Source organism: Bufo gargarizans, chromosome 2 (genome assembly GCF_014858855.1).
Source record: "Bufo gargarizans isolate SCDJY-AF-19 chromosome 2, ASM1485885v1, whole genome shotgun sequence".
NCBI lineage: Eukaryota > Metazoa > Chordata > Amphibia > Anura > Bufonidae > Bufo > Bufo gargarizans.
Window position 1 is genome coordinate 223,109,842 of NC_058081.1, and position 288,358 is coordinate 223,398,199.

Below are 288,358 nucleotides of genomic sequence, written 5' to 3' on the forward strand. Positions count from 1 at the left end.
TATACAGCCCATTACACCATATATAGCCCACCACACAATATACAGCCCACCACACAGTATACAGCACCCCACTATACAGTAGTTTACAGTATATTAACATAACAGCCCCTGTCACCTTTTCTGATGTAATCTTTACACAAAAAAGCTCCACAGTTAACTTCTGCAACACTCAAGGACCTGTGATGACCTCATAGCCATGTGACCAGTAATTGCTAGGTTACTGGTCACATGGTAATGATGTCATTAAGGTCCTAGAGCAAAACTCATTAAGGTCCTAGAATTAAGAGCATTAACACAGTACGATCATGATGCCTGTGTAGCCGACAGCCTGACACCCGGGGCAGTAGCTAGCAGGGCTCAAGAGGCAGCTGCCTTGGGCCCCCCAGGAGCAACTGGGCCCAGGGCAGCTGCCCCTTTTGCCCCTTGGTAAAGACGGACCTGGTTAAGACGGAATAGGTTAGGTTGCGAATTTTGCTTGGGGAGGGGGGGCAGGCACATTCTTTGCACAGGGGCCCTCTGCTGCCTGTGTCCGCCCCTGATCTGCACTTTGAGAGTGTTTGAGACCCTTGTTCAACCCCGACTGTAGGAAATCCAACATTTTGACAGTTTTTGCTCTTCGTAAAGGCAAGAAAGGCCTTCCAGGTCCTAAGATAAAAAATTTATGTCACGGCTTTCCTACCTTTTAGTATAGTGGAGATTACTGGATCCGAGAGACCCTTTCCTTTTAAAGTTAGGCGTTCAATCTCCAAGCCGTCAATTTGAAAGACTTCGGGGTGGTGAATCGGACCCTGAAAAAAAGATCTGGAGATGCTGGGACAGTCCAGTATCCCCCTCCAGACAGATTGAGATGCAGGGAAAACCTGGCTCTTCTTGGCCAATAAGGAGCGATCATGATTACCTGCGCCTGTTCTTCCGCCACTTTCATTAGGGTTCTCAGAATTAAGCTGAAAGGGGGGGGGGGGGGAACACACATAGCAGCCCCTTCTTTGGCCATGGACGAGATAGGGCATCTAGAATCTGTCTGGTCCTGTGGGGACAGAGAACAAAATCTCTGTACCTTCCTGTTGCCCCGATCTGCAAATAGGTCCAGGATTGGAACGCCCCATTTTGCTGTGAATATTTGGAATACATCGGGACCCAATCTCCTTCCTTTATTGTCTGCCTGCTTAAGAAATCAGCCACAAGATTTTTTCTTCCCTTTAAATGGACCGCTGACAAAAGTCAGATGTTTTTCTGCCCATAGAAAAATCCTCTTTGTGATTGCGGCTAGAAACTTGTTCCGAGTGCCCCCGTCTGTTTTTGTATGCAACTGTGGTTGTGTTGTCGCATAAGATTTTTACATGGCGTAGAGGTATCTTTGAATGGAGTGCTAGAAGAACCTCGAAAAACGTCCGAAAGTTTCTTTTGATTTGACGAGGCAGTTGCCATGGAGATGTCCCAAACTCCTTGAACCATCAGGTCTGCCGCATGACCACCCCAGCCTCTGTTGCTGGCATCTGTAGTAACTACTAGCTGTCACGTGTCGGAGGCCCAAGGCAGACCTCCGGGACGTCATGTGAACAGGGCACAGGCAAACAGACCCAGGACCCACAGAGAACAGCACTACCACGGAACCAAGTGCACCGGCAGACCAGAGGCAAAACCCAGAGAGCGGAGAGCCAGTGAGCCTCATTCTTCACAAAGCCCCTGGTGGAGGGGATGAACTGGGCCGAGGGCTCACTGGTCGCACCTCCAGGAAGGTCCCAGTACACTTGGCCCCTACCTGCAAAGAACCAGCGGAACAGACAGCAACAGAACTTGAACCCATACAAACTGTCAAAGTGGGGAGTGGGGGAAACTTCCCACCTAACACCAAAAGAAAGCGGGAATAAAGACTAGGCCAGGACACTGAGGAAAGGGAGCAGGGCACCTCCTAATGCCACACCTAATCCTAGCCCTGACTCCTAACCGTATGCGCGAACCCAGATGGTAGGAGGGCTCATACACAGGAACCTCGGGCCCTACTAATCCTAATGATCCCCTGGAAGTAATGCCAGGACTAGAGATGACCTGTGCCTTCCCATGAGACGAACAAGTGTCTCCCCTAAGGCCTAGTTACCAGTGACAACGGGAAAACAACAAAACTTACTGTCATGTCCTAGAGCGGGTCCACCTGACCCCAAGAACATTACACCACAACAGTGAGACCCACACTCACATAGAGAGATAACTAGTGAGAAGCAAACTGGATCGGCAATTAAGAGTCCATTGGCAGGAATAACCACTAAACCAAGAACACCGGATTAACTTGGTAACTTACCTGCCGCGTCTGCTCGAAAGCACACGAGCAGTCCACACCACAACGAACTGGAACCACATGCAAATGTACTGTTACCGGAAACACCATTACTGGACTTAGTACAAACAACAAACACAGGAACCACTCACCAGCAACTGCCTGAAACCCCAAGCAGACAGGATGCAGGCGGCCTCGGCAGAGCTGCTCACTGACTTGTTTGTCTCCCCTCCGGGAACCCAGGAGCCCTCTCACCAAAGGCACAGACAGACGGAATGTCTAGCATCCATGCAGGACTATACACACCATAGACAGACCAGACATGGAACAAACAACTAGACATACAACACCAACCCTGACATATGTATGTCACGCAGGGTCGTGAGTTCACGGGTGGTGTTGTGCAGAAATGTTACTCCAACAGACAATTTATAAACTGTCGAACAAGAGGTGTCATATAAAGCAACCTGTGTGGCTTGGAGTACGTGGGCAAGACTACCCGTAAATTCAGAAGGCGTGTGGGTGAACATCTAGGAGACCTGCGACACTCTAGGGCAGTGTTTGCCAACCAGTGTGCCTCCAGCTGTTGCAAAACTACAACTCCCAGCATGCCTGGACAGCCTTTGGCTGTGCGGGCATGCTGGGAGGTGTAGTTTTGCAACAGCTGGAGCCACACTGGTTGGGAAACACTGCTCTAGGGACACCCCTTTGGCAAAACATGTCACGAGCCATCATGGGGCAATTTCTCGGGTCTTTAATTTATGGTCATTGAATCAGTGCCGTACCCGAGGAGAAGGGGGGACTGGGATAAAAGGATCCTGCAGCGTGAGGCATGGTGGATCTTTGAATTGAGAAATGTCCACCCGGGGGCTGAACGAGCAGCTATCTTTTGGCTGCTTTATTTAGCTGGCATTATCTTTTTACTTATCCCCCTCTGGATGATCCTGTTCGCCTTATAACCTATGTGCCACCTCAAGTGTGATTGATATATATGGGGGACAAGGAGTGGGGATATGGAGTCCTGCCACCTTGGCACCTATGTTCCTAAGTGTGGATATGTGGGTCTTGCCTAAGAGACACCGGGGTCCCACCCCTGATATAATGTATAGTCCCTTTCTATATATGATATACTTTTCCCAATTGGGATCCGTGAGAATATTTACCTCTTCTGCTAATTAGCCATGGTTTTAAAATACAGAGAAGGGTTTGCTGATTAACTCTTTGCCGCTTGAAATGCTCTATAGCGTGCTGATTGCATTGACATGAGAGCGTTGCTATCTGATTATAACTTATGACGAAATTTGCTTACTACGAATGGGGAAGGAGCGCTGGTATCCCGCAGTGAAGCTCCCCTCCCTTTTGTTTGAATATCCGCCCTCCTTGATATTACACAAAGGGGGAAGAACATCTCCTCCCTGATGTCGCTCCCTGGATCACATGGCACGCGCATCATCGAGCCTCACGCATCATCGTGAGACGCAGCAGTCATGTGATGCATTGGGGTTAGTCACATGACCCGGTCACGGGACAGTCAGCTGACCGCTGAGGAGGCAGGCCGGCGTCTCCGGCGGTTTCTTCTTCTTTTTTTTAAAAGGTGCCGTTTCACATGTGGCACTTGTGCATTTTCATATGTATACAATATTATCTAATGACATTATAACCAAAATGAATGCTCATCTCATTGCCTTTAAGAATAAAATCAGCCATTGTACTGACCAACTGTGTGCTCGACTCTGAGAGGCCACTGTCTCATTTTGTTGTCATCACGACTGTTCCATAGGCACAAGAAACACATTTGCTTTGCGTACCCTAACTGTAGGCCAAGCAGCAGTGCTAAATCAGCACAAATTTCCATTTATGTTCTGAGTATTTGATCATTTTCAAAATTAACTCCATAGAGGCATGGGTCTCTTTCAATCCAACCGCATGAGGCAATGGAACAGATGGTTTTTCGTTACCATTGTGCAACAAGACAGCTTTCAAACTTGTTTGCTAGAGTCTATGAATAGCCTCCATTCATCTGGAACATGGTACCATCTAACTCCATCATAAGACCATTACATCAGTACAGAAACAGACATTGATTTCCATTGCATAGTATGAAGCTAACTTTGTGTTGATGATGAAAGTGTGAAGTTGTGGAGCCTCGTTGTAGCAAATTCCATTCCTAAAGTCTAGAAGCTAGCAGTTCTGACCTTTTTTTTTTTTTTTTTAGATAATGACAGATCTCTTACCCGATCATCTAAATTTGATTGGCTCAGCAGGTGCGGCTGACTCTCCAGTTGTTCTGGATCAGGAAATACATTGTGACAATCAACATCTTCTTCATCAGGATTAGAACCGTCTGTTTGAATTGCCGTTCCTGCTGTTGGAGGGGCAGGCACTGGATTCTCTACATCGTGTGGTACTGGTTTAAGAGCAGACTCGGTCAGGATACACAATTTGTGACTTGTTTCTCTTTGAATATCCAGCGATTTTAGTCATGCAAAAGTAACAGTCTGAATGGTGATTTTTCTGCTCACGCCAAACCATAGGCACTGCAAAGCCATGCCTTTCCTTTTACCATTCAACCACTGCGTAAGCCCAGAGTAACACACAGTGCAATAAACACGAGGTGCCAGCTTTTATCTTGATCTCCAATTTTACAGTCTGTATGACATATAGACATGAGTCAAAAGGCTGTTTATGCCTTTTGATAAGGTCCCTAGAACTGTAATTCTCTCTAGAGACCAAAGAGATTCATTCATTCGTTATGTTTACCCATGACCACATTAACTGAGTGTTTTAAAATTTTCACAGATATGGAAAGTCCAATCTATGGGTGAGTCCCTGTCCTCAAAGTCTGCTGAAGATAACAGAAATATGGTCTGGCTATTCATTAATTATCCTTGAGGCAAAGCGAGATTTTGTTTATATTTCCTGCTATTATTATTATTATTATTTATTATTTAAGCGCCATTCATTCCATAGCGCTGTACATATGATAAGGGGTGCACATACATAATACAGACAATTGCACTAATCATAAACAAAATGAGTTACAAACTGGTACAGAAGGAGAGAGGGCCCTGCCCGTGAGGGCTTACAATCTACATGGTATGGGAGAAGGACACAGTAGGTGCGGGTTAAGTTGGTCATGGCGGTATAGAGGCAGCAGGGTCACTGGTTGTAGGCTTGTCTGAAGAGGTGGGTTTTCAGGTTTCTTTTGAAGGATTCCACTGTAGGTGAGAGTCTGATATGTTGGGGTAGCGAGTTCCAGAGTATGGGGGATGCACGGGAGAAATCCTGGAGTCGATTGTGGGAAGAGGCAATAAGAGGAGAGGAGAGAAGGAGGTCTTGTGAGGATCGGAGAGTGCGTGTGGGGGTGTATCGGGAAATTAGCTCAGAGATGTAGGGAGGGGACAGGTTATGGACGGCCTTGTATGTATTTGTAAGTACTTTGAAGTGAATTCGTTGGGCAATGGGGAGCCAGTGAAGGGATTGGCAAAGGGGAGAGGCAGAGGAATAATAGGGTGAGAGGTGGATTAGTCGGGCAGCAGAGTTGAGGATAGATTGGAGGGGTGCGAGAGTGCTAGATGGAAGGCCACAGAGGAGAATGTTGCAGTAGTCTAGGCGGGAGATAATGAGGGCATGTACAAGTATTTTCGCAGATTCAAAGTTAAGGAAAGCGCGGATGCGGGAGATGTTTTTGAGTTGGAGACGGCAGGTGGTGGAAAGGGCTTGGATGTGCGGTCGGAAGGAAAGGGCAGAATCCAAGATCACTCCAAGGCAGCGGGCTTTGTTGACTGGGGATAATGTGCAGCCATTGATCGTGATAGATAGGTCTGTGGGGGGGTTGAACAAGATGGGGGAAAGATTATGAATTCTGTCTTATCCATGTTAAGTTTAAGAAAGCGAGAGGCGAAGAAGGATGATATAGAAGATAGACATTGTGGGATTCTAGATAGTAAGGTGGTGATGTCTGGACCAGAGAGGTAGATTTGTGTGTCATCAGCGTAGGAGTGATACTGAAAGCCATAGGACTCTATGAGCTGTCCCAGGCCAAAAGTGTAGATAGAGAAGAGCAGGGGTCCTAGGACAGAGCCTTGCGGGACACCAACAGAGAGGGAATGAGACGAGGAGGTGGTGCGGGAGTGGGAGACGCTGAATGTCCGGTCTGTGAGGTATGATGTGATCCAGGAGAGGGCCAGGTCAGTGATGCCAAGAGATGAGAGAGTTTGCAACAGAAGGGAGTGGTCAACAGTGTCGAAGGCAGAGGACAGGTCAAGGAGAAGGAGGACAGAGTATTGTTTCTTGGTTTTGGCTGTGAGTAGGTCATTGGTGACTTTGGTAAGGGCAGTCTCGGTCGAGTGGTGGAGTCGGAAGCCAGATTGTAGGCGGTCAAAGAGGGAGCAGGAGGAGAGGTGGGAGGACAGTTCTGAATGGACATGTTGTTCAAGTAGCTTTGAGGCATACGGAAGAAGTGATATGGGGCGATAACTGGACAAGGAAGATGGGTCAAGTGAAGGTTTTTTGAGGATGGGTGTAATGGTAGCATGTTTAAAAGCAGAGGGGAAGACACCAGAGTTTAGTGATAGGTTGAAGAGATGAGTTAGGGCTGGGATAAACACTGCAGTGAGGTTAGGGATGAGGTGGGATGGGATTGGGTCAAGTGCACAGGTGGTCAGATGAGATTTGGAGAGTAGAGTGGAGAGTTTACCTTCTGTAATGGTAGAGAAGTGGGTTTTGGGAGAAGAGGACCGAGCAGTTGTGTAGAGGGTCTGTGGGGACTGTGTAGTAAAGCTTTCTCTGATGTGGACTATCTTTTGTTTGAAATATTTGGCAAAGTCCTCAGCTGAGAAGAGAGGAGAGGGTGGGGGCGCTGGGGGACGGAGAAGGGAATTAAAAGTGCTAAAAAGTTGTTTAGGGCTGTGGGACAGGGAAGATATGAGAGATGAGAAGTAAGCCTGTTTTGCATCAGCGAGTGAGGATTTGAATATGAGGAGGGATTGCTTGTATGCGGTGAAATGATCTTTAGAATGGGATTTCTTCCATTGCCGCTCAGCAGCCCTGGAAGCTTGTCTGAGTTTTTTGGTCAGGTTGGTGTGCCAGGGTTGTCTGTTGATTTTCCGGATTTTGTTGTGTGTGAGGGGGGCAACAGTGTCCAGAGCTGTACTTAATGTGGTGTTATATAGGGTGGTAGCAGCTTCTGGGTCTTGGAGGCAACAGATGGTAGAGAGTGGGAGAAGAGAGTCAGAAAGCAAGCAAAAGTCAAGCTGTTTGAGGTTCCTGCGGGGGTGTGCTAGTGTGTGGACCTGGGGGAGCTGCAGAAGAGACCAATGAAGAGAAGGTGAGTAGATTGTGGTCGGATAGGGGGAGAGGCAAATTAGAAAGGTTAGATAGGGAGCAGAGGCGGGAAAAGATCAGATCCAGAGTGTGACCATCTCTGTGGGTGGGAGCTGAAGACCACTGTGATAAGCCGAAGGAGGAAGAGAGCGACAGGAGTTTAGAGGCGGCCGAGTGGCATGTGTCAATAGGGATGTTGAAGTCACCCATGATGATAGTGGGGATGTCGGCAGAAAGAAAGTGTAGTAGCCAGGTGTTAAAGTGGTCAAGAAATATGGTGGCTGGGCCTGGGGGGCGGTAAATGACTGCTACTTGAAGGTTGGAGGGAGAGTAGATGCGAACAGAGTGTACTTCAAATGAGGTGAGCGTAATGGAGGGTGGCAGTGGAGTTGGGCTGTAGGAGCAGGTGTCTGATAGGAGAAGACCAACTCCTCCACCATGTTTGCAGCCAGGGCGGGGGGTGTGAGTGAATTGAAATCCACTATAAGAGAGTGCAGCAGGGGAGGTGGTGTCTGAGGGTGTCAGCCATGTCTCTGTGAGACCCAGAAAGGAAAGGTTTTGAGAGATGAACAGTTCATGGATGTATGACAGTTTGTTACAGACGGAGCGCGCGTTCCATAATGCTCCTGCAAGAGGAACTAAAGGCACAGGGGTCAGAGGAATGGTTATTAGGTTTAAGGGGTTGTAGAAATTTGTAGACGGAGATTTGTAGTGGGACATGGAGGTGATAATGGGGATTTGCTGAGGGGGTCCTGGATTTGGAGAGATATCACCAGCAGTAAGGAGAAGCAGAGAAAGTGTTAATAGATGAGAATAGGAGAGGGCATGAGGTGTCTGTGTGTGTTTGGGAAGGAAGTGTTTTATGTTGGCAAACAGGTTTGTGCAAGCGGTCAGATGAGAAGGTAAGATGGACGAAGAGATGAATAGTTCCTTGCTGGGTGAATGGATGTGGGGGTATTTCAGGAGGTTATGGACAAGTAGGAGGAGTACGAGGAAAAATTTAAACATTGTTTGCATTGACTATGTCTGTAATTACCTGTGGTCCCCTTCTGGTCCAATTCTGGTATAATTCAGTCTGTGCACTTAAAAAGTTGCACTTGAGAGATGTTGCATGTGGAAAGACCAAGGTCTGAAAAGACCTAAGACCTTAGATTTATACCACTCAGTGATCAATCAGGTGTGACCAAGAGGGGAGGGGGCTACATATGGCCTAATCAAGATAGCACCAGATACAGGGGTGAAATAGTCAATGTAAACAAATACTCAATAAATCCAGCAGGATAAGAGACATTAATAGTTCAATGCAATCATACCAAGATTTAGAAGGAGAGATGAGAGGGGGTGGACAATATCAGACTGGAAAAGCTGGGTGTAGCAGTAAGCTTCAATGCAATCATACCTGGAGATGAGAGAATTGGGTGATGGTCAGTAAGCAGTGATGACAAAGTGGAATCAATATCCATAATATTACATTCTGGTATAATTCAGTCTGTGCACTTAAAAAGTTGCACTTGAGAGATGTTGCATGTGGAAAGACCAAGGTCTGAAAAGACCTAAGACCTTAGATTTATACCACTCAGTGATCAATCAGGTGTGACCAAGAGGGGAGGGGGCTACATATGGCCTAATCAAGATAGCACCAGATACAGGGGTGAAATAGTCAATGTAAACAAATACTCAATAAATCCAGCAGGATAAGAGACATTAATAGTTCAATGCAATCATACCAAGATTTAGAAGGAGAGATGAGAGGGGGTGGACAATATCAGACTGGAAAAGCTGGGTGTAGCAGTAAGCTTCAATGCAATCATACCTGGAGATGAGAGAATTGGGTGATGGTCAGTAAGCAGTGATGACAAAGTGGAATCAATATCCATAATATTACATTCTGGTATAATTCAGTCTGTGCACTTAAAAAGTTGCACTTGAGAGATGTTGCATGTGGAAAGACCAAGGTCTGAAAAGACCTAAGACCTTAGATTTATACCACTCAGTGATCAATCAGGTGTGACCAAGAGGGGAGGGGGCTACATATGGCCTAATCAAGATAGCACCAGATACAGGGGTGAAATAGTCAATGTAAACAAATACTCAATAAATCCAGCAGGATAAGAGACATTAATAGTTCAATGCAATCATACCAAGATTTAGAAGGAGAGATGAGAGGGGGTGGACAATATCAGACTGGAAAAGCTGGGTGTAGCAGTAAGCTTCAATGCAATCATACCTGGAGATGAGAGAATTGGGTGATGGTCAGTAAGCAGTGATGACAAAGTGGAATCAATATCCATAATATTACATTCTGGTATAATTCAGTCTGTGCACTTAAAAAGTTGCACTTGAGAGATGTTGCATGTGGAAAGACCAAGGTCTGAAAAGACCTAAGACCTTAGATTTATACCACTCAGTGATCAATCAGGTGTGACCAAGAGGGGAGGGGGCTACATATGGCCTAATCAAGATAGCACCAGATACAGGGGTGAAATAGTCAATGTAAACAAATACTCAATAAATCCAGCAGGATAAGAGACATTAATAGTTCAATGCAATCATACCAAGATTTAGAAGGAGAGATGAGAGGGGGTGGACAATATCAGACTGGAAAAGCTGGGTGTAGCAGTAAGCTTCAATGCAATCATACCTGGAGATGAGAGAATTGGGTGATGGTCAGTAAGCAGTGATGACAAAGTGGAATCAATATCCATAATATTACATTCTGGTATAATTCAGTCTGTGCACTTAAAAAGTTGCACTTGAGAGATGTTGCATGTGGAAAGACCAAGGTCTGAAAAGACCTAAGACCTTAGATTTATACCACTCAGTGATCAATCAGGTGTGACCAAGAGGGGAGGGGGCTACATATGGCCTAATCAAGATAGCACCAGATACAGGGGTGAAATAGTCAATGTAAACAAATACTCAATAAATCCAGCAGGATAAGAGACATTAATAGTTCAATGCAATCATACCAAGATTTAGAAGGAGAGATGAGAGGGGGTGGACAATATCAGACTGGAAAAGCTGGGTGTAGCAGTAAGCTTCAATGCAATCATACCTGGAGATGAGAGAATTGGGTGATGGTCAGTAAGCAGTGATGACAAAGTGGAATCAATATCCATAATATTACATTCTGGTATAATTCAGTCTGTGCACTTAAAAAGTTGCACTTGAGAGATGTTGCATGTGGAAAGACCAAGGTCTGAAAAGACCTAAGACCTTAGATTTATACCACTCAGTGATCAATCAGGTGTGACCAAGAGGGGAGGGGGCTACATATGGCCTAATCAAGATAGCACCAGATACAGGGGTGAAATAGTCAATGTAAACAAATACTCAATAAATCCAGCAGGATAAGAGACATTAATAGTTCAATGCAATCATACCAAGATTTAGAAGGAGAGATGAGAGGGGGTGGACAATATCAGACTGGAAAAGCTGGGTGTAGCAGTAAGCTTCAATGCAATCATACCTGGAGATGAGAGAATTGGGTGATGGTCAGTAAGCAGTGATGACAAAGTGGAATCAATATCCATAATATTACATTCTGGTATAATTCAGTCTGTGCACTTAAAAAGTTGCACTTGAGAGATGTTGCATGTGGAAAGACCAAGGTCTGAAAAGACCTAAGACCTTAGATTTATACCACTCAGTGATCAATCAGGTGTGACCAAGAGGGGAGGGGGCTACATATGGCCTAATCAAGATAGCACCAGATACAGGGGTGAAATAGTCAATGTAAACAAATACTCAATAAATCCAGCAGGATAAGAGACATTAATAGTTCAATGCAATCATACCAAGATTTAGAAGGAGAGATGAGAGGGGGTGGACAATATCAGACTGGAAAAGCTGGGTGTAGCAGTAAGCTTCAATGCAATCATACCTGGAGATGAGAGAATTGGGTGATGGTCAGTAAGCAGTGATGACAAAGTGGAATCAATATCCATAATATTACATTCTGGTATAATTCAGTCTGTGCACTTAAAAAGTTGCACTTGAGAGATGTTGCATGTGGAAAGACCAAGGTCTGAAAAGACCTAAGACCTTAGATTTATACCACTCAGTGATCAATCAGGTGTGACCAAGAGGGGAGGGGGCTACATATGGCCTAATCAAGATAGCACCAGATACAGGGGTGAAATAGTCAATGTAAACAAATACTCAATAAATCCAGCAGGATAAGAGACATTAATAGTTCAATGCAATCATACCAAGATTTAGAAGGAGAGATGAGAGGGGGTGGACAATATCATATCAGACTGGAAAAGCTGGGTGTAGCAGTAAGCTTCAATGCAATCATACCTGGAGATGAGAGAATTGGGTGATGGTCAGTAAGCAGTGATGACAAAGTGGAATCAATATCCATAATATTACATTCTGGTATAATTCAGTCTGTGCACTTAAAAAGTTGCACTTGAGAGATGTTGCATGTGGAAAGACCAAGGTCTGAAAAGACCTAAGACCTTAGATTTATACCACTCAGTGATCAATCAGGTGTGACCAAGAGGGGAGGGGGCTACATATGGCCTAATCAAGATAGCACCAGATACAGGGGTGAAATAGTCAATGTAAACAAATACTCAATAAATCCAGCAGGATAAGAGACATTAATAGTTCAATGCAATCATACCAAGATTTAGAAGGAGAGATGAGAGGGGGTGGACAATATCAGACTGGAAAAGCTGGGTGTAGCAGTAAGCTTCAATGCAATCATACCTGGAGATGAGAGAATTGGGTGATGGTCAGTAAGCAGTGATGACAAAGTGGAATCAATATCCATAATATTACATTCTGGTATAATTCAGTCTGTGCACTTAAAAAGTTGCACTTGAGAGATGTTGCATGTAGGAAAGACCAAGGTCTGAAAAGACCTAAGACCTTAGATTTATACCACTCAGTGATCAATCAGGTGTGACCAAGAGGGGAGGGGGCTACATATGGCCTAATCAAGATAGCACCAGATACAGGGGTGAAATAGTCAATGTAAACAAATACTCAATAAATCCAGCAGGATAAGAGACATTAATAGTTCAATGCAATCATACCAAGATTTAGAAGGAGAGATGAGAGGGGGTGGACAATATCAGACTGGAAAAGCTGGGTGTAGCAGTAAGCTTCAATGCAATCATACCTGGAGATGAGAGAATTGGGTGATGGTCAGTAAGCAGTGATGACAAAGTGGAATCAATATCCATAATATTACATTCTGGTATAATTCAGTCTGTGCACTTAAAAAGTTGCACTTGAGAGATGTTGCATGTGGAAAGACCAAGGTCTGAAAAGACCTAAGACCTTAGATTTATACCACTCAGTGATCAATCAGGTGTGACCAAGAGGGGAGGGGGCTACATATGGCCTAATCAAGATAGCACCAGATACAGGGGTGAAATAGTCAATGTAAACAAATACTCAATAAATCCAGCAGGATAAGAGACATTAATAGTTCAATGCAATCATACCAAGATTTAGAAGGAGAGATGAGAGGGGGTGGACAATATCAGACTGGAAAAGCTGGGTGTAGCAGTAAGCTTCAATGCAATCATACCTGGAGATGAGAGAATTGGGTGATGGTCAGTAAGCAGTGATGACAAAGTGGAATCAATATCCATAATATTACATTCTGGTATAATTCAGTCTGTGCACTTAAAAAGTTGCACTTGAGAGATGTTGCATGTGGAAAGACCAAGGTCTGAAAAGACCTAAGACCTTAGATTTATACCACTCAGTGATCAATCAGGTGTGACCAAGAGGGGAGGGGGCTACATATGGCCTAATCAAGATAGCACCAGATACAGGGGTGAAATAGTCAATGTAAACAAATACTCAATAAATCCAGCAGGATAAGAGACATTAATAGTTCAATGCAATCATACCAAGATTTAGAAGGAGAGATGAGAGGGGGTGGACAATATCAGACTGGAAAAGCTGGGTGTAGCAGTAAGCTTCAATGCAATCATACCTGGAGATGAGAGAATTGGGTGATGGTCAGTAAGCAGTGATGACAAAGTGGAATCAATATCCATAATATTACATTCTGGTATAATTCAGTCTGTGCACTTAAAAAGTTGCACTTGAGAGATGTTGCATGTGGAAAGACCAAGGTCTGAAAGACCTAAGACCTTAGATTTATACCACTCAGTGATCAATCAGGTGTGACCAAGAGGGGAGGGGGCTACATATGGCCTAATCAAGATAGCACCAGATACAGGGGTGAAATAGTCAATGTAAACAAATACTCAATAAATCCAGCAGGATAAGAGACATTAATAGTTCAATGCAATCATACCAAGATTTAGAAGGAGAGATGAGAGGGGGTGGACAATATCAGACTGGAAAAGCTGGGTGTAGCAGTAAGCTTCAATGCAATCATACCTGGAGATGAGAGAATTGGGTGATGGTCAGTAAGCAGTGATGACAAAGTGGAATCAATATCCATAATATTACATTCTGGTATAATTCAGTCTGTGCACTTAAAAAGTTGCACTTGAGAGATGTTGCATGTGGAAAGACCAAGGTCTGAAAAGACCTAAGACCTTAGATTTATACCACTCAGTGATCAATCAGGTGTGACCAAGAGGGGAGGGGGCTACATATGGCCTAATCAAGATAGCACCAGATACAGGGGTGAAATAGTCAATGTAAACAAATACTCAATAAATCCAGCAGGATAAGAGACATTAATAGTTCAATGCAATCATACCAAGATTTAGAAGGAGAGATGAGAGGGGGTGGACAATATCAGACTGGAAAAGCTGGGTGTAGCAGTAAGCTTCAATGCAATCATACCTGGAGATGAGAGAATTGGGTGATGGTCAGTAAGCAGTGATGACAAAGTGGAATCAATATCCATAATATTACATTCTGGTATAATTCAGTCTGTGCACTTAAAAAGTTGCACTTGAGAGATGTTGCATGTGGAAAGACCAAGGTCTGAAAAGACCTAAGACCTTAGATTTATACCACTCAGTGATCAATCAGGTGTGACCAAGAGGGGAGGGGGCTACATATGGCCTAATCAAGATAGCACCAGATACAGGGGTGAAATAGTCAATGTAAACAAATACTCAATAAATCCAGCAGGATAAGAGACATTAATAGTTCAATGCAATCATACCAAGATTTAGAAGGAGAGATGAGAGGGGGTGGACAATATCAGACTGGAAAAGCTGGGTGTAGCAGTAAGCTTCAATGCAATCATACCTGGAGATGAGAGAATTGGGTGATGGTCAGTAAGCAGTGATGACAAAGTGGAATCAATATCCATAATATTACATTCTGGTATAATTCAGTCTGTGCACTTAAAAAGTTGCACTTGAGAGATGTTGCATGTGGAAAGACCAAGGTCTGAAAGACCTAAGACCTTAGATTTATACCACTCAGTGATCAATCAGGTGTGACCAAGAGGGGAGGGGGCTACATATGGCCTAATCAAGATAGCACCAGATACAGGGGTGAAATAGTCAATGTAAACAAATACTCAATAAATCCAGCAGGATAAGAGACATTAATAGTTCAATGCAATCATACCAAGATTTAGAAGGAGAGATGAGAGGGGGTGGACAATATCAGACTGGAAAAGCTGGGTGTAGCAGTAAGCTTCAATGCAATCATACCTGGAGATGAGAGAATTGGGTGATGGTCAGTAAGCAGTGATGACAAAGTGGAATCAATATCCATAATATTACATTCTGGTATAATTCAGTCTGTGCACTTAAAAAGTTGCACTTGAGAGATGTTGCATGTGGAAAGACCAAGGTCTGAAAGACCTAAGACCTTAGATTTATACCACTCAGTGATCAATCAGGTGTGACCAAGAGGGGAGGGGGCTACATATGGCCTAATCAAGATAGCACCAGATACAGGGGTGAAATAGTCAATGTAAACAAATACTCAATAAATCCAGCAGGATAAGAGACATTAATAGTTCAATGCAATCATACCAAGATTTAGAAGGAGAGATGAGAGGGGGTGGACAATATCAGACTGGAAAAGCTGGGTGTAGCAGTAAGCTTCAATGCAATCATACCTGGAGATGAGAGAATTGGGTGATGGTCAGTAAGCAGTGATGACAAAGTGGAATCAATATCCATAATATTACATTCTGGTATAATTCAGTCTGTGCACTTAAAAAGTTGCACTTGAGAGATGTTGCATGTGGAAAGACCAAGGTCTGAAAAGACCTAAGACCTTAGATTTATACCACTCAGTGATCAATCAGGTGTGACCAAGAGGGGAGGGGGCTACATATGGCCTAATCAAGATAGCACCAGATACAGGGGTGAAATAGTCAATGTAAACAAATACTCAATAAATCCAGCAGGATAAGAGACATTAATAGTATCAATGCAATCATACCAAGATTTAGAAGGAGAGATGAGAGGGGGTGGACAATATCAGACTGGAAAAGCTGGGTGTAGCAGTAAGCTTCAATGCAATCATACCTGGAGATGAGAGAATTGGGTGATGGTCAGTAAGCAGTGATGACAAAGTGGAATCAATATCCATAATATTACATTCTGGTATAATTCAGTCTGTGCACTTAAAAAGTTGCACTTGAGAGATGTTGCATGTGGAAAGACCAAGGTCTGAAAAGACCTAAGACCTTAGATTTATACCACTCAGTGATCAATCAGGTGTGACCAAGAGGGGAGGGGGCTACATATGGCCTAATCAAGATAGCACCAGATACAGGGGTGAAATAGTCAATGTAAACAAATACTCAATAAATCCAGCAGGATAAGAGACATTAATAGTTCAATGCAATCATACCAAGATTTAGAAGGAGAGATGAGAGGGGGTGGACAATATCAGACTGGAAAAGCTGGGTGTAGCAGTAAGCTTCAATGCAATCATACCTGGAGATGAGAGAATTGGGTGATGGTCAGTAAGCAGTGATGACAAAGTGGAATCAATATCCATAATATTACATTCTGGTATAATTCAGTCTGTGCACTTAAAAAGTTGCACTTGAGAGATGTTGCATGTGGAAAGACCAAGGTCTGAAAAGACCTAAGACCTTAGATTTATACCACTCAGTGATCAATCAGGTGTGACCAAGAGGGGAGGGGGCTACATATGGCCTAATCAAGATAGCACCAGATACAGGGGTGAAATAGTCAATGTAAACAAATACTCAATAAATCCAGCAGGATAAGAGACATTAATAGTTCAATGCAATCATACCAAGATTTAGAAGGAGAGATGAGAGGGGGTGGACAATATCAGACTGGAAAAGCTGGGTGTAGCAGTAAGCTTCAATGCAATCATACCTGGAGATGAGAGAATTGGGTGATGGTCAGTAAGCAGTGATGACAAAGTGGAATCAATATCCATAATATTACATTCTGGTATAATTCAGTCTGTGCACTTAAAAAGTTGCACTTGAGAGATGTTGCATGTGGAAAGACCAAGGTCTGAAAAGACCTAAGACCTTAGATTTATACCACTCAGTGATCAATCAGGTGTGACCAAGAGGGGAGGGGGCTACATATGGCCTAATCAAGATAGCACCAGATACAGGGGTGAAATAGTCAATGTAAACAAATACTCAATAAATCCAGCAGGATAAGAGACATTAATAGTTCAATGCAATCATACCAAGATTTAGAAGGAGAGATGAGAGGGGGTGGACAATATCAGACTGGAAAAGCTGGGTGTAGCAGTAAGCTTCAATGCAATCATACCTGGAGATGAGAGAATTGGGTGATGGTCAGTAAGCAGTGATGACAAAGTGGAATCAATATCCATAATATTACATTCTGGTATAATTCAGTCTGTGCACTTAAAAAGTTGCACTTGAGAGATGTTGCATGTGGAAAGACCAAGGTCTGAAAAGACCTAAGACCTTAGATTTATACCACTCAGTGATCAATCAGGTGTGACCAAGAGGGGAGGGGGCTACATATGGCCTAATCAAGATAGCACCAGATACAGGGGTGAAATAGTCAATGTAAACAAATACTCAATAAATCCAGCAGGATAAGAGACATTAATAGTTCAATGCAATCATACCAAGATTTAGAAGGAGAGATGAGAGGGGGTGGACAATATCAGACTGGAAAAGCTGGGTGTAGCAGTAAGCTTCAATGCAATCATACCTGGAGATGAGAGAATTGGGTGATGGTCAGTAAGCAGTGATGACAAAGTGGAATCAATATCCATAATATTACATTCTGGTATAATTCAGTCTGTGCACTTAAAAAGTTGCACTTGAGAGATGTTGCATGTGGAAAGACCAAGGTCTGAAAAGACCTAAGACCTTAGATTTATACCACTCAGTGATCAATCAGGTGTGACCAAGAGGGGAGGGGGCTACATATGGCCTAATCAAGATAGCACCAGATACAGGGGTGAAATAGTCAATGTAAACAAATACTCAATAAATCCAGCAGGATAAGAGACATTAATAGTTCAATGCAATCATACCAAGATTTAGAAGGAGAGATGAGAGGGGGTGGACAATATCAGACTGGAAAAGCTGGGTGTAGCAGTAAGCTTCAATGCAATCATACCTGGAGATGAGAGAATTGGGTGATGGTCAGTAAGCAGTGATGACAAAGTGGAATCAATATCCATAATATTACATTCTGGTATAATTCAGTCTGTGCACTTAAAAAGTTGCACTTGAGAGATGTTGCATGTGGAAAGACCAAGGTCTGAAAAGACCTAAGACCTTAGATTTATACCACTCAGTGATCAATCAGGTGTGACCAAGAGGGGAGGGGGCTACATATGGCCTAATCAAGATAGCACCAGATACAGGGGTGAAATAGTCAATGTAAACAAATACTCAATAAATCCAGCAGGATAAGAGACATTAATAGTTCAATGCAATCATACCAAGATTTAGAAGGAGAGATGAGAGGGGGTGGACAATATCAGACTGGAAAAGCTGGGTGTAGCAGTAAGCTTCAATGCAATCATACCTGGAGATGAGAGAATTGGGTGATGGTCAGTAAGCAGTGATGACAAAGTGGAATCAATATCCATAATATTACATTCTGGTATAATTCAGTCTGTGCACTTAAAAAGTTGCACTTGAGAGATGTTGCATGTGGAAAGACCAAGGTCTGAAAAGACCTAAGACCTTAGATTTATACCACTCAGTGATCAATCAGGTGTGACCAAGAGGGGAGGGGGCTACATATGGCCTAATCAAGATAGCACCAGATACAGGGGTGAAATAGTCAATGTAAACAAATACTCAATAAATCCAGCAGGATAAGAGACATTAATAGTTCAATGCAATCATACCAAGATTTAGAAGGAGAGATGAGAGGGGGTGGACAATATCAGACTGGAAAAGCTGGGTGTAGCAGTAAGCTTCAATGCAATCATACCTGGAGATGAGAGAATTGGGTGATGGTCAGTAAGCAGTGATGACAAAGTGGAATCAATATCCATAATATTACATTCTGGTATAATTCAGTCTGTGCACTTAAAAAGTTGCACTTGAGAGATGTTGCATGTGGAAAGACCAAGGTCTGAAAAGACCTAAGACCTTAGATTTATACCACTCAGTGATCAATCAGGTGTGACCAAGAGGGGAGGGGGCTACATATGGCCTAATCAAGATAGCACCAGATACAGGGGTGAAATAGTCAATGTAAACAAATACTCAATAAATCCAGCAGGATAAGAGACATTAATAGTTCAATGCAATCATACCAAGATTTAGAAGGAGAGATGAGAGGGGGTGGACAATATCAGACTGGAAAAGCTGGGTGTAGCAGTAAGCTTCAATGCAATCATACCTGGAGATGAGAGAATTGGGTGATGGTCAGTAAGCAGTGATGACAAAGTGGAATCAATATCCATAATATTACATTCTGGTATAATTCAGTCTGTGCACTTAAAAAGTTGCACTTGAGAGATGTTGCATGTGGAAAGACCAAGGTCTGAAAAGACCTAAGACCTTAGATTTATACCACTCAGTGATCAATCAGGTGTGACCAAGAGGGGAGGGGGCTACATATGGCCTAATCAAGATAGCACCAGATACAGGGGTGAAATAGTCAATGTAAACAAATACTCAATAAATCCAGCAGGATAAGAGACATTAATAGTTCAATGCAATCATACCAAGATTTAGAAGGAGAGATGAGAGGGGGTGGACAATATCAGACTGGAAAAGCTGGGTGTAGCAGTAAGCTTCAATGCAATCATACCTGGAGATGAGAGAATTGGGTGATGGTCAGTAAGCAGTGATGACAAAGTGGAATCAATATCCATAATATTACATTCTGGTATAATTCAGTCTGTGCACTTAAAAAGTTGCACTTGAGAGATGTTGCATGTGGAAAGACCAAGGTCTGAAAAGACCTAAGACCTTAGATTTATACCACTCAGTGATCAATCAGGTGTGACCAAGAGGGGAGGGGGCTACATATGGCCTAATCAAGATAGCACCAGATACAGGGGTGAAATAGTCAATGTAAACAAATACTCAATAAATCCAGCAGGATAAGAGACATTAATAGTTCAATGCAATCATACCAAGATTTAGAAGGAGAGATGAGAGGGGGTGGACAATATCAGACTGGAAAAGCTGGGTGTAGCAGTAAGCTTCAATGCAATCATACCTGGAGATGAGAGAATTGGGTGATGGTCAGTAAGCAGTGATGACAAAGTGGAATCAATATCCATAATATTACATTCTGGTATAATTCAGTCTGTGCACTTAAAAAGTTGCACTTGAGAGATGTTGCATGTGGAAAGACCAAGGTCTGAAAAGACCTAAGACCTTAGATTTATACCACTCAGTGATCAATCAGGTGTGACCAAGAGGGGAGGGGGCTACATATGGCCTAATCAAGATAGCACCAGATACAGGGGTGAAATAGTCAATGTAAACAAATACTCAATAAATCCAGCAGGATAAGAGACATTAATAGTTCAATGCAATCATACCAAGATTTAGAAGGAGAGATGAGAGGGGGTGGACAATATCAGACTGGAAAAGCTGGGTGTAGCAGTAAGCTTCAATGCAATCATACCTGGAGATGAGAGAATTGGGTGATGGTCAGTAAGCAGTGATGACAAAGTGGAATCAATATCCATAATATTACATTCTGGTATAATTCAGTCTGTGCACTTAAAAAGTTGCACTTGAGAGATGTTGCATGTGGAAAGACCAAGGTCTGAAAAGACCTAAGACCTTAGATTTATACCACTCAGTGATCAATCAGGTGTGACCAAGAGGGGAGGGGGCTACATATGGCCTAATCAAGATAGCACCAGATACAGGGGTGAAATAGTCAATGTAAACAAATACTCAATAAATCCAGCAGGATAAGAGACATTAATAGTTCAATGCAATCATACCAAGATTTAGAAGGAGAGATGAGAGGGGGTGGACAATATCAGACTGGAAAAGCTGGGTGTAGCAGTAAGCTTCAATGCAATCATACCTGGAGATGAGAGAATTGGGTGATGGTCAGTAAGCAGTGATGACAAAGTGGAATCAATATCCATAATATTACATTCTGGTATAATTCAGTCTGTGCACTTAAAAAGTTGCACTTGAGAGATGTTGCATGTGGAAAGACCAAGGTCTGAAAAGACCTAAGACCTTAGATTTATACCACTCAGTGATCAATCAGGTGTGACCAAGAGGGGAGGGGGCTACATATGGCCTAATCAAGATAGCACCAGATACAGGGGTGAAATAGTCAATGTAAACAAATACTCAATAAATCCAGCAGGATAAGAGACATTAATAGTTCAATGCAATCATACCAAGATTTAGAAGGAGAGATGAGAGGGGGTGGACAATATCAGACTGGAAAAGCTGGGTGTAGCAGTAAGCTTCAATGCAATCATACCTGGAGATGAGAGAATTGGGTGATGGTCAGTAAGCAGTGATGACAAAGTGGAATCAATATCCATAATATTACATTCTGGTATAATTCAGTCTGTGCACTTAAAAAGTTGCACTTGAGAGATGTTGCATGTGGAAAGACCAAGGTCTGAAAAGACCTAAGACCTTAGATTTATACCACTCAGTGATCAATCAGGTGTGACCAAGAGGGGAGGGGGCTACATATGGCCTAATCAAGATAGCACCAGATACAGGGGTGAAATAGTCAATGTAAACAAATACTCAATAAATCCAGCAGGATAAGAGACATTAATAGTTCAATGCAATCATACCAAGATTTAGAAGGAGAGATGAGAGGGGGTGGACAATATCAGACTGGAAAAGCTGGGTGTAGCAGTAAGCTTCAATGCAATCATACCTGGAGATGAGAGAATTGGGTGATGGTCAGTAAGCAGTGATGACAAAGTGGAATCAATATCCATAATATTACATTCTGGTATAATTCAGTCTGTGCACTTAAAAAGTTGCACTTGAGAGATGTTGCATGTGGAAAGACCAAGGTCTGAAAAGACCTAAGACCTTAGATTTATACCACTCAGTGATCAATCAGGTGTGACCAAGAGGGGAGGGGGCTACATATGGCCTAATCAAGATAGCACCAGATACAGGGGTGAAATAGTCAATGTAAACAAATACTCAATAAATCCAGCAGGATAAGAGACATTAATAGTTCAATGCAATCATACCAAGATTTAGAAGGAGAGATGAGAGGGGGTGGACAATATCAGACTGGAAAAGCTGGGTGTAGCAGTAAGCTTCAATGCAATCATACCTGGAGATGAGAGAATTGGGTGATGGTCAGTAAGCAGTGATGACAAAGTGGAATCAATATCCATAATATTACATTCTGGTATAATTCAGTCTGTGCACTTAAAAAGTTGCACTTGAGAGATGTTGCATGTGGAAAGACCAAGGTCTGAAAAGACCTAAGACCTTAGATTTATACCACTCAGTGATCAATCAGGTGTGACCAAGAGGGGAGGGGGCTACATATGGCCTAATCAAGATAGCACCAGATACAGGGGTGAAATAGTCAATGTAAACAAATACTCAATAAATCCAGCAGGATAAGAGACATTAATAGTTCAATGCAATCATACCAAGATTTAGAAGGAGAGATGAGAGGGGGTGGACAATATCAGACTGGAAAAGCTGGGTGTAGCAGTAAGCTTCAATGCAATCATACCTGGAGATGAGAGAATTGGGTGATGGTCAGTAAGCAGTGATGACAAAGTGGAATCAATATCCATAATATTACATTCTGGTATAATTCAGTCTGTGCACTTAAAAAGTTGCACTTGAGAGATGTTGCATGTGGAAAGACCAAGGTCTGAAAAGACCTAAGACCTTAGATTTATACCACTCAGTGATCAATCAGGTGTGACCAAGAGGGGAGGGGGCTACATATGGCCTAATCAAGATAGCACCAGATACAGGGGTGAAATAGTCAATGTAAACAAATACTCAATAAATCCAGCAGGATAAGAGACATTAATAGTTCAATGCAATCATACCAAGATTTAGAAGGAGAGATGAGAGGGGGTGGACAATATCAGACTGGAAAAGCTGGGTGTAGCAGTAAGCTTCAATGCAATCATACCTGGAGATGAGAGAATTGGGTGATGGTCAGTAAGCAGTGATGACAAAGTGGAATCAATATCCATAATATTACATTCTGGTATAATTCAGTCTGTGCACTTAAAAAGTTGCACTTGAGAGATGTTGCATGTGGAAAGACCAAGGTCTGAAAAGACCTAAGACCTTAGATTTATACCACTCAGTGATCAATCAGGTGTGACCAAGAGGGGAGGGGGCTACATATGGCCAAATCAAGATAGCACCAGATACAGGGGTGAAATAGTCAATGTAAACAAATACTCAATAAATCCAGCAGGATAAGAGACATTAATAGTTCAATGCAATCATACCAAGATTTAGAAGGAGAGATGAGAGGGGGTGGACAATATCAGACTGGAAAAGCTGGGTGTAGCAGTAAGCTTCAATGCAATCATACCAAGATTTAGAAGGAGAGATGAGAGGGGGTGGACAATATCAGACTGGAAAAGCTGGGTGTAGCAGTAAGCTTCAATGCAATCATACCTGGAGATGAGAGAATTGGGTGATGGTCAGTAAGCAGTGATGACAAAGAGGAATCAATATCCATAATATTACATTCTGGTATAATTCAGTCTGTGCACTTAAAAAGTTGCACTTGAGAGATGTTGCATGTGGAAAGACCAAGGTCTGGAAGACCTAAGACCTTAGATTTATACCACTCAGTGATCAATCAGGTGTGACCAAGAGGGGAGGGGGCTACATATGGCCTAATCAAGATAGCACCAGATACAGGGGTGAAATAGTCAATGTAAACAAATACTCAATAAATCCAGCAGGATAAGAGACATTAATAGTTCAATGCAATCATACCAAGATTTAGAAGGAGAGATGAGAGGGGGTGGACAATATCAGACTGGAAAAGCTGGGTGTAGCAGTAAGCTTCAATGCAATCATACCTGGAGATGAGAGAATTGGGTGATGGTCAGTAAGCAGTGATGACAAAGTGGAATCAATATCCATAATATTACATTCTGGTATAATTCAGTCTGTGCACTTAAAAAGTTGCACTTGAGAGATGTTGCATGTGGAAAGACCAAGGTCTGAAAAGACCTAAGACCTTAGATTTATACCACTCAGTGATCAATCAGGTGTGACCAAGAGGGGAGGGGGCTACATATGGCCTAATCAAGATAGCACCAGATACAGGGGTGAAATAGTCAATGTAAACAAATACTCAATAAATCCAGCAGGATAAGAGACATTAATAGTTCAATGCAATCATACCAAGATTTAGAAGGAGAGATGAGAGGGGGTGGACAATATCAGACTGGAAAAGCTGGGTGTAGCAGTAAGCTTCAATGCAATCATACCTGGAGATGAGAGAATTGGGTGATGGTCAGTAAGCAGTGATGACAAAGTGGAATCAATATCCATAATATTACATTCTGGTATAATTCAGTCTGTGCACTTAAAAAGTTGCACTTGAGAGATGTTGCATGTGGAAAGACCAAGGTCTGAAAAGACCTAAGACCTTAGATTTATACCACTCAGTGATCAATCAGGTGTGACCAAGAGGGGAGGGGGCTACATATGGCCTAATCAAGATAGCACCAGATACAGGGGTGAAATAGTCAATGTAAACAAATACTCAATAAATCCAGCAGGATAAGAGACATTAATAGTTCAATGCAATCATACCAAGATTTAGAAGGAGAGATGAGAGGGGGTGGACAATATCAGACTGGAAAAGCTGGGTGTAGCAGTAAGCTTCAATGCAATCATACCTGGAGATGAGAGAATTGGGTGATGGTCAGTAAGCAGTGATGACAAAGTGGAATCAATATCCATAATATTACATTCTGGTATAATTCAGTCTGTGCACTTAAAAAGTTGCACTTGAGAGATGTTGCATGTGGAAAGACCAAGGTCTGAAAAGACCTAAGACCTTAGATTTATACCACTCAGTGATCAATCAGGTGTGACCAAGAGGGGAGGGGGCTACATATGGCCTAATCAAGATAGCACCAGATACAGGGGTGAAATAGTCAATGTAAACAAATACTCAATAAATCCAGCAGGATAAGAGACATTAATAGTTCAATGCAATCATACCAAGATTTAGAAGGAGAGATGAGAGGGGGTGGACAATATCAGACTGGAAAAGCTGGGTGTAGCAGTAAGCTTCAATGCAATCATACCTGGAGATGAGAGAATTGGGTGATGGTCAGTAAGCAGTGATGACAAAGTGGAATCAATATCCATAATATTACATTCTGGTATAATTCAGTCTGTGCACTTAAAAAGTTGCACTTGAGAGATGTTGCATGTGGAAAGACCAAGGTCTGAAAGACCTAAGACCTTAGATTTATACCACTCAGTGATCAATCAGGTGTGACCAAGAGGGGAGGGGGCTACATATGGCCTAATCAAGATAGCACCAGATACAGGGGTGAAATAGTCAATGTAAACAAATACTCAATAAATCCAGCAGGATAAGAGACATTAATAGTTCAATGCAATCATACCAAGATTTAGAAGGAGAGATGAGAGGGGGTGGACAATATCAGACTGGAAAAGCTGGGTGTAGCAGTAAGCTTCAATGCAATCATACCTGGAGATGAGAGAATTGGGTGATGGTCAGTAAGCAGTGATGACAAAGTGGAATCAATATCCATAATATTACATTCTGGTATAATTCAGTCTGTGCACTTAAAAAGTTGCACTTGAGAGATGTTGCATGTGGAAAGACCAAGGTCTGAAAAGACCTAAGACCTTAGATTTATACCACTCAGTGATCAATCAGGTGTGACCAAGAGGGGAGGGGGCTACATATGGCCTAATCAAGATAGCACCAGATACAGGGGTGAAATAGTCAATGTAAACAAATACTCAATAAATCCAGCAGGATAAGAGACATTAATAGTTCAATGCAATCATACCAAGATTTAGAAGGAGAGATGAGAGGGGGTGGAGTGGACAATATCAGACTGGAAAAGCTGGGTGTAGCAGTAAGCTTCAATGCAATCATACCTGGAGATGAGAGAATTGGGTGATGGTCAGTAAGCAGTGATGACAAAGTGGAATCAATATCCATAATATTACATTCTGGTATAATTCAGTCTGTGCACTTAAAAAGTTGCACTTGAGAGATGTTGCATGTGGAAAGACCAAGGTCTGAAAAGACCTAAGACCTTAGATTTATACCACTCAGTGATCAATCAGGTGTGACCAAGAGGGGAGGGGGCTACATATGGCCTAATCAAGATAGCACCAGATACAGGGGTGAAATAGTCAATGTAAACAAATACTCAATAAATCCAGCAGGATAAGAGACATTAATAGTTCAATGCAATCATACCAAGATTTAGAAGGAGAGATGAGAGGGGGTGGACAATATCAGACTGGAAAAGCTGGGTGGGACAATATCAGACTGGAAAAGCTGGGTGTAGCAGTAAGCTTCAATGCAATCATACCTGGAGATGAGAGAATTGGGTGATGGTCAGTAAGCAGTGATGACAAAGTGGAATCAATATCCATAATATTACATTCTGGTATAATTCAGTCTGTGCACTTAAAAAGTTGCACTTGAGAGATGTTGCATGTGGAAAGACCAAGGTCTGGAAAGACCTAAGACCTTAGATTTATACCACTCAGTGATCAATCAGGTGTGACCAAGAGGGGAGGGGGCTACATATGGCCTAATCAAGATAGCACCAGATACAGGGGTGAAATAGTCAATGTAAACAAATACTCAATAAATCCAGCAGGATAAGAGACATTAATAGTTCAATGCAATCATACCAAGATTTAGAAGGAGAGATGAGAGGGGGTGGACAATATCAGACTGGAAAAGCTGGGTGTAGCAGTAAGCTTCAATGCAATCATACCTGGAGATGAGAGAATTGGGTGATGGTCAGTAAGCAGTGATGACAAAGTGGAATCAATATCCATAATATTACATTCTGGTATAATTCAGTCTGTGCACTTAAAAAGTTGCACTTGAGAGATGTTGCATGTGGAAAGACCAAGGTCTGAAAAGACCTAAGACCTTAGATTTATACCACTCAGTGATCAATCAGGTGTGACCAAGAGGGGAGGGGGCTACATATGGCCTAATCAAGATAGCACCAGATACAGGGGTGAAATAGTCAATGTAAACAAATACTCAATAAATCCAGCAGGATAAGAGACATTAATAGTTCAATGCAATCATACCAAGATTTAGAAGGAGAGATGAGAGGGGGTGGACAATATCAGACTGGAAAAGCTGGGTGTAGCAGTAAGCTTCAATGCAATCATACCTGGAGATGAGAGAATTGGGTGATGGTCAGTAAGCAGTGATGACAAAGTGGAATCAATATCCATAATATTACATTCTGGTATAATTCAGTCTGTGCACTTAAAAAGTTGCACTTGAGAGATGTTGCATGTGGAAAGACCAAGGTCTGAAAGACCTAAGACCTTAGATTTATACCACTCAGTGATCAATCAGGTGTGACCAAGAGGGGAGGGGGCTACATATGGCCTAATCAAGATAGCACCAGATACAGGGGTGAAATAGTCAATGTAAACAAATACTCAATAAATCCAGCAGGATAAGAGACATTAATAGTTCAATGCAATCATACCAAGATTTAGAAGGAGAGATGAGAGGGGGTGGACAATATCAGACTGGAAAAGCTGGGTGTAGCAGTAAGCTTCAATGCAATCATACCTGGAGATGAGAGAATTGGGTGATGGTCAGTAAGCAGTGATGACAAAGTGGAATCAATATCCATAATATTACATTCTGGTATAATTCAGTCTGTGCACTTAAAAAGTTGCACTTGAGAGATGTTGCATGTGGAAAGACCAAGGTCTGAAAAGACCTAAGACCTTAGATTTATACCACTCAGTGATCAATCAGGTGTGACCAAGAGGGGAGGGGGCTACATATGGCCTAATCAAGATAGCACCAGATACAGGGGTGAAATAGTCAATGTAAACAAATACTCAATAAATCCAGCAGGATAAGAGACATTAATAGTTCAATGCAATCATACCAAGATTTAGAAGGAGAGATGAGAGGGGGTGGACAATATCAGACTGGAAAAGCTGGGTGTAGCAGTAAGCTTCAATGCAATCATACCTGGAGATGAGAGAATTGGGTGATGGTCAGTAAGCAGTGATGACAAAGTGGAATCAATATCCATAATATTACATTCTGGTATAATTCAGTCTGTGCACTTAAAAAGTTGCACTTGAGAGATGTTGCATGTGGAAAGACCAAGGTCTGAAAAGACCTAAGACCTTAGATTTATACCACTCAGTGATCAATCAGGTGTGACCAAGAGGGGAGGGGGCTACATATGGCCTAATCAAGATAGCACCAGATACAGGGGTGAAATAGTCAATGTAAACAAATACTCAATAAATCCAGCAGGATAAGAGACATTAATAGTTCAATGCAATCATACCAAGATTTAGAAGGAGAGATGAGAGGGGGTGGACAATATCAGACTGGAAAAGCTGGGTGTAGCAGTAAGCTTCAATGCAATCATACCTGGAGATGAGAGAATTGGGTGATGGTCAGTAAGCAGTGATGACAAAGTGGAATCAATATCCATAATATTACATTCTGGTATAATTCAGTCTGTGCACTTAAAAAGTTGCACTTGAGAGATGTTGCATGTGGAAAGACCAAGGTCTGAAAGACCTAAGACCTTAGATTTATACCACTCAGTGATCAATCAGGTGTGACCAAGAGGGGAGGGGGCTACATATGGCCTAATCAAGATAGCACCAGATACAGGGGTGAAATAGTCAATGTAAACAAATACTCAATAAATCCAGCAGGATAAGAGACATTAATAGTTCAATGCAATCATACCAAGATTTAGAAGGAGAGATGAGAGGGGGTGGACAATATCAGACTGGAAAAGCTGGGTGTAGCAGTAAGCTTCAATGCAATCATACCTGGAGATGAGAGAATTGGGTGATGGTCAGTAAGCAGTGATGACAAAGTGGAATCAATATCCATAATATTACATTCTGGTATAATTCAGTCTGTGCACTTAAAAAGTTGCACTTGAGAGATGTTGCATGTGGAAAGACCAAGGTCTGAAAGACCTAAGACCTTAGATTTATACCACTCAGTGATCAATCAGGTGTGACCAAGAGGGGAGGGGGCTACATATGGCCTAATCAAGATAGCACCAGATACAGGGGTGAAATAGTCAATGTAAACAAATACTCAATAAATCCAGCAGGATAAGAGACATTAATAGTTCAATGCAATCATACCAAGATTTAGAAGGAGAGATGAGAGGGGGTGGACAATATCAGACTGGAAAAGCTGGGTGTAGCAGTAAGCTTCAATGCAATCATACCTGGAGATGAGAGAATTGGGTGATGGTCAGTAAGCAGTGATGACAAAGTGGAATCAATATCCATAATATTACATTCTGGTATAATTCAGTCTGTGCACTTAAAAAGTTGCACTTGAGAGATGTTGCATGTGGAAAGACCAAGGTCTGGAAAGACCTAAGACCTTAGATTTATACCACTCAGTGATCAATCAGGTGTGACCAAGAGGGGAGGGGGCTACATATGGCCTAATCAAGATAGCACCAGATACAGGGGTGAAATAGTCAATGTAAACAAATACTCAATAAATCCAGCAGGATAAGAGACATTAATAGTTCAATGCAATCATACCAAGATTTAGAAGGAGAGATGAGAGGGGGTGGACAATATCAGACTGGAAAAGCTGGGTGTAGCAGTAAGCTTCAATGCAATCATACCTGGAGATGAGAGAATTGGGTGATGGTCAGTAAGCAGTGATGACAAAGTGGAATCAATATCCATAATATTACATTCTGGTATAATTCAGTCTGTGCACTTAAAAAGTTGCACTTGAGAGATGTTGCATGTGGAAAGACCAAGGTCTGAAAAGACCTAAGACCTTAGATTTATACCACTCAGTGATCAATCAGGTGTGACCAAGAGGGGAGGGGGCTACATATGGCCTAATCAAGATAGCACCAGATACAGGGGTGAAATAGTCAATGTAAACAAATACTCAATAAATCCAGCAGGATAAGAGACATTAATAGTTCAATGCAATCATACCAAGATTTAGAAGGAGAGATGAGAGGGGGTGGACAATATCAGACTGGAAAAGCTGGGTGTAGCAGTAAGCTTCAATGCAATCATACCTGGAGATGAGAGAATTGGGTGATGGTCAGTAAGCAGTGATGACAAAGTGGAATCAATATCCATAATATTACATTCTGGTATAATTCAGTCTGTGCACTTAAAAAGTTGCACTTGAGAGATGTTGCATGTGGAAAGACCAAGGTCTGAAAGACCTAAGACCTTAGATTTATACCACTCAGTGATCAATCAGGTGTGACCAAGAGGGGAGGGGGCTACATATGGCCTAATCAAGATAGCACCAGATACAGGGGTGAAATAGTCAATGTAAACAAATACTCAATAAATCCAGCAGGATAAGAGACATTAATAGTTCAATGCAATCATACCAAGATTTAGAAGGAGAGATGAGAGGGGGTGGACAATATCAGACTGGAAAAGCTGGGTGTAGCAGTAAGCTTCAATGCAATCATACCTGGAGATGAGAGAATTGGGTGATGGTCAGTAAGCAGTGATGACAAAGTGGAATCAATATCCATAATATTACATTCTGGTATAATTCAGTCTGTGCACTTAAAAAGTTGCACTTGAGAGATGTTGCATGTGGAAAGACCAAGGTCTGAAAAGACCTAAGACCTTAGATTTATACCACTCAGTGATCAATCAGGTGTGACCAAGAGGGGAGGGGGCTACATATGGCCTAATCAAGATAGCACCAGATACAGGGGTGAAATAGTCAATGTAAACAAATACTCAATAAATCCAGCAGGATAAGAGACATTAATAGTTCAATGCAATCATACCAAGATTTAGAAGGAGAGATGAGAGGGGGTGGACAATATCAGACTGGAAAAGCTGGGTGTAGCAGTAAGCTTCAATGCAATCATACCTGGAGATGAGAGAATTGGGTGATGGTCAGTAAGCAGTGATGACAAAGTGGAATCAATATCCATAATATTACATTCTGGTATAATTCAGTCTGTGCACTTAAAAAGTTGCACTTGAGAGATGTTGCATGTGGAAAGACCAAGGTCTGAAAGACCTAAGACCTTAGATTTATACCACTCAGTGATCAATCAGGTGTGACCAAGAGGGGAGGGGGCTACATATGGCCTAATCAAGATAGCACCAGATACAGGGGTGAAATAGTCAATGTAAACAAATACTCAATAAATCCAGCAGGATAAGAGACATTAATAGTTCAATGCAATCATACCAAGATTTAGAAGGAGAGATGAGAGGGGGTGGACAATATCAGACTGGAAAAGCTGGGTGTAGCAGTAAGCTTCAATGCAATCATACCTGGAGATGAGAGAATTGGGTGATGGTCAGTAAGCAGTGATGACAAAGTGGAATCAATATCCATAATATTACATTCTGGTATAATTCAGTCTGTGCACTTAAAAAGTTGCACTTGAGAGATGTTGCATGTGGAAAGACCAAGGTCTGAAAAGACCTAAGACCTTAGATTTATACCACTCAGTGATCAATCAGGTGTGACCAAGAGGGGAGGGGGCTACATATGGCCTAATCAAGATAGCACCAGATACAGGGGTGAAATAGTCAATGTAAACAAATACTCAATAAATCCAGCAGGATAAGAGACATTAATAGTTCAATGCAATCATACCAAGATTTAGAAGGAGAGATGAGAGGGGGTGGACAATATCAGACTGGAAAAGCTGGGTGTAGCAGTAAGCTTCAATGCAATCATACCTGGAGATGAGAGAATTGGGTGATGGTCAGTAAGCAGTGATGACAAAGTGGAATCAATATCCATAATATTACATTCTGGTATAATTCAGTCTGTGCACTTAAAAAGTTGCACTTGAGAGATGTTGCATGTGGAAAGACCAAGGTCTGAAAAGACCTAAGACCTTAGATTTATACCACTCAGTGATCAATCAGGTGTGACCAAGAGGGGAGGGGGCTACATATGGCCTAATCAAGATAGCACCAGATACAGGGGTGAAATAGTCAATGTAAACAAATACTCAATAAATCCAGCAGGATAAGAGACATTAATAGTTCAATGCAATCATACCAAGATTTAGAAGGAGAGATGAGAGGGGGTGGACAATATCAGACTGGAAAAGCTGGGTGTAGCAGTAAGCTTCAATGCAATCATACCTGGAGATGAGAGAATTGGGTGATGGTCAGTAAGCAGTGATGACAAAGTGGAATCAATATCCATAATATTACATTCTGGTATAATTCAGTCTGTGCACTTAAAAAGTTGCACTTGAGAGATGTTGCATGTGGAAAGACCAAGGTCTGGAAGACCTAAGACCTTAGATTTATACCACTCAGTGATCAATCAGGTGTGACCAAGAGGGGAGGGGGCTACATATGGCCAAATCAAGATAGCACCAGATACAGGGGTGAAATAGTCAATGTAAACAAATACTCAATAAATCCAGCAGGATAAGAGACATTAATAGTTCAATGCAATCATACCAAGATTTAGAAGGAGAGATGAGAGGGGGTGGACAATATCAGACTGGAAAAGCTGGGTGTAGCAGTAAGCTTCAATGCAATCATACCAAGATTTAGAAGGAGAGATGAGAGGGGGTGGACAATATCAGACTGGAAAAGCTGGGTGTAGCAGTAAGCTTCAATGCAATCATACCTGGAGATGAGAGAATTGGGTGATGGTCAGTAAGCAGTGATGACAAAGAGGAATCAATATCCATAATATTACATTCTGGTATAATTCAGTCTGTGCACTTAAAAAGTTGCACTTGAGAGATGTTGCATGTGGAAAGACCAAGGTCTGAAAGACCTAAGACCTTAGATTTATACCACTCAGTGATCAATCAGGTGTGACCAAGAGGGGAGGGGGCTACATATGGCCTAATCAAGATAGCACCAGATACAGGGGTGAAATAGTCAATGTAAACAAATACTCAATAAATCCAGCAGGATAAGAGACATTAATAGTTCAATGCAATCATACCAAGATTTAGAAGGAGAGATGAGAGGGGGTGGACAATATCAGACTGGAAAAGCTGGGTGTAGCAGTAAGCTTCAATGCAATCATACCTGGAGATGAGAGAATTGGGTGATGGTCAGTAAGCAGTGATGACAAAGTGGAATCAATATCCATAATATTACATTCTGGTATAATTCAGTCTGTGCACTTAAAAAGTTGCACTTGAGAGATGTTGCATGTGGAAAGACCAAGGTCTGGAAAGACCTAAGACCTTAGATTTATACCACTCAGTGATCAATCAGGTGTGACCAAGAGGGGAGGGGGCTACATATGGCCTAATCAAGATAGCACCAGATACAGGGGTGAAATAGTCAATGTAAACAAATACTCAATAAATCCAGCAGGATAAGAGACATTAATAGTTCAATGCAATCATACCAAGATTTAGAAGGAGAGATGAGAGGGGGTGGACAATATCAGACTGGAAAAGCTGGGTGTAGCAGTAAGCTTCAATGCAATCATACCTGGAGATGAGAGAATTGGGTGATGGTCAGTAAGCAGTGATGACAAAGTGGAATCAATATCCATAATATTACATTCTGGTATAATTCAGTCTGTGCACTTAAAAAGTTGCACTTGAGAGATGTTGCATGTGGAAAGACCAAGGTCTGAAAGACCTAAGACCTTAGATTTATACCACTCAGTGATCAATCAGGTGTGACCAAGAGGGGAGGGGGCTACATATGGCCTAATCAAGATAGCACCAGATACAGGGGTGAAATAGTCAATGTAAACAAATACTCAATAAATCCAGCAGGATAAGAGACATTAATAGTTCAATGCAATCATACCAAGATTTAGAAGGAGAGATGAGAGGGGGTGGACAATATCAGACTGGAAAAGCTGGGTGTAGCAGTAAGCTTCAATGCAATCATACCTGGAGATGAGAGAATTGGGTGATGGTCAGTAAGCAGTGATGACAAAGTGGAATCAATATCCATAATATTACATTCTGGTATAATTCAGTCTGTGCACTTAAAAAGTTGCACTTGAGAGATGTTGCATGTGGAAAGACCAAGGTCTGAAAGACCTAAGACCTTAGATTTATACCACTCAGTGATCAATCAGGTGTGACCAAGAGGGGAGGGGGCTACATATGGCCTAATCAAGATAGCACCAGATACAGGGGTGAAATAGTCAATGTAAACAAATACTCAATAAATCCAGCAGGATAAGAGACATTAATAGTTCAATGCAATCATACCAAGATTTAGAAGGAGAGATGAGAGGGGGTGGACAATATCAGACTGGAAAAGCTGGGTGTAGCAGTAAGCTTCAATGCAATCATACCTGGAGATGAGAGAATTGGGTGATGGTCAGTAAGCAGTGATGACAAAGTGGAATCAATATCCATAATATTACATTCTGGTATAATTCAGTCTGTGCACTTAAAAAGTTGCACTTGAGAGATGTTGCATGTGGAAAGACCAAGGTCTGGAAAGACCTAAGACCTTAGATTTATACCACTCAGTGATCAATCAGGTGTGACCAAGAGGGGAGGGGGCTACATATGGCCAAATCAAGATAGCACCAGATACAGGGGTGAAATAGTCAATGTAAACAAATACTCAATAAATCCAGCAGGATAAGAGACATTAATAGTTCAATGCAATCATACCAAGATTTAGAAGGAGAGATGAGAGGGGGTGGACAATATCAGACTGGAAAAGCTGGGTGTAGCAGTAAGCTTCAATGCAATCATACCAAGATTTAGAAGGAGAGATGAGAGGGGGTGGACAATATCAGACTGGAAAAGCTGGGTGTAGCAGTAAGCTTCAATGCAATCATACCTGGAGATGAGAGAATTGGGTGATGGTCAGTAAGCAGTGATGACAAAGAGGAATCAATATCCATAATATTACATTCTGGTATAATTCAGTCTGTGCACTTAAAAAGTTGCACTTGAGAGATGTTGCATGTGGAAAGACCAAGGTCTGGAAGACCTAAGACCTTAGATTTATACCACTCAGTGATCAATCAGGTGTGACCAAGAGGGGAGGGGGCTACATATGGCCAAATCAAGATAGCACCAGATACAGGGGTGAAATAGTCAATGTAAACAAATACTCAATAAATCCAGCAGGATAAGAGACATTAATAGTTCAATGCACTCATACCAAGATTTAGAAGGAGAGATGAGAGGGGGTGGACAATATCAGACTGGAAAAGCTGGGTGTAGCAGTAAGCTTCAATGCAATCATACCTGGAGATGAGAGAATTGGGTGATGGTCAGTAAGCAGTGATGACAAAGTGGAATCAATATCCATAATATTACATTCTGGTATAATTCAGTCTGTGCACTTAAAAAGTTGCACTTGAGAGATGTTGCATGTGGAAAGACCAAGGTCTGAAAGACCTAAGACCTTAGATTTATACCACTCAGTGATCAATCAGGTGTGACCAAGAGGGGAGGGGGCTACATATGGCCTAATCAAGATAGCACCAGATACAGGGGTGAAATAGTCAATGTAAACAAATACTCAATAAATCCAGCAGGATAAGAGACATTAATAGTTCAATGCAATCATACCAAGATTTAGAAGGAGAGATGAGAGGGGGTGGACAATATCAGACTGGAAAAGCTGGGTGTAGCAGTAAGCTTCAATGCAATCATACCAAGATTTAGAAGGAGAGATGAGAGGGGGTGGACAATATCAGACTGGAAAAGCTGGGTGTAGCAGTAAGCTTCAATGCAATCATACCTGGAGATGAGAGAATTGGGTGATGGTCAGTAAGCAGTGATGACAAAGAGGAATCAATATCCATAATATTACATTCTGGTATAATTCAGTCTGTGCACTTAAAAAGTTGCACTTGAGAGATGTTGCATGTGGAAAGACCAAGGTCTGGAAGACCTAAGACCTTAGATTTATACCACTCAGTGATCAATCAGGTGTGACCAAGAGGGGAGGGGGCTACATATGGCCAAATCAAGATAGCACCAGATACAGGGGTGAAATAGTCAATGTAAACAAATACTCAATAAATCCAGCAGGATAAGAGACATTAATAGTTCAATGCAATCATACCAAGATTTAGAAGGAGAGATGAGAGGGGGTGGACAATATCAGACTGGAAAAGCTGGGTGTAGCAGTAAGCTTCAATGCAATCATACCTGGAGATGAGAGAATTGGGTGATGGTCAGTAAGCAGTGATGACAAAGTGGAATCAATATCCATAATATTACATTCTGGTATAATTCAGTCTGTGCACTTAAAAGTTGCACTTGAGAGATGTTGCATGTGGAAAGACCAAGGTCTGAAAAGACCTAAGACCTTAGATTTATACCACTCAGTGATCAATCAGGTGTGACCAAGAGGGGAGGGGGCTACATATGGCCTAATCAAGATAGCACCAGATACAGGGGTGAAATAGTCAATGTAAACAAATACTCAATAAATCCAGCAGGATAAGAGACATTAATAGTTCAATGCAATCATACCAAGATTTAGAAGGAGAGATGAGAGGGGGTGGACAATATCAGACTGGAAAAGCTGGGTGTAGCAGTAAGCTTCAATGCAATGGAAAAGCTGGGTGTAGCAGTAAGCTTCAATGCAATCATACCTGGAGATGAGAGAATTGGGTGATGGTCAGTAAGCAGTGATGACAAAGTGGAATCAATATCCATAATATTACATTCTGGTATAATTCAGTCTGTGCACTTAAAAAGTTGCACTTGAGAGATGTTGCATGTGGAAAGACCAAGGTCTGAAAGACCTAAGACCTTAGATTTATACCACTCAGTGATCAATCAGGTGTGACCAAGAGGGGAGGGGGCTACATATGGCCTAATCAAGATAGCACCAGATACAGGGGTGAAATAGTCAATGTAAACAAATACTCAATAAATCCAGCAGGATAAGAGACATTAATAGTTCAATGCAATCATACCAAGATTTAGAAGGAGAGATGAGAGGGGGTGGACAATATCAGACTGGAAAAGCTGGGTGTAGCAGTAAGCTTCAATGCAATCATACCTGGAGATGAGAGAATTGGGTGATGGTCAGTAAGCAGTGATGACAAAGTGGAATCAATATCCATAATATTACATTCTGGTATAATTCAGTCTGTGCACTTAAAAAGTTGCACTTGAGAGATGTTGCATGTGGAAAGACCAAGGTCTGAAAAGACCTAAGACCTTAGATTTATACCACTCAGTGATCAATCAGGTGTGACCAAGAGGGGAGGGGGCTACATATGGCCTAATCAAGATAGCACCAGATACAGGGGTGAAATAGTCAATGTAAACAAATACTCAATAAATCCAGCAGGATAAGAGACATTAATAGTTCAATGCAATCATACCAAGATTTAGAAGGAGAGATGAGAGGGGGTGGACAATATCAGACTGGAAAAGCTGGGTGTAGCAGTAAGCTTCAATGCAATCATACCTGGAGATGAGAGAATTGGGTGATGGTCAGTAAGCAGTGATGACAAAGTGGAATCAATATCCATAATATTACATTCTGGTATAATTCAGTCTGTGCACTTAAAAAGTTGCACTTGAGAGATGTTGCATGTGGAAAGACCAAGGTCTGAAAGACCTAAGACCTTAGATTTATACCACTCAGTGATCAATCAGGTGTGACCAAGAGGGGAGGGGGCTACATATGGCCTAATCAAGATAGCACCAGATACAGGGGTGAAATAGTCAATGTAAACAAATACTCAATAAATCCAGCAGGATAAGAGACATTAATAGTTCAATGCAATCATACCAAGATTTAGAAGGAGAGATGAGAGGGGGTGGACAATATCAGACTGGAAAAGCTGGGTGTAGCAGTAAGCTTCAATGCAATCATACCTGGAGATGAGAGAATTGGGTGATGGTCAGTAAGCAGTGATGACAAAGTGGAATCAATATCCATAATATTACATTCTGGTATAATTCAGTCTGTGCACTTAAAAAGTTGCACTTGAGAGATGTTGCATGTGGAAAGACCAAGGTCTGAAAAGACCTAAGACCTTAGATTTATACCACTCAGTGATCAATCAGGTGTGACCAAGAGGGGAGGGGGCTACATATGGCCTAATCAAGATAGCACCAGATACAGGGGTGAAATAGTCAATGTAAACAAATACTCAATAAATCCAGCAGGATAAGAGACATTAATAGTTCAATGCAATCATACCAAGATTTAGAAGGAGAGATGAGAGGGGGTGGACAATATCAGACTGGAAAAGCTGGGTGTAGCAGTAAGCTTCAATGCAATCATACCTGGAGATGAGAGAATTGGGTGATGGTCAGTAAGCAGTGATGACAAAGTGGAATCAATATCCATAATATTACATTCTGGTATAATTCAGTCTGTGCACTTAAAAAGTTGCACTTGAGAGATGTTGCATGTGGAAAGACCAAGGTCTGAAAGACCTAAGACCTTAGATTTATACCACTCAGTGATCAATCAGGTGTGACCAAGAGGGGAGGGGGCTACATATGGCCTAATCAAGATAGCACCAGATACAGGGGTGAAATAGTCAATGTAAACAAATACTCAATAAATCCAGCAGGATAAGAGACATTAATAGTTCAATGCAATCATACCAAGATTTAGAAGGAGAGATGAGAGGGGGTGGACAATATCAGACTGGAAAAGCTGGGTGTAGCAGTAAGCTTCAATGCAATCATACCTGGAGATGAGAGAATTGGGTGATGGTCAGTAAGCAGTGATGACAAAGTGGAATCAATATCCATAATATTACATTCTGGTATAATTCAGTCTGTGCACTTAAAAAGTTGCACTTGAGAGATGTTGCATGTGGAAAGACCAAGGTCTGAAAGACCTAAGACCTTAGATTTATACCACTCAGTGATCAATCAGGTGTGACCAAGAGGGGAGGGGGCTACATATGGCCTAATCAAGATAGCACCAGATACAGGGGTGAAATAGTCAATGTAAACAAATACTCAATAAATCCAGCAGGATAAGAGACATTAATAGTTCAATGCAATCATACCAAGATTTAGAAGGAGAGATGAGAGGGGGTGGACAATATCAGACTGGAAAAGCTGGGTGTAGCAGTAAGCTTCAATGCAATCATACCTGGAGATGAGAGAATTGGGTGATGGTCAGTAAGCAGTGATGACAAAGTGGAATCAATATCCATAATATTACATTCTGGTATAATTCAGTCTGTGCACTTAAAAAGTTGCACTTGAGAGATGTTGCATGTGGAAAGACCAAGGTCTGAAAAGACCTAAGACCTTAGATTTATACCACTCAGTGATCAATCAGGTGTGACCAAGAGGGGAGGGGGCTACATATGGCCTAATCAAGATAGCACCAGATACAGGGGTGAAATAGTCAATGTAAACAAATACTCAATAAATCCAGCAGGATAAGAGACATTAATAGTTCAATGCAATCATACCAAGATTTAGAAGGAGAGATGAGAGGGGGTGGACAATATCAGACTGGAAAAGCTGGGTGTAGCAGTAAGCTTCAATGCAATCATACCTGGAGATGAGAGAATTGGGTGATGGTCAGTAAGCAGTGATGACAAAGTGGAATCAATATCCATAATATTACATTCTGGTATAATTCAGTCTGTGCACTTAAAAAGTTGCACTTGAGAGATGTTGCATGTGGAAAGACCAAGGTCTGAAAAGACCTAAGACCTTAGATTTATACCACTCAGTGATCAATCAGGTGTGACCAAGAGGGGAGGGGGCTACATATGGCCTAATCAAGATAGCACCAGATACAGGGGTGAAATAGTCAATGTAAACAAATACTCAATAAATCCAGCAGGATAAGAGACATTAATAGTTCAATGCAATCATACCAAGATTTAGAAGGAGAGATGAGAGGGGGTGGACAATATCAGACTGGAAAAGCTGGGTGTAGCAGTAAGCTTCAATGCAATCATACCTGGAGATGAGAGAATTGGGTGATGGTCAGTAAGCAGTGATGACAAAGTGGAATCAATATCCATAATATTACATTCTGGTATAATTCAGTCTGTGCACTTAAAAAGTTGCACTTGAGAGATGTTGCATGTGGAAAGACCAAGGTCTGAAAAGACCTAAGACCTTAGATTTATACCACTCAGTGATCAATCAGGTGTGACCAAGAGGGGAGGGGGCTACATATGGCCTAATCAAGATAGCACCAGATACAGGGGTGAAATAGTCAATGTAAACAAATACTCAATAAATCCAGCAGGATAAGAGACATTAATAGTTCAATGCAATCATACCAAGATTTAGAAGGAGAGATGAGAGGGGGTGGACAATATCAGACTGGAAAAGCTGGGTGTAGCAGTAAGCTTCAATGCAATCATACCTGGAGATGAGAGAATTGGGTGATGGTCAGTAAGCAGTGATGACAAAGTGGAATCAATATCCATAATATTACATTCTGGTATAATTCAGTCTGTGCACTTAAAAAGTTGCACTTGAGAGATGTTGCATGTGGAAAGACCAAGGTCTGAAAAGACCTAAGACCTTAGATTTATACCACTCAGTGATCAATCAGGTGTGACCAAGAGGGGAGGGGGCTACATATGGCCTAATCAAGATAGCACCAGATACAGGGGTGAAATAGTCAATGTAAACAAATACTCAATAAATCCAGCAGGATAAGAGACATTAATAGTTCAATGCAATCATACCAAGATTTAGAAGGAGAGATGAGAGGGGGTGGACAATATCAGACTGGAAAAGCTGGGTGTAGCAGTAAGCTTCAATGCAATCATACCTGGAGATGAGAGAATTGGGTGATGGTCAGTAAGCAGTGATGACAAAGTGGAATCAATATCCATAATATTACATTCTGGTATAATTCAGTCTGTGCACTTAAAAAGTTGCACTTGAGAGATGTTGCATGTGGAAAGACCAAGGTCTGAAAAGACCTAAGACCTTAGATTTATACCACTCAGTGATCAATCAGGTGTGACCAAGAGGGGAGGGGGCTACATATGGCCTAATCAAGATAGCACCAGATACAGGGGTGAAATAGTCAATGTAAACAAATACTCAATAAATCCAGCAGGATAAGAGACATTAATAGTTCAATGCAATCATACCAAGATTTAGAAGGAGAGATGAGAGGGGGTGGACAATATCAGACTGGAAAAGCTGGGTGTAGCAGTAAGCTTCAATGCAATCATACCTGGAGATGAGAGAATTGGGTGATGGTCAGTAAGCAGTGATGACAAAGTGGAATCAATATCCATAATATTACATTCTGGTATAATTCAGTCTGTGCACTTAAAAAGTTGCACTTGAGAGATGTTGCATGTGGAAAGACCAAGGTCTGAAAAGACCTAAGACCTTAGATTTATACCACTCAGTGATCAATCAGGTGTGACCAAGAGGGGAGGGGGCTACATATGGCCTAATCAAGATAGCACCAGATACAGGGGTGAAATAGTCAATGTAAACAAATACTCAATAAATCCAGCAGGATAAGAGACATTAATAGTTCAATGCAATCATACCAAGATTTAGAAGGAGAGGGATGAGAGGGGGTGGACAATATCAGACTGGAAAAGCTGGGTGTAGCAGTAAGCTTCAATGCAATCATACCTGGAGATGAGAGAATTGGGTGATGGTCAGTAAGCAGTGATGACAAAGTGGAATCAATATCCATAATATTACATTCTGGTATAATTCAGTCTGTGCACTTAAAAAGTTGCACTTGAGAGATGTTGCATGTGGAAAGACCAAGGTCTGAAAAGACCTAAGACCTTAGATTTATACCACTCAGTGATCAATCAGGTGTGACCAAGAGGGGAGGGGGCTACATATGGCCTAATCAAGATAGCACCAGATACAGGGGTGAAATAGTCAATGTAAACAAATACTCAATAAATCCAGCAGGATAAGAGACATTAATAGTTCAATGCAATCATACCAAGATTTAGAAGGAGAGATGAGAGGGGGTGGACAATATCACTGCTGGGTGTAGCAGTAAGCTTCAATGCAATCATACCTGGAGATGAGAGAATTGGGTGATGGTCAGTAAGCAGTGATGACAAAGTGGAATCAATATCCATAATATTACATTCTGGTATAATTCAGTCTGTGCACTTAAAAAGTTGCACTTGAGAGATGTTGCATGTGGAAAGACCAAGGTCTGAAAAGACCTAAGACCTTAGATTTATACCACTCAGTGATCAATCAGGTGTGACCAAGAGGGGAGGGGGCTACATATGGCCTAATCAAGATAGCACCAGATACAGGGGTGAAATAGTCAATGTAAACAAATACTCAATAAATCCAGCAGGATAAGAGACATTAATAGTTCAATGCAATCATACCAAGATTTAGAAGGAGAGATGAGAGGGGGTGGACAATATCAGACTGGAAAAGCTGGGTGTAGCAGTAAGCTTCAATGCAAGATGAGAGGGGGTGGACAATATCAGACTGGAAAAGCTGGGTGTAGCAGTAAGCTTCAATGCAATCATACCTGGAGATGAGAGAATTGGGTGATGGTCAGTAAGCAGTGATGACAAAGTGGAATCAATATCCATAATATTACATTCTGGTATAATTCAGTCTGTGCACTTAAAAAGTTGCACTTGAGAGATGTTGCATGTGGAAAGACCAAGGTCTGAAAAGACCTAAGACCTTAGATTTATACCACTCAGTGATCAATCAGGTGTGACCAAGAGGGGAGGGGGCTACATATGGCCTAATCAAGATAGCACCAGATACAGGGGTGAAATAGTCAATGTAAACAAATACTCAATAAATCCAGCAGGATAAGAGACATTAATAGTTCAATGCAATCATACCAAGATTTAGAAGGAGAGATGAGAGGGGAGGGGGTGGACAATATCAGACTGGAAAAGCTGGGTGTAGCAGTAAGCTTCAATGCAATCATACCTGGAGATGAGAGAATTGGGTGATGGTCAGTAAGCAGTGATGACAAAGTGGAATCAATATCCATAATATTACATTCTGGTATAATTCAGTCTGTGCACTTAAAAAGTTGCACTTGAGAGATGTTGCATGTGGAAAGACCAAGGTCTGAAAAGACCTAAGACCTTAGATTTATACCACTCAGTGATCAATCAGGTGTGACCAAGAGGGGAGGGGGCTACATATGGCCTAATCAAGATAGCACCAGATACAGGGGTGAAATAGTCAATGTAAACAAATACTCAATAAATCCAGCAGGATAAGAGACATTAATAGTTCAATGCAATCATACCAAGATTTAGAAGGAGAGATGAGAGGGGGTGGACAATATCAGACTGGAAAAGCTGGGTGTAGCAGTAAGCTTCAAGTGGACAATATCAGACTGGAAAAGCTGGGTGTAGCAGTAAGCTTCAATGCAATCATACCTGGAGATGAGAGAATTGGGTGATGGTCAGTAAGCAGTGATGACAAAGTGGAATCAATATCCATAATATTACATTCTGGTATAATTCAGTCTGTGCACTTAAAAAGTTGCACTTGAGAGATGTTGCATGTGGAAAGACCAAGGTCTGAAAAGACCTAAGACCTTAGATTTATACCACTCAGTGATCAATCAGGTGTGACCAAGAGGGGAGGGGGCTACATATGGCCTAATCAAGATAGCACCAGATACAGGGGTGAAATAGTCAATGTAAACAAATACTCAATAAATCCAGCAGGATAAGAGACATTAATAGTTCAATGCAATCATACCAAGATTTAGAAGGAGAGATGAGAGGGGGTGGACAATATCAGACTGGAAAAGCTGGGTGTAGCAGTAAGCTTCAATGCAATCATACCTGGAGATGAGAGAATTGGGTGATGGTCAGTAAGCAGTGATGACAAAGTGGAATCAATATCCATAATATTACATTCTGGTATAATTCAGTCTGTGCACTTAAAAAGTTGCACTTGAGAGATGTTGCATGTGGAAAGACCAAGGTCTGAAAAGACCTAAGACCTTAGATTTATACCACTCAGTGATCAATCAGGTGTGACCAAGAGGGGAGGGGGCTACATATGGCCTAATCAAGATAGCACCAGATACAGGGGTGAAATAGTCAATGTAAACAAATACTCAATAAATCCAGCAGGATAAGAGACATTAATAGTTCAATGCAATCATACCAAGATTTAGAAGGAGAGATGAGAGGGGGTGGACAATATCAGACTGGAAAAGCTGGGTGTAGCAGTAAGCTTCAATGCAATCATACCTGGAGATGAGAGAATTGGGTGATGGTCAGTAAGCAGTGATGACAAAGTGGAATCAATATCCATAATATTACATTCTGGTATAATTCAGTCTGTGCACTTAAAAAGTTGCACTTGAGAGATGTTGCATGTGGAAAGACCAAGGTCTGAAAAGACCTAAGACCTTAGATTTATACCACTCAGTGATCAATCAGGTGTGACCAAGAGGGGAGGGGGCTACATATGGCCTAATCAAGATAGCACCAGATACAGGGGTGAAATAGTCAATGTAAACAAATACTCAATAAATCCAGCAGGATAAGAGACATTAATAGTTCAATGCAATCATACCAAGATTTAGAAGGAGAGATGAGAGGGGGTGGACAATATCAGACTGGAAAAGCTGGGTGTAGCAGTAAGCTTCAATGCAATCATACCTGGAGATGAGAGAATTGGGTGATGGTCAGTAAGCAGTGATGACAAAGTGGAATCAATATCCATAATATTACATTCTGGTATAATTCAGTCTGTGCACTTAAAAAGTTGCACTTGAGAGATGTTGCATGTGGAAAGACCAAGGTCTGAAAAGACCTAAGACCTTAGATTTATACCACTCAGTGATCAATCAGGTGTGACCAAGAGGGGAGGGGGCTACATATGGCCTAATCAAGATAGCACCAGATACAGGGGTGAAATAGTCAATGTAAACAAATACTCAATAAATCCAGCAGGATAAGAGACATTAATAGTTCAATGCAATCATACCAAGATTTAGAAGGAGAGATGAGAGGGGGTGGACAATATCAGACTGGAAAAGCTGGGTGTAGCAGTAAGCTTCAATGCAATCATACCTGGAGATGAGAGAATTGGGTGATGGTCAGTAAGCAGTGATGACAAAGTGGAATCAATATCCATAATATTACATTCTGGTATAATTCAGTCTGTGCACTTAAAAAGTTGCACTTGAGAGATGTTGCATGTGGAAAGACCAAGGTCTGAAAAGACCTAAGACCTTAGATTTATACCACTCAGTGATCAATCAGGTGTGACCAAGAGGGGAGGGGGCTACATATGGCCTAATCAAGATAGCACCAGATACAGGGGTGAAATAGTCAATGTAAACAAATACTCAATAAATCCAGCAGGATAAGAGACATTAATAGTTCAATGCAATCATACCAAGATTTAGAAGGAGAGATGAGAGGGGGTGGACAATATCAGACTGGAAAAGCTGGGTGTAGCAGTAAGCTTCAATGCAATCATACCTGGAGATGAGAGAATTGGGTGATGGTCAGTAAGCAGTGATGACAAAGTGGAATCAATATCCATAATATTACATTCTGGTATAATTCAGTCTGTGCACTTAAAAAGTTGCACTTGAGAGATGTTGCATGTGGAAAGACCAAGGTCTGAAAAGACCTAAGACCTTAGATTTATACCACTCAGTGATCAATCAGGTGTGACCAAGAGGGGAGGGGGCTACATATGGCCTAATCAAGATAGCACCAGATACAGGGGTGAAATAGTCAATGTAAACAAATACTCAATAAATCCAGCAGGATAAGAGACATTAATAGTTCAATGCAATCATACCAAGATTTAGAAGGAGAGATGAGAGGGGGTGGACAATATCAGACTGGAAAAGCTGGGTGTAGCAGTAAGCTTCAATGCAATCATACCTGGAGATGAGAGAATTGGGTGATGGTCAGTAAGCAGTGATGACAAAGTGGAATCAATATCCATAATATTACATTCTGGTATAATTCAGTCTGTGCACTTAAAAAGTTGCACTTGAGAGATGTTGCATGTGGAAAGACCAAGGTCTGAAAAGACCTAAGACCTTAGATTTATACCACTCAGTGATCAATCAGGTGTGACCAAGAGGGGAGGGGGCTACATATGGCCTAATCAAGATAGCACCAGATACAGGGGTGAAATAGTCAATGTAAACAAATACTCAATAAATCCAGCAGGATAAGAGACATTAATAGTTCAATGCAATCATACCAAGATTTAGAAGGAGAGATGAGAGGGGGTGGACAATATCAGACTGGAAAAGCTGGGTGTAGCAGTAAGCTTCAATGCAATCATACCTGGAGATGAGAGAATTGGGTGATGGTCAGTAAGCAGTGATGACAAAGTGGAATCAATATCCATAATATTACATTCTGGTATAATTCAGTCTGTGCACTTAAAAAGTTGCACTTGAGAGATGTTGCATGTGGAAAGACCAAGGTCTGAAAAGACCTAAGACCTTAGATTTATACCACTCAGTGATCAATCAGGTGTGACCAAGAGGGGAGGGGGCTACATATGGCCTAATCAAGATAGCACCAGATACAGGGGTGAAATAGTCAATGTAAACAAATACTCAATAAATCCAGCAGGATAAGAGACATTAATAGTTCAATGCAATCATACCAAGATTTAGAAGGAGAGATGAGAGGGGGTGGACAATATCAGACTGGAAAAGCTGGGTGTAGCAGTAAGCTTCAATGCAATCATACCTGGAGATGAGAGAATTGGGTGATGGTCAGTAAGCAGTGATGACAAAGTGGAATCAATATCCATAATATTACATTCTGGTATAATTCAGTCTGTGCACTTAAAAAGTTGCACTTGAGAGATGTTGCATGTGGAAAGACCAAGGTCTGAAAAGACCTAAGACCTTAGATTTATACCACTCAGTGATCAATCAGGTGTGACCAAGAGGGGAGGGGGCTACATATGGCCTAATCAAGATAGCACCAGATACAGGGGTGAAATAGTCAATGTAAACAAATACTCAATAAATCCAGCAGGATAAGAGACATTAATAGTTCAATGCAATCATACCAAGATTTAGAAGGAGAGATGAGAGGGGGTGGACAATATCAGACTGGAAAAGCTGGGTGTAGCAGTAAGCTTCAATGCAATCATACCTGGAGATGAGAGAATTGGGTGATGGTCAGTAAGCAGTGATGACAAAGTGGAATCAATATCCATAATATTACATTCTGGTATAATTCAGTCTGTGCACTTAAAAAGTTGCACTTGAGAGATGTTGCATGTGGAAAGACCAAGGTCTGAAAAGACCTAAGACCTTAGATTTATACCACTCAGTGATCAATCAGGTGTGACCAAGAGGGGAGGGGGCTACATATGGCCTAATCAAGATAGCACCAGATACAGGGGTGAAATAGTCAATGTAAACAAATACTCAATAAATCCAGCAGGATAAGAGACATTAATAGTTCAATGCAATCATACCAAGATTTAGAAGGAGAGATGAGAGGGGGTGGACAATATCAGACTGGAAAAGCTGGGTGTAGCAGTAAGCTTCAATGCAATCATACCTGGAGATGAGAGAATTGGGTGATGGTCAGTAAGCAGTGATGACAAAGTGGAATCAATATCCATAATATTACATTCTGGTATAATTCAGTCTGTGCACTTAAAAAGTTGCACTTGAGAGATGTTGCATGTGGAAAGACCAAGGTCTGAAAAGACCTAAGACCTTAGATTTATACCACTCAGTGATCAATCAGGTGTGACCAAGAGGGGAGGGGGCTACATATGGCCTAATCAAGATAGCACCAGATACAGGGGTGAAATAGTCAATGTAAACAAATACTCAATAAATCCAGCAGGATAAGAGACATTAATAGTTCAATGCAATCATACCAAGATTTAGAAGGAGAGATGAGAGGGGGTGGACAATATCAGACTGGAAAAGCTGGGTGTAGCAGTAAGCTTCAATGCAATACCTGGAGATGAGAGAATTGGGTGATGGTCAGTAAGCAGTGATGACAAAGTGGAATCAATATCCATAATATTACATTCTGGTATAATTCAGTCTGTGCACTTAAAAAGTTGCACTTGAGAGATGTTGCATGTGGAAAGACCAAGGTCTGAAAAGACCTAAGACCTTAGATTTATACCACTCAGTGATCAATCAGGTGTGACCAAGAGGGGAGGGGGCTACATATGGCCTAATCAAGATAGCACCAGATACAGGGGTGAAATAGTCAATGTAAACAAATACTCAATAAATCCAGCAGGATAAGAGACATTAATAGTTCAATGCAATCATACCAAGATTTAGAAGGAGAGATGAGAGGGGGTGGACAATATCAGACTGGAAAAGCTGGGTGTAGCAGTAAGCTTCAATGCAATCATACCTGGAGATGAGAGAATTGGGTGATGGTCAGTAAGCAGTGATGACAAAGTGGAATCAATATCCATAATATTACATTCTGGTATAATTCAGTCTGTGCACTTAAAAAGTTGCACTTGAGAGATGTTGCATGTGGAAAGACCAAGGTCTGAAAAGACCTAAGACCTTAGATTTATACCACTCAGTGATCAATCAGGTGTGACCAAGAGGGGAGGGGGCTACATATGGCCTAATCAAGATAGCACCAGATACAGGGGTGAAATAGTCAATGTAAACAAATACTCAATAAATCCAGCAGGATAAGAGACATTAATAGTTCAATGCAATCATACCAAGATTTAGAAGGAGAGATGAGAGGGGGTGGACAATATCAGACTGGAAAAGCTGGGTGTAGCAGTAAGCTTCAATGCAATCATACCTGGAGATGAGAGAATTGGGTGATGGTCAGTAAGCAGTGATGACAAAGTGGAATCAATATCCATAATATTACATTCTGGTATAATTCAGTCTGTGCACTTAAAAAGTTGCACTTGAGAGATGTTGCATGTGGAAAGACCAAGGTCTGAAAAGACCTAAGACCTTAGATTTATACCACTCAGTGATCAATCAGGTGTGACCAAGAGGGGAGGGGGCTACATATGGCCTAATCAAGATAGCACCAGATACAGGGGTGAAATAGTCAATGTAAACAAATACTCAATAAATCCAGCAGGATAAGAGACATTAATAGTTCAATGCAATCATACCAAGATTTAGAAGGAGAGATGAGAGGGGGTGGACAATATCAGACTGGAAAAGCTGGGTGTAGCAGTAAGCTTCAATGCAATCATACCTGGAGATGAGAGAATTGGGTGATGGTCAGTAAGCAGTGATGACAAAGTGGAATCAATATCCATAATATTACATTCTGGTATAATTCAGTCTGTGCACTTAAAAAGTTGCACTTGAGAGATGTTGCATGTGGAAAGACCAAGGTCTGAAAAGACCTAAGACCTTAGATTTATACCACTCAGTGATCAATCAGGTGTGACCAAGAGGGGAGGGGGCTACATATGGCCTAATCAAGATAGCACCAGATACAGGGGTGAAATAGTCAATGTAAACAAATACTCAATAAATCCAGCAGGATAAGAGACATTAATAGTTCAATGCAATCATACCAAGATTTAGAAGGAGAGATGAGAGGGGGTGGACAATATCAGACTGGAAAAGCTGGGTGTAGCAGTAAGCTTCAATGCAATCATACCTGGAGATGAGAGAATTGGGTGATGGTCAGTAAGCAGTGATGACAAAGTGGAATCAATATCCATAATATTACATTCTGGTATAATTCAGTCTGTGCACTTAAAAAGTTGCACTTGAGAGATGTTGCATGTGGAAAGACCAAGGTCTGAAAAGACCTAAGACCTTAGATTTATACCACTCAGTGATCAATCAGGTGTGACCAAGAGGGGAGGGGGCTACATATGGCCTAATCAAGATAGCACCAGATACAGGGGTGAAATAGTCAATGTAAACAAATACTCAATAAATCCAGCAGGATAAGAGACATTAATAGTTCAATGCAATCATACCAAGATTTAGAAGGAGAGATGAGAGGGGGTGGACAATATCAGACTGGAAAAGCTGGGTGTAGCAGTAAGCTTCAATGCAATCATACCTGGAGATGAGAGAATTGGGTGATGGTCAGTAAGCAGTGATGACAAAGTGGAATCAATATCCATAATATTACATTCTGGTATAATTCAGTCTGTGCACTTAAAAAGTTGCACTTGAGAGATGTTGCATGTGGAAAGACCAAGGTCTGAAAAGACCTAAGACCTTAGATTTATACCACTCAGTGATCAATCAGGTGTGACCAAGAGGGGAGGGGGCTACATATGGCCTAATCAAGATAGCACCAGATACAGGGGTGAAATAGTCAATGTAAACAAATACTCAATAAATCCAGCAGGATAAGAGACATTAATAGTTCAATGCAATCATACCAAGATTTAGAAGGAGAGATGAGAGGGGGTGGACAATATCAGACTGGAAAAGCTGGGTGTAGCAGTAAGCTTCAATGCAATCATACCTGGAGATGAGAGAATTGGGTGATGGTCAGTAAGCAGTGATGACAAAGTGGAATCAATATCCATAATATTACATTCTGGTATAATTCAGTCTGTGCACTTAAAAAGTTGCACTTGAGAGATGTTGCATGTGGAAAGACCAAGGTCTGAAAAGACCTAAGACCTTAGATTTATACCACTCAGTGATCAATCAGGTGTGACCAAGAGGGGAGGGGGCTACATATGGCCTAATCAAGATAGCACCAGATACAGGGGTGAAATAGTCAATGTAAACAAATACTCAATAAATCCAGCAGGATAAGAGACATTAATAGTTCAATGCAATCATACCAAGATTTAGAAGGAGAGATGAGAGGGGGTGGACAATATCAGACTGGAAAAGCTGGGTGTAGCAGTAAGCTTCAATGCAATCATACCTGGAGATGAGAGAATTGGGTGATGGTCAGTAAGCAGTGATGACAAAGTGGAATCAATATCCATAATATTACATTCTGGTATAATTCAGTCTGTGCACTTAAAAAGTTGCACTTGAGAGATGTTGCATGTGGAAAGACCAAGGTCTGAAAAGACCTAAGACCTTAGATTTATACCACTCAGTGATCAATCAGGTGTGACCAAGAGGGGAGGGGGCTACATATGGCCTAATCAAGATAGCACCAGATACAGGGGTGAAATAGTCAATGTAAACAAATACTCAATAAATCCAGCAGGATAAGAGACATTAATAGTTCAATGCAATCATACCAAGATTTAGAAGGAGAGATGAGAGGGGGTGGACAATATCAGACTGGAAAAGCTGGGTGTAGCAGTAAGCTTCAATGCAATCATACCTGGAGATGAGAGAATTGGGTGATGGTCAGTAAGCAGTGATGACAAAGTGGAATCAATATCCATAATATTACATTCTGGTATAATTCAGTCTGTGCACTTAAAAAGTTGCACTTGAGAGATGTTGCATGTGGAAAGACCAAGGTCTGAAAAGACCTAAGACCTTAGATTTATACCACTCAGTGATCAATCAGGTGTGACCAAGAGGGGAGGGGGCTACATATGGCCTAATCAAGATAGCACCAGATACAGGGGTGAAATAGTCAATGTAAACAAATACTCAATAAATCCAGCAGGATAAGAGACATTAATAGTTCAATGCAATCATACCAAGATTTAGAAGGAGAGATGAGAGGGGGTGGACAATATCAGACTGGAAAAGCTGGGTGTAGCAGTAAGCTTCAATGCAATCATACCTGGAGATGAGAGAATTGGGTGATGGTCAGTAAGCAGTGATGACAAAGTGGAATCAATATCCATAATATTACATTCTGGTATAATTCAGTCTGTGCACTTAAAAAGTTGCACTTGAGAGATGTTGCATGTGGAAAGACCAAGGTCTGAAAAGACCTAAGACCTTAGATTTATACCACTCAGTGATCAATCAGGTGTGACCAAGAGGGGAGGGGGCTACATATGGCCTAATCAAGATAGCACCAGATACAGGGGTGAAATAGTCAATGTAAACAAATACTCAATAAATCCAGCAGGATAAGAGACATTAATAGTTCAATGCAATCATACCAAGATTTAGAAGGAGAGATGAGAGGGGGTGGACAATATCAGACTGGAAAAGCTGGGTGTAGCAGTAAGCTTCAATGCAATCATACCTGGAGATGAGAGAATTGGGTGATGGTCAGTAAGCAGTGATGACAAAGTGGAATCAATATCCATAATATTACATTCTGGTATAATTCAGTCTGTGCACTTAAAAAGTTGCACTTGAGAGATGTTGCATGTGGAAAGACCAAGGTCTGAAAAGACCTAAGACCTTAGATTTATACCACTCAGTGATCAATCAGGTGTGACCAAGAGGGGAGGGGGCTACATATGGCCTAATCAAGATAGCACCAGATACAGGGGTGAAATAGTCAATGTAAACAAATACTCAATAAATCCAGCAGGATAAGAGACATTAATAGTTCAATGCAATCATACCAAGATTTAGAAGGAGAGATGAGAGGGGGTGGACAATATCAGACTGGAAAAGCTGGGTGTAGCAGTAAGCTTCAATGCAATCATACCTGGAGATGAGAGAATTGGGTGATGGTCAGTAAGCAGTGATGACAAAGTGGAATCAATATCCATAATATTACATTCTGGTATAATTCAGTCTGTGCACTTAAAAAGTTGCACTTGAGAGATGTTGCATGTGGAAAGACCAAGGTCTGAAAAGACCTAAGACCTTAGATTTATACCACTCAGTGATCAATCAGGTGTGACCAAGAGGGGAGGGGGCTACATATGGCCTAATCAAGATAGCACCAGATACAGGGGTGAAATAGTCAATGTAAACAAATACTCAATAAATCCAGCAGGATAAGAGACATTAATAGTTCAATGCAATCATACCAAGATTTAGAAGGAGAGATGAGAGGGGGTGGACAATATCAGACTGGAAAAGCTGGGTGTAGCAGTAAGCTTCAATGCAATCATACCTGGAGATGAGAGAATTGGGTGATGGTCAGTAAGCAGTGATGACAAAGTGGAATCAATATCCATAATATTACATTCTGGTATAATTCAGTCTGTGCACTTAAAAAGTTGCACTTGAGAGATGTTGCATGTGGAAAGACCAAGGTCTGAAAAGACCTAAGACCTTAGATTTATACCACTCAGTGATCAATCAGGTGTGACCAAGAGGGGAGGGGGCTACATATGGCCTAATCAAGATAGCACCAGATACAGGGGTGAAATAGTCAATGTAAACAAATACTCAATAAATCCAGCAGGATAAGAGACATTAATAGTTCAATGCAATCATACCAAGATTTAGAAGGAGAGATGAGAGGGGGTGGACAATATCAGACTGGAAAAGCTGGGTGTAGCAGTAAGCTTCAATGCAATCATACCTGGAGATGAGAGAATTGGGTGATGGTCAGTAAGCAGTGATGACAAAGTGGAATCAATATCCATAATATTACATTCTGGTATAATTCAGTCTGTGCACTTAAAAAGTTGCACTTGAGAGATGTTGCATGTGGAAAGACCAAGGTCTGAAAAGACCTAAGACCTTAGATTTATACCACTCAGTGATCAATCAGGTGTGACCAAGAGGGGAGGGGGCTACATATGGCCTAATCAAGATAGCACCAGATACAGGGGTGAAATAGTCAATGTAAACAAATACTCAATAAATCCAGCAGGATAAGAGACATTAATAGTTCAATGCAATCATACCAAGATTTAGAAGGAGAGATGAGAGGGGGTGGACAATATCAGACTGGAAAAGCTGGGTGTAGCAGTAAGCTTCAATGCAATCATACCTGGAGATGAGAGAATTGGGTGATGGTCAGTAAGCAGTGATGACAAAGTGGAATCAATATCCATAATATTACATTCTGGTATAATTCAGTCTGTGCACTTAAAAAGTTGCACTTGAGAGATGTTGCATGTGGAAAGACCAAGGTCTGAAAAGACCTAAGACCTTAGATTTATACCACTCAGTGATCAATCAGGTGTGACCAAGAGGGGAGGGGGCTACATATGGCCTAATCAAGATAGCACCAGATACAGGGGTGAAATAGTCAATGTAAACAAATACTCAATAAATCCAGCAGGATAAGAGACATTAATAGTTCAATGCAATCATACCAAGATTTAGAAGGAGAGATGAGAGGGGGTGGACATCAATCATACCAAGATTTAGAAGGAGAGATGAGAGGGGGTGGACAATATCAGACTGGAAAAGCTGGGTGTAGCAGTAAGCTTCAATGCAATCATACCTGGAGATGAGAGAATTGGGTGATGGTCAGTAAGCAGTGATGACAAAGTGGAATCAATATCCATAATATTACATTCTGGTATAATTCAGTCTGTGCACTTAAAAAGTTGCACTTGAGAGATGTTGCATGTGGAAAGACCAAGGTCTGAAAAGACCTAAGACCTTAGATTTATACCACTCAGTGATCAATCAGGTGTGACCAAGAGGGGAGGGGGCTACATATGGCCTAATCAAGATAGCACCAGATACAGGGGTGAAATAGTCAATGTAAACAAATACTCAATAAATCCAGCAGGATAAGAGACATTAATAGTTCAATGCAATCATACCAAGATTTAGAAGGAGAGATGAGAGGGGGTGGACAATATCAGACTGGAAAAGCTGGGTGTAGCAGTAAGCTTCAATGCAATCATACCTGGAGATGAGAGAATTGGGTGATGGTCAGTAAGCAGTGATGACAAAGTGGAATCAATATCCATAATATTACATTCTGGTATAATTCAGTCTGTGCACTTAAAAAGTTGCACTTGAGAGATGTTGCATGTGGAAAGACCAAGGTCTGAAAAGACCTAAGACCTTAGATTTATACCACTCAGTGATCAATCAGGTGTGACCAAGAGGGGAGGGGGCTACATATGGCCTAATCAAGATAGCACCAGATACAGGGGTGAAATAGTCAATGTAAACAAATACTCAATAAATCCAGCAGGATAAGAGACATTAATAGTTCAATGCAATCATACCAAGATTTAGAAGGAGAGATGAGAGGGGGTGGACAATATCAGACTGGAAAAGCTGGGTGTAGCAGTAAGCTCGTAAGCTTCAATGCAATCATACCTGGAGATGAGAGAATTGGGTGATGGTCAGTAAGCAGTGATGACAAAGTGGAATCAATATCCATAATATTACATTCTGGTATAATTCAGTCTGTGCACTTAAAAAGTTGCACTTGAGAGATGTTGCATGTGGAAAGACCAAGGTCTGAAAAGACCTAAGACCTTAGATTTATACCACTCAGTGATCAATCAGGTGTGACCAAGAGGGGAGGGGGCTACATATGGCCTAATCAAGATAGCACCAGATACAGGGGTGAAATAGTCAATGTAAACAAATACTCAATAAATCCAGCAGGATAAGAGACATTAATAGTTCAATGCAATCATACCAAGATTTAGAAGGAGAGATGAGAGGGGGTGGACAATATCAGACTGGAAAAGCTGGGTGTAGCAGTAAGCTTCAATGCAATCATACCTGGAGATGAGAGAATTGGGTGATGGTCAGTAAGCAGTGATGACAAAGTGGAATCAATATCCATAATATTACATTCTGGTATAATTCAGTCTGTGCACTTAAAAAGTTGCACTTGAGAGATGTTGCATGTGGAAAGACCAAGGTCTGAAAAGACCTAAGACCTTAGATTTATACCACTCAGTGATCAATCAGGTGTGACCAAGAGGGGAGGGGGCTACATATGGCCTAATCAAGATAGCACCAGATACAGGGGTGAAATAGTCAATGTAAACAAATACTCAATAAATCCAGCAGGATAAGAGACATTAATAGTTCAATGCAATCATACCAAGATTTAGAAGGAGAGATGAGAGGGGGTGGACAATATCAGACTGGAAAAGCTGGGTGTAGCAGTAAGCTTCAATGCAATCATACCTGGAGATGAGAGAATTGGGTGATGGTCAGTAAGCAGTGATGACAAAGTGGAATCAATATCCATAATATTACATTCTGGTATAATTCAGTCTGTGCACTTAAAAAGTTGCACTTGAGAGATGTTGCATGTGGAAAGACCAAGGTCTGAAAAGACCTAAGACCTTAGATTTATACCACTCAGTGATCAATCAGGTGTGACCAAGAGGGGAGGGGGCTACATATGGCCTAATCAAGATAGCACCAGATACAGGGGTGAAATAGTCAATGTAAACAAATACTCAATAAATCCAGCAGGATAAGAGACATTAATAGTTCAATGCAATCATACCAAGATTTAGAAGGAGAGATGAGAGGGGGTGGACAATATCAGACTGGAAAAGCTGGGTGTAGCAGTAAGCTTCAATGCAATCATACCTGGAGATGAGAGAATTGGGTGATGGTCAGTAAGCAGTGATGACAAAGTGGAATCAATATCCATAATATTACATTCTGGTATAATTCAGTCTGTGCACTTAAAAAGTTGCACTTGAGAGATGTTGCATGTGGAAAGACCAAGGTCTGAAAAGACCTAAGACCTTAGATTTATACCACTCAGTGATCAATCAGGTGTGACCAAGAGGGGAGGGGGCTACATATGGCCTAATCAAGATAGCACCAGATACAGGGGTGAAATAGTCAATGTAAACAAATACTCAATAAATCCAGCAGGATAAGAGACATTAATAGTTCAATGCAATCATACCAAGATTTAGAAGGAGAGATGAGAGGGGGTGGACAATATCAGACTGGAAAAGCTGGGTGTAGCAGTAAGCTTCAATGCAATCATACCTGGAGATGAGAGAATTGGGTGATGGTCAGTAAGCAGTGATGACAAAGTGGAATCAATATCCATAATATTACATTCTGGTATAATTCAGTCTGTGCACTTAAAAAGTTGCACTTGAGAGATGTTGCATGTGGAAAGACCAAGGTCTGAAAAGACCTAAGACCTTAGATTTATACCACTCAGTGATCAATCAGGTGTGACCAAGAGGGGAGGGGGCTACATATGGCCTAATCAAGATAGCACCAGATACAGGGGTGAAATAGTCAATGTAAACAAATACTCAATAAATCCAGCAGGATAAGAGACATTAATAGTTCAATGCAATCATACCAAGATTTAGAAGGAGAGATGAGAGGGGGTGGACAATATCAGACTGGAAAAGCTGGGTGTAGCAGTAAGCTTCAATGCAATCATACCTGGAGATGAGAGAATTGGGTGATGGTCAGTAAGCAGTGATGACAAAGTGGAATCAATATCCATAATATTACATTCTGGTATAATTCAGTCTGTGCACTTAAAAAGTTGCACTTGAGAGATGTTGCATGTGGAAAGACCAAGGTCTGAAAAGACCTAAGACCTTAGATTTATACCACTCAGTGATCAATCAGGTGTGACCAAGAGGGGAGGGGGCTACATATGGCCTAATCAAGATAGCACCAGATACAGGGGTGAAATAGTCAATGTAAACAAATACTCAATAAATCCAGCAGGATAAGAGACATTAATAGTTCAATGCAATCATACCAAGATTTAGAAGGAGAGATGAGAGGGGGTGGACAATATCAGACTGGAAAAGCTGGGTGTAGCAGTAAGCTTCAATGCAATCATACCTGGAGATGAGAGAATTGGGTGATGGTCAGTAAGCAGTGATGACAAAGTGGAATCAATATCCATAATATTACATTCTGGTATAATTCAGTCTGTGCACTTAAAAAGTTGCACTTGAGAGATGTTGCATGTGGAAAGACCAAGGTCTGAAAAGACCTAAGACCTTAGATTTATACCACTCAGTGATCAATCAGGTGTGACCAAGAGGGGAGGGGGCTACATATGGCCTAATCAAGATAGCACCAGATACAGGGGTGAAATAGTCAATGTAAACAAATACTCAATAAATCCAGCAGGATAAGAGACATTAATAGTTCAATGCAATCATACCAAGATTTAGAAGGAGAGATGAGAGGGGGTGGACAATATCAGACTGGAAAAGCTGGGTGTAGCAGTAAGCTTCAATGCAATCATACCTGGAGATGAGAGAATTGGGTGATGGTCAGTAAGCAGTGATGACAAAGTGGAATCAATATCCATAATATTACATTCTGGTATAATTCAGTCTGTGCACTTAAAAAGTTGCACTTGAGAGATGTTGCATGTGGAAAGACCAAGGTCTGAAAAGACCTAAGACCTTAGATTTATACCACTCAGTGATCAATCAGGTGTGACCAAGAGGGGAGGGGGCTACATATGGCCTAATCAAGATAGCACCAGATACAGGGGTGAAATAGTCAATGTAAACAAATACTCAATAAATCCAGCAGGATAAGAGACATTAATAGTTCAATGCAATCATACCAAGATTTAGAAGGAGAGATGAGAGGGGGTGGACAATATCAGACTGGAAAAGCTGGGTGTAGCAGTAAGCTTCAATGCAATCATACCTGGAGATGAGAGAATTGGGTGATGGTCAGTAAGCAGTGATGACAAAGTGGAATCAATATCCATAATATTACATTCTGGTATAATTCAGTCTGTGCACTTAAAAAGTTGCACTTGAGAGATGTTGCATGTGGAAAGACCAAGGTCTGAAAAGACCTAAGACCTTAGATTTATACCACTCAGTGATCAATCAGGTGTGACCAAGAGGGGAGGGGGCTACATATGGCCTAATCAAGATAGCACCAGATACAGGGGTGAAATAGTCAATGTAAACAAATACTCAATAAATCCAGCAGGATAAGAGACATTAATAGTTCAATGCAATCATACCAAGATTTAGAAGGAGAGATGAGAGGGGGTGGACAATATCAGACTGGAAAAGCTGGGTGTAGCAGTAAGCTTCAATGCAATCATACCTGGAGATGAGAGAATTGGGTGATGGTCAGTAAGCAGTGATGACAAAGTGGAATCAATATCCATAATATTACATTCTGGTATAATTCAGTCTGTGCACTTAAAAAGTTGCACTTGAGAGATGTTGCATGTGGAAAGACCAAGGTCTGAAAAGACCTAAGACCTTAGATTTATACCACTCAGTGATCAATCAGGTGTGACCAAGAGGGGAGGGGGCTACATATGGCCTAATCAAGATAGCACCAGATACAGGGGTGAAATAGTCAATGTAAACAAATACTCAATAAATCCAGCAGGATAAGAGACATTAATAGTTCAATGCAATCATACCAAGATTTAGAAGGAGAGATGAGAGGGGGTGGACAATATCAGACTGGAAAAGCTGGGTGTAGCAGTAAGCTTCAATGCAATCATACCTGGAGATGAGAGAATTGGGTGATGGTCAGTAAGCAGTGATGACAAAGTGGAATCAATATCCATAATATTACATTCTGGTATAATTCAGTCTGTGCACTTAAAAAGTTGCACTTGAGAGATGTTGCATGTGGAAAGACCAAGGTCTGAAAAGACCTAAGACCTTAGATTTATACCACTCAGTGATCAATCAGGTGTGACCAAGAGGGGAGGGGGCTACATATGGCCTAATCAAGATAGCACCAGATACAGGGGTGAAATAGTCAATGTAAACAAATACTCAATAAATCCAGCAGGATAAGAGACATTAATAGTTCAATGCAATCATACCAAGATTTAGAAGGAGAGATGAGAGGGGGTGGACAATATCAGACTGGAAAAGCTGGGTGTAGCAGTAAGCTTCAATGCAATCATACCTGGAGATGAGAGAATTGGGTGATGGTCAGTAAGCAGTGATGACAAAGTGGAATCAATATCCATAATATTACATTCTGGTATAATTCAGTCTGTGCACTTAAAAAGTTGCACTTGAGAGATGTTGCATGTGGAAAGACCAAGGTCTGAAAAGACCTAAGACCTTAGATTTATACCACTCAGTGATCAATCAGGTGTGACCAAGAGGGGAGGGGGCTACATATGGCCTAATCAAGATAGCACCAGATACAGGGGTGAAATAGTCAATGTAAACAAATACTCAATAAATCCAGCAGGATAAGAGACATTAATAGTTCAATGCAATCATACCAAGATTTAGAAGGAGAGATGAGAGGGGGTGGACAATATCAGACTGGAAAAGCTGGGTGTAGCAGTAAGCTTCAATGCAATCATACCTGGAGATGAGAGAATTGGGTGATGGTCAGTAAGCAGTGATGACAAAGTGGAATCAATATCCATAATATTACATTCTGGTATAATTCAGTCTGTGCACTTAAAAAGTTGCACTTGAGAGATGTTGCATGTGGAAAGACCAAGGTCTGAAAAGACCTAAGACCTTAGATTTATACCACTCAGTGATCAATCAGGTGTGACCAAGAGGGGAGGGGGCTACATATGGCCTAATCAAGATAGCACCAGATACAGGGGTGAAATAGTCAATGTAAACAAATACTCAATAAATCCAGCAGGATAAGAGACATTAATAGTTCAATGCAATCATACCAAGATTTAGAAGGAGAGATGAGAGGGGGTGGACAATATCAGACTGGAAAAGCTGGGTGTAGCAGTAAGCTTCAATGCAATCATACCTGGAGATGAGAGAATTGGGTGATGGTCAGTAAGCAGTGATGACAAAGTGGAATCAATATCCATAATATTACATTCTGGTATAATTCAGTCTGTGCACTTAAAAAGTTGCACTTGAGAGATGTTGCATGTGGAAAGACCAAGGTCTGAAAAGACCTAAGACCTTAGATTTATACCACTCAGTGATCAATCAGGTGTGACCAAGAGGGGAGGGGGCTACATATGGCCTAATCAAGATAGCACCAGATACAGGGGTGAAATAGTCAATGTAAACAAATACTCAATAAATCCAGCAGGATAAGAGACATTAATAGTTCAATGCAATCATACCAAGATTTAGAAGGAGAGATGAGAGGGGGTGGACAATATCAGACTGGAAAAGCTGGGTGTAGCAGTAAGCTTCAATGCAATCATACCTGGAGATGAGAGAATTGGGTGATGGTCAGTAAGCAGTGATGACAAAGTGGAATCAATATCCATAATATTACATTCTGGTATAATTCAGTCTGTGCACTTAAAAAGTTGCACTTGAGAGATGTTGCATGTGGAAAGACCAAGGTCTGAAAGACCTAAGACCTTAGATTTATACCACTCAGTGATCAATCAGGTGTGACCAAGAGGGGAGGGGGCTACATATGGCCTAATCAAGATAGCACCAGATACAGGGGTGAAATAGTCAATGTAAACAAATACTCAATAAATCCAGCAGGATAAGAGACATTAATAGTTCAATGCAATCATACCAAGATTTAGAAGGAGAGATGAGAGGGGGTGGACAATATCAGACTGGAAAAGCTGGGTGTAGCAGTAAGCTTCAATGCAAATGAGAGGGGGTGGACAATATCAGACTGGAAAAGCTGGGTGTAGCAGTAAGCTTCAATGCAATCATACCTGGAGATGAGAGAATTGGGTGATGGTCAGTAAGCAGTGATGACAAAGTGGAATCAATATCCATAATATTACATTCTGGTATAATTCAGTCTGTGCACTTAAAAAGTTGCACTTGAGAGATGTTGCATGTGGAAAGACCAAGGTCTGAAAGACCTAAGACCTTAGATTTATACCACTCAGTGATCAATCAGGTGTGACCAAGAGGGGAGGGGGCTACATATGGCCTAATCAAGATAGCACCAGATACAGGGGTGAAATAGTCAATGTAAACAAATACTCAATAAATCCAGCAGGATAAGAGACATTAATAGTTCAATGCAATCATACCAAGATTTAGAAGGAGAGATGAGAGGGGGTGGACAATATCAGACTGGAAAAGCTGGGTGTAGCAGTAAGCTTCAATGCAATCATACCTGGAGATGAGAGAATTGGGTGATGGTCAGTAAGCAGTGATGACAAAGATGGAATCAATATCCATAATATTACATTCTGGTATAATTCAGTCTGTGCACTTAAAAAGTTGCACTTGAGAGATGTTGCATGTGGAAAGACCAAGGTCTGGAAAGACCTAAGACCTTAGATTTATACCACTCAGTGATCAATCAGGTGTGACCAAGAGGGGAGGGGGCTACATATGGCCAAATCAAGATAGCACCAGATACAGGGGTGAAATAGTCAATGTAAACAAATACTCAATAAATCCAGCAGGATAAGAGACATTAATAGTTCAATGCAATCATACCAAGATTTAGAAGGAGAGATGAGAGGGGGTGGACAATATCAGACTGGAAAAGCTGGGTGTAGCAGTAAGCTTCAATGCAATCATACCAAGATTTAGAAGGAGAGATGAGAGGGGGTGGACAATATCAGACTGGAAAAGCTGGGTGTAGCAGTAAGCTTCAATGCAATCATACCTGGAGATGAGAGAATTGGGTGATGGTCAGTAAGCAGTGATGACAAAGAGGAATCAATATCCATAATATTACATTCTGGTATAATTCAGTCTGTGCACTTAAAAAGTTGCACTTGAGAGATGTTGCATGTGGAAAGACCAAGGTCTGAAAGACCTAAGACCTTAGATTTATACCACTCAGTGATCAATCAGGTGTGACCAAGAGGGGAGGGGGCTACATATGGCCAAATCAAGATAGCACCAGATACAGGGGTGAAATAGTCAATGTAAACAAATACTCAATAAATCCAGCAGGATAAGAGACATTAATAGTTCAATGCAATCATACCAAGATTTAGAAGGAGAGATGAGAGGGGGTGGACAATATCAGACTGGAAAAGCTGGGTGTAGCAGTAAGCTTCAATGCAATCATACCAAGATTTAGAAGGAGAGATGAGAGGGGGTGGACAATATCAGACTGGAAAAGCTGGGTGTAGCAGTAAGCTTCAATGCAATCATACCTGGAGATGAGAGAATTGGGTGATGGTCAGTAAGCAGTGATGACAAAGGGAATCAATATCCATAATATTACATTCTGGTATAATTCAGTCTGTGCACTTAAAAAGTTGCACTTGAGAGATGTTGCATGTGGAAAGACCAAGGTCTGGAAGACCTAAGACCTTAGATTTATACCACTCAGTGATCAATCAGGTGTGACCAAGAGGGGAGGGGGCTACATATGGCCAAATCAAGATAGCACCAGATACAGGGGTGAAATAGTCAATGTAAACAAATACTCAATAAATCCAGCAGGATAAGAGACATTAATAGTTCAATGCAATCATACCAAGATTTAGAAGGAGAGATGAGAGGGGGTGGACAATATCAGACTGGAAAAGCTGGGTGTAGCAGTAAGCTTCAATGCAATCATACCAAGATTTAGAAGGAGAGATGAGAGGGGGTGGACAATATCAGACTGGAAAAGCTGGGTGTAGCAGTAAGCTTCAATGCAATCATACCTGGAGATGAGAGAATTGGGTGATGGTCAGTAAGCAGTGATGACAAAGATGGAATCAATATCCATAATATTACATTCTGGTATAATTCAGTCTGTGCACTTAAAAAGTTGCACTTGAGAGATGTTGCATGTGGAAAGACCAAGGTCTGGAAGACCTAAGACCTTAGATTTATACCACTCAGTGATCAATCAGGTGTGACCAAGAGGGGAGGGGGCTACATATGGCCAAATCAAGATAGCACCAGATACAGGGGTGAAATAGTCAATGTAAACAAATACTCAATAAATCCAGCAGGATAAGAGACATTAATAGTTCAATGCAATCATACCAAGATTTAGAAGGAGAGATGAGAGGGGGTGGACAATATCAGACTGGAAAAGCTGGGTGTAGCAGTAAGCTTCAATGCAATCATACCAAGATTTAGAAGGAGAGATGAGAGGGGGTGGACAATATCAGACTGGAAAAGCTGGGTGTAGCAGTAAGCTTCAATGCAATCATACCTGGAGATGAGAGAATTGGGTGATGGTCAGTAAGCAGTGATGACAAAGAGGAATCAATATCCATAATATTACATTCTGGTATAATTCAGTCTGTGCACTTAAAAAGTTGCACTTGAGAGATGTTGCATGTGGAAAGACCAAGGTCTGGAAGACCTAAGACCTTAGATTTATACCACTCAGTGATCAATCAGGTGTGACCAAGAGGGGAGGGGGCTACATATGGCCAAATCAAGATAGCACCAGATACAGGGGTGAAATAGTCAATGTAAACAAATACTCAATAAATCCAGCAGGATAAGAGACATTAATAGTTCAATGCAATCATACCAAGATTTAGAAGGAGAGATGAGAGGGGGTGGACAATATCAGACTGGAAAAGCTGGGTGTAGCAGTAAGCTTCAATGCAATCATACCAAGATTTAGAAGGAGAGATGAGAGGGGGTGGACAATATCAGACTGGAAAAGCTGGGTGTAGCAGTAAGCTTCAATGCAATCATACCTGGAGATGAGAGAATTGGGTGATGGTCAGTAAGCAGTGATGACAAAGAGGAATCAATATCCATAATATTACATTCTGGTATAATTCAGTCTGTGCACTTAAAAAGTTGCACTTGAGAGATGTTGCATGTGGAAAGACCAAGGTCTGGAAGACCTAAGACCTTAGATTTATACCACTCAGTGATCAATCAGGTGTGACCAAGAGGGGAGGGGGCTACATATGGCCTAATCAAGATAGCACCAGATACAGGGGTGAAATAGTCAATGTAAACAAATACTCAATAAATCCAGCAGGATAAGAGACATTAATAGTTCAATGCAATCATACCAAGATTTAGAAGGAGAGATGAGAGGGGGTGGACAATATCAGACTGGAAAAGCTGGGTGTAGCAGTAAGCTTCAATGCAATCATACCTGGAGATGAGAGAATTGGGTGATGGTCAGTAAGCAGTGATGACAAAGAGGAATCAATATCCATAATATTACATTCTGGTATAATTCAGTCTGTGCACTTAAAAAGTTGCACTTGAGAGATGTTGCATGTGGAAAGACCAAGGTCTGGAAGACCTAAGACCTTAGATTTATACCACTCAGTGATCAATCAGGTGTGACCAAGAGGGGAGGGGGCTACATATGGCCTAATCAAGATAGCACCAGATACAGGGGTGAAATAGTCAATGTAAACAAATACTCAATAAATCCAGCAGGATAAGAGACATTAATAGTTCAATGCAATCATACCAAGATTTAGAAGGAGAGATGAGAGGGGGTGGACAATATCAGACTGGAAAAGCTGGGTGTAGCAGTAAGCTTCAATGCAATCATACCAAGATTTAGAAGGAGAGATGAGAGGGGGTGGACAATATCAGACTGGAAAAGCTGGGTGTAGCAGTAAGCTTCAATGCAATCATACCTGGAGATGAGAGAATTGGGTGATGGTCAGTAAGCAGTGATGACAAAGAGGAATCAATATCCATAATATTACATTCTGGTATAATTCAGTCTGTGCACTTAAAAAGTTGCACTTGAGAGATGTTGCATGTGGAAAGACCAAGGTCTGGAAGACCTAAGACCTTAGATTTATACCACTCAGTGATCAATCAGGTGTGACCAAGAGGGGAGGGGGCTACATATGGCCAAATCAAGATAGCACCAGATACAGGGGTGAAATAGTCAATGTAAACAAATACTCAATAAATCCAGCAGGATAAGAGACATTAATAGTTCAATGCAATCATACCAAGATTTAGAAGGAGAGATGAGAGGGGGTGGACAATATCAGACTGGAAAAGCTGGGTGTAGCAGTAAGCTTCAATGCAATCATACCAAGATTTAGAAGGAGAGATGAGAGGGGGTGGACAATATCAGACTGGAAAAGCTGGGTGTAGCAGTAAGCTTCAATGCAATCATACCTGGAGATGAGAGAATTGGGTGATGGTCAGTAAGCAGTGATGACAAAGAGGAATCAATATCCATAATATTACATTCTGGTATAATTCAGTCTGTGCACTTAAAAAGTTGCACTTGAGAGATGTTGCATGTGGAAAGACCAAGGTCTGGAAGACCTAAGACCTTAGATTTATACCACTCAGTGATCAATCAGGTGTGACCAAGAGGGGAGGGGGCTACATATGGCCAAATCAAGATAGCACCAGATACAGGGGTGAAATAGTCAATGTAAACAAATACTCAATAAATCCAGCAGGATAAGAGACATTAATAGTTCAATGCAATCATACCAAGATTTAGAAGGAGAGATGAGAGGGGGTGGACAATATCAGACTGGAAAAGCTGGGTGTAGCAGTAAGCTTCAATGCAATCATACCAAGATTTAGAAGGAGAGATGAGAGGGGGTGGACAATATCAGACTGGAAAAGCTGGGTGTAGCAGTAAGCTTCAATGCAATCATACCTGGAGATGAGAGAATTGGGTGATGGTCAGTAAGCAGTGATGACAAAGAGGAATCAATATCCATAATATTACATTCTGGTATAATTCAGTCTGTGCACTTAAAAAGTTGCACTTGAGAGATGTTGCATGTGGAAAGACCAAGGTCTGGAAGACCTAAGACCTTAGATTTATACCACTCAGTGATCAATCAGGTGTGACCAAGAGGGGAGGGGGCTACATATGGCCAATCAAGATAGCACCAGATACAGGGGTGAAATAGTCAATGTAAACAAATACTCAATAAATCCAGCAGGATAAGAGACATTAATAGTTCAATGCAATCATACCAAGATTTAGAAGGAGAGATGAGAGGGGGTGGACAATATCAGACTGGAAAAGCTGGGTGTAGCAGTAAGCTTCAATGCAATCATACCAAGATTTAGAAGGAGAGATGAGAGGGGGTGGACAATATCAGACTGGAAAAGCTGGGTGTAGCAGTAAGCTTCAATGCAATCATACCTGGAGATGAGAGAATTGGGTGATGGTCAGTAAGCAGTGATGACAAAGAGGAATCAATATCCATAATATTACATTCTGGTATAATTCAGTCTGTGCACTTAAAAAGTTGCACTTGAGAGATGTTGCATGTGGAAAGACCAAGGTCTGGAAGACCTAAGACCTTAGATTTATACCACTCAGTGATCAATCAGGTGTGACCAAGAGGGGAGGGGGCTACATATGGCCAAATCAAGATAGCACCAGATACAGGGGTGAAATAGTCAATGTAAACAAATACTCAATAAATCCAGCAGGATAAGAGACATTAATAGTTCAATGCAATCATACCAAGATTTAGAAGGAGAGATGAGAGGGGGTGGACAATATCAGACTGGAAAAGCTGGGTGTAGCAGTAAGCTTCAATGCAATCATACCAAGATTTAGAAGGAGAGATGAGAGGGGGTGGACAATATCAGACTGGAAAAGCTGGGTGTAGCAGTAAGCTTCAATGCAATCATACCTGGAGATGAGAGAATTGGGTGATGGTCAGTAAGCAGTGATGACAAAGAGGAATCAATATCCATAATATTACATTCTGGTATAATTCAGTCTGTGCACTTAAAAAGTTGCACTTGAGAGATGTTGCATGTGGAAAGACCAAGGTCTGGAAGACCTAAGACCTTAGATTTATACCACTCAGTGATCAATCAGGTGTGACCAAGAGGGGAGGGGGCTACATATGGCCTAATCAAGATAGCACCAGATACAGGGGTGAAATAGTCAATGTAAACAAATACTCAATAAATCCAGCAGGATAAGAGACATTAATAGTTCAATGCAATCATACCAAGATTTAGAAGGAGAGATGAGAGGGGGTGGACAATATCAGACTGGAAAAGCTGGGTGTAGCAGTAAGCTTCAATGCAATCATACCAAGATTTAGAAGGAGAGATGAGAGGGGGTGGACAATATCAGACTGGAAAAGCTGGGTGTAGCAGTAAGCTTCAATGCAATCATACCTGGAGATGAGAGAATTGGGTGATGGTCAGTAAGCAGTGATGACAAAGTGGAATCAATATCCATAATATTACATTCTGGTATAATTCAGTCTGTGCACTTAAAAAGTTGCACTTGAGAGATGTTGCATGTGGAAAGACCAAGGTCTGAAAGACCTAAGACCTTAGATTTATACCACTCAGTGATCAATCAGGTGTGACCAAGAGGGGAGGGGGCTACATATGGCCTAATCAAGATAGCACCAGATACAGGGGTGAAATAGTCAATGTAAACAAATACTCAATAAATCCAGCAGGATAAGAGACATTAATAGTTCAATGCAATCATACCAAGATTTAGAAGGAGAGATGAGAGGGGGTGGACAATATCAGACTGGAAAAGCTGGGTGTAGCAGTAAGCTTCAATGCAATCATACCAAGATTTAGAAGGAGAGATGAGAGGGGGTGGACAATATCAGACTGGAAAAGCTGGGTGTAGCAGTAAGCTTCAATGCAATCATACCTGGAGATGAGAGAATTGGGTGATGGTCAGTAAGCAGTGATGACAAAGAGGAATCAATATCCATAATATTACATTCTGGTATAATTCAGTCTGTGCACTTAAAAAGTTGCACTTGAGAGATGTTGCATGTGGAAAGACCAAGGTCTGGAAGACCTAAGACCTTAGATTTATACCACTCAGTGATCAATCAGGTGTGACCAAGAGGGGAGGGGGCTACATATGGCCAAATCAAGATAGCACCAGATACAGGGGTGAAATAGTCAATGTAAACAAATACTCAATAAATCCAGCAGGATAAGAGACATTAATAGTTCAATGCAATCATACCAAGATTTAGAAGGAGAGATGAGAGGGGGTGGACAATATCAGACTGGAAAAGCTGGGTGTAGCAGTAAGCTTCAATGCAATCATACCAAGATTTAGAAGGAGAGATGAGAGGGGGTGGACAATATCAGACTGGAAAAGCTGGGTGTAGCAGTAAGCTTCAATGCAATCATACCTGGAGATGAGAGAATTGGGTGATGGTCAGTAAGCAGTGATGACAAAGAGGAATCAATATCCATAATATTACATTCTGGTATAATTCAGTCTGTGCACTTAAAAAGTTGCACTTGAGAGATGTTGCATGTGGAAAGACCAAGGTCTGGAAGACCTAAGACCTTAGATTTATACCACTCAGTGATCAATCAGGTGTGACCAAGAGGGGAGGGGGCTACATATGGCCAAATCAAGATAGCACCAGATACAGGGGTGAAATAGTCAATGTAAACAAATACTCAATAAATCCAGCAGGATAAGAGACATTAATAGTTCAATGCAATCATACCAAGATTTAGAAGGAGAGATGAGAGGGGGTGGACAATATCAGACTGGAAAAGCTGGGTGTAGCAGTAAGCTTCAATGCAATCATACCAAGATTTAGAAGGAGAGATGAGAGGGGGTGGACAATATCAGACTGGAAAAGCTGGGTGTAGCAGTAAGCTTCAATGCAATCATACCTGGAGATGAGAGAATTGGGTGATGGTCAGTAAGCAGTGATGACAAAGAGGAATCAATATCCATAATATTACATTCTGGTATAATTCAGTCTGTGCACTTAAAAAGTTGCACTTGAGAGATGTTGCATGTGGAAAGACCAAGGTCTGGAAGACCTAAGACCTTAGATTTATACCACTCAGTGATCAATCAGGTGTGACCAAGAGGGGAGGGGGCTACATATGGCCAAATCAAGATAGCACCAGATACAGGGGTGAAATAGTCAATGTAAACAAATACTCAATAAATCCAGCAGGATAAGAGACATTAATAGTTCAATGCAATCATACCAAGATTTAGAAGGAGAGATGAGAGGGGGTGGACAATATCAGACTGGAAAAGCTGGGTGTAGCAGTAAGCTTCAATGCAATCATACCAAGATTTAGAAGGAGAGATGAGAGGGGGTGGACAATATCAGACTGGAAAAGCTGGGTGTAGCAGTAAGCTTCAATGCAATCATACCTGGAGATGAGAGAATTGGGTGATGGTCAGTAAGCAGTGATGACAAAGAGGAATCAATATCCATAATATTACATTCTGGTATAATTCAGTCTGTGCACTTAAAAAGTTGCACTTGAGAGATGTTGCATGTGGAAAGACCAAGGTCTGGAAGACCTAAGACCTTAGATTTATACCACTCAGTGATCAATCAGGTGTGACCAAGAGGGGAGGGGGCTACATATGGCCAAATCAAGATAGCACCAGATACAGGGGTGAAATAGTCAATGTAAACAAATACTCAATAAATCCAGCAGGATAAGAGACATTAATAGTTCAATGCAATCATACCAAGATTTAGAAGGAGAGATGAGAGGGGGTGGACAATATCAGACTGGAAAAGCTGGGTGTAGCAGTAAGCTTCAATGCAATCATACCAAGATTTAGAAGGAGAGATGAGAGGGGGTGGACAATATCAGACTGGAAAAGCTGGGTGTAGCAGTAAGCTTCAATGCAATCATACCTGGAGATGAGAGAATTGGGTGATGGTCAGTAAGCAGTGATGACAAAGAGGAATCAATATCCATAATATTACATTCTGGTATAATTCAGTCTGTGCACTTAAAAAGTTGCACTTGAGAGATGTTGCATGTGGAAAGACCAAGGTCTGGAAGACCTAAGACCTTAGATTTATACCACTCAGTGATCAATCAGGTGTGACCAAGAGGGGAGGGGGCTACATATGGCCAAATCAAGATAGCACCAGATACAGGGGTGAAATAGTCAATGTAAACAAATACTCAATAAATCCAGCAGGATAAGAGACATTAATAGTTCAATGCAATCATACCAAGATTTAGAAGGAGAGATGAGAGGGGGTGGACAATATCAGACTGGAAAAGCTGGGTGTAGCAGTAAGCTTCAATGCAATCATACCAAGATTTAGAAGGAGAGATGAGAGGGGGTGGACAATATCAGACTGGAAAAGCTGGGTGTAGCAGTAAGCTTCAATGCAATCATACCTGGAGATGAGAGAATTGGGTGATGGTCAGTAAGCAGTGATGACAAAGAGGAATCAATATCCATAATATTACATTCTGGTATAATTCAGTCTGTGCACTTAAAAAGTTGCACTTGAGAGATGTTGCATGTGGAAAGACCAAGGATGTATTTTTCTCACTTGTTTTACCATGCCTAAGGGAATCTTTTGTATCCTTGTATATCATTTTGTATCTGTTGTTGCTTTAGGACTGTATTTTTCTCTTACATACTCCCTGATGAACCCGCTTGGGGTGAACCGGTATTAGGTCCCTCCATGCAGGGCATTAAAGGGTATATCAGGATAGGTACGAGGACAGGGAAACCCCACCATCATCAGGAGTTGTCCCCGGGCTACGGGTAGACCAGGATTTTTGTAAGGACAGTTCCCCCCTCCCTGGTTTACCGGTCACTCCCCTTACCTTGATAGCTGAGTACATTCCCCTAGTGTTTTCTGTAAGAGTAGTTTTGATTATTTTAAATATCTGTTTCTATTTGTATCTTGTGTGTACTGTAGTCAGCCTTATAGTTAGGTTTGGGATTCAGAGGCTGCAAAAGACTTGAGACTGGGGTAAAGGTTTACCTTCCAGCAGGAAAACAACTCTAAACATAGAGCCAGAGCTACAATTGAATGGTTTGTAGATCAAAGCATATTCATGTGTTAGAATCCCATTGATCCATCAAGCAAGTTCGGCCCACCTGGTTTTAACCCTAATGCAAGGACTTATTTAACCACAGGCTTCTTTGAGGGCCAAGTGGTGTTCAGCACTAACTGTTCTGTGATGCCCTTACATGCCCTGGGCTACACAAGCACTGCTCTGAACTTTGCTGACAGGTGCAGGTTACCTGCTGAACATTGTTTGTCATAGGAATCAGGGATTGTACACTGTAATTTTGGAGCACAATTTTATTTTTATTTTTTACGTTTTCGCTAAAATATTAATTTTTTCAAGAAAAAACGATGAACAACTCATGGGCAACTCTGCTTTGCGGAGAATCAATATATTTGCACTACCCACAGGGTGTTAAATAAGACTGCTCTTTAACAGTAAATCACACTAACTGTTTGGCTAAGACTTCTTTCATAGTGATGGATGATCATCAGCCGGAACGGTTCGCAAACGCGATCAAATGTCCGTGAAACGCAAGTTCGTGGCAGGCCCCATTCAGTTTAATAGCAGGCAAACCTAGAAAACCTTACAAGTTGTATTTGCAGCCACGAAATACTTACTAGAAGTGCACAAATAGTCCCACAACATGGGCAGAGACATACTAGAGGGGGATCAATGACACAAATTCCCACCAAAAATATGTATTTTAATCAGGGGTCATTTTTATGCATCTTAAAGGGAAATTCTCAAAAATATGCCCTGCCAGATCCTAGAAAAATGTTATTCTAGGCCACGGGACTACGGGCCCTAAAAATTATGCATTCACCTGACATAAAAGAACAAGTGATTATGTGGCTCGAGGTATAATATGCGGTCAAGGATAAAAACGGTCAATGGATAAAAAACTACTGTAGCCCACTGCAGTACAGGCCCCACACATTAGGCATTCACCATACAGAAAAGATCAAGGTATTATGTGGCTGGAGGTATATTAGACGCTCATTGGATAACAATTTTACTGCAGGCCAGTGGAGTACAGGTCCCAAACATTAGGCATTCACCATACAGAAAAAAAAAAAGTGATTATGTGGCTGGAGGTACATTAGGTGGTCACCGTATAACAACTTTTACTGTTGGCCAGTTAGATTACATGCCCCAAAAAATATGCATTCACCATACAGAAAATATCAAGTGATTATGTAGCTGGAGGTATATTAGACGCTCATTGGATATCAATTTTACTGCAGGCAAATGGAGTACAGGCCTCAAACAATAGGCATTCACCGGACAGAAAAAGATCAAGTGATTATATGGTTGGAGGTATATTAGACGGTCATTAGATATCAATTTTACTGCAGGTCAGTTAGATTACAGGCCCCAAAAATGTTGCATTCACTGTACAGAAAAGATCAAGTGATTATGTGGCTGGAGGTATATTAGACGGTTATTGGATATCAATTTTACTGCAGGCCAGTGGAGTACAGGCCCCAAACATTAGGCATTTATGGACAGAAAAGATCAAGTGATTATGTGGCTGGAGGTATATTAGACATTAGATAATTTTACTATAGGCCAGTACAAATATATGTAAAATACATATGTTTAAAAGAACTAAAAATATAAAATTGGATTAAAAACATGGATAACAAAATCCCCCCTCTTGAATAAATCCCAAATTATAATAGGTGAAATTCGATAACATATGGTCGTAACTGGTGTTTTATCCCCTTGAGGCCCCAACAATTAGGCATTCACTGTACAGAAAAATATCAAGTGATTATGTGGCTGGAGTTATGTTAGATGGTCATTGGATTTTAATTTTACTGCAGGCCAGTGGAGAATAGGCCCCAAACATTAGGCATTCACTGGACAGAAAAGATCAAGTGATTATGTGGATGGATGTATATTAGATGGTCAGTGGATAACAATTTTAATGCAAGCCAGTGGAGTACAGGCCCCAAACATTAGGAATTCACCATACAGAAAAGAACAAGTGATTATGTGGCTGGAGGTACATTAAGCGATCACTGAATAACAATTTTACTGTTGGTCAGTTAGATTATAGGCCTCAAACATTAGGCATTCACTGGACAGAAAAGATCAAGTGATTATGTGGCTGGAGGTATATTAGACAGTTAGTGGATAACAATTTTAATGCAGGCCAGTGGAGTACAGGCCCAAAACATTAGGCATACGTCATTCAGAAAAGAACAAGTTATTATGTGGCTGGAGGTACATTAAGCGATCACTGTATACCAATTTTACTGTTGGCCAGTTAGATTACAGGCCCCAAAAATTATGATTTCACCGTATAGAAAAGATCAAGTAATTATGTGGCTGGAGGTATATTAGACGGTCATTGGATATTAATTTTTCTGCAGGCCAGTACAAACAAATGTCAAATATATATGTTTAAAAGAACTCAAAATATAAAATTTGATTTAAAACATGGCTCATGAAATCCCCCTCTTGAATAAACCCCAAATGATAATAGGTGAAATTCGACACGTGGTCGTCACAGGTGTTGAATTTCTCCGAGACTCCAACAATTAGGCATTGAGCGTACAAAAAAGATCAAGTGATTATGTGGCTGGAGGTATATTAGACGGTCATTAGATAACAATTTTACTGCAGGCCAGTGGAGCACAGTCCCCAAACATTAGGTATTCATCTGGACAGAAAAGGCCTTTTATGCCGCTATATTTACATAAAACAGGGACCATTCTTTGTTCTGGGTGGTGGCAGATATGTGTAGGCTAACATGAGGAATTTAATTAAACGTGGACGTCATAGGTGTTGAATTCCTCCGAGATCCATGACTCATTCATTTTTAGAAATGTTAAGTAGTCCACACTGTCGTTCCCTAGGCGAGTGCACTTAACGGACACAATCTCCCCTGCTAATCTGAACGTCCTTTCGGACAGGACACTCGACGAGGGGCATGCCAAGAGTTCCATGACAAATTGTGCCAGCTCTGGTTACAGGTCAAGCCTGCACATCCAGTAGTCCAGGGGTTCATCGCTTCTCATAGGAACCAAAAGTAGTCGGACACCTGTCAGTCTATGCGTTCCATGAGACCGGATCCGGAGGGCAGCTGTCGATGGATTGTCTGCAAGTATGATCTCATATCCGAAGTGACCAACACATCTTCAAACCGCCCTATTCTTGCATGCGCGGTAGGATTGGTACCCGCACCGGTTTCTCTGTGGGTGGAAATTCCTCTGCCAGTGCCTACAACAGCAGAATGCAGCATCTCTCACAGCAAGGTCTGGAAATGCTGCATTCTGACAGCCCTCTGTGATGCTGGTAACATGTCCGCCATTTTGTGTTTGTACTGGGGGTCTAAGTACGTTGCCACCCAATACTGGTCCTTGCCCTTTATGCTTCTTATACGGGGTCCCTCTTCAAACACTGGAGCATGAATTCCCTAATGTGCACTAAATTGGAAGCGGTGGAGCGCCTGGCTCCTTCTCATCACCCAGGAGAATATCATCCTCGGTTTCCTACCCCCAGCCACGGACAACACCAGGAATCCCCGAAAAGTTTAAAGCCTGCTATTTTTGATCCTCCTCCCCCCCCCCCAGCCACCATCCTCCTCTGACTAATCTTCAGACTTCTGCTGACTTGTCTCAGATCGAGTAGCCCTCCCTGGGAATTCATTCAGCATTGCGACTTCCTCATTTTCTAGCTCCTGCTCTTCGATGGCTTAATCTATTCACTGCACGCTCCAGAAAGAAGGCATAAGGTATGATGTCACTGATGGTGCCCTGGCTGTGACTCACCAATTTAGTGATCTCATCAAATGGCCGCAGAAGTCTGCATGCGTCGCGCATGAGCTAACGTAGGCGCGGTGAAAAGAAACCAAGCTCCCCAGAATCTGTCCTGTTGCAGAGTTAGGTAGTCGCTAACAGAATGTTGCTGCTGGAGCAGCCTATTAAGCATATACAAGGTGGAGTTCCAGCACGTCTGGCTGTCACAAATCAGATGTTTAACGGACAAGTGGTGTCGCCGCTGAACGTCAGCAAGGCAAGCCATGGCCATGTAAGATCTTCCAAAATGGGCAGAGATTTTCCTGGCCTGCCGCAAGACGTCCTGGATCCCCCTCTTGAATAAACCCCAAATGATAATAGGTGAAATTCGACACGTGGTCGTCACAGGTGTTGAATTTCTCCGAGACTCCAACAATTAGGCATTGAGCGTACAAAAAAGATCAAGTGATTATGTGGCTGGAGGTATATTAGACGGTCATTAGATAACAATTTTACTGCAGGCCAGTGGAGCACAGTCCCCAAACATTAGGTATTCATCTGGACAGAAAAGGCCTTTTATGCCGCTATATTTACATAAAACAGGGACCATTCTTTGTTCTGGGTGGTGGCAGATATGTGTAGGCTAACATGAGGAATTTAATTAAACGTGGACGTCATAGGTGTTGAATTCCTCCGAGATCCATGACTCATTCATTTTTAGAAATGTTAAGTAGTCCACACTGTCGTTCCCTAGGCGAGTGCACTTAACGGACACAATCTCCCCTGCTAATCTGAACGTCCTTTCGGACAGGACACTCGACGAGGGGCATGCCAAGAGTTCCATGACAAATTGTGCCAGCTCTGGTTACAGGTCAAGCCTGCACATCCAGTAGTCCAGGGGTTCATCGCTTCTCATAGGAACCAAAAGTAGTCGGACACCTGTCAGTCTATGCGTTCCATGAGACCGGATCCGGAGGGCAGCTGTCGATGGATTGTCTGCAAGTATGATCTCATATCCGAAGTGACCAACACATCTTCAAACCGCCCTATTCTTGCATGCGCGGTAGGATTGGTACCCGCACCGGTTTCTCTGTGGGTGGAAATTCCTCTGCCAGTGCCTACAACAGCAGAATGCAGCATCTCTCACAGCAAGGTCTGGAAATGCTGCATTCTGACAGCCCTCTGTGATGCTGGTAACATGTCCGCCATTTTGTGTTTGTACTGGGGGTCTAAGTACGTTGCCACCCAATACTGGTCCTTGCCCTTTATGCTTCTTATACGGGGTCCCTCTTCAAACACTGGAGCATGAATTCCCTAATGTGCACTAAATTGGAAGCGGTGGAGCGCCTGGCTCCTTCTCATCACCCAGGAGAATATCATCCTCGGTTTCCTACCCCCAGCCACGGACAACACCAGGAATCCCCGAAAAGTTTAAAGCCTGCTATTTTTGATCCTCCTCCCCCCCCCCAGCCACCATCCTCCTCTGACTAATCTTCAGACTTCTGCTGACTTGTCTCAGATCGAGTAGCCCTCCCTGGGAATTCATTCAGCATTGCGACTTCCTCATTTTCTAGCTCCTGCTCTTCGATGGCTTAATCTATTCACTGCACGCTCCAGAAAGAAGGCATAAGGTATGATGTCACTGATGGTGCCCTGGCTGTGACTCACCAATTTAGTGATCTCATCAAATGGCCGCAGAAGTCTGCATGCGTCGCGCATGAGCTAACGTAGGTGCGGTGAAAAGAAACCAAGCTCCCCAGAATCTGTCCTGTTGCAGAGTTAGGTAGTCGCTAACAGAATGTTGCTGCTGGAGCAGCCTATTAAGCATATACAAGGTGGAGTTCCAGCACGTCTGGCTGTCACAAATCAGATGTTTAACGGACAAGTGGTGTCGCCGCTGAACGTCAGCAAGGCAAGCCATGGCCATGTAAGATCTTCCAAAATGGGCAGAGATTTTCCTGGCCTGCCGCAAGACGTCCTGGACCCCGGGGTATTTGACAACGAATCGCTGAATGACTAAGTTCAGGACATGTGCTATGCACGGCACGTGTGAAATTTTGCACTGTTTCAGCGCGCTTAGCAGATTGGCACCATTGTCGCACACCACTTTACTAACTGTCAAATTGAGCAGGGTTAGCGACTGATCAGCCTGTGACTGCAGAGCTGAAAGCAGTGCAGGACCGGTCTGGCGCTTTGCTTCCAGGCACAACAGACGCAGCACAGCATGGCAACGTCTCACCTGGCTTGTAGGTTCTGGGGAGCTTGGGTGGGGGTGGAGCGGAAGAGGCGGTAGCAGTGGAAAAGGAGGAGTCAGCCGAGGAGGAGACGGGGGATGGAGTAGGAGGATGAGAAGAAGAGGCAGGCCTGCATGCAATCCGTAGTGGTAACACCAAATCCACACGAGTGCCACGGGTTGCATGCTTGACGGCCATCAGAAGGTTCACCCAGTGAGCAGTAAAAGTTATGTACCTTCCCTGCCCCTGTTTACAGATGTATCCTGGCACCAACACTGTGTGCCAGAGATACATTTGCTTGCAGCTGAACATGGCCATATACAGTCATGTGAAAAAATTAGGACACCCTTTGAAAGCATGTGGTTTTTTGTAACATTTTTAATAAAAGGTTATTTCATCTCCGTTTCAACAATACAGAGAGATTAAAGTAATCCAACTAAACAAAGAAAACTGAAGAAAAGTCTTTTCAAGATCTTCTGTAAATGTCATTCTACAAAAATGCCTATTCTAACTGAGGAAAAAGATAGGACACCCTTGCCCCTAATAGCGAGTGTTACCTCCTTTGGCTGAAATAACTGCAGTGAGACGGTTCTTGTAGCCATCTACCAGTCTTCGACATCGGTCTGAGGAAATTTTACCCCACTCCTCAATGCAGAACTTTTTCAGCTGTGAGATGTTTGAGGGGTTTCTTGCACGTACAGCCCTTTTCAAGTCACCCCACAGCATCTCAATGGGATTCAAATCTGGACTTTGACTTGGCCATTCCAGGACTCTCCATTTCTTCTTTTTCAGCCAATCTTTGGTTGATTTACTAGTATGTTTTGGGTCATTGTCATGTTGCATGGTCCAGTTCCGCTTCAGCTTTAATTTTCTAACTGATGGTCTCACATGTTCTTCAAGCACCTTCTGATACACAGTAGAATTCATCGTGGATTCTATGATGGTGAGCTGACCAGGTCCTGCTGCAGCAAAGCAGCCCCAAACCATGACACTTCCACCTCCATGCTTCACAGTTGGTATGAGGTTCTTTTCTTGGAATGCTGTGTTTGGTTTACGCCAAACATGTCCTCTGCTGTTGTGTCCAAATAATTCAATTTTGGACTCATCTGTCCAAAGAACATTATTCCAGAAGTCCTGGTCTTTGTCAACTTTATCTCTGGCAAATGTCAGTCTGGCCTCGATGTTTCTCTTGGAAAGCAAAGGTTTCCTCCTTGCACACCTCCCATGCAAGTTAAACTTGTACAGTCTCTTTCTGATTGTAGAGGCATGTACTTCTACATCAACAGTAGCCAGAGCCTGCTGTAGTTCTCGAGATGACACTTTAGGGTTTTTGGAGACCTCTTTTAGCATCTTGCGGTCTGCTCTTGGGGTGAACTTGCTGGGGCGACCAGTCCTGGGCATGTTGGCAGTTGTTTTGAAAGCCCTCCACTTGTAGACTATCTTCCGGACAGTGGAATGGCTGATTTCAAAATCTTTTGAGATCTTTTTAAATCCCTTCCCAGACTCATAGGCTGTTACAATCTTTTTTCTGAAGTCCTCTGACAGCTCTTTTGCTCTCACCATGGTGCTCACTCTCACTTCAACAGTCAGGAGCACACCAAACTAAATGTCTGAGGTTTAAATAGGGCAAGCCTCATTCAACATGCAGAGTAAAGATCTACTAATTATGTGCACCTGGTGTGATATACCTGTGTGAGATCTGAGCCAATTTAAGAGGGAATACATGTGAGGGTGTCCTATCTTTTTCCTCAGTTAGAATAGGCATTTTTGTAGAATGACATTTACAGAAGATCTTGAAAAGACTTTTCTTCAGTTTTCTTTGTTTAGTTGGATTACTTTAATCTCTCTGTATTGTTGAAACGGAGATGAAATAACCTTTTATTAAAAATGTTACAAAAAACCACATGCTTTCAAAGGGTGTCCTAATTTTTTCACATGACTGTAGCTTTGGGATTCCCTTCTGGCAGAAATAATTCCTTCCTGGGACCTTCCATTGCGGTGTGCCAATGGCAATTGTTTTTCAAAAGGCCTCCGAGTCCACCAGTTTATATGGCAGTAGTTGGCGGGCTAGCAGTTCCGACAAGCCAGGTTGCAGCCGTTGGGCAAGAGGGTTATCCAGCATCATCAACATTTTATGTTCAAACATTTGGGCCAAAGGAGGCTGCCTTTTGCCAGATGAACATGATGATGGCACGGTGGAAGGTGGAGTGGAGGACAAATGGGAGGAGAAGGATAAGGAGAAGAGGCAGGATGTGAAGCACCTGGAGTGTGGCTTTGTGGGTTCTGACAGTGTTGCTCCCAATGGTCTTGGTGATGGGAGGCCAGGTGCCTTCTTAAGGAGGTCTTCCCTAGGTGAGTGTTGGGCTTACCTTGACTTATGCAATGACAGCACAGGTTGCAGAGGACAACACTATTGTCAGCAGCTGACATGTTAAAAAAAGCCCACACTGTGGAGCCATTTGCCGGTGACCTAGGAGCGCAAGATGTGACCGTGCATGGTGGATGGCTCGCTCCAGATACATTTGCAGTCTGCATTTTGCCTCCTGTGCACTGTGAGTTCTGCATGCTTCTCCTCCTTCTACCCCCTATCTGCTGCTCTGTCTCTCCTTCTGAACTACCCTCCTCTTCCTCTCTTGTGTGCACAAACATGACTTCCATCGACATGTCATCATCGTCACCATCATGACCACTGACATATAAGATCTCGGAGTATTCAGCAACAGCGGGGGGTTGACCTGAGTACTGTGGTCAGACCGCTGGGTGGCGGCCGTTGCTACCTCCTCTTCCTGATCAGATGCCATGAATGGCTGCACATCGGTAAGGTCTGGGAATGGATGGGTGGTGGTGTCTGGCAGTGGTGGTGGTGTATTTGGGGGTGCACATAGCAGAGGGTGAGGAGGGTGCAGATACAGAGGATGAGGTGAGTGCAGAAGCGGAAGGCTGAGTGAGACGCTCAACCAACTCTGGTGTATCCTTTGACACGCACCTTCTCCAACTTCCTACTTAGGCTCCTGCCTGGTGCAACTGCCCGTCCCCTACCACCCCTGCGGAATGACCTTGTGACAAAGTCCTTATAGAAGAGCAGCATTTGTGGAAGCAGGAATATCGCAGGCCTCAATCAATATTTGGTGGAAGCTGGTATATTAAACCCCTTAATCAATATTTGGTGGAAGCCGGTGTATCGTAGGCCTCAATCTATATTTGGTGGAAGCCAGTATATTAATCTCCTCTATCAGTATTATGTGAAAACAGGTATATATAACCCCTTAATGAGTATTTGCTGGAAGCCAGGATATCAAACCCCTTTATCAATATTTGGTGGAAGCTGTTGTATCGCAAGCCTCAATCAATATTTGGTGGAAGCCGGTATATCAATCCCCTCTATCATTATTTTGTGGAAACAGGTAAATAGAACCCCTTAATGAGTATTTGCTGGAAGCTGATATATCAAACCCCTTAATCAATATTTGGTGGGACTTGGTGTATCACAGGCCTCAATCAATATTTGGTGGAAGCTGGTATATCGATCCCCTCTATCAGTATTTTGTGGAAACAGGTATATAGAACACCTTAATGATTATTTGCTAAAAGCCAGTATATCAAAACCCTTAATCAATATTTGGTGGAAGCTGGTGTATCGCAGGCCTAAATCAATATTTGGTGGAAGCCGGTGTATCAATCCTCTCCATCAGCAAATACTCATTACGGGGTTCTATTTATCTGTTTCCACAAAATACTGATAGAGAAGATTGATATACAAGCTTCCACCAAATATTGATTGTCCTGCGATACACCAAGTTCCACCAAATATTGATTAAGGGGTTTGATATGCACAGTAAGTCTATGTAGAACAGAATGGATTAAGTATGAATGGTGCAGCAGATGAACTAGAAAATCACACCTATATTTTAGACTCCCTGTTGGCACAGAGTTGATAACAGATAACAGATGATAAGAATGAATAATGCAGCAGGTGAACAAGATGCACAGCGTGATTACACTGAGCCTTCACTATCCCTGCAGTTTCCCTATACTCTCCCTTCAGTGTCTAAAAACTCTCCCTGCAATCTCCCTACACTGTCCCTGCACTGTCTCTATCCAAAATTCTACAATTAAAAGCTTTCTAACACACTATCCCTAGCTCTTGCCACTTCTCTTTCTGTGCTCAGTTCACAGTGATTTGGTAGAAAGAGCACAGGATGGTGCTTTTATAGGGCTGTGACTTCAAATGGGATGTCTATCTACTGATTGGCTAGATACACAGGATTATGAGTCATATTCTTCTTACTTTTACTTTGCAACACGAGTAGTCGCCATTTTAGAAAAAAAATATATTTTGCTTACACAAAGCACAAGTAAATTTGGCTTTGCAGTGAATCGAATTTCTCCTGAAATCCAGATTGAAGTCAACTAGTTTCACTTCGATTCGCTGAACACAAATTTTACAAATTAACACTGTCCAAGCAAGCTTATCCCTTTCCATATGCTCATAGTGGGGATCCTCCGCTCAGTTTCTATTTGCCAGAGTAGAGAGCAGCTGATAACAGCAGCTCTCGTTCAGAAAAAATCAATTTCTGTAGCTGCTGCAATGGAATGCATAACTAGCTTTAACTTTCCCTGGTGACAAATCCTGATCTATTAAACTCTGGGTCAGTTTCAGTTTGATAAGGTGATGTCATGTTTCCTTTAAGACTACTGCAAAATGTCATATATTTCTAAAGCATATGGAATAGGTATGACTTAACGCTGATGAAACATTCTTACAGTATATACTTGTATTACCACAATTCCTCAGAATTATAATTGTATTGTAACCTGACATTTTGGTGAAATTTCAGTTTTAGCTATTTCTTCTAATAGTTGCTTTCACTCTCATATATTGTTATTATGATAATAAATATAGATTTGCTGCTCAGTTAATCAAATAGTTATAGTTTCCTATTCCTGAATATTTCTGTTCATGCAGCGCATGGAAAATCAAATAATGTAGAACGTTTCTGTGAACTGAAATGTAGCAGTGAAACTAAGATCAATATTAGAATTTTTGTAAGATTATTTTGAGAATGAGTAAAAAGAATGACATTACTCCATGCAAAAATACATATTAAACAGCATTAAAACCAGATTTTGTAGAAAATTGTGCATTGTTTATTGGTTCCTTTACAGCAATGATTTTGAATATGTGAGTATCCCTCTGTAGGGAGTTGTTAATTCACAATAAATTGAGAATATAAACACCTTTTTTAGGGCGGATTTTCACATCCCCTATTCTAACTCTTTTCCATTCACCCCTGTAACATTATTATTTTTCTGAACCTGATCCATTATCAAACACTATCCACCACTCACCAAGCAGTACTGATATTGGCTGGTGACTGGTTAAAGCAACTTTATACAGTATAAACTCCAGTATTTTGTTAAGGTAGCTGGAGCACAGAATAAAAGAAGCACTTTTTACCTTTTGTGTCACCCTTGTATCTTCATAGTTTGAAAGCTCTTGTGAGCATGGCCCTCCCTTCTCTCGCTTTAATTATTGACTTGTTTGTTGCTGTGTAACGTATGATTATATTTGTACAAGAACCCTCCGATTGCAAAGTACTGCAGAATATATTGGCGATACATAAATAAAGATTATAAAATTCAATTTTTTTTACTTAGATCCGAATTAATTTGCCACAACACACGTTAAATCAGATCTATCCTGGCCTGCAGATATACTTTAGGGATAATGTATCCTGGTGTATATCACTGTGCAGAGCAGCAACATGTATAGCTGGTCCTTTCTGGTAGGAAAACAGTTACTGTGCGTATGAACGACAGGCAAGTAACATATATGGACGTGCGCATCATCGTGTAGGCCACCAACATTCCAAGCTAACCCCTAGTTAAACCAAAAGAAAAGCATAGAGCATCCTTCAGTAAAGCAAAAAAAAAAAAAAGCATTGGGCACCCCAGCGGGTGTCCCAATAACTCTTTAGTGGAACAAAAGAAGGACATGGAGGCAATAAAGTAGTGGAGAAAAAAAAAGGTTCTTTCAATCCATGTTATGGCAGTGCAAACACATGCGTTTGAATCCTTTCTGTTAGATGTAGAATAACTGTGCTTCACTGTTAGGCTTAATTCACACTTCACTTATTTGGTCAGTAATTGTCAGCCCAAAGCAAGTGAGGGTCAAACTAACAGAACAGGTGCAGATCTATTCATGATACCTAATCTGAGCGTAGGCTCGGCTCCTGAATTTGCCTCACAATAAGGGATGGATATAACTGACCAAACAACATAAATGTGAACTCTACCTTATAGGTCAGTGTTAGTGTCAGCTTTAATTTATCTGCGTGGACGTGTGCAGTGGCCCAAAATTCAAGGAGTATCCCCATGAGAGTGGAGAGGGTGTCAGCAGCAAGGGTGTATTCACATCACTGTTTATTTTTCCGTTCTTCTGATCTTCCAGATCAGAAGTATCTGGAAGATCAGATGCCTTCACACTGTAGTATTTGGTCAATATATTATAATGTAGTTGGTCACAATAGTGGCTCTGGAACGGACTGGTGATGGTGGCAACAGGATGAAGAGTTACAATAGGGGCCCCAGAACAGAGTGGGGAGGTGGGTTTAACAGCAGTGGCAGTAAAAGCACAAGATGGTGTCCAATCGCAGTAGGGGCAGCAGGCATGTGGCATCAGGCACGTAACAGCATCAGAATAGTGGCAGCATGATGTGGGCAGAAGTAACGGGCCATTTCTCTCAATTTTCTGGTGTGGCATTGTGAGGGCAATTACCCCTGCGTCTATGATTATGGGTTCCGAATTCAAATAAAGTATGTGCAGAGAGAAGGCTGAAACAAACACAATGGTTGTAATCAGTAATCTACTTTATTGTAAATTAGCAGACAATCTTATACCATGATTATTGGTAGACGCCCAATAGCCGTGCGTCCCATAAAAACAAAAAGACAGAAGAAATTAAACATCTTTATCAGAAAAAAGGATGTGAACTGTTACTGCCCAAAGGTACTTCAGAACATGCTAACCTTATTCTGCCTTAAGGACTCCCTTCAGGGGGAACAGTACCACAGATACTCTCAATAATCTCAATATTGTTTCCCCTTCTTACAAACTTTATTAATAAACATATCTATGTTGGAATGGGGTATTATAAAGGTTGCAGGAGTAAACCAGGCGATTGTACATAAACCAGTGACATTTCTGAGCAAACCACTTGTATGCCTTATGCCCACAGACCAGGAATATATCTTCTGGGACTGCAACCATGGTACTATTAAACAACTATCAATTTGGCCAGTAGGACATCTTCTGCCAGTTTTGGTCTCTTTTCCTGACCATCTGAGGAGTTAGAGGTTATTCCAGCAATTTAATCAACTAAGGTACAGTTGCTGCAGGCCAGATTCTCACCCTTTACAGGATCTATACCAACACACTGCACCAGGCTGTTCGGGTTAGAGTCATTGCAGCGGAATTTGTCATGAGGACTAAAAGACATACCTTTTCACTGTATTTGCAAACAATGACAGTGTGTCCAACTTGGAAAGCATGACACATTGCACCATATGTTCTCGTTCCAGGGGGTAGAGCTATAGTCAACTGGTGGCCCTGATCTGTTTACCATGAGCCAGGGGGGCCCAGCCATCCTGCAACTGGTAAGGGTACCTTCCTATTTTTAGTTTGGACTTAACCTGCTTCATGCCTGTGAAAAAGATAGTAGAGTTGGCCAGTTCAGTCAATTCAGAAAAACTGAGGGGCACCCCAAAATAAGGCATACTAGCTGAACTCACAGGGCTGTGAGTACAGATCCAACAGTCCCTCAATTTTTCAATTTCATTAATTCCTTCAAACAGCACCTAATGGTGCCGTATCAAAGCATTGTCCCATTCATCAGTCATTGGAAGAAACACTGCTGACACGCTCACTGACATGCCCACTGTCTGCAGGAGGATCTTCATCCTGTGGTTCCAAGACTTTCTTGTAGAGAGAAGCGTGGACCCAGTTGGGTTTCCTTCCACCTTTACAGTGGTGTGGGTGGTCAACAGTACTTAAAAGGGCCCATCGAATCTTGGGACTAGTCCTTTTCTCACATGCCTTTTCATCACCATCCAGTCTCCGGGCTGCAAGTTGTGAGTTCCTTCTACTGAGTCAGGATCTGTAAGTGAAGCAAACACCTGTTTATGCGTGTATTCTAGCCTTTTTGCGATCAGCACACACGAGAACGAATTCATACACTCCTACCTTTGGTAGTTGTTTATAGTCTATCTGCAGTCTCTGAAATGGGTAAAGTGGCCTGGGGGTGTGCTTGCTTGCAGTCTTCACCACTTGACCGGGGTTATTCAGTGCACAAAGAAAACCCTGAAGCAATCCACCCTGTATTAACCACACTTACCATGGCACCTTTCGATAGGTGAGTGGGCCTGTGAGCCTCCTGAGCCTTAGCTGGGTACAGAGAGCGTGGTAGACAAATGTTGTCCTTGTTTTCCATACTTCTTGGTCATCTGTTTAGTCCACAGTTCTTTTTCTTCAAGCGGGGCCTGTTCAAACAACTTAATTGAAATGTGTTTAGATATATCCACAGGATTTAAGCATTTATTGGCTAGAGTGCAGCTTTTTTGGCTGTCTTGTCAGCTCTGCCATTGCCTTTTGCCTCTACCGTGGTACACCTTGTGTGAGCCTTTACCTTTACAATGCCAACTTCTTCTGGCAACAGTATAGAGTTCATCAGTTCAAGCACTGAGTTTTTGTTTTTAATGGGCTGACCTGCAGAGGTTAGAAAGTCTCTAGCCCGCCATATGGGTCCATAGTGTAATACCAAAACCATACTTTGAATCTGTATTGATGTTCACCTTCTTCCCCTCAGCCAATTTTCATGCCTCAGTGAGTGCCTTCAGCTCTGCCCCCTGTGCAGACATGTGCGGAGGGAGTGGTTCAGCAATGGCTACCACATGCTTTGTGATCACTGCATATCCAGTGTGGAATCGGCCATCATCTACCATATTCCTGCTTCCATCTACAAAACACTAAAAATCAGGGTTATCAAAAGGTTTTTCATGAGAAAATCCAGAAGTTTCTTGTTGCATCAACTGTATACAATCATGAGGAGCATTTTCAGCTAAATCAGACAAAAGGCTATCTGTGCTACCCTCCCCCATTTCTGAATCTGTAATTGGTAACAAAGTAGCAGGATTCAGAGTAGTACATATTTTGAAAGAAATCAGAAGTGCACATTGGAGTCTGAGTTGTCTAGCCATAGAAATATGTTTCGGTTGCACCTGTGTGAGAATGCCTTGCATGTCATGAATATAGTTGAGCGGACACCTGGATGTTCGGGCTCGACTGGTTCGGCCGACCTTAAAAAAAAAGTTCGAGTTCGGGACCCGAACTTAACCCCGAACCCCATTCAAGTCAATGGGGACCTGAACTTTTGAGCACTAAAATGGCTGTAAAAAAGTCATGGAAGGGGCTAGAGGGCTGCAAATGACATCAAAATGTGGTTAAGAGCATGGCAAGTGCTTTGCAAACAAATATGGATAGGGAAATGACTTCAAATAACATAAAATACATAAAAATATACATCTTGGAGGATGAGGTCCATATGGAGTAGGAGGTTGAGGAGGCGGTGGATGTGGCAGTGTAGGTGTAAGCAGCTGTGGATGATGAAGAGGTAGCCTACAGTGCTTTTTGGTTATTTTTTTTATTATTTTTTGTTTAAATTAGGGTACACCCCAAAACATTAAAGGGCGTAAAGGGCAAGCTCAGGCCATATGCCCAATTTGTAGACCCAGAAGTTGAAGAAAGCAGACCCATCAGTCAGAACGTGTTGGTGTGTGCACACATACTGATCCACCATCCAATTGGATATTTTCTCTATCAACTCAATGTTCTTTTCTGGGTTCCACACCAGAACGGAAGTAAGGGAGACCATATCCAAGGGAGGTCAATAGCTGCAATGTGATCGAGCGGAAATGTGGGAAAAGTTATTAAAGCAGAATGATCGAATAAAAGGGACAATTAAAAACAAATTTATGAAATTTAAGTCCCTGTCATCTATGCAGAGCAGTGGTTTTTCATCGCCAGAAATGAGTTAATGTCACCCACCAATGGAACAGATGATTTTTAAAAATTTCGGTCCCTATCATCTATGCAGAGCTGGGGTTTATTCACAGCAAAAATTGTAAAATGTTACCCAAGAATGTAACAGAAAAATGAGTGAAATTTATTAATCTGTCTACTAGGTAGAGTAGGGGTATATCACAGCCAAAAATTGGTGAATGTCACCCAACTATGTAACAGAAAAATGTGTGAAATTTATTAACCTGTCTACTAGGTAGAGCAGGGGTTTTCACAGCCAAAAATTTGTGAATTTCAACAGAAAATGTACCGGATAAATTAGTGAAATTGATTAACCTGTCTACTAGTTAGAGCAGGGGTATATCACACCCAAAAATTGGTGAATTTCATCCGAAAATGTAATAGACAAATTACTGAAATTTGTTTACCTGTCTACTATGTACTGCAGGGGTATATCAAAGCCCAAAATTTGTGAATGTCACCGAAAAATGTAACAGACAAATAAGTGAAATTCGTTTACCTGTCTACTAGGTAGAGCAGAGGTATATCACAGCCAAAAATTGGTGAATGTCACCCAAAAATGTAACAGACAAATTAGTGAAATTTGTCTACCTGTCTACTAGGTAGAGCAGGGGAATATCACAGCCAAAAATTTGTGAATTTCACTCTAAAATGTAACAGACAAATTTGTGAATTTTGTTAACCTGTCTACTAGGTAGAGCAGGGGTATATCATAGCCAAAAATTGGTGAATGACACTTGAAGATGTAACAGACAAATTAGTGAAATTTGTTAACCTGTCTACTAGGTAGAGCAGGGGTATATCGCAGCCAAAAATTGGTGAATGACACCCGAAAATGTAACAGACAAATTAGTGAATTTTTTTTACCAGTCTACTAGGTAGAGCAGGGGTATATCACAGCCAAAAATTGGTGAATGTCATCTGTAAATGTAACAGACAAATTGGTGAAATGACATCAAATAAAATATTTACAAATTAAAAAAAATTATCTTGAAGTATCAGGTGGAGGTCTATATGGAGTAGGAGATTGAGAAGGCAGTGGACATAGAGGTGTAGGTGAAAGCGGCAGTGGAGGAGGACGAGGTAGCCAACACTAGTTTTTGGTTTAATTATATTTTTTTAATTTTATTAGGGTACACCACAAAAGAGTGGGACATATCAAAAATACAACAATGAGCAATTTGGCTGTAGTATAACAATGGCTGGGTAAGGGGGGTATACATGTCTAATCTGCACAAGGTATGGACAAGTCCGTTAGCTTGTCCACTTTGGCTGTGGACATGCGTCTGCGCTTGTCTGTGATAACGCCCCCTGCCGTGCTAAACACATGTTCAGCTAATACACTGGCTGCAGGGCAGGCCAACACCTCCAAGGCGTAAAGGTCAAGCTCAGGCCATGTGCCCAATTTGGAGACCCAGAAGTTGAAGGGATCAGACCCGTCATTCAGTACGTGTAGGCGTGTGCACACATACTGCTCCACCATGTTGCTGAAATCCTGCCTCCTGCTAAGACGTTCCATATCAGCTGGTGGTGCTGGTTGTTGTGGCGTGCTGACAAAGCTTTTCCACATTTTGGCAATGCTAACCCTGCCTTCTGAGTTGCTGGTGGTGCCCCAGCTGCGTTGGCAAACTCTTAATCCTCCTCTGCCTTCACCTTGTGCTTCCACTGTGCCCCCACTGTCAGGTGGGAATGCCACCAGCAGCACGTCTACCAGTGTGCGCTTGTACTCGCGCATCTTACATTCACGCTCCAGTGATGGAATTAAGGATGTCCTTGTAACGGGGATCCAGCAGTGTGGCCACTTAGTAATCAGCACAAGTTCAAATATGGGCAACTCGGCTGTCGTGTGTTCTGTTTGCACAATTTTATACCTGGCGTTTGTGGGTGCAGGAACCCACCCTTGGAAACACTTGTGAATGACTGGCCGGAAACCCTATGATAGGATCCCTCTTCCTCCTCCTCCTCCTGTGCCACATCCTCTTCCATCATCGCCAGAAGCGTTTTTCAAGGAGGCATAGATGTGGGATAGTAACACTGAGAACGGCTTCATCGGCACTGGCCATGTTGGTGGAGTACTCGAAACAGTGCAACAAGAAAGACAGGTCTCGCATAGAGGCCCAGTCATTGGTGGTGAAGTGGAGCTGTTCCGCAGAGCGACTCACCCGTGCGTGCTGCAGCTGAAACTCCACTATCGCCTGCTGCTTCTCGCACAGTCTGGCCATCATGTGCAAGGTGGAGTTTCACCTTGTGGGCATGTGACATATGAGGCGGTGAGCAGGAAGGATGAAGTTACGCTGCAGTGCTGACAGGCGAGCAGCAGCAGGGTGAGAACATCAAAAGCGCACACAGACGGCCCACACTTTCTGCAGCAGCTCTGACATATCGGGGTAATTTTTAAGTAACCTCTGCACCACCAAATTCAGCACGTGCGCCAGGCAAGGGATGTGCGTCAAACTGGCTAGTTCCAGAGCTGCTATGAGATTTTGCCCATTATAGCACACCACCAGGCCGGGCTTGAGGCTCACTGACACCAACCACTCATTGGTCTGTTGTTCCATGCCTGTCCACAGCTCCTGCGCGGTGTGGGGTTTGTCCCCCAAACAGATAAGTTTTAAAACTGCCTGCTGTCGTTTACCCCTGGCTGTGCTAAAGTTGATGGTGAAGTGTTACGCTGACCAGATGAGGAGTCGGTAGAGGATGAGTAAGAAGAGTAGGAGGAGGAAGCAAACTGAAGCGCCCTGCAATCCTTGGTGGTGGAAGGACATGTGCCAAACGCTATCCGCCTCAGGCCCAGCCGCCACTGCATTTACCAGTAAACTGATAGGGAGGTATAACGTCCTTGACCGTGCTTACTGGTCCACGTATCTGTAGTTAGGTGGACCTTGCCACAAATGGCGTTGCTCAGTGCACACCTGATTTTGTCCCTGTCTCCACCAGATGGAATGACAGCATTTCAAAGGCCATTCAGTCTGTGTAGGATGCTTCTGTGGTGCATGTGGACCGCCCTTTGTACGCATTATTTGCTCGGGTTGGTCGTTTGCTGCGGTCCACATGCGGTGGGACTACTCCCACAATGAGAAACACGCTACAGTGTTTGGAGTTTGAGCAGCTCCCCCATACTTGCCACTGTATTTCTGTGGTTCACATGTGGTGGGACTGCTCGCCCAATGAGAAACACGCAACAGTGTTTGGGGCTTGGGCAGTTCCCCCATATTGGCCACTATAGTTCTGTGATTTTGTTTTATATGTATTGAATGTGTGCCTTTATTTGGCAATTGAACATTCTTTTGCACCTGGAGACCTCCATCACATGGTCTGATATGGGTGTGGCTCACAGTCTTGCTTTGTTCACATTGCATTAGTTGTCCTGCTATGCGGTTGTGTGGAAGCTTGGCTGTGAGCTGGATTTCATCACCTTCAGACCCTGTTCACACCATAGTTAGTGCACCAGAGTTAGTGCAGTGGTAGGACCCCTTGCCATGCTGAGTGACCGTGACGTGTCGCATGATGGGCTCCGATATCTTCCTGACAGGAATATATTGGCAAAAGTCTCAGCTTTTAATATCTGCTTGTATGACCAGCTAGTATAGTCAGTGATATATCCGTTTGGTGCATTTTTTTCAGTGATTTATATAATTGTATTTTCATCCACACAATGCTCCAGTCTGTGTAGGATGCTTCTGTGGTGCATGTGGACCGCGCTGGCGTCCTCCTTTGTACGTATTATTTGCTTGGGATGGTCGTTTGCTGTGGTCCACATGCGGTGGGACTGCTCCCCCAATGAGAAACACGCTACAGTGTTTGGGGTTTGAGCAGCTCCCCCATACTTGCCACTGTATTTCTGTGGTTCACATGTGGTGGGACTGCTCTCCCAATGAGAAATACGCAACAGTGTTTGGGGCTTGGGCAGTTCCCCCATATTGGCCACTATAGTTCTGTGATTTCATTTTGAAATGCTGGCATTCAGGGCCAGGGATCGCGGGTGGGTAGGTGGGTACTTCCTCTTCCGCTCCAGTGTTTGGGAGATGGAGAGCTGAATGTTTCTGTGGGACATTGTGGAGATGCTTGGTGACCCAGGTGGTGGTTTTGCTAGTAGATTCTCTGTTTGCGGGGTGGCAGGTGCCACTGTCACTCCAAAGGTGGATGAAGAGGCCGAGACTGCAGCAGAAGAGGAAGCAGAAGGAGCCAGAAACCTTTCTTGGTTTTTGAGGTGTCCACGCCACTGCAGCTCGTGCTTTGTACTTAGATGCCTGGTCATGCAGGTTGTGCTCAGGTTGAGAACATTTATGCCTTGCTTCAGGCTCTGATTGCACAGCGTGCAAACCACTCGTGTCTTGTCGTCAGCACATTGTCTGAAGAACTGCCATGCTAGGGAACTCCTTGGAGCTGGCTTTGGTGTGCTCGGTCTCTTGCTGCGTTGGGCAGTAGCAGGCGTACTGTCTAGGGTACGGCCGCTCTGCTTTTGCACCCTGCTCCCTCTTCTGCTCCCTCGGCCGCCTCTTCCTCCAAACTACACAGGTCACTCGCATGATCTTGATTCCATGTGGGGTCACATAATCTTCCACCCAGTCTTCACCCCTGCCCTCCTTGTCGGTCTGCACACTGCAGAAAGCCACAGCAGTTGGCACCTGTGTTTCATCATCATCCGAGTTGTGCTGTGGTGGTCCTCCCATGTACTCATCTTGAAACCTAAGTGGTTGGGCATCGGTGCACTCAATTTCTTCCACTTCTGGGGCAGGGCTATGTGGATGGCCCTGGGAAACCCTGCTAGCAGAGTCATCAAAAAGCAGAAGAGACTGCTGCATGACTTTGGGCTCATACTGCTTGGCTGATTTGCCAGGGGGTGAGGTGAAAGTCTGATGGTAATCGGCTGCAGGTGCTAACTCTGTTCTTTCAGCAGGAGACTGGGTGCGATACAATGTGAAGGAACTGGAGGCACTGTCAGCAACCCAATCTACTATCGCCTGTACTTGTTCTGACCTCATCATTTGTAGAGCCGCATTAGGCTCTGTCGCCTACTCGCACCTGAGGAAGTGGTTTCACTTGTGCGTGTAGCTGACACAGATCAACCTTGTCCTCTCCCTGCAACAGGAGCTCCACCAGCAGCACAATGACCGGGGCCACGTCTCTTATTCAACGCTCTCCTCATTCTCCTCAAATTTAGGATCTTGCACAAAATAGGTGGTTTTTTTTTTATAACAGAATATAACAGCAATATCTAACGCTTGTATTTCACATTGACAGATGCAGCAAAGGCCACAAATTTAGTATTTTTCCAAAATTGTTTTTTTTTTAATAACAGAATATAACAGCAGTATCTAACGCTTGTATTTCACACTGATAGATGCAACAAAGGCCGCAAATTTAGTATTTTGCCCAAAATGGGTGTTTTTTTAATAACAGAAAATAACAGCAGTATCTAACGTGTGTATTTCACACTGACAGATGTAGCAAAGGCCGCAAATTTTGCATTTTGCCCAAAATGGGTGGGTTTTTTTTGTAACAGAAGATAAAAGCAGTATCTAACGCATGTATTTCACACTGACAGATACAACAAAGGCCGCAAATTTTGTATTTAGCCCCAAATGGGTGTTTTTTAATAACAGAATATGACAGTAGTATCTAACGCTTGTATTTCACACTGACAGATGCTGCAAGGGCTGTAATATTTAGAATCTTGCCCAAAAAGGGTGTTTTTTAAAACCCAGAAAATTATTGCAGCATTTCAAGCTTAAATTTCACACTGACAAATGCAGCATAAGCACCAGATGTAGGGTACTGCCAAAAATGGGTGTTTTTTTAAACCCAGAAAATTATTGCAGTATTTCAAGCTGGTATTTAACAACGACAGATGCAGCAAACGCCGCAAAATTTATATTTTGCCAAAAATTTGTGTTTTTTAATAACAGAATATGACAGTAGTATCTAACGCTTGTATTTTACATTGACAAATGCAGCAAGGGCTGTAAAATTTAGTATTTTGGCCAAAAAGGGTGTTTTTTAAAACCCAGAAAATTATTGCAGTATTTCAAGCTTAAATTTCACACTGCAAATGCTTGATAGGCCCCAGATGGAGGGTATTGCCAAAAATGGGTGCTTTGTTAAACCCAGAAAATGATTGTAGCATTTCAAGCTTGCATTTAACCATGACAGATGCAGCAAATGCCGCAAAATTTGTATTTTGCCCAAAATGGGTGTTTTTTTAATAACAGAAAATGACAGTAGTATCTAACGCTTGTATTTCACACTGACAGTTCGGGTTTGCTCAACCCTAGTCATGAGGTGTTTTCACAACTGTATGTTTCCTTTCCTACCCCTCTCCTCCCTGCACTTCCTGAAACTCAAACTGATTGCTAAAGAGGAAATTGTGGGGAAGGGGGTGCGTGCGGGTGCTATCTATATACAGAAACTGCCATGTCTTCACATCTGCTCATTCATTTAATTGCCTGGATTGCCGCGACTGCCCTGACACAATGAGGTGGCGCCGTGGGCAACAGGGTCTAACCTAGCTGACTGTGACCCTGAATTTCAGAACAGAACAGAACAAGTTTAATTCCTCATCATATTTTGCAATACCCAGGGCTGGGGCTGAGTTTATGCACAGCTTCATTGTATGAAAATTATTCACTGCCTCTTCTGTCAGGTGAAATGGGTCAGATAACAGACAATCACACAGAGGCTGCATTAACATGGAGGCATGTCTAATCCAGTATGACACCAGTCCCAAAAACACCCTTAGGCTTTGTGCTCCTTTGGGCACTTGAATCCTTTCAACAGCCTCCCTGCTATCTGGGGTTTTCAAAATTGTCACCTTGTTAACTTCTCTAGGAACATGAACCATCCTGTTACTGAAAGTAAGCCCCTTAACTGGGTTTTTTCTTTAGTAACAATTGGATAACAACCACACTGTCTTTTATCTTTAGTTTAACTGGCTCAGATTCACGGACAAAAACTGCTTCTCCCATAAATCCCACAGCCGGTACATAACAAGGGGTTAACTGATAAGGCTACAGGAAACTCTTTCCTACTCTCTCTCTCTCACTATTTGTCTGGCAGTTTTCCTCTTCTGCTCCCTGGACTTATTTGGTATGGTCCCCATGGTCTGTCTCAGTCAATCCCAGAATTTGGGTCTGGCTCACAAGACACTTTAACACCCCAAATCCTGAATTTCATATTTTGCCGGCCGGGCTTCCCCTAGGTCCTCCTCCCTCGGATCATAATCCTTCTGGTACACCTAGTTAAAACGTACCCTAGGTCCTCCTCCCTCAGACAGTCCTTCTGGTTCACCTACTCTAGGTCATCCTACCTCGGACCGTCCTTCTGGTTCATTTAGTCAGGACTTACGCACAGACCACCTTTGGGACCCACCAGGTCTATAATAACCTTACAAGTTCCCAGCTCTCCGTCTCCATATGTTCTCTATCTCAGCAAACAGAGTTCCTACGGGTTCTGTAGCAGTAATTATTGATGTACATTTAACCCAAACACCCCTCACTCCCTGAGAGGGATGGCAGTCAGACCTGGACTTCATGAGTCGCAACTTCAAAGAATCAGTACAGGAATTTCCACAGTATTTTTATTTTTTTTCTGAGGGGCGACACAATCAACTTCATTCTCTCTCAAACACCCAGTTTCAACCTCACAAACTACTTTTATACATATGTCAACAACTCCTTTGCATCCATGATCCCTAATACAAACACCATAAGTTTGTTAGATCGTTTCCCACACTTCCACTAGAGTCGTTGCTGTCTTGTAACCCTCTGGGACACTAAGATTATTAGCCATATCTGTCAGTTGTCCACAAGTTTTGTCATTCAACACCAAAGAATACAATTTCCTGGTGTCAGTTTCTCCTAGTCCTTACCTAGAGCTTCCTCACTTGTACCAGTTTACTCTAGAAGACTAAAATTATTTTTCCAGCAAACCCAACTCAGTTTTCCACAGAACTTCCCCACTATATACCTAGTGTATTCTGCACTGAGTGTCAGCTTATTCAACCCCTCAGGGGGTTCCAGGGCCCCATATTTCCCTTTTTTGTGTTCTAAGTTATTTTCCGCGAAATTTACCGGACAACAGATATCTATATCAGCAATCCCAGTTGTCTCAAACGTCATAGTCAAAAGTCTTACCCAATAATCATAGGAATATCATCTCTTTAGAGTTCTTCACCAAAAACAGGCTGGACTGTAAATCAGCTTTTTAGACTCCAACTCCACACCAACATGGACAGACAGGAGATGAGGCACAGATTTTAGCAAGATAAAGTCTCTTACCTTGCAGCGCTGCTTTAAGTGGATCTTTACGTCCTCTGACCGTGGTTACCGGGGTGTCGAGGGAGAGCCGATTAGTCCATCCCCACATTGGGGGCCAAATTTTGTGAGGGCAATTACCCCAGCGTCTATGATTATGGGTTCCGAATTCAAATAGCGTATGTGCACAGAGAAGGCTGATACAAACACACTGGTTGTAATCAGTAATCTACTTTATTGTAAATTAGCAGACAATCTTATACCATGATTATTGGTAGATGCCAAACAGCCATGCGTCACATAAAATCACATAGACAGAAGAAATGAAACATCTTTATCAGAAAAAAGGATATGAAATTAGCGCAGCAGAAAATAGAGCAGGAAGGGGGGGGGGGGGGTTGTCAGCTGATTCTCCCCCCCCCCCCCCGTGTGCCAGCTAACATTTTATTAACCTCCAATTGAACTCTGGTTTAGATAGATATAGGATATACAAGATGGAGTTCTATCTCTCACATCTAGTCTGTTGTACCAGGTGTCTGGAAATCCTGGTTGATCCAGGCCTGATTCACCTTTACAAAGATTAGTCTCTCAACATGTTGTATGGAAGGACGAGTTCTCTTTGGGGTAACTTAACCACCCACAGCACTAATCACCCGGTCTGAAGCCACACTATTGGCCGGGCAGGAAAACTTGTCCAGGGAAAAATCGCCCAGTTGGTCCACAATTCAAGTTTGGCTGCCCAGTAGTCCATGGGATCTTGGATTTGGGATGACAGGGTGCAATTTAAGTATGCCACTACCTGCTACATCAGGTTCTTCTCCATGATCTGCTGGTGCTGGGTGGTTTATTCAGTAGGCAGGTTAACAAACGTGCTTATGAGAGACTCAAGACTTAAGTTGCTTTTGATGGAGCTGGTGCTGCTCCCCCCTTCCCCTCAGCAGTCATGGCAGTGGAGCGTGAGCTCAGAGGGTGCCCCTGGTTAGACCTTCTTGAGGATAGACAATGAAGCGTGTAGGCAGAAAACAACCGACTACAAAGGATGTCTTGATAATAGTTACGTTTTTCATCCCTCTCAGGAGGTGTTAAAAAGGTCCCCATTTTTGACTGGTAGCAAGGGTCTAACATTGTGGAGACCCAGTAGTCACCCCTTTGCTGAATGGTGATAATGCAGCTGTTACTATGCAAGCAACTCAGCATGCATTTGGCCATTTGCTCAGAGGTCTCAGAGGGACTCTCTGCCTCCATCTCCACTGCAAACTGCCATGCTCTTTCGGGGTCAACTGTGTCGTCTTCGTCATCACCCTCTAGCTCTTCATGCTCCTCCTGCTCCTCCTTCTTCTCCTGCTCCTCCTTCTTCTCCTGCTCCTCTACTGTCACTTATGCAGATAACCGCTATACATCCAGATTAACAATGTGCACCATGCAGGGCGCATAGGTCAGCCTCCCTGACGCAGTACAGACAAATGTTATTTCCATTACCATGACAATGGTTCCTATCTCCTGTTGGTGAGGAGACAGCCAGAATTCGATTTCTTTTATTTGCCCAGGCTGACCACGTGCAAAACAGTTTGACAATGCAGTGCTTTGCATAGGTGGAGGCTGAGGAAACAGTGGAGGATGAAGAGGCAGAGGAGGACATTGGTGCAGAAATTCCATGATTACAACACTGAAGCGGAATTGCCATCACCTGGCCAAGTTGCACCTGGCCAAGTTGCTGGTGTGCCTGAGCCAGAACCACATTTACCCAGTTAGAAGTAAAATATATTGTTCTTTAACATAGATGCAGCTCCACACGTCAGGGCATGAACTCTACCAGACGCCGACAGGCTTAAAGACTGGACCACCTTCTGCTCAACATACGTGTTTAGGACTGGTACAGCTTTTTTAGAAAAGTAATGATAGCTTGAGACTTTCCACCTTGGGTGGGCACAAGCCATCAGTTCTCTGAAATGTTCACGATACAGAAAGGGAGGGACTGTAGCAGCAGCAACTTGGCCAGGTGCACGTTCAACTTCTTTATCATTAGAATACTGTTGTCTCTTTGCAATCACCTCAGTGATCGATTGCTGGCAAAACACATGATGAAGAGTAGTAGTTTTAGGCGGGGTGGATTAAGTGCATGATAGGCCCGGGGCTGTCTACCTAACTCGGGCCCTTTCCTCAATTTTATTTATTTTTATTTATTTTTATTCATAATACAAAATCACATAATATAAAATTATACAGAACAATCAATTATTTTTCCCGTTTCCTTTCTTCACCCTAACCCTGAGGGAGAAAAAAGAAGAAAAAAAAAACATATAAATTATGCTATATTATTCAACCAACATTTCCAAAATCTAACAAAAGAATCTATCTTTCCCTATTATTATATATTATCCTTTCTACCTTTATCATATTTTGCACTGCACTCTTCCACTCCGCTATCAAGGGTGGGTCCTTTTCAATAATTTTTTTTACTATAATGAGTCTTGCCTAAAACAGGATTTTACAAAGTGCCTTCTTATTTATTTTTGAAATCGGTAACTGTATTGTAACTCCTAATATACAGGATACTGTTTTCCCTTGAATTTTTTAATAATAGCCGCTATCCCACACTAATTGAAAGAGACCTGCTTGTTCCATACCACATCTAGGACATTCATCAGTGGATTTTAGACCCATCTTCTTAAGCAACAGTGGAGAGTAGTACAGCCTGTGAATGAAGAAAAATTGGGAAACCCCATGGGAGGCCCTCATTGAGACAAGAGATCTATTACTCAATACATCTTTCTACTGCTCCTCCGATAAACCATCAATATCTTCTGTTATGTCTTCATACATGTTCACACAGTGTGCAGTCTGTCATTCAGTATAAAGCATTCCTGTCTTCCAAATAAGAGGACTGTTCTCTGTAGTCTAACTTGTTTATTGGCAAAACAGGAGTATTTGATGTGATCAATTATGGTAAAACTATAATAAATAAAAATAACATGCATAAGTATAAAGCATAACATTTATTAGCGGAAAGTATAGAAAATCATGTATTATAACATTACATTAACACTGGGAATATGTCCAAAATGGCTGCCTATACATAGGAATGCATGTCTAGCATCTAACAGTTACAACCTCTTTCCCTAAGTAACACTTATATCTAGCTAAACAGCACTGCATAACACAATATCCCCGAGACAGGGGTAGATGTCTTACTAGAGATGCTGGCACAAGGATGGTGGGGTTTGAAAAGGAGATATGCAGGAGACAGCACTGCGATGTCCTTTAACATGAAGACTGGAGACTGGACTTCTCATTCCCAGGATGAATTACAGTCCCACAATACTGTGCACCTCCCTCAATACAATAATCTTTATTAACATAAAAACAAGTTGTAGTACACTTTTAAGACCACTAGATGGTGCTATTACCAAACTAATAATTACAGAATACCAAAACTAAAGGCAAATGGGATCTGTGATGATTCTTAAACTCTGGCAAATGAACTAAGATCATTTTCTAGCCCTGCTGGGCAGAACATCTTCCTTCCATCCCTCTTTAGCCAATGTCTTGATCTTACTCTGATTAATTTTCAACAATCATCTGTATCTTCTTAAAATGTGCTCTTTTTCTTTTCTACTGTCAAGAAACGGATTGATATTTTCCATAGATGCTTTATTATATCTCAGAAAATCTAACTGTGTTGACCTGATAGCGTCTCTTAACCTCTTGGGAACACATGACGTACCGGTACGTCATGATGTCCCGGTACTTAAGAACACATGACGTACCGATACATCATATGTAGTTCCGATCACCGCCACGCGGCGGGCGGTGATCGGAACTGGGTGCCTGCTGAAATCAATCAGCAGGCACCCTCGGAAAATGCATGGGGGGTGGTCCTGTGACCCTCCCATATCAGCAATCACGGCAAACCGCAGGTCAATTCAGACCTGCGGTTTGCTGTGTTTCCGGGTTATTCAGCTCTCTGGGGATCCAATAACCCAGAACAGGATGGTGATCGGAGGTGTGATAATACACCACCAATCACCATCCTGCGATCCTGAGAGGTGATGGTGACATCACCTCTCAGGATCGCTTCTGATTAGCTGCAGGGCGGGTGGGAGGTTCAAATTATTGCAGTGCTCCTTTCTTCCTCCTTTCTTTGTCCAGGAGTGAGGAGAGAGGAGCCTGCAATCAGATCTCCAGAGCCAGCACACCCATCTGTGCCCAGCACCCCCTTCGGACCCTCCACAGTGCCATATGGCACTAAAAGGTATTTAGGGAAAGGTTAGGGACAGGTTAGGTTAGGCAGGGATATTCAGGGAAAGTTTAGTGGGGGTTTTTTGTTGCATCACCCTAATCGGCTGTCTGGGGTCCACAGCACAGCTGTGTGACCCTAGACCCTCCAGGGGTGCTGCACAATTTTTGGGGGGCAAGCAGTTTTTTTTGTTTTTTTGGGCGTACGCTGACTGTGTCCGGCACTCTTAGCGTCCGGCCACTGTTAGCACATGGCACACCCCACCATTGATCAGCTTCGGACGGCTGATCAGCGAGTTAGAATTTTTATTAATTTTTCCACATTTTTGGGCCATTTCTTTAGTTTTTTTTTCTGTTAGTTTTAGGGCAAAGCTTGCGAACAACCATGCCCCCACACACTTGCACACTAAATAAAGATTTCCACGCATGCACACACACACACACACACACACACAAATTCCCCTATGGCCCACTGGATGTTCTTGGCCAAGGAGGCATATGCCCAGCTTGCTTCCGACTCCGAGAGCCCCAGTGAGGACGAGGATGATCCCACTTTCCTTTTGTTATCCGCGTCCTCTTAATCATCTAGCGATGATGATGAGCCCCCAAGGCGGCAGAGACTACAATCGGTATATGGGAGGAGTTGATCTCTCTGATCAAGTCCTCAAGCCATATAATGCCAAGCACAAAACCCGGGCATGGTACAAAAAGTTGCGATCTATTTGTTACAGGTTGCCTTGTACAACTCTTCTGTGCTGTCCCAAAGCGCTGGCAACACAGGGAAATTCCTTCAGTTCTATGAGGCAGTCCTCAAGGCCCTGATCTTTTCTGACCGGGAAAGAGCAGGCCAAAGTACCTCGGGAACTGGAGGCACCCGGATTGTCCCTGGCCAACACTTTCCAGGTGTGGTCCCCCAAAATGGAAAGAAGGGGCGGACCCAAAAAAGGTGCAGAGTGTGTCACAGGAGGGGGATACAGAAGGACACCACCACTCAGTGTGACATGTGCGCCGATCATTCAGACCTCTGCATTATTGGTTGCTTCAGGGAGTACCACACTTCCATGGAGTACTAAATTTATGATCCCCTTCCCCAATTTTAGTTCCATTTAGCTACTGACAATCGGGGGAAAAAAACTATGGTTCTCAGACTTGAGACACTAAAGCAAAAAGATAAAAAAAAAATATATATATTATTTTGTAAATCTAAAATACATAAAAAAGTAGACATATTAGGTATTGCCGTGTCCGTAAGTAACTGCTCTATAAAAATACCCCATGAGCTAACCCTTCCCCCCGTCATTGGTGACAGCAGGCAGTTTCACTCAGCAGCATTTATTTAACTGCGGGGCTCTCCTCCTTCTGAGAACTCACAGGTCTATGCGCCCCATATGCCTTCAGCAATGCGCCGCATAGACCTGTGAGTTCTCAGTAGGAGGAGAGCCCCGCAGTTAAGTAAATGCTGCTGAGTGATTAACTAACCATGGCAGCCAGGACTTCAGTAGCATCCTGGCTGCCATAGTAACCGATCGAAGCCCGGCCATTACGCTGGGACTCAATCGGAACTGCCTGCTGCCACCAATTATGGGGGGGGGGGGGACCCAATGATTTTAATACTTGGTGGGTTAGGGCGCACTGGCCACCAATTATTTTAGTACTGGAGAGGGGAGGGGGAGGGCACACAGGGCACTGTGATCTACACAATTAACCCGCACCTCACAGCACCCTGGCGGTATATTCTAACTTCAAGCGTCCCCATCACCATGGAAAGGCCTGGTGGTTAGAATATACCATCGGATCTGAGTTAGATCGTGAAAACTCAGATCCGATAGTATATTTAACCAGCAGGCGTTCCCATGGTGACAGGGACGCTTGTCGGGGAAGAGTATGCCAAAGGGCAATAACTGTACTAATTGGGGAGAAAAAATAATATTTAGCAACATAGCGAATATTCGTAAATTACACATATAGAGTGAAATTTCACTAATTTAGCGCTATAATCTTTTTTTTTGTCTAATGTTTTTGTCTCTTTCTGATTCAGAAAGAGACAAAAAAATTAGACAAAAAAAAATAAGATTATAGGACTACATTAGTGAAATTGCAGTCTATGTGTATTTTAAAAATATTCGCTATATTGCTATAACTTAGTTTTTTTGAATATTCGGCATATTCTAAAACAAGTATATGTAGCAATATAGTGAATATTTGTAAAATACACAAAATCGCAATATGCGATTAATTAAATGCATATTATTCGCAATAAATAGCATAATGATGAATATTTGATTTTGATGACTATAAGACAAATATTCAATTGAATATGAGTGCTTGTTTTCCTTCTTTATCTTTATCTATTACAAATTTTGTGACGGGGTGAGTCACACATTACAGAGCACCCTTACCAATTTTGCAAAGGAGGGAGAGCCACTACAAACTGTATTTACATGAACATTTTTTTATCACCTTACATCACAAATAGTGTAATAGCAAGCAATTAAAAAGCCATATGCTGCCCAAAATAGTGCCGATAAAACCGTCCTCTCATCCCACAAAAAATGAGCCCCTACCTAAGATAATCGGCTAAAATGTTTTTGTTTGTTTTTTGTTTATAAAAGGATAATATTGTGTAAAACCTAAATACATTTTAAAAAAGTAGACATATTACGTATCGACGCGTCCGTAAGAATCTGCTCCATAAAAATACCCCATGAGCTAACCCCTCAGATGAACACGGTCAAAAAAATAAAATAAAAAATGTGCAAAAAAAGGTATTTTTTGGTCACCTTACATCACAAATAGTGTAATAGCAAGCGATTAAAAAGTCATATGCCCCCCAAAATAGTGGAAATAAAACCGTCCTCTCATCCTGCAAAAAATGAGCCCCTACCTAAAATAATCAGCTAAAAAAAAAAAAAAAAAAACGGACTCTTAGACTATGGAGGTACTAAATTGTAGTTTTTTTTTGTTTATAAAAAGATAATATAGTATAAAACCTAAATAAATAAAAAGTTGACATATTAGGTACCGCAGCGTCCATAAGAATCTGCTCTATACAAATACCCCATGACCTAACCCCTCAGATGAACACGGTCAAATAAATAAAATAAGAATGGTGTCAAAACAGCAATTTTTTGGCAATTTTTTTTTATTTTAAACCGTTTTTTCCAGTAACAAAGCAAGCGTTAACAGCCAAACAAAACTTTATATTTATTACCCTGATTCTGCAGTTTACAGAAACACCCCATATGTGGTCGTAAACTGCTGTATGACCAAGCGGCAGGGCGCAGAAGGAAAGGAATGCCGTATGGTTTCTGGAAGGCAGATTTTGAAGGCACCCCTAGAGTAGAAACTCTAAGTGACCCCATCTAAGAAACTACACCTCTCAAAACTGGTTGTACAAACTTTATTAACCCTTTATGTGTTCCTCAACAGTTTATAGCACCTGGAGATAACATTTCAGAATTTCTATTTTTGGTAACCTTGCCTCACAAAAATGTAATATAGAGCAACCAAAAATCATATGTACCCTAAAAATAGTCCCAAAAAACTGCCACCTTATCTCGTAGTTTTCAAAATGGGGTCACTTCTATGGAGTTTATACTCTTGGGGTGCATCAGGGGGCTTCAAATGGGACATGGTGTAAATAAACCAGTCCAGCAAAATCTGCTTTCCAAAAACCACACGGCGCACCTTTCCCTCTACGCCCTACCGTGTGCCCTTACAGTAGTTTACAGCCACATATGCAGTGTTTCTGAAAACTACAGAATTGGGGCAATAAATACTGAATTTTGTTTGGCTGTTAACCCTTGTTTTGTTACTGTAAAAAATTGATTAAAATGGAAAATTTGCAAAAAAAATGTCAATTCTTAAATATCATTTGTCAATAACTCTTGTGGAACACCTAAAGGGTTAACGATTTTTGTAAAATCAGTTTTAAATACCTTGAAGGGTGTTGTTTCTAGAATGGGGTCATTTTGGGGTGGTTTCTATTATGTAAGCCTCACAAAGTGACTTCAGACCTGAAATGGACCTTAAAAAGTGAGTTTTTGAAAATTTCAGAATTTTTTTTAAGATTTGCTTCTAAACTTCTAAGCCTTGTAACAGCCCCAAAAAATAAAATGTCATTCCCAAAATGATCCAAACATGAAGTAGAATGTAAAATAATAACTTTTTTTGAAGGTATTACTACCTATTATAAATGTAGAGAAATTGAAATTTGGAAATTGGCAAATTTTTTAAAACATTTGGTAAATTTAGTATATATTTTTATAAATAAAAATACATTTTTTTACTCCATTTTACCAGTGTCCTGAAGTACAATATGTGATGAAAAAAAGGTCTCAGAATGGCCTGGATAAATAAAAGCATTTTAAAGTTATTCACAGATAAAGTGACACTGGTCAGATTTGCAATAAAATGGCCTGGTCCTTAAGGTGAAAATGAGCTTGGTCCCTATGGGGTTCATTGAAAATATTTAAAAAAACAGTCTTTATCAAAATCCCAAATTCTTTTCTAAATGTTTCAAAATCTTTAAACACATCTCCATCAAACAATGGTGACAAAAAATATTTTCACAATTTTCATAATGCTTTATTTTCTGAATTTCTTTTAGATTAATATTAGTCCAAATAGGTGTAGAATCTATATATCTTTTAATATCTATAATTTTTTCAATTTCTCTCCAAACGTGATCCATTAAATTAAAAAAATAATTATTAGTGTTTGTGCTTCCAAATATCCCAGATTCTAATACCACCATCATCTTGAACTGATTATCTTTCCACCCCAAGTTCTCTAATTGCCAGGTCAAAATAGGTGTTATATTATCTCCAACCATAAACTAAAATTGTGCCACGAAGAAATATACAAATACCAATTTGGAAATGCAATTCCCCCCTCTTTAATTGGTAACTGCGAAATTTTATTCCTTATCCTAGATTTCCTACAATTCCAAGTAAAATCCCTCATCACCCTATCAATAATAATGAAAACCCTAACTGTCAACCACACTGCATCACATTGCAATACATAGAGAATCTTCGGGAATAAAACCATCTTTATCAAATTAATCCGTCCCAACATTGACATTGGTAGCCTCTTCTAAATATGATATATATTTTTTTTAAATCATCTATAAGGGGGAAACACATTCAACCTTATATAATTGCCCAAATCCTTTGCAATATTTATTCCCAAATACTTAAAATTACTCCCTCTACCCACAACATATACATCTAAACACCCATCTCCTACCCCTTCACCCAGTCACATCAAATGTGAATTTTCCCCAATTTTTAAACCAGAATAGTACCCACATTTTTCAAATATATATATTACCTTAGCCAACTCCAAATCCGTGTTTCCCAAAAATAATAATATATTATCTGCATACAACATTATTTTCTCCCTTACATTAATTACCATATTGAAAGCCCGTAATAATTTAATTTTCTCTAATGATAATTGCTAATGGTTCTATTGCAATTGCAAAGATCAATAGGGATAGGGGACATCCATGACTAGTGCCGCTGGAAAGGGCAAAAAGCAGGGACATAACCCCATCAACCACTACTCTCTCTCTGGGATGTGAATAAATAAGCTTAATCCAATTTATAAAAGAGTCCCGAAATCCAAAACGCTTGAGGACCTCCCACAGATATTCCCACTCCACGCAATCAAATGCCTTGGTTGCGTCTAATGACAATGTCACATTTTTACTGTCTTTGTCTTTATTTTCTTCTATATTCATGAATAACCTTCTAATAATTGAATGCATTAATCACCCGGGAATTTATGATTTTCATTTATTATTGTTTTTATTACTTTTGATATCCTATCTGCCAATACCTTAGCAATCAATTTAACATTAGTATTTAATAAGGAAATTGGTCTATATGACTCTGGCTTTAATACATCTTTTTCAGCCTTCGGAATCAAAATAATAATGACCTCCTCCACAGAATCAGGGCCTCCATTAATTCCAGAAGGAGTTCCTGAATAAACTCTTTATAAACCTCAAATGGTAATCCATCACCTCCCAGAGCCTTTCTATCTTTAGTTGAATTCAAGGCTCTCACCAATTCCTCTAATCGTATATCCTCCTCCAACTGATTTTTCTGATCTTCAGCAAGCCTGACACAAATCCTCAATTTCATATGAGATTTTTGACTTATACAAGTCCTGATAATACTTCCAAAAAACTTACTAATCTGTTCCAGAGTTCTGACTATTTGACCCCTACAAATTTGTAATATACCGACCCATTATTTTTTTTGTTGTTGTTGATTATTGATTATATTTGCCAGTAGCCTACCTACTCTTTCACCCTCAGCAAAAAACCTAGCCCCCTGAAAGAATAATAATGTTTGAGATCTTTCAGTATATATTTATTTAACCTTCTTATATTCCTCTTCCCAGTTTTTCAGGTTTTCCGGTGAGGGATCTTTTGCGCAGAGCTCTTGGGCTTTTTTTTTACTTCTGTTCTGCAATCTGAATTTTACTTTTTACCATTTTTTTTCCAATTAATTACTTGTTTATATAATATACCCCTCAAGAATACCTTTTCCGCATCCCAAACAACCTGTTTATTAGCTGACCCTCTATTTACAGAAAAATAAAATTACAAATTCCTCTTCCTTAATACCACGCTGATCTTTAAGCAAATTTAAGCAATGAGTGTAAAATCTAAATATCATAGGATCCTGTTTAATCAGGGGTCCCATCTCCATTACTACTGCACAATGATCTGTCATGACCATGGTATATATAATCCGGAAGATAAGGTTTTCACCTGTTATTCAAAGACCCATCAAACATGGTCAAGGATCAACATGATCTATGGTAACAGGAAATTGCTAGATAGAAATATAACAAGTATAAAATACAGTGGATAAAAAAAGTCTACACAGCCCTGTAAAAATTTCAAGTTTCTGTGCTGTAAAAAAATGAGCCAAAGATAAATCATTTCAGGACTTTTTCCACCTTTAATGTGACCTATACACTGTACCACTCAATTGAAAAACAAACTGAAATCTTTTAGGTGGAGGGATAAAAAAACAAAACTAAAATAATGTGTTTGGCATAAGTGTGCACACTCTCTTATAACTGGGGATGTAGCTGTGTTCAGAATTAAGCAATCACATTCAAAATCATGCTAAATAGGAGTCAGCATACATCTGCCATCATTTAAAGTGCCTCTTATTAACCCCAAATAAAGTTCAGCTGCTCTAGTTGGCCTTTCCTGAAATGTTCTTAGTCGCATCCCACAGCAAAAGCTATGGTCCATAGAGAGCTTCCAAAGCATCAGAGGGATCTCATTGTTAAAAGGTATCAGTCAGGAGAAGGGTACAAAAGAATTTCCAGGGCATTAGATATGCAATGGAACACAGTGGAGAAAATATGGCACAACAGTGACATTACCAAGATGATAAGCCGAGAAGAAAACTGGTCTGGGAGGCTACTAAGAGGAATTTGAATCAAACCTGGTCTACTGGTCACATGTGTTGAATTCCTCCGAGATCCATGCCTCATTCATTTTTAGAAATGTGAGGTAGTCAAACACTGTCGTGAGCTAGGCAAGTACGCTTATCAGTCACGATCCCCCCTGCTGCGCTGAACGTCCTTTCGGACAGGACACTTGACGAGAGGCAAGCCAACAGTTATATTGCAAATTGTGCAAGCTCTGGCAAGAAGTCAAGCATGCCCACCCAGTAGTCCAGGGGTTCATCACTTCTCAGAGCGTCCAAATCGGCCATTAAACCGATGACACCTGCCATTCTAGACGTTCAATGAGGCTGGATCCAGAGGACAGCTGTCGATGGGTCAGCTGAAAGACTGTTCTCATATCATAAGTGACCAACACATCTTCAAACCGCCCTCTTCTTGCAGGCACAGTTGGATTGGTACTCGCAACTGTTTCTCTGTGAGTGGAAATTCCTCTGCCAGCGCCCAAAAAAGCATAATGCAACATTTCTCTAAGCAAAGCCTGGAAGTGCTGCATTCTGACAGCCCTCTGTGATGGTGGTAACATTTCTGCCATTTTTTGTTTGTACCGGGGGTCTAAGTACATTGCCACCCAGTACTGGTCCTTGCCCTTGATGCTTTTTATACGGGGGTCCCTCTTAAAACACTGGAGCATGAAGGCCCCCATTTGCACTAAACTGGAAGCGGTGTAGTGGCCTGGCTCCTGCTCCTCATCCAGGATAATGCTGTCCTCGTTCTCCTCCCCCCATCCACGGACAACACCAGGGATCCTAGAAAGGTTTAAAGCATGCTCTTCTTGCTCCTTCTTCTCCCTGGCACCATCCTCCTCTGACTCCTCTTCAGACTCCTGATATTGACTTGTCTCAGACAAGTTGATTGATTGCCATTGATCTGCCTGTGAACGCAAAGCTGAAAGGAGTGCAGGACCGGTGTGGCTCTTAAATTCCAGGCACAACAGACGCAGTACAGCATGGACCTGGAATGTCGAATAGGTTCTGGGGATCTTGGCCGGCGCAGCGGGAGAGACGCTAGCAGCGGAAGAGGAAAAGTCAGCCAAGGAAGAGAGGGATGATGGAGTAGGAGGAGGAGAAGAAGAGTCTACATGCAATCTGTGGGGGTAACACCAAATCTACACGGGTGGGTTACATGCTTGACAGCCATCAGAAGGTTCACCCAGTGGGCAGTGAAAGTTATATACCTTCCCTGCCCGTGTTTGCTAGACTACGTGTCTGTGGTCAGATGTATATTGGCACCGACACTGTGTGCCAGAGATACATTCACTTGCCTCTGAACGTGGCCATATAGCTCTGGGATGCCCTTCTGCGAGAAATATTTCCTTCAAGGGACCTTCAATTGTGGTGTTCCAATGGCCACACATTTTTGAAAGGCCTCCGAGTCCACAAGTTTATATGGCAGTAGTTGGCGGGTTATCAGTTCCGACAAGCCAGCGGTCAACCGTTGGGCAAGAGGGTTATCCGGTGTCATCATTTTTTTACGCTTGGGCCACGGAAGCCTGCCTTTTTCCCGACAAACGTGATGACGGCATGATGTAAGGTGGAGTGGAGGACAATTGTGAGGAGACGGTGAGAGCCTGGAGTGTGGCTTTGTGGGTTCTGACGGCGTTGCTCCCACTGGGCTCGGTGATGTGAGGCCAGGTGCCTTCTTAAGGAGGTCGTCCCTAGGTGGGTGTTGGGCTTACCGTGACTTATGCGTTGGCTGCAAAGGCTGCAGATGGCAACACTATTGTTAGCAGCTGACACATTAAAAAAGCCCACACTGCGGAGCCATGTGCCGGCGTCCTGGGAGCGCAAGATGTGACCGTGCATGGTTGATGGCTCACTCCAGATACATTAGCATTATGGTTTGTCCCTCCTGTGCAATGTAAGTTAGGCCTGCTTCTCCTCCCTATCTGCTTGTCCATCTCTCCCTCTGAACTCCCCTCCTCTTCCTCTCTTGTGGGCACCCACGTTACGTGCATAGACACGTCATCATCGATGTCACCTTCCCCACCACTAACGTTAGAGATCTCGGAGTAGGCAGCAACAGCGGGGACCAACCTCCTTGGGCTGATCTGGGTACTGTTGTCAGACTGCTGAGTGGTGGCCGTTGCTACCTCCTCTTCCTGATCCGATGCCAAGAATGGCTGCGCATCAGAAATGTCTTGTGATGGATCGGAAAATAATTCCTGTGACTCAAGCAGAGGGTATATGGTGGTGGTGGTGTTGGTGGTGGTGTCTTTGGGGGTGCACACAGCAGAGAGTGAAGAGGGTGCAGATAGAGAGGATGAGGAGGGTACAGAAGTGGAAGGCTGAGTGAGACACTCAACCAAGTCTGGTGCGTCCTTTGACATAATTGAATGCACCTTCTGAAACTTACCACTTTGGCTCCGGCCTGGTGCTCCTGCCCTACCCCTACCATCCCTGTGGAAGGGCCTGCCTCTTCCTCTGCCTGTCATTTCTTAAATGACCTAGTGACAAAAGCGCAGTGTATCTGTAAGAAGCTATATAATACCCTGCTTCAATATGTCATTTTGGTAGCAACTGGTCTATAATTACACCAGTTTAAAAAATAATAATAATAATGGTTTAAAATGTTATCACTGTGTGTAGCAGGGGTAACACAGTGAAAGCAGCTACATTTCTTCAGTAGTGTATTCTCAGATAACACCCTGCTTCAATATTTTGTTTTGGTGGCAACTGGTCTATAATCACACCAGTTTTAAAATAAAAATTTATTTTACATTTTTATTTAACACCCCTCTTCAATATGTTGTTTTGGGGGCCACTGGTCTTTCACACCAGTTATAAATATGTTTTCCTTAAATTGTTCTTACTGTGTGTAGCAAAAGTAACACAGTGAAAGCGGATACATTTCTGCAGCACCCAAATCCAATACACTATTTGAGTAGTATATTGTTAGATAACACCCCACTTCAATATGTTTTTTGGGGGACACTGGTCTATCACACCAGTTATAAAAATGTTTTCCTTTAAATTTTCTCACTGTGTGTAGCAGAGGTAACACAGTGAAAGCGGATACATTTCTGCAGCACCCAAATACACAATTTGAGTAGTATATAACACCCAGCTTCAATATAAGGTTTTGGGGGCCACTGGTCTATCACACCAGTTATAATACTTTTTTCTAATTGCGTTTGTCAATCTTTGTACTTGTAGTATCGCTGAAGAACCGATCACCAGTCACACTGCTGCACTATACAAATCCACTATAATATGCTTTCTATATTAGAAAGTATATTATAAGTGTATTACACCCCTCTGTACTGCACACCAATCAATAGCACACCTATACCAGTCCTTAAAAGGACTTTTGTGGACTTATTAGCTAGCGATTTGTGTCACTATTAACACTCTAACAGTCTGTCCCTGCTCCACACAGCAGCCTCTCCCTACACTGACAAAAGACAGAATGTAAAATGCCATCCAGATCAGATCTATTTCTAAGGTAGGGGGTATGTCCATGTGCTGAAATGTCTCAATTGGCTGTCCTGTACTACCTGATGGATGTGTCATGGGTCAAAGTTCTCACAATGTAAAAAAATATGGTGCCAGCGAATATCGCCATATGTTCGCATGTTCGGCGAACCGACCGCCGGGCGAACCGCAAGGCCATCTTTACAGACATACATACAGCACTATGTATTTAGCATGTATGTATGGACAGAAGAACCTATCAGCTACACTATATCACTATCTATCCTACACTGACTATCTCCCACTAACTGTATTATATATATAAGTTAACTGACAAACTAACTATCTAATGTAATGACACAGGAAAGCAGAGAGCACAGCAATAACACTGCTGTCTCTCTCAGATCTGCAAAATACTGCATTCAAGGGCTGCTGGGGAAGTTCTTATATAGTAAGGGGTAGGCAACTTTCCTATTGGTTGCTAGGGATGTTGCTAAGCTCAGACAAAGACATTGTAGCCTTATCTTTTTTTGTGTGTAATTGTCTTTTTATTAAAGTATTGTATATAATAAAGTAATACAGCAAACTGTGATGTTTGTTACAAAAGAGCCATATGGGCAATAAACACGTAAAAGCCAATCTTCTTTTTACATTAGGGTTTAGGCCCTTCACATTCAATGACATACACTTAAATACAATGACAATAGGTCAAGAGCACCAAGCTTGCTAACAAACGTATACCGCATATTCTTCTGGTGGACCATCTGGCGAAAAGTAGTCTCTGATATTTGTGATAGGCATGAAGTGGAACCGTGGTACCTAAAACAGAAGAGGGGGAGGAAGGAAACAAATACAGACACTCATCCAAAAAACACCATAGTGTTGAAACCTTGGGCAATAGTGAAACTTCCCTAAAAAAAAGTAAGGGAAAGAGGGTAGAAAAAAATGACCCTTTTTGGGGGAGAGTGGTTGAATGCTGTAACATTTTCCCTAACACTTCCCAATGGAGTCTTCGCATAATAAAGTAGCGGAACCAGGAGATGGGCAGTGGGGATCATCCAACACTAGACAGTTGATGGGGAAGCAGCATGGGACCTAGAGGCAAGTAGCTCATCTTGTAGAGGAGAGCAGTGTCTCTTCTTCCGAACTTCCCACCATACCGGAGCTGGAACAGGCAGCGGGTCAGGTACCTCCCAGTCCTCTATTGATAGGGTAGAAATGTCCAGATCGGAGCAGAACATTGGAAGATCTGCGTAGGTCCTTAGGACAGACAATTTTCCATTCTTGGAGGCTATCAGGACAAAAGGGAAGCCCCACCTATAGGGTATTTTCTTTTCTCTCAAGAGCATGAGCAGGGGTTTTCAAAACTTTCCGCTTTGAAGCGGCCTGCTTCGGTTGTTTAGCCACTAGTTTTGGGGGCATGGTGGCGGCCTGACTCACGGAGGCCTGGGAGTGCCGCTATCGGGTCCCTTCTACGGCTATCTGGAGGTCTGGGGACGAATTCCACCACTAGAAGGGACAAAGTGCATCTCGTACCTCATTATGCGCAGCATCCGGTGGCAAGGGACGCGTGCACTTAACTGCCGCTACACAACTCTCAGAGGTCCGGACCGGAAGTAGGCGACAGGCGGGAGACGGAGGAGCCAGTGTCAAAGATGTCGGATGGTAACCAGAGCGATATTAGGGGCTCCTGGGTATGTTTTCGGCTTCTGCACCCTCCTCATCATCTGTATCTGCACCCTCTCTGCTGTGTGCACCCCCAAAGACACCACCAGCACTATAGCCCCTCCACTCGAGTCAGAGACATTATTTTCCCATCAATTCCCAGACCCTACCGATGCGCAGCCCTTCTTGGCATCGGATGAGGAAAAGGAGGTAGCAACGGCTGCCATGCAGAGGTCTGACGACAGTACCCAGATCAGCCCAAGGAGGGTGGTTCCCCAATGTTGCTGCCTACTCTGAGATCTCTAATGTCAGTGGTGATTAAGGTGATGATGAAGGAGTTTCGATGGACTTCACGTGGGTGCCCACAAGAGAGGAAAAGGAGGGGAGTTCAGAGGGGGAGACTTTTTCCATAGACAGTGTCCGCTGCGGACAGCAAATTTTTCTGTGCCTCATCTCCAGTAGTGATGGACGAACTTTGGCGGGGACGGTTTGCAAACACTATTGCGCGAACGCAATAAAATGATTGCGAACCACAAGTTTGCGGCAGGCCCCATTCACTTTAATGACAGGCGAACCTGAAAAACCTTCAACTCATATTTGCAGCCACCAAATACTTAGTAGAAGTGCACAAATAGTCCCCCAACATGGACAGTGACATACTAGAGGGGGATCAATAACAAAATTCCCACTAAAAGTAATCAGGGGACATTTTTATGCGTCTTAAAGGGAAATTCTCTGAAATGTGCCCTGTTGGAGCCTAGAATTTTTTTTATTTTAGACCACGGGAGTACAGGCCTTAAAAATTAGGCATTCACCTGACATAAAAGAAATTCTGTTTATGTGGCTCGAGGTACATTATGCGGTCAATGGATAAAAATTTTACTGTAGGCCACTGAACTACAGGCCCCAAACATTACACATTCATCGGACAGAAAAGATCAAGTAATTATGTGGCCGGGGGTATATTACACGGTCAATGGATATACATTTTACTGCAGACCACTACAAATACAGGTCAAATTCATGTTTAAAAGAACTAAAAATATAAAAATGGATTAAAAACATGGCTAACAAAATTCCCCCTCTTGAAAAAAAAATTCTAATGATAATAGTTAAAATTCGATAACACGTGGTCATCACTGGTGTTGAATTCCTCCGATGCCCCAACAATTATTCATTCACCGTACAGAAAAGAACAAGTAAGTATGTGGCTGGAGGTAGATTACACGGTCATTGGATATAAATTTTACAGCAGGCCAGGGGACTACAGGCCTCAAAAATTATGCATTCAGCAGATAGAAAATAACAAATAAGTATCTGGCTGGAGGTAGATTACACAGTCATTGGATATAAATTTTACAGCAGGCTAGTGGACTACAGGCCCCAAAAATTATGTATTTAGCAGAAAGAAAAGAACAAGTAAGTATGTGGCTGGAGGTAGATTACACAGTCATTGGATATCAATTTTACAGCAGGCCAGTAAACTACGGGCCCCAAAAATTATGCATTTACCGTACAGAAAAGAACAAGTAAGTATGTGGCTGGAGGTAGAGTACACGGGTCATTAAATATCAATTTTACAGCAGGCCAGTGGACTACAGGCCCCAAAAATTATGCATTCAGCAGACAGAAAAGAACAAGTAAGTATGTGGCTGGAGGTAGATTACACGGTCATTGGAGATCAATTTTACAGCAGGCCACTGGACTACAGGCCCCAAAAACTATGCATTCAGCAGACAGAAAAGAACAAGTAAGTATGTGGCTGGAGGTAGATTACACGGTCATTGGAGATCAATTTTACAGCAGGCCACTGGACTACAGGCCCCAAAAACTATGCATTCAGCAGACAGAAAAGAACAAGTAAGTATGTGGCTGGAGGTAGATTACACGGTCATTGGAGATCAATTTTACAGCAGGCCCCTGGACTACAGGCCCCAAAAAAATATGCATTCACCATACAGAAAAAAGCTATTGATAATGTGGCTGGAGGTACATTAGGCGGTCACAGTATAAACATTTTACAGTTGGCCAGTTAGATTACAGGCCCCAAAAATTATACATTCACCGTACATAAAAAAATCAAGTGATTATGTGGCCGGAGGTACGGTATATTAGACGGTCAATGGCTATCAATTTAATTGAAGGCCAGTACAAATACAGGTCAAATACATATACCGTATATACTCGAGTATAAGACGACCCGAGTATAAGCCGAGGCCCCTAATTTTACCCAAAAAAATGGGAAAAATTTGTGACTCGAGTATAAGACTAGGGTGGGAAATGCAGCTATAATGCAGAGTGTATGTGTATATAATGCACACACTCTACATTATATACACACATCTGCAAGAGGGTGACTCAGATTGATGGGAGTCTGACTCTGACTCCCTGTATTTAATGCAGAGTGTGTGCATTATATACACACACACTCTGCATTAAATACAGGGAGCCATCCACAGATCTCCCCCCTAAACAGTGCCATCCACAGATCCCCCCTAAACAGTGCCATCCACAGATCCCCCCTCCCCTAAACAGTGCCAGGATGGCACTGTTTAGGGGAGGGGGGATCTGTGGATGGCACTGTAGGGGGATCTGTGGATGGCACTGCCATCCACAGATCCCCCTACAGTGCCATCCACAGATCCCCCTCCCCGACGCTCACAGCAGTATATTTATAAAGTATAAGCAGTATATTTATAAAGTATATTTATCAGTATTCTTTATTTATCAGTATTCTTTGGATATCTTACTTTATCGTTGCTCCGGTAATAGCAGGCAGTGCGGGGAGCGGCGCTCACTCACTGACGTCACGCGCCTGCTCCCACTAGGCGGCGCAGGCGCGTGACGTCAGTGAGTGAGCGCCGCCCCCCGCACTGCCTGCTATTACCGGAGCAAAGACAAAGTAAGATAGACTCGAGTATAAGACGAGGGGGCTTTTTGAGCACAAAAATATGTGCCCAAAAACTCGTCTTATACTCGAGTATATACGGTATGTAAAAGAACAAAAATAAAATTGGATTAAAAACATGGCTAACAAAATCCCCCGTCTTGAAAAAAAAAAACTAATGATAGTAATTGAAACATGTGGTCGTCACAGGTGTTGAATTCCTCCGAAGCCCAAAACATTAGTCATTCAACAAACAGAAAAGGCCTTTTATGGCTCATATATATATATATATATATAATGAAGAAAATCCGCAGCACTCCTTGAAGTGTAGAAAAAATGTGTAGTTTTATTCACACATGTCAAATAAGACAACGTTTCGGTTCTCTCACAGAACCTTTTTCAAGTCAAGTTGAACACTTGACTTGAAAAAGGTTCTGTGAGAGAACCGAAACGTTGTCTTATTTGACATGTGTGAATAAAACTACACATTTTTTCTACACTTCAAGGAGTGCTGCGGATTTTCTTCATTGTTTTACGTCTCGAATCGAGGGACCACCGCCGGCACCACACAGCTACGGCTGAGTAAAACGACAGGAGTGCTGCCTGAAACTTCTTTTATGGATATATATATATATATATATATATATATATATATAAGACAGGGACCATTCTTTGTTCTTGGTGTTGTAGAATATGTGTGGGCTGCATGATGAAATTCAATTAAACGTGGTCATCACAGGTGTTGAATTTCTCTGAGATCCAGCCTCATTCATTTTTAGAAATGTGACGTAATCCACACTGTTAGTAAAGTTGAGTGGACACCTGGATGTTCAGACTCGACGGGTTCGGACGAACGTCACAAAAAAGTTTGAGTTCGGGACCCAAACTTGACCCGAACCTGAATCCCATTGAAGTCAATAGGGACCCAAACTATTGAGCACTAAAATGGCTGTAAAAATGTCATAGAAAGGGCTAGATGGCTGCAAATCGCATCAAAATGTGGTTATTAAGAGCATAGCAAGTGCTCTGCAAACAAATGTGGATAGGGAAATGACTTAAAAAATAATAATCTTGATCTAGGAGGACAAGGTCCATATGGAGTAGGAGGTTGAGGAGGCGGTGCATGTGGCGGTATAGGTGGAAGCGGCGGTGGTGGAGGAGGTAGCATACATTGCTTTTGGTTTAAAAAAATTATATTTTTTTAAATTAGGCTACACCCCATAACATTGGGAAATATAACCTTTGATAACCCCCTCCACTTTACCTCCAAGGGGTAAAGGGCAAGCTCAGGCCATGTGCCCAATTTGTAGACCCAGAAGTTGCAGGGGCTGACCCCTGTCAGTTAGTTCATGTAGGTCGTGTGCACACATACTGCCCCACCATGGCGCACTTCTCCGTGATGTTCACAATCCAATTTGATATCTGCTCTATGTACTTTCGGCGTCTTTTCTGCGCCTACCATGGTGATCATCACCCCATATAGACTCCCTGATCACCCCCCTGTCATTGATCACCCCCCTGTAAGGCTCCATTCAGACAACCGTATGTGTTTTGCGGATCCACGGATCCGCGGATCTTCAAAACACAGACACCGGTAATGTGCTTTCCGCATTTTGCGGATCCGCACATTGCCAGAACTATATAGAAAATGCCTTTTCTTGTCCGCAATTGCGACAAGAATAGGACATGTTCTATAGGCTCTACAAAAAAAACGCAGTGTTCGCCCGATCAGGCCTGATCTTGTGCGCACACTTGTGTTCAGTCCGCCCCACCGCAGTGACAGAAATTATTTTTTTCTGATCACTGCAAAAACACCGTAAAATCGCTGCGGCGCTATAAAAAGATCACTTTTGAGGGGCATGGCGAGTTCATAGAAATTTTTTTTTGGGGGGGCTTTTGTCACAAGTTAGCGGAAATTGATATATTTTTTTTTTCTTACAAAGTCTCATACTCCACTCATTTGTGACAAAAAATAAAATCTCACATGAACTCACCATACCCCTCACGGAATCCAAATGCATAACATTTTTTAGACATTTACATTCCAGACTTCTTCTCACGCTTTAGGGCCCCTAAAATGCCAGGGCAGTATAAATACCCCACAAATGACCCCATTTCGGAGAGTAGACCCCCCCAAGGTATTCGCTGAGGGGCATATTGATTCCATGAAAGGTTGAACTTTTTGTCACAAGTTAGCGGAAACTGAGACTTTTTGAGAAAAAAAAATTATAATCATTTTCCGCTAACTTGTGCCCAAAAAAATATATATTCTAGGAACTCACCATGCCCCTCACGGAATACCTTGGGGTGTCTTCTTTTCAAAATGGGGTCACATGTGGGGTGTTTATACTGCCCTGGCATTTTAGGGGCCCTAAAGCGTGAGAAGAAGTCTGGAATCCAAATGCTTAAAAATGCCCTCCTAAAAGGTACTCATTGGAATTTGGGCCCCTTTGCGCATCTTGGCTGCAAAAAAGTGTCACACGTGTGGTATCGCCGTACTCGGGAGAAGTAGGGCAATGTGTTTTGGGGTCAATTTTTACATATACCCATGCTGGGTGAGAGAAATAACTCTGTGAAATGACAGAGAATGGAAAAAGTCTTTTAGAGAGATATTTCTCTCACCCAGCATGGGTATATGTAAAAATACACCCCAAAACACATTGCCCTACTTCTTCTGAGTACGTTGATACCACATGTATGACACTTTTTTGCAGCCAAGATGCGCAAAGGGGCCCAATTTCCAATGAGTACTTTCAGGATTTCACAGGGCATTTTTACGAATTTGGATTCCAAACTACTTCTCACGCTTTAGGGCCCCTAAAATGCCAGGGCAGTATAAATACCCCAAATGTGACCCCCATTTTGGAAAGAAGACACCCCAAGGTATTCCGTGAGGGGTATGGTTAGTTCATGTAAAATTGTATTTTTTGTCACAAGTTAGTGGAATATGAGACTTTGTAAAAACAAAATATATCATTTTCCGCTAACTTGTGACAAAAAATAAAAACTTCCATGAACTCACTATGCCCATCAGCGAATACCTTAGGGTGTCTACTTTCCGAAATGGAGTCATTTGTGGGGTGTTTCTACTGTCTGGGCATTGTAGAACCTCAGGAAACATGACAGGTGCTCAGAAAGTCAGAGCTGCTTCAAAATGCGGAAATTCAAATTTTTGCACCATAGTTTATAAACGCTTTAACTTTTACCCAAACCAATAAATATACACTTATTGCATTTTTTAATCAAAGACATGTAGAACAATACATTTAGAGAAAAATTTATACAGAAATGTAGTTTTAATTGAAAAATTTTGCAACCGAAAATGAAAAATGACGTTTTTATGCAAAAATTTCGGTCAATTTCGATTAATATAAAAAAAAGTAAAAATGTCAGCAGCAATGAAATGCCACCAAATGAAAGCTCTATTAGTGAGAAGAAAAGGAGGTACAATTCATTTGGGTGGTAAGTTGTATGACCGAGCAATAAACCGTGAAAGTAGTGTAGTGCAGAATTGTAAAAAGTTGTCTGGTCATTAAGGGGGTTTAAACTAAGGGAGCTGAGGTGGTTAATCATTATTTAGTGGAAGCAGGTATATAGAACCCTTTAATAAAATTTTGTGAAAGCATTTACATTGCACCCCTTAATCTGTATTTTGTGGAGCAGGTATATCAAACCCCTTAATCAGTATTTTGTGGAAGCAGGTGTATCGCAGACCTCAAAAAATAATTAGTGGAAGCAGGTATATCATTCCACTTATCGAACCCCTCAATCTATTGTCATGGCTGAGGATGGGGGAAAATCCTCAGCCGTACGATGCCAGATGATGTTATGGCTGCTCGGCCAGGACAACTGGATAGGGAGCAGGTCACCTCCTACAGCGTCCCTAACCTGACCCTAACTCCTATCTGCATGGGCCGACCTTAAAGGTAGGAGGACCCATGCGCAGGAACCTAGGAGCCCTGACTTACACTCCGTCCGGTCCCTAGCTAGGAGTCAGGGTAAGACAACCTACTCCTCCTAGGCACAGAGGAGCAGGAGTCTCAATGGCCAAGCTTCTGGGAAAAGGGGAACACATACAGCCTTACGGGTAGGGCAGGCGAACTAGTAGTTCCACCAACCTGCCACAGCCTTGCTGACTGGATCCCTGTGCAAACAGGAATCCAGAACCGTAAGCTGCACAAAATCACAAGGAAGGTCCCAACAGAACATCACATACAGCATCACACACAAGAAGACATAAACATAATGACAATAAAGGTTATTACCACAGGGGTGGCTCTCACTGGCAGGTAGAAAATACAGGAGGCTGCTCCAGCAAAGCATGGCTGAAGCAACCTCCAGACCTGGGAAAACAGTGAGGCTATATAGGCCAAGAAGCCACACCCCACAGTCGGACACACCCAGTGACACACACACACTGGGAAGGGAGTTAACCCTTCCAGCACCAGAGAAGGGAAACACACATTAAAGGGAAAGTGTCTAACTCACTAACACACACTGTGGCTGTTGCCGCAGGCAACGACATGGGTGGCACTCATGTCCTGGGAGTCAGCCCGAAGGCCGGGACACTGCCACCACATGTACAACAATGACCAAACGTTGCCACGGACAACCACAGTGAAGGGAAGGGTCAGTGCACACCACACATAAAACCAAGTGTACACACACACAATGGCTATCAATTTAATTGAAGGCCAGTACAAATACAGGTCAAATACATATACCGTATATACTCGAGTATAAGACGACCCGAGTATAAGCCGAGGCCCCTAATTTTACCCAAAAAAATGGGAAAAATTTGTGACTCGAGTATAAGACTAGGGTGGGAAATGCAGCTATAATGCAGAGTGTATGTGTATATAATGCACACACTCTACATTATATACACACATCTGCAAGAGGGTGACTCAGATTGATGGGAGTCTGACTCTGACTCCCTGTATTTAATGCAGAGTGTGTGCATTATATACACACACACTCTGCATTAAATACAGGGAGCCATCCACAGATCTCCCCCCTAAACAGTGCCATCCACAGATCCCCCCTAAACAGTGCCATCCACAGATCCCCCCTCCCCTAAACAGTGCCAGGATGGCACTGTTTAGGGGAGGGGGGATCTGTGGATGGCACTGTAGGGGGATCTGTGGATGGCACTGCCATCCACAGATCCCCCTACAGTGCCATCCACAGATCCCCCTCCCCGACGCTCACAGCAGTATATTTATAAAGTATAAGCAGTATATTTATAAAGTATATTTATCAGTATTCTTTATTTATCAGTATTCTTTGGATATCTTACTTTATCGTTGCTCCGGTAATAGCAGGCAGTGCGGGGAGCGGCGCTCACTCACTGACGTCACGCGCCTGCTCCCACTAGGCGGCGCAGGCGCGTGACGTCAGTGAGTGAGCGCCGCCCCCCGCACTGCCTGCTATTACCGGAGCAAAGACAAAGTAAGATAGACTCGAGTATAAGACGAGGGGGCTTTTTGAGCACAAAAATATGTGCCCAAAAACTCGTCTTATACTCGAGTATATACGGTATGTAAAAGAACAAAAATAAAATTGGATTAAAAACATGGCTAACAAAATCCCCCGTCTTGAAAAAAAAAAACTAATGATAGTAATTGAAACATGTGGTCGTCACAGGTGTTGAATTCCTCCGAAGCCCAAAACATTAGTCATTCAACAAACAGAAAAGGCCTTTTATGGCTCATATATATATATATATATATAATGAAGAAAATCCGCAGCACTCCTTGAAGTGTAGAAAAAATGTGTAGTTTTATTCACACATGTCAAATAAGACAACGTTTCGGTTCTCTCACAGAACCTTTTTCAAGTCAAGTTGAACACTTGACTTGAAAAAGGTTCTGTGAGAGAACCGAAACGTTGTCTTATTTGACATGTGTGAATAAAACTACACATTTTTTCTACACTTCAAGGAGTGCTGCGGATTTTCTTCATTGTTTTACGTCTCGAATCGAGGGACCACCGCCGGCACCACACAGCTACGGCTGAGTAAAACGACAGGAGTGCTGCCTGAAACTTCTTTTATGGATATATATATATATATATATATATATATATATAAGACAGGGACCATTCTTTGTTCTTGGTGTTGTAGAATATGTGTGGGCTGCATGATGAAATTCAATTAAACGTGGTCATCACAGGTGTTGAATTTCTCTGAGATCCAGCCTCATTCATTTTTAGAAATGTGACGTAATCCACACTGTTAGTAAAGTTGAGTGGACACCTGGATGTTCAGACTCGACGGGTTCGGACGAACGTCACAAAAAAGTTTGAGTTCGGGACCCAAACTTGACCCGAACCTGAATCCCATTGAAGTCAATAGGGACCCAAACTATTGAGCACTAAAATGGCTGTAAAAATGTCATAGAAAGGGCTAGATGGCTGCAAATCGCATCAAAATGTGGTTATTAAGAGCATAGCAAGTGCTCTGCAAACAAATGTGGATAGGGAAATGACTTAAAAAATAATAATCTTGATCTAGGAGGACAAGGTCCATATGGAGTAGGAGGTTGAGGAGGCGGTGCATGTGGCGGTATAGGTGGAAGCGGCGGTGGTGGAGGAGGTAGCATACATTGCTTTTGGTTTAAAAAAATTATATTTTTTTAAATTAGGCTACACCCCATAACATTGGGAAATATAACCTTTGATAACCCCCTCCACTTTACCTCCAAGGGGTAAAGGGCAAGCTCAGGCCATGTGCCCAATTTGTAGACCCAGAAGTTGCAGGGGCTGACCCCTGTCAGTTAGTTCATGTAGGTCGTGTGCACACATACTGCCCCACCATGGCGCACTTCTCCGTGATGTTCACAATCCAATTTGATATCTGCTCTATGTACTTTCGGCGTCTTTTCTGCGCCTACCATGGTGATCATCACCCCATATAGACTCCCTGATCACCCCCCTGTCATTGATCACCCCCCTGTAAGGCTCCATTCAGACAACCGTATGTGTTTTGCGGATCCACGGATCCGCGGATCTTCAAAACACAGACACCGGTAATGTGCTTTCCGCATTTTGCGGATCCGCACATTGCCAGAACTATATAGAAAATGCCTTTTCTTGTCCGCAATTGCGACAAGAATAGGACATGTTCTATAGGCTCTACAAAAAAAACGCAGTGTTCGCCCGATCAGGCCTGATCTTGTGCGCACACTTGTGTTCAGTCCGCCCCACCGCAGTGACAGAAATTATTTTTTTCTGATCACTGCAAAAACACCGTAAAATCGCTGCGGCGCTATAAAAAGATCACTTTTGAGGGGCATGGCGAGTTCATAGAAAAATTTTTTTGGGGGGGCTTTTGTCACAAGTTAGCGGAAATTGATATATTTTTTTTTTCTTACAAAGTCTCATACTCCACTCATTTGTGACAAAAAATAAAATCTCACATGAACTCACCATACCCCTCACGGAATCCAAATGCATAACATTTTTTAGACATTTACATTCCAGACTTCTTCTCACGCTTTAGGGCCCCTAAAATGCCAGGGCAGTATAAATACCCCACAAATGACCCCATTTCGGAGAGTAGACCCCCCCAAGGTATTCGCTGAGGGGCATATTGATTCCATGAAAGGTTGAACTTTTTGTCACAAGTTAGCGGAAACTGAGACTTTTTGAGAAAAAAAAATTATAATCATTTTCCGCTAACTTGTGCCCAAAAAAATATATATTCTAGGAACTCACCATGCCCCTCACGGAATACCTTGGGGTGTCTTCTTTTCAAAATGGGGTCACATGTGGGGTGTTTATACTGCCCTGGCATTTTAGGGGCCCTAAAGCGTGAGAAGAAGTCTGGAATCCAAATGCTTAAAAATGCCCTCCTAAAAGGTACTCATTGGAATTTGGGCCCCTTTGCGCATCTTGGCTGCAAAAAAGTGTCACACGTGTGGTATCGCCGTACTCGGGAGAAGTAGGGCAATGTGTTTTGGGGTCAATTTTTACATATACCCATGCTGGGTGAGAGAAATAACTCTGTGAAATGACAGAGAATGGAAAAAGTCTTTTAGAGAGATATTTCTCTCACCCAGCATGGGTATATGTAAATACACCCCAAAACACATTGCCCTACTTCTTCTGAGTACGTTGATACCACATGTATGACACTTTTTTGCAGCCAAGATGCGCAAAGGGGCCCAATTTCCAATGAGTACTTTCAGGATTTCACAGGGCATTTTTACGAATTTGGATTCCAAACTACTTCTCACGCTTTAGGGCCCCTAAAATGCCAGGGCAGTATAAATACCCCAAATGTGACCCCCATTTTGGAAAGAAGACACCCCAAGGTATTCCGTGAGGGGTATGGTTAGTTCATGTAAAATTGTATTTTTTGTCACAAGTTAGTGGAATATGAGACTTTGTAAAAACAAAATATATCATTTTCCGCTAACTTGTGACAAAAAATAAAAACTTCCATGAACTCACTATGCCCATCAGCGAATACCTTAGGGTGTCTACTTTCCGAAATGGAGTCATTTGTGGGGTGTTTCTACTGTCTGGGCATTGTAGAACCTCAGGAAACATGACAGGTGCTCAGAAAGTCAGAGCTGCTTCAAAATGCGGAAATTCAAATTTTTGCACCATAGTTTATAAACGCTTTAACTTTTACCCAAACCAATAAATATACACTTATTGCATTTTTTAATCAAAGACATGTAGAACAATACATTTAGAGAAAAATTTATACAGAAATGTAGTTTTAATTGAAAAATTTTGCAACCGAAAATGAAAAATGACGTTTTTATGCAAAAATTTCGGTCAATTTCGATTAATATAAAAAAAAGTAAAAATGTCAGCAGCAATGAAATGCCACCAAATGAAAGCTCTATTAGTGAGAAGAAAAGGAGGTACAATTCATTTGGGTGGTAAGTTGTATGACCGAGCAATAAACCGTGAAAGTAGTGTAGTGCAGAATTGTAAAAAGTTGTCTGGTCATTAAGGGGGTTTAAACTAAGGGAGCTGAGGTGGTTAATCATTATTTAGTGGAAGCAGGTATATAGAACCCTTTAATAAAATTTTGTGAAAGCATTTACATTGCACCCCTTAATCTGTATTTTGTGGAGCAGGTATATCAAACCCCTTAATCAGTATTTTGTGGAAGCAGGTGTATCGCAGACCTCAAAAAATAATTAGTGGAAGCAGGTATATCATTCCACTTATCGAACCCCTCAATCTATTGTCATGGCTGAGGATGGGGGAAAATCCTCAGCCGTACGATGCCAGATGATGTTATGGCTGCTCGGCCAGGACAACTGGATAGGGAGCAGGTCACCTCCTACAGCGTCCCTAACCTGACCCTAACTCCTATCTGCATGGGCCGACCTTAAAGGTAGGAGGACCCATGCGCAGGAACCTAGGAGCCCTGACTTACACTCCGTCCGGTCCCTAGCTAGGAGTCAGGGTAAGACAACCTACTCCTCCTAGGCACAGAGGAGCAGGAGTCTCAATGGCCAAGCTTCTGGGAAAAGGGGAACACATACAGCCTTACGGGTAGGGCAGGCGAACTAGTAGTTCCACCAACCTGCCACAGCCTTGCTGACTGGATCCCTGTGCAAACAGGAATCCAGAACCGTAAGCTGCACAAAATCACAAGGAAGGTCCCAACAGAACATCACATACAGCATCACACACAAGAAGACATAAACATAATGACAATAAAGGTTATTACCACAGGGGTGGCTCTCACTGGCAGGTAGAAAATACAGGAGGCTGCTCCAGCAAAGCATGGCTGAAGCAACCTCCAGACCTGGGAAAACAGTGAGGCTATATAGGCCAAGAAGCCACACCCCACAGTCGGACACACCCAGTGACACACACACACTGGGAAGGGAGTTAACCCTTCCAGCACCAGAGAAGGGAAACACACATTAAAGGGAAAGTGTCTAACTCACTAACACACACTGTGGCTGTTGCCGCAGGCAACGACATGGGTGGCACTCATGTCCTGGGAGTCAGCCCGAAGGCCGGGACACTGCCACCACATGTACAACAATGACCAAACGTTGCCACGGACAACCACAGTGAAGGGAAGGGTCAGTGCACACCACACATAAAACCAAGTGTACACACACACACACACCTAACAGAAAGGTTGCTAGGTGCAACCGCATGCCATGCAGCAAGCTGCCCAGCACCGCTCAGGCTGCTCTGCAGAAACCAACTCATACAACAGGTTGCCCGCGGCAACCACAAGTGAGACCACACACCAGCGGCCCTCACCTGTGATTGAACACCAAAAACAAACCGCAGGCAACCGCCTGCGGTTGAGGAGTCACGGTCGTGGCCATGGCCGTGACATCTACATTTTGTAGAAGCAGGTATACAGAACCCCTTAATCAGTATTTTGCGGAAGCAGGTATGTCACACCCCTCAATCAGTATTTTGTGGAAGCAGGTATATAGAACCCCTTAATCCATATTTGGTGGAAGCAGGTATATCGCACCAATCAATCTGTATTTTGTGGAAGCAGGAATATTAAACCCCTTAATCATTATATTGTGGAAGCAGGAATATTGCACCCCTTAATTAGTATTTTGTGGAAACAGGTATATAGATCCCCTTATTCAACATTTGGTGGAAGCATGTATATCGCACCCCTCAATCAGTATTTTGTGTAAGCAGGTATATAGAACCCCATAATCAATATTTGGTGGAAGCAGGTATATCAAACCACTTTATCAGTATTATCTGGAAGCAGGCATATTGCACCCCTCAATCAGATTTTTTGGGGGCAACAGGTATATCACACCGTTCCAAATAGTTGTTCCAATAGAACTTGTCTCTCTATATACCTGCGGTATCGTAGCAGAACCGCACACAACTGCTGCACAATACAAATGCACTATATACTTTCTAAGTTAGAAAGTACTCTCACCTAAAGAATTATTAGGAACACCATACTAATACGGTGTTGGACCCCCTTTTGCCTTCAGAACTGCCTTAATTCTACGTGGTATTGATTCAACAAGGTGCTGATAGCGTTCTTTAGGCCCATATTGATAGGATAGCATCTTACAGTTGATGGAGATTTGAGGGATGCACATCCAGGGCACGAAGCTCCTGTTCCACCACATCCCAAAGATGCTCTATTGGGTTGAGATCTGGTGACTGTGGGGGCCATTTTAGTACAGTGAACTCATTGTCATGTTCAAGAAACCAATTTGAAATGATTCAAGCTTTGTGGCATGATGCATTATCCTGCTGGAAGTAGCCATCAGAGGATGGGTACATGGTGGTCATGAAGGGATGGACATGGTCAGAAACAATGCTCAGGTAGCCCGTGGCATTTAAACGATGGCCAATTGGCACTAAGGGGCCTAAAGTGTGCCCAGAAAACATCCCCCACACCATTATACCACCACCACCAGCCTGCACAGTGGTAACAAGGCATGATGGATACATGTTCTCATTCTGTTTACGCCAAATTCAGACTCTACCATTTGAATGTCTCAACAGAAATCAAGACTCATCAGACCAGGCAACATTTTTCCAGTCTTTAACAGTCCAATTTTTGTGAGCTTGTGCAAATTGTAGCCTCTTTTTCCTATTTGTAGTGAAGATGAGTGGTACCCGGTGGGGTCTTCTGCTGTTGTAGCCCACCTTTCTTTCCCATTCTGACATTCAGTTTGGAGTTCAGGAGATTGTCTTGACCAGAACCACAACCCTACATGCATTGAAGCAACTGCCATGTCATTGGTTGACTAGATAATCGCATTAATGAGAAATAGAACAGGTGTTCCTAATAATTCTTTAGGTGAGTGTATATTATAGGTATATCACACCCCTCAATTAGTTTTTTTGGGGGGGCAACAGGTATATCACGCCAGTTGCAATTAGTTATTCCAATAGCATTTGTCCTATTTAGCTGCGGTATCGCAGCAGAACCGCACACAACTGCTACACAATACAAATGCACTATAATATACTTTCTATGTTAGAAAGTATATTATAAGTATATCACACCCCTCAGTATATAGCACCTATCGATAGCACACCTATACCAGTCCTTAAAAGGACTTTTGTAGCCCTATATGCTTGTGTTTTGCATCCCTAATAGCCTGTCCCTGCTCCACAAAGCAATCTCTCCCTACACTGGTAAAACACAGAATGTAAAATGGCTGCCAAATCGGGTTGTTTTAGGGTGAGGGTTTGTCTAAGTGCGAAAACTTCTTAATTGGCTGTCCTTCCTCCTGATGTGTGTGTTAATGGGTCAACGTTTGGTGCATTGCAAAATAATATAGCGTCTGTGGGACATCGCTATATGTTCGCATGTTCAGCGAACTACGAACGCAAAAAGTTCGCCGTGAAACGACCACCGGCCGGCTGTATACTTAGTGTGGTCCTCAGAGTGCCTGATGAAGGGCGATTATTACGCCTGAAACGTTGCAACTGACAAAAAAACCCACCTATTCATTATAACTTGTATATATTAATGAAAAATACATAAAATACTTTTGTTCTTTTCTGCAAACTGTTAATATTACACATTAAACATCTAGACATAAAAAATGTATTCCTTTCTTTTCTTTTGTTTGGTAATCTTAAATGTGGAATGAATTGAGTCAAGTCTGTTATCAATCTATAACATCTGCTGCACTTTCAGGTGATGAAATGGGTGTCTCTAGGGCTCAAGACAGCCAGGATGGCTTTCTTAATGCAGTAAGGTATTGTGCAAACAAACAGGCTTTGATACGGTCTATGATTGTCACAATTATTCCGTTGGGTGATACATCTTCCTATACTAGAAGCTGGAACATCCTTAGGTTTCTTCCATTAAAATACAGTTAACTAGCAGAAAGAATAATATTAATTTAATAATGACTCTCTAAAACTTTCTTCTGAAATCATTAGGATGGAATAATATAAAGATTAACATATCATAAATGTGAACAAATGATTGAATAGTATACCTGTTCAATTGTTTCTATGTAGCATTTCCAATGAGAGAGAAAATTGAAATCGGTGTGTAAAGGTCACTGTGAATTGATGCTTTCAGTCAGTTTCCAAAACATAAATCCTAACATTGGACAAGAAACCACACAAAGATCAAGTAGAGCAAAAACGAATTGGCCTAGTAGAAATCCAGGAGGGAAACGTAAGATGAAAGAAAAAATAGAAAATAGGGAAAAAAAGGGAAAGGAGGATTCCCTACAGGTAAAAAAATGTATCTTCTATCCAGCCAACTAGTGATCAGATTAATATGTTGAAAAAAGGCTTACATTTTTCACCATCTAGTAACATGGATTTGTTTACATTAACAAAGGATGTCCACCTATTTGCCAGAAAACTGCTTTTAAAAAAATTGCACAGTAAAAAATATGAGGCGGCACTGTTTAACATGGATGAGGAAAGGGAAGCATTAAAGATATTGTAATCTGGCCCTCGGAAATGTATGAAAAACAAGTTTATAAACTCCTAAGAGATAAAGTATGTTATAAAAGCCTGCCGACTAACCCACTTTAATTATTCCAAGGACAACTGAATAACATTCTGGACTGGGTACAAGTAGAGAATGTTATCTCGAAAAAAGTGAGGGAAACGTTGACAATATCACATCCAAGGATCCCCACATTTTATATGATTAAAAAAACTCATAGGAACAGCCAGGACCCATCAGGGAGACCTAGATTAGCGGGTAATGATGGACTTTGTGAAAATGTCTGCAAGTTTATTGATCACTATTTGATACTAGTGATGGACGAACATCTGCCGGGGACGGTTCGCGAACCGCAAGTTCGCTGCGGGTCTCATTCATTTTAATGGCAGGCAAACCTGAAAAACTTCAGCTCATATTTGCAGCCCAGAAATAATTACTAGAAGGGCACAAATAGTCCCACAACATGGACAGTGACATACCAGATGTATTATTCGAATTTGCATCTCCATTAATAATTTTTTTCAATGCAAAATATCAGCAATATAATTTTCACGTATGCGCATGCGCAAATAGACTATAAAGTACCCAAATGCACTATAAAGAAAGTATATTGGTATATAACACCCAGCTTCAATCAGTTTTTTTTGGGGGGGCGACTGGTATATCACAGTACAAATTATTTGTTCTAATAATAAATTGTCCCTCTATATACCTGCAGTATCGCAGCAGAACCACACACAACTGCCGCACAATACAAATGCACTATAATATACTATCTGATATAGAAAGTATATTATAACATTGTACAAGGATGGCAATCCATTAGAATATACATAAAGGTAAAATATAACCTTTAATGATGTTACTATGAGGGTCCATTCACACGTCCGTAAGTGTTTTGCGGATCCGCAAAACACGGACACCGGCAATGTGCATTCCGCAATTTGTGGACCGCACATCGCCGGCACTATAATCGAAAATGCCTAATCTTGTCTGCAATTGCGGACAAGAATAGGACATGTTCTATTTTTTTGCGTAAACAGAAGCACGGATGCGGAAGTGCGGATCGGCAAATGTGGATGCGGCCAGCACATTCCGACCCCATTGAAAATGAATGGGTCTGCACCCGTTCCGCAAAATTGCAGAACGGATGTGTACCCATTTTGCGGACGTGTGAATGGAAAAGATATCCCTCAAAATGAAAATAAATGTAATTATTAAAGTTAAGCAAAAAGCATAGATGTGGTAGGAAATAACAAGTGCTCAGCGGCACTAAATCAGGTGCTCGGCAGCACCAAATCAGAAACCATATGTCCTGACACAATCCGGGGGGTACGAGTCCACATCCATGAATCTCGGAGGGAAAGCAAAAAATATCTATCCCTGGGCTAGATGATGATGTGGTATTGAAGGACAGGGTGGGCAAAGAACTGTCCCTGATATTGCCCTACAGGGGGGTGCTATTCTGGCCCTGATAGCCTAACCACAGACCACACACCCTGATAAGAGTGACCCCGTCCAGAACCTTACCCTATATAAAAATTGCTCTAGTAAACCCCTAGCCCCTAGGCCCCTGACTTCTAGGTGATCACTAGAGATGGCCTTGCGGTTCGCCCGGCGGTCATTTCGCTGCAAACTTTGCGTGTTCGCAATTCGCCGAATATGCGAACATATGGAGAAATTCACGCCCGCCAAATTATTTCACATTATGAATAACTTTGACCCATGACACATCCATCAGGTGGTACAGGACAGCCAATTAAGACATTTCAGCACATGGACATACCACCTACCTTATAAATAAAACTGATCTGGCCGCCATTTTACATTCAGTGTTTTGCCAGTGTAGGGAGAGGTTGCTGTGTGGAGCAGGGACAGGCTGTTAGGGACACCAAACTCTAAATGCTAGCTAATAGGGCCACAAAAGATATTTTAAGCACTAGTTATAGGTGTGCTATCGATATGTGTGATACACATAGGGGTGCAATATACTTATAATAAGTCAAAAACTCATAGATCTATATAGTGATCACCTGGAAGTCAGGGGCCTAGGGGCTAGGGGTTTACTAGGGCCATTTTTATATAGGGTAGGGTTCCGGACGAGGTCGCTCTTATCAGGACGGGTAGTCTGTGGTTAGGCTATCAGGGCCAGAATAGCACCCCCGTGTAGGGCAATATCAGGGACAGTTCTTTGCCCACCCTGTCCTTCAATCCCACATCATCATCTAGCCCAGGGATGGATGTTCTTTTGCTTTCCCTCCTGGATTCATCGATGTGCACTGGAACCCCCCGGATTGTGGTAGGACTTATGGTTTCTGATTTGGTGCCGCCGAGCACTTGTTATAGCCTACCACATCTATGTTTTTTGCTTAACTTTAATAATTACATTTATTTTCATTTTGAGGGATATCTTTTCCATTCACATGTCCGCAAAATGGGTGCGCATCCGTTCTGCAATTTTGCGTAACGGGTGCAGACCCATTTATTTTCAATGGGGCTCGAATGTGTTGTCGGCATCCGCATTTGCGGATCCGCACTTCTGCATCTGTGGTTCCATTTCCGCAAAAAATAGAACATGTCCTATTCTTGTCTGCAATTTCAGACAAGATTAGGCATTTTCTATTATAGTGCCGGCGATGTGCGGTCCACAAATTGCGGAATGCACATTGCCGGTGTCCGTGTTTTGCGGATCCCCAAAACACTTACGGACGTGTGAATGGACCCTCATAGTAACATCATTAAAGGCTACGTTTTATCTTCATGTATATTCTAATGGATTGCCTTCCTTGTACATTGTTATAATATACTTTCTATCTTTTATTCAGGATACCACAGCGGCGCTAAATAGACTGGTGAATATCCAAATGGAAGACGCAATGTTAATTGTTACTGCAGACGTTGAGTCCCTTTACACAAGTATCAGACATGAGGACGGCATGAGAGAGAAAGCCGGATTTCTCAAAGGTAACAATAAGGAACCTAGTTTTAATAACTTGATTCTGGAATTATTGGATTTTGTATTAAAACACAACTTTTACATTTTTAAGAATAAATATTATTTACAAATTCAAGGAGTGGCCATGGGGGTAACTTGTGCCCCGTCCTACACTAATTTATTTTTAGGGGCGTGGAAAAGAGAAATCTTCTACAATGAGAAAATTCCAGGAGTCAATAAGGTACATAACTAGATGAGATATATCGATGATGTTTTGTTTGAGTGGGAAGGGACAGAGGAGAATCTGGAGGAAAGGAATAGGAAAGATTTAAACATCAAATTAACTTTTCAGTCAGCAAGAGAAGTGGATTTTCTGGACCTGAGGATTCAAGTGGAGACCAAGGAAAAGTAGAGACGGATATTTATAGAAAAGAAACAGCGGTCAATTCACTCTTCCATGCCATACAAGCACACCCAAGGCTCACAACTAATGGTCTCCCCACTGGCCAATTTTTAAGGCTAAAGAGAATATGTTCTAATAAACAGTAATTTAAAAAACAGGCGTCCAATTTGAAAGAACGATTTGAATTAAGGGGGTACATAACAGACAGATCAAAAAGGGATTCCGGAAGGCGCAACACAAATCGAGAGAACAACTATTATGCCCGAATGTGACAAACAAAATAGCGGCGGAACAAGAGACGAGATTTATTACAAATTACAACAATATAATGAGATAAATGACATATTAAAGAAGCATTGGGAAAACATTAAAAACAGACACTATCCTAAAAAGATGCGTCTCAGATAAACCCTTGATAACAGCAAGAAGAGCAAGAAATTTGATAGATATTTTGGTTAACAGCCATTGCGTATCTCAAATCAAAGAAAAGACGCATGCCCGAATAGTGGGTTCTTTCCCGTGGGGATCATGTAAGGCGTGTAAAAGTATAGAATTTTTATTTTATTTTTTTAACGATAGAGAAGAAGAAAACGTATGAGAATCGACAATAAATTTTGTGTTCTTCTACAGGAGTCATGAATTATGCCACTTGTCCGTGCAGATAAATAAAGTAAAACTCGAAAAATTTGAATATCGTGCAAAAGTCCATTTATTTTAGTAATGCAAATTAAAAGGAATAGCATTAATGCAGCTTAAAATTATGATAGTTTTACCTTTTAAGTTGCATTACTGAAATAAATTAACTTTGCACAATATACAAATTTTTTGAGTTTCACCTGTAGATAAAGCTAAAGATGAAGAAGACAACAATGGCTTGAAGATAGAGTTGAGCGGACACCTGGATGTTCGGGTTCGACAGGTTCGGCCAAACGTCACAAAAAAGTTTGAGTTCGGGACCCGAACCCCGAAACCCTTTGAAGTCAATGGGGACCCGAACTTTTGAACACTAAAATGGCTGTAAAAATGTCATGGAAAGGGCTAGAGGGCTGGAAATGGCAAAATGTGGTTAAGAGCATGGCAAGTGCTCTGCAAACAAATGTGGATAGGGAAATGACTTTAAATAACATAAAATGCGTAAAAATATAAAATAATAATATTGATCTAGGAGCATGAGATCCATATGGAGTAGGAGGTTGTGGAGGCGGTGGATGTGGCGGTGTAGGTGGAAGCGGCAGGGGAGGAGGAGGAGGTAGCCTACACTGATTTTTGGTTTTAAATTTATTTATATTTTTTTAATTTAGGGTACACCCCAAAACATTGGGAAATATAACCTGTGATAAACCCCCTCCAGTCGTGATAAACACACGTTCAGAAAATACACTATCTGCAGGGCAGACCAGCACCTCCAAGGCGTAAAGGGCAAGATCAGGCCATGTGCCCAATTTAGAGACCCATCAGTCAGTTTGTGTAGGCATGTGCACACATACTGCCCAACCATGTCGCACGTCACTGTGATCCATTTGGATATCTCCTCTATCAACTTTCGATGTTCTTATCTGAGTCTACCATGTTGATTACGGTTATCAGCGAATCAGGGTTCCACTCTGGAGAGGGAGCGTGAGAAAGACAGACCACATCCAAGGAATATCAATGGATGACATTTTAGTTTGATCGAGTGGAAATATGGGAAAAGTTATTAAAGCAAAATAATCAAAGGAAAGGAGGGGGCGCGCAACAATTACCTACTCCCGACTTGGGGAGGTAGTGATGATAAATAACAATATAGGACTCATAAGATGCCCTGTTATTGGAATTATTAATAAAAAATAATAGGGAATGTCACTGGGGTATTTAGGATTTGGAAACATTAGACAGGAGAGGCCTTGCTGCCGCTTTGTTGACTCTAGATAACGTCTGCCTGATCGCACGTCACCGTGACGTCCACGATTCATTTGAATATCTTCTCTATCAACTTTCAATGGTCTTTTCTGAGCCTACCGTGTTGATCATGGTTATCGGCGAATTAGGGTTCCATGCCGGAGAGGGAGCGTGAGAAAGAGACCACATCCAAGGGAGGTTAATTTTTTTATTGAAGTGGGACAAGTTATTAAAGTTTAGGCATTGACTGAAAGGAGGGGGCACGCATCAATTAAAGAAGAATTTTAGAAATGTTGTTCCCTGTCACCTATGCAGAGCAGGGGGTTTAATCACGGCCAAAATGGTCAAATATCGACCAAGAATGTAACAGACAAATTTTTTATTTATTTTTTTACCTGTATAGCAGTGGTATATCACACCCAAAAATTGGTGAGTTTCACCCGAAAATGTAACAGACAAATTAGTGAAATGTTTTTATATGTGTACTAGGTACAGCCGAGGTATATCACACCCAAAAAATGGTGTATTTCACCGGAATATGCAGCAGAAAATTTTTTGAACTGTTACCTGTCTACTAGGTAGAGCAGGGGTATATCATACCCAAAAAATTGGTGAATTTCACCCAAATATGTAACAGACAAATTAATGAAATGTTTTACCTGTCTACTAGGTATAGAAATGGTATGTCACACCCAAAAATTTGTGAATTTAACCCGAATATGTAACAGACAAATTAGTGAAATAATATCTGTCTACTGTCTACTAGGTAGAGCAGGGGTATATCACGCCCAAAAATTGGTGAATTTTGCCATAATATGTAACAGACAAATTAGTGATTTTTTTTACCTTTCTACTGAGTAGAGCAGTGGTATATCACACCCCAAAATTTGTGAATTTCACCTAAAAATGTAACAGACAAATTAATGATTTTTTTTTTTACCTTTCTACTGGGTAGAGCAGTGGTATATCACACCCAAAAATTTGTGAATTTCACCCTAAAATGTAACAGACAAATTAGTGATATTTTTTACCTGTCTACTAGGTAGAGCAGTGGTATATAACACCCAAAAATTTATGAATTTCACCCGAAAATGTAATAGACAAATTAGTGAAATGACATAAAATAAAATATGTACAAAAAAAAACTAAATAAAAACTTGATTTATGAGGTGGAGGTTCATATAGACTAAGAATTTGAGGAGGCGGTGGACGTAGCGGTGTAGGTGTAAGCGGCGGTGGAGGAGGACGGGGTATCCAACACTGGTTTTTGGGTTTAATTTTTTATTTTTTCATTAGGGTACACTCCAAAAGAGTGTGAAATATCAAAAATACAAAAATGAGCAATTGTGCTATAGTACAGTCCGGATCCTGATCAAAAGTTTAAGACCACTTGAAAAATGGCAAAAAACCATATTTAGCATGGCTGGATCTTAACAAGGTTCCAAGTAGAGCTTCAACATGCAACAAGAAGAAATGGGAGTGAGACAAATCATTTTTTGAGCATTCAAACTGAATGCTCAAAAAATTATTTGTCTCACTCCCATTTCTTTTTGTTGCATGTTGAAGCTCTACTTGGAACCTTGTTAAGATCCAGCCATGCAAATATGATTTTTTTGCCATTTTTCAAGTGGTCTTAAACTTTTGATGAGGACTGTACTACAGCACAATTGCTCATTCTTATATTTTTGATATTTTACACTCTTTTGGAGTGTACACTAATGAAAAAATTAAAAATTAAATCCAAAAACCAGTGTTGGATACCTCGTCCTCCTCCACCGCCGCTTACACCTACACTGCTATGTCCACCACCTCCTCAAACTCCTACTCCATATGGACCTCCACCTTATAAATCAAATTTTTATTTTTTTGTATGTATTTTATTTTATAATGAAAACAACAAATAAACAGAAACAGGCAGTTTTTCAGCTGATCAAAAGTTTAGGACCACACCTCCCAAAAAAAACTAAACCCCCCAAAAACAGAAATCCAGCTTCCAAACATGAACTCGGTAATGAGTAGCTCTGCTGTTATTGTTTATCACTTCAAAAATTTGTTTCGGCATGCTTGATGCAAGCGTTTCCTTGAGGTGAGTGGGAACATTTCTCCAAGCGGTGAAGACGGTTGCACGAAAGCCATCTACTGTCTGGAACTCTTGTCCATTTTTGTAAACTTCCCCTGTTATCCATCCCAAAGGTTCTCAATTGGATTTAGATCAGGGGAACATGCAGGATGGGCCAAAAGAGTGATGTTATTCTCCTGGAAGAAGTCCCTTGTCCTGCGGGCATTGTGTACTGTAGCGTTGTTCTGTTGAAAAACCCAGTTGTTACCATACAGACGAGGGCCCTCAGTCATGAGGAATGCTCTCTGCAACATCTGGACATAGCTAGCGTCCGTTTGACGCCCCTGCACTTCCTGAAGCTCCATTGTTCCACTGAAGGAAAAAGCACCCCAGACCATTATGGCGCCCCCTCCACTGTGGCGCGTAGAAAACATCTCAGGTGGGATCTGCTTGTCATGCCAGTAACGTTGGAAACCATCAGGACCATCAAGGTTAAATTTTTTCTCATCAGAGAATAAAACTTTCTTCCACCTTTGAATGTCCCATGTTTGGTTTTCTCTTGTAAAGTCCAAACGAGCAGTACTGTGGCGTTCAAGGAGACGAGGTCTTTGAAGACGTTTTTTGTTTCTGAAGCCTTTCAGTCTCAGATGCCGTCTGATGGTTATGGGGCCGCAGTCAGCACCAGTAAGAGCCAACTGGATCCTCCGGCTCAGTGCTGAGGAAACTTTTGGGGGTCTTCCACTTTTTAGTTCCATAACCCTCAGGATCATTTAAGAAATTCCAAATGACAGTCTTACTGCGTCCCACCTCAGCAGCGATGGCTTATGCAGTTTAACAACCCGACCACGTTAAAAAAAGGGAGAGTTTTTTTGCCTTTGTCATCACAACGTGTGACTACCTGACAGAAAATGACAAGGAATCCACATCTTTGCACAGATTTGGCCTTTTAAAGGCATGCAGTCCTAAAATTTGGATCAGCTGAAAAACAGCCTGTTTCAGTTTAATTGATATTTTCAATTAATTGAATGCTCAAAAAATGTTTTGTCTCACTCTCATTTTTTCTTGTTGCATGTTGAAGCTCTACTTGGAACCTTGTTAAGATCCAACCATGAAAAAATGATTTTTTGCAATTTTTCAAGTGGTCTTAAACTTTTGATCAGGACTGTATAACAATGGCTGGTTAAGGCCGGTATACATGTCTATTCTGCACAAGGTATGTACAAGCCCTGTGGGATCCATGCCTGGTTCATTTTAATGAACGTGAGCTTGTCCACATTGGCTGTGTACAGGCGGTTACGCTTGTCTGTGATAACGCCCCCTGCCGTGCTAAACACACGTTCAGATAATACACTGGCTGCAGGGCAGGCCAGCACCTCAAAGGCGTAAATGGCAAGCTCAGGCCATGTGCCCATGTGCTCAATTTGGAGACCCAGAAGTTGAAGGGGGCAGACCTGTCATTTAGTACGTGTAGGCGTGTGCACAGATACTGCTCCACCATGTTGGTGAAATGCTGCCTCCTGCCAAGACATTCCATATCATCTGGTGATACTGGTTGTTGTGGCATGCTGACAAAGCTTTTCCACAATTCGGCCATGCTAACCTTGCCTTCTGAGGTGATGGCGGTGCTCTAGCTGCATTGGCGACCTCTTCCTCCTCCTCTGCCTTCTCCTTGTGCTTCCACTGTGCCCCCGCTCTCAGCTGGGAATGCCACCAGCAGCGCGTCTACTAGTGTGCGCTTGTACTCGCGCATCTTGCGATCACGCCCCAGTGAGGGAATTAAGGACGGTATGTTTTCCTTGTAACAGGGATCCAGCAGCATGGCCACCCAGTAATCAGCACAAGTTAGAATGTGGTCAATTCGGCGGTCGTTGCGGAGACACTGCAGCATGTAATCGCTCATAGGTGCCAGGCTGCCCAGAGGCAACAAAAAGCTGTCCTCTGAGGGAGGTGAATCGTTTGTGTCCTTGGTATCCCACCAACAAGTCCAGCAGTGATACCCTGTTCAAAAATTGGATAACTCAATTTAATGAGAATAAGCAAACTTATACATAGTCATTAGGGTGGGCCATGACACAGTGGGACACACTAACGTGAGTGGTGGGGAAATTGTCCCTGCCACTGCTGCCCTACTCTGGTCCTCTGCCCAGGGACGTCCCCTAATGGTGGGGACTCCCTGTCCTCGTACCTAGCCTCACCTCCTGTCTAACCCTGATGAGGTGACAGGTGGAGAGAGACTAGTGTCAGAGTGGCCCCCCAGTGGATGACAAGCACAGATGACAAAGAAAGGAAAGAAGGTGACCACCGTATACAGCCCTCGTGGCGAATCGCCAGGAGGTACAGGGTCAACCTAGTGGGTAAAATACGCAGACAAACACACGCACACAAATACACAGATAAGATAGTTTAATGATGTAGATATGATACACTACAACCCCGACGCGTTTCACCCATCGAGTGGGATCATCAGGGGGTAATACGAGGTAGGTATACTACAGACAAGGGGCCAATCATGATAAAAGGAATAGGCCTCGTCCAGTAATGATGCGTAATTTAGAGTTGCGTTTAGGAATTACGTCAAGACAACAGACCCATATGTTATATGCCGAAAACTAGATAAATATATGCCAAAAGGCAAAGTACGTACGGTCACTTGACACAGAAAATGACGATGGAAAATGACCAATGCACCTAAAGTGCAAATCACTGCAAAGCGTAAAAACAACAGAGATATGGACATAAGTGAAGATGAGCACTATCCATGCAAGTGCACTACCAGTACTTAATAAATACCTGAAGTCACAGAGGGCACCAAGTCACAGAGTGATGACTTGTAGGAGTGCTCATGGGAAAACGTCAGGGGTAATAGCCCTGACTAGCCCATTCATCGATACAACTGTAAGAGAAAGGATGGTCACCATACTAATATTGGTTATAGCCACTCAGATAAAAAGAGTAGAGATAGAAACAGCTCAAGTACCTGAGAGTGACTGCCAATGCAGGGCGGTCCCGCAGAGTATGGCTCCTACAATCTGGAGCTACTCAACGTCCAGTGCATGGAACCACCGTCAATGGGGAGTAAAGGGTCTGAGGCTTGGTATCCCACCAGCCACGCACCAGTGATGGCCATAAGCTGGCTTGGGTGCCACCCTGCTGTGAACATGGTTCCTCCTCCTCCATCTCCTCATCCTCCACCTCGTAATCCTCCAGAACTGTGCCCTAGCTGTATAATTGTGTACCTGGCATTTGTGGGTGCAGACACCCACTCTCCGAGCCACTTGTGAATGACTAGCCGGAAATCCTATGAAATGAACCCTTTTCTTCCTCCTCCTGTGCCACATCCTTTTCCATCATTGCCAGCAGTGTGGAGGCAGGGAAGAGGGATAGTAACGCTGAGAACGGCGTTATCGGCACTGGCCATGTTGGTGGAGTACTCGAAACAGCGCAACAAGGAACACATGTTTTGCATGGATGCCTAGTCATTGGTGGTGAAGTGGTGCTGTTCCGCCGAGCGACTCATCCATGCGTGCTGCAGCTGAAACTCCACTATCGCCTGTTGCTGCTCGCACAGTCTGGCCAGCATGTGCAAGGTGGAGTTCCACCTTGTGGGCACGTCGCATATGAGGCAGTGAGGGGGAAGGCTACACATTTTGCAGCAGCTCTGACATATCGGGGTAATTTTTAAGGAATCTCTGCACCACCAAATTCAGCACATGCTCCAGGCAAGGGATGTGCATCAAGCCGGATAGTCCCAGAGCTGCTATGAGATTTCGCCCATTATCACACATCACCAGGTCGGGCTTGAGGCTCACCGGCAGCAACCACTCGTTGGTCTGTTGTTCAATACTCCGCCACAACTCCTGCGCGGTGTGGGGCCTGTCCCCCAAACATATGAGTTTCAGAATGGCCTGCTGACGTTTACCCCGGGCTGTGCTGAAGTTGGTGGTGAAGGTGTGTGGCTGACTGTTCAAGGCCCATCCACAGCTCCTGCGCGGTGTGTGGTTTGTCCACCAAACAGATACGTTTTAAAACTGCCTGCTGTCATTTACACCTGGCTGTGCTGAAGTTGGTGGTAAAGGTGTTACGCTGACCGGATGAGGAGCTGGTAGAGGATCAGGAAGCGGAGTAGGAGGAGGAAGCAACAGGAGGCAAACTGAAGCGCCTTGCAATCCTTAGTGGTGGAAGGACATGTGGCAAACTGCTATCCGCCTCACGCCCAGCCACCATTGCATTTATCCAGTTTGCTGTTATGGAGATATAACATCCATGACCGTGCTTACTGGTCCACGTATCTGTAGTGAGGTTGGCCAGTTAGCTTACAGGCCCCCAAAATTATGCATTCACCGTACAGAAAAGATCAAGTGATTATGTGGCTGGAGGTATTTTAGACGGTCATTGGATATCAATTTTACTGCAGGCCTGCGGAGTACAGGCCCCAAACAATAGGAATTCACCGGACAGAAAAGATCAAGTTATTATGTGGCTAGAGGTATATTAGATGTTCATTGGATATACATTTTTCTATAAGCCAGTACAAATATATATCAAATACATATGTTTAATCCTTTCAACCCCGGGCCTGTTTTCACCTTCCTGCCCAGGCCCTTTTTTGCAAATCTGAAGTGTGTCATGACATGAGCCATTCTGAGAGTTTTCTCGTGACACGTTGTATTTTATTATAGTCAAAAACTTGAGTCAATACATTTACCCCAAATTTGGAAAATTCCCAAATTTCAAATTTCTATTTCTCTACTTTTATAATAGATAGGTATACCACATATAATAGTTATTACTTTACATTTCCCATATGTCTACTTTATGTTTGGATCATTTTGAAAATTATATTTTATTTTTTGGGGATGTCTGAAGTCACTTTGTGAGGCTTACATAATAGAATCCACCCAAAAATGACCACATTTAGAAACTACACCCCTCAAGGTATACAAAACTGATTTTTACAAACTTTTTAACCTTTTAGGTATTCCACAAGAATTAATGGAAAATGGAGATGAAATTTCAGAATTTCACTTTTTTGGCAGATTTTACATTTTAATATTTTTTTTCCAGTAGCAAAGCTAGAGTTAACAGCTAAATAAAACTCAATATTTATTACCCTGATTCTGAGGTTTATAGAAACACCCCACATGTGATTGTAAACTGCTGTATGGTCACACAGCAGGGTGCAGTAGGAAAGGAACTCCATATGTTTTTTGGAAGGCAGATTTAGCTGAACTGGTTTTTAGATAGCATGTCCCATTTGAAGCCCCCCTGATGCACCTCTACAGTAGAAACTCAAAAAAGTGACCACATTTTGGAAACTATGGGATAAGATGCCAGTTTTATTGGTACTATTTTGGGGTACATATGATTTTTAATTGCTCTATATTAAATTTTTTGTGAGGCAAGGTAACCCAAAAATTTATGTTTTGGCACCGTTTTTATGTTTTATTTTTTCCAACATTCATCTGACAGATTAGATCATGCACTATTTTTATAGAGCATGCTGTTACGATGCAATGATATCAAATATGTCTACTTTCTATGATGTTTGTTTCAGTTTTACATAATAAAGCATTTTTAAAAACAAATATTAGGTTTTTGTATCTCCATTTTCTGAACCCCTATTTTTTTTTTTCTCCTGCCGATTGTCTTGTGCAGGCGCTGTTTTTTTGCAGGAAGAGTTGACATTTTTATTGGTACCATTTTTGGGTACATATAATTTTTTGATCATTCATTATTACACTTTATGGGGCAAGGTGACCAAAAAAATTGGTTGTTTTGGCGCAGTTTTTATTTATTTTTAGAGCGTTTACCTGAGGGATTAGGTCATGTGACTTTTTTATAGAGCAGATTGTTACGGATGTGGCAATACCAAATATGTCTACTTTAAAAAAAATAAAAAATATTAAGTTTAACACAATAATAGCATTTCTGAAACCGAAATAATGATATTTTAGTGTATCATCGTAACATAGTATATAAGGCCAAAAAAAGACATTTGATTATCCAGTTTGGCCTGTTATCCTGCAGGTTGTTCCAGAGGAAGGCAAAAAAACACTGTGAGGTACAAGCCAAGTTTTCCCACTTAACGGTGAAAAATGTCTTCCCAACTCCAATAAGGCAATCAGAATAACTCCCTGGATCAACAACCCCTCTCTAGTCCTCTCTCTCCTGTAATATTATTACACTCCAATAATTCCTCCAAGCCCTTCTTGAATTATTTTATTGTACTCACAATCACCACCTCCTCAGGCAGAGAGTTCCATAGTCTCACTGCTCTTACCGTAAAGAATCCTTTTCTATGTTTGTGTACAAACCTTCTTTCCTCCAGATACAGAGGATGTCCCCTCATCACAGTCCTGGGGATAAATAGATGATGGGATAGATCTCTGTACTGACCCCTGATATATTTATACATAGTAATTAGATCTCCCCTTAGTCGTCTTTTTTCTAATGTGAATAACCCTAATGTTTATAATCTTTCAGGGTACTGTAGTTGCCCCATTCCAGTTATTACTTTAGTTGCCCTCCTCTGAACCGTCTCCAGCTCTGCTATGCCTGCCTTATTCACAGGAGCCCAGAACTGTACACAGTACTCCATGTGTGGTCTGACTAGCGATTTGTAAGGTGGTAGGACTATGTTCTCATCACAGACATCTATGCCACTTTTGATGCAACCCATTATCTTATTGGCCTTGGTAGCAGCTGCCTGACACTGGTTTTTACTGCTTAGTTTGCTGTTTCTTAAAATTCCTAGGTCCTTTTCCATGTCAGTGTTACCCAGTGTTTTACCATTTAGTATGCATGGGCGATTTGCATTATTCCTTCTCATGTGCATAACCTTACATTTGTCAGTGTTAAAACTCATCTGCCACTTCTCTGCCCAAACCTCTAATCTATCCAGATCCATCTGTAGCTGTATAGTGTCCTCTTCAGTGTTAATTACTTTACACAGTTTAGTGTCATCTGCAAAAATTGATCACTTGGTGTTGCACTTTTTGTGATGAAGGTGACAAAAATGGCTTTTGTTTTACATCTTTTTTATGATGTTTATCGGACAGGGTGGATCATGTGATATATTTATAGAGCCGGTCATTACGGACACAGCGATACCTAATATGTGTGGGTTTTTTTCAGTTTTTTATTATAAAATAGGGGGAAAGGGGAGTTTTTTTTTTTTTTACTTTATTAATTTTATTACTTTATTAATTTAATTAAAAACACTTTTTTAACTTTAATTTCTTTTTTAACTTGTTTACTTTATTTATGATATTCACATTTATGATATCCCCTCTGCAATGCATTTCAATACATCTGTATTGTAATGCATTGCCCTTTAGTGTATGACACTGAGTCATTACACAAATAGGTTGCCTAGGAGGCCCAGCCTGAGGCTGGATCTCCTTGGCACCCGTAGAAGGCAGGTCCTGATGCCGTGCAAGGCATTGGGCAGCCTCTGTATAGCATCGGGCTGCCTTGTCACGCATCGGGTCCCCGCCACAGCAGCGCGGGAACTCGATGCGCTCACTCACACAACACAAACCCCTTCTATGTCACGGTCAGCATGGACCGCAGCATAGAAGGAGTTAATCTGCCGGCATAGGCTTTTACTGCGATGCCGGCGGATACAGCAGGGGCCCAGCTACCAGAGACTGTAGGGCCCCTGCAGTGATCGAGAGCACACAGCTCCAGTGCACGCATGTTCACCATGACGTACTATTACGTCAATTTGCAGGAACGCAGTGGTTCCCATGACGTAGTAGTACGTCATGGGTTATGAAGGGGTTAAAGGAACTGAAAATATAAAATTGGATTAAAAACATGGCTAACGAAATCCCCCCTCTTGAAAAAAAAACCATAGGTGAAATTCAATTAAACGTGGTTGTCACAGATGTTAAATTCCTCTGAGATCCATGCCTCATTCATTTTTAGAAATGTGAGGTGGTACACGCTGTCGTGAGATAGGAGAGTGCGCTTATAGGTCACAATTCCCCCTTCTGCGATTAACGTCCTTTCGGACAGGACTCTCGACGAGGGGCAAGCCAAGAGTTCGATGGCAAATTGCATCAGCTCTGGACACAGGTCAAGCCTGCACACACAGTAGTCAAGGTGTTCCTCACTTCTCAGAGCGTCCACATAGGCCATTAACCCGATGTAGTCAGACACCTGTCAGTCTAGGCATTACCTGAGGCTGGATCCAGAGGGTGGCTGTCGATAAGTTGGCTGCAAGAATGATCTCATATTCTAAGTGACCAACACATCTTCAAACGCCCCTCTTCTTGCATGCGCTGTAAGATTGGTACTCGCAACTGTTTCTCTGTTGGTGGAAATTCCTCTTCCAGCGCTCAAAACAGCAAAATGCAGCATCTCTCGCAGCAAGGCTTGCAAATGCTGCATTCTGACAGCCTTCTGTGATGCTGGTAACATGTCCGAAATTTTGTGTTTGTACCCAGGGTCTAAGTACGTTGCCACCAAGAACAGATCCTTGCCCTTGATGCTTTTTATACGGGGGTCCCTCTCCAAACACTGGAGCATGAAGGACCCCATTTGCACTAAATTAGAAGCGGTGGAGCAGCCTGGCTCCTGCTCTTCGCCCAGAAGAATGTCATCCTCGGTCTCCTTTCCCCAGCCACGGACAACACCAGAGATCCAGGAAAAGTTTAAAGCACGCTCTTCTTGCTCCTCCTCCCCCTGGCACCATCCTCCTCTGACTTCTCTTCAGACTCCTGCTGACTTCTCTCAGATTTAGAAGCCCCCCATGGGAATTCATACAGCATTGCGACTTCCTCATCTTCCTGCTCCTACTCCTCGAGGGCTTGATCAATGACACAATGCATGCTCCAGAAAGAAGGCGTAAGGTATGATGTCACTGATGGCGCCCTGGCTGCGACTGACTAGTTTGGCGATCTCATCAAATATCCGCAGAATTCTGCTGAGAAGCCAATGGCGCGGTGAAAAAAACCACAAAGCTCCCCAGAACCTGTCCTGCCACAGAGTTCGTACAGGTAGTCGTTAACGGTATGTTTCTGCTGGAGAAGCCTATCAAGCATATTCAAGGTGGAGTTCCAGCACATCAGGTAGTCAAAAATCAGACGTCTGACGGACAGGTGGTGTCGCCGCTGAATGTCAGGAAGGCGAACCATGGCTGTGTAAGATCTTCTAATATGGTCAGAGATTATCCTGATCTGCCGCAAGACGTCCTGGACCCCGGGGTATTTGGCAACATATTGCTGCACGACTAAGTTCAGGACATGTGCCATGCATGGCACATGTGTCATTTTGCACTGTTTCAGTGCGCTCAGTTAATTAGCACCGTTGTCGCACACCACTTTACCAACTGTCAAATTGAGTGGGGTTAGCCACTGATTGGCCAGTGACCACAGAGCTGAAAGCAGTGCAGGATTGGTGTGACTCTTGGTTTCCAGGCACAAGAGCCACACCACAGCATGGCAATGTCTCACCTGGCACGTCGAAAAGGTTCTGGAGAGCTGTGGGGGGGGGTGCAGCGGAAGAGGCGGTAGCAGTGGAAAAAGAGGAGGAGACAGAGAATGGATTAGGAGGAGAAGAAGAAGGCCTGCATGCAATCCGTGGTGGTAACACCAAATCCACACGGGTGTCATGTGTTGAATGCTTGAAAGCAGTGAGAAGGTACACCCAGTTGGTAGTAAAAGTTATGTGCCTTCCCTGCACGTGTTTGCTAGACCACATGTCTGTGGTCAGATGCATCTTAGCACCGACAATGTGTGCCAGAGATACATTCACTTGCTGCTGAACATGGCCATATAGTTCAGGGATGCACTTCTGGGACATTTCATTGTGGTGAGCCAATGTCCACAAATTTTATAAAGGCCTCAGAGTCCACCAGTTTATATGGCATTAGTTTGCGGGCTAGCAGTTCCAACAAGCCGGCGGTTAGTCGTTGGCAAGAAGGCTATCCGGCGTCATCAAGTTTTAACATTTGAACATTTGGGCCACGGAAGCCTGCCTTTTGCCAGATGGGCACGACGACATCACGGTGGAAGGGGAAGTGGAGGACAAATGGGAGGAAAGAGAAGAAGAAGAAGATTAAGAATGTTGAGCTTTCTGGGTTCTGACGGTGATGCTCTCACTGGGCTGGGTGATGGGAGGCCAGGTGCCTTCTTAAGGAGGTCCACTAGGTGAGTGTTGGGCTTACTGCGACTTATGCGTTGCCAGCACAGGCTGAAGATGGCAACACTATTGTCAGCAGCTGGCACATTAAAAAAAGCCCACACCGTGGAGCCATGTGCTTGCGTCCTGGGAGTGCCAGATGTGACTGTGCATAGTGGATGGCTCGCTCCAGATACATTTGCACTCTGCTTTTTGCCTCCTTTGCACTGCGAGTTCTGCCTGCCTTTCCTCCTTTTCCTCCCTATCTGCTGCTCAGTCTTTCCCTCTGAACTCCCCTCTTCTTCCTCTCTTGTGGGCACCCACGTGATGTCCATTGACACGTCATCATCGTCACCTTTACCACCACTGACATTAGATATCTCAGAGTAGGCAGCAACAGCAGGGACCACCCTCCTTGGGCTGATCTGGGAACTCTTGTCAGACCGCTGAGTTGCTAACTAATCTTCCTCATCTGATGCCAAGAATGGCTGTGCATCGGTAAGCTCTGGGAATGGATGGGAAAATAATTCCTCTGACTCGAGTGTAGGGGCTATGGTGGTGGTGTCTGTGGGTGCACACAGCAGAGAGTGATGAGGGTGCTGATACAGAGGATGCAGAGGGTGCAGAAGTGTAAGGCTAAGTGAGCCACTCAACCAACTCTGGTGCGTCTTTTGACGTAATTGAATGCACCTTCTACAACTTCCCAGTTAGGCTCCGGCCTGGTGCACCTGCCCTAAACCTGCCACCCCTATGGAATGTCTGCCTCTTCCTCTGCCTGTCATTTTCAAAATGACCCTGTGACAGTCCCTATAGAAGAGCAGTATTTGTGGAGTAGGTATATCGAACCCCATAATGATTTATTAGCTAGAAGCAGGTATATCAAACCCCTTAATGATTTATTAGCTGGAAGCAGGTAACTTAATAAGTTTTTTGGGGGACAACAGGTATATCACACCTGTTGCAATTAGTTGTTCAAATAGCATTTGTCCCACTATATAGCTGCGGTATCGCTGTAGAACCGCACACAACTGGTGCACAATACAAATGCACTATATATAAAGTATATTATAGGTATATCACAACCCTGCCTCAATCAGTTATTTTTGGGGGAAACCAGTTGCAATTAGTTGTTCCAATAGCGTTCCAATAGCGTTTGTCCCTCTGTATAGCTGCGGTATCTAAACAGAACCGCACACAACTGCTGCACAATACAAATGCTCTATATAGAAAGTATATTATAGGTATATCACACCCCTGTCTCAATCAGTTATTTTGGGAGGCAACTGGTATATAACAGCAGTTGCAATTAGTTATTCCAATAGCGCTTGTCCCTCTGTATAGCTGCAGTATAGTAGCAGAACCGCACACAACTGCTGCACAATAAAAATGCACTATAATATTCTTTCTATGTTAGAAAGTATATTATAAGTATATCACACCCCTCTGTATGTCACACCTATTGATAGCACACCTATACTAGTCCTTAAAAGGACTGTTAGTGACACCAAATGCTTGCTAATAGGGCCACAACAGTTTGTCCCTGCTCCACACAGCAACCTCTCCCTACACTGACAATAGAGTGAATATAAAATCACGGCCAGATTGGGTTTATTTATAGGGTAGGGGGTGTGTCCATGTGCTGAATAGTCTCAATCGGCTGTCCTGTCCCAACTTATTGATTTGTCATGGGTCAAAGTGCTGCACAATGCAAAAGAATATGGCGCCGGCGGACATCGCCATATGTTCGCCTGTTTGGCGAACCGCAAACGAGCAAAGTTCCCCGCGAAATGACCGTCGGGCGAACCTCAAGGCTATCTCTAATAGACATTGTCGTGTGCAAACTCCGCAGGATTAAAATAAGCTTTGGGTGTTCAAACATGGGCACCACAACTCAATTGAACCACATGAAATGCCATCACCAATTACTGTGGGAAAACTGACGTTGTTGTCAGCAAGTGCAACAAGAATGACCCCCTTATCCTGGTCTCCTTTGTGACAGCCAAGGTGCCTTCTCAGATTACTTGTCCTCCTACTCCACTTCATTGTCAGCCATTAATAATGGAATGTGTGGTCAAGAAACAACTGTACATGCCCAGCAATCTGCTGGTGCACAGGCTTAAGTCCCACCTGACCAAGTTGATGGTGGTGCAGTCTCTGCAGTTCCATTCAGTGGATTCTGCTGCCATTTGGGAGCTGTTGGTATGCACTTAGCCTTGCTGGATGATACCTATCTGGCATTATTTATCCCCAAAAGCCATCTCTGCATTTTACAGTCATATGATGGAGAATGTGGAATTCTCCTTGCAATTCTTTCTGTACTCCAAGGTGCAAGCCACGGTGGACAGTTTACGCATTTGTTATGGGCAGGGACTGATATGTCTTTCATGACTCACAGAGTCAATTCTTTTGGCAGAAAGTCGTACTGTATCAAGAAGGCCCGGTTATATTGATATCTTCATGTTAGTATCAGTCTGGTTCCCACACAAACCGCTAATCTGCCTCCTCCATCTCTTCCTCCATGGACATACTCCTATCCCCAACAGCAGTAGGGTAGAATCGCTCCCACTCCCCCTCCCTTCTATTACACGTATGTGTAAAGTGAAATGTGCCATGTGGTGTTAGAGCTGATTGGCTTGGGCAACATTAGCCACACAGCTGATGGCTTGCTAAAGAGTATCAAGCATAAAACACCCTGCTGGGTGTCTTCCCACAAACTCCAACTGAGAAAGGTGGTCAGTAATAATGGCATGAACATATTGGCCATGCTTCATTTTGGGGGAAATAGCACATGCTTTCTGCATGGTGCATGTGATCAATTTAGGGCGGGTTTGCATTGGCATTATGGAATTCCTGTCAACAGCACTATTTTTTCCGTCATATATAACAGAACCAAACTGAACTGTTATTTGTCCCCATAGACATGTATTAGGATGGAGCAAAATAGAATGCCTCCTAAAGGCTTTCATTTTGCATTCTGTTATATTCCATTATAACTCTGTTATAACGGAACCTATAATGGAATTCCATAGCGCCAATGCCATGTCATGTAATGAAGCCCTTTGAAGAGGCTGCAAAATTTGGCAGTAGGCACAACTGCAGCATAAACAATGCCATTCCCATGATATTTATCTTAGAGCTGATGCAACAAGGGACAGCAGAAGAAGAACAGCTTATGCATTTTGCTGGCCACCCATAGTTGTTGGGGACGCAGCTGGAGAAAGTCCCGTAGAGGATGAGCACCAGTCACCAGAGGAGGAATTGGTGGAGGAAGAGCAGGAGGATGATGAAGGCGATCAATCAACTCAGTAGAGGTTGGAGATGGAAAGAACTGGGTCCTCCGGGATGCTAGTCAGAATAGCAAGCTATATGCTTGCTTGTTTATGCAATGACAAGCTTATCAATCACATGAAGCAGGCTGATGATTACTGGATAGCCATGTTTTCTTGTTGCCAAAAAGGAGGCAAAATTACTTTGTTGCCAGGAAAAACTGTGTATGCAGCTTGCCACAGCTTTTGGTGGTAATAAACCTGTTGTCCATGCGTCTGAGGCCCCTCTATGCCGCTGGACAGTCACCCACCTCCCAATGTTTCAACTACCACAAGCAGTAGAAGCTATAGCAGTAGCAGTCAGTTTAGCATAATCAACATGATAGATCAATTCTTTTATATGCCACACCATGCTACGACATACTGCCTCAACACCCAGGCTCAGTTCTGCCTGGGCTTTGGCCTTTCTCCGGAGCATATCGTTTTACCTGACCCCATGGACTTCTGGGCAGGCAGACTGAAACAATGGCCTGAAGTGTAATCTTGGAGATGGTTTCCAGCAAGGCAGGGGGCATTGTGACACCCAAATGGACCAAATTGTCCTCAACCAGTGTACAAAACATCGAGGTATGGATCTAGAAGGATTGTCACTCTTCTCTGGTGGAAGCCTATGACTAGATTTGCCCTTGCTGACAGTGCCTCATATTGCCTCTGCCACTGTGTGCCTGCCACCATCATGTTCCACATCATATGGCTGCTGCCGCCATCATGTCACTGCCACTGTCTACATGTTTATCATCATGTTCTGTACTGTATGATTGCTGCTGTTTCCGCTGTAAGCATGCCTACCATCATGTTCTATTTTGTATGGCTGCTGCTGTTGCCACCACTGCAACTCCATGCTGTTAATCCCCTACTGCTGCTTCCATTACCCCTACTGCCACTACCATTACCACTACACAGACATATTCATAATGAAAATATGATCCAGAATGCTTTAGACCTCAGAATGAGCCGAAGGTTTACCGTCCAGCAAGACAATGCCCTAAGCTTACAGCTAAGACAACACAGAGCGGCCTAGGGACAACCCTGTGAATGCCCTTGGGTGGTCCAGCCAGGGCCCAGATTTGTACCCAATCAAACATCTATGGAGAGGCCTGAAAATGGCAGTCCACTGATGGTTCCCAGTGAGTCTGACAGATGACAGGTGTGAAAACCTTATGCCTTCTTACCCCCCCAAAATGAACATAAATCAATTGAATACGTAATGGGTAGTTGTATATAGAAAAGTGTATCACTGAGGCCAACTACCTAAAATATATCTTTTAATGAATCTAATAAAAAATTGTTACAACGAAGTCCCTCACCTGGGGACTAATAAACATACATCACTTACAAACAGACACTCAGAGCCTATTGAAGGAAACAGACAGGATGGCTGGTCATACTCTCCCGGATGCACTAGTATGACCAGCCATCCTGTCTGTTTCCTTCAATAGGCTCTGAGTGTCTGTTTGTAAGTGATGTATGTTTATTAGTCCCCAGGTGAGGGACTTCGTTGTAACATTTTTTTATTAGATTCATTAAAAGTTATATTTTAGGTAGTTGGCCTCAGTGATACACCCCCCAAAATGAAGGCTGTAATCACTGCCAAAAGTGCTTCAACTATGAACTGAGTAAAGGGTCTGAAAAACGTAAGATTGCACAAGATTATAGTTTTCCTTTTAAATAAATTAGCAAAGATATCAAACATTCTGGGGCACAATTATTAAGATCAGTGTTTTAGAGAACTGGCACATCCAGCGCCAGTTCTAAATGTGAGACAACTTCCTAGCTGTCTTATATTTAGACCATTTTCTATGCCTAAGGGCTTATGCACACGACCTTGTGCACCCCGTGGCCGTATTGCGGCCCGCATACAGCGGGTCCGCAATACACGGGCACCGGCCATGTGCATTCCGCATCACAGATCGCGTACCCATTCACTTGAATGGGTCCACATTCACGGAGATGCAGAATGGAGGCATGGATCGGAACCTTACGGAAGCACTATAGATGCACTATGTTTTTGCGGTGCAGACTGTCGGATGCGGATCGCAGACCCCACTTAAGTGAATGGGTCTGCGATCCACATGCGGATGCCCCATGATCTGTGCCCGATTGCGGACCGCAATTTGCGGTCTGCAGTGGGCACGGAGCCCTTACGTTCGTGGGCATGAGCCCTAAAACAGGCGTAGAAAATGATGAATGAGATGGGCCTGCCGGTCCCTCCTCTTCCCCACCCTGCCCACAATTTTAGAACTGGCATGAGCAGGGCGAAGTCGCAAATAGCGGCACAACTAACAATTGCGCTGCCACCTGCAACTTAAATACTCCTAATTTAGGCTTATTTCAGCTTAATAAATGACTCCCTTTGTTTTCACTTTGTTATTATGGGGTACTAAATACAAACTGAAGGGAAAAAAATTTAATTTTTCTTTTATTTTAGCACAAGGCCACAACAGTAGTGTTTCCGGTTCCATTCCGTTTTTCCGTTCTGTTTTCCGTATGGCATATACAGTATACAGTAATTAAGTCGAAAAAATTGGCCTAGGCATAGAATTTCAAATAGATGGTTCCGCAAAAACAGAACGGATAAGGAAAACATACGGAGTACATTCCGTATGTGTTCCGTTTTTTTTGTGGACCCATTGACTTGAATGGAGCCACGGAAAGTGATTTGCGGGCAATAATAGGACATGTTCTATCTTTAGACGGAACAGAAAAACGGAAATACCGAAATGGAATACACACGGATGCACTTCAGCTTTTTTTGCTGACCCATTGAAGTGAATGGTTCAGTATAAGTAACGCATACTAAACTCAAAAAAGGACAGTATACTGAACACAAAAAACATTTGTGTGCATGAGCCCTAACAGATTTGAGTTTTGCATATGTATCTTATGTATCATTGCCTGTGTAGCATTGCCCTTTAGTGGTAATTTTTGTGTATTTTTACAATCATATGCTATCTGCTAAAACATAAAAAAATAATAATCATACACTCACCAGTCCATTTGAAAACAATAAAGTACTCATGTTTTTTTTTTAATTAATATAAATTAGATTACAAATATTAAATTAGATTAAATTAGATAAATTAGATTACAAATACAATGTACTCTGTTCACATTTTTTATGTGACACCAACATGAACATGCGAACACCATGTTTGGCTGCCCACTGTTGATATTCTCTCTATAAAACTAAAATGGCTGGCAGTTTATTTCTTTTGGAAAAGACTACAGAAGCAAAAATGGCTAAATTTATAAGCCATGTACTTTATAGCAATACTTTAGAAATTCAGATTCACTGTTAAATGTTTATTTGTTTTTTACTGACATTATACTTTATTAAATATCCATGACTGCAATCCTGATGCAAGCAGTAGAATTTATAAATCTGCACCAATCAACAAATTTAGCTAAGTAGAATTTGTCTTGACATAGGTGTTTTATCAACATAATTTCTACGTTCACCTTCATCATTATTGAAACAGGACCATAGACCATACAAAAAAAAAATAAAAAAATAAAGTGATACACTGCAACAAATGTTACATCAGAATGGTTTATTTATAGCATTCCCCAATCTTTTGTATTAAGCAATATGTATGTGGTCAGTAATTAATTAAGTTAATACGTACAAAAAATACAATAAAGAAAACACAAATGTTGATTTATGCATCTAGTTGCAAAATCTAAATAATATAAATATACACATTTGAATATATATATATATATATATATATTTGCTTTTATATATATATATATATACATATATATTATATATTTTTTTTTTTGAGTATGTGTGTGTATATATAATCTTCACTGGAGAAAGATGCATAAAAAAAACACAGAGAAAATTATAGATTATTATACAAATATTGTTTTCTATGGAGGCTGGCAGCATGTTAATATCAAGTTGAAAATCTCTGGTCTCTCATGTTGCTTTTTCACATATTAAACAATGAGTTGAATAATGACATTAGTCTATGAAGTACTCATGTCCATGCCTACATTCCATAAACTGAATCACTGGTTTTCTGGGAGTACAGTATTGGAGCCAATACTCATTCACTTGAATTGGACAGAGCAAAATCCTGGCCATGTGACTGATGAATGTGGCATCAATTAACTAAGAAGAGGCCACAGCCCTCAACAAAATGCCATGGCCCTTTAAAAAAAAATGATCAGTGGGGATGCTGGGTGTTAGATCCTCACTGATCTGATATTGATGCCCTATCCTGAGAAAGCCCCTTAATCCAGAAAACCATTTAAAATTATTTTTCTGGGTAATAGATATTGGTGACCTATCCTCAGGAAATGTCCAAAACCTGGCACCCTCACCCATCAGTTGTTCTCTGCAGCCGCCAGCAATGTAACTAACACAGAAAGGGAGACAGACGCACACCTCTGTTTTCTGTGTAGTACCAGCCTGGTTGCTGCAACTCCATTCCCATTTTTCGGAATGGCCACTCTGCTTCTTGTGTTATTCCTGGGGGCTACTATAAACAGCTGTTTGGTGGGAGTGTGAGATGTCATACCTTCACAAATCTGATATTGATGATTTAATCCTGAGGATCGGTTATTAATGTTTTGTTTTTTTTTTTACTTGGAAATGCCCTCTCTCTGAAATTGAAGCTTTATCACTAAGTTGTTGTGATGTACAGTCTATCCTTAAATGTTTTGATTTATTAATTTACTATTTGCTCAATACAGCATCTTATTTCAATAATGTAGCGAATGTCAGCGTTGATAAATGCTTTAGTAGGAAAACAGTGACATCTAGTGGGCAATATGTAATATTTTCCATTCTCTCTTTTTTACATAGATCTCAGGTAATCCATATTTTAGCTTAGTATATAAATATTCATCTTGTGAAAGCTCATCATCATTTCACATTCTTAAATTGTAAATGGCATTAAATAGGTACATAGTATAATATATGGGTTAAAATTGGAACATTGTTTTCTTCTATTTATCAAAAGGAATGCAATAAAAAAGGTTATGAGCCAATCTACCCTAAAAGGTATAAACTCCTTCTTGATTCCAAGTGACATAATTCAAGCAAGAATCCTATACATTTACATAACAACTACTTGCATTCTAAGAAATTGTCTAAGCCCTGAAGCCATAGTCATTATAGCTGTTCATTTATATATTGCCAACATATTTTCCAGAGCTGTGTGGAGATTGCCATAGTCTACATAAGTCCCTGTCCCTATTGGGGCTCACAATCTGCTAAACCCAGTCGCTGAGGTGATTATTCCATAGTGTAAACACTCTTAGGCCCCTTTCACACAAGCGAGTTTTCCAATGGGTCTGTGTACATGAGCGTTGTTTTTCACACATCACTTGTGAGTTGCGTGAAAATCGTAGCATGTTCTATATTCTGCATTTTTCATGTAGCCCTGGCCCCATAGAAGTGAACGGAGCTGCGTAAAAAATGCATCTCATCCGCAAGCAAGTGCAGATGTTATGCGTTTTGCACTCATGGTTGCTAAGAGATGTTGTTTGTAAACCTTCAGTTTTTTATCACGCGTGTGAAAAACGCATCAATGCGCATTTCAACCGTGTGAAAAAATGGAACCACTGAATGCAATAATAACGTGCAGCTACAACAGTATGCAGATAGAAATCCAGCAGGCAGTAGTAAGAGTATGGTCACACTATCAGGTTTCTGCATGCAGTTTTGGAAGCCAAAACCAGGGGATGATATCTGTCCTTTATACTTGCTTGCCTTTTATGATCCACTCCTGATTTTGTCTTCCAAAACTGTATGCAGAAACCTGACTGCTTGGCCATACCCTGAGGATTTAATGAGGGAGGATGGAGTTTTAAAGGGGTTATCCTGGAAATTATAATGATGACCTATCCTCAAGATAGGTCATCAATAGAGATGAGCGAATTTTTTAAAAATTCGATTTGCTGGTTCGCCGATTTTTGGGGAAAAATTGGTTCGATCCGAATAAATTCACGACAAATTAAGTTAAAAAAACTGCTATTTCCTGGCTGCAGAGACCCTTATAGTGGTGTAGAACACTGTGCCTTGCAGTAACACGAATAGGGAGTGTGCTTTAGTAGTGAAATAATACTGTGAGTCTGTATGACGTGCAGATGACAGGCGTCGCTCTTAGAATCACTGCACACTTCATTTATTTAGGCAGTCACGGGGCCAAAACGGACTAAATAATTCAAGTATAAACTCAGCCTTACAGGTCGATGTTAGCACCAAGAAGAAGTGTATTCCTTTTACACCGTCATCGGCTGATTCCACATAGATGTCTGCAGAATCTGTACTATTAAACGCTTATACAAGTAGAGCCCCCGACAGAGTGGAGAGGGTGTCAGCAGTAAGTTTGTGTTAACGTCACTGTTTATTTTGCCCTTCCTCTGATCCGTCAGAACAATAACCCTCAAAAAATAGATCCTGTCTGTGGAGCATCCACCTTCACTTGGTTAGCATTTGGTCAGTATTCCATCAGTATTGCTAATGCAAAAAAAAAAAAAAACTGGCGTAGATCCAAAAGGTGATGACACGTGAACGGAATAGTTCCAAGTCTTCTGTGTTTTGTACCCACTCTTGCTTTTGGCTACCAAATCACAAACCAATTCTAATGGGACCATACAGGCCTTACAGCTGCTACACAGACAGGTTCCATTATGCATCTCAATTTAACTTCCTTCTGACAGATCAGAGGAAGTGTCAAATAAATTATGATGTCAGCCAAGCCAAAAATGCTAAATAGTGGTGGTAAAAGCACGATAAGTCCACAGAGTGGCCCTATCACATAGTGGTGAAGTGTAAGCAGCATGAGGAGGCGACAGAGTGGCACAATAACAAAGTGTGGAGGTGGCGGCAGCATCAGGAGGCCGCAGAGTGGCACAATGACAAAGTGTGGAGGCAGCATCAGGAGGCCACAGAGTGGAAAGGTGACATAGTGTGGAGGTGGCAGCAGCATCAGGTGGCCACAGAGTGGCACAATGACATAGCGTTGAGGTGGAAGCAGGATGAAAAGACCACATAGCGGTCCAATTACAGAGTCTGTAGGTAAAGGCAGCATCAGGAGGCCTCAGAGTGGCACAATGACAGTGTGGAGGTGGTAGCAGCATCTAGGAGGCCGCAGAGTGGCAAGGTGACCTAGTGTGGATGTGGCGGCAGCATCAGGAGGCCACAGAGTGGCAAGGTGACATAGTGTGGAGGTGGCACCAGCATGAGGAGACCACAGGGTGGCAAGGTGACATAGTGTGGAGGTTGCAACAGCATCAGGAGCCCACAGAGTGGCAAGGTGACATAGTGTGGAGGTGGCAGCAGCATGAGGAGACCACAGAGTTGCAAGGTGACATAATGTGGAGGTGGTAGCAGCATCTGGAGGCCACAGAGCGGCTAGTGACATAGTGTGGAGATGGGTGGAAATACCAGTACCCGATGAAGATGGTGGGTGAAAGAAGGAGGCATCAGATGTGTGGCATCAGGCAGGTGGCAGCATCTTAATAGTAGCTGAGGCAGGTAGATAGAAGAAACTGGTTTCTTTTGTCAAAGTGTTGGTGTGGCACCATGCATGATCTAGTCTGATGTATCAGGGATTGGTGGGTGAAAACCCTGGCTGATCAACGCCTGATTCATCTTGACAAAAGGTCAGTCTCTCCACATTATGTGGACAGGCGAGTTCTTCTTGGGTAAACTATGGCCCCCACCACACTAAGCACCTGCTCTGATGCCACACTATTAGCCGGGCAGGACAGCTTTTCCAGAACAAACTCGGCCAGTTGCGGCCACAAATCCAGTTTGGCTGCCGATTAGTCCAGCGGATGTATGCCACCAACTGTTAGTTCAGGTTCTGATCTACGTCAAGCTGCTGGTGAGTAGTTTCTTTACTAGGCGGGTGAAGAAAGCTGCTCATCAGTGACTATAGATTCAGGCTGCTGCTGATGGAGCTGGTACTGCTCCTGCCACGCCAACCTCTCCCCAGCAGCCATGGCAGTGGAACATGAGTAGATCGGGCCCCCTCGCTCAGACCTGCAAGAGGATGGATGATGGCGCAGATAGGCAGCGGCCAACTGTCTACATAGGATGTCTCTATAGTAGTTCAGTTTGTCCTCCATCTCAGCGGGTGTAAAAAATGCCCCATTTTGGATCAGTAGCAAGGGTCTAACAAGGTGGAGAGCCACAAGTCATCCCTCTGCCAAATGGTGACACTTCAGCTGTCACTATCCAAGCAAGTGAGCCTGCAGTGGGCCATTTGCGCAAGTGACCGTCTGCTTCCATCTCCACTGAAAATTGCCACGTTGTGTCTGGGTCCTCTGCCTCATCGCCCTGTATCTCCTCTGGCTGCTCCTTCGCCTCCTCTCCTGTCACCCGTGTAGCAAAACCACCTATTTTGCTACACATTGTTTGTGCTCCAATGTCCTCCTCCTCCAGTTCAGCCTCGACAGGGCTCATGTGGCTCATGTGGTCGTGAGATCTAGGCACCATGTCTCCAGTCCCCTGACCAGCCAGATTTAGCAGCATCTATTCCAGGACATGAAGCAGTGGAATGACGTTGTTAAGCCCGAAGTCCTGGAGTTTGAAAAATAACGTGGCCTCCTCAAAGGGCCTGAGCAAATGGCAGGTGTCATGCATGAGCTGCTACTAGCTGACAACGAAGTTACACAGGGGACTACTCCTGTCCCCTTGGATCATCTGGAAATCGTTGATGGCCTTTCTCTGTTTGTACAGTGGGTCCAACAAATGGAGGGTGGAAACGTTGCATATCAGCCTATGTTGGGGGATGCCGCTCCAGCTCAAGGAGGGTGTGCTTTGCGGTGTACCAGTGGCTGAAGTGCATGCAAAGTTTTGTGGCCATGTCTTGCAGATGGGTGGAATACTTCAGAAACCACTTGACAACCAGATTGAACATGTGTGCCATGCAGGGCTCATGGCTCAGCCCTACTTGATGCAGCGCCGACACCATGTTATTCCCATTGTCGGTCACCATGGTTCCGATTTTGAGTTGTCGCGGAGAAAGCCAGGATACGATTTCTTGATGAAAGACACGGAGCAGTTCCTTTTCTATGTGACTCCGCTCGCCCAGGCAAACAAGGTGCAAAACAGCATGACACTCCATGCCCAGCACATGTGGTATGCTGAAGGGGCACCGTGAATTGTCCCTGCAGTGGAGGCTAAGGACACAATGAAGAATGAGGAGGCAGAGGCAGACATTGTCTCAGGACCAATGGCGTAAGTACATGGAGGCAGAAGCAGCGTCAATTGGCCAAGTTTCTGGTGTGGCTGTGAAGGAACCACATTCACCCAGTGGGCCGTAAAGGACATGTATTGTCACTGACTGTAGTTGCAGCTCCACACGTCGGCGCTGCCATGCACTTTGGAAGACACAGACAGGCTCAAGGACTGGCCCACCTTCTGTTGTACATACATGTGCAGGGCTGGTACTGCCTTTTTTGCAAAGAAATTATGGCTTGGGACTCTCCACCTTGGCTCGGCACAAGCCATCAGTTCTCTTAAAAGGTGCAGAGTCCACCACTTGCTAACTGAGGGAATGCAGCACCAACAACTTGGCCAGGAGCACATTCAGCTTCTGCGCCGTTGAATGAGTGCACGCATACTGTTGTTTCTACAAATGGCCATGTTCACCTCCTCCGGTGGCTTAACAAAAAACTGCCACGCCGCCAATTAGGTGATTTTACCCCCAACACTCTGCACTGACTGAATGCTACAGCTGCTGTTCCATGAACCCCTGCGCCACAACTTTCTGGGCAGGGAGGCTCCTGCGAAAAAGGTGGTATACCCCGGGCACGTTTAGTTCCCAAACTCCCACTGCTGCCACCCTGCTGACTCCCGGCCACGCTAGCAACTTGCTGGATCCGCTGCTGCCTCACTGGCCTCTTCTCCCAATGATGATGAAGCCCCTAATTCACCTGGCTCCCAAGTGTGATCAGCTACATAATCATCATCGACTACTGTCTGCATGTCACTGATGTCCTCCTCAACTTCTCTGTTTCTTTTCCACTAATACACGACAAAGAAGGCTTTAACACATATAACTGCACCTCTGAATGGCAAATAGGCCATTACCATTTTCCACTTATGCACGCCACAAAAGGCTTCAGAACATATAACTGCACTGCTGAACAGCAAATAGGCCCTTACTTTTTTCCACTTATACACGCCACAAAAGGCTTTAGAATGTATAACTATACCGTTAAGAGGCAAATACTATATATTTTTTTGCCACTAATACACTCCAAAAAGTGTTTTAGAACAAATAACTGCACCACTGAACAGCAAATAATATGTATTTTTTGCCACTAATACATGCCAAAAAGGGCTGTCATTTTTCACTTTACCACACAACGGCAAATACTTTTTTTTCTGCCACTAATACACACCAAAAAGGGCTTTAGAACATATAACTGCACCATTGAACGGCAAATATATATTTTTTGCCATCTATAAGGAAAAAAATAGAACATGAAAAAAAAACAAATAAAAGTGGCCGAGAGATTAATTGCCAAAGAAAGTAAAACTAACCCTAAAATGTTCTTCAATTATATAAATGTTAAAAAGTATAAATCTGAAGGTGTCGGCCTCTTAAAGAGTAATGAGGGGGGAGTCGCAAAGAGCGACGAGGAGAAAGCAAAGCTGTTAAATATTTTTTTCTCTGTCAGATGAAATGCTGAATGTAAAAATAAATTCACTATTAAAAGTGTACTGTCTGACCCAGAAAGAAGTACAACAGCGACTTAAAAATATTAAAATAGACAAATCACAAGGACCAGATGGCATACACCCCCATATCCTAAGGGAATTAAGTAATGTCATAGCCAGACCCTTATTTCTGATATTTGCAGACTCTATACTGACAGGGAATGTCCCACAGGATTGGCGCATAGCAAATGTGGTGCCAATATTCAAAAAGGGTCCAAAAACAGAGCCTGGAAACTATAGGCCGGTAAGTTTAACATCTGTTGTAGGTAAACTGTTTAAAGGTTTTTTAAGAGATGCTATCTTAGAGCATCTCAACGGAAAAATAAGCAAATAACGCCATATCAGCATGGCTTCATGAGGGATTGGTCATGCCAAACTAATTTAATCAGTTTCTATGAGGAGGTAAGTTCTAGACTTGACAGCAGTGAATCAATGGATGTCTTATATTTGAACTTCGCCAAAGCATTTGACACTGTACCACATAAAAGGTTAGTATATAAAATAAGAATGCTCAGACTGGGAGAAATTGTCTGTATGTGGGTAAGTAACTGGCTGAGTGATAGAAAACAGAGGGTGGTTTTAACGGTACACACTTAGATTGGGTCACTGTCACTAGTGGGGTACCTCAGGGGTAAGTATTGGGCCCTATTCTCTTCAATATATTTATTAATGATCTTGTATAATGCTTCCATAGTAAAATATCAATTTTCACAGATGACACTAAACATAGTCCTACCACTGATAAGAACATAGTCCTACCACTTTACAAATCGTCCTCTGCGTCTAGAGGAAAGAAGGTTTGTACACAAAGATAGAAGAGGATTCTTTACGGTAAGAGCAGTGAGACTATGGAAATACGTGCCTGAGGAGATGGTGATGGTGAGTACAATAAAGTAATTCACGATGGGCCTGGATGAATTTCTGGAGTTTAATAATATTACAGGCTATAGCTACTATATAGGGGTCGCTGATCCAGGGAGTCTGGAAGGAATTTTTTATTCCCCTAAAGTGGGGAAAATTGGCTTCTACCTCACAGTTTTTTTTTTTTTTTGCCTTCCTCTGGATCAACTTGCAGGATGAAAGGCCGAACTGGATGGACAAATGTCTTTTTTTGGCCTTATGTACTATGTTACTATGTTACTAATACATGCCAAAAAGGGCACCACTTCACCACACAATGGCAAATATTTTTTTTGTGCCACTAATACTCGCCAAAAAGGGCTTTAGAACATATAACTGCACCACTGAACGGCAAATATATATATATATTTTTTGCCACTAATACATGCCAAAAAGGGCTGTAATTTTCTCACTTCACCACACAACGGCAAATACTTTCTTTGCGCCACTAATACAAGCCAAAAAGGGCTTTAAGAACATCGCTCCGCTGAACGGCAAATAGGCCCTTATTTTTACCACTTATACACGCCACAAAAGGCTTTAGAACATATAATTGCACTGCTGAATAGCAAATAATATATATATATATATTTTTTGCCACTAATATACGCCAAAAAGGGCTTTAGAACATATAACTGCACTGCTGAACGGCAAATTTAGACTAGAATCTTCAGAATTACAGGTGCATATCTATGAAGCAAGTGTTGCGGCAGGCCAAGGGTCAGCCACGTGATGATCAGTGCCTCGTGTTCAGGTGAATGACGTCGACGGAGGAAAATGACAGAAGTCTGAGTATAGTTCAAAACCTTGTCAGGACCCTAAAGTGAAAGTGTCCTGCACCCTTTATTTATACACAGTTCACAGGGTATAACCCCTCAAAGTAAAACATGATTGGTTTACAGACATTTCAATAATGGCTTTTGAATCCATCTATTGATTGGTTAGTTATTTTTCAAGTTTCACTTTTACAAAAATGTGTTAACTAATGGGTTTAGAATTTTTAGCAAAAGAGGCAAAATTTCCCAGGAGTAGTACAAATGTTATCTTATCTTAACACACACAGTTCACTTCTATAGTTTTCTTTAGCTTGCTTTGTTCTTTTCAAATGTCAGCCACATTATATCACAGTATACAGAGAAAATGAAAAACATTTATAATTTATATCCACTTTCAGAAAAGCTGGATAATTTCCTTAACATTTCCCTCCTTTTTTTCAATTTTTCTGTTCACGTGGTAGACGTTTTTTCCTTCTGAAGGCTTCATTGTATCATGTGTGTCTTGCTAACTACTAACCTGCCTGAACAAACAAATGACCCCTTAGACAGCCCGTACTTCACAGAGTATACAGATAAGCTGCATAGACCATGCGATGCAAGCATCGATTCCAGCCTGTCTAGTAGTTGTCATTTGATTAAGCATACATACATTTTATTAAAACCACATACGACACACAAACACTAAGTGGATGTAGGTGCAGCATTGTTGTTCCATGCATCATTGTCCATAGTTCTGGATACACCTTCTTCTGCTCCTGTGTTGGAATCTCTAGGAGCTGGTAGGTCAGCTATACCTGCTAGGAGCATCAGCAGTAAGCCTAAAAGTTTCTGTGTAGCTGTGGTCCTCTGTTGTAGAATCAGGAAGATGAACATCATCTTGGGCGTTGCTGTCCCTTGGTTGGACAGTGCTGTCAATCATGGCATATCCCTTGACCAATATGGTGAGTAGGCCTGGAACCGCCTTGAAAGTCCACCTCCATCCTCCTCTAGTCAACGTTATGGACACTTTGGTGATGGGAAACCTGGAATGGACACTTCCTTCCTGCAAAAGATGAGTCTCCATCCGAACTTCCACTTAGGACCTAGAGCTACTTAATACAGAACAGAAAGTAATAAAGCAGTAACCGTACAACATGAGTGATTCCATCTTGGACCACCACTATAGTGACTCCATACTGTTGAGAGTGTAGAGCTTGTGTGATCCCTAGGGTCTTCAGTATGTGTCCCATTATCTCCCCAGTGAAGTGGGTACCTCTGTCTGACTCTATCACCTCTGGAATCCCATATCTGCAGACTACCTCTGACAATATTTTCTTAGCAGTATTTTTGGCTGTAGCCATAGTTACTGGCCAAGCTTCTGACCAGCCTGAGAATACATCAATGGCTACAAGGACATACTCATATGTGCTCACCTTGGGTAGCTGTATGTAATCCACCTATACTCTTTGAAACGGGTACAAGGGTTTGGGAGTGTGTTTCTTGGGGGTCTTTACAAACCTCCCAGGGTTATGTCTGGCACATGTAAGACAACCCTGAACAAACTTTTCAAAGAGGGTCTGAATTCCAGGTGCAAACCAATGTTCTAACACTAGTGCGCTCATAGCTCCTTTCGACAAATGAGTAGGGCCATGTGCTAAATTGGCCATCATCGGATACAAACTCCGAGGCAAACATGTTCTGCCATTTACCTGCCAGAGCTCTCCTGTCTTCGTAGCCCCCACCTCCATCCATACCTTTTTGTCTTGAGGCGTTATCTGGGCCTGTAATTCCTGCAAGAGCGACAAATCTGGCATAGTTGGAAAAAACAATGTCAGGAGCAGGCAGACCGGCTGCTTGTTTAGGCTGCTTGGTCTGCTTGAGCATTTCCCACAGCTAGCGGATCATCTTGCTTCACATGGGCTGGCACTTTAACAATGGCTACCTCTGTGGGCAGCTCTAGGGCCTCTATGAGGCTCTGTACTGCTTCAGAATTTTTAATTGGTTTGCTCGAGGAAGTCAGAAATCCCATAGTTTTCCAGATAACACCAAAATCACATGCTACCCCGAAAGCATACCTGGAATCAGTGTAACAATTTATTCTCAGTCCCTTACCCATTGTACATGCGTCAGTGAGTGCCTTCAACTCCGCCTCCTGTGCAGACACACAAGATGGGAGTGGTTTTTAGTATGATTACCTTACCATCCTGGATTACCGCATACCCGGTGACAAAGTGTCCTTGTTCGTCATTCCACCATCTGGAGCCATCTACAAAATACTCAGCATCAGGATTAGTTAATGGTGTTTCAGTAACATTTGGTAACCCTTTTGTTTCTGCAATCATCAATTCATGACAGTTATGATTTGCAACTGGATCAGACATGTCTACTACTCCCACTCCCCCCTCCTCTTCTAAATCCACTGGCATCAAAGTAGCTGGATTTAGAACAGTACACCTGAGGCAAATCCCCCTTGCTCATGACAATACAATGTGAAAGTTTGTTTGTAATTGGGGATGCCCAATGCTGGTGTCGTGGTGAGAGTGAGTTTTAATGTATGAAATGCACTCACAGCTCCTGGTGTGAGTTCAAAGGTCTCTCCTTTGAGGCAATCATATAGTGGCTGCATCATCTGAGAGCAATCCTTAACCCAGGGGCGACAGTAACTGACAAGTCCAATAAAGGCACGCAGAGCCCTTGGAGTACTTGGCAGGGGGTGCTGGTGCATAGCAGTAACCCTCTCAGATGTAAGGTGTTTGGTACCTGGAGAAATACAGTGACCTAGGAAAATCACAGTAGATTTACAAAGTTGCAGCTTCTCTTTGGAGGCTTTACAGCCATTTTCAGCAAGGAAAATAAGCAAAGATAAAGATTGTATATTGTAAAAGAACAGTGTCCGGATAGGCCGGCTGCCAGGACTGCAACACAGAGTGTAAAGCAGTGGAGAAAATATCAGGGGAATAGGCAGCCCCTTGTGGTAAAACGACCCATGCATACTGCTTGTGACGAAAGTGAAAGCAAAATAGGGCCAGCATTCTTCATCTAAAGGGACAGAGAAGAAAGCATTTGCAAGATCAATGACAGAAAAAGATGTGGCATCTATGGGCACTTGGTTTAACAGCGTGTGTGGATTGGGCACTTGTGGTGTATTTATGACAGTTACAGCATTCACTGCCCTTAAATCATGTACCATACGATAGACTGGAGGCTGACCCTTCACAGTCTGTTTCTTCTTTACAGGAAATAGGGGTGTATTAAAGGGGCTTTTTATAGGGATTATTAACCCTTTCCCCAACAGATCTTTCAGATCATTTGCAATAGCATCTTCCTGTGAAGAATTTAATGGGTACTGACGCACACATGGCGGCTTAATGCCAAGTTTCAGCTGCACAACCACCGGAGTCACTGGTAGTCTGCCCACATCTGTCTTGGAAGTTGCCCACAAATGTGATGGCACTTCAGACAGCCAATCTGGGGGTGTTCTCTGAGAGGTAGAGGAGGCACTAAATGTCATTAAGTACATAAGTGCACACAGAGTCTCTTCAGGCACAGGGGCTGTAATTTGGGGTTTTCCTGAAGAGAAATCCACAGATGCCCTCATGGCACTGAGTACGTCAGTCCCCAGCAAATTGTATGGACTATCTGAGCTTACCAACACACGCGTGACAATAGATAAGGCATCATGAATATTAAGTTTAACAGGCTTTGTTAGTGGGAGTTTAACAGTTGTTCCCTCAACCCCTTGACAGTAGATGTAATCTGAGGAGATAAGCTCTTCAGGCACATATTTTTCTTGTATTAGGGTATCCTGTGTCTACCAAAAAGTCAATTGAATTCCCCGTGTCCTCACATGTGGATGTGATGATTAGTTGTGGACCTGGGATTGCGTCAAGGGGGTAGTTAACGTTGATGGAACTCACAGGATTGCCGTCACTTCATTGAGAGGTCCGGGCAGTAGCCTGACCTCTCCGGGGACATTTGACTGTGTAATGCCCTTTTTTCCCACAATTCCAGCATGTTACTTGGTCCCAGTTACGTGGAGACTGATCCCCACCTGGTATTCTTTCCTGAAACCTGCCCTTAGGTTTAAAAGGTTGGTTAGCCATTATTGGCTTTTTTTTTTATTTTGTAAGTCTAGCTCAGCTCCCTTTGCCATGGCCACTAGGTCAGGGAACTGGCAGGTCCGCCAATCAGGGCGAGCCTTCTTCACAGCATCCTGTATGGGTGCTTTTAATCCAGACATGAATGTATGTTTTAGTAGTCTCATGTCCTTACTGTCTCCTGTCTCATACCCATAGTCAGCTACAGTCTGCTTAGCATCTTGTGTTTGCATCATAAAAGTGTCAGTCTGATTGTCCTGTTGCTCTTTTACCCAGGGTTTAAGGGCCATGATAAATTCCTGGCCTGACTGGTCTGTGGCCTTATCCACTGGGACAGTACCAGGGGCCTTTGCCATCATTTGATTCTTAAGTACTTCCCCTCCTTTAGTCTCTAAAAGACTCTCCAGATCCGCCCAAGTGGCTTTATATGCGGTCTGGATACTTTCCAATTTACGAAGGAAAGTACTGGGGACAGTACGGGGGTCTGGCAAAGTGTTACACATAGCCAGTAACTCACTAGGAGTCCATGGCCTATAGACCTCATAATCATGTGTTTCCAGTTGCCCAGCTTTTACTGTGGGGAGGGTCTTATTGACTAATGGGTATAAGCCCACACGAGAGTGTGGCTTGGGCCTCCCACAGGCTGAGCATCTCACTCTTGTGTCTGGGTTCTGTTGTCCACAATTAGGACAAGTCCAGCCCTCCGGGCTTTTATATGGAGGTGGTGCTGTGGGAGGGAGAGATTTTTGTGGTTTATGGGGGATAATACACCGTACTTCAGAAGGGATGTTTAATTCTTTTGTTGGCAATTTAATTTCATCCCATATTTCATACATAGTCCCTTTGTCAGTGTCTTTTGCCTTATGGGCAGTCAAAGTCATTCCCTGGGCTACATCATACCACATTGTGGCCTGGTCATATTTGTTATGGTCTTCCAACCACCCCTTAAAATTAGTAAGAAATTTCTGCCATACTGGTTCATCCAATGTTCCATTCACACCTGCTCCTAATTTCTTTAGAATTTGTCTACAGTCTTTGGTTGCTTCAGTGCCCTTTGCGCATTGCATAATATCAATTGCAGAGACCCATTTCTCTGCTCCCTTCTCAGAGGAACGCTTACTCTGTGTAGCCCCCATCCCGTAGGTGGCTCCTTGTAATTCACTATCCAGGTACTCACACACCTGGTGAATTACAACAGTGCTGTGGACACACTTCCGAGGCAGCACTATCAGTAGTGCCGTGGACACACTTCCGAGGCGGCACTACTAGTGGTGCCGTGGACACACTTCCGAGGCGGCACCAATTTTCCTACTACCAGTGGTGCTGTGGGCACACTTCCGAGGCAGCACTGATCCACTGGTCTGGCAATACTACAATATAGTCTTGCCCTCACACAGAGTAATTCACACGTCCTCTCTGGGGTTACTCGCTGGAAACCCCTTAAACCCCTCTACGTTCTTTCTATGGCACAGGAATCAAAAAAATATTGCAATCCAAATGATTATGACTGCAACCACCCAATCCAAACTGGTATCATAATACCCACGCATGTATACACTGTACAGCACAGGAATTGGCAGCAATGCAGTAATTCTTCCTCACACAATACCAGCAGGCACACAGTATGACATAACATTGGAACAACCCCTGACCTCAGGCGCCTTTTCAGGTACCAACAAGGAACTGCAGGGCCCCTATCCAAACTTACTGGACAGCTTTATACACTGCCACTTCTCACAGCCTCCTCCAGTATAGGTCTGTCAACCCTTTCTCCACCTGAACCAGAGGCCTCCAGAGTCAGGGACCGGACAAGCCAGTCAGCGAGCTCTAGACTTTCAGCTTGGCTCAGGAGGAGCAGGGCCAGACCCCTCCAAGATTCAGCTTATCTCAGCCACTCACACATTCGTGCATTCATACGCCTAAAAACAGTTTAGCACATATAGGGGAAATAATACATTCACCAGAACACGGTACAGGCACCACGTTCACACACAACACTGCAGAACAGCGAGCAGAGCTCAGGAGACAGGTAGTAACACAATGGGTTACTTACCGCGGTCTTCCTGGGTCCTGGTCTCCGTATCGCGATCTGCAGCTAGGAGTGTTGTTGTGGTGCCCGCATTCTCCACCAGAAAATGTTGCGGCAGGCCAAGGGTCAGCCACGTGATGATCATTGCCTCGTGTTCAGGTGAATGACGTCGACAGAGGAAAATGACAGAAGTCTGAGTATAGTTCAAAACCTTGTCAGGACCCTAAAGTGAAAGTGTCCTGCACCCTTTATTTATACACAGTTCACAGGGTGTAACCCCTCAAAGTAAAACATGATTGGTTTACAGACATTTCAATAATGGCTTTTGAATCCATCTATTGATTGGTTAGTTATTTTTCAAGTTTCACTTTTACAAAAATGTGTTAACTAGTGGGTTTAGAATTTTTAGCAAAAGAGGCAAAATTTCCCAGGAGTAGTACAAATGTTATCTTATCTTAACACACACAGTTCACTTCTATAGGTTTTTTAGCTTATGCTTGTTCTTTTCAAATGTCACCACATTATATCACATTTACAGAGAAAATGAAAAACATCTTATAAATTTTATATCCACTTTCAGAAAAGCTGGATAATTTCCTTAACACAAGCATGATTATAAAAAAGAAAATGGCTGCACACCATTATACATACAAGCAATAGAGCTAAGAAATGGGCGTCATTCTAAATAAAAGTGATACAATACCTACTATAAATGAGTCAATGGAAGCTATTAGTGCACATATTTGATCAAAAGTGTGTCATGCCCATCTACCAGACGTCAAAGGTGGCTTCCGCAGAGAAGCCACCTTGACGCCTGGTAGATGACCCGGTTTTGATACAATACCTACTATAAATGAGTCAATGGAAGCTCTTAGCACACATATTTGATCAAACGTGTGTCGGGCCCATCTACCAGGCATCAAGGTGGCTTCTCTGTGGAAGCCACCTTGACGCCTGGTAGATGGGCCCGACACACTTTTGATCAAATATGTGCGCTAATAGCTTCCATTGACTCATTTATAGTAGGTATTGTATCACTTTTATTTAGAATGACCCCCATTTCTTAGCTCTATTGTTTGTACGTATAATGGTGTGCAGACATTTTCGTTTTTATGAACGGCAAATAATATATATTTTTTGCCACTTATATATGCCCTTATATTTGCCAAAAATGGCTGTAATTTTCTCAATTCACCACACAACGGCTAATAAGCCCTTTTTTCCCACTAATACAAGCCAAAACATGCTTTAGAAACATATAACTGCACCGCACAAAGGGAAATAAGACATAGAAATATTTCCTTGTAATAAACCATATTAATGCCTGTATCAAACAGCACTTGCACCCCAATAACAAGAACGGTTTGCTGGAATTACAGAGCTGTATTATGGCAATTTAGATCTATCAGGCTATAAACTCTGCTACTGAGCCATGTTCTGCTTCAATACTGTGGAATGATTCCTTCGTATCCTTTTCCTGAACTTCTATATAGCAAAATAAAAGTTTTATAGTCTTTTCTACCACTGTCCCTAGCGCCTGCTGACATCTCTCCCTGCATTAAGTACACTGAAAAATGGCTAAATCCAAGATGGCTGAGGCTATTTATAGTGCTGTGACATCACAGGGGCTGGCAGGCTGCTTATTGGCTACGTGCATGGCATTGTGGGTGATCCCTTGTTCCCCAAGTTCCTTGCTTCCTGTCCTAACACGTGCAGCAGCAGCCATTTTAGTAAAAAAATGAGATTCGTTACCACTACTGTTGATCGCAAATATTTTAATTGCGAATTTCACCTCCCTTCTTGCTTGTGGGCCAATGAGAAGGCTGCAATGTCTTTGTCTGAGCTTAGCAACTTCCCTAGCAACCAATAGGAAAGTTGCCTACCCCTTACTATATAAGAACCTCCCCAGCAGCCCTTGTATGCAGTATTTTACAGATCTGAGAGAGACAGCAGTGTTATTGCTGTGCTCTCTGCTTTCCTGTGTCATTACATTAGATAGTTATTTAGTTAGCTTATATATGTAATACAGATAGTGGGAGATAGTCAGTGTAGGTTAGATAGTGATATAGGGTGTAACTGTGAACTAGATTTTGCGTATATGTATGAAGAATGTGTTTAACTGCCTGAATATACGCTTAAAAACAATTTTATTGGTAATATATTAAAACTCGTGGCGAATCTGCCACATAAAGAATTCGTCAGGCTAAACCTGGACAGGTGGCTCACCCCACAATTGTATGGGTTTTCAAAACGTGCAAGACTGGAATTATCAGTATAATCTGCTTTGTATGCGTATCCTGATAATTAGCCAGATGCACTAAACAGTTACTCACTACGTGTGCTGGAATTATCTATGATTTGTCAAATATACCAGCTATAAACATTAGTGGCAGCTAAATCAGTAGGCTGCAACAATGTATCACAGTAAGTGAGTAGAGAGCATAGTGAATAGGATAGAGACGTTGCGGGTGAGAGCTTTATATTTGAGCTCTACTTACAACCCTACTGCTTTTAATCTCTATTATCCCATCACTAGCTTATAGAAAGACCGTCTCTGCCTATTACAGCGTCTGCTCGACGCGTTTCTATGTCACTATGTAGATAGTGACATGTCCTCAGGAGCAGAGTTTCAGTGGCATTAGTGCAGTATTATTTAATCTTTGATAACATGCGCTATGTCCACTGGTAGAGAGAACGCTGCACGCGTCTGTTTGCGCGCGTGCAGCTCAGAAGAGATACAGCCTCTGGCACTCTTGTTTGCAGCCGTCTCCCGGCCGATCAGCCGCCAATCTCATATCAAAAACGCCACTCCCACTGGGCGGAGCTTCATCGGCAGGCGGTGACGTCACCCTGAAGAGGTGAGACGTTCTGCTAATCCGCTCTAACCAATCTCCTCTGCTAGTCGCTGCTGTGGGTATATGTTATTGTGGGCACACATAGCTTACTATCGATGGAGAACACCCAGGAGCGAAACAGTGTATCTCTTTCCAGGGCATAGAACATGTCAGAGCATCTCCAAGAGGTGGAGATATAGATAATTTGCTACTGAGAAAAGAGGCTCAATGGACCTTTACATTACGCACAGTGAAACCGTTTGGTCTTAATGACCATATATCATATACTTGTTTCATTTGATGCAATTCCCCCCGCCACCCCTTCTAATTTCCAGGTACACAATCAGTGCTATGGAAAGTATATGATAGTGGAAGTCACCACACCACATGGTTACCAGGACATATGAGATACCTAGTAAACCATCCCATATATTCATCGTATATGGGATTTTATATATGATCTGGTGGCTATGAAATCTCTGTATGTACTAACTGTTCCAGTATTCAACATATGGGACTAATAATAACATACTTATATATATACAATTATTCAGGTGCTGTTCTTTATTGTCCAATCATCACCCCTTATATGTCACCAACATTCAGTGTTCTCCATCGATAGTAAGCTAACAGACGCGTGCAGCGTTCTCTCTACCAGTGGACATAGCGCATGTTATCAAAGATTAAATAATACTGCACTAATGCCACTGAAACTCTGCTCCTGAGGACATGTCACTATCTACATAGTGACATAGAAACGCGTCGAGCAGACGCTGTAATAGGCAGAGACGGTCTTTCTATAAGCTAGTGATGGGATAATAGAGATTAAAAGCAGTAGGGTTGTAAGTAGAGCTCAAATATAAAGCTCTCACCCGCAACGTCTCTATCCTATTCACTATGCTCTCTACTCACTTACTGTGATACATTGTTGCAGCCTACTGATTTAGCTGCCACTAATGTTTATAGCTGGTATATTTGACAAATCATAGATAATTCCAGCACACGTAGTGAGTAACTGTTTAGTGCATCTGGCTAATTATCAGGATACGCATACAAAGCAGATTATACTGATAATTCCAGTCTTGCACGTTTTGAAAACGTGGAGTGAGTGGCTATACCCATACAATTGTGGGGTGAGCCACCTGTCCAGGTTTAGCCTGACGAATTCTTTATGTGGCAGATTCGCCACGAGTTTTAATATATTACCAATAAAATTGTTTTTAAGCGTATATTCAGGCAGTTAAACACATAGATAGTGATATACCATAGTGTAGCTGATAGGTTCTGCTATCCATACTGTGGGGATTTGCTCTGGTAGACAGGCTCGCGGACGCAACAACAATGTCTTTAACTTAACCCCTTAAGGACATAGGGCGTACCGGTACGCCCTATTTCCCGAGTCCTTAAGGACCAAGGGCGTACCGGTACGTCCTAACTTAAAATCTTAATTCCGGCGCCGCTGGGGTTAATCGGAACGGGATTTCGGCTGAAATCATTCAGCCGGCATCCCGTAACAACGCAGGGGGGGGGTCATTTGACCCCCCCGTATCGGCGATCGCAGAAAACCGCAGGTCAATTCAGACCTGCGGTTTGCTGCGCTTTTTGCCGTTTCTGATCCCCGCGGTCCCTGACCGCGGGGATCAGAAACTTCAGAGTGCCCGAAATCAATATTGTTAACCCCCCCCTGCACCCCTGCACGATTTGATGGCGGCGGGTGGTGCAGGGGGGGTGTCGCATGCAGTGGGGGCGTTGCGGGAGGCGGGCGGTGCGGCAGGCGGGATCGCGATCCCCCGCCCGCCTCCCATTGCATAATCGTTGGTGTACAGTGGGTATACCAGGGTGCCAGCACATTGCTGGCACCCTGGTATAAACGGCTGACATCGTTGATGCGATGTCAGCCGTTTAACCCTTTCCATACAGCGGTCCGTACGGACCGCTGTATGGAAAAGGTTAACAGTAAGAGGGAGCTCCCTCCCTCTCCGATCGGGGGGCTGCTGTGCCTTTGCAGCCCCCCGATGGGAGAAGGAGAGAGCCCCCAGACAGCCCCCCCAGAACCCCGTCCTTACCCTTCCCCGTCTGCGAAGTTCTGACCATAACTGAGCAGACGGGGAAGGTTCCCATGGCAACAGGACGCCTGATCAGGCGTCCTGCTGTCCATGGTGCTGAACAGATCTGTGCTGAAAGCATAGACCTGTTCAGTGTAAGTAAAATACAGTGCAGAAACCTATATAGGTTCTGTTCTGTATTTTACAGACATCAGACCCACTGGATCTTCAAGAACCAAGTGGGTCTGGGTCAAAAAAATCAAATAAAAAGTGAAAAAAGTTAAGATAAAAAAAAAAAACATTTATCACTGAATAAAAATTAAAAAAATAAAATACACTACACATATTAGGTATCGCCGCGTCCGTAACGACCTGATCTATAAAATGGTCATGTTACTTTCCCCGCACAGTGAACGCCATAAAAATAAAAAAATAAAAACTATGAGAAAATTGAAATTTTGCCCACCTTACTTCCCAAAAAAGGTAATAAAAGTGATCAAAAAAGTCGCATGTACGCCAAAATAGTACCAATCAAACCGTCATCTCATCCCGCAAAAAATGAGACCCTACTCAAGATAATCGCCCAAAAACTGAAAAAACTATGGCTCTTAGACTATGGAAACACTAAAACATGATTTTTTTTGGTTTCAAAAATAAAATCATTGTGTAAAATGTACATAAATAAAAATAAAGTATACATATTAGGTATCGCCGCGTCCGTATCGACCGGCTCTATATAAATATCACATGACCTAACCCCTCAGGTGACCACCGTAAAAAAAAAAAAAAAAAACTGTGTAAAAAAAGCAATTTTTTGCCATCTTACGTCACAAAAAGTGTAATAGCAAGCGATCAAAAAGTCATATGCACCCCAAAATAGTGCCAATCAAACTGTCATCTCACCCCGCAAAAAATTAGACCCTACTCAAGATAATCACCCAAAAACTGAAAAAACTATGGCTCTTAGACTATGGAGACACTAAACAATTTTTTGGTTTTCAAAATGAAGTTATTGTATAAAACTTACATAAATAAAAAAAATTGTATACATATTAGGTATCGCCGCGTCCGTGACAACCTGCTCTATAAAATTACCACGTGATCTAACCTGTCAGATGAATGTTGTAAATAACAAAAAAAAAAAACATGCCAAAAAAGCTATTTCTTGTTACCTTGCCGCACAAAAAGTGTAAGCAACCAAAAATCATATGTACCCTAAACTAGTACCAACAATACTGCCACCCTATTCCGTACTTTCTAAAATGGGGTCACTTTTTTTGGAGTTTCTACTCTAGGGGTGCATCAGGGGGGCTTCAAATGGGACATGGTGTCAAAAAACCAGTCCAGCAAAATCTGCCTTCCAAAAACCGTATGGCATTCCTTTTCTTCTGCACCCTGCCGTGTGCCCGTACAGTAGTTTAGGACCACATATGGGGTGTTTCTGTAAACTACAGAATCAGGGCCATAAATAATGAGTTTTGTTTGGCTGTTAACCCTTGCTTTGTTACAGGAAAAAAAATATTAAAATGGAAAATCTGCCAAAAAAGTGAAATTTTGAAATTGTATCTCTATTTTCCATTGAATCTTGTGCAACACCTAAAGGGTTAACAAAGTTTGTAAAATCAGTTTTGAATACCTTGAGGGGTGTAGTTTCTTAGATGGGGTCACTTTTATGGAGTTTCTACTCTAGGGGGGCATCAGGGGGGCTCCAAATGGGACATGGTGTCAAAAAACCAGTCCAGCAAAATCTGCCTTCCAAAAACCGTATGGCATTCCTTTCCTTCTGCGCCCTGCCGTGTGCCCGTACAGTAGTTTACGACCACATATGGGGTGTTTCTGTAAACTACAGAATCAGGGCCATAAATAATGAGTTTTGTTTGGCTGTTAACCCTTGCTTTGTTACTGGAAAAAAAATATTAAAATGGAAAATCTGCCAAAAAAGTGAAATTTTGAAATTATATCTCTATTTTCCATTGAATCTTGTGCAACACCTAAAGGGTTAACAAAGTTTGTAAAATCAGTTTTGAATACCTTGAGGGGTGTAGTTTCTTAGATGGGGTCACTTTTATGGAGTTTCTACTCTAGGGGTGCATCAGGGGGGCTTCAAATGGGACATGGTGTCAAAAAAACTGTCCAGCACAATCTGGCTTCCAAAAACCATACGGCGCACCTTTCACTCTACGCCCCGCTGTGTGGCCGTACAGTAGTTTATGGCCACATATGGGGTGTTTCTGTAAACAGCAGAGTCAGGGCAATAAAGATACAGTCTTGTTTGGCTGTTAACCCTTGCTTTGTTAGTGGAAAAAAATGGGTTAAAATGGAAAATTAGGCAAAAAAAGTGAAATTCTCAAATTTCATCCCCATTTGCCAATAACTCTTGTGCAACACCTAAAGGGTTAACGGAGTTTGTAAAATCAGTTTTGAATACCTTGAGGGGTGTAGTTTCTTAGATGGGGTCAGTTTTATGGAGTTTCTACTCTAGGGGTGCATCAGGGGGCTTCAAATGGGACATGGTGTCAAAAAAACTGTCCAGCAAAATCTGGCTTCCAAAAACCATACGGCGCACCTTTCACTCTACGCCCCGCTGTGTGGCCGTACAGTAGTTTATGGCCACATATGGGGTGTTTCTGTAAACAGCAGAGTCAGGGCAATAAAGATACAGTCTTGTTTGGCTGTTAACCCTTGCTTTGTTAGTGGAAAAAATGGGTTAAAATGGAAAATTAGGCAAAAAAATGAAATTCTCAAATTTCATCCCCATTTGCCAATAACTCTTGTGCAACACCTAAAGGGTTAACGGAGTTTGTAAAATCAGTTTTGAATACCTTGAGGGGTGTAGTTTCTTAGATGGGGTCAGTTTTATGGAGTTTCTACTCTAGGGGTGCATCAGGGGGCTTCAAATGGGACATGGTGTCAAAAAAACTGTCCAGCAAAATCTGGCTTCCAAAAACCATACGGCGCACCTTTCACTCTACGCCCCGCTGTGTGGCCGTACAGTAGTTTATGGCCACATATGGGGTGTTTCTGTAAACAGCAGAGTCAGGGCAATAAAGATACAGTCTTGTTTGGCTGTTAACCCTTGCTTTGTTAGTGGAAAAAATGGGTTAAAATGGAAAATTAGGCAAAAAAATGAAATTCTCAAATTTCATCCCCATTTGCCAATAACTCTTGTGCAACACCTAAAGGGTTAACGGAGTTTGTAAAATCAGTTTTGAATACCTTGAGGGGTGTAGTTTATAGAATGGGGTCATTTTTGGGCGGTTTCTATTATGTAAGCCTCGCAAAGTGACTTCAGAGCTGTAGTGGTCCCTAAAAATTGGGTTTTTGTAAATTTCTGAAAAATTTCAAGATTTGCTTCTAAACTTCTAAGCCTTGTAACATCCCCAAAAAATAAAATATCATTCCCAAAATAATTCAAACATGAAGTAGACATATGGGGAATGTTAAGTCATCACAATTTTTTGGGGTATTACTATGTATTACAGAAGTAGAGAAACTGAAACTTTGAAATTTGCTAATTTTTCCAAATTTTTGGTAAATTAGGTATTTTATTATGCAAAAAAATTAATTTTTTTGACTTTTTTTTACTAGTATCATGAAGTACAATATGTGACGAAAAAACAATCTCAGAATGGCCTGGATAAGTCAAAGCGTTTTAAAGTTATCACCACTTAAAGTGACACTGGTCAGATTTGCAAAAAATGGCCTGGTCCTTAAGGTGAAAATGAGCCCGGTCCTTAAGGGGTTAAACAGTTCAGTATTTTAATCACACATAAGGAAAGTGACAACAAAAAGTTAGTATAAAAAACAAACAAAAGTCTGGTGTTTGTTCACACCAGGCAGCAACAAATAAGTCCTTGGGTGAAATAGAAATCCACGTGCACTGCTTTCATTCAAACAAGATAGCAGGCCTTAATCCCAGACCAAACTCTCAGGCTCCAACACAGAGACTGGCAAAGCTCCACTGTCAGATGGAGGATAATCCACACCAGCTGAGACTGCTGGCTGGGTTTTACAGGTATATCTCTAACCAAAACCCGGCCTGGAACGTGGGGAACAGCCACCCACCCTGCACTTTAGCTGCTGTCAGTAAGAACCGGCCCGGATCAGCTTTACAGCCACATTAAATAACCAATAGTGTCAGTCAGCACTAGCTGCGGGAACTAGCTGCAGCTGCAGGAACCTCGGTGACACATATCTTCCATCATTTATGACCCCTTACGCTTTCTTTCCTACAATACATACATGCTACATACATAGTGCTGTATGTATGTATGCATCTATGCAGGGCCGGCCTTTGGGGTGTGCGGGCTGTGCGGCCGCACAGGGCGCCATAGTAACAGGGGCGCCGGGCGGCCGTCACAGCCCGCCGAACTCTAAGTGAAGTCTGTCTACTACAGTACAGTACTACTACTTACTAGTACTGTACTACCATTAATATATTTTGTCGCCGCCGCCCGCCGGCCATCTACAGCACATGAACATTACATGAATGAGTCAGTCACGGTCCGGACTAGAGACTGAGTGAGGAGGGGGCGGGGCCCGCGTCTGCTCTGCGCTCCGCTCTTCTGCCTGGACAGAGCAAAGCAGACCAGACTGGCTGCTGGAGTGTAACGCAGGCCGCAGCTGCCGCACAGGCAGAGAGAGAAGAAGGAGGCGGAGCGAGCGCCAGCCAGCAGCAGCCACAACAGAGAGTGAGACTCCCACAGTCCACGGACAGCATAGGTCAGCAGATGTATTTATAGTTATGGGGGAAAGGAATATGTTGTGGAGAAAGGAATATGTGCACTGTTGTGGGGAAAGGAATCTGTGCACTGTTATGCCCATAACAGTGCACAGATTCCCCTCTCCATAACAGTGCACAGATCCCCCTCTCCATAACAGTGCACATATCCCCCCTCCCCATAGCAGTGCCATAGACAGATTCCCCTCTCCATAACAGTGCACAGATCCCCCTCTCCATAACAGTGCACATATCCCCCCTCCCCATAGCAGTGCCATAGACAGATCCCCCTCTCCATAGCAGCGCCACCCACAGATCCCCCTCTCCATAACAGCGCCACCCACAGATCCCCCTCTCCATAACAGTGCCACCCACAGATCCCCCTCTCCATAACAGCGCCACCCACAGATTCCCCTCTCCATAACTGCGCCACCCACAGATCCCCCTCTCCATAACAGCGCCGCCCACAGATCCCCCTCTCCATAACTGCACCACCCACAGATCCCCCTCTCCATAACGGCGCCACCCACAGATCCCCCTCTCCATAACAGCGCCACCACAGATCCCCCTCTCCATAACAGCGCCACCCACAGATCCCCCTCTCCATAACAGCGCCACCCACAGATCCCCCTCTCCATAACTGCGCCACCCACAGATCCCCCTCTCCATAACAGCGCCGCCCACAGATCCTCCTCTCCATAACTGCGCCACCCACAGATCCCCCTCTCCATAACAGCGCCACCCACAGATCCCCCTCTCCATAACAGCGCCACCCACAGATCCCCCTCTCCATAACAGATCTTCCTAGGCCATTATTCAAATAATCGTTAGCTGCAGCCCTAGCAGATACATAGAGGTCCTTACTGTCACAGGTCGTGCATGCTCACCACTGCTCCCTATGGTTATTTTCCCTCTCACTTTCTATTCCTCCTGTCTCTCTCGGCCCATCCATCTGCTCAGGCCCCTCACCTCTCTTGGTTTCCTTGATTTTCGAAGCAGCAGCCTGGAAGCTATCCAGAGGCGGATTCAGGAGCTGCAGGTATCTGCTATAACCCGCAGAAGCCATTGACATAGATACTGCCCTGGCCAATGCCTCAGACCTTCCATACAATGGTATAATGATGAGCGATCGGTCACTCCCTCCATCATAGGCTGCCCATGGTGACACATACTGTAGTGACCAGTGGCTCTAGCAGGAGTTAGAACGGCCATGATGTAAAACTACCACTCACGTATTGTCTGACACTGCACAGACCTGTTTTCTTCTCCTCTACCTAACATCTCACCAAATCTACCTTTACCTGTCCCCTTCTACCACTACCCTATCTCCATTGTCAGCAGAATTGGTAAGGTGCTGCACTTTTTGGGGGACTTAACGGAATGGAAGGTTTTAAATGGAGCCGATATTGGAGAAATGGGTGTGACCACTGAAGGGGTGTGGTTACTGAGGGGCGTGGTTACTGAGGGGCGTGGTCACTGAGGGGCGCTGTAAAGCTTTCTCGCACAGGGCGCCTAAAGGCCTAAGGCCGGCCCTGCATCTATGCTACACAGACATACATACATAGTGCTGTGATGTCACAAGCTCACAACAATACTTAGTGCACCAATCACTAATAAGTAGTCAGACCTATTAAAATGTGAAGTTGCACGTATTGCACCAAAATATTCTCATCATTGGCGCCCATTTCGCAATCGAAAATATATTGGAGCACTCTATCTGCATATAAAGCTATGGTAATGTTCTGCTGTGCCAACCATTTTCTCCAGTCTCAAGAAACTTATAGCAGCTTGAAAAATGTAGCTAGTGATGAGCTGTCAATATTCGAATTTGCGATATTTCACGGATATTTGGTAGAATATTCATTAAATATTAGCGAATTTGCATATTCGTTATTATTCGTTACATTTTTATTTATGTTATAAGTGCGAAAAATCGGACAGGTAATATTTGTGCAATGCGCATGAGTATTAGGGGCTTGGCTCAGCGTGGCTACATTTTTCAAACTGCACAAAGTTTCCTGAGACTAAGAAAAATGACTGACAGAGTCATGATCACTGTAAGTATTTTTACATTAACACTTTGATTACATTTCTCATGCATGTCGCAACAATAGATTTATATTCATGTGTTATCAATTATTTGCGAGCGTGCAAATCTGCAATAATTTATACAACTTAATCTTTTATCAGTTCTGAGTAGATATTACTGATTTGTGCAATATGTTTTGTTGTGACATTACAGCACTTTTTCTGTAGCATGTATGTATGGACAACAGAGAAATATCAATCACATGCACATTGCACATTCATTTTCCTGCCACACACTATACACACACACACATAGTCAATAGATTACAGTTTATGTCTTGTTGGTCAGGAGAAGCTTTATTTGTCTGACCGCCAGTATTTGCTGGTTCACTTACGCTGGGTTCAGACCTGAGCGTTCGTGATGGAGCGCTCTGTATGTGCGATTGTACGGGCGTTTGCAATCGCGCATACAGAGACAGGCGAACGCCCATTGTCGCGCGTTCCCGCTAAAGTCTATGTACAGGAACGCGCAACAAGACGCCCCAAAGAAGCTGATGTACTTCTTGGGGGGTCGGGCGTTTTACAGCGCGATCTTACGTGCTGTAAAACGCTCAGGTGAAAACCATTCCCATAGGGAATCATTGGTTCTTGCCTGTTGAGCATTTTACAGCGCGTAGGAATGCGCTGTAAAACGCTCAGGTCTGAACCCAGCCTTAGCGTTACCCAGGGTGCACCACGGGAAGCGAAACAGCTCTACACCCCATACCGTACCATTCCTTCACTATACAGGTACCATATTTTTCACCCTATAAGACGCACTTTATTTCTCCCACTCACTACATCACATGCCCTCTCCTGCCACATTATGAATTAAGCAGACAGAGCAGGTGCGTCACATAGTGAGTGACGTTACTCTACCGCCCTGCCTGCTATGTGAGTTTCAGAGTGAGTACTACAGAGAATTGCCATACTTTAACAAACCTCACATGTCTACACTTTACATATAAAGACTGCGGTGAGCAGGGCCCAGTGTAATAGAGTACAGTGACTGGACCATGCCCTGCAGCGATTCCAATGTCACTTGCAGGCCTCCAGCACCTGTATTGGTGGTCATTATTTACACAGGGACACTAAAATGGGGGGGGGGGGGATCTGTGGATGATGCTATATACAGTGGGATGCGAAAGTTTGGGCAACCTTGTTAATCGTCATGATTTTCCTGTATAAATCGTTGGTTGTTACGATAAAAAATGTCAGTTAAATATATCATATAGGAGACACACACAGTGATATTTGAGAAGTTAAATAAAGTTTATTGGATTTACAGAAAGTGTGCTATAATTGTTTAATCAAAATTAGGCAGGTGCATACATTTGGGCACTGTTGTCATTTTATTGATTCCAAAACCTTTAGAACTAATTATTTGAACTCAAATTGGCTTGGTAAGCTCAGTGACCCCTGACCTGCATACACAGGTGAATCCAATTATGAGAAGGAGTATTTTAGGGGGTCAATTGTAAGTTTTCCTCCTTTTTTCATTTTCTCTGAAGAGTAGCAACATGGGGGTCTCAAAACAACTCTCAAATGACCTGAAGACAAAGATTGTTCACCATCATGGTTTAGGGGAAGGATACAGAAAGCTGTCTCAGAGACTTCAGCTGTCTGTTTCCACAGTTAGGAACATATTGAGGAAATGGAAGACCACAGGCTCAGTTCAAGTTAAGGCTCGAAGTGGCAGACCAAGAAAAATCTCGGATAGACAGAAGCGACGAATGGTGAGAACAGTCAGAGTCAACCCACAGAGCAGCACCAAAGACCTACAACATCATCTTGCTGCAGATCGAGTCACTGTGCATCGTTCAACCATTTGGCGCACTTTACACAAGGAGATGCTGTATGTGAGAGTGATGCAGAGGAAGCCTTTTCTCCGCTTGAGGTGGGCTAAATCACATTTGGACAAGCCAGCTTCATTTTGGAATAAGGTGCTGTGCACTGATGAAACTAAAATAGAGTTATTTGGCCATAACAAGGGGCGTTATGCATGGAGGAAAAAGAACACAGCATTCCAAGAAAAACACCTGCTACCTACAGTAAAATATGGTGGTGGTTCCATCATGCTGTGGGGCTGTGTGGCCAGTGCAGGGACTGGGAATATTGTCAAAGTTGAGGGACGCATGGATTCCACTCAGTATCAGCAGATTCTGGAGACCAATGTCCAGGAATCAGTGACAAAGCTGAAGCTGCGCCAGGGCTGGATCTTTCAACAAGACAACGACCCTAAACACTGCTCAAAATCCACTAAGGCATTTATGCAGAGGAACAAGTACAACGTTCTGGAATGGCCATCTCAGTCCCCAGACCTGAATATAATTGAAAATCTGTGGTGTGACTTAAAGAGAGCTGTCCATGCTCGGAAGCCATCAAACCTGAATGAACTAAAGATGTTTTGTAAAGAGGAATGGTCCAAAATACCTTCAACCAGAATCCAGACTCTCATTGGAACCTACAGGAAGCGTTTAGAGGCTGTAATTTCTGCAAAAGGAGTATCTACTAAATATTGATTTCATTTATTTTTTTGTGGTGCCCAAATTTATGCACCTGCCTAATTTTGTTTAACAATTATAGCACACTTTCTGTAAATCCAATAAACTTCATTTCACTTCTCAAATATCACTGTGTGTGTCTCCTATATGATATATTTAACTGACATTTTTTATCTTAACAACCAACGATTTATACAGGAAAATCATGACGATTAACAAGGTTGCCCAAACTTTCGCATCCCACTGTATGTGTCATCCACAGATCCCCCCTACAGCAGTGTCATCCACAGATCCTCCATAATCGTGTCATCCACAGACCACCATTAGTTCCAAACCCACCAAAAGCACACCTTTAGGTTGAAAATATTTGTTTCCTATTTTAACCTCCCAAAACCTGTATTTAAAATATTTCGGATTATATGCTTGTATCTTTATCCTGCAGCGCATGTTAAAAGCGGAGATATGACAGTAGCAGGGTGCAAAATGAAAAAAGTTAAATAGTGATGAGGATTGTGAAACTGCTCAAGAAGAAGTTTTGGTGGAGTCACATGGAACAAGGCCATAGTGAAAAAATGGTCTGATCCTAAGAGGAGGCACCCTGACTAGATCAGGAGAGATCAGTGAGAGAGTATGCCCAGGTACAATGCTTACATTACTTTTGTTTCTCTTGCCAACAATCTGAAATTTATATATACACCCTATACAAATGATTCTGTAGTGTCTGGTGTGACACGTAGCAAATCATCCATTTACCTTATACATCTCTACCTCGCTATGAGTGTATATATATATTTATCCACACAGCGCGGTAGTCATGTATGATGTAACAGGCTGATTTCGTACTTTGCACACACACACATAATAATAAATATACGTGTGTGTGTGTGTATAGCTACATAAACAGCAATCATCATTCTGTATTACAGTAAAAGGCCCCGTCCATCATTACATTACATAAATTTGCATTTGTTATGAGTTCAGAGCTGTTTGTCTACATTTTGAAGGTTGTGTGATTACAGGTTTTCCCGTTCCAACCATCCTCTGCAGGATTTCCACCATTGATTTAAATATACTGGAGGTCTCCGCAGAGGAGGAGTATGTAGAGTAGGCGTTCCCCTCACCGAATTTGGATGCCACCTGATGTGGCTGAGGTGGTTGAGCTAGATGCCGAAGAGGGTGGACCCTCCAAACTGCAGGATAGCCCCACCCCAGCTCCTGATGATGATAAGGAGGAGGATATCCCCACCCCAGCTCCTGATGAGGAGGAGGAGGAGTTAGTCACCAACCCCTGCCAGGAGGGTAAATATGTGCACACCTCAATCTAATTCTGTATATATAACATATTCAGAAATATTAACCCTTTCTACCCCAGGACATTTTTTACCTTCATGTTAATGTCATTTTTTGGTAATTCTGACATGTATCACTTTTTGTGCTAACTTTACAACGCTTTTACTAGTGATGAGCGAGCATGCTCGGCCGAGTACCAGTTCGACTCGAGCATCGCTATGCTCGGCAGATCCGAGCGCTTGGCCAAGTACCACATGTGCTCGAGCGCCATGTTTGAGTCTTCTCCCCGCACGTTTGGCACCTTCTAAGAAACAGGTAAGTATTGCCATCACTGTAATGCCATTAGCCATGTTTTCTACTGGCATTACAGTGATTGGCTGGCCGGAAACACGTCATCGGGTGGTATATAGCACTCGGTCACGCAGGTTTTTCTCATTGCGAGTCAGGAAGAGCTGCGGTTAGGAAGGGACAGACAGTGTAGGGAGATTGTGATCGCAAATGACTCTTTCTCAGGACGTTTCAAAGACCCTGTGTTGGCAGCAATTTAAAGTGCAGATTTGCACCTTTTTTTTTTTACAAAAAAACCCGCTTCATTGGCTATCTTAATAGAGGGTGTCTGCAGTGACTTCTGACATCTGTGCAATACCTTCTGTGTATCAGAGGCATATATAGGAAGAATATCAGTGAAAACAATATTATTTTTGTCCCAGAATCTGACCACATTTTTGCTGTCAGCTGTTTAACTCATTAATCTCAGTGCTCTGCATTAGAATACCATCTGTGCACTTTAGGACCATATGTTGGGATATAGTAAAAATTCTATATACAGTATATACAAATTACACTGAATCAGCCCAGTTTTCTTGTCAGTGGTTTAAACCGTCTATCGCAGTGCATAGCATTTATATACCGTCTGTGCACTTCAGGGCCATATATTGGGATATAGTGAAAACAAATATATAGACAAATTTCAATGAATCTGCACACAGTTTTGTCTGCGGCAGAAACCATTTATCGCAGCGCACTGCATTTCTATACCATTTGAGTGCCTCAATCCCATATATTGGGAAAAAGTGAAAATCAATATATATACAAATTTCAATGAATCTGCACACAGTTTTCTTGTCTACGCTAGAAATCGTTTATCGCAGCGCATTGCATTTCTATACCGTCTGAGTGCTCCAATCCCATATATTGGGAAAAAGTGAAAATCAATATACAGGGAGTGCAGAATTATTAGGTAAATGAGTATTTTGGTGATGTGCATCTCTGTAATGAGAAGGGGTGTGGTCTAATGACATCAACACCCTATATCAGGTGTGCATAATTATTAGGCAACTTCCTTTCCTTTGGCAAAATGGGTCAAAAGAAGGACTTGACAGGCTCAGAAAAGTCAAAAATAGTGAGATATCTTGCAGAGGGATGCAGCACTCTTAAAATTGCAAAGCTTCTGAAGCGTGATCATCGAACAATCAAGCGTTTCATTCAAAATAGTCAACAGGGTCGCAAGAAGCGTGTGGAAAAACCAAGGCGCAAAATAACTGCCCATGAACAGAGAAAAGTCAAGCGTGCAGCTGCCAAGATGCCACTTGCCACCAGTTTGGCCATATTTCAGAGCTGCAACATCACTGGAGTGCCCAAAAGCACAAGGTGTGCAATACTCAGAGACATGGCCAAGGTAAGAAAGGCTGAAAGACGACCACCACTGAACAAGACACACAAGCTGAAACATCAAGACTGGGCCAAGAAATATCTCAAGACTGATTTTTCTAAGGTTTTATGGACTGATGAAATGAGAGTGAGTCTTGATGGGCCAGATGGATGGGCCCGTGGCTGGATTGGTAAAGGGCAGAGAGCTCCAGTCCGACTCAGACGCCAGCAAGGTGGAGGTGGAGTACTGGTTTGGGCTGGTATCATCAAAGATGACCTTGTGGGGCCTTTTCGGGTTGAGGATGGAGTCAAGCTCAACTCCCAGTCCTACTGCCAGTTTCTGGAAGACACCTTCTTCAAGCAGTGGTACAGGAAGAAGTCTGCATCCTTCAAGAAAAACATGATTTTCATGCAGGACAATGCTCCATCACACGCGTCCAAGTACTCCACAGCGTGGCTGGCAAGAAAGGGTATAAAAGAAGAAAATTTAATGACATGGCCTCCATGTTCACCTGATCTGAACCCCATTGAGAACCTGTGGTCCATCATCAAATGTGAGATTTACAAGGAGGGAAAACAGTACACCTCTCTGAACAGTGTCTGGGAGGCTGTGGTTGCTGCTGCACGCAATGTTGATAGTGAACAGATCAAAACACTGACAGAATCCATGGATGGCAGGCTTTTGAGTGTCCTTGCAAAGAAAGGTGGCTATATTGGTCACTGATTTGTTTTTGTTTTGTTTTTGAATGTCAGAAATGTATATTTGTGAATGTTGAGATGTTATATTGGTTTCACTGGTAAAAATAAATAATTGAAATGGGTATATATTTGTTTTTTGTTAAGTTGCCTAATAATTATGCACAGTAATAGTCACCTGCACACACAGATATCCCCCTAAAATAGCTAAAACTAAAAACAAACTAAAAACTACTTCCAAAAATATTCAGCTTTGATATTAATTAGTTTTTTGGGTTCATTGAGAACATGGTTGTTGTTCAATAATAAAATTAATCCTCAAAAATACAACTTGCCTAATAATTCTGCACTCCCTGTATATACAAATTTCACTGATTCTGCACACAGTTTTCTTGTCTCCACTAGAAACCGTTTATCGCAGTGCATTACATTTCTATACCGTCTGAGTGCTTCAATCCCGTATATAGGGATATAGTGAAAATCAATATATATACAAATTTCACTGAATCAACACAGTTTTCTTGTCAGTGGTTTAAACCATGTATCGCAGCGCATAGCATTTATATAACGTCTGTGCACTTCAGGGCCATATATTGGGATATAGTGAAAATTAATATATATACAAATTTCACTGATTCTGCACACAGTTTTCTTGTCTGCTCTAGAAACCGTTTATCGCAGCGCATTGCATTTCTATAAAATCTGAGTGTTTCAATCCCATATACTGGGAAAAAGTGAAAATCAATACTGTATTTTTCGCTCTATAAGACGCACCTAGGTTTTTGAGGAGGAATATAAGAAAAAAAATATTTTGAACCAAAAGGTGTGCTTTTGGTGGGTTTTGAACTAATGGTGGTCTGTGGCTGACACTATTATGGGGGATCTGTTGAGGACACTGTTGTGGGGGATCTGTGGGTGACATTGTTATGGGGGATCTGTGGGTGACACTGTTATGGGGGATCTGTGGGTGACACTGTTATGGGGGATCTGTGGGTGACACTGTTATGGGGATCTCTGGATGGCTCTTATTAGGGTCTTTGGATGGCACTGTTATGGGGATCTGTGGATGACATTGTTATGGGGGGATCTGTGGATGTCACATATATAGCATCTTATGCTATGTGTCATCCACAGATCCCCTCCATAACAGTGTCCCTGTAGTGTGAATGACCCCCAATACAGAGGATTGGGGGTCGCATCTGGTTTTATAATGACAGCGGTGCCCGTGCAGTGACTGTATTCTACTACAAGGACCTACTCACTGTATATAATCGTATCTGAAATTTTAGGCATTGTTGATGTATAAAAATTCGGTGTAATCAGTGCCTATATTATGGTACTTACAAGCACTCGGTAGAAGAGAGGAGGCCGCCCCCTAGCCCCTCCTCCATCTTAGCTGATACAAACGCTGTGTGGCATCTACACACAGTTTTCTTTTCTGCGCTAGAAACCGTTTATCGCAGTGCATTGCATTTCTATACCATCTGAGTGATTCAATCCCATATATTGGGAAAAAGTGAAAATCTATATATTCAAATTTCACTTAATCTGCACGCGGTTTTCTTGTCTGCGCTAGAAACTGTTTATCGCATTGCATTGCATTTCTATACCGTCTGAGTTCTTCAATCCCATATATTGGGAAAAAGTGGAAAAAAATCTATATATATCCAAATTTCACTTAATCTGCACACGGCATGAACATTAGCAACCTCACCACCACCAGCATGATCCGCCCCATGGCATCCAAGCACCCTACTAAATGGGCCAAAAGCCTGGGTCCACAATCTGGGTCTGGGGGTCACAACACTGCCTCCTCTTCCCCTGTGTTATGTGATGTCCAATCCCCTGTCCAAGATGCAGGCCCGGATGCCTCTCGCCCTGCACCTGGACCTTCAAATGAACCAGCAGCAACAACAATCACTTCCCTGTCCCAGTGCAGCATCCAAATGTCCATACCACAGTCATTTGAACGCAAGCGCAAATACCCACCCACCCACAGGCCATAGCACTTAATTGCCAACTTTCAAAATTACTGGCCCTAGAAATGTTGCCATATAGGCTTGTGGACACTGAGGCCTTCCGCAGCCTGATGTCGGCTGCAGTCCCTCAGTACGAAGTCCCCAGCCACCACTATTTTTCATGGTGTGCCGTCCCCGCCTTACACCAGCATGTGTCCCAGAATATCAGCCGTGCCCTGATCAACGCAGTTACTGGGAAGGTCCACTTAACCACAGACACATGGACAAGTGCTGGTGGCCAGGGACGCTACATTTCCCTGACCGCACACTGGGTGAATGTGGTGGAAGACGGGAGTGAGTCGTACCCTGGGATGGCATAGGTGCTACCCACACCCAGGATTGTGGGTCCTACATCCATCAGGGTCTCAACAAGCAGCTATGTTACTGGCTCCAACCCCCACTTCTTCTCCACTTCTGCCTCATCCTCCTCCACTTCCACCTCCAGCAGCCATCAGTCACTAGCTGGAAGCAGTGTAGCACTGCTGTTTGTAAGCGTCCACGGGCCGTGCTGAAGCTGATCTGCTTAGGGGACAAACAGCACACTGCCGCAGAGCTTTGGCAGGGTATAAGGGACTAGACTGAGCTGTGGCTCTCGCCACTCAACCTAGAACCAGGCATGGTTGTGTCTGACAATGGCCGTAACTTGGCGGCTTTGTAGCTCGGCAACCTGACACACATCCCATGCCTAGCCCATGTCTTAAACTTAGTGGCTCAGCGGTTTATCAAAACATACCTCAATTTTCCAGAGCTACTAGTGAAGACACGCCACGTGTGTGCCCATTTCCGCAAGTCGTCCACAGCTTCAGCCGGCCTGTCAACGCTGCAGCAGCGCTTGCAGCTTTCAGCTCACCAACTGTTGTGCGATGTCAGCACGCGCTGGAATTCTACGTTCTATATGTTGGCCATTCTTTGTGAGTGGCAGAGGGCAGTTGTGGAATACCAGCTGCAACATGTTGTCGCCTTTCAAGTCAACTGCCACTATTCACGAGCAAGGAGTGGGCATTGATGTCAGACCTGTGTGAGGTATTAAAAAACTTTGATGAATCCACACAGATGATTAGTGGCGATAACGCTATTATCAGTGTAACCATCACACTGCTGTGTCTACTCAAACGATCTCTGCTTACAAATAAGGATGATGCTCTGAATGTGGCAGACGAGGAACTAGGGGAGGACATCTCACAGGGTGATACCCAGACCACCCACAGTTTGTCTTCTCAGCACAAATTGGACCATGAAGAAGAGGAGGAGGAGATGGAGACTGTTGCCTCTGCTACTGAGGCTAGTACCCATGGAACTTTAATTCCATCTGTTCAGCGTGGATGGGCTGAAGAGGAGGAGGAGGAGGAGGTAGAGGAGATGGAGAGTCATCCTGATGTCGACATCTTGCCTGTTGGTACTCTGGCACACATGGCTGAATTCATGTTAGGCTGCCTTACCCGCATCCCTCGCGTTATACGCATTTTAGATAACACAAATTACTGGGTGTTCACCCTTCTCGACCCCTGCTACAAAGAAAACTTCTCATCTCTCATTCCTGTTTTGGAGAAGACAAGTAAAATACTGCAATACCAGAAGGTACTTGTTGAGAGATAGCTCCATAATTTTCCATCTGACAACGCTGGCGGCAGAGTCCGTACTTCCTTAGGCAACCGGGGAAGGGAGACAATGAGAACCCACAGCAGTTCCAATAAAGGCAGGGCAACACTTTCCAAGGCATGGGACACTTTCATGACACCCCGCCAGCAACGTCACCCTGAAGCGCAGCCTAGTAGTACAAGGAGGGAAAAGTTTTGGAAAATGGTGAAGGAATACATAGCAGACCATGTCAGCATCCTAAATGATCCCTCAGTGCCTTACAACTACTGGGTGTCCAAGCTGGACACGTGGCACGAACTTGCGCTCTATGCCTTTGGGGGTGTGGGCCTGCCCTGCCGCCAGCGTTTTGTCTGAGCGTGTATTTAGTGCTGCTGGTGGCATCATAACAGATAAGCTTATCCGCTTGTCCACTGGCAATGCTGACAGGTTGACTCATATAAAAATGAACAAGACCTGGATTGCCCATGACTTCTCCAGTCCACGAGAGGAATTCTGAGCTAATGAGAAACAAACACGCAATTTAAATGTACTGTATGCTTTACAATGTACTCAATCCACAAGATTCAGATGCACCCTTTTCACCTTCAAAAAAGCGTATAAGTTTGAATCTTGTTTACTCATACTCCTCCTCCTCCTCCATACAGTATATATGCCCTCAGTACAATGTTTCATAAGGTCTGCTCACCTGTAGGCCCTCACTCCAATGTTTCATACGGTCTTCTCACCTGCAGGCCCTAACTCCAATGTTTTATGGGGTTTGCTCACCTTCAGGCCCTCACCTCCAATGTTTCATACGGTCTGCTCACCTGTAGGCCCTCACTCTAATGTTTCATAAGGTCTAATCACCTGTAGGCCTTCACTCCAATGTTTCATTCATCGGCTTAGCTGTAGGCCCTCACTACAATGTTTTATGGGGTTTGCTCACCTTCAGGCCCTCACCTCCAATGCTTCATATGGTCTGCTCACTTGTAGGCCCCCACTACAATGTTTTATAGGGTTTGCTCACCTTTAGGAACCTCACATCCAATGTTTCATACGGTCTGCTCAGCTGTAGGCCCTCACTACAATGTTTTATGGGGTTTGCTTACCTTCAGGCCCTCACCTCCAATGTTTCATATGGTCTGCTCAGCTGTAGGCCCTCACTACAATGTTTTATGGGGTTTGTTCACCATAAGGCACTCACTACAATGTTTTATGGGGTTCACTTACCTGTAGGCCCTCACCTCCAATGTTTCATACGGTCTGCTTAGCTCTAGGCCCTCACTACAATGTTTTATGGGGTTTCCTTACCTTCAGGCCCTCACCTCCAATGTTTCATATGGTCTGCTCAGCTATAGGCCCTCACTACAATGTTCTATGGGGTTTTCTCACCATAAGGCCCTCACTACAATATTTTATGGGGTTCGCTCACATGTAGGCCCACACCTCCAATGTTTCATACAGTCTGTTCAGCTGTTGGCCCTCACTACAAGTGTCACAGCCTATGGTGTACACTGTGACACTGTTGCCACACTTGCGGTTGCCCGCGGCAATGTGTTGCTGTGAGAACAGTGTCACAGCGTACACCATAGGCCGTGACACTAGGAGACACCGGAATGACATTGATGACCACAAAGGTGGCCCTCACTGGACAGATGGAAAACCCTGGACTGGAGCAGAGCTCCAGCACCAACAACAGCTGAAGTGCCACTCACTCCAGCCAGGAAACCACAGAAGATATAAGCCATGTGACCACACCCAGTCAGATAGTTAACCCTTACATCACCAGACAGGGGAAGGAAGCCACTTATAGGGGAAGTGCACACACAAGCATACCAAACCACGTAACCACCGGCAACAGCATGCGTGGCAACCATGTCACGGCAATCACCCAGAAGGCCGAGACACTGCCACTGCATGCTCTCACAGCAGCATGTTGCCGCAGGCAACCGCAAGTGTGGCAACAGTGTCACAGCATACACCCTAGGCCGTGACAACAATGTTTTATGGGGTTTTCTTACCTTCAGGCCCTCACCTCCCATGTTTCATACAGTCTGCTCAGCTGTAGGCCCTCACTACAATGTTTTTTGGGGTTTGTTCACCTGTAGGCCCTCACCTCCAATGTTTCATACAGTCTGTTCAGCTGTAGGCCCTCACTACAATGTTTTATGGGGTTTACTCACCATAAGGCCCTCACTACAATGTTTTATGGGGTTTGCTCACCTGTAGGCCCTCACCTCCAATGTTTCATACTGTCTGCTCAGCTGTAGGCCCTCACCTCCAATGTTTCATACGTCTGCTCAGCTGTAGGCCCTTGCTACAATGTTTTATGGGGTTTTTCCACCTTCAGGCTCTGACCTCCAATGTTTCATACGGTCTGCTCAGCTGTAGGCCCTCACTACAATGTTTTATGGGGTTCGCTCACCTGTAGGCCCTCACCTACAATGTTTCATACGGTCTGCTCAGCTGTAGGCCCACACCTCTAATATTTTTAATATGTCTGCTCAGCAGTAGGCCCTCACTACAATGTTTTATGGGGTTCACTCACCTTCAGGCCCTCACCTCCAATGTTTTCCAGGGTTAGCTCACCAGCGGCCCTCCTCAAACATAATTTTTAAGAGGGTTGGCTGAGCAGCAGGCCCTCACCCGTAATGTTTTAGAGGGTAACCAGCAGGCCCTTGCTCCTAATATTTTTTGATGGTCAGCAGCAGGCTATTATTAATAATTTTTAACGGGTGTGTTTGATGAATACCACCCCTCGTGCCCGCTGACGTCAACCACGTCGAGCTCACGAGACCCGGTATGATCACAGGGTTTACCAAAACGTGAAGTTACGCCCTCCAGAGGAGCACGTAAGGTCAGGCTGGTATAGTTTACACACACACCTCCTGTCCACGCGGGCACAGAGAGGCAACAAGCTGGGGGAGCCTTTTCACTGCCACAGTGAAAACAGCCCACACTCAGCCCGGGTAACTGCCACCAGTTTCTCGTTTGATATAAGCCCGGTCCGCTAACGGGATTATATAGGGTCAGAAACCAACCCGCGGTAGCTTATAACTAGGCCAAAACACGGACGTGGGGATTCGTGATCGAGATACAAGATAGCACAAGATTAAATTATAAAATCGCCATAAGAGCACACTAGATATGACACAATATACACAGACAATATATACAGTGGTCTGAGATTACAGATAGAGATTATATGGGTACAATAGGATTAAGCAGTGTGAAAGTAAGTTACCAAGTATGATGAAAGTTCCTTGGGATGTCCTGAGCCGGAGGCCACACGAGGGGCTGTGATCGCCTGCTATTTCCTGGGTCCCTCTAAACACATGTGTAGGATGTGACCCCTCTTCAGAGAAAAGACGCCGCCTACTTGCTGGCACCAGGCTTTTAACCTGTAGCTGGCCCATCCCCTCCCTGCCTCAGGGAGGGGTCAACTCCCCCTCTTCTGGGCTGACGGTGAATGACCCACAAAACCCTTTAGGGGTCATAGCTCCAGACCAGAGGGTCACAGGGAGATGGTTCTGGGACTAATGGACCTGCCTGGGTTCCGGCTACAAGTAGAGCCCAAACCTGGTACCGGTAGGTGGCTTCTATGGGGAGATATGGGTATCTCCCTACCCCGACTGGGTACGAGTAAACAAAGACCATGGGACCGTACCTCGTGGCCACCGGGACACAAATATGTATCCGGTTTGCGTCTGCGATGGCCAGGTGATTCATAATTCCTAATGAGAGGTAGGTGCCAATATGTCTAGGAAATCTCATTGATCCAGGCAAAAGCAGATACCCACAGCAGGGGGTTTTCCTGCAGATTCAGGTGGCTCCCAACTGCTGCACAGAGGTGTGAACTTCTCCTTGAAGCTTGGACCCCCTGAGGGGTGTCTTCCTGGCCAACTGACACTCAGTTGGCTGGGGGGGGGAGGGAGTGGAAACTTATTTGGCATGTACACTAAATCATGCCAAGAGGTGCATCAAATTACAATCAGGGCTGGGGGCTTTGAAGCAGGGAAATCCCTACCTCTGCTGTCTGTCAGCAAATGGGGGGTGTGAGGACATGGCTGACAGTAAATATTAATCCATATTCCTCACAGTGTGTATGATGCCCTCCTTTATGTGTAATAAAAGGTGCATTGGAGTGCCTGTTCTTGGTAATTTTTGGCAGGCCTTTTGCTTGGTGCAAAAGGCTGTATGAGTGTAGGAGTATAATTACTGTCGTATTATTTTAAAATAAAAAATATTTTTCAAAAAAGTGGTAAAAAATGATGAATATTCTAAATTTCAAGTTATATATATTTTTTTTATAATAGATAGTTATTCAAACAAAAATAGTTATTACTTTACATTCCCTATATGCCTAATTAATGTTTGGATCATTTTTAAAAAGGCACATTAATTGTTTAGGACGTTAGAAGGTTTGGAAGTTAAGAAGCAAATAATATAATAATTAAGAACTGTTACACAACACAACAGGTCAGTTAAGAAGACACTTTATGTGGCTTACATAGTGTAAACCTCAAATAAATCACACTATTTTAGAAACTACACACCCTAAAGCTATTAAAAATTGTCTCTACAACCCTTTAGGTGCCCCACGAGAATCAAATGAAAATGGGATTGAATTTTCAAAATCAGTATTTGTATTTTTGCTAATTTAAAATTTGTATCTATTTTAATCAAGTGTTGACATAACAAAAAACAAAATATATTACCTTGCATCTTTACTTTACTAAAACAACACAGGTTAGCTCAAAAATGTATTTATGGGTGCACAGCAGGCTTCAGAGTGGAAGGATCATCATATGGCGTTAGGAGAGAGGATTTAGCTATGTCGCATGTGAAGACACCCTTACGTGGCCCTACATTAGAAAACCTCAAAAAGTGACTCCATTACGGAAATGACACCTATCAAAGAATATATTAGGCACTTTGCCTAATCAGGCATTTCACAGAATTAGGAGAAGTTTAGCTGTGAAAAAAAAAAAATGCCAAAAAAGAGCCAAAAAGATGCTTTATACTAACATTCTTCATTTTTACAAGTGTTAAAAGGACAAAATGCAACCCCACATTTATTTCCCCAATTTACAATGATTACACCAACACCCCATATTTGGAGTTCTGTCTCTTCCTGTGCAGCTATAGCGCTGCCATTGGCTGCAGAGTTGTTACAGCCAATAGCAGTGCTGTCAGGGGACCAAAACACTGGTGTCTCCTGCCTCACCTCTGAGGAGACAGGTGCTGAATTACTGATTTGATCAGCATCAGTCACCTACACATGACACCTCCTGCCCCACCTTCACCTCCATAGCTGCGATGCTCATGTGCAAGTAATCTGGCCAATAGCAGCGATTGGGGCTGCAGGGGGTCTGAAAAAACTCCCGCATCCCTTATTTAACATGGCTGACGGCTCGGCAGAGCAGCCATCGCACCACGGTTCATGAGCGATTATGTACATGTGACCGGTTGTGTGTTGCACCATAATAGTACGGAGATGGGCGGTAAATCACGTCTTGCTGCACCGTACTATTATGGCGCTGGTAGTGAAGGTTCTAAAAGGGCCAACAATGAGGGGACAACACAAACTACAGTAATAGAAAACAACAGCACTGCATAACAACTCTGTAATCTACATAAAATACTATTAACTAATCAAAAAAAATAACATTATACGTTAATAAACTAACAATTAATATCCAACTTTATAATTGTCAATATTATTAACAATCCAATTGCGATGTAAATCGTCATCTCTAAACCAAATACACCTCTAAATGTACTAATTGTCTCTTATTCAAAATTTCAATCAGTATAAGGCCTACAACTGAACTCAGCTTGACCAGGACAGCAGCAGCAGTTAAAAAGGTAATGTTGTAGTATAAGGCCTACAACTAAACTCAGCTTTATCAGTACAGCATTAGCCGGTAAAGGTAATGTTATAGTATAAGGCCTACACATAGCTAATAAGGATCATGACAACAACAGCAGCAGCAGGTAGATGTTAGGTTTACCGCGTATTTTAAGGCCTACACATAGCTGGGCCTAACTCCGCAGGAACAAACAGCATCATGTTCTTAGTTTGCGGCAGGAAAGTGTTCCCAGGAATGTGCCACTGCCGGGTAAACAACTAAAATAAACAAATAAATCCCCTATCAGCAACAATGTCCTCCCTTGCATAATAAATCCACGAATTTGTGTTTAATCTTTCAAAATATACTTTTTATTATTGTAAAGGCCACAATAAATGTGTCCACTATGTTTGTATATATGTATATATATATATATATATATATATATATATGTGTAAAACGAGAGAAAGATTGAGAAAACAAAATGTAAAGTCACTTTCTAAAGTTATTTTATGTTTATTATTAAAAAAAATACATGGACCTTTCTCAAGCAGTGCCAAAACCAAATAGTGCCAATTACAATACTAAATATCAAACCTTGATATTTTTTATTGAAAAATATTTTTTACGTTCATCTACTGAAATTTGCGGATTTATAATGTATCTATAAAGTAATTAGACTGTTAAAAATAATGTACATAATACTGTACAGGTGAAACTCAAAAAATTAGAATATCGTGCTAAGTTCATTTATTTCGGTAATACAACTCAAAAGGTGAAACTAACATATGAGATAGACTCATAACACGCAAAGCGAGATATTTCAAGCCTTTATTTGTTAGAATTTGGATGATTATGGCGTAACGCTTATGAAAACCCCAAAGTCACAATTTTGAGGTACCCTTTGCTCAGGGGGTATGGATTAATTAGCTAACTAGAGTGGGACACTTTGAGCCTAGAATATTAAATCTTTTCACAATATTCTAACTTTAAGCTGCATTAATGCAATTCCTTTTAATTTGCATTACTGAAATAAATGGACTTTTGCACGATATTCTAATTTTTTGAGCTTTACCTGCATATTAATATTAAATAAATTGACCTGAATACTAACTTGACAAACAGTATGTGGATAAATAATATGTGCTTCATTAATCCGAGTGACAAGTTTTAGAATTTGGTCCTAAATCAACAGTGTAAAAAAAAAAACATAGCTGGTCAGATTAAAAACATAATGGAGTGGGCTAAGAACTAAACAGTATGGATCAGATATAGCGTCCAGTTTTGTTTACAGTGCAGGAAAATAGCTTCCGCCTTACAAAAAGTAAGTTGTGATGCAATTTCGTTTTATAATCAAATGTGGAACGCACAAAGGCTGTGAGGGTCTAAACACAGGTCGTTCACATGATAAATAATAATGTGTTTGCACATGAAATTGAGCGCTATTTTAGCAAAAACGCATTATGTTAAAGAGATCACATGATCGCATCTATGGAACTGAGTAGAATTACTTGCAAAATGCTGACATGGATTCAAGAAATTTATATACTCAACAGTTTATACTGTAAAGTTTAAAGTTTTTTTGTTTTGTTTTTTTAACTAGCATGTGCAAATTATCATTACATATTTGTCAAGAATTAAATGCAAATATAAATGTATAAATGTAAATTGACACATCTACATGTGGCAATAACGCTCCATTCACAAAAAGGGATTACCGCACAGATGAGTATAACACCAGTCACACCCAAACATGCAGAGAGGTCAACACGGAAGTCAGGCATCCTTTCCAGGATGACCGAAACCCAATGTTCGTACTTAAGTCCGTATGCAAACCAAAAAGAAAATAAGAAAATAATAACATTTTAGTAGGTTCATCAATCAGTTCTCTGCAATGTTAAATGCACAAGACCTTTTGACAAGGGAAGGCCACATGTGGTTTCCACCTTGCTATAGTAAGAACCACAACAGGGCCGCCACAAACCCTACTTTAGAAAAATAATAAAAATTTAACATTAAAAAAAAATGAAGCGGAATGAAGCATAACACCGCATGATTGTATTTTATTAACAAGATAACTATGACAATACATAATGAACATAGAACATATGAAACATGCACACCATTTTAAGAGAATTCTAATACTCAATAGTTGCCAAAGTCCTATGGTGAATAAGTGGTTCATGCACGATCAGGACGGACAGCATCAACATGTAATTATTTTCACTATACTATAATGCCAACTCATAACTTTGCAGACTAACGGCAGACAGTAGCAGGTAAATACTAACGCTACAGTATAAGGTCTAGACATCGATAGGCCAAATCCAGCAGTAAGCAGTATCATGGCAGACAGCAGCATGTAAATGGTAACTCTGTAGTATAAGGACTACAAATTTCTTAAATCAACTACGCAGGATCAGGACAGACAAAAGTAGGTAAATGTTAACGCTATAGTATAAGGCCTACACATATACAGTATATGTAGTGGTTTAATTTCTTTCATACTTGCATAAAATGTACCTGTGAGATTTCATTTTCTGTATAATATGTACCTATCTGTCTCTATTGGGCTTCTGTTTTTAAGCATACTTCCACTTCCAGGAGATTCTGGGCATCTGATGTCACTGATATGTAATGGTAGGTGCAAAGATATATTTCTTCTGAATATAAAAAAATTTATACCAGTTGAGCAAAGCTGGGACGGGTCAAACACATCTTATTGCTAGATCTTAAAATATAACAACGTTATTTGCAAGCAAGTGCCAAGAATTCTCTTTGGAATACACATTGAATTTACCCACTCACATCCAGACATAGACTGGTCATCAACCGTACTGGCAAATTTCTTGGTGGGTTGATGCCAGAGGGCCACCTATCATGGCTGCCAGCCAGGTACATAAACATCTGATGCTCTCAGCATTAATTAATGTAGGAGCATAAGGAACTTATGCACCTGGCCAGTAGCTATAGGTGCACTCCGAAATTTAACTGTATTGATGTCCTTAGGATGATGATACCGTTTCATACAATGGAGCGAAGTATTTTGTGCCGCACTGTGGTATTTGGTTCTGCTGTAGCAGTATTTTTATGCTGAACTGTGGTATTTGCTTCTGCTGCGGCAGTATTTTGTGCTGCACTTTGGTATTTGGTTCTTCTGGGGCAGTATTTTGTACTACTGTACTGCTGGCCCTGCCTACTTCTATTGTCTCTGCCTACGTGTTAGACCTGCCCTATGTCAATTTTGACCCGCCTACAGCATGGGTTCACTTTTAGCGCAGGCGCACTCAGTGGAGGACGCTCGCTCGGCCGCTCCATCCTCAGTGCGCCTGGGCCGGGTGCACATGTGATGTCATCGGCGCAGGCGCACTGAGGATGGAGCGGCCGAGCGAGCGTCTGGCGCGATATTTAAAACGCAGACAGGGCCAGTCAGAGGATGAGCGCGTCCGCTGGCCCTGTCAATCAACATGAAGAAGGGGCGTCATTATGAATGGAGGATGCGGCTGCTAGCAGCAGGTAGCCGCCCTACCTGCTGCTAGAGAGGTAATTTGCATATTATAAAAGTCAGTTTTTTTTATATAACTACTGAACCAAACAGAGTAATAGCCCTATATATTGAGAAATCGCTGCATAAGGATTTTAAGGAGACCAAAAAAAAAAATTAATAAATGAGTTTAGTGGAGTGACAGAAGCCCTTTAAATTGACACTAAACTACACACTTGAGATGTTACAGGATTGTCTATTAGCTGTTAAATCCAGCATTTTAGGAGGGTAGGACAAAGCTGGGGGCTCTAATACATATTCATCGGGAGCCATTTTGTAAAGATACATAGATAAAATTCAGGATAGCTGGAATGTAAGTGACTGGTATAAAATCGTGGTCAAATAGTGACGAGTATATTTATGATTTCATTCTAGAAAGTCATCAGTAGAAACAGCATTTTGGCCGCATATCGTTTTGAAAAAATATTCACAGCAGTACTTGCTTTCATACTGTTTTTTTCTATTCTCTTTAACACCGAAGCTTTAAGTGATGTTTAGCAAAAATAATTGAGTGCAGTATTTAAACAGAAAGTCTTAAATAAATATTTCTATTAACAGATCCATTTAACTCTAGTATACTGTAAATGATAATCTCCGTCAATTTAAAAATACACAGTGTTATGTTTTCACCACTTGATGTCACTATTGTTTAAATCTATCGTTCCTTGCAGCTCTTGAGTAGAAACTTTACATTTCAATAGAAAACAGTGTTATGACACATTTAGCCGTCTATAAAGCGTATTTTTCCTCTGCATTGACAATGATTATAACTTTCGTAACAAGCTAAGCAAATACATTTGTTTTTATATTTTATCATACTAGTTTGGCTTATGTATGACTTTGTGAAATGTTCTAAATAACATTAGGAGATGTTGGGTCAAACTTAATATTAATCCATCATTTTAAAAATGAATGACATTTATATTTCATGTTCCTGTACACACATTTTAGACATTGACTGCCACATCTCAGTACAGCTCTACATGGTATATTGCTTTGATCACTATATAATATTGACTGACTTTCAATGTTCAATAAAAGTCCTTATAGGACAGTATTGTCATGGATGTACCTAGACACCCTAGTGGGTGACAGAAGATCTGTGGGACTGGCAACACGTGCTTTGATCTGACAGGTTTACTTGTGAATCAATAGACGTCTGTGTTGTTTCTGATACTGGCCACACCTCTTACCTCCAGGTGTTGCTTTTGTGGTCATTTAACTTTCCTTATTTATAGTTACTTCTCCCACATGCTGTGTGGTTTATAGCTTTAGTGGTATCTGTGGTCTGCTGGTAGCTACTGAAAAGTTAAGTGTTTACTTTCCCTTTTGCATTTAGTTTCAGTTTATCTGTGTTTTTTTCCTCTACCCTTTGTTGTAGGCCTGAGGGAGACTCCTGGTTGTCCTTCCTTTCTGAAGGAACAGGTAGTCTAAGTCCTGTCACTATCGCCAGGGTCTTAGAGGGTGAGTTAGGACTCTAGGTACTCCTGCGTTTGAACTTACCTACCTTTGGAGTCTGTTCAAACTGATAGCCAGTCAGGACTGTGACTAGGGATTTGACTAGGAGGTGTCCTTCTTTCTTCCCTTGCTTTCAGGCCTTGTTCCTTGTTCCCTCTCCTTCGTTCGATGTGGTGTCTCCCTCCCATACATGGGTGTGATAAGTATCCAGCATTCTGCATGTTTGGTGGCATTCTGTATAGGCACTTTTAAACACTGTTTTTATTGTATTGTTACAAATAAAAGAGATTTGATATAGGTTTTAATTAAAATGTTTCTTTTGTTTTAGTTTATTTAGTTCTCTGCTTGTTCTATTATACAGCTCTCTGACAGCTCACTCTGTTGCCTTACTCTGTCCTGTTCTGAAAGCTAATCTAAGCTCAGATGCTATTTAATTTACATTTATTTATATTATTATTATATTTATTTATTTTTATTTTATTTTTTTATTAAATTTGTTTGCAAAAGTGGGGCTGCAGACTTAGCTGTTGGAGAACCATCAAAAGGAATGAGGACAGAATGGATCAAGCAGCCTGCATTGTATTATATGAAAGTTGCACAAGTCAAATACCAATATATCTAGCAAAAACATATTGAAAATCTATTTTTTTATATTGAATCGCAATATAAAAATTTCAAAAGTGTTCCATAGCCTTTGAATCTTCTATTACACCAATCACAACCATTCAATTGTGGACGTCTACTAAAGCCTATTAACCAATTTGTTCATAGGTAATATTCAGATTTATTGGAAATCTATATAAAAAGATGTTTTATATATATATATATATATATATATATATAATTGTTATGGCTACCTTGCTCATTAAAGTTAATATATCCATCAAAAGATCTAATTTATAACATAAAATATTACTTTGGAGTTAAATTGTTTATTTAGTCTTCCTCTTACCTGTCAAAATCAAAGATTAAAATTGCTACGCTTCCTATTAGTCATCAGAATTAGGTTTTGATTAAAAAATATTAAGGAAAAGTAGACAAACAACAACATATTTATGCAACAGAAAAAATGAACTTATGTTTTGTTTGTTTTTAGAAGGCTTGGGGTGTATTTCTGTCTACAGAAACAAAATTAATGCTTTTAGAGGGAAGGCATTTACTGATCTCTAAGTTGCCTGAGACACAACACCATTTCACTAGATTACCATTGACTAATTATTACAAATTATTATCTCTTAAGATCTGTAACACCTGTCTAACGTGATCCTGATGAGTGTCAATGTCTGGAGAATAAATTAGTATGTCATCCAAATACAAAACAACAAACCTCCCTACCAGATGATGAAAAATGTCATTCACAAAATGGTGGAAAACTGCGGGAGCATTGGTCAACCCAAAATGCATGACCAGGCTCTCAAAGTGACCCTCTAGGGTATTAAAAGCCATCTTCCATTCATCCCCTTTATTGATCCTGACCAGATTATATGCCCACCTTAAGTTCAACTTAGAGAACACCTTGGCACTAACAATCTGGTTAAACAAATCAAAGGAAGGGGGTAAGGATCACAGACAGTAATCCGTTTGAGCTCACGGAAATCCAGATGTGGCCTAAGTGTTCCGTCCTTTTTTTTTAACTAAGAAAAACCCTGCTGCCACAGGAGATTTGGAAGGTCTTGTGTTTCCTTTAGCAAAACTCTCGGTAATATACTTTCTCATGACCATTCTTTCAGGTTCAGAAAAGGTTATACAATCCAGATTTGGGCAACTTAGCTCCGGGAATAAGGTTGATAGGACAATAATATTCCAGGTAAAGCCTGGCATCCACTTTCAGAAAATTCTTCGGAAAAATCAGATATAAAAGAGGGTAATATTTTAGTGGTTAAAGCAGAAAAATAAATTTTCAGACAATTATCAACACAATAATTACCCCAATCCAGAATCTGTCTAGCTTGCCGATGGTTGGATTATGCTTGCTTAACCACGGTAAATCCAGAACCAACGGAGCAGGAAGACCTTCCATAAGAAAAAACATGAAATGAACTCCTAATAAAAGTCACTACTCTTAATCGGATGTCATGCACCATCTGAGACAAACACTTCTGAGTTAGAGGTGCAGAATCAATGGCAAAAACAGAAATGTTTTTCTCTAATGCACTCGGTGATAGAGTTGAGCGAACACCTGGATGTTCGGGTTCGAGAAGTTCGGCCGAACATCCCGGAAATGTTCGGGTTCGGGATCCGAACCCGATCCGAACTTCGTCCCGAACCCGAACCCCATTGAAGTCAATGGGGACCCGAACTTTTCGGCACTAAAAAGGCTGTAAAACAGCCCAGGAAAGAGCTAGAGGGCTGCAAAAGGCAGCAACATGTAGGTAAATCCCCTGCAAACAAATGTGGATAGGGAAATGAATTAAAATAAAAATTAAATAAATAAAAATTAACCAAAATCAATTGGAGAGAGGTTCCATAGCAGAGAATCTGGCTTCCCGTCACCCACCACTGGAACAGTCCATTCTCAGATATTTAGGCCCCGGCACCCAGGCAGAGGAGAGAGGTCCCGTAACAGAGAATCTGTCTTCATGTCAGCAGAGAATTAGTCTGCATGTCATAGCAGAGAATGAGGCTTCACGTCAGCCACCACTGCAACAGTCCATTGGCATATATTTAGGCCCAGCACCCAGGCAGAGGAGGGAGGTCCCGTAACAGAGAATCTGTCTTCATGTCAGCAGAGAATTAGTCTGCATGTCATAGCAGAGAATGAGGCTTCACGTCAGCCACCACTGCAACAGTCCATTGGCATATATTTAGGCCCAGCACACACACAGGCAGAGGAGAGAGGTCCCGTAACAGAGAATCTGGCTTCATGTCAGCAGAGAATCAGTCTGCATGTCATAGCAGAGAATGAGGCTTCACGTCAGCCACCACTGCAACAGTCCATTGGCATATATTTAGGCCCAGCACACACACAGGCAGAGGAGAGAGGTCCCGTAACAGAGGATCTGGCTTCATGTCAGCAGAGAATCAGTCTGCATGTCATAGCAGAGAATCAGGCTTCACGTCAGCCACCACTGCAACAGTCCATTGTCATAAATTTAGGCCCAGCACCCAGGCAGAGGAGAGAGGTCCCGTAACAGACAATCTGGCTTCATGTCAGCAGAGAATTAGTCTGCATGTCATAGCAGAGAATGAGGCTTCACGTCAGCCACCACTGCAACAGTCCATTGGCATATATTTAGGCCTAGCACACAGGCAGAGGAGAGAGGTCCCGTAACAGACAATCTGGCTTCATGTCAGCAGAGAATCAGTCTGCATGTCATAGCAGAGAATGAGGCTTCACGTCACCCACCACTGCAACAGTCCATTGGCATATATTTAGGCCTAGCACACAGGCAGAGCAGAGAGGTCCCGTAACAGACAATCTGGCTTCATGACAGCAGAGAATCAGTCTGCATGTCATAGCAGAGAATGAGGCTTCACGTCACCCACCACTGCAACAGTCCATTGGCATATATTTAGGCCTAGCACACAGGCAGAGCAGAGAGGTCCCGTAACAGACGATCTGGCTTCATGTCAGCAGAGAATCAGTCTGCATTTCATAGCAGAGAATGAGGCTTCACGTCAGCCACCACTGCAACAGTCCATTGGCATATATTTAGGCCTAGCACACAGGCAGAGGAGAGAGGTCCCGTAACAGACAATCTGGCTTCATGTCAGCAGAGAATCAGTCTGCATGTCATAGCAGAGAATGAGGCTTCACGTCAGCCACCACTGCAACAGTCCATTGGCATATATTTAGGCCCAGCACACACACAGGCAGAGGAGAGAGGTCCCGTAACAGACAATCTGGCTTCATGTCAGCAGAGAATTAGTCTGCATGTCATAGCAGAGAATGAGGCTTCACGTCAGCCACCACTGCAACAGTCCATTGGCATATATTTAGGCCCAGCACACACACAGGCAGAGGAGAGAGGTCCCGTAACAGAGAATCTGTCTTCATGTCAGCAGAGAATTAGTCTGCATGTCATAGCAGAGAATGAGGCTTCACGTCAGCCACCACTGCAACAGTCCATTGGCATATATTTAGGCCCAGCACACACACAGGCAGAGGAGAGAGGTCCCGTAACAGACAATCTGGCTTCATGTCAGCAGAGAATTAGTCTGCATGTCATAGCAGAGAATGAGGCTTCACGTCAGCCACCACTGCAACAGTCCATTGGCATATATTTAGGCCCAGCACACACACAGGCAGAGGAGAGAGGTCCCGTAACAGAGAATCTGTCTTCATGTCAGCAGAGAATTAGTCTGCATGTCATAGCAGAGAATCAGGCTTCACGTCACCCACCACTGCAACAGTCCATTGGCATATATTTAGGCCCAGCACCCAGGCAGAGGAGGGAGGTCCCGTAACAGAGAATCTGTCTTCATGTCAGCAGAGAATTAGTCTGCATGTCATAGCAGAGAATGAGGCTTCACGTCACCCACCACTGCAACAGTCCATTGGCATATATTTAGGCCTAGCACACAGGCAGAGGAGAGGTTCATTCAACTTTGGGTAGCCTCGCAATATAATGGTAAAATGAAAATAAAAATAGGATTGAATGAGGAAGTGCCCTGGAGTCCAATAATATATGGTTATGGGGAGGTAGTTAATGTCTAATCTGGACAAGGGACGGACAGGTCCTGTGGGATCCATGCCTGGTTAATTTTTATGAACGTCAGCTTGTCCACATTGGCTGTAGACAGGCGGCTGCGTTTGTCTGTAATGACGCCCCCTGCCGTGCTGAATACACGTTCAGACAAAACGCTGGCTGCCGGGCAGGCCAGCACCTCCAAGGCATAAAAGGCTAGCTCTGGCCACGTGGACAATTTAGAGACCCAGAAGTTGAATGGGGCCGAACCATCAGTCAGTACGTGGAGGGGTGTGCACACGTACTGTTCCACCATGTTAGTGAAATGTTGCCTCCTGCTAACACGTTGCGTATCAGGTGGTGGTGCAGTTAGCTGTGGCGTGTTGACAAAAGTTTTCCACATCTCTGCCATGCTAACCCTGCCCTCAGAGGAGCTGGCCGTGACACAGCTGCCTTGGCGACCTCTTGCTCCTCCTCTGCCTTGGCCTTGGGCTTCCACTTGTTCCCCTGTGACATTTGGGAATGCTCTCAGTAGCGCGTTTACCAACGTGCGCTTGTACTCGCGCATCTTCCTATCACGCTCCAGTGCAGGAAGTAAGGTGGGCACATTGTCTTTGTAGCGTGGATCCAGCAGGGTGGCAACCCAGTAGTCCGCACAGGTTAAAATGTGGGCAACTCTGCTGTCGTTGCGCAGGCACTGCAGCATGTAGTCGCTCATGTGTGCCAGGCTGCCCAGGGGTAAGGACAAGCTGTCCTCTGTGGGAGGCGTATCGTCATCGTCCTGCCTTTCCCCCCAGCCACGCACCAGTGATGGACCCGAGCTGCGTTGGGTGCCACCCCGCTGTGACCATGCTTCATCCTCATCCTCCTCCACCTCCTCCTCATCCTCGTCCTCCTCGTCCTCCAGTAGTGGGCCCTGGCTGGCCACATTTGTACCTGGCCTCTGCTGTTGCCAAAAACCTCCCTCTGAGTCACTTCGAAGAGACTGGCCTGAAAGTGCTAAAAATGACCCCTCTTCCTCCTCCTCCTCCTCCTCCTGGGCCACCTCCTCTTCCATCATCGCCCTAAGTGTTTTCTCAAGGAGACATAGAAGTGGTATTGTAACGCTGATAACGGTGTCATCGCCACTGGCCATGTTGGTGGAGTACTCGAAACAGCGCAACAGGGCACACAGGTCTCGCATGGAGGCCCAGTCATTGGTGGTGAAGTGGTGCTGTTCTGTAGTGCGACTGACCCGTGCGTGCTGCAGCTGAAACTCCACTATGGCCTGCTGCTGCTCGCACAGTCTGTCCAGCATGTGCAAGGTGGAGTTCCACCTGGTGGGCACGTCGCATATGAGGCGGTGAGCGGGAAGGCCGAAGTTACGCTGTAGCGCAGACAGGCGAGCAGCAGCAGGATGTGAACGCCGGAAGCGCGAACAGACGGCCCGCACTTTATGCAGCAGCTCTGACATGTCGGGGTAGTTGTGAATGAACTTCTGCACCACCAAATTCAGCACATGCGCCAAGCAAGGGATGTGCGTCAAATTGGCTAGTCCCAGAGCTGCAACGAGATTTCGCCCATTATCACACACCACCAGGCCGGGCTTGAGGCTCACCGGCAGCAACCACTCGTCGGTCTGTTGTTCTATACCCCGCCACAACTCCTGTGCGGTGTGGGGCCTGTCCCCCAAACATATGAGTTTCAGAATGGCCTGCTGACGTTTACCCCGGGCTGTGCTGAAGTTGGTGGTGAAGGTGTGTGGCTGACTGGATGAGCAGGTGGAAGAAGAGGAGGAGGAAGCCGAGAAGGAGGAGGTGGCAACAGGAGGCAAAGAATGTTGCCCTGCGATCCTTGGCGGCGGAAGGACGTGCGCCAAACAGCTCTCCGCCTGGGGCCCAGCTGCCACTACATTTACCCAGTGTGCAGTTAGGGAGATATAGCGTCCCTGGCCGTGCTTACTGGTCCACGTATCTGTGGTTAGGTGGACCTTGCCACAGATGGCGTTGCGCAGTGCACACTTGATTTTATCGGATACTTGATTGTGCAGGGAAGGCACGGCTCTCTTGGAGAAGTAGTGCCGGCTGGGAACAACATACTGTGGGACAGCAAGCGACATGAGCTGTTGTGGTGGTGGTACATCCCCTGTTTGCTGGGCGGCAGGTGCCAACGTTCCTCCAGAGGTGGAGGAAGAGGCCGAGGCGGCAGCAGCAGAATAGGCCGAGGCGGCAGCAGCAGAAGAGGTAGCAGGGGGAGCCTGAGTGACTTCCTTGGTTTTAAGGTGTTTACTCCACTGCAGTTCATGCTTTGCATGCAGGTGCCTGGTCATGCAGGTTGTGCTCAGGTTCAGAACGTTAATGCCTCGCTTCAGGCTCTGATGGCACAGCGTGCAAACCACTCGGGTCTTGTCGTCAGCACATTGTTTGAAGAAGTGCCATGCCAGGGAACTCCTTGAAGCTGCCTTTGGGGTGCTCGGTCCCAGATGGCGGCGGTCAGTAGCAGGCGGAGTCTCTTGGCGGCGGGTGTTCTGCTTTTGCCCACTGCTCCCTCTTTTGCTACGCTGTTGGCTCGGTCTCACCACTGCCTCTTCCTCCGAACTGTGAAAGTCAGTGGCACGACCTTCATTCCATGTGGGGTCTAGGACCTCATCGTCCCCTGCATCGTCTTCCACCCAGTCTTGATCCCTGACCTCCTGTTCAGTCTGCACACTGCAGAAAGACGCAGCAGTTGGCACCTGTGTTTCGTCATCATCAGAGACATGCTGAGGTGGTATTCCCATGTCCTCATCATCAGGAAACATAAGTGGTTGTGCGTCAGTGCATTCTATGTCTTTCACCGCTGGGGAAGGGCTAGGTGGATGCCCTTGGGAAACCCTGCCAGCGGAGTCTTCAAACAGCATAAGAGACTGCTGCATAACTTGAGGCTGAGACAGTTTCCCTGGTATGCATGGGGGTGATGTGACAGACTGATGGGGTTGGTTTTCAGGCGCCATCTGTGCGCTTTCTGCAGAAGACTGGGTGGGAGATAATGTGAACGTGCTGGATCCACTGTCGGCCACCCAATTGACTAATGCCTGTACCTGCTCAGGCCTTACCATCCTTAGAACGGCATTGGGCCCCACCATATATCGCTGTAAATTCTGGCGGCTACTGGGACCTGAGGTAGTTGGTACACTAGGACGTGTGGATGTGGCAGAACGGCCACGTCCTCTCCCAGCACCAGAGGGTCCACTAACACCACCACGACCATGTCCACGTCCGCGTCCCTTACTAGATGTTTTTCTCATTGTTATGGTTCACCACAACAACAAATATATTATTTGGCCCAATGTATTGTATTCAAATTCAGCGGGATATAAATTTGAGGCCTAGTATTTAGGCGCTGGGTGACCGGTATGGATTTAGTGACAGAATTAGACTTGGAAATGCACAGAAGCGTGTGTGTGAAGTTATTCTGAATGACCCTATGTGCACCTTCAATATGATCTACCCTTTTAGGGATAGATTTCAAATAGCTCTGATATAGCAGAAACGACTAAATTATGAAATTGCTAAATTGGGAATTGTATTTCAACCCAGAACAAAAAATGTGCTTTGACGGACACTAAATAACTTTCCCAGCCACAACAGGACAGCGGTAACGAGAGATTTAGCGGGATATAAATTTGAGGCCTAGTATTTAGGCGCTGGGTGACAGGTATGGGTTTAGTGACAGAATTAGATTTGGAAATGCACAGTAGCGGGTGTGTGAAGTTATTCTGAATGACCCTATGTGCACCTTGAATATTATATACCCTTTTAGGGATAGATTTCAAATAGCTCTGATATAGCAGAAACCACTAAATTATGAAATTGCTAAATTGGGAATTGTATTTCAACCCAGAACAAGAAATGTGCTTGAACGGACACTAAATAACTCGCCCAGCTACAGCACTAGGGACAGATTTAGCGGGATATAAATTTGAGGCCTAGTATTTAGGCGCTGGGTGACAGGTATGGGTTTAGTGCCAGAATTAGACTTGGAAATACACAGTAGCGGGTGTGTGTGAAGTTATTCTGAATGACCCAATGTGCACCTTGAATATTATATACCCTTTTAGGGATAGATTTCAAATAGCTCTGATATAGCAGAAACCACTAAATTATGAAATTGCTAAATTGGGAATTGTATTTCAACCCAGAACAAGAAATGTGCTTGAACGGACACTAAATAACTCGCCCAGCTACAGCACTAAGGACAGATTTAGCGGGATATAAATTTGAGGCCTAGTATTTAGGCGCTGGGTGACAGGTATGGGTTTAGTGCCAGAATTAGACTTGGAAATACACAGTAGCGGGTGTGTGTGAAGTTATTCTGAATGACCCAATGTGCACCTTGAATATTATATACCCTTTTAGGGATAGATTTCAAATAGCTCTGATATAGCAGAAACCACTAAATTATGAAATTGCTAAATTGGGAATTGTATTTCAACCCAGAACAAGAAATGTGCTTGAACGGACACTAAATAACTCGCCCAGCTACAGCACTAAGGACAGATTTAGCGGGATATAAATTTGAGGCCTAGTATTTAGGCGCTGGGTGACAGGTATGGGTTTAGTGCCAGAATTAGACTTGGAAATACACAGTAGCGGGTGTGTGTGAAGTTATTCTGAATGACCCAATGTGCACCTTGAATATTATATACCCTTTTAGGGATAGATTTCAAATAGCTCTGATATAGCAGAAACCACTAAATTATGAAATTGCTAAATTGGGAATTGTATTTCAACCCAGAACAAGAAATGTGCTTGAACGGACACTAAATAACTCGCCCAGCTACAGCACTAGGGACAGATTTAGCGGGATATAAATTTGAGGCCTAGTATTTAGGCGCTGGGTGACAGGTATGGGTTTAGTGCCAGAATTAGACTTGGAAATACACAGTAGCGGGTGTGTGTGAAGTTATTCTGAATGACCCAATGTGCACCTTGAATATTATATACCCTTTTAGGGATAGATTTCAAATAGCTCTGATATAGCAGAAACCACTAAATTATGAAATTGCTAAATTGGGAATTGTATTTCAACCCAGAACAAGAAATGTGCTTGAACGGACACTAAATAACTCGCCCAGCTACAGCACTAAGGACAGATTTAGCGGGATATAAATTTGAGGCCTAGTATTTAGGCGCTGGGTGACAGGTATGGGTTTAGTGCCAGAATTAGACTTGGAAATACACAGTAGCGGGTGTGTGTGAAGTTATTCTGAATGACCCAATGTGCACCTTGAATATTATATACCCTTTTAGGGATAGATTTCAAATAGCTCTGATATAGCAGAAACCACTAAATTATGAAATTGCTAAATTGGGAATTGTATTTCAACCCAGAACAAGAAATGTGCTTGAACGGACACTAAATAACTCGCCCAGCTACAGCACTAAGGACAGATTTAGCGGGATATAAATTTGAGGCCTAGTATTTAGGCGCTGGGTGACAGGTATGGGTTTAGTGCCAGAATTAGACTTGGAAATACACAGTAGCGGGTGTGTGTGAAGTTATTCTGAATGACCCAATGTGCACCTTGAATATTATATACCCTTTTAGGGATAGATTTCAAATAGCTCTGATATAGCAGAAACCACTAAATTATGAAATTGCTAAATTGGGAATTGTATTTCAACCCAGAACAAGAAATGTGCTTGAACGGACACTAAATAACTCGCCCAGCTACAGCACTAGGGACAGATTTAGCGGGATATAAATTTGAGGCCTAGTATTTAGGCGCTGGGTGACAGGTATGGGTTTAGTGCCAGAATTAGACTTGGAAATACACAGTAGCGGGTGTGTGTGAAGTTATTCTGAATGACCCAATGTGCACCTTGAATATTATATACCCTTTTAGGGATAGATTTCAAATAGCTCTGATATAGCAGAAACCACTAAATTATGAAATTGCTAAATTGGGAATTGTATTTCAACCCAGAACAAGAAATGTGCTTGAACGGACACTAAATAACTCGCCCAGCTACAGCACTAAGGACAGATTTAGCGGGATATAAATTTGAGGCCTAGTATTTAGGCGCTGGGTGACAGGTATGGGTTTAGTGCCAGAATTAGACTTGGAAATACACAGTAGCGGGTGTGTGTGAAGTTATTCTGAATGACCCAATGTGCACCTTGAATATTATATACCCTTTTAGGGATAGATTTCAAATAGCTCTGATATAGCAGAAACCACTAAATTATGAAATTGCTAAATTGGGAATTGTATTTCAACCCAGAACAAGAAATGTGCTTGAACGGACACTAAATAACTCGCCCAGCTACAGCACTAAGGACAGATTTAGTGGGATATAAATTTGAGGCCTAGTATTTAGGCGCTGGGTGACAGGTATGGGTTTAGTGCCAGAATTAGACTTGGAAATACACAGTAGCGGGTGTGTGTGAAGTTATTCTGAATGACCCAATGTGCACCTTGAATATTATATACCCTTTTAGGGATAGATTTCAAATAGCTCTGATATAGCAGAAACCACTAAATTATGAAATTGCTAAATTGGGAATTGTATTTCAACCCAGAACAAGAAATGTGCTTGAACGGACACTAAATAACTCGCCCAGCTACAGCACTAAGGACAGATTTAGCGGGATATAAATTTGAGGCCTAGTATTTAGGCGCTGGGTGACAGGTATGGGTTTAGTGCCAGAATTAGACTTGGAAATACACAGTAGCGGGTGTGTGTGAAGTTATTCTGAATGACCCAATGTGCACCTTGAATATTATATACCCTTTTAGGGATAGATTTCAAATAGCTCTGATATAGCAGAAACCACTAAATTATGAAATTGCTAAATTGGGAATTGTATTTCAACCCAGAACAAGAAATGTGCTTGAACGGACACTAAATAACTCGCCCAGCTACAGCACTAGGGACAGATTTAGCTGGATATAAATTTGAGGCCTAGTATTTAGGCGCTGGGTGACAGGTATGGGTTTAGTGCCAGAATTAGACTTGGAAATACACAGTAGCGGGTGTGTGTGAAGTTATTCTGAATGACCCAATGTGCACCTTGAATATTATATACCCTTTTAGGGATAGATTTCAAATAGCTCTGATATAGCAGAAACCACTAAATTATGAAATTGCTAAATTGGGAATTGTATTTCAACCCAGAACAAGAAATGTGCTTGAACGGACACTAAATAACTCGCCCAGCTACAGCACTAAGGACAGATTTAGCGGGATATAAATTTGAGGCCTAGTATTTAGGCGCTGGGTGACCGGTATAGATTTAGTGACAGAATTAGACTGGGATATGGCCAAAAAATAAACAGACTATTGCTGGTTAAATGCACTTGGTGTGACAGCTTCACCCTGATGTAGGCTTTAGCCAAAAAACAACCACACCATTGAGGGTTAAATGCACTTGGTGACAGGCGCAGCTTGCCCCTGATTTAGTATATGGCCAAAAAATGAACAGACTATTGCTGGTTAAATGCACTTGGTGTGACAGCTTCACCCTGATGTAGGCTTTAGCCAAAAAACAACCACACCATTGAGGGTTAAATGCACTTGGTGACAGGCGCAGCTTGCCCCTGATTTTGTATATGGCCAAAAAATGAACAGACTATTGCTGGTTAAATGCACTTGGTGTGACAGCTTCACCCTGATGTAGGCTTTAGCCAAAAAACAACCACACCATTGAGGGTTAAATGCACTTGGTCGCAGCTTGTGCTGGCGCACCACAAGACACAAAATGGCCGCCGATCACCCCAGAAAAATGTGACTGACAAACGGTCTGGGCAGCCTAAAAACAGTGAGCAATTGAGGATCAGCAGCTCAATGATCCACAGCTGCAGATCGATCAGTTAATCAAGTCCTTTGGAGGAGTTAATCTGCCTAATCTCGCCCTACTGTCGCAGCCGCAACCTCTCCCTACGCTAATCAGAGCAGAGTGACGGGCGGCGCTATGTGACTCCAGCTTAAATAGAGGCTGGGTCACATGGTGCTCTGGCCAATCACAGCCATGCCAATAGTAGGCATGGCTGTGATGGCCTCTTGGGGCAAGTAGTATGACGCTTGTTGATTGGCTGCTTTGCAGCCTTTCAAAAAGCGCCAAGAAAGCGTCACAAAAGCGCGAAGAAAGCGACGAACACCGAACCCGAACCCGGACTTTTACGAAAATGTCCGGGTTCGGGTCCGTGTCACGGACACCCCAAAATTCGGTACGAACCCGAACTATACAGTTCGAGTTCGCTCATCCCTACTCGGTGACAACCCATGCATACGGAGAAACTGACCATCAATCATATTCACCCCTGCCCCACTGTCGATAAACACCTCAATCCCCACAGTCTTGGACTCTAGATCCACCCCAGCAGTCAGGAGAATTCAAGCACTACCAGTCAAAGAAAAATGCACGTTCTCTGAATCCCCTCTTACCCTTCCAAGAGTCAGATGGGAATTAGACATCCCATTTTCTTTCTGACGCTGAATGCATGGACATACATTGATAAAATGTCCCTTTTGTCTGCAGAAAAAAAACACACACACTTCCTACGACCAATACTCTTGAAAGCAGATCCAGGAGTAGCTCCCCCTAATTGCATAGGTTCATCCCCAGACCTAAACCCTGGAGTATGTTCACCCAAATTGTCAGAGGAAGACATTATGATATGTGATAGTACGTCCTGAGAGTGGGGGCCCCTAGATCTCTCTCTCTCTCAGGCTTCTATCAATACGTACAGCAAGAGACATAGTGGCTTCCAAAGACTCTGGATTCTCCTGAAAGGCTAAAGCATTATTCAGCCTCTGTTAATCCCTGACAGAACTGACTATGGAAAGCCGTATCGTTCCACTTAGTTTCTGTACCCCACCTCCTAAAGTAAGAGCAATAGATCTCAGCAGAATGCTCTCCCTGACGAAGGTCATGTAACTTGGTCTCGGCCAGGGAGGTCTGGGCCGGGTCATCGTAAATGAGACCCAAAGCTCTAAAAAATTCATCCACCGACCAGAGGGACTGAGAACCGGTCGGCAGAGAAAAAGCCCAAGACTGAGCGTCCCCTTTAAGCAACGAAATAACCACACCAACTCTCTGACTCTCATGTCCAGAAGGGTGTGGACATAGCTTAAAAAACTATGTGCACGCTTCTCTGAACAAAATTTAATTATCACTTCCCACAGAGAATCTGTCCGGGATGGCCATATTTGGTTCAGGGCAGGTCTGATAACCACAACTAGGAACAGCAGCTTATGGTCTCTGGTTCTGCAAGATGGTCATGCAGAGGTCAGCTACCTCCAAAAACAGCCCCTGCAGCTGTTCGGCCAGTGCAGCGATAGGATCCATGGCTGTACTGAAACATTCAAAAAAATGACTGCTGTTGGCTGTTTATGTCAGGCTTCAGTGTGGGAGGGGAACCCACACCGAACGTAAGAGGGAAAAGGGTGAGGGGAAAAGGCCTGATAACTAGGGAAAGGAGCAGGTCACCTCCTACAGAAACCCTAATCAAAGTCCTGACTGACTGCAAGTATGAACTGACCCCAGGTAAGTGAGTTCATACACAGGAACCTAAAGTTCTGACTCACCCTGTAGGACCCTGGTACTAATGTCTGGACAAAAAACAACCTGTTCCTTCAAATGGTAGGACGGACAGAAGTCTCCCTCAGGCCTAAACACAAATGGCATGCAAAAAAACAACACAAGAAAACCCAAACAATAAACAACAGGGGAAAGAGACACTTAACTTCAAATGGCTATGAAAGCACAGGAACTCAGTTGAGATCCAGACACCAGCAATCCATAACAAAACTGAAGCTATAAACTGCACAGCATGGTGGGAGAAGCCACAATAAATGGGGAAGGTTAAATTACCACATAGGCAACACCTGAGGCAAGGGGTGTGGCCATTATCAGAAACAACACAGACACAAATGTATCCACAAGGAACCTGTCAGATCAAACCACGTGTTGCCAGTCTCACTGATCTCCTGGCACCTGTGACTGTAACATCCGGGACACTCGACTTCAATATCGTCATAAGAATCATAGGCTAAAGTTTGCAAAAAAGTACGGAGAGTGGACTGAATGCTGAGTTATATTTAAGTATCATGCAAGATGAGTTATTTGTTACACTAGAGTACTAAAGGTTTGAGAAGGACAACATAGTGACTAGAAGCATACTTCAATATTGGCGAAGAAATGGTTCAATGGCAATAAAGTAGAGGTGGTGGATTGGCCACCAGAAGGGCCCAGATTCACCAGGATGGCCTTGTTGGTGATCCTTGGATTCTTTTTCACCTCTCTATCATCCTGGCCAGCACAGATGTCACTTTTGGCTTCCGACCACGTCCTCTGAGATTTTTCACAGTGCAGAACATCTTGTATTTTTTGCTCAAATGTAAATAAAAGCTGAGAAATGTTTTTTTTTTTCCCTTACAATAATGCCTCTTGTACATAGTCTTATTATCTTTTGGGAGACACCTATGTCATTTCCCATCAAAAAATTACTTGCTGGTTGAATAAAAGTAACTTTAAGTCAAAATTTGCCAGGGGTATGAATAATTATGGGCAGCACTGTAGAAGAGACCTGGGAACAGATTTCAGTCAAGACATGCTTGAATCTGATTAAGAGCATGCCCAAAAGGATTCAGGCAATGTTGAAAGCCAAAAGGTGGATTTACAAAATACAGTACTAACTAAATAATAAAAAAATTAAATTTAGAATTTTAGGAGCAAAATAGTCACAATACAATTACATGACAAGAATCTGCATATCTAATCATATGCTAAATAGCTGTAAGTCCAATTTATGTATGACATAGCCAGGATGATTGCTGATAAAATGATGATAGTCTCGTGTTCGAAGCTGTAGTGGAAAGTCAAAAGTTCAAAACATTTTTGCTCGTTAGTATACATCATGATATACTAGTTCAAGTGGGTTACAAGAAAATTGATAATTTCTGATATTCAAAAATCCTAACCTTTCCTTAATAGAAAGTAACCTCAGAATTGAATTATATCACCTGTGTGAACAACTTTAAGTTCTGATGCAAGTCATTCCCTGAACTAATAAAAAGTGATTCTGTTACAAAACCCTGGGAACCATTTCAGAATCTATCATATGCTAGTTTGGTTGTCTTGATTAAATAAAATGTTCCTTATGGTACTGCAGACTAAAGATAATGTGAGCTTGGGATACAACTTACAGATGTTTTAGAGCTCTAATTGTCACTTAACCGTTAATGTCTTACAGTACCTGCAATTTTATTTAGGAAAGATTTAATTGTAGAGTTGCATTTTGCGTCAGAATATTTTGCCTACACCATTTTTATTTTGTGCAATATTTATAAGTAGTGTGTTCTTTGCATGTTAAACATGTAATACATTGTGAATGCTGTGTAACTGCATAAGTTGTTAAATGCACCCAAGATTCTGACTGTCTAAGGCAGTTTTTTTAGGTGCAGCATGTTAATATATGCCATGCAAGAGATACGCACTAGAAAAACTGGTGCAATGGCCGATGATTTCTAGGTACAAATACTATCATATATCTGCCCCGCTGTGCAAATGAATATGTGCAAACAAACTGCTCTGTAGACAGAAAATAAAAAATCCAGTTTCGGAAAAATGTGTCACTTTTTTCCAACGTGCAAAAATCTCCACATGCAGGAAAAAACGTACAGCTCCTACGCGTATCGGACCTAAAAAACTTAATGGTCCTTACTCATGACAACTATACACTGTAATGCCAGTCCATACAAACCAATGTCCCCCCAACCAAAAAACAGGAGGGAGTCCCATGGTCTACATGGGCTGGAGGCAATTAAGCCATCATCACATACTTAACTCTATATGTGCAAACACCAAAAAATAAAAATTATATATATATATATATATATATATATATATATAGATATATAGATATATACAGTATATAGCAAACATCCAATGATAAACTAAACAGAGTGGAAGGATTAGTACTGCAAGATCAGGTCATATTTTCTATTGAAGCCTGAGGGGGAACACGTTCTTAATTCATGCATCCAATAAATCTCACGACTAAGCAGTTTTTTCTTATAATCACCCCCCCCTACTAGGCATAATGACCCTCTTTATTCCTTGGGCTATTAAGCTCAATACATTTCCTTGATGAACAACTGCAAAATGCAATGTAGCCGCAGACACATTCCGCGTTTTATAATGCGATATGTCAGATATGTGTCTGCGGATTCTTGTCTTAATAAAGCACGTGAAAAAAAGCAGTGACTGGATGCTGAACAAATATATAATCAATCTCCTTTTGGTTAAAAATGCCCAAAACTTTATGTAAAATTATAGACAACTCATTTTGGTAGGCAGGTAGAGGGTTGTGTGTTAATGGACAGTAGGTGGACAAACTGCTCTGTGTCTTATTTACTTCCTGAGTTTCACAACAATATGTTGAAAAAAGTAAATCATCTAAATAACAAGACATGACACATGCACCATTCTAATTATAATGTATGTGGGTAAGAAAGTGTAGTGAAATGTAGTTTCCCTTATTTCCCTTATGTTGGATGGTACCACTTGCTATACATACCATTGGTGGCCTTCATATGGTGAACTGTCATACAGTATACAAATAACTGGAGTATCAGTTTTGGACACTATCTTTCATTCAATGTTTTTTTTTTTACTTTCTACATTGTAGATTCATTTTAAAGCTATGAAAACCATTAAGGAACACATATGGAGTTAAGTAGTAATCAATTGTTAAATCATTTTTTTTTTAGATTTTTGATTTTTCAAAGTAGACCCCTTTTTCTCTGATGACTTGTTGAGTGAATCGAAGCCAAGCGAACTGACTTTGATCTGGATTTCAGGAAATATTTGATTTACTGCATTTATTGCTTACCGCAGGCATATGATGTTAAAATTGAGGACTTTCAGGGTTTCTACCACTTGCATATGACATATTTGGTGTTCAGACACTAGCGATCCGCTAGTGTCTGATGTACCATACAAGCTAATTATTACATTAATCCGTTCGGCCGTTTTGTCAAAAAAAGCACTTATATATTTATGCAAATGAGCCTCTAGGTGCTATGCAGGCGTTTTTCCAGCACCTAGAGGCTCTGTCTACCTTGCAGTTTGCCGCCCAGCGCCTCGCTCCAGCACGCCCATCTTCAACTCTATTCGATCCTCCCCCCTGCTTCAGCCTTCCGAAATCTCGCGCCTGCGCCGTTCGTTGTGGCATTCGGAGGCATTCGGCGCAGGCGCAGTCAATGTCTGACCGCTCCCTGCTCAGACATTTCCACTGCGCCTGCGCTGATGTCATCGGCGCAGGCGCAGTGGAAATGTCTGAGCACGGAGCGGTCAGACATTGACTGCGCCTGCGCCGAATGCCGCGACGAACGGCGCAGGCGCGAGATTTCGGAAGGCAGAAGCAGGGGGAGGATCAAATAGAGTTGAAGATGGGCGTACTGGAGCGAGGCGCTGGGCGGCAAACTGCAAGGTAGACGGAGCCTCTAGGTGCTGGAAAAACGCCCGCATAGCACCTAGAGGCTCATTTGCATAAATATATAAGTGCTTTTTTTGACAAAACGGCCGAACGGATTAATGTAATAATTAGCTTGTATGGTACATCAGACACTAGCGGATCGCTAGTGTCTGAACACCAAATATGTCATATGCAAGTGGTAGAAACCCTTTAAAGGGGTTGTCCGGGTTCAGAGTTGAACCCGGACACACCTCCATTTTCACCCCGGCAGCCCCCCTAACTTCAGTTCATGCTCCGATGCTGTACTTTGCCCTGTGCTAAATCTCGCAGGGCAAAGGCTTTTTTTGGAGATGCGGTGACGTACCATGGCTCTCCATGGGATCTGCCAGGAAGCCAGGTGGCGTCACCTAACACACTGTCGTGCAGAAGTTTCCACCCGGCAGTGTGTTATGATAAACAAAAAAGCCCGTGCCCTGTGCGATCTAGCACAGGGCAAGGGAGCGCATCGGAGCATGATATGCTCTGATGCTAGTCTCAGTGGGGCTGCCTGGCTGAAAATAAGGGTATGTCCATGTTCAGCTCTGAACCCGGACAACCCCTTTAATCAGGGTAAAAAAAATACATAAGTCATCACTAGAGATGAGTGAATCAAATTCCACTAGTCTGCTCATTCATTTGCAGTGGGGATGCATACCTTTCCTTTGAGAGTGCAGACTTCCTAAATCTATCTACCCCCTTTTCCCACAGCAGCACCAGTTTGATAAAGGCCGTTATTGGCTGAAACATAACATCAGCCGCAGATTCAATAAAAATACGTATGATTCATTAAGCTACAACACCAGCTGCAGATCTAATACTAATATGTATGCTTCATTAAGCGACGATCAATGTGATATTTCTGGAGTTCTTCTTATTGTCTGATGGGGTGAGAACCTGAGTCCTAGAAATCCATATGGTATACTATCAGCAGTGTGCAGTTCAGTTTTTACTCATCAGACAGATTGACACTGGTCCAATGTCCATTCCTTGTGTTTTTGTCCCAAACAATTATCTTTTTTTGTTTTTGCTGTTCCTCAACAGTTGCTTCTTTGCAGCAATTCAACCTCAAAGTCAGAGGCCTGATTCTTGCAGTTTCCTCTGAACAGTTGATGTTGAGATGCATTTAGCACTTAAAGGGGTTGTCAGAGTTATTTTTTTTGTTCTTTGTATGTTCTAATCAAATGTAAGGGGTTTACAATTGACTTACTTCATCTACAGCGGCTCTTTTTTCAGGTTTTTACTGAGTGTCATATGACCTGTGATGTCAGCTTCTCTACCTGCTCTTATGATGTTTCCTGCACAAGCCTGAGGAGCAGGTATGTGTCTGTGCACGAGACGTCACTGACGTGATCTCCACTCATTGTTTACTTGATTGCTAAAATCGGCAATGTAATATATTCGCAATAAATTTGCAATTAGAATATTCAACACTATTCGCAAATACGAATATATAGCACTATATTCTAAATATTCACAAATTTTCCAAGCGGCGATATTCACGATTAAAGTTTGCGATTTGAATATTTCACGCTCAACACTAGTCCTACACATACTGCATGCTGCCGAGTACCCCAGCAGTCAGACATTTCACTCAGGGCAGCACTTTTATTCACTTCCTTTGCAGAGCAGGGAGAGGTGCAGTCTTTTTCGACACATGCAACTATTTATGAGGAAAATCTCAGAGATTTTTGTAATGTCAAGTAAAACATAGGGCCAGAAAAGAATCTGAGAAATGAGGAAATATAACTTTTTTGCCTAAAACTCGCTTAGCTTATGAATATATTGCTGAGCATTAGATTTTCAGTGTTATATTTTTCTTATATAACTCGGACAACCCCTTTAACCTCTGTAAAGCATTCATGTACTCTCTAATTTGAGGAGCTGTTAATTAGTGGCTTCTGAGACTAATGAACTTATCCTCTGCAGCACTGGTAACGTTTGATCCTCCTTTCCTGGAACGGTCCACATGAGATCCAGTTTCATCCCAATGAAGAAGAAGTTTCCACACTTGAAAGTAAAATACAATTATTTATTTAGAATACATTTAAATAGCCATGATGCAGCAGCACTGCTAACATATTGCAGACCAACATCCAAAAAAATACACTTAAACCAATAAAATTAAACTGTAGCATGTCATATAGAAGATAAGACTCTTCACCTTTGCAGGAGCTGGTAAAACATGGATACAAGAATAAAAAGAATCACTTCATATATTAAATCAGCTATATACCTTCAGCCCTCACCAAAGATGCCACAAACAGGGCATAAAATCACTTATATCCTGGATATACAATATCAGACCCACATAAATGAAATTAATAAATATAAGATAAATCACTCCTAAAATTGAGTCCATTAGGATATTGTGTGTGCAATTTCAATATTCAAAAAGCTTCCCATAATAACAGTTTTTTTTTTTCCATTTTCCACCAATTTAACTTGTTCCAAATAAAAAAAACTGGAATGCTCAGTGGAACGATCACGTATATCAATTGTTTGGCAGCTCCAGAGGCATTACTTGATTTATTGTTGATATAAGACAAATCCTCATATTTGTGTTTTCTAAGCTTTGTAGAGATGCAGCCTATACAATACAGGTTGCACTTGGCACATAAAACCATGTACACAATATGATGGGAATCACAATTAATGAAACTTTCAAAAATACCAGTGTCCTTGGTATTAGAGATGTTGATTGCATATATTCACATTTTGCATTTATTAACTCCACATTTAAAAAAGCTTTTCTGGCTCAGCCATGTCTTGCTCTTGTTACACACTAACTGGGGGATAAAATATTGGCCAAAGTGTAGCCTTTTCTGTCTACACATTGCATTAACCATCAACGCCATTTTGGCCAATAACTTATCCTGGTAAAAAAAATGGACAGATATTTCAAAACAATTTTTAATGCCTTTAAACTGGTTGCAGCATGTAGTAAAAAATGTTGATGTGGGACTATTATCTTTATTGCAGCTAGCTATGTCAATGAGCAATAGCAAATCTCACATTTTATGATGAGTTTTATTAAAGGCATTAGTGATAGTTTTCTTTTCATAACCTTTATTATATTATATCTGACTGATGCTTTCAACTTGTTTGTCAAATAAAACTTCAGTGGAGTACATTCTTTTTGCTCGAAAAAAATCAATCATATGGCTTCACTAGTGTGAACTGGATGGCAATTGGCTGCATTAAGGACTGTGTTGCCCACAAATGTCTTGCTAAAAATGGTAGACTGAATATGTTTTTCCTGAATATCTTCCCATAAATTCAGATCCAGAAAACAAGTTTGACATGAAGGGTTAGGTATGGTCTGGTATGGCCATCTCAGCACCCTTCCAGATGATCAAAATATCATCCAAGAAACAACCATACCAGAACACATCATCAAAAGAAACTATTAGAAGGTGTGGAGATGTAGACCTCCTCCCAAAATACAACAAAAAAAATAAAATAAAATAGCTAAAGAGGGTGACAATTTAGTTCTATTTGCAAAAAATTAAATAAAATCAGAACCAAACAAAAAAATGATGCTTAACCCCTTAAGTAGCTGCGCCGTACATGTGCGGAGCAGATGTCCTGACTTAAAGACCCACCCAATCCGTCACTCATAGCCAGAACGCTACTGCATGCACTGGCATTGGTGAAATCACTGATGCAGGTGCATTAACCCCTGATGACCGTGGCAAGTGAGCTGTGTGGAGGGAGGGATAGAGTAGTCATCAAGTCCTCACGCTGCTGTGATGGGGACCCGATGGCAGGGAAGCCAGCCCGAAGCCTTCTTTAGGCATCGTGGCTGCCTTCCATGACAGTCTGTGAGATCCAGCCCCCTGGATCTCACAGGCAATACAGGCACATATTTAATTCATGCTTTACTTAATCCACCTACAAATCCATAATAATGAAATGTAGTAGAATAAAAATATAGTAAGCTCTAAGTATTTACAGCAGATAATATACTCTAACAGTATACAGTATATTACTATATACTATCGCGGATCAGCGCAGATTTTTCCCTGCTCGATCTCCCCGCTCGCATCCCCCCTGCCCGCAGGTACTCAGAGCTTTGTGGTGGTAGCTGGAAATTCAGTGTATACATATGTATAGGAATGGCGGGCAGTATCAGCTCCCCTATCTTAACGCTGGATAAAATGGAGTTAATATATTTTCAGATTGTTCTCCTATATGTTGTCTATGTCTGTGAAGGTTCTCATTTATCCAGGTCATGGTATATATCTGTAAAGAATAATTCAAGGCAACTGGACGTACTGTAGATTTCTTGAAAACGTTTCACTCGTTCTTCCAACGAGCTTTCTAAATTCTAAGTGTACAAAAATTGTGGGAATAAATATGTAACTGAATCCACATCTGGTAATTATACCCAGCATTGGGTCAAATGTGTTGATTCCATTATCCTAATTGGAGTCAGTAGGTGATAAAGACTTCCCAGAAAAAGGTGTCGAGACAGCACACGTCTGCCACATACAATGCTGTCTCGACACCTTTTTCTGGGAAGTCTTTATCACCTACTGACCCCAATTAGGATAATGGAATCAACACCTTTGAACCAATGCTGGGTATAATTACCAGATGTGGATTCAGTTACATATTTATTCCCAGAATTTTTGTACAGTCACTCAGAATTGAGAAAGCTCGTTGGAAGAACGAGTGAAACGTTTTCAAGAAATCTACAGTATGTCCAGTTGCCTTGAATTATTCTTTGCAGATATATATGTTGTCTAGTGAATGTGGGGTCATATTTGGCCTATATATATATATATATATATATATATATACAAGTGATTGGCCATCTAATATAATATACGTTTTCATATAGAAATGACTAGCAATATATACATGTATATACAGGTGGCCGGCACTAAAAGTGACCGCCTTACTGAAGTAATATACATATATGGTGGGAACAGGTAATACAGTATGTGTGAATATATGGGGGTGGCTGGTAATAGCAATAGGGGTACAAATAATACAAATAAGATGCCTTTCCCACAGGATTTCATATAACCACACAGTGTGCATAATTTAAGGCAAGAACAATATAATGCATACAGCAGATTTTTGGTTTGAAATAAGAGATCCACCAAGCTATTTTACCATGATGTTTCCACCTCATGATACATTATGATGTTGCTATTATGTTTCCACTTCATAACACTGCAAGAATGTAAAGTGACATTTAAAAGTATCAAAAGACGCTGAAAGATCCATAAGAGACATCTAACAATTTCTCTGTTACAGTACTTCCCATGGTGATAAAAACAACAAACACTACTAATGAAAAAGAGCATCTCATGTGTAATACAGATTATATTCTGGTGATAACTGTTAAATGTGTAGAGGCCAGCTCCATTTTTGGCCATCTCGTGTGTTGGTCGACCTGAGACCTGATAATCACTTCACAATATTCATTAGAAGCACTGACTATGATAATCAAAGGGCATAGTACATACTTTCTTTATCTAGGGAGGGGCAGCACTACCCCCTTCGTTATTTTTTTCCTTGGAGAACAATAAATGGAGAATGTGGGGGTTGGGTGCGCCTGGCTTGCTGATTAAAACTAGCTGATTAAAACTAGTCAGCGCTTCTACTGAATATTATCCTGACTACTAGAATCCTCAAATGAAGACTATGGATTAAGTGTCATCAAATAACATTTGGATTATGGACTAACTAATTGGTTTATGATATTTGCAGTATCCATCCACAATATATAGGCTACTCATAACTATATTGGTCATTTATGCAATATACAATTACTGTTCTGAATATATATCAAATATTATGAGCTATTGAGAGGTATTATATGCTAATGTGCTACGTTTTTTGTGGGAATTGAGTGCTTATCACTGACAGTATAAGCACTCACTCATTTATACAACCTGTTTTTTCATATATCGCTTTATTCATACAATCATGTATTTCAATTATCATTTAGTCATTCATATATTCATATAATCATGTACTGCAATTCAGAATGAAATATGTATGTATATGAACTTCACATCATTTATCTTTATATATATTTTTTTTTTTGGGGGGGGGGGGAATGTATATATAATTCTATATTTGTTTTTAACATTTTTAGTAAATAATTGGTCCTGTATGCAAAACTAAAATTCTTTTCATTCTGCATCCAACTCATTTCCTTCTAATTTCAAATGTAACCCTGAGGCCTAATGCTGACCCAATGGCTGTTTACTCCATTACTGCTTGTCCTCACAATGCCTTGCATATTGTATACTCTTGATGGCTGTGTCATTATAATGCCTTTTATCCGGTTCATATAACTCTAACTTTTTCAGTATTTATTAGCTTCTTCCAAACTTGCATGATGTAAATAGAATGTTCTTTTTGAAAAATGTTCTTCTTTGTTTGCAATTTGAATTTGTTTGTCAATGAGAAGAATATGTTGAGTTATCGGCAAAATCAATAAAAGCTGGTTGTTTTCATCTGCCAGAAAAAATGTACCACTTTTTAAAATGTGTGAAAGTCAAAACCCCTGATGTTCATTTATGAACCACTGAAATAAAATTGGGTTTGATGGTAAACTCAAATCCTGAAGTACAGTAAACAAAATAAGGAAGACGATTGAAAAGTTTACTATAGGTTGTCATAAAATATGAAAGAAAGAATTGTAGCGGCTCGCCCTCCTACTCGTCAAAGTGAAAACAGGACAGCACCACTTGTTAGTCGATTTCTGTGTAAAATTGTGCCAGGCCCCGACCTGAGGGCCCCCTTGGTAGCCCAAAAAATAGATAAAAAAAACCACAGCACTCCCAGTCTTGAATCCAATTTTGTGTTTATTAACACCGAAAAAAAAGCAACGTTTAGACAACAAAGTCTTTTTAAGCTATATAATGTTAGCTTAATTATACATCCTACTCAATCAGAATTGGTTGGGGGGCTGTCCCAAGGTATCAGAAATAACCCCTCCCCTTAGACAATTCCACCTGTGATATCCACAGTGACCGCATTACCAACAACTTACATGTGTGACAAAACTCCATGTATAAACTAGTACTTACAACACAGCTGAGCCCAAGGAACAGACAAACACATTGAGTAAGATGAACAGCGCTTCCAGCATGCTACTGTGCATGCCTGACTTTCACTTCCTGGTCTCCGCAGTAGGCCGGCATCTCCAGCGATCATGTGCTCGGCGACATGACTAGGATCTGACATTGTTGCTAGGACACTACCCCCGTTGCCAGTCACCTGACACATCACATGTTCCTATGTGTCTCCGTATCCCAGCAACTACAGGTCCTACTCAGTTTTAAAACTCTTCATTATGGCCAGGTCCTATACATAAGAGGAAAATCATCGCTACGGCAAAATCTATATGCACTGTTCACCTATACTCTCCATATTATATATAGAGATGTAATAAAACATTATATACAGTTTCTGGCGCAACATCAACTTCGGGGCTTGATATATAATGGGGCTTGTTACAAACAAGTCCCTATGATTAAATTAGTCCCACTGGATATGTCCATGGGGTATACTAATTAACATATGACCCACAAACAGGTCCGTCCCTATCTGTTAGGGCCCAGCGGAGGGCTCGATCTCTAATACCCCGTGAAAGGAATCCATGTTCTTTTTAATGTCAAAACAAATTCTGCATTTTGCTGAAGTTTTGTTTCTCTGTTAGGAAATAGCTCTGATTGCTGTCAAACTAATTGCTGTTAAGTTTCTATTCTCTGTAACCCTGAATTTTATCTCTTTGGCACTGTGTTTGAGTGTTCATTCAGTACATCACTGTTGTGTCTTTTATTACCTACTGAGTGAAGCGCTCTCCTGACGTCAGAAAAGGACTCAAACCAAGCCGATACTAGAAGTTTGGTGCCAGGGGTACCAAGTGGGACGTTGAGATTCCTATCAGTTTGGGGGCTTGTGTCCGGGGTCGAGAAGGTCATCGGGTTTGGTAAGAAAGGCATCTGTTATTGTCCTCTGGCCGATCCGACAACCACGTCTCGATCTAGTAAGTAGAACCTACAACTTCTAGTATAATTACTGTATCAGGGATACAGGGAACAGACTCCGGGAGTCTGGGGGAGTGACCCGGGGACTCCGGGAGTCCGCCGTGAGGATCACTCAGAGAAAATATAGTGCGCACTAGATAATATTGTCTCAGGGAGACAAGGATGGAGCTTGGTTTGACTCTTTTAAAGCTGTTTTAAAGTATAAGAATATTAGAGTTGATATAAGGATACTGATGTCCGGGTGGTAAGTGAACGGACTGAAGTTCACTATTTGCATAGAGTTTTAAGGACATGGCATTGTTGTTTTACTGTGTTGCGGAGGTCTGCAATACGCCCCACCCCCGGCTAGGAGCAATCCATTAACCCGGGGATAGGTGAACACAAGTGGCAGACCAAAGCAACAAATTATATGTTTGATGAAACTCTCTGATATTTTGTGATCAGACCTGAGTCCTTTGCCTAGTTGACAGGATTAATTTGTCGAATCCTTAACGCTTCAGTACAGCTAGTTCTAGGAAAGTAGCATCATTAAAATATCAGACGGAATGGGGTCACAAGAGTCTAAAACAAATTATCCCAAACCTGAGACGGGAGAAACATGCAAAGTTTATGTTGCACGGTGTAGTCCCATAAATTACTTCCTAGTTAATCCATGGGTGGATAATTTAGCTGGATGGACTGAGTTCATGCAAGCTGCTAGCCCCTTTTCCCAGGGACGGCGATAATAGCCCGTACTACATGGACATGATAAAGGGTATTTGTCTGGGAGACAAAGAAGCATGGCCACATTTTGACCATGACCCGTCCTAGGATATGGATTACATGATACAAAGGGGTAGGGAATCCTGCAGAGTAAGTGATGTTATATGTGTAATATTATTATAGAAAAAAAAAAAATTGTTCAATAATTTTCTTTCCCCAGCAGTGTAATGTGAGAATCCAAGAATTATTATATATGTACAACATTAACTAAGAACACCTGGCATATAAAATGATTTGGGTTTAACAACATGACTGTATGATTAAAACATGTATATTGTCTTCTTATAAGAGTTGATTAATCACAGAGTGAAGATCAGAAAACATTGGAAAACAGCACAACGAGATATACTATTAGCAATTCTGTGTGTGGTGTGGCTATCTGTTTCCAGGAAAGCTGTGTTTGTCTGTGCTGCAAGTTTTGGGATGAAACAAAGACAATTGTGTGATTAGGTTGGAAGACAAATGATTCAGTGGTATGTGAATGGGTGTGGCTCTGAGTTGTAGTGGAGTTGAAAGTGTGAAAGAGCCCTAATGGATGCTTTTAGAAGAGCTGTATATGAATGTGTATGGAGTACGATATCTGTTTTCATATAATATGCGCATTGAGAATTTTATTTTTCTTGGAAGTTTTTGGTTTTTATTGGTGCCAACAACATTGATCAAGCTGTACATTTTTTATTATTATTGAAATCAAAGAAAAGTTTTTATGGGCCTTTTGTTTGTTTATGTCTGTATTGTCAGATCTGTTTGTTTCAATGTTTGAAGTTATGTGTTACATGTTAAGTGTTATGCTGGACATCAGAGCTCTGTCCTCATGGGCAGCTGGGAATCTAATGACAGAGTAGGAGGACCACAGCGTCCGACTAAAAGGGGTGGACTTAGATGACTGAGAGTAGGATTCATGGTAGATAGCAGTGCAACCTCAAGTGTGTTAAGTAAAGATTTGTTCATTAAGCTTGACTTACAAGTGTCAACCAAAAATCTGGGCATAAGAGTACACTCAGATCTCATTTCAATCTCTACACCAGTGCCACTGATTCTTGCAAACATACAGAACCACCCAGAACTTAACAACATTAACCCTGCATTATGGTCTTCACATGAATATGACACAGGATTCATAGATTGCACACCTTACAAAGCTACTGTAAAACCAAGTGTCATTTCCGTCTTCCAAAAACAATACCTACTGCCAAAAGAGAAACTCGATGGACTTAGGCCAATGATAAAAGAATTCCTACAAAAAGGGAATCCTGGAAGAGGTGATTTCACCCTACAGCATGCCTGTAAATCCAGTGACAAAGGCAGATGGTGCTACTCGCTTTGTACAGGATTTAAGGGCCATCAACAACATCATTGTGCCTAATAGCCCCTATTGTACCTGACATCACTCAATTACTATCTGCCATTCCAGCAGACGCTGTTTGGTTCAGTGTGATAGATCTGAAAAATGCATTCTTTTCTGTCCCAGTTGACAAGAAGACCAGACTAATTTTTGCTTTTTCCTTTGACAGACGTCAACTGACCTGGGGCAGACCCTAGGGATATGCTGATTCACCTGTAGTGTACAGCATAGTCCTCCAAGCCACGTTAAAACCATGGCACCCCCCCCCCCCAAGGTTCCGTGTTGTTGCAATACGTGGATGATTTACTGTTGTGCAGTATGTCAGTGGAGGCCAACATTGAGGATGGTATAACAATGGTTGTTTGAATGTGGACACAAAGTGTCATTAGGGAAAATGCAATGGTGTAAACAGCAAGTCAAATACTTGGGGTTTGTCCTCACAAAGGGGGAAAGGAGGATCAGTCCAGGGAGAGTTCAGTCTGTAGCGGGCCTGGTCACCCCGCTCTCCAAGAAGGAAATGCTATCCTTCCTTGGAATGATAAACTACTGCAGACAATGGATCCCAGACTGTTCCTACTATGACAAAATCTTGAGGCAACACTACAGGACAAACCTGATTTAATAAAATGGTCTTCAGAAATGTACAATGCATTTGATTATCTGAAATGTTCATTAATGTCAAGTCCAGGATTGGGCCTCCCTGACTACAAACTGCCCACATGTTTGCACGACAAAATTGTAAAACCATGGCGGGTGTACTGACACAAGAACACGGAGGCAAGTTGCATTCTTGTGTATTTTTCTCAAAGGTAATGCCCACCCCTGTTCAAGGGATGCCAGCATGTCTGTGTTCTCTTGCAGCCTGTGCTATGATGGTAGAGTTGGCAACTCCTTTCACAATGTGACGTTACATCATTTTTGCACACTACACATGATGTTGTAGGCCTACTCAAGGACATCCACACTCAACACAGCAGGCAGCTGAGCTCATTGCACTCACTAGAGCATGTATTCTACATACTGATAAACCTGTCACCATCTATACTGAGAGTAGATACGCACATGGGGTAGTGTGGGACCATGGTATGATTTGACAGAGGAGAGGATTCACGGCAGCAGATGGTAAGGATCATGTCTCACAGGGCAATGCGCTGGCAGATAAGGTGGCGAAACGAGTGGCCAAATGCAACCCCACAGGTTTGTGTAACCATTGGTAGATGCCATGTTTGGCACCTCCAACCCCTGAGATGTCACAAATGCTTACTTATCTTCAAAGATATGCCACTGAACAGGAACAGCAAGACTGGTGTTATCCAGTATTGCAGAAAAATCCTAAGACAGGATTAGTCTGAAAAGAGGGGGTAGGATATAACAGCATTGAGAATCCTTACAGATACTCATAGGAAGGCCTTTCCCCACCCGCCCAGGTACCAGGTACTTAATAAAACTGAGAAAAAAGTTGCTTGTAAGTCCCCCTCTCTTCCACAGGAACCCACCCACCCATACAGGGTGGGGGATGAGGTAGTGATCAAAACACTGAAGAAAGGAAAATCCCAAGGTGACTTCGCATATGGCCCACCCACTACCGTGGTCGCAGTAACCAGAACAGCCGTGCTGACTGAACAATCTTCAACTTGGATCCACGCCACCTGAGTGAAGCTTGTGAGAGCAAGAGAGGAGGCAGGAACGGAGGCAGACAGCCTTGGCATTGAAGAAGGACAAGAGGTACTAACGGGGGCAGACAGCCCTGACCTCCAACAAGGCCCAGAGGTACTAACGGGGGCAGACGGCCCTGACCTCCAACATGATGAGCTCCTCACTATTTTCTGGAAAATGGTTGAATGTACTGACCAAGATTGCTTCAATAATCTTGTTGATTTTACCAATTAGCAGTATGGGAGAAGTAGTCGCAACTAGCAAGGGCGGCGTCATCACCTTTTGGTATAATTCATCTAACCCTCACGTAGCTACCTACACCTTTTGTCTTTGTGATATATTGAAAACATGTTCATATTATAACTACTGTTCCAACAACTATGTAGAAGGACAGGCCTATATATGTGTAACAGACTCATACTGGGGAAAAGGTTGTGCATATTGAGGATCAGTGGGATGGAATACAGGGACTGAATGGGGATATAAACCATAACACGTCCCTCTCTCAAGGAGTGTCATTCTAGTCAAAAGGGACTTAGAATTTGTATCCCTCCTTTTGAGGGCGCTTTCTGGTTTATATCCCCATTCAGTCCCTGTATTCCATCCCACTGATCCTCAATATGCACAACCTTTTCCCCAGTATGAGTCTGTTACACATATATAGGCCTGTCCTTCTATGACTTCGCATATGGCCCACCCACTACCGTGGTCGCAGTAACCAGAACAGCCGTGCTGACTGAACAATCTTCAACTTGGATCCACGCCACCCGAGTGAAGCTTGTGAGAGCAAGAGAGGAGGCAGGAACGGAGGCAGACAGCCTTGGCCTTGAAGAAGGACAAGCGGTACTAACGGGGGCAGACAGCCCTGACCTCCAACAAGGCCCAGAGGTACTAACGGGGGCAGACGGCCCTGACCTCCAACATGATGAGCTCCTCACTCTTTTCTGGAAAATGGTTGAATGTACTGACTAAGATTGCTTCAATAATCTTGTTGATTTTACCAATTAGCAGTATGGGAGAAGTAGCCGCAACTAGCAAGGGCGGCGTCATCACCTTTTGGTATAATTCATCTAACCCTCACGTAGCTACCTACACCTTTTGTCTTTGTGATATATTGAAAACATGTTCATATTATAACTACTGTTCCAACAACTATGTAGAAGGACAGGCCTATATATGTGTAACAGACTCATACTGGGGAAAAGGTTGTGCATATTGAGGATCAGTGGGATGGAATACAGGGACTGAATGGGGATATAAACCATAACACGTCCCTCTCTCAAGGAGTGTCATTCTAGTCAAAAGGGACTTAGAATTTGTATCCCTCCTTTTGAGGGCGCTTTCTGGTTTATATCCCCATTCAGTCCCTGTATTCCATCCCACTGATCCTCAATATGCACAACCTTTTCCCCAGTATGAGTCTGTTACACATATATAGGCCTGTCCTTCTATGACTTCGCATATGGCCCACCCACTACCGTGGTCGCAGTAACCAGAACAGCCGTGCTGACTGAACAATCTTCAACTTGGATCCACGCCACCCGAGTGAAGCTTGTGAGAGCAAGAGAGGAGGCAGGAACGGAGGCAGACAGCCTTGGCCTTGAAGAAGGACAAGCGGTACTAACGGGGGCAGACAGCCCTGACCTCCAACAAGGCCCAGAGGTACTAACGGGGGCAGACGGCCCTGACCTCCAACATGATGAGCTCCTCACTCTTTTCTGGAAAATGGTTGAATGTACTGACTAAGATTGCTTCAATAATCTTGTTGATTTTACCAATTAGCAGTATGGGAGAAGTAGCCGCAACTAGCAAGGGCGGCGTCATCACCTTTTGGTATAATTCATCTAACCCTCACGTAGCTACCTACACCTTTTGTCTTTGTGATATATTGAAAACATGTTCATATTATAACTACTGTTCCAACAACTATGTAGAAGGACAGGCCTATATATGTGTAACAGACTCATACTGGGGAAAAGGTTGTGCATATTGAGGATCAGTGGGATGGAATACAGGGACTGAATGGGGATATAAACCAGAAAGCGCCCTCAAAAGGAGGGATACAAATTCTAAGTCCCTTTTGACTAGAATGACACTCCTTGAGAGAGGGACGTGTTATGTGGACACCTCCTCATTGAATTATTGCAAAAAAAGGTCAGCGGAAATGAAAATTATATTGACAATAGAAAACCCTGGTAAATATGATGAAGGAGATTATGTATTGGGATGGTACTTCCATAAAATGTGGGGAGCTGCGACTTCCCGGGTAACACAAATGTTCAAACTTAGAGATATGTATAAGTCTAAGGAATACCAACCCATCACAGGTGTCCCCAAAAACCCACTAGCCCCACATATAGTTTCTTTAAAAAACCTAAGGGCCATATCTGATCCCACATATGAGGATACTTTGGCCATGGGGACGGGTTTTTCTGATGTTAATTTGTGGCTGGAGTGGATGAAGTATAGTGCAGCCTCTGTGAATAAAAGTAACTGTTACATGTGCGGTGCTGCCAAGCCACACCTAGGTACCGTACCCCTAGTGTTACCAGAAAGTGTTGAAGAATGTTTTTTGACTCTTTTTGTTAATATGTCTTATAACCACAGTGCATGTACAGAATGGAAATCAAAATACCCTCTGTTGCTAAAAAATCCTCGCCCTGGGGCAGGAATCCAGGTATATCCAGGTAACTACACATGTTACAAAGGTAGTACACATGGGAGGAATGAACAGAATTTCACCAAAGGTTATTGTCACAAATACAGCAATCTGAACATATCCCTCACTCAGAATCAAGTATACTCCATAGGAGATGTGTACTGGATCTGTGGAGATGGAAAAATAAGATCCAGACTGGAAGGTGCCTGGAAAGGTGAATGTGCGCTTGCCAAAGTTATAATGAACATGCACATTTTTACTGAATCAGATATTACAGACAAAGGGGTGCTAAAGATAAACAAAAGAAGCAGCCCCCTTTCAAGTTTTGATCCCCATGTGTATATAGATGCAATAGGTGTTCCAAGAGGGGTCCCAGATGAGTTCAAAGCTAGAGATCAAGTAGCCGCCGGATTTGAATCAATATTTCCCATCATTACTGTGAATAAAAATGTGGATTGGATAAATTACATATACTACAATCAGCAAAGGTTTGTAAACTATACCAGAGATGCATTACAAGGGGTATCAGAAGAACTACAAGCAGACTCAATCATGACATTTCAGAATCGAATGGTGTTGGATATGATTCTTGCAGAGAAGGGCGGAGTGTGCCGAGTACTGACTGATCCAACCTCCTGTTGCACATACATACCAAATAATACTGGCCCCACTGGTAAGGTCACAATAGCTATAAAAAAGCTTGAAGATCTGTCAATAGAACTGAAAAAGAACTCAGGTATAAATAATCCATGGGATCAATACTCTGGGTGGTTCACAAGTTGGAAACAAGGTCTCATACAACTAGGGATTGTCATTCTAATAGTAATTGTAGTAATAGGTGTAGTAGCATTATGTGTTATTCCTTGTGTGAAACGAATGCTAGAAAAAGGGCTCTCTAATGTGTCATTATATCAGACTACTCTACCCCAGGAGGATCGAAGCCCAGATGGGTATAAGAATTACCTAATATTATATAGAGAGAAAAAGGACTAGAAAGGAAAGAACCACGTAGTGTGATACACTAAAGGTTCTAAGAGGGGATTTGAAAGGAATCCATGTTCTTTTTAATGTCAAAAACAAATTCTGCATTTTGCTGAAGTTTTGTTTCTCTGTTAGGAAATAGCTCTGATTGCTGTCAAACTAATTGCTGTTAAGTTTCTATTCTCTGTAACCCTGAATTTTATCTCTTTGGCACTACTCCCGGACAATATTCCTAATATGAAAGTTCCGTTTTTGTTTCTCTTTCACTGTCTGTAGAATAGAGCGTGTTAATATGATAGGTTGAATACATAACTTACGATGATATGCTAATAAAGGGGGTAAAGCCCCCTCTATATAACCTGTGTGCATTAAAAATAAACCTCAGAGTGTTCATTCAGTACATCACTGTTGTGTCTTTTATTACCTACTGAGTGAAGCGCTCTCCTGACGTCAGAAAAGGACTCAAACCAAGCCGATACTAGAAGTTTGGTGCCAGGGGTACCAAGTGGGACGTTGAGATTCCTATCACTCCGAGTAAGAGTTATGGGGACATAAGGGTGCAAACCCAATCCGGGGAAAAAAGGGAACACAAAAAGGTACATACGTATCCCCAGGACCTAGAAGGGGTCCTATTAATTGTTAGCATTAATTGAAAGAATTGTAGCGGCTCACCCTCCTATTCACTCTGGACCCGGTGCTCTTGTCAAAGTGACTCACCCCATCGCAAAAAGTGTACTTACGTATGTAGATAACAGGCACTCGACATTTGGAACCACTCATTCTAGAACGTAATAAAAAAAAAAAAATTGTATAAAAGGGAGTATAGATGGTGATGTTAAACTGAGATCTGTATGTATGTCAGGTCGACAACACATGAGTGCCAAAAATGGAGCTGACGTCTACACAGTTACCACTTATCGCCAAAATATAATCTGTATTGCACATGAGATGTTCTTTTTCATTAGTAGTGTTTGCTTTTTTTTTTCACCATGGAAAGAACTGTAACAGAGAAATTGTTAAATGTCTCTTATGGATCTTTCAGCATCTTTAGATTCTTGCCGTATCATGAAGTGGAAATATCATAGCGATATCATAAAGTATCATGAGGTGGAAACATCATGGTAAAATAGCTTGGTGGTTCTCTTTTTTCAAACCAATGTTATACCTTTGGATATATATTATTTTAAATATACGCTATATGTATTATATTGTTTGCGCCTTAAATTATGCTCACTGTGTGGTTATATCAAATCCTGTGGCATAGGCAGATTATTTGTATTATTTGTTCGTACATTTGATTACCAAGCATTGATACCCACATAAAAGAGGCCTGCACATATATGTGCCCCTATTATATTACCCTATTTATTTATGCTACATTATCCACCTGAAGTTACTGCTGATGTAGGTACATTAATATAGATATACAGTCCTGATCAAAAATTTAAGACCACTTGAAAAATTGCAAAAAATCATATTTAGCATAGCTGAATCTTAACAAGAGAACAGAAATCCAACTTCCAAACATGAACTCAGTAATGAGTAGCTCCGCCGTTAATGTTTATCACTTCCAAAATTTGTTTCGGCATGTTTGATGCAAGCGTTTCCACAAGGTGAGTGGGAACATTTCTCAAGTGGTGAAGATGGCCACACTAAGGCCATCTACTGTCTGTAACTGTTGTCCATTTTTGTAAACTTCCCCTGCCATCCATCCCCAAAGGTTTTCAATTGGATTTAGATCAGGGGAACACGCAGGATGGGCCAAAAGAGTGATGTTATTCTCCTGGAAGAAGTCTGTTGTCCTGCGGGCATTGTGTACTGTAGCGTTGTCCTGTTGAAAAACCCAGTCGTTACCACACAGACGAGGGCCCTCAGTCATAAGGAATGCTCTCTGCGACATCTGGACATAGCTAGCGGCCGTTTGACACCCCTGCATTTCCTGAAGCTCCATTGTTCCACTGAAGGAAAAAAGCACCATCAGGACTATCAAGGTTAAATTTTTTCTCATCAGAGAATACAACTTTCTTCCACCTTTGAATGTCCCATGTTTGGTGCTCTCTTGCAAAGTCCAAACAAGCAGTTCTGTGGCATTCAAGGAGACAAGGTTTTTGTTTTTGAGGCCCTTCAGTCTCAGATGCCGTCTGATGGTTATGGGGCTGCAGTCAGCACCAGTAAGGGCCTTAATTTGGGTCGAGGATCGTCCAGTGTCTTGACGGACAGCCAATAGGATCCTCCGGCTCAGTACTGATGAAATATTTTTGGGTCTTCCACTTGACCTTTTTGTTCCATAACCCTCAGGATAATTTAAGAAATTCCATATGACTGTCTTACTGCGTCCCACCTCAGCACCGATGGCACGCTGTGAGAGACCCTGCTTATGCAGTTCAACAACCCGTCCACGTTCAAAAAGGGAGAGTTTTTTTGCCTTTGCCATCACAACGTGTGACTGCCTGACAGAAAATGACAATAAATCCACATCTTTGGCCTTTAAAAGGCATGTGATCCTAAAATTTAGATCAGCTGAAAAACAGCCTGTTTCAGTTTAATCGTTATTTTCAATTAATTGAATGCTCAAAAAATGTTTTGTCTCACTCTTATTTCTTCTTGTTACATGTTGAAGCTCTACTTGGAACCTTGTTAAGATCCAACAATGTAAAATAATATTTTTTGCCATTTTTCAAGTGGTCTTAAACTTTTGATTAGGACTGTACTATATGGCGTATTTAATTTTATTTGATGCTTATTATTACCAGTATTTTTATTGCTATTTTTATCCTCATTTTGTTGTATTTATAACATTAATTTTCCCAATATATCGCTATTACATGAGATCTGCAATTACCAGCCACCCCCATATATTCACACATACTGTATAACCAGCTTCCAGCATACATATATATTACTTAATAAGGCAGCCACTTATAGTGCTCGCCACCTGTATATACACATATATATTGCTAGTCATCGCTATATGTGGACGTATATTATATTAGATGGCCAGTCACTTGTATACATATTTATATATATATATATATATATATATATATATATATATATAAAAGCCAAATATGACCACATATATTAACTAGACAACATTTAGGAGAACAATCTGAAAATATATTAACTCCATTTTACCCACCGTTTAGATAGGGGAGCTGAAACTGCCCGCCACTCCTATACATATGTATACACTGAATTTCCAGCAACCAACACAGATATGTACTGTATTAGAAAGGCAATCACCGATACTACCAGCTACTTTTTTATATGCATATACATACTAAATTGCATAGCCAGTCTGAAGGTGACTAGAAGCACTCGGCAGTTTCTTTATACTTAGTATCTTAGAGAGAAACCAGGGAAGATATACACAGAGTACAATGCCCTCTAAATGTGATTCCCGACTATATTAATACTGCATAAGCGGAACCTACCAGGAGGCTTGACATAGTTGTGGACCGAATAATCACTACATCCAGCCCCTGGTCCGTGCTACTGCTGCAGTTGATACAGCATACTGCAACAATAGCTAGTGATACAACACGCGGCAACACTGTCGGCACTTTGAATGCTATCGCAGAGCAGATCTTTTTACATGCCGACTCTCTCCCCGCTCGCATCCTCCCTGCCCTCAGGTACTCAGAGTGATCTCTGCTCCAGGATTATCATTCACTCATAAAGTAGGAAACAAAACATATTCGTTTATCTATTTATTTATGTTAATTTCACGACCTGACATAGGCTAGTGTTATAAATGACATCACAATAGGAAAATAACCATTTGGATACAATTTGACGGAAGGTAGGTGTCACCGAGGTTCCAGGCCTTGGTGAAGTAAGACCGTCATTTTCAGGTGTCAGCGGCAGCTACAGCTGATTGACACTTTTTTAGTATGGCTGTATAGCTGATCTGGGACGGCTCTTACTGGGAGTAGTCAAAGTGATGGGTGGGTGACTACTCCCCACATTTCAGGCTGGGTCTTGACTGGCCTATAAAAAAAACAGCAAGCAGTGTCAGCTGTGAGTGATTACCTCTCTCTAGAGCTCTGGCAATCGCTGGTGTGGGAACTGGGCCCTGTGCTGGGCTGAAAAGCTGAGACCTGTGTGTTGGGATAGCAGGCCACCTAAAGCCTGCATTTTGACTAGTGGAGGTAGAACTGCCGACAAGGTTACTTTTTTTGTTATGCACAAACTTTCTACTTGGTGTCAACAAACACCAACCTTGCAAACAGTGTTTTTTGTTTGACCTTATGTGTGAATAAACACGGACATTTGAATTACAAACTTGTACTTTGACTCTGTACTGTGCACGCTTATCCCAACTACCAGAGCGAAATCCCCACAATTGGTGGAGGATGTGAGAATTACAGCAAAGCTGGTGTGAAGGCCAAAATTTTTTTTTTTTTTCCAGGCACGGTTGTATGTCTTACATCAAACAAGCAAGTTTACAACCTGCGTCCCTCGACAAAATGGACGCTGTCGTGAAAGCCCTTGTGGAAGCTAACCTGCAACAGCGGGAGGCCAATAAGCAACAGCAGGAAACAAACCAGCTGCCGTTACAACATGTGATGGCTTTACAAGTAGCAGGAGCATCCCAGAGCGTCCGCGATGCCCAGGAAGCAGTCAGAGCGGCGATCCCCAAGATGAGCCCCACAGACGACATTGAGACCTATTTGTCTATCTTCAAGAAGGTAGCCATGAGAGAGAAGCTACCCCGGGAGCAATGGGCTGAGGTCGTCCCTCTATTCTTGGCGTCTGGACCCCAGCAGGTTTATTTTGACTTACCGGATGAGCAAGTGGCTGATTACTCGACAGTAAAGGATGAGATCCTGGTGACACTGGGGGTGCATGCATTAGTCCGGGCCCAGCGGGTGAATCAGTGTTTAAACCGGCTGAGCCCGCGAGGCCCCAGTATTATACCCTACTGTACCTGTTGCAAAAATGCCTGCAACCTGTGAGTCCCACTGCTATGTTGGACTGTCTGTTGGCTGATGTGTTCTGGAGGGCTTTTCCGTACCTTCTCCAGCACTGGATCAGCCAGGTGTCTCCTGGTAATCCCCTTGAGATGGTAGACCTGATGGAACGCTATGAGACTACAAGGAATTTGAAAGGGAGTTTATTTGGGAGGGGGCAGACAAACCCCAGAAATCTCCATCCCAGACCCAGAGACTTGCGTCAACCAAGCCCGCCCAGGGTGAACCCCCAGTAGATCTGGCTCCAAAAGTATGCTGTTAGTGTCAGGAGCCTGGTCACATAAGGGCTGACTGTCCCTATCGGGACAAACCCAGGGAGACTAACTATGTGTCACGGCCCATGGTGTGTGTAGTGACATTTTCCTTCACTTGGTTGCCCGTGACTACATTTGGTGCTGTATGCATGTGATGGCAGTGTCTCGGCCTTCTGGCTGATCCCCAGGACATGGTTGCCACGCATGCCGTTGCCCGCGGCAACAGGTGAAGTGTGTGTTTTTGTGTGTACTTCCTCTTTAAGTGGCCGTCTTCCCTTACCTTCCGTGTCTTTGTTGGTGATCCCTCGTCCCTCTCCATGTTCCTATCTCTGGTCGTCTGCTGGCAGCATTCGGTTAGTGGTCCAGCTGCGTGCTGGTTAGGAGTGTCTGCTGGCAGCGACTGGAGTGGGGACGTTAATAGAGAGTGGACGCAGTGTCAGTGTGCTCTCCCCGGGCTGTTTCTTTGCTGGTCTCCGGTTCCTGTGTGTGGCTCCAGAGCCTGGCAGTCGGCTCCTGGTTCCTGTGTGTTGCTCCAGGGGCCGGCAGCAGTACTGGGGGAGACGCGCATAATATGACGCTGATTCCCCTTCTCCTATCCTCTTGATGGGTCCCTCACTAGTTATCCCTTTTTTTTGGTGGGGGGGCTTTGAGGGGTGGGAGTGTCACAACCATGGTCATGGTCGTGACTACTGTAACCGCATGCAGTTGCCTGCGGTCTTGGTTGTGTTGTCAATCACAGGTGAGGGCTTAAGTATGTTGCCTCACCTGTGGTTGCCGCTGGCAACATTTTTATGTGGCAGCTTGCTGTTTGTGTATGCGGTTGCACCTGGCTACCTGTCTTTGTAGGTGTTCCTTTTATGTGTTTGGTGTGCACGAGGTTTAGGTGTGTGCACTGTGACACTTCCCTTCACTGGTGGCTGCCCGTGGCAACGTGTTCTATATTGTACATGTGGTGGCAGTGTCTCGGCCTTTTGGCTGACTCCCAGGACATGGTTGCCACGCATGTCGTTGCCGGCGGTAAAAGCTCCAGTGTGTTTGTGTGTGTATTCCCCTTTAAGTGGTTTCACTTCCCTGGTTGGTGTTGGAAGGGTTAATTCCCTTTCCTGTGTGTGTCTGTGTGGGTGTGGCCACTTTGGGCTATAAAGCCTCTTTGGAGACCTGAAGCGGAGGGGTTCTTCAGCCATGCTTTGCTGGAGACATCCTCCTGGTAATTCACCATCTGCCAGTGGGGGCCACCCTTGTAGTCATAAATTATGTCACACATGATGTTATGAAGGTGTGTTTTTGGTATGCTTGTTTATTGCAGCTTATGGTCCTGTGTTCCTGTGTGTTGTGTGGTGTGTGCTGTGTCCGTATGTGTTCTTTGGACAGCAGCGCGTCTGCATGGGTTCCAGGCTTTGTGTCTGTGGCAGGTAGGTGCTATACTTGTTGCATTTACCTGCCATTGCCATAAGTTGTTTATGTTTCCCCTTTATTGCAGCCTGGCCTGTGTGACTCCTGTTCCTCCGTGCCTAGGAGGAACAGGTCGTCTTACCCTGCTCCTAGTTGAGGGCAACCCTGAGGGCTAGTAGGGACTTCAAGGTTCCAGAGTATGAGCCCTCATACCATCAGGGTCAGCTCATACAGCTAGGAGTCAGGGTCAGAGTTAGGGATATGATAGGAGGTGACCTGCTCCCTGATCTCTGTCCTGGCCTTGCATCAACCATCCATCTTCTGGCATCGCACGGCTGAGGGTTTTCCCCATCCTCAGCCGTGACACTTTGGATACCGCAACTAGTTGTTAGCCAGGAAGCTGTGTGCATCAGGTATCCCAGAGACTATAGACAATAACCAACTGTGCCAGGTAGAAGTGTAAGACACGCTGGCAGTGGCCTTGTTGGACTCAGGAAGTCTGGTGTCCATGGTAAGACCTACCCTGGTGCGGCCAGACGAGTATACTGCCCAAAAAAATATAATAAATCGGGGTTGTGTGCATACATGGAGATTTAAAGGACTATCCCACCACCCTGGTGTCTCTTTCTACAGGAGGTGGCAAGTGGAGCCAAGAGGTGGATGTTGCCACTAGTGATGGACGAATATCGGCCGGGACGGTTAGCGAACCGCAAGTTTGCGGAGGGCCCCATTCACTTTAATGGCAGGCGAACCTGAAAAACCTTCTGCTCATATTTGCAGTCAGAAAACACTTAGTAGAAGTGTACAAATAGTCCGACAACATGTACAGTGATATACTAGAGGGGGATAAATGACAAAAAAAAAATAATATGTATCTTAATCAGGGGACATTTTTATGCATCTTAAATAAAAATTCTCTAAAATGTACCCTGATGGAGCCTAGGAAAAAATTACTTTAGGCCACGGGAGTACGGGCCTTAAAAATTAGGCATTCACCTGACATAAAAGAAATTCTGATTATGTGGCTCGAGGTACATTTTGCGGTCAATGGATGAATATTTTACTGTAGGCCACTGGACAGCAAAAAATCAAGTGATTATGTGGCCGGAGGTATATATATATTTTTTTATTTAAATCTTTTTATTTCCATTTCATAAAGACATATACGTTTGTACCCTAAACATTTCAACTCAGCAATAGAAAATTCCATATTAACAATAAATAATTACAGTTTCAGTTTATCAAAACAACTGATTTTTCTATGCCTAAAAAATTATTTTCAATCCCCATTTAACCACCCACCACCCTTGGGGGGGGAGAGGGGGACGTAGAGAAAAAAAAAAAAAAAGGAAAACCAATTATCCAGCCCTAAAGTAACCATTTTTTCCATACTTCATCAACATTTTGTGATTTTTTGCTATGGCCCTCCATCACCTGTTCTTCTTTAATCAGATTATCGACTGCTTTTCTCCACTGTCCCTCTGTCGGAGGATCTACCTTTACCCATTTCTTAAGTATAAGGAGTCTAGCTTGGAATAGTACTTTGCTCAGGACCGTTCGTGTATTTTTATTTAACTTCTGATGTTCAGTTGCCCCTAATATACAAGTTACTGGATCTTCAGATATTTGGACCTTCAAAATTAAATATACAGTCTCTGCTATTTCTGTCAAATATCTGAACAATCTTGGACATCTCCAGAAACAATGTATTAAGTCTTCGTTCTCTCCCCTACATTTTGGGCACTTGTCCGAGGCTCTCACGCCCATTCTTTTCAACATCCATGGGGGATCGATGTAACCTATGAACTATAAAAACTGTGAGATCTTATGTGAACTCCTATCAGAGACCCTAGAATAACTTCTAAGAGCGTCTTTCCATTTCTCTTCCGTAAAAGATTGAAGTTCATTTTCCCATTTTTTCCTGGCGAGTATTGTAATCCGTTTCTTTTTTCCCTCCATCAATATCCTGTATCTTTTTGTGGTTATTCCTCCTCTTTCGCCCTCGTTGGTAAATTTGTACAATCTGATTTTTCCCTTCTATATTTATCATCCTGCTCCACTGTCCGCAACGCATTCCTAAGCTGAAAATATTTATACATATCCTTTTGGGGAATCCCAAACTCTCTAACCATTGTATTAAAGTCTTTCAGTTTGTCCTGTTCAAATATCTGGCCTAGGTATTTCATCCCTTTTTTCCCCCAGTCTATATACATCTTAATTGTTTGCAGTTCATTAAGATTGATATTTTTCCAAATAGGTGTATAATGCAGAAACCTGTGACGGTAACGTACACTACACACAGGGGGGAGGATAGTGACCACTGCGCTCCACCCTCACCCCTGGCCCAGCCTACTTGCCTCGCAAGTCCTAATGACAGGGTACAACTAGACGGCAGTTCCTAACTTAGGATACGTGCTGGGAAGACAGACAAGAAAAATAACGGAATGTGAACGAACCGGGTCAATACCTAGAGAGCTACGCAGTACTAAGGAATGAGCAAAGAATAGTCAGGAAAGCCGAGGTCAAATACCAGGAGAGAACTGAAGTACAATAGGAGTCCGCAAAGAATCGTCAGATGGAAGCCGGGGTCGGGATACCAGGAGAGATGCGCAGTACAGGAGGAGCAGGCAGAGAATTGTCAGGGAACACAGGATCAGGTAAGTATGCAGGAACAAAACAATTACCAGATACCTAAAATTAACAGGCAACCTGTGGCCAGCAGGCTGCCTGTATTTATAGTGGGGAGTGAGGGTCATGTGATGTGGCCAGCGTCACATGACCGACAGACAGACAAATCGAGCACCGAGTGATCAGCTCGGTACTCAAGGCAGACCTAGGAGCAGGGAGCCTCCCAGCTAGCAAAGCTGCCCTGGGAACGAGGCCAAACACAGATCCTCGCTCCCGAAGCTAAGCAGCAGGTCTGCGGCTGATGGGAGACCAAGTGCGCCTTTGGCGCCCCGTGACAAAACCCTTTAATCTATAATATTTTTTTTTATTTCCACCCATATGTATTCCAATGAATTTAATATTCTATTTCCTGTATTATTTTTCCCCAGTGTACCTGATTTCAACACCTCTAAGTAATTCCATTCCTCTTTCCACCCCAATCTATTTACTACCTGCCTACCCACTAAGCCATTTAAACTACCTTTTATATGACCGTATTGTGTTATTAAATAATAGAAAAACCAATTTGAAACGGCTAATCCACCCTCTCTCACTGGGTGCTGAAGTACCTCTTTCTTTATCCTAGGGATAGCAACTTTCCAAAGAAAATCCCCCATTAGGCTATCAAATAACTTAAAAATATTCTGCGGTAACCTCAATGGGGCATTTTGGAGGACGAAGAGTATTTTAGGGAGGAAAACCATTTTTATTAGATTTACCCGACCCTGTATTGACATTGGTAATCTTCTCCAAATGTGTATTTTGGTTCTGAGTTCTTTTAGTAAGGGGAGTAGATTTAATTTTTCATATTCTTCTATATTTCCAGAGATTTGTATACCTAGATATTTAAAGTTCTCGTGTTTTTCAAGCACAAGCACCCTTAAGTCTCCCTGTGGTTGTACCTCTCCTAATATCAGCATATGTGATTTCCCCCATTTAATATTTAGTCCAGAAAAAAAATAAAAATTATCTATTATATCTATAACTCTATTAAACTGATCCCTAGTATTGTGCATAAATAATAAAATATCGTCCGCATACATTAACAGTTTTTCTTCTCCTCCCGCATATTGAAAACCTTTAATCTCCCTATCATTTCTTATTATACTTGCCAGGGGCTCAATCGCAATAGCGAATAGTAATGGAGAGAGAGGACATCCCTGCCTAGTGCCCCGATAAAGGGCAAGTAGCAGGGACAAGCTCCCATCCACCATCACTCTAGCCCTTGGATTATGATATATTAGCTGGATCCATCTTATAAATCCCTCCCCTATACCAACCCTTTTTAATACTGCCCACAAATACTCCCATTCAATACAGTCAAATGCCTTTTGAGCGTCCAGTGAAAGTACCGCTTTCTCCCCTACTTCTAATCTATTAGCTTCGATATTTAGAAACAACCTTCTTATATTTGAGTATATCAGTTCTACCAGGTATAAAGCCTGTCTGATCTTCATTTATTACAACTTTAATCACCTTCGATAGCCTATCGGCCAAGACCTTTGCCAAAATTTTAACATCCGTGTTTAGAAGAGATAATCGCCTATATTATCCGGGGTCTAGTTGTTTTGGGGATTAGTGTGATAATTGCCTCTTTCATGGAGTCTGGTCGATCACCTATTTTTTTTTGGCCTCATTCAATGTTGTTTTTAGTTCTGGTACTAACACCTGAGAGAAGGTTTTATATATTTCAAAGGGGAGCCCATCACATCCTGGTGCTTTTTCAGGTTTTACCTTCCCCAAAACCTCATTTATTTCTACCATCGATATTTCTTTTTCTAAATATTCTTTTTGGGCCTGGGATATCTCTCTGAGAGGAATCTGATCTAGAGATAGGTCCAGATCTTGTTTTGGCTATTGTACCATGGACTTATATAGTTCCTGGAAATATTCCAGAAACACTTCTTTAATTCCTTCCGGTGTACTAATTATTTCACCCGTTTTATCTTTAATCGCCCCTATCCAGGATTTCCCTCTTTATTTTTTTTTTATCATCTCTTTATTGAAATGAGAATTGACACAGGTTATACATACGATCAATAAGTCATGGATAACATTTTGTTACAGAATAGTGATGTATAAAACAGCAGACATCTGTACATTATTCTCAAATCGCCAAATGTTTTATTTTCAACCCAATACCTTGCCCCGAATCCCGTTCCCCATCCCTCCAACCTCCCTCCCTTATATACCCCAACCCCTGAACACTCGTCTGGGACCATGTCAATGTTTCATCTTTTTTTTATTTTAACCTAGATTTGGCTCTTGATAAAGTCAGTCTAGGTATCTAACTTCTCTAGTTTATTAGCTAGTTGTGCTTCTAAATACCATTTAGTCATTTTGAAAGGGGCCATAAGTTCCTGAATTTCGCAGTTTGAAAGTCGCTTTTCATAATCCCTAACACTTCCACCCATGATGGTACTCCCTCCTCCAACCAACGTCTCAGAAGAGCCTTCTTTACTGACATCAGCAATGTGTGCACTCCCCCTTTAGCGACCACTGTCCCTAAATCTTCTTCTTGGTTCTTTGGTATATAATGAAAACTGCATTGTTGTGGTGTTAATCCCACTACCTCTCCCCAGATTTCTTTTATTGTAACTATTGCATTTTGCCACAATGGTTGCACCTTTGGGCACTCCCACAAAGCATGGAGAAGTCCAGCTTTCGGGAGGATACACTTGGGACAATGTCGCAAATAATGGGCCGGAGCATCCTGATAAGACAGATTAAAGGCGTATGTCGCCCTATGTAAAATTCGCAATTGTGTTTCTCTCCATTGTTCGTTGTAAACTGCCCGCCTCACTAATTCCAGACCCTACCTAATTATTTTTGCTATGTACTGGTCATTTAATTCCCTTAACCAAGGCTTGAAGGCCTCCTTTACTGCTCCTATCATCTGTATGCTATGCAACCTTTGGTACAATTCTGAGAGGGACATATGCGACCCATCTTTGCCCAGCATGGCTGCGAACCACGTAAGCCTATCCGGGTCACACAGTGAAATTGCCTGTGCCTTGCAGTAGCTCTGAATTTGCAAAAAAGGGAGGTAATTAGCATCTGTTAGGTCATACTGTCCCTTCACCTGTTCCCAGGATAGCAATTGGCGGCCGTTGACTTCTAATAAATCGCTAAGTTTCATGATATTCTTTGCCCTCCAACCTTGGAACAAAATATTATCCCTGCCCTGTGGGAACGCAGGCAGCGACCACAGTGGCATCTTAGATGAGACATAGTAGGGAAGTCCATAGATTTTCCTAATTGACTTCCATGCCATTATGGTGTCCTTTAGCAAGATAGACTGTCTGATCGATATGGGAAGATCTTTTAGTTTTGTATGCAACAGAGCAACTAAGCTCCATGAACCAACTAATCCCTGTTCTATCTTGATTGCCGAGTAATACCCAGTCCCCCATACCCAGTCCCTAACATTTCGGAATAAAGCTGCAAGATTATAATGGCGAATATTCGGCATTTGCACTCCTCCTTCCCATTTCAACATTGTCAGTTTCGCATAAGCAATACGTGGTCTTTTGGCTTTCCACAAGAAGCGATTGAACGCTCTCTGGATCCTTGTGGTGTCAGTGTGTTTTAGTAGTAACGGAATTGTTTGGAGTGGGTAGAGTAACTTCGGGAAGCTCACCATTTTAATTAAGTGCGCTCTGCCACATAAGGACAGGGGTAACTCTTTCCATTTTTCCAATTCGCTCTCAATCTTTAGAAATAGAGGGGGATAATTCAGTGTATATATCGACTCCGGGGTACGCTCTATTTTGATACCCAAATTAGTTATATAATCTTTTCTGATTTCCACTCTAGATTGTATCTGGCTTTCTTGGTAAGTCCTCTGCCCCAGAAACAGCATTTGGCTCTTGTCTACGTTGATCTTATAACCCGTCACACTCCCATATGTAATTAAAGTCTCCATCACCCGATCTAGCTGACGTTCCGGTGCTCCTAGGTATATCAGGATGTCGCTCCTGAGTACCTACTTTAATCCCTTCAAAGGTATCAGATTGTATCATCAATCTAGCTAGGGGTTCCATTGCTAGGTTAAAGAGCAAGGGAGACATGGGGCATCCCTGCCGCGTGCCTTTGCTAAGTCTAATGTTCTTTGATAAAAAGCCCGGTACATACACTTTCGCTAGGGGATTCTCATATATAGCTTTTAGGTAATTTCTAAAGCTACCCTTAATGTTGACCTTATCTAGCACCATATCTAACCACTGCCAGCTAACGTTGTCGAACGCCTTTTCGGCATCGATTGCTAATAACGCTGGTTCATATTCCCGTAAATCATTCCTGTCATTGTCTAGAACTGCCAAAACCTTCCGGATGTTGGTCACCGCTGATCTACCCTTCATAAACCCCACTTGGTGAGGACCTATCAAATCAGTCACACAAATGGCCAGCCTGTTAGCTAAGATTTTAGATACAATCTTAACATCCTGGTTGATTAACGATATCGGCCTATATGAGCCTGGCTGAGTTAAATCTCTTCCCGGTTTTGGAAGTATTTTTATATAGGCTAATTTGCTTGTGTCTGGTAGACTCCCACCATTCAAGATGTCATTAAATAGATTAGTCAAAGTTGGGGATAATTCCTGGTTAATTGCTTTATAAAATTCAGCTGGGAACCCATCGGGACCCGGAGCCTTGCAGTTTGCCAGGGATTTAATGGTTGTCCTTACATCTTCCTCACTTACTGCACGATTCAGCGTTTCCAGCACTTCCCTTGAAAGCTGTGGCAGTTCTACCCTAGGTCAATTGCTCCCTGGGCATCGAAGGGATCATTGGTATACAATGTTTGAAAAAAATCACCCAGTGTTTCCATTATTTCCTTTGGTTGGGTACATAGCCTACCCGATTTATCCTTTAAAGGATGCAACGGGGACTGTTTGGCAAATGGACGAGTTAAATTGGCCAATAATATCCCTGCCTTATTCCCATGACAAAAAAACTTCGCCTTTTGATAGTCTCCAAACCATTTCTCCTGTCTCTCAATGCAATAATCAAAGTTATGTTTAGCGGTTACCCATAATAATTTGTTAGCTTCTGTGCGGATTTGCAGGAAGTTTGTGTATGCCTCTTGTACCTGAATGATAGCCTCTTCATATTTAATCCTCGCTTCCTTCTTCTTCCCTATCGTGTGAGACATTATACGGCCCCTCAGTACAGCTTTGGCTGCATCCCAGAAAAGATCCTGATTAGTTGCATGTTCCGCGTTATCCTGTGAATATTCCCATCACCAGCCTCTAACTTTGTCTATAAACTCTTTGTCACTAGACAAGTGTTGAGGAATTCTCCAAATATATTCCTGTCCCCTAGGGACGGTGTCCATGATTTCCATAATCACTGGGGTATGGTCAGAGATTAGCAAGTCAGAAATCTCAACCATTTTGACTTTTGTCAGTAATCTCGACGATGTCAAAAAGTAGTCAATCCTTGACCATGACCCCTGCACATGCGAGAAATGGGTGAACGCTCGATCCACTGGGTGATAATAGCGCCATACATCAAGTAGTCCCATATTCTGCAATAGAGGGAGTAAGGTCTGAGCACGACTCTGGTTGTTAATAGCCCCAGGAGTCCCTCGTCTCCTATCTTCTTGTTCATTGTGCACCCTATTAAAATCTCCTGCTACCATTATTATTTGGGAATCCTCCTTCAGAATATCCACCTCCAATCGCTTATAAAACTCCATCTGAGATGTATTAGGGGGCATAGATATTGTGGATGACCATCTGGCCTGCAGAAGAATCTAGACATATGCGCATCCACCTCCCTAGGTCGTCTGTCGATGTGGACTTAATAACATATTGTAAACGTTTGTGCAATAGAACGATGACACCCGCCTTTTTACCCACAGAGGATGACCCTATCACTTGTCCCACCCACAATCTCTGCATCCTCCAATAATCTGCTTCTTCCAGATGTGTCTCTTGCAGAAATGCAATATCAATCTTAAGTTTTTTAAGATGGCGTAGTACCGCCATACGTTTTGAAGGGGATCTGAGGCCTTTAACATTCCATGTGGCCACTCTCATAATGGTTTGATATTATAGATCTCTGCAGGAGAGTCAACCCAGAACAGATAGCAATGGTATCTCACATAGCATCGCTTGATCATCCTAGTCTTGACCGGTCCCAGATTAGTACTCCCCTCTCCCCACCCCTCTCCCCCCCTCCCAATCCCCAACCCCACAACATTAACATAATTTCTGCTAACTTCACTTTTTTCGCACATATTATCGTGTAGCTGTTGTTACTACAAGAAATCAGAACCAACTGCCTCAAAGACAATCTCGTACATTCTCCTAGCCCTCCAGCCCTTACTACTTGACATAACAATAATTGGCATATCAGAACATAAATGAACCATAAGTCTTTTGCCATCTCACGTGTTCTTTCAAAGGTGCCTTGTAGAACCACATCCACTCTTTACGATCTCAGCTCTCCTCCAGAATTCACCACCTGCTCCTCCGATCCCATAGGCCTAGACGCCAAACGTCCTTGTTTCTGTCTGGATCCTCTTCCTCTGATCGATGCTGCTGATCTCTGGGAAGGTGGGGGAATCATGTCCGAGAACAACTGATCAGACTCCAAAGCCTCCATCGCCTCTCCTGGGGAGTGGAAGGTGTCAATCGTGCCATCTTGACGAAAGAGTCTTAGCGTCGCTGGGTACAATAAGGCGAATTTGACTTTATTCTGAGCCAGCGAGGAACAAATTTGAGTGAACTCCCGCCTTCGTTTAGCTACTTCAGCCGAGTAGTCGCTGAATAAAAGAACCTTTTTGCCCCGAACCAGTAGGGGTGGCACGTGTTGTCTGAATTTCGACAATATGGCCTCTTTGGCGGCATAGTTTAGGTATTTAACGATCACCGCTCTAGGTCGTATGTTGTCCGAGCGCCCTCCCGCCGACATCGGCGGTTCCAAGCCATGCGCCCTTTCCACTATGCATGCGCCTCTCAGCCCCAGTGCTTGCGGGATCTCCACTTCACAAATGTCTGCCAACTGGTTTGGGGGAATCGATTCCAGCAATCCGATTATTCTTAGGTTGCTCCTCCGGGAGCGATTCTCCAGGTCATCGACCTTCTCCTTTAAATACTGGTTGCTGCGTATGAGCTCGCTGATGTTGCTATGCGCTTTTTCCAGCTCGCCCTCGGCTAACATCACCCTCTGTTGTACTTCGGCGATCTGGGAGGTATGCTGTGTCACTTCAGTCTGTAACTATTGTAAGGCCGTTGACACCGTGGCCTCCAGTGAGGCCTTGATATCCGGTGCCAGGAGTTTGGTTACTTCTATAGCCATCGTTTTACATGAGGAAGTTAACTCCTCGTTCGGCCCTGGACCACAGTCCACCTCCTCCTCTTCCGAACAAGAGGCCTCAGCGCTCCTCTGTGTAGACTGAGAAGTCGATCTAGTAAGTCTTTGGCGTTTATCCTGCGTCGGCGCCATCTTGCCTCGGCTTCTCGGTTCCTCTCCTGGCGGGAGTGACGATAAAAACTCGTTCTGAGAGCCGCCTCTGACCAAATATTTCTCCATGGGATGCCCCCAAAACGTTAAGGGGTATGTATGGGCACTTTACAGTCCCGATATGCGGCGGCTCAATGAATTTCAGGCAGGTAAAGCGGAGCTCCTGTAACTAGCGGCTATCCATGCGCGTGCCGGAACCGGAAGTCAGGATTTCCCTCTTTGATTTCTTACTATACTTGACAAAATTTTACCGACTTTTTCTCCCTCTGAGGCTAACCGGATCTCTTGAAAAAGTAATTATTTCCTACTTCTATCCATTTGATGTACCTTTAACTTTTCCTGTTCTTCCTCCCATACTTTCCTAATATAATCAGTAGGGCGCATTATACATGTTATTCTTGCTTCTTGTACTTTTTTTTTCAGTGTGTTACCTCTTTCTCTAGTACTTTTTTTCCAATAATTCACATTTTTAAACAGCAGTCCTCTTAAATATGCCTTGGCAGTATCCCAAACAATTAGCCTACTAGCGGAATCATTATTCTCCCCCCCCAAAAAAATTTTTTAGTTCTTCCATTATACTCTCTTTATCTGGGCTCCGGCCGGAGGTATATTACACGGTCAGTGGATATCAATTTAACTGCTGGCCAGTAGAAATACAGGTCAAATACATATGTTTAAAAGAAATAAAAATATAAAATTTGATTAAAAACATGGCTAACGAAATCCCCCCTCTTGAAAAAAAAACTCTAATGATAATAGTTGAAATTCGATAACACATGATCCTCGCTGATGTTGAATTCCTCAGAGGCCGCAACAATTATTCATTCACTGTGCAGAAAAGCATAAGTAAGTATGTGGCTAGAGGTAGATTACATGGTCATTGGATATCAATTTTACAGCAGGTCAGTGTATTACAGGCCCAAAAATTATGCATTAAGGTACAGAAAAGAACAAGTAAGTATGTGGCTGGAGGTAGATTACACAGTCAAGAACAAGTATGTGGCTGGACGTAGATTACGCAGTAATTGGACATCAATTTTACAGCAGGCCAGTGTACTACAGACCACAAAAATTATGCATTCAGCATACCGAAAAGAACAAGTAAGCATGTGGCTGAAGGTAGATTACACAGTCATTGGATATCAATTTTACAGCAGGCCAGTGTACTACAGGCCGCAAAAATTATGCATTCAGCATACAGAAAGATCAAGTGATTATGTGGCTGGAGGTCTATTAGACGGTCAATGGATATCAATTTTATTGAAGGCCAGTACAAATACAGGTCATATAAATATGTTTAAAAGAACTAAAAATATAAAATTGGATTAAAAACATGGCTAAAGAAATCCCCCCACTTCAGAAAATCTCTAATGATAATGGTTGAAACACGTGGTCATCACAGGTGTTGAATTCCTCCGAGGACCAAAACACTAGGCATTCACCTGACAGAAAAGGCCTTTTATGCCGCTGTATTTACCTAAGACGGGGACCATTATTTGTTCTGGGTGGTGGCGGATATTTGTGGGCTGTCATGAGGAAATTCAATTAAACGGGTCGACTTGTCACATGTGTTGAATTCCTCTGAGATCCATGCCTCATTCATTTTAAGAAATATGAGGTAGTCCACACAGTCGTGAGCTAGGCGAGTGTGCTTATCGGTCACAATCCCTACTGCTGCTCTGAGCGTCCTTTCGGACAGGACACTTGAGAAGGGGCAAGCCACTGTGCCAGCTCTGGCCACAGGTCAAGCCTGCACACCCAGTAGTCAAGGGGTTCATCTCTTCTCAGAGCATCCACATCGGCCGCTAACCCAATGTAGTAGGACACCTGTCAGTCTAGGCGTTCACTGAGCCTGGATCCACAGGGAGGCTGTCAATGGGTTGGCTGCAAGAATGATCTCATATCCGAAGTGACCAACACATCTTCAAACCGCCCTCTTCTTGCATGTGCTGTTGGATTGGTACCCACAACTGTTTCTCTGTGAGTGGAAGTTACTCTGCCAGCACCCACAAAAGCAGAATGCAGCATTTCTCAAAGCAAGGCCTGGACATGCTGCATTATGACAGCCCTCTGTGATGTTGGTAAAATATCAGCCATTTTGTGTTTGTACCGGGGGTCTAAGTATCTTGCCACCCAGTACTGGTCCTTGCCTTTTATGCTTTTTATACGGGGGTCCCTCTTTAAACACTGGAGCATGAAGGCCCCCATTTGCACTAAACTGGAAGCAGTGGAGTTGCCTGGCTCCTGCTCATCGTCCAGGATAATGTCATCCTCGATCTCCTCCCCCAGCCACAGACAACACCAGAGATCCCAGAGAAGTTTAAAGCATGCTCTTCTTGCTCCTCATCCACCCCATCCTCCTCTGAGTATCAGAGATACATTCACTTGCCGTTGAACATGGCCATATAGCTCCAGGATGCCCTTCTGGGTGAAATATTTCCTTCCGGGGACCTTCCATTGTGGTGTGCCAATGGCCACACATTTTCTAAAGGCCTCTGAGTCCACCAGTTTATATAGCAGTGAGCAGTTCCGACAAGCCAGCGGTCAGCCGTTGGGCAAGAGGGTTATCCGTCGTCATCATCTTTTTTAGCTCGATCATTTGGGCCACAGAATCCTGTTTTTTGCAAGATGAACGCGATGATGGCATGGTGGAAGGTAGAGTGGAGGACAAATGAGAGTAGAGAGGAGAAGGAGAAGAGGCAGGACATGGAGCGCCGGGAGTGTGGCTTTGTGGGTTCTCACGGTGTTGCTCACACTGGGCTTGGTGATGGAAGGCCAGGTGCCTTCTTAAGGTGGTCATCCCTATGTGAGTGTTGGGCTTACCGTGACTTATGGGTTGACAGCACAGGCTGCAGATGGCAACACTATTGTCAGCAGCGGACACATTTAAAAAAGCCCACACTGCAGAGCCATGTGCCGGCGTCCTGGGAGCGCCAGATGTTACCGTGCATGGCGGATGGCTCGCTCCAGATACATTAGCAGTCTGCTTTTTGCCTCCTATGCACTGCGAGTTCTGCCTGCTTCTCCTCCTTCTCCTCCCTATCTGCTGCTCCGTCTCTCCTTCTGAACTCCCCTCCTCTTCCTCTCTTGTGGGCACCCATGTGAAGTCCATCAACACGTCATCATCGTCACCTTCACCAACATTGACATTAGAGATCTCAGAGTAGGCAGCAACAGCGGGGACCACCCTCCTTGGGTTGATCTGGGTACTGTCGTCAGACTGCTGGGTGGGTGACCGTTGCTACCTCCTCTTCCTCTTCTGATGCCGAGAATGGCTGCGCATCGGTAAGGTCTGGTAATGGATGGGAAAATAATTCCTCTGACTCGAGTGGACGGGATATGGTAGTGGTGTCTTTGGGAGTGCACACAGCAGAGAGTGAAGAGGGTGCAGATAGAGAGGATGATGAGGGTGTAGAAGCGGAAGTCTGAGTGAGCCACTCAACCAAGTCTGGTGCATCCTTTCACGTAATCACACGCCCCTTCTGCAACTTCCCATTTAGGCTCCGGCCTGTTGCACCTGCCTGACCCCTACCACCACAGCGGAATGGCCTGCCATGTCCTCTGCCTGTCATTTTCAAAATGACCCTGTAACAAAATTCCCTATAAAAGAGCATTATTTGTGAAAGAAGGTATATCACACTCCTGCCTCAATCACTTTTTTGGGGGACAACTGGTATATTACACCAGTAGAAATTATTTTAGCAATTAGCAAACTAATAGGAAAGTTGCCTTATACAGTTAAAAATCGCAATACGTGAATAATTAAATCACATATTAATCGCGATAAATAGAATAATGACGACAATGCGATTTAGACTAATATAAGACGAATATTCAATTGAATATCGCAATATCGCAAAATCGAATATGGCACCTCCCGCCCATCACTAATAATAAGATTAGATTCTTGCAGTATCATGAATAGTGTTGAGAGCGAATATTCGAATATAATTTTTTTTTGCGAATATTATATATAGCTAATTCGCAAATATTTTTGAATATAGCGCTATAAATTCGTTATTTTGAATATTAGTTTAAAAAAAAAAAAAATGTTATTGTTATAATTTTTCTTTCCCAGTTCCCAAAAGTAGTTCTTACCTGTTCTGAGGATTCCTGGCTTCCTGGCTGCTCCAGTCAGTTCCCGTTGCCGGTTCTTCAGAAGACTTCTGTGCTCATGGAGCGTCCCCATCACCATGGTAACGCCTCCATACTAGAATGTACTGTCGGATGTGAGAATTAAGTTGAAATCGCAATGCGATTAATATAACTTGAAGTAATCGCATTGCGATTTCAACTTATACCTGGTTTACTATGGTTGGCTTGGTAGAATTAGCGAAGATGACGAATATGACAAATGTATTTGTCATATTCTTCAAAACAAAGATAACAAAATATTCTCCATCTTCGTTTTAGCTCCATATTCGTCAACGTCGGTAATTCTAGCAATCAAATAGGAAAGTTGACTATAGAGACAGTTGTGTTTAATTCGCTATGCGATTATATTACTTAGCTTTTTTTTTTATAACTAGAATAATTATAATAATTATGAAGTATTATTATTATTCTATTTATAAAAAAACCAAAGTAATATTATTGCATAGAGAATTAAAAACTTAGCTGTCTCTAGTCAACTTTCCTATTTGATTGCTAGAACTAGCGAAGTCGCGATAACTAGAATAATGACGAATATTCGCTTTTGACGAATATGAGATGAATATTTTAGCGAATATTCCCAAATTTCGTCGAAATCGAATATGGCACCTCACGCTCATCACTAATCATGAAGTGGAAACATCTTAGCGATATCATTTCTCCTTTTTTATAACTTTCATTTTCTCAATATACCGCTATTACCTGGGATCTGCCATTACCAGCCACCCCATATATTCACACATACTGTATTACTAGCTCCCACCATACATGTATATTACTTCAGTAAGGCACTCACTTATAGCGCCAGCCATCTGCATATATACGCATATATTGCTAGTCATCTCTATATGTGGATGTATATTATATTAGATGGCCAGTCAATTATATACATATATATATATATATATATATATATATATATATAGGCCAAATATGACCCCACATTCACTAGACAACATATAGGAGAACAATCTGAAAATATATTAACTCCATTTTATCCACCGTTAAGATAGGGGAGCGGAAACTGCCCGCCACTCCCATACATATGTATACACTGAATTTCCAGCTACCACCACATCACTCTTAGTACCTGTGAGCAGGGAAGATGCGAGCAGGGAGATAGCGGGCAGAGGAAAAGATCCGCGCTGATCCTTGATAGTATATAGTATATAGTACAGATAGTATATATTTAATACAGTATATTAACTGCTGTAAATATTTTGATCTTACTATATTTATTATATTGCATTTCATTATTATTTTATGGAATTGTATGTGCATTATGTAAAGCATGAATTAAAAATGTGCCAGTTTATAAAATAAAATAAAAGTAAAAATCAATTAAGCAAAGTTTACGCTATAATATGGTGTAGTATAATTTTGTTATATAGTATATTAATAGCGATATTATAGAGCAGAATAAGTCCTCCTGTTGTTATAGTCCTCTTTTTATATGTTTTTGCTACTTTATATTTCAATGTGTAAAATACCTTCTATGTGCTCAAGTTGAATATGGTATATTATTAATCTGCTTACCAGTGTTTTAGTGTGATTGTCCGCTGTTACTGGAAGAAAGACAACTATAGTAAAGTCAGCCTATGCATATACTGTAACTGCCACCTGTAACAGCGGACAATCGCACTAAAACTCTGGTAAGCAGATTAATAATATACTATATTCAACTTCAATATTCATATTCAATATTTTTATATTTGTTTTGGTTTTATAAAGTATATAAGTATAATTACATTAATGTATAATATATTGTTCTTAGAATAAAGGATATATGTTTTATATATAGAGCTGGCCATCTAATTTAATATTAATTATAGCAGCTGAGTGGTGAAACCGGCTAAGCCATATCCAGGTAAACCTTGTCATTAGAAGTATATTCATTATCTATACAGTACAATAGCAATCCGGAAGCCTGTGAAATTGTCTGATTGCCATGGTAACCATCGGGACACTGCCACAGCAGCACAGTGGACCGATGGGGAAGGGAGGTAGCTCCCTCCCTCTGTGAACCTGTCAAGCATTGGGTGGCTGCAACCACACAGCAGTGGCCCGATGGGAGAGGGAGGGAGCTCCCTCCCTGTTAAGCCTTTCCATACAGCAGTCGCTATAGACCATGGCATGGAAGGGGTTAAACGGCTGACATCAGTGCCAGTTCTGATGTTTGCCATTTCAAACAGAGTATGAACTGTATCGTGACACTTTTCTAAAAGCTCAGGCCTTCCTGAAAATCAGGGAAGGGGGGGGGGGGGGGGGATTGTGCGCCTGTGAGATTGTGGAACAGCTATTCCTGCATAATGTATGTGTCTAAATTGTACTTAAACTGTCATTGTGATTATTGAATAAAGCCTCTGGATTACCACAATTACAAGCTGGACAAAATCCCTTTTTTCTTCATACTTCTGTATTTCTCCGGATTCGGGTGAAGGAGTTGTTCCGTGCTACACAGTGGAATCCTCGGCAGGTGAGAGCTGCTCAAACCTTTGATTTTTACTACAATCATAGAAATAAGTTTTAAAATACATAACATACAATTATACAGTGATCCGTGTAGCATCAATACAGTTTACATGATTGTGTTCAAATGTACAAGTTAACAATATTCATGATTCATACAAACATATACTCTAAACTGTGTAAATTTAACACAATGAGACAGTGTTACATCACCTGTGCATAAGTGTCAGCAATAGCTGTAATTAATAAAAACTCACATAGCGGGGACAGAAATGCAGCGCCAAAATTTGCGTCCTCCAAGTCAGACTGCGCATGTCCAGAAGCCTAGCAACCGCAACTCAAACAAACAGAGCCAGGAGACGCCACCCACGTCACATGATTTATCACATGACCATCCACATGACTCGTGCAGCCATCGCGAGACTACGTCAAGAGCAGCGCTTGGAATCGCCATGCCAGTGGGGAGGGGCAAGCGCAAAGAGGCCAACAACACCAGTGAAACCGGCGTCGTTGCCCCAGCAACAACCGGCCGCACACCGCAGGCAATGCGCATACCAACCGGACAAAAGGGCAACGCAGTCACTTCTGTAGAGAGATGGGGAAACAGAAGGCACAAAAAAAGGGATCGAAAGACCAATAAATAAAGATAACGGATGTCTAAATTTTGAAGGTAAAGACATCCATCTAACCGCTGTACTAAGGATATATATATATATATATATATATATATACTGGAGCGATCATGGTACTTTTTGTATTGAAGCACACAAGGGGAGAGAAACCCCTATAAGATAAATACCAAACATCTTGAGGGTAAATAGAGGGGGCCCAGTAGGTATATCATTTCCACGATCATCACTACGGACCTATAACGGGAAACAGGCCCAGGACACGTCCATGCCCAAAGCCTTCTAGCCCAAAATCACTCCCAAACCCTACAAACAGGTAAATTTGGACCACCACTCATACATATAACGTATATCTACACATTTAACAAGGTTCTGATCCCCACAGTCATGGACTGTGGGTATCAAAACCTTTTTAGCCGGCATTGTTCTTAGAATAAAGGATATATGTTTTATATATAGAGCCGGCCATCTAATTTAATATTAATTATCGCAGCTGAGTGGTAAAGCAGGCTGGGGAGATTGTGCGCCTGCACAGCCATCCTGAAATGGGACACATCAGAAATGGCAGGATGGGTGGGTGAAGTTTTATACCTACACATGCACTATATAGCAGAGTAGGAGTGGGGAAGATGTGGAGGGATGTGTGTAGAAAGGTTGCCGAGGAGGATCGGGCATAGTGCAATGTACAGTACAAGCAGGGGCAAATACTACCAAATGAAAGTGTAGTTCCATGCGCCATCTGCTGTTTACAAACCCAAATTGCACCCTGAATTTTCTCACTATTGTTTGTACGCGCTTCCTTCTCTAATGAAACACGATATCACTCTGCGCTCACGCGATTCCACTTTGATCGCTAGTACGATACATCTGTATTAGGTATTGCCATGTCAGCAACGACTGGCTCTATAAAAATATCACATGACCTAACCCCTCAGGTAAACACCGTAAAAAAAAAAAAAATATGTCAAAAGCCATTTTTTGTCACCTTGCATCACAAAAAGTGTAATAGCAAGTGATCAAAAAGTCATATGCACCCCACAATAGTACCAATCAAACTGTCATCTCATATCGAAAAAAATGAGCCCTTACATAAGACACTCCTGAGGAAGCCAGCAAGTCTGGCCGATACGCATCGGGCTTCTTTCCTGACTACCACACATACCCCCACTATGCTACCTCTATGATAAGTATTCCAGCTCTTTATTTATTGTTGATGGATTTCATGCACTTTATATTGTTATACATTTACTTATGTGGGGGCATGCTTGTAATTTTGTGGTTAGTCAGGGTGGCATGTGTACATGTATGGTTCACATGGCCTTGATTTGTTGTATACAATGATTTTAACCTATTTTGTGTGTCTGTTGCATTAAATAAATTTGATATATTTTAGAGGTGTGGCTCCTATTTCGGTATTCTTTCTTTCCTTTTTTGAATTACATTCTGTATTGCATACCGTGAGCCGGCACTCTTATTCTAATTTGGATGTGCCCCTGTTTTTTGAATTACACCCTTACATAAGACAGTTGCCCATAAAATAAAAAAAACCTCGGGACACTCGTACTGTTAATTCTTGTGAAACACTTAAAGGGTTAACAAAGTTTATAAAATCAGTTTTGAATACCTTGAGGGGTTTAGTCTTTAAAATGGGTTCCTTTTTGGGAGGTTTCTATTATGCAAGCCTCACAAAGTGACTTCAGACCTGAACTGGTCCTTAAAAAGGTTTTGGAAATTTTCTGAAAAAAATTAAGATTTGCTTCTAAACTTCCAAGCCTTCTAACTTCCCAAAAAATAAAATAGCATTCACAAAATGATCCAAACATGAAGTAGACATATGGGGAGTGTAAAGCAATAACTATTTTTGGAGGTATTTTTATCTATTATAAAATTAGAGAAATTGAAATTTGGAAATTAGCAAATATTAAATTTTCTTGACAAATTCGGTAATTTTTCATAAATAAAAATGAAATTTTTAGACTCAATTTTACCACTGTCATGAAGTACAATATGTGACGAGAAAACAGTCTCAGAATGGCCTGGATAAGTAAAAATCATTTTAAAGTTATCACCACATAAAGTGACACATGTCAGATTTGCAAAATCTGCAAAATTGCTAAATTGCCTGGTCTTTAACCCCTTCCCGACTGCCATACACAAGGTGGGCATTAGTACTGTGTGGTTGCACTTAGGGAAAATGTCCTAGATTACCCTGCTATACATTGGCATGGCTCGGTAATTATGCCCAGATATGTGCCCCCTCACAGTAGTTATGCCAAATAAGTGTCCCCTTACAGTAGTTATGCCCAGATATGTGTCTCCCTCACAGTAGTAATGCCATATTATGTCTCCCCTCACAGTAGTAATGCCCAGTTATGTGCCCCCTCACAGTATTAATGCCAAATATGTGCCCCCTTACACTAGTAATGCCCAGATTATGTGTCCCCTCACAGTAGTAATGCCAGATTGGGTGTCCCCTCACAGTTGTAATACCAGATTATGTGCCCCTCACAGTAGTAATGCTAGATTATGTGCCCATCACAGTAGTTATGGCAGAATATGTACCCCTTCACAGTACTTATGCCCAGTTATGTGCCCCTTCAAAGTAGATATGCCCAGATATGTGTCCCCTCTGAGTGGCTATGCCATATTATGTGTCCCCTCACAGTAGTAATGACAGATTATGTGCCCCTTCACAGTATTTATGCCTGGTTATGTGCCCCCTCAAAGTAGGTATGCCGAGATATGTGCCCCTCAGAATGGTTATGCCAGATTATGTGCCCCTCACATTAGATATGCCCACATATGTGCCCTTCACAGTGGTTATGCCAGATTATGTGCCCCCTCACAGTAGTTATGCCTTCATATGTGCCCCCTCATAGTTATGCCTTCATATGTGCCCCCCTCATAGTAGTTATGCCAGATTAGGTGAACCTCAAATTAGTTATGGCAGATTAGGTACCCCTCAGTAGATATGCCCACTTTTGTGCCCTCTCACTCTAGTTCTGCCCATCAAACACCCCCGCCCCCTTGCCTCCAGTCTACAGTGTTAGAAACAAGAACAACAACAAAAACACATACTTACCTTTTTCCCTGATGAGAGGCTCCCACACTCATCGCTGTGCTGGCTGTGCTAAAGGCAGATTCCCGGGCTTTCAGCTCTTCTCCCACAGCCAGCAGCGTGATGTGGGGCCAGCAGGGGAGCTCCTGAGCTCTGAAGATCAGTGAAGCAGGGAGCAGAGAGGTTTCCCTGCTTCACTATGGAAACGGCACTGCCTGGCCGTGTGAGTGAGTGAGTGCGCGCTCGCCCCCTCTTCCTTCACCCCCCACCCCATATTATACATGTAATGGAGGCATGGAGCACTCTGATGGGGCCCGAAATTGCACTGTACTTCATGCCGGGCCCCATCACAGTGCTCAATTACATGTGAGTACAGCGAGGCCCCTGCTAGCGACCTGGGGAGGTCCACAGGCGGCCGGGCCCCATGGAGTGCTGGCCCCGGTCACAACTGTGACCCCTGTATGTACGCCAGTGAAGGAGGGCATCATACACACCCTTTAAAAATTATTAATAATAGCCTGCTGCTGACCCTCAAGAAACATTAGGAGCAAGGGCCTGCTGGTTTCCCTCTAAAACATTACAGGTGAGAGCCTGCTGGTGAGCTGACCCTGGAAAACATTGGAGGTAAGGGCCTGAAGGTGAGCGAACCCCATAAAACATTGTAGTGAGGGCCTACAGCTGAGCAGACCGTATGAAACATTGGAGGTGAGGGGCTACAGGTGAGAGAACAACATGAAACATTGTAGTGAGGGCCTTATGGTGACCAAACACAATAAAACATTGGAGGTGAGGGCCTACAGCTGAGCAGACCATATGAAACATTACAGGTGAGGGCCTACAGGTGAGCGAACACCATGAAACATTGTAGTGAGGGCCTTATGGTGACCAAACACAATAAAACATTGGAGGTGAGGGCCTACAGTTGAGCAGACCGTATGAAACATTGGAGGTGAGGTCCTGAAGGTGAGCAAACCCCATAAAACATTGTAGTGAGGGCCTAATGCTGAGCAGACCGTATGAAACACTGGAGGTGAGGGCCTACAGCTGAGTGGACCCCATAAAACATTGTAGTGAGGGCTTTATGGTGAGCAAACCCCATAAAACATTGTAGTGAGGGCCTACTGCTGAGCAGACCATATGAAACATTGGAGGTGAGGGTCTAAAGGTAAGCAAACCCCATAAAACATTGTAGTGAGGGCCTACAGCTGAGCAGACCATATGAAACATTGGACGTGAGGTTCCTGAATGTGAGCGAACCCCATAAAACATAGTAGTGAGGGCCTACAGGTGAGCAGACCATATGAAACATTGGAGGTGAGGGCCTACAGCTGAGCAAACCCCATTAAACACTAAAGTGAGGGCATACAGGTGAGCAGACCGTATGAAACATTGTAGTGAGGGCCTGAGGGTGAGTGAACCCCATAAAGTGAGGGCCTACAGGTGATCGAACACCATAAAACATTGTAGTGAGAGACTATAGGTGCGCAAACCCCATAATACATTGAAGTGAGGGCCTACAGGTGAGCAGACTGTATGAAACATTGGAGGTAAGGGCCTACAGCTGAGTAGACCGTATGAAACTTTGGAGTTGAGGGCCTACAGGTAAGCGAACCCCATAAAACATTGTAGTGATGGCCTTATGGTGAGCCAACCCCATAAAAATATGTAGCAAGGGCCTACAGCTGAGCAGACCGTATGAAACATTGGAGGTGAGGGCCTGAAGGTGAGCAAACACCATAAAACATTGTAGTGAGGGGCCACAGCTGAGACCAATATATGGGATTGAAGCACTCAGACATTATAGAAATGCAATGCTCTGCGATAAACAGTTTCTGCCGCAGACAAGAAAACTGGGTGCAAATTCTGTGAAATTTGTATATACTGTATATAGATTTTCACTTCTTCCCAATATATGGGATTGAAGCACTCAGACGTTATAGAAATGCAATGCGCTGCGATAAACGGTTTCTGCTGCAGACAAGAAAACTGCGTGCTGATTCAGTGAAATTTGTATATATATTAATTTTTACTTTTTCCCAATATATGGGATTGAAGCACTCAGATGGTATAGAAATGCAATGAGCTGCGATAGACGGTTTCTAGTGCAGACAAGAAAACTATGTGCAGAATCAGTGAAATTTGTATATATATTGATTTTCACTTTTCCCCAATATATGGGATTGGAGCACTCAGACGGTATAGAAATGCAATGCACAGCGATAAATGGTTTCTAGCACAGACAAGAAAACTGTGTGCAGATTCATTGAAATTTATTGATTTTCACTTTTTCCCAATATATGGGATTGAAGCACTCAGACTGTATAGAAATGCAGTGCGCTGTGATAAACAGTTTATGCCGCAGACAAGAAAACTGTGTGCAAATTCAGTGAAATTTGTATATATATTGATTTTCAATTTTTCCCAATATATGGGATTGAACACTCAGATGGTATAGAAATGCAATGCGCTGTGATAAACGTTTTTTAGCGCAGACAAGAAAACTGGGTGCAGAATCAGTAAAATGTATATATATATTGATTTTCACTTTTTCCCAATATATGGGATTGAAGCACTCAGACGGTATATAAATGCAATGCACTGCAATAAACGGTTTCTAGCGCGGACAAGAAAACTGTGTGCAGATTTAGTGAAATTTGTATATATATATTAATTTTCACTTTTTCCCAATATATGGGTTTGAAGCACTCAGACGGTATAGAAATGCAATGCGCTGTGATAAACAGTTTCTGCCGCAGACAAGAAAACTGTGTGCAAATTCAGTGAAATTTGTATATATATTGATTTTCAATTTTTCCCAATATTTTGGATTATAGCACTCAGACGGTATAAAAATGCAATTTGCTGCGATAAACTGTTTCTGCCGCAGACAAGAAAACTGTGTGCAGAATCAATGAAATGTGTATACATATTGATTTTCACTTTTTCTCAATATATGGGATTGAAGCACTCAGACGGTATAGAAATGCAATGCGCTGCGATAAACAGTTTCTGCTGCAGACAAGAAAACCTGGTAAAAATTCTGTGAAATTTGTATATATATTGATTTTCACTTTTTCCCAATATATGGGATTGAACACTCAGATGGTATAGAAATGCAATGCGCTGCGATAAACGTTTTTTAGTGTAGACAAGAAAACTGTGTGCAGAATCAGTGAAATTTATATATATATTGATTTTCAGTTTTTCCCAATATATGGGATTGAAGCACTCAGACGGTATAGAAATGCAATGCACTGTGATAAACAGTTTCTGCCCTAGACAAGAAAACTGTGTGCAGATTAAGGGAAATTTGTATATATATTTATTTTCACCTTTTCCCAATATATGGGATTGAACACTCAGATGGTATAGAAATGTGCTGCGATAAACAGTTTCTGCCGCAGAAAAGAAAACTGTGTGCAGAATCAATGAAATTTGTATATATATTGATTTTCACTTTTTCCCAATATATGGGATTGAAGCACTCAGACGGTATAGAAATGCAATGAGCTGCAACAAACGGTTTCTGCCGTAGACAAGAAAACTCTGTGCAGATTAAGTGAAATTTGTATATATATTGATTTTCACTTTTTCCCAATATATGGGATTGAGCACTCAGATGGTATAGAAATGCAATGCGCTGCGATAAACGGTTTCTACCGCAGACAAGAAAACTGTGTGCAGATTCAGTGAAATTCGTATATATATTGATTTTCACTATATCTCAATATATGGCCCTGAAGTGCACAGACGGTATATAAATATATGGGATTGAGCACTCAGATGGTATAGAAATGCAATGCACTGCGATAGACGGTTTCAACCACTGCCAAGAAAACTATGCTGATTCAGTGAAATTTGTAAGATGGAGAAACAGCCACTGCTTCTTGAATGCTGTTTCTGAAACTGTCATTTGGCATTTTGGGCACTAGAGACCACTGTTTTGCAGCTACAGCCAGCACACTTTCAGATTTGAATATGCAAAACAGATGATGACTCATGCTGATGACTCATGCTGCTGTGTGTGCCAGAGAGAAAGGAAATGGTGACATGAGGAGACATGTTTGTGCAGAGGCTGAAGACAGGATCCAGTGCCATCCTCAGGTCTGTGGGACTTGGAGCGGTCAAAGTCACTTTTTAGAAGTGATTGATGCCTGCCAGCAATGCAGATGTTGTCAAGGAAGAAAGGATCGATTCCCGGAAGGTCAGTTGGACCGTGGAACATGGTTACAGACCCTGTGAGGCCTCATGGTGAATGGAAGGACCTGCGAGTTGGTGTAAGTCCCCATCGGATAAGGACCAGGCCAGGGTCAGCGATCCAGAAGGCTTCCCAGAGATAGAGAGAGAGGACTGGGTCCCGGAAGACTGGAAGAGCCGTGGAACTTCGTTGGAGCTACCATGAGAGGTGGTATTGCTCAGCTTGGAGAAGAATAAGTCCGCCATTTTGTGAGCTGCATGAGAGTACCGTGTGGATCCAGATTCTGTTTGCAGGAATGAGTATCAGCGTCAGGAAGCTGATCGGAACAGAGGGTCAGAGTACAGGTTCTGCAGGATCGCATGTTGTGGCAGGGACTTGCTGTGCGTTTGGAGAAACCAGTGAATACAGGACATACCCAGGTCAGTGACTCAGTGGCACGGTTATTGACTTGTAGGCTCTACCATGTGCGCCATCAGTCAGGTCCGTTACCCTGCGGCACAGTATTGACTTGCGGGCTCTGCTGTGTACGCTGCCTTGGATGCAATTGTTCTGTTGGGCTGGTACCGTGACTCTAAGCCTGGAGTATCAGGTATTCTGGACATTACAAGGCTTCTCCTGCGTCTAGGCTGGGAGTATTCAGGGCACGTGAACAGTGTCGTTTGGGGGCAAGAGAAGGGAATGTAACGTTGTGTTGTTCATTGTATTTGATACTGTATGTGATATACTCTCTGTAACTACTGTTATTATTATTATTATTTCTGTTAATACTACTGTTCAGTAAAGTTACTGTTTTGCATCAAGAGCTGGTGTCTGTGTCGCTTTCCCTATTCCATGACTTTGCTGTATCCTGGGGGTCCTTCCCCAGTTCAAGGTCCTACAAAATTTGTATATATATTGATTTTCACTAGATCCCAATATATGGCCCTGAAGTGCACAGCAATGAGAATAATGGGTTAAACAGATGACAGCAAAAATATGTTCAGATTCTGGGGCAAAAAAAATTGCTTTCACTGATATTCTTCCTATCCATGATCCTTATACGCAGAAGGTATTGCACAGATGTCAGATGTCACTGCAGACACCTTCTATTAAGATAGCCAATGAAGTAATTTTTTGGGGGGAACAAAAGTGCAAATCTGCACTTTAAATTGCTGCCAACACTCACAGTAGTCCTTAAAAGGACTTTTGGGTCTTTGAAACATCTTGAGAAAGAGTAATTTGCAATCACAATCTCCCTACACTGTCTGTCCCTTCCTAACAGCAGCTCTCCCTGACTCGCAATGAGCCGAACCCTCATGACCGGGTGCTATATAGCACCCGATGACGTGTTCTGGCCAGCCAATCACTGTAATGCCAGTAGAAAACATGGGTAATGGCATTACAGTGATGGCAATACTTACCAGCATGTTTATTGGCTGCTTTAAAGGTGCCAAACGTGCGGGGATGAGACTAGAGTTCAAGCACATGTGGTACTCGGCCAAGCGCTCGGATCTGCCGAGCATAGCGATGCTCGAGCCTAACCGGTACTCGGCCAAGCATGTTCGCTCATCACTAATATACACATGCTGGCAGCGCTTTAATCCCAGCGCTGATTTAATAAAGTTTGTTAAAAAAAATACATTCCAATCCAGATAGTTCTTAATCAACATGATTAAGAATAATCTACTTTGAGACAAATCTTGCAGTAATCTACTCTTGGTATGAGTAATGTTTTTATTTATTTATTATTATTAAATAATGATGAGACACTGTGTGCTAGACTTATATTACATACATACTACCTGTCTCCAGGTGTCTGTGCATCTGCAGTGTTCTGTGGCTAAAGGGTTTGAGTGAGGTTCCTTTTTGTATGCTTTTTACAAAACTGAACCGAACCCATAGTTAGATTGTGTGGAATATATGAATACAAATCAATAATCTAACAAGTGACAAATCGATCCTTCAAGAAACCAGGAATTTGTTTAAATACATGGCTTTAAAAAGTATCCATCCAAGAGCTGAGTCTCTCACTGAGAGCCCCAATTCCAGATATTATAGGCCTCAAAGGTGGTAGAAAAATGTCTTTGTGGGTTTTAGGCAATCCAAGGAAAATTGGAGTTACCAGAGGGATCAAATAATCTGTTAATCTGGGATCTAGTATGCCTAGATTGACACCTTCTTTAATTAAATTGATTACTTCATTGAACACTTCACTGAAATACAAATTAGTTCCATTAAATATTTCAGGTTTTTCAGTTTGGAACAAGTTAAATTTCCACCATGAGGTGACGATTGATTGATAAAAAAATAAAAAATAATAATAATAATAATAATAATAATAATTTATGAATACTAAAATTGAAAATTGCACACAAGATATCCTAATGGGCTCAATTGTAGGAGTGATTTTATGTGAATAAGTTCATTTATGTGATATTTGTGTCCTGTGTTTATGCCATCTTTGGTGAAGGAGTAGATAGCCACGGACTTAACTGGTTTGACTCCTTTCTGAAAAACAGAACTCAGAGAGTCAAACTGGGCTCATTCTTTTCCCCAGTCGAGAAGGTGGAGTGGGGAGTCCCTCAGGGATCTCCCCTCTCGCCATTACTCTTTAAAAAATATATCTGACCTCTGCTCGCTATTCTGAAGGAGTATAACATCAGCTATGAGTCTTATGCGGACGATACACAGATCCTTTTGAGAGTATCGAAATCCGCTGATGACTACAAGCTCACGCAAGAAGGACTAAATAAGGCCAGGAACTGGCTAGCACATAACCACCTCAAACTCAACCCGACCAAGACTGAGCTTATTGCACTACATAAAACACCTGAGGCTGCCGCCCCGTCTATCTTTGGGGAAAACGTTGCCATCGCCACACAAGGAAAGAGTCTGGGGATAATCTTGGATCAAGAAATGAGCCTCCGTCCCCAGATTAAAGAAGTAATACGGAAAGCAAACTTCGCCCTATTCCTTCTAAAAAAATCCCTACCGTTTCTCCCCAACACATGCAGACAGGTCGTGGTGGGAGCTCTAGTCAACTCCCACCTGGACTATGGTAATGCAATGTATGCGGGGCTGCCAGAGAAAGATCTGGGAGCTCTGCAACACTGTCAAAACAGAGCCATCCGGCTCATCAAGAAACTAGACTGGACAGATTCTGTCACAAAAGCACGCAGGGAACTCCACTGGCTCCCAGTGAAAGAGAGAGTGCAGTTTAAGCTGTGCTACTTAACACACAAAGCTCTCTACAAAACAGGTCCCATCTACCTGCAAAAAAAGATAACACGTCACCATCCTCCTAGAGAACTGAGATCCACCTCAGCCTCCCTTCTGTCGGTGCCAAGAACCCGCCTCAAGACAAGGGGGGACAGACGTTTCTCAGTATTGGCCCCCAAGATCTGGAACTCCCTCCCAGAACTCATTAGAACAACATCAAATTACCTGGAATTTAGGAAGTTGGTTAAGACCTGGCTTTTTGTGTAGGATGATGTAGGGGCCCACCAATATAGCCGTCGACAAGCGCTTCGATCGGATTGAGTTCCTCTAGAGCGCTGTACAAGGACTTAGTAACATAACATAACATAACAAGGATGTAAGGGATCACTCTCCCAGACTTCTTCATGGACAACAGGATTTAATGTCCAAACTGGTACTTTATTGTGGCACTTCAGCACCCTCACAAACAGAAGCATTAAAAATAAACTCCTGCCCATCTAGGCTCTAACTAATACACAGTAGTATTCCCTGACTCACCTCTAAGGACAGGTTTACACACAGGGTCTCTGGCTCCAACGCTCTCTGTAGGGTTACTTCCTCTTTCCAGTCATACACAGAGGATTGTATTATCCCTCCTTGATTATAGCCCAGGTGACCTCACCTATGATCTCCTCAGCTAAAGGTAATATCTATAGTGGACTAGGGGTGTGGACTGAGAGACTCCCACTACCAATCTGTCTCCCAGTCCAAAGAAATCCAGTCCATGCAACTTTAAACAAAACAATCTCCAGCAAGCTATGCCTTGGTGAAGCAGCACTATTTCTGGATTTCAGTTATCTTACCCAGCTAAACTGAACCACTGGGTGAAATACACCCCCCCCCCCCACCATACCTTTACCGTGCACTTTATCACAAGGGATGTGATTCCTATGATTCTTGTATCTTACCACCTCCTGTGTAGGTGAAGCATTATACCTTCTATAAGATGTGCTTCATACGGGAGCGGCATGTGGGCGGGCGTAGGAAGGTGACGCACGCACCTCCCTCCTGGCTGCTGAGCTCCAGCCCTGACGAGTGGGGATGCCGAAACCATGCTGGGCGTACCGCTGCTTGCTCCGTTCTCCTGCTGATGACCTGGGGGTGCTGAGGTTGCTGCTGTGTCACTGACCTGCAGCAGGGCACGCTGATAGCGTGAGGTCCGGATCTGGGCACGCTGATAGCGTGAGGTTGGAGTCGAGGCAAGAGGAGTTGGTGGTGCCTGTACTGAGAGGAGAGGAGGTGAATTGAAGCTCCCTGGACCGGGCGGCGAGATTGCTGGCGCTCCTACCCAGCCACCCCTTTGAGGATGAGGTGAGACAAATCCATGCTCCTTAGAACACCGCCAAACTAAATTCGAGGTAACATCTGAAAAGGCACAGGCTTTGGGGAATGAAAGAGGGGCATGTGTGCTGATTCCTAAAGTGTATATATGGAATCTGGGTGGCACCCCTACCCCTGAAGGGCCAGTGTAAATTGGCGAAAAATATATTAAAGGAGGACAGATATCAGCGGTGACAATACAAAGCTTGATACAATGCTGCTGTTTGGACAGGGGGTTGGGGGGGATTTGAGAGGGCTCCAGCAAAGTACTATTGACCCGAAGCTCAAAAAAACCCATTACTGGTTTGACTGATGTTGGAAGGAGGAAAAGTGGAAAGTTTGGGAAAAGAGAGGGATTAGCTCTAGTGTCTGTTACCCGGTACTCTGAAGAGGAAAGTTGGGTTGAAACAAAATTATGATACGGAGAAGCTTTTACTAAATTTACTAACTGAATAATCAACCATCATGGAGACTATGAACTAACTGGAATTAACCGTATTATTTAAGACTTTATAACCTTTTTTTTTTTTTTTTTGCGATACAAACAGGCATGAAGAGCTTGCCTATGGAACTGAGTGACTATAGGCTGCCACGATTGGCATGAATTAACTCTCTAACCATGATTGGCATGAATTAGCTCTCTAACAATGTGTATTAATTAAGACATTGCTACTGCTAGATTATTTTTTCTCTCTCTCCCTTTCTCCTGCTTATAACTTTATGAAATTAACTGTATGTGTATGGTTTGGGAGGTAGAATGAAAATTGATAGACCATGATTGTATGAAGTAGTAGGGGCAACAGAATATTTATGTAAAAGGAAACCTATGACATACTGTGGTTTAATTGGTCGGTAAGCTGATACTCTCTCGCTACTGTTCTAGCTACTGATACTGTGGTGGTTAGGTAAGGTAAGGTGAGTGGAGGAGGTGGGTAAGGAGTATGTAGTAAGGAAGTATAGACAGGGAACGGGAAAAAAGAGCAGGGCACAGGTGGAGCTTATCACCTCAATTTCCCCAATGACTAAAAAATCAGAAAAATCAAAACAGTGGCTCCTGACCAATATGAGAGGACAGATTAGTCCGCCAAAAAAGAGGAAAGTGGATGGGTCTCTAATACAAGAAGGAGAGCCTACTATGGAGGGAAGTTTTGGGCTGAAAACACTAGAGGCAAGTCTCCAGTCTGGGGAGAGTGTTGATAAACAGGGGCAAATGATGGAAGAAATTGCTGTAACAAAAGAAGAGCAGGCTCCAAGCTTGCAGGATATATTTCAAGAAATAAAAAAAATATAATATGGCAATTCAGGATCTCTCTCTCTCCAGACTGGAAATATTAGGGAATCTGTGGGGCTCCTCAGAGCAGATGTCCCAAAAAATTAAGAAAGGTTGTCAGAAGTTGAGAAAAGGATGTCTGATTCTGAGGACCTCCTGCAGACGATGATGAAAGAAGAAAAACTCCCTGAAGGAAGAAAATAGGGTTTTAAAAAACAAAGTACTGGAGCTGGAAAATAGGACTAGAAGGTCCAATCTGAGGTGTCTTGGGATCCCTGAGGGTGTGGAGGGGCAAGATGTATGTGCCTTTCTGCAAGCATGGCTCAGGGAACAGCTGGGCCAGGACATCTCAGATTATAAAAATTTTGTGGAACGAGTTTATAGGATATCATCCAAGCTACCGGTATCTGGACCCATACTTTTTAGTTTATTATCGATTAGGGATAAGGAGGAGACTCTGCGTAGATCAAGGGTAAAAGGGAAACTAGAATATTTGGACGCAACAGTAATGATTTTCTCAGATTACGCAAAAGAAACGATGCAGGAAAGAAGCTGTTTTATTGAAGTGAAAAAAATTTGGCATTCTAAAAATGTTAGATACTCGTTGATGTTCCCGGCGAAACTTAGGATTGAGTGGGAAAAGAAAAACTGGGTTTTTGATAAAGCAGATGCCGTCCAAAGTTGGATTAAAGAAAATATAAGGAGTTGAGGGGCAACAGGGCCGGAGGCCGGTGGGGAGGGGGCAATGCCAAGAGAGAGAACCAGGCGAGGAATCAACCTGGCTCATTCAGGAGGGAATGGGGAAGGGTATTTGCCGTGTTGGGTTAAGGTTTTTTATTAATTTTTTTCCTATTTTCCCTGCCTTCTCTCCTCACCCCCTTCCCTGGGATATCTAGCTAGGTTAGAAGACCGGACAGGTAGGGGAGCAAAGAGGGCGGCGGTTTTTGATGCAATACATAGATTTTTACCCGCCATAATTTGCCTACAAGAGACGCATTTGACCAGTGAAATGATACAGGGGCTTCGCAGACCATGGTTACAGCACTCTTTTCATGCAGTGTACTCATCATACGAAAGAGGTGTGAGTGTTTTGATACATCGGGACATCTATATTAAAATAAGGGTAGTTCAAGACCAGGAGGGCCGATACGTTCTGATTGATTGCTTACTGGAAGGAAGACCGTAGATTATAGCTAACGTATATATACCACCACCCTTCAAAATTGAAATCCTCTTAAAAATCTATGACTTTGCGCTTAAGGTAGGAGAAAAAACACTATTAGTTAAGGGGGATTTTAATAATATTATGGATAGTAAAATAGATAGATGCAGGGTTGGTAAGATTCAAAATGCATGCATGGGTTCTAAATTAAAAAATATAACTGAATAAATGGGTTGGATAGATATTTGGAGGGTATTACATCCTAAATAAAAAAAAATATTCATGTTTTTCAAAGAAACATAAGAGTTTATCACGGATAGATTTAGTTTTCACAAATAATATAGGTGTATCAGAAATTTAAGGGGTTAAATATGGTCAACGTGGGATCTCGGACCATAATCCAATTATTACAAATATAAAAACACACAAAAAAAATTATAATAAGGATGCACATAAATATAGGGTGAATAAATATAATGGGGATACACGATAAGGTTTTAAAAGAGATAGGGGACTTTTTTTAGATGAATGATGATTCAGCAGCTGTTCATATAGTATGGGAGGCTGCAAAGGCCTATATGAGAGGGATTTTTATAAAGAACACAGTAATATATAAGAAAGGGATAAGGGAAAAAATTACTAAACAGCAACAAGTGGTGGAGAAATATGAGGATAATTATATAAAAAATACTACAGAAAGCAACTATGAGGCCTGTATAGAGAAAGCTTCAAAACTGGAGGATGAGCGATTGTTAATAGCAGAACAACAGAAAGAAAATAATGTGAGGGACAATTATATTTATGCACATATACCGGGTAAAAAGTCAACGCAGATAAAAAGAAACAATTATATACACTGCTTAGTGGACAAATTGGGAAACAAAATTCCTGAACACAATGCAAAAAGAGAATTGCTTCAAGAATACTATAGAGATATATACAATACAAAGATAAATAAGGATTTGGGGCAGATTCAGCAGTTTCTGGTGTTAATAACTATCCCTATGTTAACAGCAGAGCAAAGGGAGAAATTAGAGACCCCCTTGAATGCCCTGGAAGTGGACAAAATATTATCTGATATCACGAAAAATGAATCCCCAGGAACAGATGGCATCCCGTTTGAGGTCTATGCTCAATATAGAGAAATATTGATTCCAAAACTGCTGATTATGTGGAACGATTCGAGGAAGAAAGGGAAATTGGCAGACTCATTGAGAAAGGCATTAATTACATTGATTTCGAAACCGGGGAAAGATCCAACCCTACCGGACTCATATCGCCCCATTTTGTTAATTAATACAGATAATAAGATACTGACAAAAATCTTGGCAATTAGACTCTGAAGTGTGGCGTCAGGTCTGATACATGAGGAACCACAATGGATAATGTAATGTGTTATTATTTGAACAGCTTGAGCCCGATAATTTTCGTCAACGACTGATTGTTACATTGCACGCCTCAAAGGCGTTTGATACTGTAGAATGGCCCTTTTTGATGTCAACATTGAAAAAGATGGCATTGGAGATAAATTTATATCCTGGGTAAATCTGCTATATATGGAAATTTCAGCAAAAGTGATATTGAATAGGAAATATTCTGATAATATTCACATTCGCAGGGGGGTTAGACAGGGTTGCCCTCTCTCCCCCCTGCTCTTTGCTATAGCCATGGAGCCATTAGCAGATATTATCAGGCAAGATGCAGCAATTGAGGGCTTTAGGTTTGGCGGACACGAGGAAAAAAATTCTCTATATGCGGATGACATTATGCTGTTTGTTGGCTCACACAGATCTTTGACAAGGATCTTTCAGGTCTTTGATCAATATGGAGAATATTCTGGGCTTAGGATAAATAGGTCTAAGTAGGCATGCGTTCCAATTGATCCTTTGAATGATTTTATTCCAGGTTCACTACAAATTATGAAGAACAATGAATCAGTTAAATACTTAGGTATTCAAATAAACCTGAACCCCAAGGATTATATTCAGCTGAATGTGACCCCAAAGATAAAAGAAATAAAGAAAAAGATAGAGGTATGGAAAAGATTGTATGTCTCGATGGCCGATCATATTTCTCTGGTGAAAATGTGCCTGCTGCCATCCCTTAACTATGTTCTATGGAATTCACCAATAATAATCCCCCCAAAAAATATTCAAAATAATAACTAGCACATTAATTGACCTTATCTGGCGAAGGGAAAAATCAGAGGATAAAAGTACAAATATCGTGTAGTCATGAGAAGGAGGGTGGACTATCAGTTTCAGATGTGGAACTTTATTTTATCTCCGGCCAAATAAAAAACATGATAATGTGGAGTAATACACAAAGAGATAAATCCATGGTTGCAGGAAAAAACAAAACAATAGAAAAATGTAATATATTTCATCTAATTGAAGCTGGAATCTTGGGCCAACAGAGTAGAAATAAGATACCGCTCTATGAGCTGATGGACAAGGTATGGAGACAGGTAAGGAAATTGTAGAATCAGGAGGGACTCCATGTGGACACCATAATTTGGGGTAATATCCACCTTACCGATTTGTTGTCAATTGAGCAGTCAGTGTGGTGGAAACATGGACACTATAAATTGGGTCATGTATGGAAGCAAGGTGATATAATAACATATGAAGATCTTAAACAGGAGTATAAATTGGGAAATCTAGTAGTGAGCTTTTTCCATCTACAGTTAAAAAGTGCATTACATAGGCTGGTAGGGAAAACTAATAGAGACCCTTTCGCAGCCATTGCTTAAAATATCAAGATTAACATCAGGGAGGAAGCTAGTGTCTAAAATTTATGAATATTTGTTACACCAAAAGACTAAGGGAAGAACAACTTCTAGTCTAATGCATAAATGGAGATAGGCTATAAATCCCCAACAAAAAGAGTTTTGGGTATCAGCAATGCAGCAAAAAAACAAGGCTTCAAATAACTTTTCACATAGGATAACCCAATTTTACATACTAAACCGCCTATACTATTCCCCCGAGAAACTTATGAAATATTATAAATCTAAAGTATTTAGTTGTTTAAAATGCGGGGAACTAGGGGTGGGCGATGTCCACATACTCTGGACGTGTACAAGGATTCAGGAAATTCAGGTTAAGGATAAAATAGAGCAATATCATCAGTTTACAACACCTAACATATTTGAGTTTTGTTTATTGGGAGTGATGGATAAAACAGATACCCCTCAACATCAAGAAATTGCATCCAAACTCTTTTTTCAGGCAAGGAAATGTATTATGGGACATTGGGGAGGCAAGGCCAACCCCTCGATTAAGGAATGGGAGAGGCGCACTAAAAACATACTTATTAGAGAAGAATACCACTTGATCAACATCCAAAAGAAAAATAGATTTGAAAAAACATGGAAGTTATGGCTAATGTAAGCCCTTTTTTCCTTTTATTCTATGATTTTCGCGGCAGATACCTCATATGGGTGCTGGGTCCCCGGGGGTAGGTGAGTGTGAGAACGCAGGGAGATAGAATAGAGGATGTTTTTTTCCTTTCTCCTTCACAGCAAATAATAAAATAGGGGGGGGGGGGTTAAATATATATTTGTAAATTTAAGATGATACAATGTTTACAATGTTTTGTATAATGTAAGAATACAATAAAGATTAATAAAAAAAACAATTAAAAAAAGATGTGCTTCATGATGCAATGTAATTTTATTGGTTGAAAATTGAGAGAATGGCGGGGGGCGGAGCCTAGCCGGGACTGTGGATGGCTGTGTGAGAGCTCGGCTCCTCTGCACTCAGGCGAATTAAACCACTTAATCAGCAGTGACCCATCTGAAAATGGTCAAATACGGAAGAGATAGGGGTTCTGACACCCCAGACACGCCGAGAACCCAAAAGAGCCAGCAAGCAATGCAGCGCTTCCTCAAGAAGAAAACCCTCCTCTCACCAGGCGCGGGCCCCAAGATGGAGGCGGCAGCTGCATGCGCTGAAGAAGGAGAGGACTCTGATGCCGACAGCTCCCAGGGGGACACAGTGGAATCTCGTGACCCCTCACCAGTTTCGAAATCCTTTCTCACCAAGGTACTGGGGCAAGCACTAGAAAAGGCCATAAAACCAGTACTGGTAGAACTATCAGATATAAAATCCGAAATAACACAAATGGGGCACAGAGTAGAATCGCTGGAAACATCAGCACACGAACTTGTGTCGCATGCCACGGGGGTAGAGGAGTATCTGAACTTCTACACCACAGAGCTAAACAAAGCAATGCTGATGTTGGAGGACCAGGAAAACAGAAGTAGGCGACAAAATATCTGAATAAAGGGCCTGCCCGAATCCTGGGCCTCTGAAGCACTGCAGAAAGTGGCCATGGAAATTTTTGCCGACCTACTGGGCCAGGAGTCCAACTCCTAAGGCAAACGAAAGACCTAGAGATGTGGTCTGTGGACTATTATCATACATGGACACTGCCCGAATAATGGCCGTAGCCAGAGAGAAAAGACAAGTGGCGTACGACGGTGTGGACATTGCGATTTATCAAGATATAGCGCCATCCACGCTTGCGAAAAGGCGCATTATGAAACCCCTATTGGATGCGCTGAGAGCCCAGAAAATACAATATGCCTGGCTATACCCCTTCGGTATCGCGATCATAAAAAACGGCAAACGTATTGCGATACATACCCCTGATGATCTTGAAAGGGCTTGGGAAGCCATAGGAATTCATCCGCTGGAGGTGCCTTCATGGATGCCGATTGTCCAACCCACAGACCTGCCGCGGCTCACTAAAGTAGATCCATGGAAGAAGGTTTCTAAGGGGAAATCCAAGATGGCTAGAGATGCAGCAGGCATGCGATCCCCACCACCCTGAAGATGGCTCCAGAGATCGTGGGCTACAGTCTCTTGAAAGACAGCTGAAACAGTGAAAGTTGTCCACTAACCTACAAGGATCCTTTGTTAATTCTAAGGTTTGATGTTCAAATGGGACCAGACAAGGATGTCCATTATCAACCTCGCTATTTATCCTAGTCGTAGAGACACTCATACAGTTAGTCAGACAGACCCAAGAAATAGAGGGCATAAAGCATATAAGGGGAGAACTAAAATGTACCGCCTTCGCAGATGACCTTCTATTCCTGGTGACCAACCCAGATAAAGGGCTTGACCAACTGGTCAAAAAGATTGAGATGTTTAGCCAGATATCTGACTTTAAAGTCAACCACTCTAAATCTGAAATCCTGAACATCTCACTCACTGACTTCAAAGCTACCTCTTTACAGAACAGCCTTCCTTTTCATTGGTCCAAAGGCCCATTAAAATATCTAGGAATAAAGATCCCCAAAAATCTAGATGATTTATTCAAATGTAATTACACTCCCCTCAAAAAGGATATCACACAACTACTGCTGAAATATAACCTGCCTTATTTATCTTTGATTGGTAGAAAGAATGTGATCAAAGCTTATATTTTTCCCAAGATCCTATACACCATGCAACTTGTACCAATTCACTTACCAAAAACATTCTTTCTGGAAATTAGGAAACTTTTCCTGAAATTCCTGTGGAATGGGAAAAAACCCAGACTAGCTCACGACCTGTTAGTCAGGAGCAGAGCGAGAGGCGGTTTAGGACTTCCAGACGTCTCAAGATATTATCAAGCAATCCAACTAAATAGATGGCTGGAATCAATAGTCCCCCAGAGACAACCAAATGTATTGGAGCTTATGAAATTTAGTGTTGGACCTACACTTCAACGGCTTCTCTGGCTAAGTGATGCTGGTCAAAATAAGGGTAGCACTATGGACCCCCTATTGAAAGGGATAAGAGAGACGTGGAAGGAGCTAGGTAAAAAGCTAGCACCTGACCCGTCCCCCCTAATGCCTGCAAACCTCATCCCAGACCTCTTAGGTATCAACGGAGATATCCACCAGGAAATATGGTCGCTTCTATCTCAGGTCAGACTGGGGGAGTTAATACCAGACACAGAAACGTCAATTTTAAGCAGGATTCCAGAACGATTAAAAAACTCTCCTAGCTTTTTTCTCACAAGGGCATATATAGGTGCTGTGTGCGGAGGATTGAGAGAGAAGCTCAACTCAGCGAGGCAACTGACTCGTAAACAGAGAAAAATCTCAGCGATCTACTTATGTGTTGAGGGGAGTTTTTTTGCCAATAGGCCAATGTATGTCTGTTTCTTGACTGAAAAACTCTGAAAATAAAGAATTTACAAAAAAAAAAGAAAATTGAGAGATTGCCAATACTGTGCAAAGTTGTCATCAAACCAAATGGGAGCTACTTTGAAGAATCTAAAATATAAAACACATTGTGTTTTGTTTAACCACTTCAGCCCCGCTAGGTGAAACCCCCTTCATGACCAGAGCACTTTTTACACTTCGGCACTACACTCCTTTCACCGTTTATCGCTCGGTCATGCAACTTACCACCCAAATGAATTTTACCTCCTTTTCTTCTCACTAATGGAGCTTTCATTTGGTGGTATTTTATTGCTGCTGACATTTTTACTTTTTTTGTTATTAATCAAAATGTAACAATTTTTTTGCAAAAAAATGAAATTTTTCACTTTCAGCTGTAAAATTTTGCAAAAAAAATCGACATCCATATATAAATTTTTCGCCAAATTTATTGTTCTACATGTCTTTGATAAAAAAAAAATGTTTGGGCAAAAAAAAAAAAATGGTTTGGGTAAAAGTTATAGCATTTACAAACTATGGTACAAAAATGTGAATTTCCGCTTTTTGAAACAGCTCTGACTTTCTGAGCACCTGTCATGATTCCTGAGGTTCTACAATGCCCAAACAGTAGAAAACCCCCACAAATGACCCCATTTCGGAAAGTAGACACCCTAAGGTATTCGCTGATGGGCATAGTGAGTTCATAGAACTTTTTATTTTTTGTCACAAGTTAGCGGAAAATGATGATGATTTATTTTTTTTATTTTTTTCTTACAAAGTCTCATATTCCACTAACTTGCGACAAAAAATAAAAAATTCTAGGAACTCGCCATGCCCCTTACGGAATACCTTGGGGTGTCTTCTTTCCAAAATGGGGTCACTTGTGGCGTAGTTATACTGCCCTGGCAATTTAGGGGCCCAAATGTGTGAGAAGAACTTTGCAATCAAAATGTGTAAAAAATGACCGGTGAAATCCAAAAGGTGCACTTTGGAATATGTGCCCCTTTGCCCACCTTGGCAGCAAAAAAGTGTGACACATCTGGTATCGCCGTACTCAGGAGAAGTTGGGGAATATGTTTTGGGGTGCCATTTTACATATAACCATGCTGGGTGAGAGAAATATCTTGGCAAAAGACAACTTTTCCAATTTTTTTATACAAAGTTGGCATTTGACCAAGATATTTTTCTCACCCAGCATGGGTATATGTAAAATGACACCCCAAAACACATTCCCCAACTTCTCCTGAGTACGGCGATACCAGATGTGTCACACTTTTTTGCTGCCAAGGTGGGCAAAGGGGCACATATTCCAAAGTGCACCTTTCAGATTTTGCAGGCCATTTTTTACACATTTTGATTGCAAGGTACTTCTCACACATTTGGGCCCCTAAATTGCCAGGGCAGTATAACTACGCCACAAGTGACCCCATTTTGGAAAGAAGACACCCCAAGGTATTCCGTGAGGGGCATGGCGAGTTCCTAGAATTTTTTATTTTTTGTCACAAGTTAGCAGAAAATGATGATTTTTTTTTTCTCTTTTTTCCTTACAAAGTCTCATATTCCACTAACTTGCGACAAAAAATAAAAAATTCTAGGAACTCGCTATGCCCCTCACGGAATACCTTGGGGTGTCTTCTTTCCAAAATGGGGTCACTTGTGGCGTAGTTATACTGCCCTGGCAATTTAGGGGCCCAAATGTGTGAGAAGTACCTTGCAATCAAAATGTGTAAAAAATGGCCTGCAAAATCTGAAAGGTGCACTTTGGAATATGTGCCCCTTTGCCCACCTTGGCAGCAAAAAAGTGTGACACATCTGGTATCGCCGTACTCAGGAGAAGTTGGGGAATGTGTTTTGGGGTGCCATTTTACATATAACCATGCTGGGTGAGAGAAATATCTTGGCAAAAGACAACTTTTCCAATTTTTTTATACAAAGTTGGCATTTGACCAAGATATTTTTCTCACCCAGCATGGGTATATGTAAAATGACACCCCAAAACACATTCCCCAACTTCTCCTGAGTACGGCGATACCAGATGTGTGACACTTTTTTGCAGCCTAGATGCGCAAAGGGGCCCAAATTCCTTTTAGGAGGGCATTTTTAGACATTTGGATCCCAGACTTCTTCTCACACTTTCGGGCCCCTAAAAAGCCAGGGCAGTATAAATACCCCACATGTGACTCCACTTTGGAAAGAAGACACCCCAAGGTATTCAATGAGGGGCCTGGCGAGTTCCTAGAAATTTTTTATTTTTTGCATAAGTTAGCGGAAATTGATTTTTTTTGGTTTTTTTTCTCACAAAGTCTCACTTTCCGCTAACTTAGGACAAAAATTTCAATCTTTCATGGACTCAATATGCCCCTCAGCGAATACCTTGGGGTGTCTTCTTTCCGAAATGGGGTCACATGTGGGGTATTTATACTGCCCTGGCTTTTTAGGGGCCCTAAAGCGTGAGAAGAAGTCTGGAATATAAATGTCTAAAAATGTTTACGCATTTGGATTCCGTGAGGGTTATGGTGAGTTCATGTGAGATTTTATTTTTTGACACAAGTTAGTAGAATATGAGACTTAGTAAGAAAAAACAAAAACAAAAACAAACAAAAAATTTCCGCTGACTTGTGCCAAAAAAAATGTCTGAATGGAGCCTTACAGGGGGGGGGGGGGGTGATCAATGACAGGGGGGGTGATCAATGACAGGGGGGTGATCAATGACAGGGGGGTAATCACCCATATAGACTCCCGGATCACCCCCCCTGTAAGGCTCCATTCAGACATCCGCATGATTTTTTACGGATCCATGGATACATGGATCGGATCCACAAAACACATGCGGACGTCTGAATGGAGCCTTACAGGGGGGTTATCAATGACAGGGGGTGATCAGGGTGATCACCCCCCTGTCACTGATCACCCCCCCTGTAAGGCTCCATTCAGACATCCGCATGATTTTTTACGGATCCATGGATACATGGATCGGATCCACAAAACACATGCGGACGTCTGAATGGAGCCTTACAGGGGGGTTATCAATGACAGGGGGTGATCAGGGTGATCAGGGTGATCACCCCCCTGTCACTGATCACCCCCCCTGTAAGGCTCCATTCAGACATCCGCATGATTTTTTACGGATCCATGGATACATGGATCGGATCCACAAAACACATGCGGACGTCTGAATGGAGCCTTACAGGGGGGTTATCAATGACAGGGGGTGATCAGGGTGATCAGGGTGATCACCCCCCTGTCACTGATCACCCCCCCCTGTAAGGATCCATTCAGACATCCGCATGATTTTTTACGGATCCATGGATACATGGATCGGATCCACAAAACACATGCGGACGTCTGAATGGAGCCTTACAGGGGGGTTATCAATGACAGGGGGTGATCAGGGTGATCACCCCCCTGTCACTGATCACCCCCCCCCCCTGTAAGGCTCCATTCAGACATCCGCATGATTTTTTACGGATCCATGGATACATGGATCGGATCCACAAAACACATGCGGACGTCTGAATGGAGCCTTACAGGGGGGTTATCAATGACAGGGGGTGATCAGGGTGATCACCCCCCTGTCACTGATCACCCCCCCCCCCTGTAAGGCTCCATTCAGACATCCGCATGATTTTTTACGGATCCATGGATACATGGATCGGATCCACAAAACACATGCGGACGTCTGAATGGAGCCTTACAGGGGGGTTATCAATGACAGGGGGTGATCAGGGTGATCACCCTCCTGTCACTGATCACCCCCCCTGTAAGGCTCCATTCAGACATCCGCATGATTTTTTACGGATCCATGGATACATGGATCGGATCCACAAAACACATGCGGACGTCTGAATGGAGCCTTACAGGGGGGTTATCAATGACAGGGGGTGATCAGGGTGATCAGGGTGATCACCCCCCTGTCACTGATCACCCCCCCTGTAAGGCTCCATTCAGACATCCGCATGATTTTTACGGATCCATGGATACATGGATCGGATACACAAAACACATGCGGACGTCTGAATGGAGCCTTACAGGGGGGTGATCAATGACAGGGGGGTGATCAGGGAGTGTATATGGGTGATCACCCGCCTGTCATTGATCACCCCCTGTAAGGCTCCATTCAGACGTCCGCATGTGTTTTGCGGATCCGATCCATGTATCCATGGATCCGTAAAAATCATGCGGATGTCTGAATGGAGCCTTACAGGGGGGTGATCAATGACACGGGGGTGATCAATGACAGGGGGTGATCAGGGAGTGTATATGGGTGATCACCCGCCTGTCATTGATCACCCCCCTGTAAGGCTCCATTCAGACGTCCGCATGTGTTTTGCGGATCCGATCCATGTATCCGTGGATCCGTAAAAATCATACGGACGTCTGAACGGAGCCTGACAGGGGGGTGATCAATGACAGGGCGGTGATCAATGACAGGGGGGTGATCAGGGAGTTTATATGGGGTGATCATGGGTGATCAGGGGTTTATAAGGGGTTAATAAGTGACGGGGGGGGTGTAGTGTAGTGTAGTGTGGTGTTTGGTGCGACTGTACTGACCTACCTGAGTCCTCTGGTGGTCGATCCTAACAAAAGGGACCACCAGAGGACCAGGTAGGAGGTATATTAGACGCTGTTATGAAAACAGCGTCTAATATACCTGTTAGGGGTTAAAAAATTCGGATCTCCAGCCTACCAGCGAGCGATCGCCGCTGGCAGGCTGGAGATCCACTCGCTTACCTTCCGTTCCTGTGAGCGCGCGCGCCTGTGTGCGCGCACTCACAGGAAATCTCGCGTCTCGCGAGATGACGCATATATGCGTGACTGTGCGCAGGGCTGCCACCTCCGGAACGCGAATCTGCGTTAGGCGGTCCGGAGGTGGTTAATGCAATTACATTTGAATTCAATATGAATCTACAATGTTTAAAAAAAAAAAACAGGAAAGAAAAAGTCATGAAAAAGTGTGCTCAAACTTTTGACTGGTATTGTATGCTATACAGTACTGAAATATTAGCATGATACCTGAGTTGCCCAAGGCTACTTTTACATCAATTTTTTTTTTCAGGTTTTGAGATCCAGCACAGGATCTCAAAACATGAATAAAACGCTTCAGTTTCATTTAATGTATCCAGTTGTCTTAAATAGAAACAGAACAAACTGGAACAAAAAAACAAACAAAAAACAAAAAAACGGATGAGGCACCATTTACTTATATTAATTTCCATGCCAGATCCGTTTTGTCCAGCTTTTGAGATCTTCGGCTTGATCTCAAAACGGGAAACCAAAAATGCTGACGTGAAGTCTAAGCCTCGATAGAGTAAAGTACTGAAGATTTATCTAAATTATTTGAACATATTAGGAGGGTCTCTAGGAGCAAATACATTCTCAAATAAGGAGCAAATACGTTCTCAAATATAAGCCCAAGAAACTTTCCATGTGTACTTCCAAACCCGGAGAAAATCCTGAATTATTTTTTTATCTCTAAAAACTAAAATAGCACTGGCACTGAAATCTATATACTATAATTGTCCACTCAACTTATTTCTTCCTACCACTTTAGAAATGTATTTTAGCCATAGTGGAAAAGGTGGTAGGCTTAGCTTCTATTTGTGAAGTCTTTTGTGATAATGTTTAAGTATCTATTAAAGCAATAAAAGTCTACAAGAACACACTGTGGTATTTAAATATCACTGATAATTAACAGTCAGAAGTTCATTTTGATTTGACATTTTTTCTAAATTTAAAACCTTCACAACATAATTAAAAATTTTATTATAGCAAAGGCGTTAATGATCTAATGAACAAATGAAATATTGATTTTGCTAACAAACCAACATGAACATACTCTCCTAAACATTTCCCTGGGGCCCAGCCTTTTATTGGTCTTAACATTTTATTGTTTCCCCTTTGATATTTTACTTGTATTACCAATATCACAAAAAATAGCCCGCAGTAAGCAGTTTGTAATGGAGACAGATTTAAGTAGTGGATCATTTTTTCCCCATTTGGTATGCATAGCTCACCACTCTGGGGCGGGGGGGGGGGGGGGGGGAATAAGGTGGACACAGTTATAACTTAAACAAAGCTGTTTTTACTTGACTCACATGAGGCAGAAAGTTTATAGTTGCAACAGTCTTTGATGGGCAACAACAGTCTTAGAGGTTATAGTCTCCTCATAATTGCACATAATTGTCAAATTTAGAGACAATATGGTACATGTATGCACTGTCTCTTTAAGTGGCAACATACAAAGGTAATGACTCACCGAATTACCAATTCTGTCATCTTTAGTAGCTTATCTCAAGTCCTATAAATGACCACAGATAGTGGATTTTGATATTACACCTGCTGCACTCATGAATTCAGACCTGTCTAATCTGTATTAGTGCAGGTATCTCTACTGGGTTTTCCTAAAGGGGTGGTTTAGTTTAAACAACCCTTTTTCAAACACCTTATTTGAAAATTCTCAGGTGCAATTCACTGCTCAGGGCCCCCACTTCTTAGCTCCTCACTCTGAAGGATCTAGCACATCAATGCATTCAGCAGACATTGCATTGATTTCAATAGAAAAAGAAGAATTAATCTCTTCTAAAATAGCACTATATTGAGATTTAAATGGTGTTGTCCAGCCTTTTTTAAGTGATGTTCTAACCCCAAAATAGGTTATCTCAAGCTGATCAAGCCGCCTAGCACTCCTGTTGGTCATCTGTTCTCTGTAGCTCCATCTGGAAGTTAGCACCAGAATGACACTGCAATGTCAACATTGCAAGTGGACAATGGTTGTAACTGTAGTGCTGCCTCCATTGAAGTCAATGGGAGTACTGCTGCAATGACCAGCACTGTCTACTAAGATGTTGATGGTGCAGAGTACTTTGTCATCAACTTCCATAGAAATATTTTTTTTCCCATTGAAATAAATGTCTGCAAATGCTTTGCTCAAAGAATACACAAATCTAAGATTATAAGATTATTTTTCTGAAAAACAAAGTAGACACATGATTAACTCAATGATATGTACTCTTTTCTAAATGAAGCATCATTAAAACAGTCATTAGATACCCTATTATGTTTTAGTAAACCTTGTTGCTACTTAACAAGTTGTTATGGTAACTGGATTTTTTTTTTAAGTAGTTGTGAATGACAAATGCTCAATTTAATCAAAACAGAAAGGGAGAAAGCAAATTGAAATTGCATTCCGCTTGCATGAGTCCCCAGTGTAATATATAAATAGCGTTGTTTTGGTTCAACAAAATATTTTTGACACTGGCTTTATATAAAAAAAAAAATCTATCATCCATTTACCAAAATATACCAAAATTGAAAAAGTGGGAAGGTGGACAATTTTCCCCAAGTCAGCTGCATCTTCCTCCAGAAGAATGGATGGACAAGAGAATGAGTGTTGATTGCATTTGGATACTATTTCCTCCTAGACAACCCAAAGGTGTGTAGCTATCTGGTTCTTAGCCCTGTTAACTTGTAAGCGGTGGGAAAGTGATTACTGGTTGCCTTTTAAAGAAAGGGTTACAGATTGTTTCAGTTAAACATATTAATTTGCTCCTTTTCCATTAAAGTGGTTCTTGATGGTTACAGCCGGTTGGTTTGGTTATAGTGGCACAAAACAAATGGTTTTTGAATATTGTTAAAGGCACAGTACACTTGGTAGTTGAATGTAGCACTTGAAAGTTGTTAAAGGCTTTCAGTAACAGGAATAGTTTGCTAAGCTGTCCCGGATTCATGAGATACTCCACAGATCCATCACATCTGTATTGCACTCAAAGTACCTGCTGGATTTTGACCATTCTTCTGTGCTACCATGTATTACTGGGAAGCTACTTCTTGTTCCTCATATGAGTTATTCACTTGGTTGTACCAGTCTCATACAGGGGGACATTTATAAATTGAGATAATTTTCATGCAACATTTAAGTCTGCTTTTGCATTGTGTGGTTGCACCAAATTTATGAAATGGAGCACGGTTTTCATGTATTTGGTGCAACTGTATTGTGTATATGACTTAGTCTTAACGATTACACCAGGGGGCTGCCTGGTGTAGGATGCAACTTTTCAACTACTTTTCTTCAACATTTCAAATGTCGCAGAAAGTAAATGTGTCATATTCCAGGTCTAAACTCACTTTTCTGCCTTAAAGATAGACCACTTTTAAAAAGTGACATGTCTCCTAAATGTAACAGAGTAACATAGTTCGTAAGGCTGAAAAAAATAATAATCTGTTCATTCGATTCAGCCTGTTATCCTGCAAGCTGATCCAGAGGAAGGCAAAAAAAAACAACTGTGAGGTAGAAGCCAATTTTCCTCATTTTAGGGTAAGAGCAATTTCTTACTGAATCCAATCCAGCAGTCAGAATAACTCCCTGGATCAACGACCCTTCTTCAAATATCTAATAACTATAACCTGTAATATAATTATACTCCAGAAATACTTCCCGGACCCTCTTGAACTCTTTTAGTGAATTCACCAATCCCACCTCCTCAGGCAGAGAGTTCCATAGTCTCACTGCTCTTACCGTAAAGAATACTCTTCTATGTTTGTGTACAAACCTTCTTTCCTGTAGACACAGAGGATGTCCCCTTGTTACAGTCACAGTCCTGGGGATAAATAGATGATGGGAGAAATCTCTGTACTGACCCCAATATATTTATACATAATTATTATATCTCCCCTTAGTCTTCTATTTTTCTAACGTAAATAACCCTAATTTTAATAATATATCTGGGTTCTGTAGTCCACCCATTCCAGTTATTTATGTAGTTGCTCTCCTCTGAACCCTCTCCATGTCTGCTATGTCTGCCTTGTTCACAGGAGCCCAGAACTGTACACAGTACTCCATGTGTGGTCTGACTAGTGACTCACTTCTCTGCCCAAGCCTCTAATCTATCCAGATCTATCTGTAGCAGTATACTGTCCTCTTCTATGTTAATTACTTTACACAGTGTAGTGTCACCTGCAAAAATTAATATTTTACAGTGCAAGCCTTCTACAAGATCATTAACTAAAAAAAAGTTGAAGAGAATAGGGACCAATACTGACCCCTGTGGTACCCCACTAGTGACAGTTACCCAATCTGAGTGTGTACCATTAATAACTATACTCTGTTTTCTTTCACTGAGTCAGTTACTTACCCACATACAGACATTTTCTCCCAGTCCAAGCATTCTCATTTTATAAACTAACCTTTTAAGTGATAGAGTATCTAGAACTTACCTCCTCATAGAAACTGATTCAATTACTTTGACAAGAACTATCCCTCAAAAAGCCATGCTGAAACGCTGTTATATGCTTAATTCATTGAGGTACTCCAAGATAGCATCCCTTGAAACAGTTTACCCATCACTGATGTTAAACTTACTGGCCTATATTTTCCAGGATCTTTTTTTTTTACCCCTTTTTGAATACTAAGCACCAATCCTGTGGAACACTCCCTGTCATTATAGAGTGCTTAAATATCAGAAATAAGTGTCTATCTATAACATTACTTAATTCTGTACTTCTTCCTGGGTCAGACAGGGCACTTTTAATGGGGAATTTACTTTTACATTCTGAATTTCATCTGACAGTTTATTTTCCTCAGTGAATTACAGTGGAGAAAAATATTTAATAGCTTTTCTTTCTCCTCATTGCTCTCTTCAACTCTCCCCTCATCATTCTGTAAAAGGCCGAAACCTTCAGAATTTTACTTTTTATATAATTGAAGAACATTTTAGGGTTAATTTTACTATCTTTGGCAATGAATCTCTCTGTCTCCAGTTTTGCTGCTTTTATTTGTCTTTTACATATTCTATCTTTTTCCTTATAATTTTTCTAAGCTTCCTCGATCTCTCCTGTTTTAGTGATTTAAATGCTTTCTTTTTGTCATGTATTGCTTCCTTTAGATTTCTATTTATCCACATTGTTTTCTCTATCTGCACTATGTTTCCCTCCTATAATGTAATTACCCCCAGTCCCTAGTTTAAACACTCCTTCAACCTTCTAGCCCTCTTCTCCTCCCAAACAGCTGCACCTTCTCCATTGAGGTGCAGCCCATCCCTACTATAGAGCCTGTAGCTGACAGAACAGTCTGCCAATTCTCCAGGAATCCAAACCCCTCCTTCCTACACCAGTTCATGAGGCAGCTGTTAGTCTCCCTAATCTCCTGCTCCCTTTCTGGTATGGCTCATGCTACATGTATTTTGAGGTCCTTGCCCTAAGCTAGTGACCTAAATCCTTAAAATCAT